Source organism: Nycticebus coucang, chromosome 7 (assembly GCF_027406575.1).
Source record: "Nycticebus coucang isolate mNycCou1 chromosome 7, mNycCou1.pri, whole genome shotgun sequence".
NCBI lineage: Eukaryota > Metazoa > Chordata > Mammalia > Primates > Lorisidae > Nycticebus > Nycticebus coucang.
Genome location: NC_069786.1, coordinates 120,504,765 through 120,793,122, shown reverse-complemented (window position 1 = coordinate 120,793,122; position 288,358 = coordinate 120,504,765). Strand labels below are relative to the sequence as shown.

Sequence of the window (288,358 nt, the reverse complement as noted above, 5' to 3'; positions counted from 1 at the left end):
TAATAAGACAGGTGAAATCCAGGCTATTAGATGCTGGGGTATATTCTTGATTTCAAAACCAGATCAGAAAAATTTTTAAATGTGTATTTTTACATACCATGTAATGTAATTGAATTTATTATATTAAAAAAATATGATCAAGTAGAGATTTCCCCTAAAATGTAGGAATAATTCAACATAAAAATCTACCAATGAAAAAACCACTTTATTAGGACAAGGAAGAAAAAGCTTATGATTAATGCTATTCATGTATAAAAGTCATTTCATGAAATTTAAAACTTATTTGCGATAAAACTGCTCACAAACTAGGAGTAGAAAGGAATTTCCTTAAATTAATTAAAAATATATTCTGAAAACCTGCGGCAAGTATTATACCTATTAGGGGAACAATACATGTGTTATGTTTGAGAGCAGAAGGAAAGCCCAAGATCCCTGTGTAGCACTTCTCCTTTTAGCGTACTGAGGGTCCTGCCCAGGTAGAAGTGATATAGTGTAAGGATTTAGGAAAAGGAATAAAACTGCCATTGTTTTCAGGTGATATAACCACCTAGCTAAAACAATACAACTACGACATACAAACCAGTGAACTAACAAAGGGATTCAGTAAGTTTAAGAATAGGAGATTAAACTTCAAACAGCAGTGGAATTTTTCTATACTAGTACCTAATGTAATTAAGTAAAATAGCAACAAAATCTGGGAAGTATTGAGGAATCAATTTATGCAAAAGACATAAACTTTCAAGCTTCAGTTAAAGACATTGAAAATTACATAAACAAATGAAGAGATATGATAAGTAATGCAAAGATATCAATTCTCTTAAAATTAATCTTTATAAATTTAATGAAATACTATTAATTGTTTTGGTTGGACCTTAAAAAGAACTTGCTCAACTTCTCTAAAACTTAGATGAAGAAAAGGAGGATCCAAGATATGTCAGTTAACTTAGAAAATATTGAGTGCATACTAACCTTTACAGAAATTATAACACTCTAGAAAGTCATTATAAAAAAAGTACAGCACTTGTTCAACAACAGACTATATAGATTGATAGAAAAAAATAGTGAGCAGAGACAAGCCTCAATATACAGAACTTTGTATATAATAAATGTGGCACCATAAATCAATGAGGAATTGATGAATAGTTTAGTGGGTGGGATTGGGAAAAGTGGTCTACTCTGTGGTGAAAAATAAAACTGGATTTCTACTAATAGCATAACCCAATGTAGACCAGTAGGGGATCAAAGATCTTAACAAAAAATAGTAAATCTATAAGCTTAATATATAGTAAAAAATGTAGAATATCTTTGTGACAAATAGTAAAAAAAAAACTTTTGAAATAAAATCTTGAATGAATAGCTTACAATAAAAACGATACATTTGATAACATCAAATAAAAAATTTCTGTTCAACAAAGGACACTATAGACAAAGTTAACAAATGACAAAATGGGATGAAACAGATGCAATATCTAAAACTGATAAGGGATTAATATTCAGACTCTACAAGGTAGCAGCTACAAAAGAAAAGAAAAAAAAAAAAAAAGCAAAGTATATACCCAGACCAATTAACCAGAAGAGGAAGTCTCAAAGGCCATCAATCATATGGAAGTTGTTCAAACTTACTAGTACTCAAATACATGCAAATTAAAATAATAAGATTTCACTTTACATATGTAAGTTTGGCAAAAAGGAGGAAGCTAGAGAATTCTAACAGTTGGCAAGGATGACCATGTGAAGACAGAGGAGCCCTCAGGAGTCATTCGAGAGCAATCCGGCACTTGGAAAAATAAGAACATGCACATACATATATAAAAGGGCTTGCACTGTGTTGGCAGTGGAGCAGAGCTGCAAACACCTGCAGTATCCGTCACTGGGTCAGTGGCCAGGTGAGGTCGGAGGCATTCATACCCACCTGATTAAATGGACACCTAGCCACCTGGATAAACCATGGAGGCATAGTGATGAGTGAGGAAAAAAAAAAGAGAAATGGAAGGAAACATTTAACACAACACAGAATGTACAGAAATTACAGATACATGTACATAGAACAACAAAATCTACTTTCAAGAATATAAACAAGCAAAAGATCCACATTAAATACATTAGTATGCTTGCCTATGGTGAGGTTGTTAGGAGTTGGGAAACAGGAATGCGACTAGGGATAAAAGAGAATTTTTAAAACCTTGCCTTCCGGGAGAGGGAAACTACTTAATTGGGTTTGGAGGGAGGAACACTGGATGCGATGCTCTCAGGCTGTCAATTAGAAAACATCAGGCGAGGTGTTTGGATGCGTCACCTCCCCTGGCGCAGCATCTTCGAGGCTGGAAATAGAATCCGGAGCTCAGGAACTTGCCGCCCACAGATGGGGTCAGAGGTGCTAGATGCTGGGCTTCTAATTGGACACGTTTGTGTCAGAGAGCAGAGCAGGGGCTTCCAGCCCATGGCACAGGATGTCTGTTTAGCCTCTGTGACGCATTTGAAAGAGAAAGTGAGAAGGAACTGAGCATCCTGTGACCAAGCCCTGGGCATGGCTACCGGCGCTGTTATTTTACAGCTAACAGCGGTGTCCACAGTCACTTGGATTGTGTTCCCAAACGCCTGTGGGCTTCAGTGGGCACATTTCCAGAAACACCCAATGCCCTAAGAGTGTGCTGAGAACACAGATGTCGTCTTGCAGACAAGTATTTAAAAGTACGGTTTGTGCAGGCGACCCCTGTGGCTTAGTGAGTAGGACGCCGGCCCCATATACCGAGGATGGTGGATTCAAGCCTGGCCCCAACCAAACTGCAAAACAAACAAACAAACAAAAAAACTCTCCCCCCCAAAAGTAAGGTTTGTAACTTTCTCCTCGGCAAGGTGGAGCCCCTATCTTTTGCCCTCTCAGGTACATTTCGTTTCGCCACATTACCAGGAGGGAGAGATCCTCAGGTAAGGTAAATGGTCTGCAGAGCTCTATTAGGGATGTACAGGAGTGGTAACAATTCAGCAGTCTGTCTGGCTAGCCATGTCTCTCCAAGGCTCCCCTCTCTCTCTCAGCCAGCCAGTGATGCCTTCAACCTGCGTCCCAGGAATCTCGCTGGAATGGGGCTTATCTCCCCATCTGATGGGCTCCAGAGCTGGTCTGGCTGCCGCTGGCCTGGCATCCTCCCTGTCTCAGAGGAGTGCTGGATACCACCCGTCTCTCCCTTGCTAGCTGAGTCATCCTGGGCTGTTGCACCAGGTTTCTGCCTTATTCTTCCTGTGCAATGCGCTAGTCGTCCTTGCAGGACTGGGACCATTTGTTCTTTTTCAGAGCATCTCTCCAGTGCTAGGAAGTGGGATGCAAAAGTCAGCGCAGGCAGATATGAAACCTTCTTTCAGGGAGCTTGTCATCTAGAGGAAGAGACCCAGCAAAGTCATAAGGATAACGGAGGGAAGTCCTGTGAGTCTAAGGGTATTAAATGTACCTGATGTTTGTTTTAATCAGTTATGGTAAGACACGCAGGTACAGACACAGTTGTCATGAAAGAAGAAATTCATATGCACAGATCCCTAGAAACAGGAGCCATTCCACACAGGGCCATGTGGGGAAAGAACAAGGTTGATCAGAGCCAGGCCCAGAGCCTTTATTTATGTTTTGATGGGGAGGAGTGGGTGAGGTGTGATAGGTACTACGCTGAGTAAGCTTATGACTAGATAGTTTGAATAATTTTAAAGGGTTCTGGGCTCTAGAGGTGGTTTCTAGTTGTTCAGCACCTGGCCCTGGAGTGATTTAGGGCAGGGGGGGAATGTTGGCTTGGTTTTGAGAGTTTGATAAAGGAGAGAGTGAGAGGCCCCTGGATTTTTTGGAATATATATCAAAGTTGTGTTCCCAGAGGAGTTGTTTGCTATCTATAGGAATGAGTTAGCCCTGGGACATCAAGAACACAGAAAATAAGAAAATATAGTCAAAGCAGTAAAAAATGGGTTCTTTAGTAGCCTATGAAATTGAAATCTGCTTTGACCTAAGGTGTCAGGGATGGAGGCTAATTAGAAGGAGCAAGGAGCCAACTCTGTGGAAAGGTAAAAAAAAGCTGTGCAAAGGTCCTGGGGCAGTAGATAGCCCTTCCCAATTGAGGAACAGAAAGTAAAGACTAGGGTGGAAGAGACAAGCAGAGGCAGGTCCTGCAGGGGATGAGTGGACAGAATTCAGGACTGGGATGTTAATCTGAGAACAGCGGCTAGCAACTGAAGAGTTTTAAGCAGGAGATGGTCAAGGACCTACTTGGTTGGGCTTTGGTGGATTCTTGCACTTGCCCTGGGTATGAGCAGAGCCCTCCACTGGCAGGAATACATTCCGTTGCTATCTGTCCAGCAAGTAGGATCAGCATCAGTATCGCCACACTCCTGATTTTGAGTGTCAGTAGACAGCTGCTCAGCCACGTCTGCATTTGCCACTTCCGGTTGGCTTTGTGCCTGCAGCCAGGACTATCCTCACTGACATCCTAATGCTCTAGTCTACATTCTCAGTCCATGTAGCTGTGGGGGGGCATTTCAGTGGGGTTCACATTAGCCAAATTTGCAGAAAGTTGAACGACTCCATGTAAAGTGGCTTCTCTGCCAGAAAGCACTCTCTCCTCCTGAGACGACATAGCTAATGAATGAGGGGTTGATACACTGAGGAACACAGAACTGAAATCAGGGTGCATTATTCCCCCATAGAAAATGCACACCAACAAGTTAGCGAGGTCTTAATGCAAGTTGATGCAAAAATCTACTTTGGAGCAATTTAATGTAAGGGAAAATAGCTTTGTGTGTCCAACTGTGAGGTTGCAGGAGTAGGTCCCACAATGGTCTTGCGATTTAGTTCTTATCCTTTCAGTTCTGTGTTTAAGACAGAAGGACCTTGATCTTCTGCATCTCATCCGTTGCCTTCCCAACCTGAGTTGTTTTATTTAACTCTTCTCTGGGTGTGTCTGGATTGCTTGCTTTGGTCTAAGCTTCTCTCTCTCTTTCTCTCTCTCTCTCTCTCTCTCTCACACACACACACACACACACACACACACACACACACACACACACACACACGGTAGGCAAGAGCAGCAGCGGGGGGCTGTGCTGTAGGGGAGTACCATTTGCAGGAATCTGGGAGGACAAGAAGGGCGGATGACAGTGACTCTCCGTTCTCAGCACTGGTACTCGGGCTGCAACTCCACCAGGACAAGCAGCTCTCCCTGAGCTGAAGTCGCCCAGGAGAGGCTGGGGATGCAGCTGTGGGGCAGCCAGCCACCAAGCACCTGCTAGTGGGAAGTTTCAACCCGGGCCTGCCACTGGAGGAACACAGGACTTGGAGACAGAGCACTTGCATCTGGATCTCTGTTTTGCCGTATTCCAGCTGTGTGATTTAGGACAAAACAACTCGGATTTTCTCATTCCTTACCTGTAAAATGAGAAGTTTGATCTATTCTCGATAATTTCCTTTGCAGGGAGAGGTGGGTAGGTTCCTATCCAATAGAGAGCTGCCTTCCCAGGATGTGCTGAGGTCTCTCTAAGCGGATCCTGGCCCTGCCCCCAGCTCTCTGGACGTGTCTAACCTCTTAGACAACCTAAAGCTTGAACTTCCCTTCTTTAGAAGCTTTGGCTTGAGGTGTTAAATGTTCTCATTAAAATGCAAATTTATTCTCCACACAGCTGCTTCAGTTGCTTTCCTTGTGTTGTCATTTAATTTCCTTTCTCTCTGGGGAAAGTTTGACCAGGAAACCCAAGCCCCCTCGCTCAGCATTCCGAGGCACGTCTGTCCATTAAGACTTAGCCTCATGGACACTACCCACCAACCTCGCCTGCAGTGTGGGGTGTGGTCGGGGGCAAGGGGCCTGCAGTCACCTCTGCTCCTCTCTTTAGTAAATGCCCAAGCTTGGGAATGGTGCTGCGATCTTTAGGGCCTTGGGCTTCTCTTTAAAACAGCTTTCATTTCTTTTTACGTGACAAGGATTTATGCGTACTTCACTCGCCTGCCTCCTCCCCTCCATGCACCCACCCGCAGCCCCACACTCGCTGCAAGCCCTAAGAGGGCAGGGAGCACAGCATATTCCTTCCTGAATAATTCAATCAGTTCAATAAACATTTGATGAATGAGCAACTGAGTGAATCAATGCATGAGTGGAAGGTTACCCAAATGGCATGTTCTGTCCTCGTTACAGAAGAGATCTATCAGAGAGCTGGCCTTCAAGAAATTTAAGTTTCAATGTGGCTGGTGCGCAGAGGAGGCTAGGGTCTGAGGTTTGAGTTGTGTCTATGGAGGGGCAAGCCCTGGGAGGGGGCCAAGATGAGGTATAAGGGGCTCCCAAACAAGTTCTTTCTTCTCTTTCTTCCTCCTTCTCTATCTTCTTCTTAACATTTTTGTGGTTTGGATTTAAGTTGATAGTTATAATTAATTACATGAGAAATGTAATTACTCATGAGAAATGTAATATAAATCTGGGTGTAGCAAAGCCTGTATCCATCACTTTGCACCTATAGTTCAAACTCTTGTCAGTAATGGTGGTTCTTGAAGGAGAGAATTGTTTCTGTCAAAGATTCATGGTGCAGGTGGGAGGCTGGAGGAAGAACACAGTTGCCACGTAGCCTTTGTAAGATCCAGTTTTATAAAATTGGTTTCAGCAATCCTCAGTTAGATTTAGATTTGTTCCATTGAATTAAAAGATGACCACCAAATTCTTCAGTCTATATTTACTTCACTTAACTACTCACATTTTCGAGTAGAATTAAATAGTGAGACTATGGGGGTGAAAGCTGTACTCTTAATATGATGAGGTGCTGAGGTTTCCTATAACTGTTAGGCACTAGCAGCCTGGTGCCCAGCTCTCCTCCACAGATGGCCACAGGGCAGTACAGGGAAGGCAGTGGGAAGGAAAGCTTCTCTGGATTCTGTAAGACACCTTCTTTGTTCCTATGGCTTCTGGGAAATAGTCACCAAAGACATCATCAATGGGATACTCATCAGATTTTCTTTCTCTTTTACTGTTTCCTTTTTGCTCCATCCCAGTTGGCTTTTTAATGGTCACTTTAACCAGAACTAACAGGCTCACCCCCAGTCTCCAGAAGCTCAGCCAAGGGCCTCTATCCCAGTTTTCCGATTTTGAACTCAGTCAGTGCTCTAAGTTTTACTTATCACTGAATCTTCTCTCTCAGGTTCTGGTGATTAGCTTCTTATGCAGACTCTCCCTCTTCCCATTCCCTGAGCAGTCATGTCTGATTTAGGATGTCTTTCTTGCCTCCAGTGGAACCTTGTGCTGAACTGTCACCCAGGTGCTTTCATTTTTCCAGATTCTAAAAACGGGCCAACAGCGCCAAGTCTGGTGTTCAGCCAGGGTACCAAGAGGCTCAGCCCCCACACCGCCCCCTGATTGCATAGGAAGCGGGGTTCAGCCTATATTTTTCTCTTCCTTGATCAGGGGCTAGTTGTTATAGAAAAAAAATGTTGCAATCCCTCCATAATGTGCTGGGCACTATATATTTATTACAGTATCCTGTTTAAGCTTCCCCAAATCCATATGAGGGTAGAAAGTATTATTAAGTGATATCACCAGAAATCAAGCCAAGGTAGTCTGGCGACAGATCACCTGTATCTATTCCTGACATTCTCTGAGTCTTAGTTTCCATATCAATAAAATGGAGATGATATTAGTTTGACCTACATGAACTTGCTAAATTCAACTGTTTTTAATATAGTTCAATATGTACTATACTGAAAAGATTAGACATAAAGCTATAGTGATATGTTTAATAGACATTAGCTATTACAATCGTAACATACCCTTCAGTCTCCTGTTTTATCTTTCCTCACTGAAGAATTTCCAAAAAGTGGTTGGCTCAATATCATATTATAGCTACTTGATGAAAGTATTGAGAACCTAATTCCAAGGCCCCCCAAACTAGGATATCCTGATGGGATTTTTACTATCTTAGCCTCTGGCAAGAGTTTGGTCCTTTTCTTTTTAAAAATAGATCCATTTTTTACTTGATTTGTTACCTTAGTGGTTGGGAGACACAGTGATCCCTGCAGCAACCTGGCTGGGGAGGTGCCCTGGATGCACAGACAAAGCTCTCAAATAGCCATGCATGCAACATGCAGGATCCAGGACCAGCCTGTTCTTTGGACAAGTGAAGAAAGCTCTGTGTAAAGATGCAGCTGAGAAGTTGAGATGAAGCAAATGCTGCTTCTTTTCCTGACCAGTTTCTGTCTGCCTTAGACACCAAGTCCAAAGGTTTCCTGTTTTTGGAAATCTCCAGAACTTCAATTGCAGTCTCTTTCCACCCAGTTCTTGTTTTCTCATTGATCGGAGCCCATTGTGTTATGGGGTGTGTAGATGTATACCTCACTGGACTCCATGGAAACAGTCTCTAAGTCTTATCTACTTTGTATCCTTGGTGCCTAATGCAAGGCTTGGCAAAAAGAAAAGGATTGATAAATGTATGTTAATAGTGCTATTTTTATTGAATGTTTATTGCTCTGATTGAATTCACATACAACCCTGCAAGGTATCTACCATTAGGGTTTCTATTTTGTGGAGGAGGAAGCAGACAGCAAAGAGAATAAACAAACAGCTCAAGGCTGCACAGCTAGTCAGAGGCAGAGGCAGGGTTGATACATGGATGATTCTTGACTTTGGACAAAGATCAAGAGTAACGTAGCATGTTTTAGAAGGAAGGGATTCACTATTGCAGGGGGGAAAAAATCAACCAGGATTTTGTCTCCTTGGCTTTTGATTGTTATTGTTAAAAGACCCAAGTCCTAGTTCAGCTGGTGTATGCTAGTGAGACAGACACAGGCAATTTAGAGATTTTAAAGTTGAGGTCAGGAAATAAATACCCCAAAGAGACTCTGAACAGGCTCATCCACTCAGAACGCGCTAATTGGCTCAGCGGCCAAGTTGGCTGGAGGCCTTTGGGACGGGAGGCATTTCCAGGTTTATGAGCAAAACCCCGTCGCTGGTGCCTCTGAAACGCGCCTGCCGCGTGGTCAGCACCGTGGGCATCCTCTAGTTCTCCCATCAGAAGAAGACACAAGGGGCGGCGCCTGTGGTTCAGTCGGTAGGGCGCCGGCCCCATATACTGAGGGTGGCGGGTTCAAACCCGGCCCGGCTGAACTGCAACCAAAAAATAGCTGGGCGTTGTGGCGGGCGCCTGTAGTCCCAGCTACTCGGGAGGCTGAGGCAAGAGAATCGCTTAGGCTCAGGAGTTGGAGCTTGCTGTGAGCTGTGCGAGGCCACGGCACTCTACCGAGGGCCATAAAGTGAGACTCTGTCTCTACAAAATAAAAAAAAAAAAAAAAAAAGAAGAAGACACAAAAGTATCGTGACATTTAAGCCTTGTTTCTGAGTCTTATTAGGACAGAGCTGGAGCATGAAGGCTGCGCCTCTGTGAATGCGTAATGTGCAAATTGCTTCCACAGGCCCCTTGGCACAGGCTGAGCGGAGATACTGATGACTAAAGCCGTGAACCTGGCCTTGGGCTGAGGAGGCGGTGGTGCAGACGGGGAATGCGGCGTGCGCTTTCATTCATGTCTGCGGCCGATTCCTGGAGCCTCTCTGCCCGGCGGAACGTGACTCACATCTTATTCCCTATAGCCATGTGTGTTTTGACTCAAAATCCATCCGTCTGACGCCAAGCTGCGCTGAAGGCAAGGCAGCTGGTGCCAGAAAAGACTCCACCCCCGCCGGCGTGAGAGGGGAACTTGCTTCCAGCATCTGCGCAAACACTTGGTTTCTCCTCCTCTTCCGTGTAATCCAGGGGAGTTTGCAAATAACTTGCCTTGCAAAGGCGCCCAGAAATCAATTCTAATCACATTGGCATAAAGGAAATGAGTTTTTTAGATTGGTTATAGTTTTGAAAATTCAGGTATCACAAGCTCTGTTTCAATGAATTCCTAGGGACTGGGAGGTGAATAATAATTAGGCAGTCCATCTGCAGAGTGCTTCAAACTTTCCAGAGCATTTCTGTGCCTGTTACATCATTGGATCCTTGCAGCAACTCTCTGAGGCTGTGGTCCAGGTAATACCATCCTCATTTGGCAAATGAAGAAACTGAGGCTCAGGGATGATGAAGCTAGGCCAATGCCCAATCAATATTCTATCTCCTGCCTAGGTGACTGCTGCCTATTGAATTTGTTCTAAGGCAAGATTTTCTATGGAACTAAAGCATTAAAAAAATGAAAAATAAAGATTTTGGCCATCGAATATACTCAATATATAATAGTTTTGGAGACAAAGAAGAGAGAGATGGGAAGATTATAACCATAAGTTCTGGATCCCCAAATGGAGGTAAGCTCCACCCAAGGTTGTACTACCTAAGAATCTCACAAACAAAAATGCTACAACACAACTATAATCAGTACTAACTAGATGAGGTATGTGGTTCCATGATGGAATGTTCTGGAGAGAATTGGCCGAGCCAGGGAAATCCGGGAAGGTTTCCTTGAGGAAATGAGCTTCCTCTGAAGCAATATAAAATTTCCAAAAAAATCAGTCATTTGAATTGTTTTTGTTATCTCTTAGCATTATCTGTACTATTATTTACTTAATATTTTTCTGTATTGAACCTCTTAATTAGCCTAAATAAAAGATTTACATTATGGTCTCAACTTGAAAATTTTATCACCTACATAAAGAGAAGAAAATTCAAATCATAAATTCAAAGCAAAAATAAAGATGTTGATATATTTCTAGTTAGATCCTGCAGCCTGCAGAAAGCTCAGAGCCTAACACCAAAAAGGAGGATTTTCAAACATCAGAAAGGTGTTAAAGACATACTAGTCTTCAGCAGAAAGTTTCTTCTTTATTATAACCAGGAGATTGCACAAGGAATAAAATATTTCAGACTACTGTATATAACTTAATGGAACTTCATGCTATGTCTATGCCGGGACCAAAAACAAAAACAACAACAACAAAACATTACCTTCAATAGTGCTTTCAATATGCTTTGCACACTCTAGAAAACAAAGATGCATCTGATTGACTCCTTTGAGTACAAGAACATCCGAGGAAAAGCAGGACCAGATTCTCATTGATAACTAGTCTCACCTTTCTTCTTGGGTGAGAGTATGTCTGTAAGGCTGTAGAGCCATTTATGTTATAGTTATATTCCAAACCAGTTGAGTTCGATATTTGTATCTGTCAAGATAGGCTAGGCTATGTGTGGTAACAAACAATCTTTCCAAATCAATTGCTTAAACAACTTTATTTCTTATTCATTGTACCTACATGTCCACAAAAGGTCTGGAAGAAAGCTCTGTACATTGCAGCCAATCTGGGACCAGGTGTGTGAACAGCCACCATCTCCAACCTTGCCTGCTCTATGTGACATGTTGTTCAACTCTAAGCTCAGTGACTAGAACTCGTCACATGGTGCCACCTAATCACAACAGTCCGGGAAGTGTATTCCATCATAGGCTCAGAAGGAGAGAGAATCAGAAATAGATGGTGGATAGTACTTAAGGGCTACGCCAACATTTTAAGGTCATAGAGTCATCTGAGAATCTGTTTATAGGTCTGGAGCTGTCTGGAAAAAAACACACTGTCACATATACATAAATACATTTAATTTATTTAAAGAGATTTAATTTTTGACCTGAGATTTAGTGGACCTCGGATTGAAAATTAATGCTCTAACAAATAAAGTAACTGCATGGAGGGTCAATGGGATAGTTAAGGAAGGTTTCACTGAGGAAAGGAGTTAAGTTAAAATTTTTAAAAGAATCAAAACAGTGGGGAAGAGGCACAGAACATTTTCTGGGCCAGAAGAATGGTGAAGATGAAAATTAGACCTACAGGTCAAGTGTATCTTCTGGTTAGGTCAATAGGTTTACAGAAGTGAAGCCATATCTATGGATGGTAAGATTGGGCCAGTACGGGGGATCATAAAAATAATTCAGTGGAAGGCCTGGAACTATGGAAAATTAATCCCTTTGGTACTAGTTGAGCAGGGGATGGAAAAATGTTGAAAGACAATTTGCTACTGTGTTTATAAAGATGGAGCCCCTTGGCTTGTACTTCATAGACATTTAATATAAACGGACTGCTTGTCATTTTTTCTTTAATTGAATATCCCAGTCATTCAGTCAACTTATTTCCTGAGTGCTGATTCATATCAGGAGTAGAAATTGTTTCCCTTTAAGTGCAAACACTTAACTTCCTGGAATATAGAGATAGCTATGGAAGAGATTAGTGATAGACCCTGGGAAGTCTGGGAAGGTATTTCAAAATCACCAAACATAAGGACATGGAAGGAGGCTGTGACAATGGATAAATCAGAAAGGGAAAATGGAAAGAACTGGTAATGGTTGGGGAAAGAGAAGGGCTAGGGAGTGGAGATAGAGAAGGGTAGAAATGAGCTGAAATCATGTTCCATGACTGAACTTGAGGGCTGATTATAATCAGGCCTGGGAAAACACCAGAGAAGGAGGTAAAGGATTGGCAGGAAATGTGGTCAGTTTGGATCTTGATATTTTTGTTTGTGAATATTATTATGGTGCTAAATCTGGGAATATAGATATTTTTAAGGATGGGTGTGGACAACTTTTGGGTATGATGGTGAGAAAAACAAAACGAAGCACTTCAACCTTATTTCCTCAAAAATATTAAAGTCATCTGTTTAGCTAGAAACCTAAGAATCCCACAAACAAAAAATGCTACCTCACAACTATAATCAGTACTAACTAGAAAAGGCTGAGTCAGGGAAGTGAGGGACGGTTTCCCTGAGGAAATGAGGTTCCTCTGAAGCAAGTTGTTGACTGGGCAAAAGCAGTCAAAGTGGGAGTGGGGAGAGCTTTCCAGGCAGAGGACCTGGGAGGAAGGGTGTCCAGTCTGAGTTAGATGCTTTTTTATGTCTTATATTGAATTAAGCCAGAGAATGTGCTTTGGGTCTGGGGCCCACCACCATGATCCATAAAGAAAATTTAACCAAATCATTTCACTTTGGGGAGACATGATTCTGGTCATAGAAGAGAGAACCAATGCTTGCTCCACATAGCCTTGGAATGTCAGAGGCCAGACAATTAAGTTTGTGAACTCATCCTAGAAAAAGTGCTATATACCTCATTGCTGAATATCACTGTGGTCACCTTAAAAGTGCTCCACCTTGGCCATCTGGTGACTGTGTGATTGATTTTCAGCAATGAGGTATGCAGCATACTTTCTAGGATGAGTTCACAAACTTAATTGTCAGACCTCATGGATGGTTATTGTAGAACACAAGTTCCAAAATTGCTTTGAAAGGTGGGCCAGGCACTGGCATCTGTGCATAGCTTCCCAGGGGGAGCATCTCCAAGGTGACCATAGTGATATTCTGCAACGAGGTGGGTGGTACTTCTTCCAGGATGAATTTCTGAACTTAATTGTCTGACCTTAGAAGCAGGATCTGTGGTCAGGATCATATTTCACCCTGATACAAAGGGCGTGACACAAAACACCTAAAACTTGAGAATAAAGTTGTCTGGAGATAGAATAGCAATTGAGAGATAAAGAGTGGCTATTTGTTGAAGGTATTTAAGTACCGTATATGCTGGAAGGTCTGGTTATCAGGAATTTGATAGATTATATGCAAGCAATAGACCAAGTTAGAACAGGTGACATTGCATATCTTTCCAATCATAGCAATCTATGAGCTAATGTGATAAACCCATCTGTATTTATATAAGAATCAATTTCTAATCTTTATAAATGAGGAAGAGATGTTCTTTGCAAATACCAATAACATTTTCCTATCAGTAATAAATAGTGGGCTAGTGAGAGTCTCCAGGAAGGCTATAAGGAAAGGTCAAATGTATTCACATTTAAATTTGGTTTTATGCTAAATGAACAATTCTGGGTGGGGCCTGAGTATTTGCATTGCTGACATCGCCCATAGTGCTGACATTGCTGATCAGGGACCACACTTTGAAAATCACTGTTCCAATTTAGACTTTAAATCCTCTCACCCACAGTATACAGAGCCTGTGTCCTTTCTTCAGTGCCAAAGTAGTTAGATGATTTGATTTGTGCATTAATTCCTGCTCAGGTGGTAGTGACAGATTAATGAATTGACTCTTAACAATGGAGCTCCTAAAGACCCTGTAACAAAAATTTGAAAAACCCCAAATTTCCTACAACGTGGAATACAAACATAGTAGCTGGGTTTAGGAGAAAAGGTTTTACGTTGAGCACTTTTTTTTCAGTTCTCCACATTATATTATGCATGCAAATGCCTTACCTCAGGAAGTGGTATATTCATTTTACCAAGATAGCAGCACTCTAAAATCCTTACAAAGGCTAAGTGAACTGTGAACAGTCATCTGGTGAGTCAGTGGGATCCCTGGACACCAAGTGCTAGACTTACATGATGCTACACTTTAACCTTGAAGACATATCTCTTGGGCTCTGATTAAAAGGAAGGATAGGAGAGATGGATGATTTCCAAGTGAAAAATATCTTTATTAAAATATTTGCATGTAAATGCCAAAAACATTGATTCACAAAACAATCATGCCAGGAGGATCTGAAAGATTTAGACATTCAGTGCTGTTTTAAGCAAAGTAATTAACTTCTAATGCACAAACTTCCTTCTCCCGAAATCCATTGAGGGAGCAGATGCCCAAGCGTTCATGGTATTAGATTAAGAGAATGGCACTTGCTTTTCTTCCAAGCACCAGATGGTTCCAGAATCCAAAGTCAATGTAGAGGAAAGCCTGCATTTATTTGGTTTACACAGTTCTCACTGAGAGTTTATTAGATAGATCATATTTTACTAGCTATTAGACAAATAAAAATAATTTCTCAGCAGACTCTCATTTCTTGAGTAAAGAGGTCAAGGATTAGGTGGAAACTTAAATGTTATCTAATCCATCCTGGGTTACAAGTCATTTGGTACTTCGATAAATGGAGCAAAAAAAATTAGAATAAAAAAATTAGAATTAAAAATCTCTCTTTTTTTTTCTTTATGTGCCATTTCATATATTACCTCCAACACTGGGAAGATTTTTTTTTTAATTAAAAGAAAAATTAGAAAAATACAGAGCAATCCTATAGTGGAAAAATTTTTTTCTTTAAAAAAAAATCTAAACTTAATTTGCTAGCAACTCAAATGCATAAAGTCAGTTCATTTGCATAAGGATAGAGGAGGATTAAAAATTCCAAGAGGAAATGTGTGAAGCTTTGGTAGTAGGAATGAGAAAATCTTAATTCAACTCAATTCACACAACATATTTTTTGCCATCATTACCATTATATCCAAGGCAATGGGAAGGGAGGAGGGTACAGGGGTAGAAAACAGAGTTCCTACCTCCTAGAACCTGGCAGATTTTATCTGGGAAACTGTGCAGTTACATTATTAAGTCAAGCGTACCCTGTTTTTGATTTGTGTATTCTCCAAAGGAGGATTTGGCAGACTCTGCTTTTGTAAGGAAAGGGGAAAAATATTTCATTCTTCTTTGATTCTGAGATTCAAAAAAGATCCATATTAGGACAAGAACATTTATCAACAAAGAAAGCCTGCTATAACTAAAAGAAAAGAGTTTAAATTTTGGAGGCAAAGTGTACAAGAAGTGTTAAGGAAAGAAAAGGAGAGAGAGATTTTGAGAGCGAGAAGGGAGGCAGAAAGGTGAGAAATAAGCAAGGAAAGAAAGCCAAGGTCTTGAGGTGCCAAAGGCAGGCACAGTGTCACCCCCACCACACACACACACATGCTGGCCATAGGCAACTGCTTGGAGGACCTCAGTTCATACACACTGCACACCCAACTTCTCCATGAAAGGTCTGTCTTCTGAAAGAGAGGAGGTGAGGGAGGTAGTTGAGATAGGGAAGAAAGAGATGAAAGAAAGCAGAGAAATAAGACACCAGCCTGATGGATCTTGATTGCTTTCATATAAATTGAAACAAAATGAGTGGTGTAATGGAATAGAAGAGACATACAAGTTTCACATTGAAAAAATGGTGCTTGGAAAACTGGATAGCCACATGCAAAAGACTGAAACAGGATACATTCCGGTCATCACTCATAAAAATTAATTTATGATAGATAACAGATTTAAATCTAAGGCAGGAAACTCTAAGAATTCAAGAAGAAAATGTTGGCAAAACTCATAGATATCAGCCTATAGGAAGAATTTATGAAGAAGATTCCAAAAGCAATCACAGCAACAACAAAAATAAACAAATGAAACTTGATCAAATAAAAAAGTTTCTGCAGGGCTGGGCACAGTGGCTCATGCCTGTAACCCTAGCTGAGGTGGATGGATTTCAGGAGTTCAAGACCAGCCTGAGAAAGAGTGAGACCTAGTCTCTACTGGAAAAAAAAATAGCAGGCATCATGGTGGGTGCCTATAGTCCCAGCTGCTTGGGAGGCTGAGACATGAGGATCTCTTGAGCCCAAGAGTTTGAGATTGCTGTTAGCTATGATGTCATGGCACCACTCTACCTATGATGACAGAGTGAGACTGTCTCAAAAAAAATGTTTCTGCATAGTCAAGGGCACAATCAATAGAATAAATACACAACTTACAGAATGTGAGAAAATACTTGCATGCTATATGTCCAATAAAAAGCTGATAAACAGAATGTACAAAGAACTCAAGCAAATCAAGAAAAAAAATCAAACTACTCCATTTAAAAGTGGGCAAAAGACATGAACAGAAACTTTTCAAATGAAGATTGTCTAATGGCCAACAAACACATGAAAAAATGTTCAACATTGCTGATCATTAGGGAAATGCAAATCAAAACCACAGTGAGATACCTCCTAACTCCAGTGAGAATAGCTGTTATCAAAAAATCCCCAAACAATAAGTGCTGGTGTTGGATGCCAAAAGAAAGAACATTTACACACTATTGCTGGGACTGCAAACTAGTACAACTTCTATGGGAAATAGCATAGAGATAACTCAAAGATCTAAAAGTAGATCCAGCAATCCCACTACTAAGTATTTATGCAAAGGGGGGGAGATATATTTTATCAAAAGCAGACTTGTACTCACATGTTTATAGCTGCATAATTCTTGATGTGGAAACAACCCAAGTGCTTGTCAATACATGAATGGATTAATAAAATGTGGCATATGTATACCATGGAGTACTACTTAGCCTTAAAAAATGGTAATCTAATATCTTTGGATGGATTTGAAGATGGAACTGAAGACTATTCTTCTAAGTGAAATATCTTAAGAATGGAAAAGCAAACACCACATGTGCCCAATATTAAGTTGGAACTAATCAGTTAACACTTACGTGTGGATATGGAAGTAAAATTCAACAAGAATTAAGTAGATGGGGAGGGGAGGAGGAGTTGGGTTAATTCATACCTAACTGGTACAATGCATACATTCTGGGTGAAGAGCACCTTAGAACTTTTACTTAAAATGTACAAGAGCAACTTATCTAACCAAAATGTGTATACCCCGTAATATTCTCAAATTTAAAAAAACATGCCAAAAAGATTACTGAGATAGAATATTGCTTGTATTAATGACATAAAAATAAAAATATGGTATAGATAAAATATAAAATTGAATAACAAGGAATAAAATGACCAAGATTTAAGAAAATCTGGTCATAAAAACAAACTAGCTCCTTCTAAATACTTAAGAGTTAAATTGTAAATGATTAACTCAGACTTAACAGCACCATGGTGAGGCTACAAGCTAATTTAGTAAAACCATTATCATACACAGCACATAATTATTTTGAAAATGTTCATGATGCAGAGATTTGTTTCTTGGAGGCAATGATAATCAGCAATTTAGACCTAACAAGAAAATTAAGATTTTGTAAGGAATGCTTAAATCATTCCTTGAGTTAGGCTCAGTGATACAAAGATTTGTAGGTTATCTTTTTCGTTTTTTTTTTTTTTTTTTTGCAGTTTTTTTGGCTGGGGCCGGGTTTGAACCTGCCACCTCTGGTATATGGGGCCAGTGCCCTACTCCTCTGAGCCACAGGTGCTGCTGTAGGTTATCTTTAATGTTTTATACATGCTCTGAAATATTTTACATCAACAAAAAGATTATATGATTGCATTTTAACTTTTTCTCCATATAGATTTCTATTTGGGAAATAGAAAATCTTCAGTTTCTTTAGGAAAAGAAACTACTAGAAAAAAGAATTTCATGAATTCTAGAGATATGTTAAATATAACATATCAGAAAATCTATAAAAAATCTGCCAATGAATAGAGTTTTCCAAATTCAACAACTATTCTTTGGTAATATATGCCCTATAGCATCAAGGAAGTGATCTAATGTTAATTCTTGCTTCTCACTGGTGCGATCTCAAATTTGAAGTCCAGGCCAATGCCATTTGGGCAGTGAGGAAAAGCAACTGAGAATTTTTGTCAAAATAAGTACATTCTAGACTTGAATCTCTGAAGATAAGATCTGTGCTGTATTCATTTCTGTCATTTCATCACCTGGAGGAGGGCCTGGGTCATCGTCTCTATTATAGAAATACTATTGCAAAGACTTGGTTCAAATCCTAGCTCTCCCAATTATGAGTCAGAAAATAGTGGCTAACTTCTTTATGAGCTTTTGTTTCTTCATCTGTAAAAAGGAGATTAAAAATAGCTATCAGGAGACTAATTTAGGTTCCTCATAGAGTGCTTGGACCATAATGCAACTCAATAAATGATAAGCATTTGTCGTAGTATGATGAAGTAGGCAGGCTTATTGTTCTATCCACACCTTGAGCCTAATGAAGCCCATTGGCAGCCTCCAGACATAACACTTCTATTTGAAGTTTTTTACATGTCTTTTGGTTCTTGCCACAAAAGTTCAGTTCTACAAAAATAAATTAGACTGCTCAGGAATGGGCTTTTGAGACCAATGCTGAGCCAACTCAACATTTTCAGAACAAACATGGAACACGTTCTGAGGCTGTGTTGATACTGCGTAGTTCAACTGGCCACATAGAACTGCTGGGCAGAAAATTAGGTCAAACACATAGCAGCTAGCCAGGCCTTTGTTATGATTGAAGAAAATCTAGTCATGTGTGTGCGGCTAAAGGTATCAGTGAATGTGGTCTTGTCTCTGAGATGGTGCATGAGAAATGGGTCATGTTTAGGACTCCTCAATTTAGCATTTGACCATATTCTAAAAAACCCATTAGAGGCAAAATGTGTTGGAGTCTGTCTGGTCTGAGTCTGTATGAGTTCCATGTCAATTGACAGATGATGGTCTCCTACTCATTTATGGCAAAATCAAATATCTTCACCAGAAGTGCAAATAGAATCAAGGGCCACTTTTTGAAATTTTTTTCATAAGATTTAAAATTATTATCTATGTTCACAAGAAATTCAAGGGTGCTGTGGTTTATCTAGTACATTTAGAAATTTTAAGAAAACTTGATAATAAGAAATCTCAGCTGAGACCTTTTATCCCGGAGATTTTTTTCCCTTCGAATTTCTAGGTTAAAGCAACTGGCTATCCACAATGGTCTCAAATGCTGCCAGCTAACTTCTTTCTTGGTGCTTTCCAATTTATATTATTTATTTATTTGTTTGTCATCCTCATTAGGCTAAAGACTTCTCGAGGGCAAAATAAAATAAAATAAAAATTAAAAGGGATCATTCACTTTTGTATCACCAGCAGTTAGCAGTATATCTGGCACTTAGTAGGCATTACAACTTTTGAATAGATTGATCAGTGGCTGACTACTCATTTAGCAGAACCATAAGGGGACTCTTAATATAGCAAGATTCTTTTTCCCATGTAAGCATACTTCAACATATACAGGTTTTGGAGAGCTCATGTCTTTAATAAACTAAGTTAAAAATTTAGACCTATATTTTTAAAATATAAAATCACATTACCTGGCAAAGCACAGCAATGACTATGAATTATAAATCTAAGTGGTTGAGAGTTAACTACTTTATTATTCCCCAGATTGGTTACATTCATGGAAGGCGTTCAACTCATCTAATTCAACAGGAGAAAGAAAATATTTATAGTACAACTTCCCCTCAATTGCAAATGAATTCCAATTACATGTCACATTGTTTTCTCAAATAGTAAAAGGGACTTGTTTGCTTTTTTTCTTTTTCTTAGTAGATGGAAGTATTTCCATCAGTGCTCACCTTCTGAGCTTTCCTTTCTGAGATCAGATATTGTAAAAGATACTAACAGATTCATAGAGAATTATTAACTACTAAACTTGAAATCTTAAGAATACACATTTCAAAAATGATATTGAAGCTATTCAAGTTGCCTGCCACGTAGAAGAGGGACCACTGTCTTTTTTATTCAAATGAATGTGATTTAAAAAGAATGCTGCCTGTGGTCCTGATATGAAATATGGCCTTTCATATTCATAACGTGTCCTCCATTTATCTTGAGTATACCGGGAAATGGTAATGTAATCTCATTGTGGGTAATGGACAAAAAAATAATCCTTGTCTGTAAAACTTTCTTGTTACGATGATGACAACCATAACGAGGACAGCAAGACCAGGAAAGAAACTCTGATAGCAAGATGTCAGAACATAGACGAGATTATCTTGTGAAATTAGCCCTGTGTGTCTGACAGATTTCTTTCTTTGTAGAGGAAATAGTGCACAAAGTCTCAAAGATTTTGATCAAAGAAAAAAGAAAACTGCAATTTTTGCCACAAAAAGACAGGTGGCGTAAGCATGCAACATTTAAAAAATATATATATATATGAAGTGATTATTTTCTCTGGGGTTCTTTGAAAAAGCTCGCTGGCGCTGGGTTCGTGGCTGCGGCCGGTGACGTCAGTGTGGCAGTGCGGAGCCCGGCGCCGCGGCTCCCTATAAGCCGAGGAGCTGTCCGGGTGCTGAAACGGCCCGAGCCGCTGTCCTGGAGGACCCGAGGCACCTGCCCTAGACCTTCTCTGCCGTGTAAGAAAAGAGGTAAGGCTGCTTTTCTCCTTGATTTGCTGGAAAGTTCTAAATTGCATGTTCTTCTCTTAATTACTAGCAAGGAAGAAAACAAACCTTTGGCAAGCCTGTATTTGTAGAATAACTGAATAGCAACCTGCTGCTCACCAGCCAATGTAAGGACCCGAGATCCATGTGTACAGATAATTTAGCCTATGATTTATACTATTTGATGTTGGATATTCACCAAGGAGAATGTTGTTTAGATAACCATATATGAGAAGAGTGAAAAAGTTAAGGGTTTTAGCGTCAATATACATATTAACGTAAAGTTAAACAAGCCTGATACCTTGTTTCTTTCCATTATATATTGTTTCTTCCTCTAAGAAACACATACAACGCCAAGGGTATAGTTTATATGCTTAATATTCTTAACAGTAGGTTTCCAAGGGCTCAATTGTTGGTAAACACATTAGTCATGGAGATAACCGATTTTCGAACTAATTTTTTTCTCTGATATTTACCTTTTGGGAGCTCTAAAGTAACTATATATAATTATTTTCTTCACTGGTGCATTTGAAGGATTTACACTATTATCTCTTAATTTTAGTCCCAGGAAAGTAGCTTAGAATGATCCTGAACTCAGGCTTCCTCTTTTACCCAGGGTAAAATATTATCTTGGGTTATAGTTTGGATATAATCATGAATTACAGAGAAATGTTAATTTTGAATATATAATGAAAACATTCATAACTGTGTGAATTATTATTGTTATTATGTTTTGATCGAAAGAGATTGTACAATATTTTGCCAAATATTTTGACTGGAGTAAGTATTTGTTTTTTTTCAGTTTCCCAACTAGCTGAATTGCTCAAATTAGATCTATCTATTTGCTTGTGTTAATGCTGTAGTCTGCTTTCAATAGAAAGGACATTTTAACTTGAGAGGTTTTAGTCATAGCTATCAAGGAAGAAATAATGTCCCTGTTATTTGTATTTCAGGAAATTCAATTTAAATCCAATCCTATAAACATACTGTAGTTGTTGAAAACATCTTTATTACTTGAAAGAGCTGCTATCTGGGAAAGAAATCCTTTGAGTAAGACTCAAAGACAAAAACTATGTTGTCCAAAGTGGTCCTGAAGAGATAGCCAAAAGGTAGCACTTGTTAGGCTGCTGTTTAAAAAAATTGCAAATGAGTCTTCTGCTCCAACTCTACAGGAAAGCCCATTTTCATAATAATTCTACCGACAAGCACATAACCTATATGTTAAAAACATTTTGAGATAGTGGTTTCAAAGAAAATAGCCTCGATAGGGTTTTTTAATATTACCATTTCATATGTCAATGTTGAAAATTTATTACTAAACCCAAATTAATCCTGATATAATATGAAGAATGTTTCATTTAAACCTAAGAATTTTATGAATGAAATTACTTATAGTGGAGATTTGTTTATAGTAAATATATTGGAAGTATTATCTAAAATGCCTGTTGAGTTTTTTCTTTCAGTAAATTAAATGGTCTGGTAAATAGAAATCATTTTAATAAATATATGTATCTATGCTAAAAATTTTGCTATAATTAAAACCATTTGGAGGCTTTAAGCACTGAAAACCTTACCCAATTATTAATATGATCTAGTGAAAAAATTATTATTTCCTACAATTGATATCTAAGCTAACAGAAAATTATATAGCTATAACTTAGTTTATTCATCATACAACCACGATCCAGTAAAGATATTATGAACTTCTATAAGCTTCTTCTACATTCATTTTATTTACAAAAAATTTTCAAATATTAAATTTTTTTTCCATGTTAGTAATGCCAAATATAAAACAGGTAAAAAAAAAATCCTCTTCCTAATTCATATGTGAGATTTTAAGGCACTGGAGAAAAATGAATGAAGATTTTTAAGCAGGAAGAATTGAACACATCATCTGTGTTTATCTAAATTGGGAGTTATATAGTGGTTATTTTAAGATTTTCTGAGAGTATGAGTCATTTGAAATTTCACAGGTCCATACCAAAATAGACATAGACTTAAGACAAACTGAATCTGAGCACTCTCAAGTTTAGAAATAGACTAGTTAAAAAAACTTATGTTCTCTCTGTAGCATCTGTTATTATTTACTATATGCTCTCAAGGGCTGATGAAAAGTATAACCACAATTGCATTTTGCAAGACAGTTACAATAAAATTATTAGAAGAAATAGGGAGCATATAGATTTTAAAAGTTTATTATTTCAGCATATTTACACAGAAAGAAACTTCATTGGTTTAGTCTTCTAGCTGAGATCTGAGAAGACCCATGCTCTGGTGGTTATTAATTGATAGTTGGATTTAGTATCAGATTGAGAATAGGCTGGTTATGGAAAATATATGTCACTAAACCCCCCCTAGGAGATAGTTCAGTGTGATGGACACTAACGGATGGTAACTCTCCTTGTAAATGGTCATGTCCCTGCTGCTGTATTTCAACAACAAAGTTAGATGGACAATTTGAGAAATACACCACATGCTTTTTGACAAAACTTTAGGGACATAATTGTGTGTTTGTGTGTGTGTATACATGCATGTTTTGATTTGAGCCAATGAATCATTTTACCAATGATTTCAAAGAATGCTGTATAAGAGACCTAAAACATCTTGCAAAGTCTTTTCTCCTTTATTTAAAAGAAACAGCATGTACTAAAATTCAAAGTACATGTTTTGCAAATGAAAAAATAAAATTTGAGAAATCTCTTATCAGTGCTTTGGTTGTTGTTTTAGCTAAGAGAATGCTATGCAATTTTAATGTCAGTAAGTAAGAGTGTTGCTAAAGTTCCCCATAGTTACCTTGTGGGGGTCATATAGGAAATACTAATGGATTTTAAAAAACAGTTGTCCTAAATTTAATGTGATATAATCTCTGCTGTGATTTCCCTCCCTCAATGGCCAATTATTTCTTTTGCTATACTGACTTATAGTTTGTTTCATTTGTGTTAATTCATGTTTTCTATGCTTTAAGGAAATCTTTCAAACATGGCAGAAGCTAAGACCTACCAGCTTGGAGCAGCCCTACTTCTTATCCCTTTAATTTTCCTCGTATCTGGGGCTGAAGCAGCTTCATTTCAGCGAAACCAGTTGCTTCAAAGAGAACCAGACCCAAGATCGGAAAATGTCCAAAAGCTTCCCAATCCTGACATGATCAAGGCTTTGGAGTATATAGAAAAGCTCCGACAACAAGCCCATAAGGAAGAAAGCAGCCCCGACTACAATCCCTACCAAGGTCTCTCTGTTCCCCTTCAGCAGAAAGAAAGTGGTGATGACAGTCACTTGCCAGAAAGTTCAAGGGATTCACTGAGTGAAGATGACTGGATGAGGATAATACTTGAAGCTTTGAGACAGGCTGAAAATGAGCCCCAGTCTGCACTGAAAGAAAACAAGCCCTATGCCTTGAATTTGATGGATATGAGTGACGATTATGAGGCACAGCAGTGGCCAGAGAGAAAGCTCAAGCACATGCAATTCCCTCTTATGTATGAAGACAATTCCAGGGACAACCCCTTTAAACGCACAAATGAAATAGTGGAGGAACAATACACTCCTCAAAGTCTGGCTACACTGGAATCTGTCTTCCAAGAGCTGGGAAAGCTGGCAGGACCAAACAGCCAGAAGCGTGAGAAGGTTGACGAGGAGCAAAAACTTTACACTGACGACGAAGATGATGTCTACAAGGCCAATAACATCGCCTATGAAGATGTGGTTGGGGGAGAAGACTGGAACCCAGTGGAGGAGAAAATAGAGAGTCAAACCCAGGAAGAGGTGAGAGACAGCAAAGAGAATATAGAAAAAAATGAACAAATCACTGATGAAATGAAACGTTCGGGGCAACTGGCTCTCCAGGATGAAGATCTCCAGAAAGAGAGCAAAGACCAACTTTCAGATGATGTCTCCAAAGTTGTTGCCTATTTGAAAAGGTTAGTGAAAGCTGTGGGAAGTGGGAGGTCACTGAATGGGCTAAATGGGGACAGGGCAACCAGGCTTTTCGAGAAACCACTTGATTCTCAGTCTATTTATCAGCTGATAGAAATCTCAAGGAATTTACAGATACCCCCTGAAGATCTAATTGACATGCTCAAAACTGGGGAGAAGCCAAGTGCATCAGCAGAACCAGAGCAGGAGCTTGACCTTCCGGTTGACCTAGATGACATCTCAGAGGCTGACTTAGATCATCCAGACCTGTTCCAAAATAAAGTGCTCTCCAAGAGTGGCTACCCCAAAACAGCTGGTCGTGCTGGGCCAGAGGCCCTACCAGATGGACTCAGTGTTGAGGACATTTTAAATCTTTTAGGGATGGAGGGTGCAGCAAATCAGAAACCTCCATATTTCCCCAATCCATACAACCGAGAGAAGGTTCTGCCAAGACTTCCCTATGGCCCAGGAAAATCTAGAGGAAACCAGCTTCCCAAAGCCACCTGGATGTCAGATGTTGAAAACAAACCAATGGTGTATGAAAACCTGAATGACAAGGATCAAGAATTGGGAGAGTACTTGGCCAGGATGCTAGTAAAATATCCTGAGATCATGAATTCAAACCAGGTGAAGCGTGCTCCCGGTCAAGGTTCGTCTGAAGATGACCTACCGGAAGAAGACCAAGTTGAGAAAACCATCCAAGAGGCTTCTAATCAAGGCAGCTCTCAGGAGACTGACAAGCTGGCCCCGGTTAGCAAGAGGCTTCCTGTGGGGCCTCCAAAGAATGACGGCAGCCCCAACAGACAGTACCTGGATGAAGATCTGCTGATGAAAGTGCTGGAATACCTCAACCAAGAAAAGGCGGAAAAGGGAAAAGAGCATCTTGCAAAGAGAGCAATGGAAAACATGTAAGCAGCTTTCACTGATCGCCTGACTCTCCGTCCTCCCACCCCAAGCAACCCCCAGCATTTCTCTTAGTGTATTGACTTCTCTGCTGTTAACACTGTACTATCTTTCACTGATGTACAGGCAGATGCACCAGGAGACTGGGGAGTCTGCTTCACTTCCTCTGAGCTGTTCTCTTGTGTATGGATGTGTGTAAATGTTATGACTCCTGGATAAAAAATCCATTATGTTCATTACTTAAGAAAGATATCTATGATAGTGTTTAATAGTGTATCTAAATGGCTGTGGCATTGCTGATGCTTACATGTGATAAAGAGTGTCCTATAATTCTCTTGAAAGTTTTTAATATTTATTGAATTATTTTGTTACTGTCTGTAGTGTTTAGTGGAGTACTGGAGCAGAAAAATAATAAAGCATTATAATTATATAGTTTTATTTATAAGGCCTTTTCTATTGTGTGCTTTATTGTTGATTAATAAATGTTATTTCTGGTCAACTTTGGACTCTTCATTCTGGAAACCAGAAATAATGATGATGGAGCAAGCCAGAAGAGAAAATCATTACCTTCCCCAGCCAACCAGGTAAGAAATAGTTTTTAAATGTGTGTATGCTTGGAGAAGGCAGCTTCCTGGAACAGCCCACTATGATTGACTATATGGTTTTTGTCACATCTATGATTTATAGAATAAGCCTTTTGCTGTAATATGTATATCTTTTACTATTGATTCATAGAAAAATAAAAGAAATTTGTTTTCAATACCCATAATCTGCAAAAACAGAAAAAAGATAAAATGCTATGTACACAGCAATCAAAAATGACTACACACTTGAAACAAACTGCCTGTTCCCACGTCACTTTGCTCCCCAGAAGAGAAAGCTGCTGCCTCTTTTATATGGCTCCAGAGGAGCCAAAAGACTTCCAAACTTTTAGATAAGTGAATGGGCACAGTCACAACAAAAACAGACCAGCCCTCTCTCCCACCCAGGTGGGCAGTGCATAATTATTACAGTACACTGCAGTATCTGCACCCTAACACATCAACAAAGCATTGACGACGGCAGCAAGAAAATATATGGAAAAACAAACAACAATGGTCATAAACAGAAATAAATCGTAGTTACTATCTGAGAGCTTGTGGTGCTCAGGGCTTTATACTAAACTTACTTTGCCCACTTTACCTTGTTTAGACCACGCTAAGCCCCTGTCCACAATCTCTTTCTAACCTTCCCTTTTACATCAGTAGAAACAAAACTCAGACAGGTTAAATAGCTTTCCCAGAGTCACCTAGAATTATGAGTTGTTCAAGTCTATGTTCTTAACCCCTTCATTACACTGCCTCTCTGAGAAGTGCCCTTTGGGCTGGGGAGATGGGATGTTGGGTAGAAGTACTTCCCTGTAAGTGCCTTGGTATGTTACTGAGGGTTCATCGTGGGTCACCTCCAAGGGAGGACACGTGTGTGAGTGCCTATGCATTGTGTGTGTGTGTGTGTACACATGCCTGTGTCTTAGGGGCAGGGGATGATCCCTGAACTGTCAGAAAGCAGTGGGAGGGCCTGGAAGTCTTTGGGTAAACACTGAACATAGATTTTCCTAATTTATAATTTTCCCAGACTCCTTTCTGTCCAACTGCCATGCAATATTTAGATAGAATCTCTAAGTGGAAGGGAAGTTAGAGGCAATGATCTCTACAGTGTTTCTTTACCCTCAAATGCTTCCAAGACAGGGAGTTTCCACCCCATAATGTGGTCCTGGGAACTCCTCCTGACCTCACACAGACATCAGTCAGCAAGCATCTTGCCATTTTGCAGTACCACCATCTCCCCAGCTTATACAGTATGGGTGTTTACTCACAGGAGGGGCTTTTGCATGAGTTATCAGCTAACTCTCTCTATAGCCCCCCGAGACTGACCTTATTTGGAAGTAGGAGGGGTGAAATAAGCAGCTTTGCTTGTTCAGAGGTTAGAGGCAGAGGAGGATTTTGGTCACAATTCTCGGGGCTGTGCCCTTGCATGTGGGCCTGATGCTTTCCTGTGCATGAAGTCAGACATCTGGGGAGGCCCCAGAGCACACGTATGGTATGTTTATATTCTATTCTTGGTAGGTGTCCACATACACCTTCCGCCCACTTTCTCCAACCTTCTGTATCATGCAGTCAGTCACTCCATGGATTCCAAGTAAAGTATGTGACTTTTTTCATGGTAGCCATAAGCAGAAACACAAACTTGGCACACGCATCTCCACCCACAGGAAATTTGCCTTCACAGGGATGAACGTTTAACATTCTGCTGAGAGGTTAGGCAATGAGAGCAAGTTCATCAACATGACACAGCTGATGAGGCCCTGGGCTGGGATTTACACACAGACCAGGGGCATGCCAAGGTCTGCACTCTTCCAGATACATCATACGGCTTCAGTTTATTTTTTCATGTTGCTTCATTTTAAAGCTTCAGTTAAGCTTGACATTGCAGAGTTCTGTAACAGAGACTGTTCAAGCATCATGATTGGCAGTTGGGGAGATATTTTAATTTGAGATATATACTCTCCCCCTGGCCTCCCACAGACATCAGTCAGCAAGCATCTTGCCATTTTGCAGTACCACCATCTCCTCAGCTATTGACTCATCAGACTTATTTCTGATTCAAAGTGGGGTTTTTTTTTTTCCATAAAAATGTTGCTCCCTAGCATAAGAAACTAAGCTCTAAGTACCATGCAAGGGTGTGGATGATAAATTAGTTGGAGCAACATTGCTCCCTCCCCACTCAGAAGGTTTATTTATTAGAAGTCAGGTGTTGCCCAAGCCCCCCAGCTAGACACCCTCTGCGTATGCCCCAGGCAGGAGGAAGAGACGGCCTGTGCAGCACACTGGCCCCTTGCAGGAGTCTCTGTCTCACTCAGTAGGAATCAGATGGGATCTTGACTACTCTTATAAGATCCCCACCCACCGATTTTTCCCTACCCTCCTCACTCACAGAACCTATTTGCCTTGGGGACAATTAAGACTAATCTGATTATGTGTTTAAAAAAAAATTTCAGATTGATATGAGGACACAAATGATCAGGTCGCAATGTTTGCATTTGTTAGGTAAGGTCCCCGTTTGTACTTGTGCCCCTCATCCAGGAAGCGTACCGTATCCTCTTACACCGTGCCCGTTAGGGGAGAGCACACCAAGCCCACCCCCTCCCCCCAACTTGAATTAAATTGAATTTTTCTCTTGTGTGGCTGATTGTGTTCTTAATATGTAACAGGATTTTCAAGTCGTCCCTGTTCTCCCACATTAAAACCTCACTAAAACTTCGTATGTCAAGATTTTGGACTCAAACTCCAGCCCTTACCTTAATCCATCACCTGTTTCACTATGTCCTTTGATTTGGGCAGTGATGAGCAAATATCTTGCACCTTTCCTCCCTTTTATGAATATTGTCTTCAACTCATTGCTCTAAGTGAAACCCACCTTTCCCCTAAGGTTGCTGCTTCCCTTGTAGCCGTTGCTCCTTGAGGTGCCTATAATAACATTTTTCTTCTTTCTTCCCTAAAAATATCCAACATTGAATCTCTTGCCATCACTTAATACTGCTTGCCATCACAAGCATCTACTGCCCTAGGTCACTTTTCACTCATTAGGTAGTGGCTTCTTTCTAGCACTGCATCTGTCGTAACTCTTGTTGACTTCGTTATCTGTAAGATGGCTTTTCCACTACCCCAGGATCCACCCTCTTATCAGTAAGGAAAAGATGCCCTTCATCTTTTCCTTACTAATAACTGCACACTTTCCTAAATCTCAAAGTCAAATATTTCACTGTAGCAGTAACTTCATTTCCAGTATCCTTCCCTTGGGGCTGTGGTTGGAGTAATCGCTATACATCCCCAACTCCACACACACAAAGGAGTCCACGTGTCTTACCATTTCCTCACCCTCTGTCATCCCTTTTATTCTTCACCATCCACCTTGTCAAGAATGAACTTCATGGTGAGTCATTTTGATCCCTCCCTTGTAAACATCCTAACTCTCTTCTGCTTCTCATGTTCCATTGCAATCTCTTAGCTAAACCACCCTCCTTAAGTCCAGTACCCTTACCTTCTCCCCTGCAACTGAATGTGGCTGGAGTGAGACACACACCCACACACACTGAGCGATTTCACTTCAACTTCATGAGCACTGCCCTCAAGCGGCCCATAAACCTGTCCAGTAATCCTCACATACCCTAAGCCATTCACTCTCTCACTCCTTAAACAATAATATCAGACTTTTTCCCATGTCTGAAACTATCCAACAGTCCACACTCTGGGGTGATTATCTGGCTTCCTGTTTCACTGCAAAAGAAAACTGATGCAACCCTGATGAAAAGGTCTACGGATCCCCATCTTGGCTTTGACCCACCCACCTGCCTCTCTGGTGATACGCTTGCTGTCTGTGTTCCTGTTTTTGTAGGGAGGCCAGGAGATGGGTATGTGCTGCAGTCTTATGACCCCTTTCACTCAGCTCTGCCTTCTAATGGACTGTAGAGCCTCCTTTCAGTAAGTTTTCTCTCCCTAGTGAGTCATTGCTATCAGCACATAAACAGGCAGCTTGCTTTCATCTACAAAGCCAATAGAACAAGCAAGCAAGAGCTGTCTGCTGACCCCACTTAGTCCGACATCTAAGGCCCTGTGCTGCTTCTTCCCTGACAGAGAGAGCCCCTTTAAGGAGTGGTCTGTATTTACCTCCTTTCTCCCTTCCCATTCTCAAATCCTTTGCATGAGACTTTTGTCCCCACCTCTCCACGGAAATCACTCCTGTCAAGATAAACCATGACTTCCATATTGACAAATCTGATGATCAATTAATTCTAAGCCCTTATATTATGTGGCTTAGCAGCATCAGCCAATCACTTTTTAACTTTTCACCACCTTCTTTGCTTGGTGTCCAGGCCACTGGACACTGGTCCTCCCCCTGAAACAGAGGCCATTCTTTTTCACTCCCCTTTGCTGTGCTTCTTATCTTCTCCATCTTCAAACACTGGACACCAGAGCCCAGACCTTGGAACCCTCGTCTCTTCTGTCTGCACTTGCTTCTTATTGCTTTTACTGCCAACCATTGGCCAATAACTTCCAAATCTGTATGTCCAGATTACAATATTTCTGTGAACTCCAAACTCATCAATTCAGCTGTGTAGATGACATCTCCTCTTTGATGTCCAATATGTGTCTCAAATGTAACATGGCCGTAGAAGAATTCTTGATTTCCCACTCCTTGATGAAATTCAAGCTCCTTTCACAGATTTTTCTATTGCAGTTGCTCAGATTAAAATCCATGTCTTTTTATTTATTTCACCACAGATTCCACTCACTCTTTGTCTTATTATCCATTCATAAGCTAGCATCGAGTTTTATTGTGCCAGTCCCCAAATATATTCACATTTCATTTTCTCACTACGTCCACTGTTACCAACATGCTACAAGCCATGATAATCTCTCACCTGGGTTACTTGAATATCTTTCTGTTGGTTTGTTTCCACTCTTTCCTTTCACTACATTTTAAATATGGTAATAATGTGATCCCATTATAGTGTGGATTAGATGACACCAAGATGGGGAGTGAAGGTTATTGCTCTGATTTGCAAAGGTCCACATGACTCGGACTGGACTAATTTCCTGAGACTCTCTTCCACACTCCTGTCTAGTGGTACTGACCTCACTGCTCTCAAAAACGTCAAACATATCCTCATCTTAAGACTTTTCTATTTGCTGTTTTATTTTTCAGAAATGCTGCTTCCCCAAATAACACATGATTTTCTCCCCTTGCCTCCTTCAAGTCTTTGTTCAAATATTGACTTCTTGGTGCCAGTCTTTTAAAAACTTCAGTTTCCACACACCTTTCCTATCCCCTTTCCTTGCTTGACATTTTTTTTTTCTTAGCACTTATTACACTGAACATTCTCTATTTTCAATTTTATCTTATTTGATTCCCTACTTCTCCATCATTACTAGCATATAACGTTCCTGAGGACAGTTATGACTTTATTTTATCCATTGTTGTATCTCTAGCTCCCTAGATCAGTAGCTGGGACATAGTAAATACATGAAAAAGTAGTTGTTGAATGAATGAATGAATTGAGAACGAAAAAGGAGAAGGAGAAAGGAGAAGAAATAGGAAGAATGGAGATTAACTCTAAATCCAGAAGAGTGAAACTAAATAGATCCTTGTTCAAGGAGCAGAGATACTTGATAAGGATACAATTTTGTTATATAAATTATTATATCAACCTTGTTCTATCAATTTTATCAAGTCAAAATTTTACTGGAGTTTAAAAATTTTAAACTAATTTTTCAATATAGATTTAATAGGACTCATTTAAAAATTTCATGGACTAAATTAATGGTGGAAATAAAATTCTTGATTCAGATTTCAACTCCTTTACCAAGTCTTCCACCTTTGCCTAAAGGAGAAATAGCAGTAGCTTTGGAGGAACTTAGCAGGAAGGGAATGGGTAGGAGCTCCTAGCTTGTGAAAAGTAGGACCAGTTATGTTTTCAGTTTAACTAATGCATTATCAGAAGGACCCAGGCCATGATCAGGCAGTCCTCCATGTTGCCATAGTTTTCCAACATTACAAAATTATAGTGCTTTTGGTATTTTTATCAGTATTAGGTGAGAATTACAGTTATTTTTATCCACAGAAGAGAAAAATGACTGTTATTATAATGCTGTGAAGATTAGACACATGCTGATAAAAGTTACACCAGCCTGAATACGGAGCTCCTCTGCTAATGCTGTTTATGCTGTGACTATTACTCCTGGCAGTTGGAAGGCTGGGAAGACCCATGGGCTTTGATCAGAAAACTTCTTAAGGGTGAAAAGAAATGGAGACTGAAAAAATAGTGGAGTTTTCCTGGTGAGTTTAAGCCTTTGATTTGGAACGAAGATAATAACATGTCTGCAAATGTTCATATTGTATCTACCTTCTGGATGGTTTATTACAGCAACCGTCAGCAGTTTTGTTTTTTTTTCTGGAGAACCAAAGGCACATGCGTATTTATAGTTAATTTCCACACCGTTTGCATAAGTCTGCATCCACTCTGTTTTCTATTTGCAGGGCAGTTTCGCGGAAAAATACATTGTTAATACCCTGAGGTTTGTTATTTTCACAGACTTTTTTTCCCTCTTTATGCCCTTTCATTAAATCATTATCATTGATGTGACTTCTGGATATCAGGGAGGAACTGTGGGTGCTGGGGCGGAAGGGTGAGGCAAAGCGTGGGCTACCTGGTCTGTGCCCGGATGGAGGGACGTAACAGCCACACTGGTATTTCCTGCTGCTGCAGCTCGTGCTGGAGTTTGGATTCCTCAGCCTGTTGTACGCCTCTTTCCCGTGTCTGTAGTATTGTAGTCATCCTTCAAGGCTTGGTGCATACACTGCTACCTTCCTTGCTCCTTTTCCTTGGCTTTCAAATTCTTGACTTCAGTCCATCTTGCTACACAGCTGTGTATAGCTGTACTGACCTTCTGTCTTACCTATTAAATTATAAGTTCTTTGAAGCCAGTATTCCCTACAATGCCCAACACTGCCTCTTTCATGTGAGCTGCTCCAAAGCTGTGTTGAATAAATGAGCAGATGTTACTGAGCATGTCTTCCTCTCTGCTCTGTGGTGCTCGGCAGAGCCCCTGTCTTCTGTAAATTCAGCTCAAATTAATAGACAAGTGTGAAGAACCTGCTGTGCCCTCCGCATGGTCATCTGTGGAGCTCTCTGACCTTGGTGCTTTCAGAACACCTGACATTTCAGAATCGTACCATTCTCTGAAGAATATCAAATTTTGGCTTAATTTGAGTTTGAACTCTATCCTAGATTCCCACAGTGGCATCCACTTCTAGATGGTACTTTTCCAATCCTTAGATTTAGAAACACTCGCGAGCTTGCTGTTTTGAACAATTGCATTTTCACACATGTCTTAGTGGGTGAGCCTGGGCCACCACGTGACAATTTAGCCTTTCTAATGTTGATTGGCATGTCAGTTCCTGGCTCAGCTCCAAGAGCATTCACATTTCAATTCCAGAAAGTTCTCTGACCTGATGCATTACAACTTTGACTTGGAGGAGAGATTTGAGGGCTAATAGGAAGAGCAAGAGGAGGAAAGGCCTGGCTTCCCTGCTTGCTGGGACCGTCTTTTAACCTAGCTGGATCTAAAGGTGGGGATTACACGTACCTTTCAGGGCTACTGTAAGAATTTGTTGACAATGTGTGTAAAGTGGCTTTTCAGTGCCTGGAACAAAGTAATAGCTAAATATAAGATAAATGTGTCCAATCAATTAACCCGGAACTACTACTGACCGCTGGTAACGTGTAGATCCTTCTATTAGACAGCGTGTAGGGAGAGACATATAAGGGATTCAGATAGCGCCTTTCTGCGCAAATAAGTCACGTTGTGAAAGGACTTTTGTTCCATTTACAAACAGGATTATTTCTCACACGGCAGCTATTTTGGGGCGGTGGTTTGTAATGAAGCAACAAGTTCTGAGTCCATCTGTCACGGGGTACTATTTAACTGGGGCCATTTTGTGGGAATGGTAATGTTTAGAAGTCTGTGGGAGGTATGAACCAACACTTCAGGTCTATTTTAAGCTTAGAATTTCAAGTCCTGCTCAAATTACCCTACATGGGCAGGGGAAATTGATGAGATCAAGTTTTAATTTAATATGATTCTTTTTATATACTGCCCAAATCCCATCATTTTTTGAAAAAGATGAATTTGCAATGAGAAAATGAAGACTTAAAAAAGTTTTGTTCTCTGCTGCCCAAAGATGATGCAATGATAAACTGACACTGTAAACTTAAGGTGGATATTTGAAACTATGGTGTTTTTTAAAAATGCAACATAGATTTTAAAAGGAACAACTAAATTCTTCCTTCCAAGCCTCCCTATTCATAGGCATTGCACAGTGATTGACTAAAAAGTGAATAAAGCAGAACCCCTCTCCCTCCTCCTTGGTGATAATCCTTTAATTCGATTCATTCTGAACCAACAAGTTGCTATGGCAGCAGGAGAGTCAGGGTTGTGGCATTGAACCGTTCTACGGTGTGAAATCAGCACAGTGCAGGAGGCGCCTCAAATTCATGACGGTGGTGGAAGGAATTTTGTGCTTTAACCTGCGGGCTTCCTGCATCTTTAAGAAAATAAAAATAAGGAGACAGCAGTGTCAGCCTGAGCCTCTTTAATGATTTAGCAACCTTTCCTGAGTGCTGGGTAGAGTAAGCTGTGATCTGTGCTTTTTATTTATTGAGCTTAAAATTTGATCCTGATAAGGCTCATATTATTAAAGAAAAGCTACATGGAACAAGAAAATGAATGGGAAGAGTTTCTAATTATATGTTCTATATTTCTATTCATCTCTAGTCAGAGATAAGCTAAAGGTTTTATTTTTGAGAATGATGTGTTCAAATACACTGAACCTGTATTACAACTAGAACTCTTGGAGTCCAAAACTCAGTATAAAGTCTTTATTTTTGAGTCTGTACATTATGTGAAAAGTGTCTTCCTAATATAAGGTAATAATATGTATTCATGTGCATAATATACGTATAATAAAATAGTATTTTTCATATAACAGGCATATGGAGTATTCCATTTATTAAGCTTACTCATACACACACATATATATGTTTACATGACAATTTAGTACACGTATTTAAAATATAAATACATTTAAAAATTTCTAATATCACCTAATATACCTTCCCCATCTTGTTTTCATATAGAGTTAATATCCTTTACTCAGCTAAAATCCTGAACTTTTCTGCCGATGTAGCTCTAGCCATAAAATTAAAGAAAAATAGCTATAAAGGATGAGTATGCCAGCAGACCAGCCTGATTTTGTGCACACACAGTTTATTCTTATTTGCTATGAATTGGAAGCATTTTAGGACTAGGGGATATTAAGGCCAGAGATGTGTAGGGTCGAATCTGTTCTGAAACCTGGCACACCTCCATGGAGTTGCTCCAATGATAGAATTCAGGAGAAGAAAGGTGTTCTGTCATGATGCTTTGTGCTTTAGAGACTTGGCATGTTTTATTTCTTTCACATGCATGGTCCTCTGCTCTTGTCTTTCTGCCAAGTTTTGTTGATCTTTAAGATCCAACTTTATGAAGTTTCAGACACTATGTTCTCTTGCTTCCTCTTCTGTACACCCTGCCTTTACCTTCCTAATTACTACGAAGAAGGAAATGATTAAATCTTTCCCTTCATTGCAGTAGCTATTCCTTCAAAAACACTTACCATATTCTATTGTAATTGTCCTTTCATATGTAACTCTGTGATAAAACATTGAGCCTCTTGAGGAAATAGAACATATAGAGAGGAGTGATGCAATCTTTTTGTTTGCTTTGGTTTGGGCATGCTCAGCCTCTTTTTTCCTGGTCACATCAGCACATCCTGCTTTGGGGACCTGCCTCTCCCTATTCCACATGTGTGTGCTGGGGCTGGTGAACTTGGCATCTCCCAAACCGCAGGTGTAGAGCCCATGGAGGCCTCTGGTTGATTAATCGTGGTCTTCTATCCTCTTACCATAGTGAATGCCCAGAGATGAGCATGGCCCAAGATGAGCTTGTCACAGTTCATTCCTCAGAAATACCTAAAAATACCTAAATACCTAAAATACCTAAACATGGAAAAGGTACAGTAAAATGCAGCATAAAGATAAAAAGTGGTTCATCTATAGGGTATTAACATGAATGGGGCTTTGGGACTGGAAGTTGCTCTGGGTGCGGCAGTGAGGGAGAGGGGAGTGAATGGCCCAGGACATCACAGCACACTCTGCAGACTTTATAAAGACCAACACTCAGGCTGCACTAAATTACAGCAAAAGTTTTTCTTTCTTCAATAATACATTAACCTTAGCTTACTGTAACATTTTTACTTCATAAACTTTTAAAAATTTTAAAACTTTCTGACTCTTTTGTAATAATACTCAGCTTAATATACTCATTGTACAGCTGCACAAAAAATTTTCTTTCTTTATATCTTTATTCTCCAAGATTTTTTCTATTTTTTAAATTATTCATTTTTTTAACTCTACAAACTTTTTTCTTTTTTAAACTAAAGCAAAAATACATACATTAGTGTAGGCCCACACAAGGTCAGAATCACCAGTAGCACTATCTTCCACCACCACATTTTGTCCCACTGTAAGTTCTTTCTGGGTCAATGTGCATGGAGCTGTCACCGTCTGTAATAGCAATGCCTTCTTCTGAAATACCTCCTGAGGGCCCTGCCTGAGGCGGCTCTAAAGTTAACTTTTTGTCTTATAAAAGTAGGAGTACATTTTAAAATAATGATAAAAGTAGAGTATAATAACCAGATAACCAGTAACATAGTCTTTCTTATCAGTATCAAGGGCTATGTGCTATTCTGGTACACTTGAATGTGACTGGCTGTGGTCTGTTTCCAGTAGCATCACCACAAACACAGGAGTCATACATTGTGCTCTGATGTATGATGGCAGGGACGTCATTAGGCAAAAGAAGTTTTTCAGCATAATCTTAAGGGACTGTCGTCATCATATATGTGTTCCATCATTGACAGAAATGTTGTTATGTGGCTCATGACTGTACTTAGAAGAAAGTGTCCGGGGAAGACTGACGTCAGGCTGACTTGGCCAGGGGCCACGTAACAAGCAGTGATAGACTGAGACAGGCTATGAGTTTGATCAGACAGATGTTAGCCTGAAAAGCCAGCAGGACAAGCATGCATAGTACTTCAGCTGGACAAGGGACATTGTCTCAGAGCGACAGGAGACTAGGACAGGGAAAGCCTTGAGACAGATTCAGAGATACAGACACATAAAGTCACTGGCAGTCCAATGGGGGGCTCCAGAGCAAAGCTTGTCTTAAGACTAGCCCTGCCTTGGGAAGAAATGGCCAGGCCTCATACCGCCTTGCTCCGACATGGGCATGTGGCCGTCACAAGAAGAGCATGACTAGGTTATCACTGTCTTCTCAAACACTGGCCAGGATCACTCAAGAAGAGTGTGAGCCCAGCCGGAAAGTTGAGCCAGACCCTGAAGGAGCTGCCAGCTGGAAGCTCTCAAATAACTCCTTGCACCTGGCCAGAGGATTATTTTTTGAAGGGGGATCCTGAGAGATGCACTTCCATGTACGTAACACCCAGAGACCAAAATGAAATGATGACATTTCACCAGAGGACCACAACTCTTTCCAGGGGTTCCCAGGACACATAAGCTTTCCTCCTACCCCCCCTACACTGTAAGCCAAACTATTTTAAAGATAAAGAAGAGAAGTTGGGACATTAAGAGACCTTAGTATCTTCAACAAATGGAAGTTTCTTTCCTAAAGAGACTTTAAGTTATTTTATTATTCAATGGATTAATTTGTTCTTCTGCTAATCCAGTGATGAAGGTTCAGAAGAAAGACTAGATTAGTTATAGGCAAAATGCAGATACTGACTTTTCTTTTTGTATGTGAGTAACAGTTGAATTTTGTAATCTTGTGGTGAGTATTGTTATTATAGTTATATAATAATGCAGTGCCAGCAAGTGGCTGCAGAGAGTACTTTTGCTGTGTGTGCAAAGTACTTCCAGGAAATGGTTATTTTTTTTTATTTTTTTTTTTGTAGAGACCGAGTTTCACTGTACCGCCCTCGGTAGAGTACCGTGGTGTCACACAGCTCACAGCAACCTCTAACTCTTGGGCTTACACGATTCTCTTGCCTCAGCCTCCCCAGCAACTGGGACTACAGGCGCCCACCACAACGCCCGGCTATTTTTTGTTGTTGTTGTTGCAGTTTGGCTGGGGCTGGGTTTGAACCCGCCACCCTTGGCATATGGGGCCGGCGCCCTACTCACTGAGCCACAGGCGCCGCCCGGAAATGGTTATTTTTAAGATTTTATATACTTTGTAACTTTTTCATTTTTTGGTGGTCAGGAATGCTGTGCAAAAGAGAAAAAAATGCTCCCTTTTCCCCTTTCCTTTGATAATATGTTTCTTCCCTTGCATGTATATTATAAATCAACAACAGAGTGTGAGAAGGAAAATTGTGTTCTTGGGGTGAAAACATGTTGGATGGTAACTGTAACCTGAGGATTTCAAAGTGATGCAATTTATTGATTGCATGTTACAAATTGCAGCCCATGGATTTTTCACTGCGTTTCAGGACACAGAAGCACTCAGAGTGTCTGACCGCCTCCTCTGTAATGGATGAAACAGCTCAAAGCCCGTGAGTTCTGTGATGGGGTCAGGGTATAAGAGAATTAACAGTAGGATATGGGAACCAAAGCCAGAAGAATGAGAGTTTAACTTTCTGCTGAATTCATTCTACTCCATACTACTTCAGTCCATCCATCCAACTACCTATTCATTCATTTTGCATTTTAAATTATTTATTATCTGTTGCTTATTAAATGTATGGCCTTGGTGGTCAGTCCGGTAAAGATAAATAAAACTGAATTTTGCCTTTGAGTTGCTCACAGTCTAGTAAGGACAACTGCCTTATAAAAATCCTTATTTGGGAAAAGTCTGTAAAGCAAAACTCTGTATTAGCTACTAGGGTAGCGCCAGGGTGAGACCTTTAGGGAAGACTCTGAGGAAGAGCTTGGATTTGCCCACTCAGCAGTGAGATACAGATACTTGAAATGGACAGACGCAATAGCAAAGTGAACACAAATCAATCAAAACAACAGAAAACAAAAATATGCAAAACAGAACTAAGATATAGGCATTCCTGTGAGATCCTATTCCAAATGTTCAGGGACATTTTGGTGCCCCCCACTTCCCACACATTCCTCTTTGAGAATTTTGGAGCTATGCAATAAATCCTGGGAATTGGGGTCTAGAAATAACAGGGTGTTGCGTCAAGCCTGAGGCTGACTTCTGCAGGGGCTCTGGAAGGATGATGGCAGGAGAAGGGCTTGGGCTCAGGAAGCCTGATTTCCTTTCTGTGGAACTCCCTGTGCCCCGGCTGATGCTTTTCCTACTTTAGTGTGCATGTGAATCACTGACCATGTTAAAATGAAGATTCTGGTTCAATAGGTCCTGGGGCTCGGGGGCTGAGACTGTGCATTTGTAACAAGCAAGCTCCCTGGTAAGGCTGATCTGCTGCTCATGGGAGTGTTGTTTCTGGGTGTGGTAGGGGAGAGCAGAGATGTTGCTCCTGTAACTCTGTAATTCCTCTTGGCTCTCTAATTAGTCTGGGGCAATTGAGATATAAATGCATTCTCTTTGTCATCACTGGATTTTCTATTTTCTGACATTTTTTCTTCCTATGACCCTTTTCTGTCCTCCAGTAGACATACTCTCTCTTTATATGCATCTTTATCTTCTTCCTCTTGGAGCAGCAGGTGAGGAATCGGAAGATCTGGGTCCATGTCCTGGTCGGAATTAACTGTGTATGTCAGATAATTTTATATTGTTCCAATCTCAATTTCCCCATTTGTAAAAATAATTGGGGACCAGATGATCTGTAGGGCTCATCCACCTCAGCATTTGTATTCATGGGTCTGAGAATGTCTTGTCCATGAAGACAATGTTGTCATTTTATGCTGTGGTATTGATTCCTGTCCAGGAGGAACTTATTGGATTTATGCTTATCTCTAACAGTGGAATGAAATGCCGCACCCCCGGCATCTGGCCGTGGTGGGATGGCTCTGTCCGCGTTGTAAAGTACGTGGTTAGGCGGTCTGTGCTCCCCGGAGCGTTACCCCCAGTCCCCCTGGCTTGCAACAGCAGCGCATAAGTTGCCTAGCATGCCTTTTAGTGAACGTAGGAACTCATGAGGTGCGGCATAAAAGCCTAAAACCTGTCTAAAACCTGTTTGTCAAGTTTAAATGCCTGATTGTTTTAAGGAACTGAGGATAAACACAATGACTTACTTGTCCATAATCTCATATAACCAAAGGAGACTTAATGTCTCCAAGGGAGCACGCTCCCACCATGAATGTCAGTGAATTGAGACAATGTATTGAGAGAATGCAGAAAACGGCAAACAAAATGTTCCATCACGATATGCACACCCACCATCCACGGTGCCTCTCACAGAAAAACTTTTCTCTAACACAACATGCATTATCACCATCTGCAATAAAACTTTACTTAGAAAAACATCTTACTTCACTAATTTTCATATGTAACACAAATCAATAAAGTAGTTTAATGTTTAACAAGCAATTAACTATGAATCAAAATATAGTTACTAATTAGAGTAAAAATATATAGAAGTAGTCAAGCATTATACATAAAAGAATATGTTCAGCTGTTTTTAAATAAGATCATAAGAAACTGAAAAGAGTTATAGAACTAAGAGAAGTCACAAACCTTAACATTCCTAGATAAGGGGAAGTAACCAGGTGTTACTGATAAAACCACTTCCCTAGAGCAAAAACCTTGAAAAAATAAACCACCTCCCTCCAAAGAGCAAAACCTTGAAAACATATAATGCATGATAAACCACATATGGAGACACAAAGATAATTGGAGACACAAAGATAATTTGTAAGCATAAGCAAAATAATGATTACATTGTTTTAACCCTGGAAAGAAAATGTATAAATACCAGACTTAAAAATCAATAAAGTGCAGCTACTTTCTTCATCACCCGTGGTGTGTAGTAGTCTGTCAATTCACCCTGCGTCGACCTTTCAATCCACCTGTAACGTTCACCCTGAACACCCTCGGACTGAGGCCCAACGACTGGCGGTCCGCGACAATGAAAGGTTTAGGCCCTCCTGATAATAGACTATCCTGAATAGCACATGGATGGTGAATAGGAAAGGATGTGTCCTTCCTACTGTCCCTGAACTTTCAGGAGAGAAACTATCTCTTCCTCTAAAAGGTATAACAGAAGATTTTGGATGGGAACAGGAGAAAAGGGGACAATTATACTGTTTTTTGAGGAACAGCACCATTCAGTCTTAAACTTTTGAGAGTGGTAGGGAGGCCATAGGGAGGAGGGTGGAAATGTCCTAAGGGGATATATTCATGCACCTGGAGTGATGCTCTGGCCCTGTGGTAATCACATTTATTGACTGTAAAAGAAGAAAAGAGGTGACTCATGGAATCTTTAATAGGTCATTGGGCACCAGGAAAGCCAGTACCTTCTGCTATAAAGTTAATGAAATTGATTCATCCAGAAAATACTCTGCAAGTTAAATATGCCTCCAGTGTTCCCTACCTCATTCTGATGAGCAGCTTCCATTGGATCACTGGGAACCAATAATTCCCCCAGAGATGGGAAAGGTGAGAAGGACTTGAGGTTCTTCCATCCAATCTGAAGAGACATTCATTTAAAAGGAAAACAAATAAGAAGAAATATTTTTATTCTTTTCCAACCTTGTGTGTAAATAGCACATAGAATTTACTCTAGGAAAGTAATTGTATTCCAACCTCTTCTATACTGAGACACTTCACAGGGAATGTAGTATAAACTGGAGAACCTTGATACTGAGGTCTTATCTCTTACCTAAGCAGAGTGCTAGTCTTCTAAAGAGAAGTCAGCTGCAGTTGCTGGGATGTGATGCCTCAGCCAGAAAGCCAAGAGAAGTTCTCCCCCTCACAGCTTTCATGGCTCTTTTTGCTTAGTTTTCTTCCCTACCACTGAGGCCTGAGTCCTTGGTGTGTGCTAATGGGTCAATACCTGGGGCAAACTACAGAGGGGAGCAGAACAGAAGGCCCGATGTCCTAGTTTGCCAAAATCAGTGCAGGGTTGATCCTGTTGTCATGGTGTCTCTGCTAGTTAATGTTTTCTTGGAAATTTTAATTTTTTTAGTGAATGTTATAATTAGAAGTTACATTTGAATGAGCTGCGAAGACCACTCCTGTGTACCTCCAGCTTCTGCCATGGTCGCATAGTTTTGAGAATCTTGTGCAGAGAACAGAGTTTTTAATTTATCACAGGGTGAAATCTGAAAGACAATTAGCAGCAACTTATTTCTATTTTCCCAACTCTTTCTTGATGGATGGCAAAGGACATTCTCCTTTCAAAGACAGCCTGGAGACTAGAGCAAAGTACACTCAGATATAAGAAGTTAAGAGAAGCTAGCTCTTCCAAGTTTCAGGTGGTGGTGGAAGTACTTGAAGTGGTTGCCCTGGCTAGCTTTCATTGTGCTACCCAATTATGTCATGACCTTTGCTATGACCTGTGTGATTCAGAAATTTGCCAGACTGTCATTAGGTTGGGGATGGGGTCAGTGGGAAAGATTAGAAATTATGCGTTATGTGAAGATAAACTATATGTGGGAAATGAAGACCAAGCTATTCTGCCACAGAGTGCTGAAAAAGTTATGAAAACATTCTTTCTCTGGTGATTTTATCATGTATTGTATGCTGCAAGTCAACAGCCGATTCTTTATTTTATCGTCTGATAATTTTTAAAACTTTTATGATAAACCTTTGGAACAGAAATGAGCTAAAGAGTAAGAAATAATTATCATGGGTAATAGTTGTTAGGTCTTTGTAGGGTGTATAGTACCTGTGATGTCTTGATGCAGTCATACAGTATGAATTAATCAAATCAGAGTAATTGAGGTATCCATCACCTCAGGCATTTATCATTTCTTTGTGTTAGGAACATTCCAGTTTCACTCTTTTAGTTATTTTAATGTATATTCTAACTTATTCTTGATTACACTTTGTTGTGCTATCAAATATTGTTCATTCTGTCTAACTATCAAACTATATTTTTGTATTCATTAATTATCCTCACTTTATCTCTCCCTTTCCATCCTTTCCATCCTCTGGCAACCATCATTCTACTCTCCATCTCCATGAAATCAATTGTTTTAACATTTAGATCACACATATGAGTGTGAATATGCAAGATTTGCCTTTCTGTGCTTGGCTTATTTCCCTTAACATAGTGTTCTCCAGTTTCAACCATATTGTCACAAATGGCAAGATTTCATTCCTTTTTGTGACCATATAATATTCCATCTTGTGTATGTACCACAATTTCTCTGTCCATTCATCCATGGACAGACACTTAGATTGACTCTGAATCTTGTGTATTGTGAATAGAGCTGTAGTAAACATGGGAGTGCAGATATCTTTTCGATATACTGAATTCCCCTCCTTGGGATATATAGACAGCAGTGAGATTGCTGGGTTGGATGGTAGCTCTATTTTTAGATTTTTGGGGGATCCTCCATACTGTTCCCCACAGGGGTTGCATTAATTTACGTTCCCACCAACAGTGCACGAGAGGTCTCCACTCTCCACATCCTCAGCAGCTTTTGTTATTGCCTTGTTTTTTCGATAAAAGCCATTTTAACTGTATGAGATATCTCATTATACATTTGATTTGCATTTCTCTGATGACTAATGACGTTGAGCATTTTTTATATACCTGTTGACCATTTGTCTTCTTTTGAAAATTTTCATTTCAGATCCTTTGCCCATTTTTAATCATATTATTTAACTTTTTCCTATTGAGTTGTTGGAGCTCCTTATATATTCTAGGTATTAATCATCTGTTAGACAGGTGGTTTGCAAATATTTTCTCCCATTCTGTAGATTATCTCTTCACTTTGTTAATTGATTCCTTTGCTGTGCAAAAACTTTTTAGCTTTATGTGATCCCATTTTTCTAATTTTGCTTTGGCTGCCTATGCTTTGGGGTATTACTCAAGAAGTCCTTGCCCAGACCAAGGTCCTTAAGCTTTTTCTCAATGTTTTCTTTTATTACTTTCATAGTTTCAGGTGTTAGATTTAAGTCTTTAATCCATTTCATTTGGTTTTTGGTATAAGGTGAGACAGAGAGAGAGTCTAACTAGACTCTTTCTTCTGGATATGGATGTCCAGATTGCCCAGCATCATATATTGAAGAGATGCATTCCTGGCAACCTTGTTGAAGTTTAGTTGAGCACATATGCATAGGTTTGTTTCTGGGATTGTTATCATGTTTCATTGGTCTATGCATCTGTTTTTATACTGATACCATATTATATTGTATGTACCATATATGTTCGCAATATAATATGAAATATACAATGTAATATGAAATCAGGAAGCATGATGCCTCTAGCTTTCTTCTTCTTCTTTCTCAAGGTTAGTTTAGCTAGTCAGGGTCTTTGGTAATGTCATATGAATTTTAGGATTGTTTTTCTCCTGTACAATTCTGTATTAGTCACCAGTATTTTCTAGGGAAATAGAGTAAATATTATATATATGTATATTTGTATGTATACTATGAGAATTTGCTCATATGACTATGGAGACTAAAAAGTTCCTTGATATGTTGTCTACAAGTTGGAGGATCAGGAAAGCCAGTGATTTAATTCAGTGTGGAACCTAAAGGCCCAAGAACCAGAATGCCAGTATCCAAGTGCAGGAAAAGATAGATGTTCCAGCTCAAACAAGGAGGGAAAAATCTTCCTGCTTCTATATTTTTATTCTATTCAGCGCCTTAATGATAATGATAATGCATTCTTGCATTAGTGAGAGTGATTTTCTCTTTTCAGTGTTAATGTCTTCTGGAAACACCCTCACAGATGTACCAAGAAATAATGTTTACCAGACTTGTCAAGCTGACGTATGAAATCAACTATCAAAAAATGCCATTGGAATTTTGGTAGAAATTGCACTGAATCCGTAGATCACTTAGGTTTGTGTAGACGCTTTAACAATATTAACTCTTCCAATCCATGAACATGAGATATCTTTCCATTTATTTGTGTCTTCTTCAATTTCTTTCATCAATGTTTATAGTTTTCAGATTATACAGGAGGTGATATCTATACCAAGGAGGTGATATCTATTTCTTATTATTTTTGTTGTTATTGTAAGCAAGATATTTTCCTAATTTCTTTTTATGTACTTTGTAGTGAAGGCATAGAATGCTGCTACATTCGTATGTTAATTTTATATCCTGAAGCTTTACCAAATTTTCTAACAGTGTTTTTTTTTTTTAATGAAGTCTTTAAGATTTTCTAGGGCGGCGCCTGTGGCTCAGTGAGTAGGGCGCAGGCCCCATATGCCGAGGGTGGCGGGTTCAAACCCAGCCCCGGCCAAACTGCAACAAAATAATAGTCGGGTGTTGTGGCGGGCGCCTGTAGTCCCAGCTGCTCGGGAGGCTGAGGCAAGAGAATCGCGTAAGCCCAAGAGTTAGAGGTTGCTGTGAGCTGTGTGATGCCACGGCACTCTACCTGAGGGTGGTATGTGAGACTCTGTCTCTACAAAAAAAAAAAAAAAAAAAAAAGATTTTCTGTATGTAAGACCATGTCAACCATAAACAGAGATAATTTTACACCTTCATTACTGATCTGAATGTCTTTTATCTTGCTTAATTTTTCTCTCTAGGACTTCCAGTAATGTGTTGAATAGAAATGGTGAGAGTGGGAATCTTTTTCTTGTTCATGATCTTAGAGGAAAAGCTTTCAACTTTTCTCTGTTGAATATTATATTAGTGTGTGCTTGGCAACCTTTATTATGTCAAGGTACATTTCTTCTATACCTCATTTATTAGGAGTTTTTTATCACAAAAGGATGGTGAATTTTGTCAGATGTTTTTTTCTGCATCTACTGAGATGATCATATGATTTTTATCCTTTATTCCGTTAATGTAGTGTATCACTTTATTGATTTGTGTTTGCTGAATCATCCTTTCATTACATGAACAAATACCACTTGATCATGGTGTATAATTGTTGTAATGTGCTGTTGAATTCCATTTGTTGGGTTTTTGATGAGAATTTTTGCATCTGCATTCATCAGGGTTATAGGTCTATAGTTTTCTTTTCTTTATTTTTTTGTAATATGTTAGTCTGACTATGGTATCAGGATAATACAGGCCTTACAAAATGTGTTTGGAAATGTTCCCTCCTCATCAATTTTTGAAAGAATTTGAATAGCATCAGTGTTAATTCATGTTTAAGCATGTGGTAGAATTCACCAGTGATACCATCTGTTCTTGGACTTTTCTTTGTGGGGAAGTTTTTTGATTACTGATTCATTTCTTTACTCATTATTCCATTCAGATTTTCTATTTTTTATCATTAAGACTTGGTAGTTATATAGTTTTAAAATTTCTTCTTTCAGGCAGTGCTTATGTTTTAATTTCCCTTATGATGTTTTGCATAAGATTTTTCCATTTTTAAAGGTAGTTTAATTTTCAGTGTTTTTGTTCTTTATAGTTAGTACAATTTGTTTCACATTTACTAAATCCTTTTCTATCATGGTCATAAAAATCTCCTATACTTTCTCCAAAAAAGCATTTTTAAAAAATGTATTTATATTTATTTATTTATTCTAATTAAAAATAATTATGCATAATCATGGGGTACATAGTGATGTTTCAAAACATAATATGTAGTATTTAGAATAGAGTAATTAGCACATCCATCCTCAAATATTTTTCTCGAAGTTTCAAATTTTTGTTGCATTCATTTAGGTTTTAGTTTACCTAGATTTTTAAAAAATTATGTGCTTTTAGATAGGGACCTAATATTATCTTTTACATGTAGATAACTACTTTTATCTCAATGTTTTTATGAATGAATCCATCTTTTCTGTTTTATTTGCAAGCCCACATTAACTTTTTTTATGTTTCCTTTCCACTCACTGATCCAAGATCTTGATGATTCAACACTTGAGCCATTATGTTTATGTTTGAAGTGTTACACAACTTTCTCTGCCCTAAATGTGACTTGATTGTTATTTATTTCCTAAAGGTAAACTTGGCTGATATCCTTAATGTGGATAATGTTATTTGTCATAAGGTTTTTGCATTTTATTCCTTTATTCTTATAGGCCATTTAATAGATTTGGCACACAATTCCATTCCTAAGCTTGGCCTAAGTCCTTGGTATTTTTACTAATGGCTTGAGATGATGAGTAGAGAGAACATCCTTTCCACACCACAGCACACTGCCCCTACGGAGTGAGCCTATATATTCTTGTATTTGCTTATTTGCTGCTGATGTGCTCACATGCCACCCTACAGCCCCTGGTCTAGACTGTGACAAGAAATATGGCCCAGGCATAGTTTTCCCCTGCTCTCCTGCCTTCCTCCCTTCAGATGCTTTCTTTTGAATTCTGGTAAATAACATTAAAAGGAAATCTCATTAAATATATAAAATACTAGTCAAACTATGCTTTGAAAAAGTTATTAATGTCCTCCTCTAGAAATTGCTTTTAATTCAAAACAATTGGTTTATAAGCTTTTTTTTAGACACAATTATTTGAATGGAATGGTCAATGTTCAATGGCTGTGTTAGTTTTATATTGCTGCATAACCAGTTACCACAAACTTAGTGGATTAAAACAATATACTTTTGTTATAATGCACTTTCCATGGGTCTAGGCATGGCATAGCTGGGCTCTCTGTTCAGGGTCTTACAGGCTAATATCAAATTATCAGCCAGAGCTGCATTCTCATCTACAGCTTGGGGTGCTCTTCCCAGCTCCTTCAGGCTCTTAGCAGATTTCAGTTAATTGCAGTTGTAGAATTGAGGTTTCTTGGTCTTTTTGCTGACTGTTGGCTGGCATTGTTCTAAGCTCCCAGAGATTTTCTTCGGGTTCTGGCTATGGGTCCCCTCCACAGGCAATGCACAATGTGGCTATTTACTGTCTACCAGGCCAGTAGCTGTGCATCTCTCTGATACTTCTTTTGAGAGTTCATCCACTAGTTAGGCCCTCACAGAATAAGCTTCATTTTTATTAACTCAGGGTCAATTTATGAGTAACCTAGTCAAAGGAGTCATGACCCAGGATGTTACTAGTTCCACCCATACTCAAAGGGTGGAGATTATGTAGTGCAGGAATACCAGGGGATTAGAAACTTGGAGGCCACCCTAAAATTCTGCCTACCACGATAGGCTTGTATTTTAAATCCATTTTCTTCCTATTTAAATACTTTTTTAAAATTAAATCATAGCTGTGTACATTAATGCAATCACGGGGCACCATACACTGGTTTTATAGACCGTTTGACACATTTTCATCACACTGATTAACATAGCCTTCCTGACATTTTCTTAGTTATTGTACTAAGACAATTATATTCTACATTTACTAAGTTTCACATATACCCTTGTAAGATGCACCAATCACCAATCACCCTCCCTCCAATCCCACCAATCACCCTCCCTCCATCCATTTTCCCCCTCCCTCCCCTCCCTCTCCCATTCCCCATATTCTTAGGTTATAACTGGTTATAGCTTTCACATGCAAGCCATAAATTAGTTTCATAGTAGGGCTGAGTACATCGGATACTTTTTCTTCCATTCCCTATTTGAATACCTGAATAAAGTTTACTCTCCCTGGTGGAGTTGTTAAGGAAACTTCGATAGATAAAACTCTCCTCTCTCTCCCTTGTGAATTTTTTAAAAAACAAATTGAGATAGTAAACAAAAGAGCTATCATATGAGTAAACAAAAGAGCTATCATATGCACAAACAAAACATTATCTTTACTACTGATAGTTAGTGGTGAAGAATGTAGCTCAGTAAAAGAACCAATGTGCTTGTTACCTCCTCTGTGTACCCAAATTAGCTTTGGGGATTGTTAGTTCTGGGAAATATTTTGTCTATAAAGAAGTCATTGCCTCCTCACCCTGGTCTAGGGAGGAGGAGGAAAGGGGAGGAGACCAAATGCCGTGCTGACAGATAGATTAACTGTCCAAGATGAATATGTATTGCTCCCGAACAAGTAACTCGGTCCGCTTCCAGAGAGAAAGAGAGATTAGTTTTGGTCCAGAGGCTCTAGGGTTTAGGGAAAATTCCTCCTCATGGACACTAGGGGACAGGGACTAGAAGTACCTCTCTAATACTTACTTATGCATTAAGTCGGTCTCCAAGGATTAGAGTTTGCTGACTTGTATAGTTTTAAAATAATAATAAATACCTCTTCTCTTCCCACTAGAACTTTAGAAGCACTTGCTGTTTATTGTTGATCAAGTGAGGCAAAGAAAGCCATTTAGGGAATGTTCATTTTATAAAGGAAAACTCTCTTATAAGGATGAACAGTCTAAAAGATTTGATACATCAGTCCAGGACACACTGAAGTATGGCCAGGATTTCTTGGCTGTGCAGAAGCTGCTTCCTGCATCTACCTGTGGACCCTGAGGGGGTAACCAGCTCACTTCTGCAGCTGAGATAGAGGAATCTATCACTTCATTCTCTGCTCTCCCATCTCTGAGCAAGAAAAACAATTTCTTTTCTTTTCTTATAAACTCAGTTCCCTTGTGCAAAGTGATTTTAGCTTATCACCAAACTGAATTAAAATGACATTGGCAAAATGTGATGTATTTTGCTTCATACCATACTGTGAGCCAGAGGAAAATTTGATTTCTTTAGATTTAGATAGTGGAAAGAGGCAAAACACTTATATGGCTCTGGTCCACTTCTTTTACTTACCTGATTCTCAGCTTCTTTATCTGAGAAGCAGAAAAAATATTCTATTTCACAAATTTATTGCAGAAGTAAACAGAGCTCATACATACATGGATGTGTGTGCACATATGTGTGCAGTGCATGTATGTACTGTGTGTGTATATATGTATACACGTAGATATACATATATGGATTGGTTGAAAAAAGTTGCATAGTTATAGCTTATTATCAATTGTTATTTGTGTAATGGAAATCCAAATTCTCAAATTATTTCCTAAAGCATTGATATTTGAAGGGTATACCAATTTTATAAAATATTGATTGAGATAATTTTTAACTTCCACTTGACAAGGTGTGAAGAAGTTTCTCTTTTGGACCTTTACAGGAGCTTGGAAAGATGTTTTTCATTGTCTCTTTTAGCGTTTACCTTTTGTTGTGATTTTCTTCCTTTTGTTTTAGTAGTGTATGATACAGTGACACAGCTATCTGCCTGACACATTTTCCTGAATTCAAGAGTTTTTTTTTCAATTCAAGATTGTGACCTAAGGTAATGAAGAAATACAGGCAACTTGGGTCTGAAAGATGCCAGAGAACTCCTGGTTTCTGGATAAAGAAGGAAATCTATTTTCAAAGCGCCTGCTGATATTAATGTCCGGGCCCTTTTTGTAGTTTAGGGTTACGTGTTTATGATTCCATTATTCTATCTCTCAAATTTTTTTTTTTTATTGTTGGGGATTCATTGAGGGTACAATAAGCCAGGTTACACTGATTGCAATTGTTAGGTAAAGTCCCTCTTGCAATCATGTCTTGCCCCATAAAGTGTGACACACACCAAGGCGCCACCCCACTCCCTCCATCCCTTTTTCTGCTTCCCCCCCATAACCTTAATTGTCATTAATTGTCCTCATATCAAAATTGAGTACATAGGATTCATGCTTCTCCATTCTTGTGATGCTTTACTAAGAACAATGTCTTCCACTTCCATCCAGCTTAATACGAAGGATGTAAAGTCTCCATTTTCTTTAATGGCTGAATAGTATTCCATGGTTCTATCTCTCAAATTTTGAGGGTCTGATTCAAATCCCTTAAAGCATGAGTTTGCTTGGATAACTTCCCTTTGGCATCCTTTGAACTCTTGCTTTCCCGAATGTCAACAGTGTTTAATAAGTGCTGATTAGGCTTATTTTTCCCTGAAAGATTTCAGAAAATTAAGGACAGGTCACAAATGTTATTTGTACAGCAAATGCTCTGGGTTTTTTACAGGAATACCTCAGGGAGAGAGAAGAACCACACCATGTTCAAGGTCTCCTAAAGGAGACACATAAGCATCTGGCCAGTCTGGGTGGGCCTTAGATGTTCGACTTGATCACCTGGTGACAAGGCAGCTAGTAGAAAAAAAATCAATTGAGAACTGTAATTAAGGCATTGTGTATTTGTTATAAGACTCCCAAACATAAAAAATAATTAAAAACATTTACATTAAGTTGGTTGCTAAGCTCACTAAGCAGTATAAATCAAGCCTGTGAATGTCTGCTTGGTTAATAATTTCTAAGGTAAATTTCCAAGTTTGTCTCAACTTGTTCAGCTTTCTTCTTCCATGAGTGAGGCCTCACACAACAAGAAGATGTGCTAAGGGTTTTCCTGCACAAGAGTAATTTGAGGCACTCATTCATTCAGTCAGCATTCATTATGTTCCTGCTGTATAAAAGATATTACATTAAAAGCTTTATGATGATTGACATGTGAAGATATACAGGGCTCTTTGAAAACAGTTTCTATAGCAGGCACAACATCTTGCAATTGTGTAAAGAATTGCATTCTAAGCTGTAGCTGCCAGGACAATCTTCAGATGGTGCCACAATATGTCAGAATGAGCAACCTATTTCCTAAAGTAGAATATCTCAATGAGAGATTAAATATTTTAAAATCCTTCAAGCATAAAATTTCCATTAGCACAGATTGTTGAGAGCCACCCACCAAGGCGAGGCCTTTCATTCATTCATTAACTCACAAATATAGATGGAGGCTGGATACGTATAGGAACTGTTGGTTCCAAGGGATGGGAGTGTGGAGGGAGTAGAGCCTATGGCTTCACGTAGTTCAGGTAAATGGGCATTTGTAAGACCTTTGTCATGCAGTGAGTACAGTATGAGTGAGTGTGTGTTAAACTTATTATAGACATGCCCAGGAGAGGAATTGATACCCCTGTTTTGATATTAGGGCAAGCCTCTCAGAATAAGGAATATTTAAGTCAAGTCAGCAGTGGTGCAATCCAGGAGACAAAGAGGTAGGGAAAAGTGTTGCTGCAAGAGGGAACAGCATGTGCAAAGTTCCAAATTAAGAGAGAGCATGACCTGTGTTCAGACACCGCAAGAAACTGAGTGTGCTTGGAACACAGGAATGGTGAACCGGGTGTTGTCAGAGGTGGAGAAATGAAGCTGAGAGAAGGCAGAATAGGATGAAGGCCCCTCTGAGTCAGGCTAAGGTGTCTGACTTTCATTCTGAGGGTAGCGGGGAGTAGTACTCTGAAAATTGGTGTTGATCGCTATCCGGCACTATGGGAAATTCCGATTGAGTGGAGGCTATCTTCTGTGGCCTCTGAAAAAGCTTTAAGTCAGCTGGAATGACAATAAAAACACACAATACAAAAAAAAAAAACACACAATACAATTAGTGAGCAACTGCCAGTATTAACTAAATGGTAGGCCAAGAGGTTCTGATCTTCAAAAGTTGTGTTGCAGATGAAGGTCAAAGAGGGGGAGATGATGGGGGTGGACAGAGGAGGTGGAACTCATCTTTAGTTTATAGAAAAATTAGTAGTAGTATTGACAGGGTCCTGCTCTGCTGATTGGGGTGGAGTATAGCAACACAATTACAGCTCCCTGCAGCTCAAAACCCTGGGCTCAGGAGATTCTCCTGCCTCCACTTTCCGAGTAGTTGGAATTATTGTTGCATGCTTCCATGCCCAGATAATTTTTCAAATTTTTGTAAAAATAGGGTCTGTCTATGTTGCCCAAGCTGGTCTTGAGCTCCTAGCCTCAAGGGATCCTCCTGTCTCAGTCTCCCAACGGCTGGGATTACAGGCAAGAGCCACCGCGTCCTGCTGGGCCCCTTGTCTTTAGAGTTACACCCTAATTAATTTCCGTGTTGGTTCGTATTGCTTGCTATTCTTCAAGCCAAACTGAGAACTAAGGATCCCCTGGATTTTTTCACTCTGTGTAACACGTCACGTGAGCTCTGTTCCCTTCCACTTATGATTGCTTTTCCCAAACTACTTATTCTAACTAGCCTAACCAGCTTTGACTCCACGACATTACAAAGCGTCTGTTTAGGTTTTGTGATTATTTTGTATTTGTTCTGTGAAGGTTCTCAATTTCCTCTTCAGAGAGGGGTGTGTGGACAAGATAGCTTAAAAAGAATTAAATTTGGGTTGAATTCTCATGCCAGAGTCGAGGTGAAGGACATCAGGTGAAAGCATCTTGTGAAAGCAGCTGTGAGAACCTCCTATGACCATATTTCCTTATTCACTAGATGTCAGTACTATTTTCAAGCATTTGATTCAAAAGAAGCTATTTTCTGATCAAATTAGTCCTCATTGCTCCCTGAGTAGCTAATAGAATACAATACAAGCAATGTAATTAATCAAAGCTGTAGTGTGTGCCTGAAATGCTCCCAGCCATAAGAGCCCTTCCAGGAAGAGGGTCACCTCTTACGGAGGGTGTGTGCTCTTTATCCTTAAATTATTCCTTGCTACTCAGGAATGAAAAACCACCAAATTGCTTCCTTTGCAATTACTCCAAAAAAATCGTTCCATTAGAGGACATTCCCATGAAGCTCTTGTTCCACTGCATAGTGTCTTTCTAACATTTGAGGAGGACCTGGCCATGAGTAAGTTCCTTTTAAGAATCTCTCCATGGTTCACATCTTACCGGCATTGGGTGCTTAGGCTTCCTGTCATCAGTCTGAGTATTTACTCATTTTATGCATAAATAGTCTTTTTTGGTATAATTTTTTTGGTATTTCCTTAAGAAATACCAGCATCTTATCTATTTGGCTAGATTCAGGAAAAGTTTTCTTATTTTGTGTTAGTAAATGGTCTGAAATTACTAGAATTGTTGACTATAGCTCCAATGATATCTTGAGTTCATAAAGAGATCATCCAGGAAGGGTTGCCATGGTGAAGGTGGTTATTGATTTATCCTCTCAACATTACAAGTTAAACAATTATATACTGGTAAAAGCCTCAATTTGCACAAATTGTTTAACATTCCTAATTCTAAATTAGGGGTGAGTATTTCTACGTGAAGTGGAGAGGCTCAAGTTCACCCCTTTTCTTTCACGGTTCTTGTAGTAGTTTGAGATCACAAAGAACTGAAAGCCCCACTGGGTCCTTTATAAATGGCTAGGCAAGGGCCTTTCCACCAGGAAAGGGCAGGGTCTATGGCTGTATTAAAAAAGATGAAGGGGCCTTTTCCCTCAGTTTTCATCCCTAATTGCAGATAGCTAGGAAGGTGGAGCAGGGACAACCTCATTTATTCAGTGTTTATAGGCAGTGAAGTTGGAGGGGAGAGGAGAGGAAAAGAGAGAAGAGGAGGAGAGGGAAGGAGGGGAGGAGAGGAAGGGAGAGGGGAGAGAATGAATGAGAATAATATCAGACTATCTCTAGAAGGCAGATGAGAAGACACAGAATCTGCCTCTTTGTTCTGGACTGTCTCTAAACAACCAGGTGAATCACTCTTCCTCCCACACATGGGAACCGGGGAGTGATCAATAAATACAGATGATGGAAGTGTCCAGTCCAACATGCCACCACTTGCAGGAAAAAGAGAGAGAGAGAGAGCTCTGTCACGTTCAAAATGAGAAGTCTAATGCTTCATGGACCATGTAATGAGAATAAAAAAATCAATGCTACCCCTCCAGATGCTGCAGATTTTCCTTCTTCTTGTGGGCTTGGCAAAGCAAAAGGAACAATCCCAACTTCCTCTCACTTAGCCAGGAAGGTTTTTACTCTTGGCCAAAAGGATGCACACTATAAACAAATACCATATGTATTACCAAGCTCGTTTTGTCCTACTCCATTTTGAATTTTATTTCAACAGAACATAATTCTTTATTCTCTGATGAGATGAATCTTTCATGCAGGATTGATACATTGCGGCAGAAGTTTGTAGAAGGGGATGAGCCTAGAATTTTCCAATCTTGTGTGTCTCCTCTGGCTTTGACAGGTGAAAATTCTAGAATAGAAGAATTAACAATAATTCAAGGAAACATTACCACAGTTTAGACTAAATCTGTGGCAGCATGGGATAGAGAGATTAAGGTCATGATTTTCAATTGTATTTGAATGAAAATATAGGCTTGTATTCAGTCATAGACAGAGAAAGGTGCTGTCTGAAAACGTAATTTTAGGGCTTTGGCAAAGAGCACCCTGTTGCCTAAATACCATCTTTAGCTGCTCATTGATATTCTACAAAACAAGAAACACTTTATCATGCTTACTTTGTGTCAGGGATTATTCTAACAGTATATGCTGCCAGATACATTCGATTGTCATGACAACCTTGGATGTAGTTATTGTTATTCCCATTTTATAGATGACAGAACCGAGGCAAAAAAAGATAAACCACTTACCTGTGGTCAGATAGCTATTAAGGAGAAGAACCAAAATTTGAATCTACAAGGTTGGCCCATTGTCTAGCCTCTTACCACCTTGTGTACTTTAAGTGGAAATTTTCCCAGAGCAGGGAGCTCCTTGCCTGAGATTCATACCCAGGGATTAATAACTAATGTAAGATTCTTCTCCAAGAAAAGGCATAGATGCCAGAGAGGTAGGAGCCTGGACGTTTGTCCTTCCTATTTCTATTATGTTTTCTTCTTTGAGCTATAAAGTATGTAAACATGCCTTTTATATTTCTAACTATTTAATGTTTTCTTAAAAAGTTATTTAAACAATTAGTTTAAAATTTTTTTTTGCCTGGTGGTGAAAATGCACATTCTTATACATTTATTAGGACTTGTTTTGGGGCCACACATGTTTGACTCTGTTCTCTAATAGTTTGGTTCAGAGTTCCATGTGTATCTGTTAGATCAAGCTTGTCGATTGTGCTATGTTAATTGGTTGTTCTGGATAACAGTATACATATAAACTGGGTAATTTTGGAGGATATGCTAAATAGCCGTTGCTCTATGTGAGCCATAAGAACTTTAGAATTTACTTTTCCCTTCATGCATAAAGATGAAATATTCTCATACTCTGATAAACTCATTATCCTAAAAAATATGTGTGAGTTGTATTTGTCATACCAGCGTGGAATTATTGTTATTCATCCTGGTTAGGACTTAGTACACTCTGAATCTGATAATTCTTTTCTTTTCATCGATTCCAATATTAATATTTTTCATCTATACCATGGAAACTATAAATGGAACATAAAAATCTTCCTGGGTATAAATTTTATGTGAAGGTTTGGGAAAAGACAGCTTTTGGAGATATTAAAACAAGCACAGATATAAATTTTAAAAAACCTATGACAAAACAAAACAAAATGCATGGAAGGGCTTTAGAATTCCTTGACTTTCTCCTTGTGCTGTGAGAGCTCTCTCTCGGGGCTTGCTTGCTTTTCCACCGTCAGAGTTCTCTTTGCCCCTTTAAGCCTTTGTGTTCGCCTTGGCCTGGCTTCCTCTGAGGAAATCAGTGTGCTGTGGTTCTGAAGATGTTACTTTTCTGGATGACCAAGCACTGGCTGATTTGCAGAGTGCGAGTGGAGGCTATTGCCTCCTGAAACTCTGATACCCCTGGCCGATAACTCATTAATGTTTCTGTTTCCTGTGAGCCTTTTGGCTATGCATCATTGACATTTTACATCATGTCATTTCAATTAACAGAACAACTGACATTCTTTCCTTGGCAACTTGGGACCATCTTTAAATCAAACAGCCCATGTGAGCAATTGAGGTGGGCAGTCTAGAGGGACAGTTTCCCCGGGGATGAGGTTCTCTGGTGGCTGTTGTATAACACTCAGTAAATGAATATTAATGGGAGAAATTAGCTTGAAAGCTGCTCGGATTCACTGTTGTTTAAAAGCTTTGCACAAGGGGCTGTGTGGGAGGCAACACAGTGAAGTGGAAAGAGGCTGGAGCAGACAGATCAGGATTTTGAATCCTGACTTCTTCCTTAATTGATGTATGTCCTTGGGGAAATTGATCACACAAACTATCTAAATGTTACATTCCTCATCTGTGAAGCAGAGAGGCTATGGGCATCGTATAGTGTTTATTCTTCAGAATAAATGATAAACTATGCAATGAAACATCTGGATTGTATTAGGTTTTTAATTAATTTGGGGCTTCCATGTTAAGTTTTTAATTAGCTAGCTCTTTCAAATCTATGCCGTGCTCTCTGGTTGCTGCCTTTCTTTGAGGTGTGATATTCATCTTTCCGGGCTAATGAACACCCACCTGTACAGTTTTGAGATGGAACTAGAAAATCCCTAAGGTTTCTCTTGGCTTTAATGCCATTTTATCAAAGTGGCAAAGCACTCGAAAGGATCAAATATAAAATATTGATTTAGAATATTCAGAATCAAAGTTATAGTCAAAACAGGCTATATATATTAGTTATTTTAAAAATTTCAAGAATATATGTACTAAGATTTTAAAAATAAAAATCATTCAAAAGCAAAACGAGCAAAAGAAAAAAGGAATATACCTACAACCCATAACATTACTTTAAACTCATAATATTAGACTCCTCTATTGATACAAATACACTTATACCAGTTTGGGTATAGCACTAACGACTTTTCTCCATATATCTACTGTCACACACAAGCTTACATCTATAGAGACAAATTTTTGTAGTTTTTAGAAACATAAATCAGATTATTCTGATTAACACTTGTTTTCCATTCCTCCCATTTTTCTGTTATGCCATTATTAACACATGGATTTCACCCTCAAGACTCCTCATGATGTCAGATATCTACTGGAGCTCTAGCCGTTGTATCCCTCATTCAGACAAACGTAAGGAAGAAAGAGGGGAAAGAATGCAAAAACAAGCTTGTGTTTGGGTGGTGCCTGTGGCTCAAGGAACAGGGTGCCAGCCCCATATACCAGAGGTGGCGGGTTGAAACCCAGCTCAGCCCTGGCCAAAAACTGCAACAACAAGAAACAAAAAACATGCTTGTGTTTTAATGAAGTCAGTCCTTTTAAATAAGTTTTTCCAGAAGCCCACTGATATCTGCTTACACAGCATTAGTTACCCCTCTCTGCAAGGAAGCTTTTCCGTGAACGCATTGCTGTTCAAGTAGAATTGGAGCTTAGTCAGGAAAGAAAAGGAGAAGAATGGATATTGGTTAGCTTCTAACAACAATCACGATTGGAGAAGCTTTACCATCAGCCTATGTGTATCTTCCTCATTCTTTCCCGTGACTGCATTTCTTTCTTTCTTTTCTTTTTTTTTTTTTAATTTTCTCTTTCATTGTTGGGGATTCATTGAGGGTACAAGAAACCAGGTTACACGGATTGCATTTGTTAGATAAAGTCCCTCTTATAATTGTGTCTTGCCCCCAAAAGGTGTGTCACACACCAAGACCCCACCTCCCTCTCTCCTTCCCTCTCTCCGTTCTCCTCTCCCCTCAACCCCCACCATGTACTAGGTCATTAATTGTCCTCATATCAAAATGGAGTACATAGGATTCATGCTTCTCCAATCTTGTGATGCTTTACCAAGAATAATGTGTTCCATTTCCATCCATCTTTTTTAATGGCTGAATAGTATTTTATGGTATACATATACCACAGCTTGTTAATCCATTTCTGGGTTGGTGGGCATATAGCGTGGGTTGGTGGGCATTTAGGCTGTTTCCATGTTTTGACGATTGTAAATTGAGCTGTGATAAACAGTCATGGAAGAGCAAGTGTCTTTATGGTAAAAAGATTTTTTTTCCTTCTGGGTAGATGCCTAGTAATGGGATTACAGGATCAAACGGGAGGTGTAGCTTAAGCTCTTTTAGTTCTCTATACTTCCTTCCAGAAAGGTTGTATTAGTTTGCAGTCCCATCAGTAGTGTAAAAATGTCTCTTTCCTCCACGTCCACACCAGCATCTGCAGTTTTGAGATTTTGTGATGTGGGTCATTCTCGCTGGGGTTAGATGGTATCTCAGGGTGGTTTTGATTTGCATTTCTCTTAATAGGGATGATGAGCATTTTTTTGTATGTTTGCTAATCATTCGTCTGTCTTCTTTAGAGACAGTTCTATTCATGTCTCTTGCCCATTGATATATGGGATTGTTGGCTTTTTTCATGTGGATTAATTTGAGTTCTCTATAGAACCTAGTTATCAAGCTTTTGTCTGATGCACAATAGGCAAATATCCTTTCCCACTGTGTGGGTTGTCTCTTTGCTTTGGTTGTTATCTCCTTAGCTGTACAGAATCTTTTCAGCTGAATTAAGTCCCATTTATTTATTTATGTTTTTGTTGCAATGGCCATGGAAGTCTTCTTCATAAAGTCTTTTCCCAGGCTGATATCATGAAGTGTTTTTCCTATGCTTCCTTTGAGGATTTTTGTCGTTTCATGTTTTAAATTTGCATTTCATAGAATGTGTCTATCATACATTAGATAGCCATTGGACTATTACTGATAATCAGATTGCATCCAACTTTCTTCTATTAAAATAATATTAACTGTTGATTTCTTCATACAAATATCTGTCTTCATACAAAACTTGGGCAGTTTTGTGAGTTAGATGCCTACAGTTGAAATTTCTAAGTTAAGAAAGATGTATATTTTAATTTTGTTATATAACACTATATTTCAGTTTCAAAATTTAATTTACATCCCCATTCAGGATCTGTAAGTGCCTATATGTGCCTGTACTGGATTTATCAGTATTTTTTATTTGTGCTAGTCTGATGAGCAAAACTTGGCCTCCCTTATTTATTTAATTTGCATTTACTTATTATTTTTTTTTTTTCTCTTTGGAATTTAGATTTTTCTGGGTCTTCTAGAGAGAGGATTGCATCAACTAAAATAATGAGCTTTTAATTTTATTGTTTCCAAAATGAATATATCTCTATATATATTTTTTTTTTATTGGCCAAGACTGCCAAGAACAAGGGTGATGGTGGAGATCTTTATAATCTTCCTTACTTACATAAGCATCCTTGAAATATTTTACCATGTGCTAAAATACTTGCTCTGAACTTCCATTAGGCAATGTTTATGAATGTTTTCTATGATTCCACATTTTTTGTTAATACATTTAAAAAATAGAAACAGGTGTTGAATTTTATCAGATGCTAAGTAACATCTCTTAAGATTTGTTCAAACAGTTATCTTAATGTTTCCCTTATTACTGAATGTAATGCAAATCCTGTTTGGTTTTGGTATCAGAGTTATAGTTAGTTTCACTGAATGAGTTGGAAGGTATTTATCAATTTTTTTAAAATTCTGGAACAGAATCTAAAAATTTATGTAACATAGGTAACATATTTTCTACTGAAATTAGAAAAATGTCTGTAAAATTATTAGTTAATACCTTTAAAAATTTTTAGTAAGCATTTGACCAAATTTTTATTTTCTGCAGTGTCTATTCATTTATGTTTTCTACCTCTTCTTAAACTAAATATATATGTGTATATATGTTCGTATATATTTAGTATATATTTGTATATATACACATACATATTTAGTGTATATGTGTATATATACATATATATTTATTATATATATACACACACATATATACACATAAATATTTAGTATATATGTGTATGTATACATAGATATTTATTATATATATACACACACGTATATAAGAACAAGTAACAAGTAACAAAACCAAAACCAAATGCACAAAAATATATGGCTTCTTATATATTCTTGTAGCTTCTTATTTATATATATGTATATATACATATATATTTAAATTTTTTTAGAAAAGTATTCCTTTCATGGATATTTTCTTTTCTTTTCTTTTTTTCTGTAGAGACAGAATCTCACTTTACCGTCCTCGGTAGAGTGCCATGATGTCATGGGACTCACAACAACCTCCAGCTCTTGGGCTTAGGCGATTCTCTTGCCTCAGCCTCCCGAGCAGTTGAGACTACAGGCGCCTGCCACAACGCCCGGCTATTTTTTTGTTGCAGTTTGGTGGGGGCTGCCACCCTCGGTATATGGGGCCGGCACCCTACTCACTGAGCCACAGGTGCCGCCCTCAGAAAAGGATCCCTTTCATGGATATTTTCAAAAGTTTTGGCGTAACTCTCTATAGCGTGTTCTTTTATAATTTATGAAGTCTCTCCCCTGTCTGCAGTTAGAGTCCCAGTTAGGCTGTTTGTGATTCCTTTTTGGCCTGCATGTAGTTTCTTCAAATGCCAGCCACCCCACCAAGGTGGAAACTCTCCCTCCCAAGAATGGAAATTGCTAATGGTAGGGACTTCTGCCTGCCTGGCATAGAGTGTGCATTCATTAATATTTGTTGGGGGGTAAAAGGCAGGTCAATATCAATTGTTTCCTCCCTGACAACTTTTCTGCATTTTCGGAGCCACCGTGATCATATTTTTATATTTCCATTGCAATTGTAATGGGATTGGGGACAGAGGCGCATGTATTTATTTAGTAAGCCATCTTAAGCTGGCATTCTGTGACCATCACACTTAGTTTTCTTGCTGATCTTACCCTTACCCCTTGGAAGCAGGAGTCTCTCTCACTTTCATTGTTGTCCAACAGACTTTTTTCACCCCTCAAATTTCTCCCCTCATTTCTCATCTATGTTTTGAAATGTCATGCTCCTTCACAGTGTGATCAGATCTGGATTCCAACTGAGAAGTATCTGTGTGTCTATTACTTGTTGGTCAGGCCTCCCTATAGCCTTGTAATCACTAAGGAAGAAAATAGAAATTCCCAAATTAGGCCATCAGGACAGAACTTTTTCTGTACTTATTGTTTATTGTACAAAAGGAAGCAATAAAGAAAAAAAAAAGACAGCAATCAACCAAACAAGTAACAAACAAACCAAAACCAAATACACAAAAATATAAATAATGAATTCCAATACAGGTGTGCTTCTCTACATTCTTATAGCTTCTCTGTAATTTGAAATTATACCGTGATAAAAAGCTATTAAAAACAAGTGAACTGAAGGAAGTATGGAGAACCCTCAAAGAACTCAGGCTAGACCTCCCATTTGATCCCATAATCCCATTACTGGGCATCTACTCAGAAGGGAAAAAATCCTTTTATCATAAGGACATTTGCACTAGACCATTTATTGCAGCTCAATTTACAATTGCCAAAATGTGGCAACAGCCTAAATGCCCATGAAGCCAGGAATGGATTAACAAGCTGTGGTATATATACACTATGGAATACTATTCAGCCATTAAAAAAGATGGCGACTTGGCGGCGCCTGTGGCTCAAGAAGTAGGGCGCTGGTCCCATATGCCGGAGGTGGCGGGTTCAAACCCAGCCCCAGCCAAAAAAAAAAAAGATGGCGACTTTACAGCCTTTGTATTAACCTGGATGGAAGTGGAAGACATTATTCTTAGTAAAGCATCACCAGAATAGAGAAGCATGAATCCTATGTACTCAATTGATATGAGGACAATTAATGACAATTAATGACACGGTGGGGGTGGAGGAAGGGGAGAGCAGAGAGAGAAAGAGGAGGGAGGGGTGAGGAAAGAAAGAGCAGAGAGAGGGAAGGAGGGAGGGGGTGGGGCCTTGGTGTGTGACACACCTTTTGGGGGCAGGACATGATTGTAAGTGCAACCTGGTTTCTTGTACCCTCAATGAATCCCGAACAATAAACAAAACAAAACAAACGAACAAGTAAACTGCCAAGTGCGGTGGCTCATGCCTGTCCTCCTAGCACTCTGGGAGGCTATGGCAGGTGGATTGCTTGAGCTCACAGGTTCGAGACCATCCTGAGCAAGAGCAAGACCCTGTCTCTAAAAAAAATAGTGGGGCATTGTGGCCGGCGTCTATAGTCCCAGCTACTTGGGAGGCTGAGGCAAGAGAATCATTTGAGCCTAAAAGTTTGAGATTGCTGTGAGGTATGATGCCACAGTACCCTATTGAGGTTGACGTAGTAAGACTCTGTCTCAAAAAAATGAGTCAGACAACAACAACAAAAACCAAAAAAAAAAAAAAAAAAACCAAGTGAACTCAAATCATTTAAGCACCTCCCTCTAGGTAGTCACCAGACTGGATCAATTATACTGGAAGAACTTTTCTTCCTTGCCAACTCAACCTGGTTTCCTGGCAGAAGTAAGGAGCTGTTGTCAAGTGGAGACATACAGGTTGGTCCCAGGCTTCTGAGGTGGAGGGAGTTAAGTACCCACTAGGGAAAATATCAGGTGAACACCAAAAACTTTCTTGGGAAAAACTAGGTTAATACTTTCTGGTAAAAACACTTCCTTCTTTGCTCAGAAACCTTTCTCTTTGATAAAAAAAATAGGTTCTGTGATGCCATGAGAGTCACCTGAATGATGGATTGCAGTATTGTTTTCCTGCTTGTTGTTATTTTTCTATTATAGATTCCTGGGTATCAGAATAAATTCCCAGCTGTTTCCATTTAGTCTTCCTTCCCCCAAAGCTGTGAAGCTGAGTGTCAGGACTAATGGCTTCATATGAAGTGTTGCAGCTGGCAACTGCTTTTTCAGAGATGAAATTGCTGGTTGAGGACCTGGCGTGGGCAGACTGTGAACTCAGCTGCATTAGGGTGAGAGTGGAGGTAGCCAGCAGAATGTGCCGTATGTGTCTACCCAGGAGCTGGGAGGGTGTTTAGATAGGAAGAATAACCTCACCAAAGGGCTTTATGCAAATAAATAAATAAAAAAAATAAAATAAAATAAAAGGGGGCAGTGAGGTTTCTGACCACTGGGTGGCCAGGTCTGTGGCAGCTGTCTCATCTCAAACCATGTGGTAAAGTGTAGCAGGCACGGCCATGCTATCCTCAGGGGTCCAGCTACAGTTCCCGGATGACCAAAGAAATCTACTTGAGGCACTAAAGAAAGGTCAGTTAAAGAAAAATGAAAGGTTGCAGGTGGATTACAGGTGGTAAGAGGAACGAGTAAAGGAAACCAGGACATTGAGGTATAATAGCAGGAAAAAAATGCCTTCCTCTGAAAAAAGAAAACAGAGGTGGTGTTTCCCTAGTCACCTTCTTTGAGTTCTAGAAGGAGGGAAGAGAAAAGGATATCCAGAGGGTGCAAAAAAAGGTATACACATTTTAAGAAAGGAGAAAAACTATGTTACGTTTGTAATATTCAAGTCACGTTTGACTTCTGCAATTACAAGAGGTGCTCAATGTGATTGTATTCAGCTTTTATTATCACTATATATTGAGTATTACAATTTTAATACAGTTCTTCTCTTTCTTAAAAATGTGTATGCATTTTCCTGGCACCCTCTGTATGTGGGACTGGCTGTGGTGTCCAGGACAGCCAATGATTAGTGTCTTTTTCCCATTGCTACTTCCATTCGAGTAGCAGCAGGTTGGTAGTTTGAAATCAACCACAGTGAGAATGCTTATACCATGGTAATCAATAAATGTTACAAATCGGAGCTCCCTGTTCTGATTCTACCAGAACACCCCTGGGGTGAGATGGAGGAGTCAGATTAGATGGGGGTGATGGTTGAAAATGGATGGAAAGAGAGAGGGGACTCATTTTGCGCTAATGATATGGGTGGAGTAACAATTCACAGGGTCCTGTCTACGGCCACACCACCCTGAATGCTCCTGATCTCGGAAGCTAAGCAGGGTCGGCGCTGGTTAGTACTTGGATGGGAGACAGTGTATTAGAGGGGAGCAGGTGCTGCCCTTCTCTGAGGCTAAGCCCAAACTTCAGGTCCTCTGTCACCTCCTGAGAAGGAGGGCTGAGCTGGAGAACACCATGGAAGACGCGTCAAGCCCGATTCTGAGCACGCTACCTGCCCATCAATTCCTCTGAATGCCTCCTTCCAAGCTCCTAAGGACTGATGAGCACAGGCTGAGTATTATGTGTATGCTTTCCACAGGAATTCAGGCTCCAAGTAGGATGTTTCATAAAAAAAAAAAAAAAAAAATTATTTATTCTTTGAAGCCAAACTAAATGCTGATGTTCTGTTGAGAGTTTTATTTTGACCTTTTAAAAAGGACTATCCATCAGCAATGAAGAGCTTTCCTTTTTTCATGGTGAAAGCAATCTGATAAACAGGACTTGAAGAAGAAAAAGCTCTGTTGATGCATATCATTTGCAGAAATAGCAAAACAAAACACCAAAGCAAGCAGTTAGGAGCTTTCTTTTCTGAGGAGTTTTAGAAGCCGGTTGCCCTAGGGGGTGAGCTAATATATGCCTCATCTGCATAGATTTATCCACAGTCCCTTGAAACCTCCAATTGAATTGAAGAGCTGAATGGACAAAGCTGTACTGTTCTCGGGTAGGCTCTGCAGTTATGGCGCCTTGCTCTGCCGTTCACTGTTGTGTCCTCGGTTCTCCGTACAGTAGTGACTTGCTGGGGACTGGAATGTGTGCCGAATGAGCACATGCGTGGGAGGTTTTCCAGGCTGGAGTTCGGTAACAGCTGTCAGTGTCCCCCATCTGCCCAGGCACATATCACATGTTCTTAGCAACCTCATTGAAACTCCTCTCTCTAGACTTAAAGGGATAGAGAGGGATTCCCCTTACAGATCCCCACAGGAGAAGGACTTGGTCAACCAACAGCTTTCCAACAACACTCTTCTGAAATCCTCTCTCAATCTCCAGACTTCTAACCTTTTTTTTTTTTTTTTTACTTTTTACTATAGATAAAAGGTTTCGAAGTTTGCTGATCTTGATTATTTAATTAGAAATTTTAACTTTGAGATGTCTTTTGAATTCATTCCTTAGTTAAAACTGACACAGAGACAGCCTCATTATAATACCCTTTTTATAGTGTATCTTAGAAATTTAATTTGCATTTCTCTAATTATGGCTGGAGTGAACATTTTCACTCTATCATTTTGAAACAAAATGTTAGGATTTTTGTTTGTGTATGTTTTCGTGTATGAGAATGATTTTTCACATTCTTGCTCAAATTTTGTGCCGTTTGGCTTTTACGTATTGATTTGTAGAAGCTGTATATACATTAAAGAAAAAGCTCCTTGTCTTATATCCAGAAGGTACAGAGATTGTATTTTATTCATGTATCCCAGACATACAGCTGTATGAACAAGTTAGTAACTATTGCAAATGTTTTTACAGAGAGATTTTTCACATGTAATTTTACTTCATCCACATCATAAAACTAGGGCGGTAGGGTTATTGGCAAAATAAAAAATAGAGATAAAGCTCATGTATACATTTCAATCCATAATCATTTCCAATACTCATAAAACAAACATGAACTTTCAGCTTACCTTGAGTATCAATAAAAACAAATTAAGTTGACCTACAAACGTATTGATTTTTGATCATTTGACCCAGTTCGGAAAAGCTTGTAGAAGGAGATGTCTTCCTTTTAAACAAATACGTAGCATAATTAGTCATAGCTGGCACTAACTGAGTATGTGTTCTGTGCCACGAACAGTGCTAAATGCTTTACATAACTAACAAAGAAACTCCACTTATCAGTAAACTGGTTTCTCCTCCTTTTTTTCCAGTCACCTTTAAGACCCCAGAGAAGTGAGAAAGTTGAACCATATCCAGAAGAAGAATATGACATTGCAATGTCCCTTCCAAACAGAGAAAAGAGCCTGTGTAAAGACAGTATTGTTGGAAAATAGCAAATGTTTCTAAACCAACCTCTTTGTGAACTGCACAAGTATCTCCTTCTGGACCAAACTTCCAGGGAGGGTGAGATAAGTTTGAAACAATGGCCTTGATCCCATAACCTCTTAGAACCCCTAAGAGAAGATGCTAAGGCATTTAAGGAAATGATAATATAAGGGAGCAGAGAGGTAGCCACATGTGCTAGAGCCCTAGAACTGTACTTAGCTCCATCGGGTAGGGAGGGTGGGCGGGGAAGTGGTGGTATTCAGGAGACCTAGAAGTTCCTATGAGCACCTATTGTCAGCAGTAAGGAGAGTAGCTAAGAGATTTCTGGGGGCAGAATTGCGAGGGATGGAGAAGAATAGGAGTCACAACAAACCTTCATGATGAAGCAGGACCCAGCAAACAAGGTAGTTTTGACTGAGTCAAAGAGATAGATCATAAATGTGTCAGTTGCAGCTGAGAGCACTGGACTGCAGCAGAATGAGCCCTCCCAGCCAGGTGCCGTCCCATCACTTGGACGTACACAAAGTCAAGCTTGGGCAAGACCAGACCAGCTACTTTGCAGTAGAGATGGGTGAGTATCAGAGTTAGCGCCTCAAGCTGTCACCCTCTTCCCTGCTACTGTAAATCTATCTGCTATCCATCTTGCAGAAGAGGAGAATGGAGGATTTGACAATCTGAGTGTTGACATGAAATATGCTGGTTACCCCAGAAGACTCTTAAGCTGTAAAGAATTGAGAGCTCTTAAATGTCAGAGTTTAGGGGTTTTTAAAAAATTAAATCATAGCTGTGTACATTAATGCATCGGTGGGGTACAATGTGCTGGTTTTATATAGAATTTGAAATACTTACAACAAACTGGTTAACATAGCCTTCACTGAGAGTTCAGGGTTTTGTATTCATAGTTGTTTCTTTTTCCCAGTCCCCTGTGGTTGGTGTGGGTGGGATGTCTCAGGAAGAGGATTTCATCAGTTAGAAATAAGAGCTAACTTTTCTCAGCTCCTTGAATAGCACAGCCAGAATGCTTATTTGCAAACCCTGGTACACATCAGAGTACCTCATTTAAATTCTTACCAGAAAACCTGTTGCTTGGGTGTTTAACAAGTGAGAATATTGAAACCTAGAGAGAGTAAATGATTTTCTCCTCGCGGTTCAGCAAGCCAAGGGGGAAAACCGTATCATGCAAATGTTGGAATTTCCAGTCTTAATCTCTGCAGTATTTTGTTAACTATTGGATAGTGTGTTGGCATAGTAGGAAATCGCTTTGTTAGGGTTTGGGGGTGCTTTCAGGGTTATCATGGTAGGAGAAGAGAGCTAAGAAATGGTCTGTTCTGCCGAGAGGGATGTTTTGAGTCTGAGATCTGTTGCTGATCAGCATATTGGGGGGTTATGACTTGCTGCTGGCTGGGCAGCAAAGCAGAAAGGCACGGTGGCTTGGTGGGGCTCCTAGCCTGGGTGAATGCAGTGCAGATGGTCCTACTGAGGATGAAAAGCTGGGTGGAGAGATGGGCAGGGGTTAATTGTGCACGTGCTCGGATGAGTCAGCCTGTAATTGCTGACACCAATATGTTCCCCGTTGCTGCCTCAAGAGGCTTGGTGTGTGAGTCAGATGATGGAAACGAGGGTAAAGTTGGCCTTGTTTCCTGAAATCTTAGAAACGGAATAATAAGTTTTTGAACTTGGTCTATGATCAAGATCTCTTTTGGGAGAAAAATGAAAAGCTGGAATGAAAAACTTATGACTAATATCTCTCTCTGCATTGTGAAAGTAAGTGAACTGAGCAGCTCATTACAATGCAGCTGGCTATTAGTCTCTGTGAAGGTGAACACGATCAACTTAACCTAATTTTAAACCTCCGTCTTCCTTCCCCAAGCACGTATTTTCTTCACAGCTTCAGAATGCACCTTAGAAAGCCAACGAAGTCCTTCCGCCTATAGGTAATTGCGTAAGTCAGTGGTTACAGCCTAGATAGATGGGTAAATTCAGCCTGCTGATATCCTGTTTCGTTCATCATTATTATTTTATTCCTATTATTTTATTTATTTGTTCATCTTTTATCATTTTATTTTGTTTTTTGACTATGTAAAGCATATGATTCAAAAGGCATATAACATAGTGTACTCAGAGAATACCCATTTCTTTCTTTTTTCTTTTTTTTCATTGTTGGAGATTCAAGAATACTCATGTCTATTCTTCTCACCCTGTTCACTGACCCCTGTAGGAACAATTTTCATTTGCTTTATCAGCTATTTATTTATTTATTTAATACTAAATTAAGGTATTTTTATTTTCTTTTTAATTTCAGGTTAATGTGAGGGTACCAACAACTAGGTTACAATGTTTGCATTTGTTAGGGTAGAGTCTCTGTTGTAGTTGTGTCCCACACCCGAGAGGTGCGCCACACACCCTTACACTGTGCCCATTAAGTGGGAGCACACCCATACATTTTTAAGGAAAAACATACAAAGCAGCATATCATGCCGTACGTACGCTATTTTGTATCTTGCCCTTCTAACCTTTATATATATATTGGAATTATATATTTTGGAATTCGTTCCATACCTATTTATAAAGCTCTTCCTCATTTTTTAGAGCTGCAAAGGACTACACGTATACATGTACCGTAGTTTATTCAATAGATCCCCAACTCCTAAATTCTTACATTTTTGAATAGTTTTCAACCTTTTACACCATAACTGATGCCTCCATGAGTACCTGGTGCGTGCATTCTTTCCTTTTGTGGAGGCAGGCTTTCAGGTAGGTTCCTAGCCTTGGATTGCTAAGTCATAGGGTAAAATGCATGTAATTTTGTACTGCTAATTGCCCAGCTTAGATTTGCACAATTTCATACGTCTATCAGGAATGTGTGGCCACAGTGTCGTTAACTCATAACCTTGCCAGCAGGATGTTTTCTCAAACTTTTGTGTTTTTGCCAACTTTCTAGGTAAGGCATGGTTATCTTAGGGTTGGGCATTTGCTTTATTCTGAGCATAATTGAGCTTCCATGTTAAATTGTATGCCTTTTTTTGAACTATGTGTCATATCTTTTATCTGTTTTAGCTATAATGCAATGAATTTTATTTACTTTTACCTTTAAAACTTGCTTTATTGAGGCATAATTGATATACACAGAAATGCACATATTTAATATGCATAATTTGGTGAGTTATGCAAACACCCATGATACCATCATCACGGTTAAGGTAAAAGACATATCTAACATATCCCAGTTTCCTATGTCCCCCCCTTTTTTTCTTTTGTTTCATGGGAAAAGTTCTTAATGTGAGATCTATCCTCTGAAAATTTGAAGTGCCCTGTACTGTATCGTTAACCATAGTGCTGTGTTGTACAGTTGGTCTCTAGAATTTATCCGCCTGCCATAAATGAGACTGCATCCATTGAACAATGTCTCCCCATTTCCTCCCGCCCCCAGCTTCTGGTAAGCACTGTCCTCCTGTCTGCTTCTATCAGTGTGACTGTTTCAGATACCCCATGCAAGTGGCATTGTACAGTCTTTGATATTGTGACTGGCTCAGTTCACTCAGCATATTATCCTCTAGGTTCACCCATGTTGTTGCAAATGGTGAGACTTCCTTGTTTTTAAGGCTGAATAATATTCTATTGTTCTGTACATATCACATTTTCTTATCTATTCACCCAATGGTGGACATGTGGGTTGTTTCCTTATATTGGCTGGATGCTATGAACATGGAAGTGGAAATATTTCTTAGAGATACTAATTTTATTTCCTTTCATTGTATACCCAGCAGTAAGATTGCTGGGTCATATGGTAATTCTGTTTTTAATTTTTTGAGACATTGGATGGAACCCTGGAACACTGCTGGGAAGGTAAAATGTGCGGCAGCTGCAGAAAACAGTACAGAGGTTTCTCTTTCGTCCATTTTTGTATCAGAGTTTGATGTTTCTTTTTTCTCATTTTAAAAGACACAAATGAAAAGTGGCCTTTGTCCAGGCAGCAAATATTTTCTCCTAGTTTGTATACAGTCCTTAGAATCAACTTATTTAGCTCCAGAAAAAGTAAACTTCTTAGTTTTTTTTTTTATCAGTATTTAATTAAATTGGGGAGAACTTATAGATTGATGAGGCTGAATCATTTTGTTCAAAAATAAGGATGCCTTTGCACTTGTTTCAATCCGCTTTTATCTTTTTCGAGGGAATGTTTTATTAAAGCCTTCCTTATTTGGGTTTTAGAAATTTTTTTCTCTTTTCTTTCTTTGTATTTACACGATTATAAATAAGATCTGCTCTTCCATCATATGTTCTAACTGGGTATTGTTTGTACATTGTGAGGGTGTATTAATTTTTGCATGCTGGTTTTTATGTTTCTAGTTTACTATATGTTTTTTTTACTCCATTTACCAGTTTTCCTGTTGATGCTCTTTTTTTTTTTTTTTCTGGGACACTAGTTCATCATCTACAAATAGAGAAAGTGATATTTCTTCTTTTCCAATTTCTGAGCCTTTGATTGCCTGCAGAGTGTCAGTTTATTTATATGTGAATGGCTTTCTGTGATGGGCACATGCTGTAATTCACCCTGTCTTCTCCCCTGTATTGTGTATTGTTATTCTCACTGTCTTCTGCATTGTGTGTTGTTATTCTCAGCCTACTTCATTCATTTTTGTTTCTTAACTGGCTCCCGAAGGCAGTGGAATTTCTGACCCCTGTCAAAGGTTAACCACCTTGACATAACCTGAACGACTGCAGCTCCCCTTATATCATCACTGTACATTTTTTCTATCTTATGAGGGATTAGGTGGGTCGGGGGGATGAGAATGAGAGAGTCCCACAGACTTGATTAGGCTTAGAGAAACTGACTAATGTTTTGAGATGGATACTCCAGAAAAGTACAGAAGAATTCCAGAGTCAAAGTCAGAGAGATTAGATGCAAATGTCAAGCTACAAGGAACAAGAATATGATAATAAAGGAAGAGTCCAGAGTAAGGGCCTGAACAATGCTGAATCAATACAGGATCAGGACAAAAATGCACAGAATGATTTCATTATTCATAGGGAGATGTTTGGTATGAACCAATGGATGCCTGGGTATGGGGGCTTGTAAGGCTGATTAAAATTTTCAAGATCAGAACAGATAATGGTGATCATGCCAAATTTTCAATACAGAGTTGTAAATGGATTCTAGTATTTTTTTCTTGATTGTTTGCTGAGAAGAACAAGGGCATAGTATCTGTACTTTGGGTCAGTGCTGTACAGCTTTCTGCAATGAAGGTAATGTTTCCTAGTCTGTGTCGTCCAACAAGGCATCACTAGCCCCCTGTTGGTGAGCACCTCATGTGAACGGGACCGGATCTTTAACTGTATTTCATTTTAACTAATTTAATTCAAACTTTGTGGATAGTGGCAACTATAAGACAGTGCAACTCTACAACTTTATATTCTGAAAGGATAAAGGGTACAAATTCACAGCTCAGGCAAACTGTGGCTTCAGTTTTGTGCCAGTCACGTGCAGCATGCATCACGGTGAAAATAATTTCTCTCATTTGTGATAGATTTGTAACAAAATGTAATAATAAACATAATAATAATTTATAATAAAATGTACATTTGATAAAGCTCCCCCATGGTTAGCTTATGCTGCACAGATATGCCCCTGTGAATGATGGGCCGTGTTTCATAGACAACAACATGAACTACAGAATAATGAAATGACTTACCCAAAGTCATGAAAATTACTAGTTTTAAATATGTACCTTGAACCAAAGTCTTTTAATTCCAGGTATAATCTTCACTCCATTACACAAAGATGGACTTTCCAGCTTTAAAAATTGTTATAAAAAATGTTAGTCTTATAGTGTTACGCACACATTTGCCATATGACCTAAAAACCCCACTCGTATCTATTTACTCAAGAGAAACGAAACTTTGTGTTTACACAAAAACCTGTACATGGATGTTTATGGAAGTTTTATTCATGATTACCAAAAACTAGATTGAATCCAAATGTCCTTTGATTGCTTGGAAAAATAAACGATAGTGCAAAACTACTATACTGTAATAAAAGATCCATTATTACATGCAACCGTGTGGAGAAATATCAAATGCATTATGCTATATATGTGTAATATATATTACATGTTATGTATAATATATATCAGGATTATTGAGGTATATTTTACAGACAATAAAGTCCATTCAATTTCTGAGTGTGAGAAATGCATTTGGTTGCACAACCACTATCATAATACGTTGTAGAACATTTCTAGAAGCTCACAAATTTCCTTGTGCTCCTTTTGTAGTTAGTGTAGTGTAACTACTAGATTTGATCTTGACACAACTCCGGACTCTAGTAACTGGTCTGGGGCAGTTGTCTAGCAATCTAAACAGCAATAACTTAAGAGATATAACCAGATTTCCAAGAAATCAGCTCAGGTGGTTTGTGGGCTCCATACTGAATGGGGCCTTCAGGGTAGTGGTGATACTTAGGTGGAATCCTCTTTAGGGGGCAGTTGGCATGGCAACAGCTCTTAGTTAAAATAGGACACAGCCAGAGCTAGGACAGGGTCTGAGCCCAGGGACCTCGCCTGCCTCCTTCACAGCTGCATCCTCAGCCCTGGAAGAAGTCTGACATTGGTTAGTGTTCACTGTAGTAACCATTATACTGCATACGCCTGGAACAAAACATCATGTTATACCTCTTAAGTAGATACCAATTTAAACATTGTTCTAAGAAGCTATAAATTGTATAAATTGCCTCAAACACTGGATGGGACTGAATTAGATTGCTGCAGGTTGTTAAGCTGGAGGCTGGCAGGGTGGGTAGGGGAGATTGACGAGCTCTCACGGTTGTAATTCCAGTTTGTGGGTAATTACAGATTGAGGTGAGCATCTTGAGATTGGCATCTTTTGTCTGGCTGTCTATATTGAGAGACAAACGCGATGGAGAAAGGCTGGAAGAGCAATTGATCCCGCTGTGTTCCTGTTTACGTAGCCTGGACTCGTTTCCCGAGTTTTCACACACACACGTAGTTCCTCTCAGGACTGGGGTGCTTTGCAGGGGTGCCTCTCTCCTTCGGATGTCCGCCCATCTTCCTGCTGGTGTTCGTCTTGGTTGCTAAGACAGTTTCTATGGCAAAGGCCCATCAGCCAAGTGAGGATCACACACACAGTAAATATTTCAAACAGCCGAACTTGACAGAGATGCAGCCGCTTCTCACAAGCAGAAGGCCAGAGCATTCAGGGATCAGCCAGCATTTTACCCCTTTGTTATTGGGAGGCAATGGCAGGCTTTGGCCATTCACTTTTATGAAGAAAAAGATTCAAAATCCTTGAAGAGAGTGTGCGCATTTGAGAATATTCTGACAGACTGGAAGTAATATGGAAACTATTTTAAAAATGGAAGGTTAGCAGACATGATTCAATAAAAAAAGATTATTTTGGCATCAGCTAAGGGTCCTGCTACTGATTTCTTTTTTATTTTTTTATTTTTTTGAGACTATTGTTAGATTTTAGATACTTAAAAAAAAAAGCTGTTATACGGAAAAAATGTGGACAGGCTTGGTTTGGCCTGAAGCCTTATCATACAGAGTCTCTTCTACCTGGCCCAGGGAACTTAGAACATTTTCAAACAATTTTCCAGACAGAAACGGTCACCAGACATCCTCTAGAGCCTCACACATCTCTACCTGCTTTTCTCTATGAAATAGAAATTGCAACCTTCACCTGATCATTTCATACATTCCTTTCACTAATTCTAGAAGCTATGCATATGTACCTTGTCCAGATAACTTTTTTTTTTTTGGTACAGAGAAGGAAGCTATTCTCCATTGACATTTAAAACTTGGCACTTGATGATGTTTAAGTACTCAGACCTTATGGTGTCCTCAACTGTGGCTTGTTCATACCAAGCCAGCTCTCACCTTCTCTCCGACTTTTTTTTCTCCTTTATTATATAGGGAGAGAAGTTGTTTTCCCTTTTGCTTTACAGTTTCTTTAAGAATTTTCTTTTAGTAATTTCTGGAACCTCCCTTTTATTCCCTTCCATTGCCCCTCCAAAGAACTATGCTTTTACCTTAGCTGTATGAGAATGTAAAGAGAAATTGCTTGTTTGGAGTTCTCCAGCTCGTGGTAAAGATGATATGCGTCTTCCCCTTTAATCAATTCGAATCACCACACATTTGTCCTACGTGTGTGTGGTGGCAGTCAACGACGTCTACCATGGTTTATGTGAACGCATTCTCCAGTAAAATTTTGAAAAAAAACTGCAAACATTTATCCCGCTTTTTAATTCCGCCAGCACTTCCATAATTTCCTATGTTCACTGCAGCCTTCTCTATCGTGGTGATACAAAATGCTGGCCTGAGTGTGCGTGAAGGCGTGCCAGGCTGTGTTTTGAGTACTCAGGGAAGTCGTCCTTCTCATGTTCTCTCTGATCCCAGGCTAAATGAATTAAAGGATGTCTATACTACAGAATGCAATGTAGTTATTTAGAAGGAAGATGTGATGTGTATCGAATGATATGAAAAGATCTATGTATTTTTTTCTTGGGGGAAAGAAAGTAAAGTACGAAATACATTTCAAGATGATTCCATTTGTAAAGAGAACATATAAATATACCTTTACATGTTTATAGGTACATGTTTGCATTTACTAAAAACATCTAGAAAATTATACCGAAGATATTAATGATGGTCATTATTGAATGGTGGCATCACAGAGATTAAGACTCGCCTTGACTTTTTTCTCCAAGAAATTTCTGTGATGAACTTTGTGTAACAGAGGTATAAACAGGAAAGTAGGTAAGAGTGCGGGGACTTTCCATGTCACAGTGAAATTTCCCATATACATAGTTGAGCCCTCCCCAGGATGTTTTCTCAAGAGAATAGAAAGAGACTGGCATCTGGAAACTTATTTTTCTTTAATGAAACAATGAAATATACGTTTCCCCCCCAGTAATTACCTTTACTCTTAAATAGGCTTTTTAAAATTCAGAGAACACCTACAATTCCTTCATACTGAAACCTATGCAGAAAAAAATAGCAGAGTGTGAAATGAATAAGACAGGAAAATATCTCCAAAGGTCTTCGTGGAAAGTTTGATTAAAGGAGCATGTCTGCAATACTCCCCTTGGCTCCCAGCTGGGTTTGCTCTTCTAGAAAATACCAGCAGTCACTCCAGTTTTCTGCAGTTTTCCTGGGCTGCCAAAAGGCTCTGTAAACTGGGGAAGACTCAGCAGCCACAATGCTGATGTTCCGGGCAGCAAGATTTTCCCCTAAAATGGTATTCCTGGGATTGCCTACGTTCCCTCCTTTCAGTGAACCGTGTCCGCTGAATGTCACCTTGCTTTCCATTCAGTCTGGCCTGTGTTCTGACTGTCCGGGGCCTCCAGGAACAGCCCTCAGATTGATGGCTCGCTGAAAACTCCCTCATTATCTCCCACTGTAAATTCCTTTCAGGAATAATCTCTGGTGTCCTGGATGCAGAGCTTCTTGGTACGTGTGCTGAGAAATAAAATCTCAGATAAACATGTGAGCTAGTTTTCTTGCTTCCTTCCCTACCCCCATTATCCTCACAATGTGACCTCAGAGTGAATTGTTAATTTCATTAACAAAGCTCAGTTTAAATGGCCCTAATTGGTGAAGAGGGAAAGTAAAAGATGTTAATATGTTTAAGCAAAGAGAAAACGTGCGGGGTGTGTGTGTGTGTGTATGTGTGTGTATTTTTGCCAATGTGCCAGTGTTTTTCAAGAACACTCTTGAAAAATTAGTACTGGAAAGAAACTATATTTTTATCTTGCAATAGATTGCCTTCATTAGCCTTTAAAAATGAAAGAAAATTGCTTCTTTTCTTCTATAATTTTTACCCAAAAGATACTCCTATAACTCTTATAGACTTAAAAAAAATGTAGGTTATAATCACTTTCTTTAGGGCAGTACTACTTAAATTGAATTAGACATACTTTTCTCCAGTTGTGTATTGAAAAATCCCAATCTCCTGCCAAACCCTTTTCCTATAAAGTGTTATCTTTCTTTGTAAGTAGCATTTCAAGGATTTTGCATTCAAAATGATCATCTCAAAGCTCTGGTCTCCTCTGTTACAGTTGTTACAATCTCCATTATCCCCCTGCCAGGATGGGCCAAGTTAAGACCAAGGGCATCTTCCGGGGCCATGGTGGTTGGGAAGGGAGTGCTCACCATTACAGGCAAGGGGACCCTGGCTCTCTCCTTTTACTTTGGGTGCTGTTTCTTTCTGTCCTGCTAGGAAGGAGTGCTAGGAAGACCTGGGGCTGGATGAATAATATGTTGTGTCTCCATATAGTGAAATAATATTCAGCAACCAAAATAAACGAAATACTGGTATATGCTACAACATGAGTGAAGCAGCATCAGCCATTGTGAAAGAAGCCAGGCACAAAAGATCACAGTTTGTACAACTGCACTTACATGAAACGTCCAGAAAGGACAAATCTATAGAGACAGAAAGTAGATTAGAGTGCTCCCTGGGGCTGGTGATGGAATCAAGGAGTGCCTGCAAGGAGTCTTTTAAGAGGGATAAAATTGGATTATCATGATAGTTGTGTAAGTCTGTAGGTTTACTAGAAGTTGTTGAATCATACACTGAAAATGAATGAATTTTCTGGTATATATGTTATACCCTTAATAAATCTGTTGTGAAAAATTAGAACTAAGGCCAGTGGCTCATGCCTGTAATCCTAGCACTCTGGGAGACCTGCTTGAGCTCAGGAGTTCAAGACTAACCTGAGCAAGAATGATATTCCATGTCTACTGAAAATAGAAAAACTAGCCAGGCTTTGTGGCAGGTGCCTGTAGTCCCAGCTACTTGGGGTGGGGGGCGAGGTAAGAGGATCACCTGAACCCAGGAGTTTGAGGTTGCTGTGAGCTATAACCCCACGACACTTACCCAGGGCAGCAGACTATTGAGATTTTTGAGACTCTGGCTCAAAAACAATTATTGAAATCAATGTAAAATTAACAGAACAAAACAAAAACCAAGAAGCACTGGGAAGGCTCTGGCTTGGGAGGCGCTGCCTGTACCTCTCGGGTGTGGCTGGGAGGAAGCACAGATCTTGCTGCCTTTCACTCAGTGGCGTCTCTTTCTCACACTGGTTTTACCCAGCACCAGATCATTAAGACAGAACGTCCCAAGATGTTAAAAACACTCCATATACAAAGATAAACTCGATGTGTCCAATATATTTCTTGTTTCCAAGGAGAGAGGTCTGTCATGTAGGAGAGCAGGACCGTTCTGCGCAGAGTAGCAGGATCTTGGGAGGCGTGTTCTGTGGGAGACAGTCCCGAGAAGCTTCTCTCAGGAGGCCGAATTTGAGCTGAGTGTCCATGAAGGACAAGTAAACTGCCAGGTAAGAAAGGCAGAAGGGAAAGGAGGAGGGGGTCAGCGCTATTTCTCCATGCATCCTCTTGTTCCTCTTCACTCCTTGTGGTCTCACCTCCTGCCCCAGCCCACTTCCACAATCTCCTATCAAGGTCAGATCATAACCCAAGGTCAGTAATCAGAGTAACCCATGCCTGTGGCACAGAGATTGATTCCGAGTTAGGTACAGGACTTAAGTGGTGCCTTGAACACTCCACTCAGGAGTGTTCTCACTGAAATGGAATATATTGATTCTGGAGAAGGAGGACACTCTTTCTTTTTGCATATCAGAAGTCATAATCATGTAACATCATGGGTTGCAGCAGTCACATTTTTCTCTGAATGAAGAAAGGAGATCTCTGCCATGATGCCTACTGACAGGGAGAAGCGGAGGTAACGTGTGTGTGACTGTGAGGAAGAGAGAGGGAACTGATGACATTGTTTAAACTCGTGCACAGTCATGGCTTAGGCAACGACAACACCATTCTCGCCTTTTAAATCTTGTTCACTTTGGTTTGAGTTTCCATTCCCTGTAGCTTAGATGTCTTAACTAATGTGAAGGACCTATATCTGGGAGGAATGCTGTGCACAGGGGCCTACTGGCATGAATAGGTTTCCTGGGGAATGAATGGTGACATCCAGGTGACACAAGGTGTCATGGCAGTCGCTCCCACTGGGGTTATGGTTGTGAGTAGCCCTGAAAAGCCCTGCTCTCTCTTATTCTGTTTTCCCCCTTTCAGTCCTCCACTGCGAGTTGTCTTGCCATCATGAGTCACCATGATGGGAATTGATGAAGAAGCATAGATCATCTTCTTCTGTCTAAAATATGGCTCTTCATGGTGACAATGCAGCAACCGTGGCAGAGACAGCACTGTGTTTGCTGAGAGGTATGCAGGTGCCTATGTTCTCTTCCCAAAGTGGAGCTGTCAGGGTTAGCTCACTCCAAAAACAAGTTGAAAGAAATGAAATTGTCTTTTTCCTGACTTGCCTTGAAGAGGCTGATAGCAGTTGGTGGAAGAGCTCAAAGAAATGTCTTTTGCTCTTGTAATCAACCCTGAAGGAAGAGGGAATTTCGTATTTGCAAGAAGATCATATAGAACCCAGGAGAAACTAGCTCTTCAGGTCAGCTAAAGATGGACATTCATTCTCTACACCATCAGAGGCAGCACTTGTCTTATCTCTTTCTGGATTTGCCCTGAGTGGGGTTCCAGGAAATGCCTTGAATTCTGGGTGGCCATAGACAGTTCTCATTAATATGGGCTCTTTAATATGACATTTCCCTTTCTTAGTTAATCGGCTGATGACACCTTTATGACAGATCAGTGAAGTCTTATCTGAGAAATGGGTCCTCCGATTCTGTCACAGACATTTCAGAGACTGCTCTGAGACTGACCAGTGGTTTTCTAAGTTTGGACTGTGGAACACCTTTATCAGAATACCAATGTCCCTATTAAACAAGGAATTCCTGGACTTTACCCCAAAACTACTGGGGGTGTATTCTGAAAATATGTACTATTAACAACCTGTGTAGGTGATTCTGTGCACATTGATGGTGGAGGACAACTATTAACAGTTTCGGACCTGGTAAGAGTCTCATGATTTATGATAAAGCGAACTCAAGAGTTGTTGCTTTCTGAGCAAAAACATCCTCTTTTCACTCACACAGGGGGTTAACTTGGCCCATATCCCTTGTAGTACACACAGCACAGGAAACATAGGAAATTGGGAAGTCCTAATCACATACCTGCAGAGGGACAGATAATGCTTATATTTTTCAAATATGAAGAAGAGACTTGACTATTTAGTGAGCTGACAGTTGCTGTTGGGAGCCAGCTAAGGCTGCTATTAAAATACACCTGGGATGTTGGCAGCCAGACAGCCCTCCAGGGAGCAAGGATGCAATACTTTGATTTCAACCCCTGGATTTGTGTGGACATTTGTGAAATAAAATTAGTTACTCCAAATGCAAATGCTTCATTTTTGTTGTTTTCTTTTTCATGTCGGGGCATTTAAATAAATGCAAAATCGAGGAACCAGAAAAACAAGAAGTGCAGTAATATAATACAAATCTTTATCCTCCTATGATTAAGCAGATCCACAGGATTTGAGTTCTGGAGGTGTTTTCTGTCTATCAAATAAATGAAGTCGGCTCCGCCAATGTAGTATCTAAACAACAATTGTTTCCAGTTTTTCAAACAGACACCCATAAGGCAAAGAAACAAGTAACTTCCCTCCCCTGGACACATTATCCAAGGTCTGATGACACAAATGACAATCGAGTGGCTGTTAACACTGCTTCTTCCTTTGAATTTGCCTGATTCTTTTTTCTATTTTTCCTCTCTTTTTTTTGTGTGTGTGAATAACAGAGAGGCAGCTGCTGCAGCAAATAGGATTCAAAACCGCATTAATATTGGTGACTCATCATCTGGATTCTTTCTCCATGTCTGAAAATGTCAGGAAATTAAAAAAGGCACCGTGGCATCTCCAGGAGATGAGTCCCAAGTCAGAATCATAACCACTTCTAAATATTCTTGGCCTCATTTGGAAATCGGCTGTCACCTGGGATGTGGCCTGATTTGTAGCCCCATCTGTGGGGGGCAAGAAAGAGTATCGGTCACAGTGAGTAAACCACTACCTGCCAGCAGCCCCCAGATTGTGGGGCCAGAGGTGTTGCTGCCATTCTTATGTACAGACAGGGCTGGACAAATCCTGCCTGGGTTCCCAGCGTGGCTTTCTTAAGAAGAGAAAAAAGAGGGCCGTAGGCAAGGGCTGAAGCCACATGCAAACCCCACCCCCCCATTGACCAAATGATCAGCTGAACAAGACATAGGATAGAGATGAGCTTTCAGAAACATCTGGATAATTGCATTTTGACTTTTAGTCTTTCCCTGAAGATTTAATCCTAATATTTGGCTTCCAGTCACTTAAAACAGACTTTACAATCTTATTTTAATGCAATTGGCTTTCTCAATTTACAACGTGGGAATAAGCCAATTGGGGTGTATAGAAGAACAAAAAAATATCTTTAGGAAAATAAAATTGATTTAGATCCCTCTCCCAAGAGTGGAATGATAAAATGTCTAGAAAGTATAATGTTGCTCATATAAGCGATATTGTCAGCTTCTTGGCTAAAGTGAACCTTGGCTAGAATTTATTTAATAAGGTTATTATTATTATTATTTTTTTTGACTGAGGTCCTAACTCTGCGCATGGAGGATAGAAATGGCTAAGAGAAATCCTGTTCAGAAGGGAAAAACATATGTCCCTGAACATGGACAGGGAATCAGGGAAGGTTTGAGAGAGTCTGTAACATGTGGACTGTGGTTTGAAGAAGAAGTAGCATGCTGACCCGTTGAGATGGTGAAGATATTCTCCTGGGTGGAGTGTAGGAGCAGAGCTCAGAATTCAGAAAACAGACTGAGAAGTCTGGCAGCTAGTGGGGAAATGAAATCGGAACCTTGAATTACGGAAATCCTTGAAAACAAAAGGGAGTAGTTTGGAAGCATTCATAGTCAATGGAAAGTCTTTGAAAGTTTATCACGGTGGATAAGAGTATTCTTTTTTTGTTCATTCATTTGACTAATATTTATTGAGCACTTACTATGTGCATTAATTATCTGCATACTTGATATAGTGAATGAAAAGTTCTTGTTAGCTTGTATTACTATTTGGGGAAGGAATAGAAAACAGATAAGAAGCAAAGAGAAAATATGCACAGCACAGCAGAGTATGCCATTTTACAGACGACTGTGGTAAGGGAAAGCCTTTCAGATTCAAGGTCATTTGAGGAAAGACCTGAAACAAGTGAGTGAGGGAGTAAATCATATATGTCTAAGGGAAAGTCATTCCAGCCAATGTTATCGGAGTCATTCCAAGAACGCTGAGGCCTTGAGGCAGGAACTCAGGCGTGAGGAAAAGCAAGGAGCCCAGAATGGTACAACAGAATGAGCAGGAATCAGAAAAGCAACTGAGTTCAGAGATGTGTGGGGGCCATACCCTTTCTGAGTCACTGGATGGGCTTTGGCTTTTGTTATTCAGGAGATGGGATCCATTGGAGGAGTTTGGATACAGAAATCAATATTTCTGAGTTTGGTTTCTAAAACATCCCTCTGTGAACAGATTTTAGAAAGATAAAGACAGGGCCAGGAAGAGCAGTTAGGAGGCTATTGCAATAACGCAAGGGCAAGGTGGTGGTGGGTAAAGACTGAGTGGCGGCTATGAAGGCAGGGAGGAGGGGGCCAATTGGCCACACTATGAAGAAGATGGAGCCACCAGGGTTTGCTGGTGGGGTAGAAGGGGATAGGAAGAGAAAGAAAAGGGTTGATAATTGCTCCAAAGTTTTTGCCTTAAATAATAACTAAATTTGTATGTAGTTGACATAATTGAGTTAGGAAAAATTGTGCAAGGGATAGATTTAAGCAATTTTGCTTGAGTGTATTGGGTATAAGAAGATAATTAGCCATCCAAGTAGAAATATTGAGTGGAGGAGTATTTGAACCAAAAATTCAGGGGAGAAGCAAAGGCTGTATATTCACAGTTCAGTGTTATCAGTATAGATGGCACTTCAAGCATGAATGTGGTGAACTCACTTTCAGACTCAGACATGATGTAGAAGTTTCCGGAACTGAACTATGAGTTCTCTAAGGATAAAGAAATAAGACATGCCCAGCCATTAATTCTAAGAAGGAAAATAGTAACGTAGAGGAGGAATTGAGAAGAGAGCAGGGCTTCTCCAAAATTCCTTGAGTAAGTTACTATTCTCATCATCTCCTCTTTATGAAGTAGGTTTAAAGTTATGTAGCTGGCAAGTAACAGTGCCCGCACTAATAACTGCTACACTGCACTGCTTCTAATGAAGAGCTGAGGGTCATGGAGCAGACACACATAAAGTATTTTGTTTTGTAACCAGGTGTTTGGGCTCCATAGCAAAAGACTATGTCTGACTCATGCATGAATCTCAAGGGGAAACTCAATAATGCTGGTGCTTCTGCAAGGAAGGAAGAACTCACCTTGAGGTTTTGGAGTAAGATTTTTAACAATAGAATGTATTGAAGTGTTTTTATATCCACATAGTCAGGTTACTATTAACTGTCAAACAAATGAAAGTGCTACAGTAGGAAACTATGGTAGGAAACTTAAGATTCATTTGTCCAAGTTGGGACAGTGCAGATATTAGGGAGTGAATAGATATATTTTATTCTGTTTTCACCATATAGAAAATGTTATCCCCAAGTCCTGTTTTTCCAACAACCTGAGCTGCATTGTTTCCAGTTCTGACCCCTGCATTGCTGGATTCCCTGAGAGACTTTGTTAAGTCAATACACATCTCTGGGCTGAAGTTCAAGTAGGGCACTGGCCCCATATGCTGGAGGTGGCAGGTTCAAACCCAGCCTTGGCCAAAAACTGTGAAAAAAAAAAAAAAGAATAAAGGGTCATGTAAATGAGATCACTTTCAAGATCCCTTTCTACTTCTAGCAACCACACTTCACCATTTACAGAAAATTTATTCCTGTATCAAATTCCTACAATACAATGCACAACTCCCAAATGCTGTCTCTGTTAGACCCTGTATTATTTTGCCATATCAACGTAGAAGACGGCATCTCTGAGGTTAAAAATTTCAAGTGTTCCAAGTCAGGTTGAATCTCATGATCTTTCTGGCATTAGCTTTCCAGGCCCAGGATATATGCCAGCCTCTCCCTCCTCTAAACTCTCCTAGTACTTTGTGTTAGGACACTGATTGCTTAAAAATGATTTGTACCTACACAACTTACGTGTTTGCATCATGAAAGTGTGCTTCAATCAGCAATCCCCTCATATCTTCTAACTCGGGTGTCTTAGTTTGTAGGACTGGATGTTAGAAATTTGCGATAAAGACATTGGCAGGATTGGTTTCTTGCGAGGTCTTTCTCCTTGGCTCGTCTTAAGAGATAGCTGACATCCGCTGTGTCGTCATTTGGTTTTCCTCCGTGTCCTAATTTCTTTCTATAAGGACATCTTTCATATTGGATAGGGCCTATCCTAATGACTTCAGTGTAACTTAATTACCTTGTTAAAGGCCCCATCTCCACACACAGTCACATCCTGAAGTACTAGGTGAGGCTGCAACATACATATGAATTTGGGAGGGACACAGTTCAACATACAAGGCCCAGGAAGCTCAAGTATCTAGCATCCTGCTTCTGTACACCACAGTGCTGACGCTCAGCCTCCATCTCCAAGAAGGTGACTCTATGCTCAGCTGATCCACAGGAAAGGTGGGATTCACAAACAAAATTAAAGAAATAAAAAACCTGATGTTTACATTGAAGTCAGTACTCATACCCATCTGCTCAAATGTGCTTCACTCTGACTTCTAGCCTTTGAAGAGCTTTGTGTCTTGAACCTAAAAATAGTTGATGTGTTTTTGATGAGAAAAATCATACTTGGCTTAAGGGAAACATTTTGCTATAAATGGGTTTCTTGCTGGTTGGAAATAGCATTTCACTTGCTCTTTTGAACATGCGTTATTATATCACTTACCTGATGCTTAAAGGTGTATGCATAGAAATGCATGTCCCTTTTCATACCAGGAGAAAGCCATGATCCATTCAACAAGGTATTTAATTTCTGAAAACCATGCAAAAGTGGGCAGAATATGCTTCCTTAAGAACTGTGTTTCCCTGACAAATATATTATGGCTCTCCCATCTAAAATCCTCTAAATCATTTTGGAGTCTCTTAGGGAATTTTAAGCCTGAAGAAACTGTTAAGGGCTTCCATATTTTGAATTAAAGGTATTATTTACGTAGCATTTGGGACACAGTGATGTGTGTATAGTGTATTCATGTTTCAATTTAGGTCCTTCTCTTTGAGCCACATGATCAGAGCTTAAGTAACAGCGAGGTTCAGACCTTAGGAAATTCACTCAACCACTTTTGAGTCTTCATTTTTGAAGTCAGAAATTAGTGTAATGATTTTCTGCTATTCCTATCTCCTGGGTAGCATGAATAACAAAGTGATAGAGTTTGTTGTTTTTCATAAGTTTCTGAGTTGACTGGGCAGCTCATCTCATCTAGACTTGCTCATGCATCCGTGGTCTGCTGCTATAGGCCCAGGATGAGCTCAGGTGAACAACTCAGTTCTCATCCTTCAACAGACCGTTTCCTCTGCCAGAGGCAGGAGAACAAGAGAGAGAACAGGGAACCAAGTTCTTGGGAGACCTCAGCCCAGGACTGGTGCTCAGCCACTTCTTCCACATTTTATTGGCCAAAGCAAGGCATAAGCCAGCCCACATTCTCTAGGTGATGTCATGCTGATAACCTCAACCCCAAGCCTAACTCTGCACCTTCCTCATCCCAGTCACTTTCACTCCTGCTGCCAAAATTCAAACTCCAACCTGGCTTCTCCCTTCCGGTATTTCACCCCCTCTTATTCCTTCTTATCCGCATGCAGTCTCCTCCCCCCGCCCCCACCCCCACTTTACCCTGGGTTGGGAGAGTGGGGGAGAGAAGACTCCATTTCTTGGTTGGAGAAGCTTCCAAGTCATCTGGAAATGGGCATTGACATGAGATGGAGGAAGAATTGGGGCCGTTTTGCAAACAATTTACCACCAAGAAAAATGGAGTATGAAGGCCTTTGTTCCTATATTTGTGATGACCATGTTTCTTATGACCTCTACATATACAGTAATTTTTTTTCCCCGTGATATGATTCTTGTTCTTTGTCCTTTTAAGATTTGGAAACCAAGCAGAAAAGCTTTTTACTCTATAAAGTTACTATTTGGTGGTTTCTATTGAAACTTCTAATTGAAAAGATACTGCATTTTTAAAAATTATAAAGTTTGGGATGACTCAGAGGAAATTTTAAAAGTTCCATTAGGAGCCACATGGGGCACACGTCATAGCTGCAGTATAAACAGTGAAAAGTGTACATTTTATTCTTTCTCTTCTTGGGAAGGCCATTATTATTTCTATTTCATTGTTTTCAAAGTAATTGAAAATACTCAATTTTATGTCCCTCTATTGTAAATACATTGAGTGGAAAATTTCAAATTTAGCCATTTCTCCCACTTGCTGACATGATTTGTATGGTAAGTCATTTACAGTAAATGAACTGCCTATTAAACTGAAGGATCACAGAATATACGCATTTGTCACATATGATTTAAATCCCAACTTCTTCAAAAACAGCTTCTAGTCATTTATAACAAAATAGGTACATAGTATGCCCTTTGAAACAGTTATAGAAGCATGAAGGGAAAAGTGAATATAGAAGAAAAAAGTTGAGCCAAGAAAATGACTGTAATTTAGCATTAAATTAGGCTTCCTGCTTTCTAATTAGAAAGAAACAATTGAACTTCCAGTCAGGGAAGTTCAATTTATTCTCCAGGGCAGTGCTCTTATCCAAAGGTTAATAACACAATAGTGCTATAAGTAATTTGTTGTTAATAACTGTTAAAGTTGTTCAAGTATTTCCTCTTTAAACATATGGACAGGATGAATTTACTTTCACCCACTTACATTTCTGAATGGAAAAGAAAAGCACGTGTGTAAACCAGGGTGCTGTCTCTCATCTCTAGGAGTGTGGTTACATGTAAACGTCAGTGTCATCCGATACACATGTCAGCGTGGTGAACAGATTTAAAGCTGCTGCCCAAGGTGATGGGATCCTTAGTTCATGACCAATTCGTGCCCATTGGTTCTTTCCCCTGATTTTTGATATTGAGAGAATATCATGAACTTTCAAAATCTGCAGCTGGGCAGAGACCTCCTATGAAGGAGTGATAACTATGGGTAAGCAGCAGCCAATAGGCAAATACTAAGAGAAATGCCTGGAATAATGCACTTTTCAAAGGAGTTTCCTGCTCATTATTCATGAGGGGGATGAACCTCAAATTCATGAGGGGTTTAGAAAGGTATTGTCTTCATTTCACTGATGAGGAATGATGAAAGAGGGGACAGACAGAGACGGAACGGGTGACAGAAATTCAAGTCTTACAGGTTCTGGCAATAGCCTGATTATTTTAGCTCAAATTTCTGGACAGCTCTGAGTGACCTAGATTTACCTTGGTGGAAACCAAATCCCTTCTTAAGAGTTTATTCTTGACTGGATAAAACCAGCCTTGGTTTGGGAGGGTCTTTCACATCCACTTTGAACTGCTAGTTGTAAGTGCATGGCCGTCCAGGCAAAGACCATCTTGGACCAAGCTGTCTCTGTGCCAAGGGCTTTGAACCATTCAAGTGACTGTCTCAAAGAGGTGTCATAACTGGACTGAAAGAGTTAAAATCTTTCCCTAAATGCAAAGTCTTGCCAGAGCAACTGTCTCTAAGGGCGAGCTAGTAATTAAAAGAGATGTCTGTCATGTCACCACGTATCTGGGCCTCATTACTGAGATGCCATTAGCCTGGGCCTGGAGGAGACAGAGATACGAAGCATTATGGTTTCTCTATTTTTTTCCCCCTAATGATTCACTGGTCAGATAACTATTGAATTTAAACCATTTTTTTTTAAAGCATAAACTGAAAAACTTCATCTAAGCAACAGGAAGCAGATGGTGTTCATGTGTAAGAGAACCAGCTCAGAGTTGTACTCAGCTGTATTCTTCCCTTCTGTAGAGCTACAAGTGGAAATTGATTATGTCTGTGATTCATTTCTAAAATGACACATCCTTAACATCATGGTGTAACCTCAAGCTTTTGGCAAGGATGACTCTAATCTTTGTCCTGAAAAATAATACTGCCTTCTCCTACTTACCCAGGAAATTAAATCAGTGACAAACTAGGGTGCAGTGTTTTTAAATAGCACTGTGATTTTCTCTAATAACTAAGGAAAAGCAGGGAGAATAATAAAATTGTCTACAAAGATAATCAATAATTCCAGAAGGCAATAATTCTGCCATTGTATAACTATCAGACTTTTTGGTGGGGATGGGTGCATAGACATACGATGTATTAGTTTAAAGAATAGCCTCTGGCATTAGACACATCTGAGTTTAAACACATCTTATTTACTGTGTGAGACCAGAAAGTTATTTCAATTTGTCTCTTTTACAATCAGATAATAATAAATATTGTAAAGAGCTGTGGTGATGACTACATAGGATTACGTAAGTGGACCTCTCACCATAATACAAAGCATGTGATTGGCACTTATTCACTGACGGTTGACAATAAAAAACAACTAACTCAATGCTACGGGTATATTTTCAGGCTTTTCAGATTATCACCTGCATGACTTTGAAGATGTCAACTGAAATTCAGGATATTTATAAATACTGTCGTACTTAAACTTGCAAATTAGATGATATTCTTAACATCAATATGTGATTCCTTTTCCTCTACCTTCTCTTGTACCAGAGAACCTTCAACTACTAGTTAATGATAGGAAATGGAAATGATAAGGTCAAACATGGTGATTGCTTCTCTCTCAATCTCTCTCCTTTCTCTGTATCTATCTCAATATTTCTCTTATGACAAGTGACATCAAGTCTACTAGGGCTGCTTGAATGACATACACTATCTCCAAGTTCTCAGCTAAAGCTAAATCTAGAAAGAGGTGATTAAGTTGCTGGACTTAGAATTTAAAGTATGGATAGGAATTTCTAAGACTTGGATATTAATAATGCCTCAGTCTTATAATTTTTTAAGGCTGTTGTATATGTGGAGATGAAAGACTGGTATCTCAATGTTAATAGCCCATATCAAGATTTTGTGCCCTAGTTCTTCTGCTGTTAAAAACTGCTCTTCCCTTGTGCAGGAGGTGGTGTTTTAAATGATTAACAGGCAGTTAAGAAAGGAAACACAGGCACCTGTTCCTGCCTGCCTGACTCCCTGACTCACTGCTCTGCAAGTGGTAAATGTCAGCCAGCAAGAGAGCTGGTGAAATCTTATGGGAAAAGCAAACGCGGATATGAAAGTCAAGAGTTCTGTTTTATATCCCGGGCCTTGCCCTTATGATTATTTCTTGGACTCTGGCTTTGTAATTTCTCATCTTTGAATAGCAATAAGTAGAGTCTTTCCTGAGGAACATTTCTTACCACAAATTAGTCATGCAGCTTGAGTTGAGCTTCTTTGCTGGCAAAGTTGGGATTCTTGGCAGGAAAGCAGGAGAGGGGAACACTTGTACTGTGGGGGTGCAGAAGAAGCCTTTCAGTCCCCTGTACTTTATAACAGACACCAAAAGTTAGTGGGTAAGGATCCTCATATCCAGAGACTTTGGGATTAAGCAGAATGTTTTTTTATTAAATCATAACTGTGTACATTAATGCAATCATGGGCTACCATGCGCTGGTTTTATATACAATTTGAAGTATTTTCAGCAAACTGGTTAACATAGCCTTCCTGGCATTTTCTTAGTTATTGTGTTAAGACATTTATATTCTACATTTAGTAAGTTTCACATGTACCCTTGTAAGATGCACCGTAAGTGTGGTCCCACTAATTACCCTCCCTCCACGCATCCCCTCTCCCCTCCTCTCCCTTTCCCCATATTCTTGGGCTATAATTAGTTTCATAGTAGGGCTGAGTACATTGGATACTTTTTATTCCATTCTTGAGATACTTTACTAAGAAGAATATGTTCCAGCTTCATCCATGTAAACATGAAAGAGGTAAAGTCCCCATCTTTATTTAAGGCTGCATACTATTCCATGGTGTACATATACCACAATTTATTAATCCATTCGTGGATCGATGGGCACTTGGGCTTCTTCCATGATTTAGCAATTATGAATTAGGCTGCAATAAACAACAGTTTTTTTTTTTTTTTTTGGTGGGAGCAGGACCTATGCTTCCTGAGCTGTCAGAGAAGGTCAGATAGATGGGTCAGTTGGACTTCCTGTCCCCACATCCCTTTCCTCCTTTGTCAGTGTGGTTAATTACTCCAGGAATGCACTAGCATCGTAAAGCTGGTTGGTGCCCCACTGTCCACTAACACACTTAGACTGTGTAGGCTGGTAGACTTTCTCAGCAATCCCAGATGACAGCTGTATACTAAGGGGTTTCTAGTATAAATGAGAAAAGCTACGCGTACTTCATTAGTTATCTACTCTGATAACATGTAACCATACAGCCTTGTGTGAGACTTCCCTCCTCTGACTTAGAGAGGTGTGTTCTTTCTGCTATTCTGTCTGCCTCTGTTGAACCAAAAGTGAAATCAACCTGGCCAAATACTGGCAGATGGGTTTGAAGAACCACCTCTCATTTCTGATGGTAGCACCTCCTTTTGAGTCTAGAATGTATCTCTCTTCATTTTCATCATCTGGGCATTTAAAAAAAATTCTAAGGCAGTAAATTAGGCATACTTCACCAGCATGGACTGAAAAGATGGCACCAGTACACAATCTGGGTAGGCCCAAGATGTCTTGAAAGGGCAAAAAATCAGAATTTTAGCTCAGAAGAAACCTTATACATAATCCACTATGCTTTCCTCGCACTGAGTCCCAGAGAGGCTAGTGATTTGCCCAAGGACTCCAGGTGAATCACTGTGAGAGCCAAGATTAAAATCCACATCTTAGTTTCTCGTAGTTGTAAAACAGAGATAATCTCTTTGAGAAGTCTCTTTCATATGTGTGACAGTTTTTCAATTATTCCAACATAATTGTTGGGCTTTCTTGGTGAAGATTATACCTAAGTGAATTGTATGGACACATTTAGCCATGACTATCTGAGCTTCAAGTCCCTTGTCTATAAATAATGGTTGAACAATCTCAAGAGATTTGAGAGCACCAAATAGCATATTACATGTGAAAATTATCGCAAATTATAAAGTGATATTCAAACACTGGTTAGAATTATTATCTCTCCAAGTTCCTATCTCAATGTTATCTCCAAAGCCTTCAACAGAACATCATTGTCTGAGTTGAAGTGTGGGATTCAAACAAGGAATTAGATTAATCAGCAGAAATAATGAACCTGAAAATACACATCTATTGAATGGGAAAAGTCATGTGTAGACAGTGTAGTTGGAACAAAACAATGCCAGTGTTTTATTTTTATAGATAATGCATTCCCTGAGCAATTCTGTTGAAGTGTTCTGATATATCCTGTTTCCACTGGCCACTATGGCATAAAATCTGACTGCTACACTCAGAACCAGATACCTGACTATTAAAGGGATATGGGAAAGGCAGAAGTACAGTTGAAATATAAATTTATTGTTCAAAAATTCTTCATTTTAAAATGATTCCACATATAAAAAAATTAGTGTAATTGAATGCTAATCTGCTTACTATGCAATTCAAATTATGCTTTGGCATATTCTTTTCATATTTCTAAAATAATAAACCTCAGATGATGTCTATTTAAACTGCTGACTGGAGAATGTGCATGGAGTAAGTAGGACATGGTTTGTTTTTTGCTGGTTTCTCGCTAGGCAGATCTTAGAGAGGCTGATGGGAAATAGCCTGATAATAGCATAATTTGGCAAATTTGTCCAGGTCTGAAATAGTCTTTGTGAACCTTGCTTCAACATAGAATTTACTTGCTCTGATAAGCAGGTTTAATAGCCTTTTTCAAAGACAATACCAATGGTTCTACTCATGTTCCCTGTATGAGGATCACTCATGTTCCCTGTATGAGGATCATAGTTATTAGTAACAGCCACAGAGGCACCATGAATGCTTTCTGAGATAAGAATGGGTATAAGCAAACCAAAAGACCAAGGAATATACAGTTTTATTGATTCCTGCACTCACTTTGCTCACGGTTTCCATTTGTTTCTTTAAAACACAGTCACTGAAATTACAATTGCATTCTGGCATGGAAATATTGATTGAATTCCTCATTTGTTCAGGGTTGCATGCCAAATAAAAAAATAATGCTATGGAGACTAATAATCTTAAGAAAAAGGAGTCAAATTTGGCCTACAACAGTGAGTTCTTTAAAAGTGAAATGCTGATTGAACCAGTTAAAATGAACAGCCTCTTCCTTTGATTAGAAGATGCCAAGAAAATAAGAGAGCTGAGAAAATTAGTGATTGTATTGACTAGGTTGGTGCTCAACTCATTTATCCAAATGAATTCTCTTGGCCAACCTGTACCTTCTTAAGGAATCACAGCACGAAATAAACATAAGAGATGAGTCATAGTCCTGTGTGGTACTGAACAAACTAAGTCATGATTCATGAGGACTTTAGCCTTTGTGAATTGCAAAGTATTTGTTCTTATTTCAAAGTCAAAGGGAAAAAGACTTTGATTTTTTAATAGTGAACCTATGGAACAAGAAAACAAGTGCTTTCACATTATGTTGATCCTTTGTATTCTGAATCATACTGCATAAATGATTAAACTTCATATTCTATTACCTAAGGAAGGTAATTGTCTAGTAGCTCTAGCCCTGAGCTAGACATTAGAAGCCCAGTTGGACTTATTTATTTGATTTTTGAAATTAACTGCCTGTGCTAAAAAGCCTGGGATACAAACACTGACGCAGGCATCATTAAGTATAAAAAAATATTTAGGCCAAGAGATGACAATAGCAACATGAAGGAGAAACCAGGGCACTGAGTTAATGGTGCCTCGTTAGTACATTGAAACAGTCAGATTTTTAAATAATGGCCTAAAACACAAACTAGGCCACTTGATTTATACTATGGTGAGGGTTATAAAGACAACATCCTTCCACAAGAAAAATATTTTGGGGGCAAATTTTGGCTCTAGCTCTTTGTGTTATTAACAAAGAAAATGGATGGCAGAGTGCCATAACTAATCTCAACTGTGTAGAAGATACACAGAGAAAAATTTGATCTCCGAGGTTGCCAGGGTTAAAATTACAGCAGGTCTTAAATAAATTCAACAAATGCACTGCAGTGTAGAGAGAATATCTGGTATTATTTAGTTGACTACCCAACATCCAATTTCAATGGTACTTCAGTTTCATTCAGAGGGGTTACCTCTCCTCTATTCAATGTCTTTTGGAGTGAGGGTAATTCCTTCTGCACATTCACATATACAGAGCTAAGAGGTCAAGAGCATTTTCTCCTCCCCTTGATGTTTCAGCAGGCTGGGCATATGACCTAACTTTGACAGACTGAGAAATTTTTTTTCAGCACTTTGAAACTTGGAAATGTGATTCAAGGGCAGAATAAATATGAACAGTTGGATAGAATTCTTTATGATGGTAACTTTAGAGAAATAATCACAGAGATTTTTTGATGGGGGCAATTGTATGTTTCCAGGTCTCAGTCTTTGGATACTCCTTTACAATCTGGTTCTCCTACTTCCGTCAATTCTGTGAAACTCTGAGTTTTTTCTAGTAACTTTTCCTTTTGCTTGAGAGTCCACTTCTGTTATTTGTACTATGGAACCATAGTCATTCTACTGCAGAAGTTAATTGTGCCCAGATTATAGAGATGAGTCCCTGCAATGAGCTACAATTTTCCCTGCAGAGTTGGAGTTATTGCTTGTTGGAAGTTCATGGAGGTATTTTAAGAATAAAAGAAATTTCAAAAAAGATGCGTAATATTAGTACTTACATACCTTTGATGCCTGGTAGCAATTTTCATAAGGGTAGAATTGCTCCTGGAGAATTTAAGACCTATTGAAATGTTACATCACCTAGTACCTAAAGGGTTGAAAATAGAAGCCACCTTTGCACCCAAAGAAGAAAGCACATAATTGTATACAGAAAGATATCTTGCTTTTATTATTAAGTATATGTATATGTTCTTATCTTTCTTCATTCATAGCTCTTTATTTAAATACCTACATAAAAGTAGTAAGCAGGGCAGAATGAATTAGAGGCATATGTTAAAAATTGAAAGAGACTCAAAATAGTGCAATCTAATTCACTTCTTGATGCTAGTACAATCCTCTCTATTTCAGATTCTGAACAGCAGTATTGTTGATCGAACACCTTTAGTTATACAGCACTCACTTCTTCACAAGGAAGCCAACTGTGCTGCTGGACAGAATTTTTCTTGACTTTGCACCCAAATATACCTTTATTTAAGCTGTATGTATTTGGTAATCACAAAATTGATCTCTGCAGATAAAAATATTCTGTTTACTTCAAATATTTGCTTATGACTTCTTAAATTCTTTTCATTTCTATATCTGTACTACCATTTAAGATGAACACAGAAAATTCTAAGAAAGATACCAAAATGGTTAAGGATAATAAACAAGTGAACCAAGGTTGCAGGACACAAGGTCAATATGAAAAAATTAGTTGTATTTCTGTACAGTATGGATCTACAATCTGAAAATTACATTAAGAAAACAATTCTGTTTGCAATAGCATCAGAAGGAATAAAATACTAAAGATACATGAAATAAAAGAAAGCCTGGTCTTGTACACTGAAAATTATAAAAGACTTTAGAAAGAAATAAAAGAATGTCTAAATATGTGTATGTAGTCTTTCAACATTTCAGTTTCATGAATCAGAAGATTTAATATTATTATTATGATAACATTCCCCAAATTGATCTACAGATTCAGCATAATCCCTATCCAAAGGCCAGCTAGCTTTTTGCAGACATTGACAATCTTATTTTAAAATTCATTTGGAAGTGAAAGGGACCCAGGATAGCCAAAATAATTTTGAACAAAGAACAAAGTTGAAAGATTCACACTTCCTGACATAAAAGCATTTTACAAAGTGGCAGTGATCACGCAGTGTGGTATTGGCATGGTATTGTGGTACTTACTACTGGAGTAAAATTAGGAGTTCACCAAAAAATGTATGCATTTGTGGTTAATCAATTTTTAACAACAGTGCCAAGACAATCCAGAAGAGGGAAAGAATAATCTTTTTAACAATAGTGCTCCTATAAAATGGCTATTCATATGCAAAATAATGAAGGTGGATTCCTCCCTCACACCACACACAAAAATAAACTCAAAATGGGAGATACACTTAAAGGTGAAACTTAACAGTAGAAAGATCTAAGGGTAAATGTAGAATCATATCTTTGTGACCTTAAGTTAGGCAGTGTTTCTTAGACATCAAAAGCATGCGAGAAAAAAGCAAAAATAAATGCATTTGACTTCATCAAACATGAAACGTTCGTGCTGCAAATGATGGCATCAAGAAAGTGACAGGAAAACTACAGAAAATATTTGCAAATCATGTATCTGCTACAGGACTTATATCTGGAATATACAACGAACTTCATACAACACATAAAAACACAGATAACTGAATTTCAAACATGGAAAAGGATTTGACTAGCCATCCTTTAAAGAAGATATATGAATAGCCAATAAGCTCATGGAAAGGGTTCACTTCCCTTTAGGGAAACGCAAATCAAAACCATAAGATACCATGTCACATCCAGTAGCATGGCTATCATCAAAAAGATACTAACAAGCATTGGAGATAATGTGGAAAAATTACAACCTTCACCCACCCATTGCTTGTGAAAATGTAAACTGGTGCAACTTTGGAAAACAATTTAGTGGTCCTCAGAATGTTAAACATGGAGCTATCGTGTGACTCAACAATTCCATCCCTAGGTATATATCTAAGATAAATAAAAAAAAACTATGTCCACACAGAAACTTGGACATGAATATTCATAGCAGTATTCTTAATAATAGTCAAAAAGTGAAAACAATCTCATGGTTAGCAATGATGAACAGGTACATAGCCATACAATGAAATATTATTTGGTCACAAAAAAGAATGAAGATACATGATTGCAAGAGGGACTTTACCTAACAATTGCAATCAGTGTAACCTGGCTTATTGTACCCTCAATGAATCCCCAACAATAAAAAGAAAAAAAAAAAAAAGAATGAAGATATTTGTACACCAGTGTTTAGGGAAACGTTGGTTTCTCTGGGGGGAGGGGGAGCATTGTTTATAATGGCCAATAGGTAGAAACAACCCAGATGTCCATCAAAATATGACTAGATAAACATAATGTGGTATAGATATTTGGTGGAATATTTTCCTGCTTTTAAAAGCAGTAACATTCTGATACATGCTACAGCATGGATGAACCTTGAAAGCATTATGCTGAGTGTAAGAAGTCACACAAAAAGACCACATATTGTATGATTCCATTTATATAAAATGTCCAGAATAGCTGAAATTTATAGATACAGAAAGAAAATTCGGGGTTTTCTGGGAGAGTTGTGGGAAAATGGGAAGTGGGTGTTAGCAGAGCGTTTCTTTTCTTTTTTTTTTTTTTTATTGTTGGGGATTCATTGAGGGTATAATAAGCCAGTTACACTGATTGTAATTGTTAGGCAAAGTCCCTCTTGCAATCATGCCTTGCCCCCATAAAGTGTGACACACACCAAGGCCCCACCCCCCTCACTCCGTCCCTCTTTCTGCTTTTCCTCCCCCACATAACCTTAATTGTCATTAATTGTCCTCATATCAGAGTTGAGTACATAGGATTCATGCTTCTCCATTCTTGTGATGCTTTACTAAGAATAATGTCTTCCACTTCTATCCAGGTTAATACGAAGGATGTAAAGTCTCCATTTTTTTTAATAGCTGAATAGGATTCCATGGTATAAGTATACCACAGCTTGTTAATCCATTCCTGGGTTGGTGGGCATTTAGGCTGTTTCCCCATTTTGGCAATTATAAATTGAGCTGCAATAAACAGTCTAGTACAAGTGTCCTTATGATAAAAGGATTTTTTTCCTTCTGGGTAGATGCCCAGTAATGGTATTGCAGGATCAAATGGGAGGTCTAGGTTGAGCACTTTGAGGTTTCTCCATACTTCCTTCGAGAAACGTTGTACTAGTTTGCAGTCCCACCACCACCCTTCTCTCCACATCAACGCCAGCATCTGCAGTTTTGAGATTTTGTGATGTGGGCCATTCTCACTGGGGTTAGATGATATCTCAGGGCTGTTTTGATTTGCATTTCTCTAATATATAGAGATGATGAACATTTTTTCATATGTTTGTTAGACATTCATCTGTCATCTTCAGAGAAGGTTCTATTCATGTCTCTTGCCCATTGATATAAGGGATTGTTGGCTTTTCTCATGTGGATTAATTTGTGTTCTCTATAGATCCTAGTTATCGAGCTTTTGTCTGATTGAAAATATGCAAATATCGGAGAGGCGGAGCCAGATGGCAGCCAAGTAACAGCTTCCTTGCATCTGGGCACCGTGAGTCTGGGGAAATAGGACTCCAGGCATCTCTGGCTGGTGGGATCTGCCTATCATCACCCCTGAGAGGATACAGGGAGTCAGTGAGAGACTTCTGGACCCCAAGAGGAGGACTAAAACAGTGGAAAACCGGCAAGTGGTCGCATGTGTTCAATCGGTCTAAACCCGCCTGCAACTGTAAGTTCAGTAGCAGCGAGACTGCAAACCAGAAAGGCCTTACCTGTGATCTGTTCTGGTGTCTTTGGACTTGGCCCTCAGCTGAACTGCCTTGGGGAGAGACTGAGCGGGAGTGCGGAGAACTTTGGCCTTTGTCTAGGGTCCCAGTCTGAGCCGCTGAGCCAGACGGAGCTAATAGTGTTTGGCTCTGGGTCACAGGCAGCCATTGTGAGCGATCTGCCCCGGCAAGTTCCGCCCTCAGGGTCGCAGAGCTAGAATTGGGTGGGAGCTGGTAACCCAGCGACCAAGTAGCCTAAGGGCGGGGTGTGAGCCACCTTGCAGCCCTAATCCTCAGGGGCAGAGGGAGACCAGTTTTGGCACACAGGGTAAGTGGATAGCCACTTCAGCAGTGATTCCAGGGACAAGCACTTCTCTGGGAAAGCTTCTGCTCATCAAGTGAACAAGTTCAAAGTGCCTTTTAAGTGGGCTGAAGAGAGATTTAGGGTGTCTACCTGCTGGGGTTTGAGAAACTAGCAGCCTCCAGTCGTATCAAAACTGTGATTAACATCTCATTCCCCAGAAGACCATGTGTTGCCCAGATAATATTCAATAACATATACATACTGCTTTGTTTTTGGTTGTGGTTTTTTTTTTTTTTTTTTTGGTTTGGTTGTTTTTTTTGTTTATTTTGATGTTGTTGATTGTTGTTTTGTTTTCTAAGTTCAACCTTTTCCATACAGATCTTTTTTCTTTCTCAATTTTTCTAGTTTAATTATAATTTCCCATTGCTGCCTATTTCAATAATTAGAACTTCATTTTTGTTAGTGTTTCTACTGCTATTATTTGATTTTCCACACAATTTTCTCCCGTAAAGTTTTCTGTTTGCTTGTTTTGGTTTGATTTATATCATTTTTGTCTTTCCTCTCTACTTGGTGGAGGTGGGGTACTGTGTCTGATCAGGTTAGCAAAGAGCTGCTGACCTCAAGGGAACCACCCAACTGGACACCCCCAGGAGGTGTTTTTTTTTTTAAGGTTGTATCAAAGTACCCTACTGTACACCTATATTGCTCTGTCTCCCTCTTTCTGTGCCTCTCTTCTTTTTGTCAATATTCCTTTTACCCACCCCCTCTCCTTTCTCTATTTTTATGTTTTTTTCTTATCACTCAGTCCTCCTTTCTTTCATCCAATTTTTGCTGTTCAACCTTCTCACCCTTCTGGTCCTGTAACCCTTAGTCCACAGGCATGAGAACTTAAAGAGCAAGAGGAAGTGAAAGGAAAATTAGGGCAAGGAAACAGATAAAAGAAATCACTCATGAGGAACAATCAGCAGAAAACTCCAGGCAACATGAAGAGCCAGTCCAGAACAACCCCGCCAAGGGACCATGAGGTAGCTACTGCAGAGGATTCCACCTATACAGAAATGTTAGGAATGACAGAAAGGGAATTTAGAATTCACATGTTGAAAACAATGAAAGAAATGATGAAAACAATGAAGGAAACTGCTAATAAAGTGGAAAATAACCAAAAGGAAATTCAAAAACAGAATCAAATAAGAGATGAACGATATGAAGAATATAAAAAGGATATAGCAGAGCTGAAGGAACTGAAACAGTCAATTAGGGAACTTAAAGATGCAATGGAAAGTATCAGCAACAGGTTAGACCATGCAGAAGAAAGAATTTCAGAGGTAGAAGACAAAGTTTTTGAGATAACTCAGATAGTAAAAGAGGCAGAAAAGAAGAGAGAGAAAGCAGAACGTTCACTGTGAGAATTATGGGACTTTATGAAGCGTTCCAACATACGAGTTATAGGAATTCCAGAAGGGGAAGAAGAATGCCCCAGAGGAATGGAAGCCATACTAGAGAATATTATAAAAGAAAATTTCCCAAATATCACCAAAGATTCTGACACACTGCTTTCAGAGGGCTATTGGACCCCAGGTTGCCTCACCTCTAACCGAGCTTCTCCAAGACACATTGTGATGAACCTGTCCAAAGTCAAGACAAAAGAAAAGATTCTGCAAGCTGCCAGGAGTAAGGGCCAGTTAACCGACAGGGGCACATCCATCAGAGTGACCGCAGACTTCTCTAATGAAACTTTCCAAGCAAGAAGACAATGGTCATCTACCTTTAATCTACTTAAACAGAACAATTTCCAGCCCAGAATTCTGTACCCTGCTAAGCCAAGCTTCAAAATTGATGGAGAAATCAAATCATTTACGGATATACAAACATTGAGGAAATTCACCACAACAAGACCAGCTCTACAGGAAATACTTCAACCTGTTCTGCACACTGACTGCCACAATGGATCAGCAGCAAAGTAAGAACTCAGAAATTAAAGGACAGAACCTAACCTCCACACTGATGCAAAAGATAAAACTAAGCAAAATAAGACGAAACTAAGCAAAACTCTCCCAAAATAAGACGAATAGAATACTACCACACTTATCAATTATCTCAATAAATGTTAATGGCTTGAATTCCCCACTGAAGAGACATAGATTGGTTGACTGGATTAAAAAACACAAGCTATCCATTTGCTGTCTGCAAGAAACACACCTGGCTTCAAAAGACAAATTAAAGCTCTGAGTCAAGGGTTGGAAGACAATTTTTCAGGCAAATAGAATTCAGAAGAAAAGAGGAGTTGCAATCTTATTTTCAGATACATGTGGATTTAAAGCAACTAAAGTCAAAAAAGACAAAGATGGTCACTTTATATTGGTCAAGGGAAAAATACAACAAGAAGACATTTCAATTCTAAATATCTATGCACCCAATTTAAATGCTCCCAGATTCTTGAAACAGACCTTACTCAGTCTGAGCAATATGATATCTGATAATACCATAATAACAGGGGACCTTAACATTCCTCTTACAGAGCTGGACAGATCCTCTAAACAGAAATTAAACAAGGATATAAGAGACTTAAATGAGACCCTAGAACAACTGTGCTTGATAGACGCATATAGAACACTCCATCCCAAAGATAAAGAATATACATTCTTCTCATCACCCCATGGAACATTCTCCAAAATTGATCATATCCTGGGACACAAAACAAATATCAACAGAATCAAAAGAATTGAAATTTTACCTTGTATCTTCTCAGACCCTAAGACACTAAAGGTGCAACTCAACTCTAACAAAAATGCTCGACCCCACCCAAAGGCATGGAAATTAAACAATCTTCTGTTGAATAACAGATGGGTGCAGGAAGAAATAAAACAGGAAGTCATTAACTTACTTGAGCATAACAACAAGGAAGACACAAGCTACCAAAACCTGTGGGATACTGCAAAAGCAGTTTTGAGAGGAAAATTCATCGCTTTAGATGCCTACATTTGAAAAACAGAAAGAGAGCACATCAACAATCTCACAAGAGATATTTTGGAATTGGAAAAAGAAGAACAATCTAAGCCTAAACTCAGTAGAAGAAAAGAAATATCCAAAATCAAATCAGAGATCAATGAAATTGAAAACAAAAGAATCATTCAGAAAATTAATGAAACAAGGAGTTGGTTTTTTGAAAAAATAAATAAAATAGATAAACCATTGGCCAGACTAATGAGGAATAGAAAAGTAAAATCTCTAGTAACCTCAATTAGAAATGATAAAGGGGAAATAACAACTGATCCCACAGAGATACAAGAGATCATCTCTGAATACTACCGGAAACTCTATGCCCAGAAATTTGACAATGTGAAAGAAATGGATCAATATTTGGAATCACACCCTCTCCCTAGACTCAGCCAGGAAGAAATAGAGCTCCTGAACAGACCAATTTCAAGCACTGAGATCAAAGAAACAATAAAAATTCTTTCAACCAAAAAATGCGCTGGTCCAGATGGCTTCACTCCAGAATTCTATCAAACCTTCAAGGAAGAGCTTATTCCTGTACTGCAGAAATTATTCCAAAAAATTGAGGAAGAATGAGTCTTCCCCAACACATTCTGTGAAGCAAACATCACCCTGATACCAAAACCAGGAAAAGACTCAAACAAAAAGGAGAATTTCAGACCAATCTCACTCATGAATATAGATGTAAAAATTCTCAACAAAATTCTAGCCAATAGATTACAGCTTATCATCAAAAAAGTCATTCAACATGATCAAGTATGCTTGATCCCAGGGATGGAAGGCTGGTTTAACATACGCAAGTCCATAAATGTTATCCACTATATTAACAGAGGCAAAAATAAAGATCACATGATCCTCTCAATAGATGCAGAAAAAGCATTTGATAAAATCTAGCATCCTTTTCTAATTAGAACACGGAAGAGTATAGGCATAGGTGGCACATTTCTAAAACTGATTGAAGCTATCTATGACAAACCCACAGCCAATATTTTACTGAATGGAGTAAAACTGAAAGCTTTTCCTCTTAGAACTGGAACCAGACAAGGTTGTCCTCTGTCATCTTTACTATTCAACATAGTGCTGGAAATTCTAGCCAATACAATTAGGCAAGACAAGGAAATAAAGGGAATCCAAATGGGAGCAGAGGAGGTCAAACTCTCCCTCTTTGCTGATGACATGATCTTAGAGAACCCCAAAGACTCAACCACAAGACTCCTAGAAGTCATCAAAAAATACAGTAATGTTTCAGGATATAAAATCAATGTCCACAAGTCAGTAGCCTTTGTGTACGCCAATAACAGTCAAGATGAGAAGCTAATTAAGGACACAACTCCCTTCACCATAGTTTCAAAGAAAACGAAATACTTAGGAATATACCTAGCGAAGGAGGTGAAGGACCTCTATAAAGAAAACTATGAAATCCTCAGAAAGGAAATAGCAGAGGATATTAACAAATGGAAGAACATACCATGCTCATGGATGGGAAGAATCAACATTGTTAAAATGTCTATACTTCCCAGAGCAATCTACCTATTCAATGCCATTCCTATCAAAATACCAACATCGTACTTTCAAGATTTGGAAAAAATGATTCTGCGTTTTGTATGGAACTGGAAAAAACCCCGTATAGCTAAGGCAGTTCTCTGTAACAAAAATAAAGCTGGGGGCATCAGCATACCAGATTTTAGTCTGTACTACAAAGCCATAGTGGTCAAGACAGCATGGTACTGGCACAAAAACAGAGACATAGACACTTGGAATCAAATTCAAAACCAAGAAATGAAACTAACATTTTACAACCACCTAATCTTTGATAAAGCAAACAAGAACATACCTTGGGGGAAAGACTCCCTATTCAATAAATGGTGTTTGGAGAACTGGATGTCTACATGTAAAAGACTGAAACTGGACCCACACCTTTCCCCACTCACAAAAATTGATTCAAGATGGATAAAGGACTTAAATTTAAGGCATGAAACAATAAAAATCCTCCAAGAAAGCATAGGCAAAACACTGGAAGATATTGGCCTGGGGAAAGACTTCATGAAGAAGACTGCCATGGCAATTGCAACAACAACAAAAATAAACAAATGGGACTTCATGAAACTGAAAAGCTTCTGTACATCTAAGGAGACAATAACCAAAGCAAAGAGACAACCTACACAATGGGAAAGGATATTTGCATATTTTCAATCAGACAAATCCTTGATAACTAGGATCTATAGAGAACTCAAATTAATCCACATGAAAAAAGCCAACAATCCCATATAACAGTGGGCAAGAGACATGAATAGAACTTTCTCTAAAGATGACAGACGAATGGGTAACAAACACATGAAAAAATGTTCATCATCTCTATATATTAGAGAAATGCAAATCAAAACAACCCTGAGATATCATCTAACCCCAGTGAGAATGGCCCACATCACAAAATCTCAAAACTGCAGATGCTGGCGTGGATGTGGAGAGAAGGGAACACTTTTACACTGCTGGTGGGACTGCAAACTAGTACAACCTTTCTGGAAGGAAGTATGGAGAAACCTCAAAGCACTCAACCTAGACCTCCCATTTGATCCTGCAATCCCATTACTGGGCATCTACCCAGAAGGAAAAAAATCCTTTTATCATAAGGACACTTGTACTAGACTGTTTATTGCAGCTCAATTTACAATTGCCATAATGTGGAAACAGCCTAAATGCCCACCAACCCAGGAATGGATTAACAAGCTGTGGTATATGTGTACCATGGAATACTATTCAGCCATTTAAAAAAATGGAGACTTTACATCCTTTGTATTAACCTGGGTGGACGTGGAAGACATTATTCTTAGTAAAGCATCACAAGAATGGAGAAGCATGAATCCTATGTACTCAATTTTGATATGAGGACAATTAATGGACAATTATGGTTATGGGGGGGAAACAGAAAGAGGGAAGGAGGGAGGGGGGTGGGGCCTTGGTGTGTGTCACACTTTTTGGGGGCAAGACATGATTGCAAGCGGGACTTTACCTAACAATTGCAATCAGTGTAACCTGGCTTATTGTACCCTCAATGAATCTCCCAACAATTAAAAAATAAATAAATAAATAAAAATAAAAAAGTTTTATATGTAAAAAAAAAAAAAGAAGGGTGAGGCAAGAGGATGGCTTAAGCCCAAGTGTTTCAGATTGCTATGAGCTGTGATGCCATGGTGTCTACCGAGGGTGACAAAGTGAGACTCTGTCTCAAAAAAAAAGTACCATTATTAGGGACCGAACTGTTTTCAATTAGAAAACAGCATGTTGGAATTCAGGATGTAGAAAAAATAAAGGAGTTATGCTTGGGGTCCTGCTAGAACAATATTGAACACCTCCATTCCACCCTTTCTTACCATCCCCTCTCTTTTGGCCGTGGGTTACAGTTCTCACTTTGGTGATGGTGATGGTCTCTGATCTGTCTTCCTCTCCCTGCACACTTCTTTCAGCTCTGCCCCTCACCAGAACGCAACATGAGCGTGCTATTTGTCATTGCTCACAATTCTGAATGCTCGGAAGGCCCAGCTCAAGGGTCCCGTAGGCTGAGTATCTGGTGAGGGTCTGCTTTCCTCATAGCCGACACCTTCTGTGTCCTCGTATGTTGGGAGGAGGCTCGTGAGCAACCTGGGCCTCTTTTATAAGGGTGCTAATTCCATTTTACAAAAGTTCTGTCCTCAAGACCACATAACCTCTGAGCCGTCACACTTTGTGCTACAACCACATCGATGATTAGGTTTCAACATGGGAATCTGGGGGGAACACAAGCAGCCAGACTCTTGTTTTGTTTATGATCCCACAAAAAGTCCCTTCACATTAAGAGTCTGTCATGGCATCTCCTGTCACCTCTTCCTTCAAAAAAAAAAAGAAAATATGCAAATATCCTTTCCCATTGTGTAGGTTGTCTCTTTGCTTTGGTTGTTGTCTCCTTAGCTGTACAGAAGCTTTTCTTTCTTTCTTTCTTTTTTTTTATTGTTGAGGATTCATTGAGGGTACAATAAGCCAGGTTACACTGATTGCAATTGTTAGGTAAAGTCCCTCTTACAATCATGTCTTGCCCCCATAAAGTGTGACACACACCAAGGCCCCACCCCTCTTGTACAGAAGCTTTTCAGTTTAATGAAGTCCTTTTTTGTTTATTTTTGTTGTTGTTGCAATTGCCATGGCAGTCTTCTTCATGAAGTCTTTCCTCAGGCCAATATCTTCCAGTGTTTTTCCTATGCTTTCTTTGAGGATTTTTATTGTTTCATGCCTTAAATTTAAGTCCTTTATCCATCTTGAATCAATTTTTGTGAGTGGGGAAAGGTGTGGGTCTAGTTTCAGTCTTTTACATGTAGACATCCAGTTCTCCAAACACCATTTATTGAATAGGGAGTCTTTCCCCCAAGGTATGTTCTTGTCTGGTTTATCGAACATTAGGTGGTTATAAGATGTTAGTTTCGTTTCTTGGTTGTCAATTCGAATCCAAGTGTCTATGTCTCTGTTTTTGTGCCAGTACCATGCTGTCTTGACCACTATGGCTTTGTAGTACAGACTAAAATCTGGTATGCTGATGCCCCCAGCTTTATTTTTATTACTAAGAACTGCTTTAGCTATACGGGTTTTTTTCTGGTTCCATACAAAACGCAGAATCATTTTTCCAAATCTTGAAAATACAATGTTGATATTTTGATAAGTATGGTATTGAATAGGTAGATTGCTTTGGGAAGTATAGACATTTTAACAATGTTGATTCTTCCCATCCATGAGCATGGTATGTTCTTCCATTTGTTAATGTCCTCTGCTATTTCCTTTCTGAGGATTTCATAATTTTCTTTATAGAGGTCCTTCACCTCCTTCGTTAGGTATATTCCTAGGTATTTCATTTTCTTTGAAACTATGGTGAAGGGAGTTGTGTCCTTAATTAGCTTCTCATCTTGACTTTTATTGGCGTATACAAAGGCTACTGACTTGTGGACATTGATTTTATATCGTGAAACATTACTGTATTTTTTGATGACTTCTAGGAGTCTTGTGGTTGAGTCTTTGGGGTTCTCTAAGTATAAGATCATGTCGTCAGCAAAGAGGGAGAGTTTGACCTCCTCTGCTCCCATTTGGATTCCCTTTATTTCCTTGTCTTGCCTAATTGTATTGGCTAGAATTTCCAGCACTATGTTGAATAGTAAAGATGACAGAGGACAACCTTGTCTGGTTCCAGTTCTAAGAGGAAAAGCTTTCAGTTTTACTCCATTCAGTAAAATATTAGCTGTGGGTTTGTCATAGATAGTTTCAATCAGTTTCAGAAATGTGCCACCTATGCCTATACTCTTCAGTGTTCTAATTAGAAAAGGATGCTAGATTTTATCAAATGCTTTTTCTGCATCTATTGAGAGGATCATATGATCTTTATTTTTGCCTCTGTTAATATGGTGGATAACATTTATGGACTTGCGTATGTTAAACCAGCCTTGCATCCCTGGGATGAAGCCTACTTGATCATGATGAATGACTTTTTTGATGATAAGCTGTAATCTTTTGGCTAGGATTTTGTTGAGAATTTTTGCATCTATATTCACGATTGAGATTGGTCTGAAATTCTCCTTTTTGTTTGGGTCTTTTCCTGGTTTTGGTATCAGGGTGATGTTTGCTTCATAGAATGTGTTGGGGAAGATTCCTTCCTCCTCAATTTTTTGGAATAATTTCTGCAGTACAGGAATAAGCTCTTCCTTGAAGGTTTGATAGAATTCTGGTGTGAAGCCATCTGGACCAGGGCATTTTTTGGTTGGAAGATTTTTTATCGTTTCTTTAATCTCAGTGCTTGAAATTGGTTTGTTGAGGAGCTCTATTTCTTCCTGGCTAAGTCTAGGGAGAGGGTGTGATTCCAAATATTGATCCATTTCCTTCACATTGTCAAATTTCTGGGCATAGAGTTTCTGGTAGTATTCAGAGATGAGCTCTTTTGTCTCTGTGGGATAGCAGAGCGTTTCTTTTAGGGGTGATACAAATGTTCCAAGGATTACAAACTGGGGTTGCACAACTCTGGGAACATACCAAAAAGCATTGACTTACATGCTTTATTTATTTATTTATTTATTTATTTATTTATTTATTTATTTTTTGAGACAGAGTCTCAAGCTGTCACCCTGGGTAGAGTGCCATGGTGTCATCATAGCTCACAACAACCTCCGACTCTTGGGCTCAAGTGACCCTCTTGCCTCAGTTTTTCTATTGTTAGTGGAGACAGGGTCTTGCTCATGCTCAGGCTGGTCTCAAACTTTTAAGCTCAGGCAATTCATTTGCCTCAGCCTCCCAGAGTGCTAAGATTACAGGTATGAGACTTGTACACTTTAAATGAGTGAATTTTATGGTTTATAAATTATATCTCAATAAGGCAATTAAGTAAAAAACAAAAAAAAATGGTTAGAATCAAGTACAAATCTTTCAACAGCTTGGATACTCCTTTTCCATTATTCTCCATCTTTGTCATCTGACATGATTTTTTTTTTTTGGCAGTATTCAAGAATTTTGAAATTATTCATTTGTTTCCTTATTATTGCCTATTATCTTCCTTCCTTCCTTCCTTCCTTTTATTTTATTTTCCTTTTTTTTTAGACAGAGTCTCACTTTGTTGCTCTGGGCAGAGTGCTGTGGCATCATAGCTCATAGCAACCTTAAACTCTTGGGCTCAAACTATCCTCTTGCCTCACCCTCCCAAGTAGCTGGAACTATAGGCACCCACCATAACACTTGGCTAGCTTTTCTATTTTTAGTAGAGACAGGGTCTCGCTCTTGCTCAGGCTTGTCTCAAACTCATGAACTCAAGCAATCCACCTGTCTTGGCCTCCCAGAGTGCTAGGATTATAGACGTGAGCCATTATTGGCTGTTTTCTTTACTGGATTTTGAGTTCTTGGAGAACAGAGATTATTTCTATTTTATTTACATTGTATTCTCAGCACTAAATATAATGCCTGGCCTTTATAGAAATTCAATAAAGATTTGTTATTGTTCATAGGCCGGCTGAAACCTACAGCTAAGCCAAAACTTATACATTAAGAAACTCATGCAATTATGTCCAAATGGTTAAGAATCTATTCTGCCAAACTAAGTTTCTCCATATTGATCATGAAAATATTTTGAGACCACATTAACAGCCATGAAAATATTTTTAGACCACATTAATAGAAATTTAGATACTTGATATCCATTATAATGCATTGCAACATTAACAAAGTAGAAATAGTTGAATTGGCATAATGTTCTTGATGAACCTGAAATAGCACATGAATTTCACATGAAGGGGATGAGCTTATCAAAAGTTCAAGAGGTTAAGAGACAGAGAAAAAGCTTTATACATAATCTCTATGCCAATGATTCCTGTAGCATTAGCATTCTAATAATGATAATATTATCTTGAATGTATACAGCATTATTTAGTTTACAAAAAGATCTTTCACAAATATCTTCCTTCAGCTAATAGCCAAGTGAATATAAGTCTATTCAGAAACCAAGGCCTGCCTTCTAGTAAAGGTTCTAATTGTGTATAAAAAAGGACAATGCTTGAGGGAATTCACCTAACAAAGGCAATCAGTGTAACCTAATTCTTTGTACTCTCAGTGAATCCCAAACAATAAAACAAACAAACAGATAAACAAAAAAAGGACAATGCTGTCACATGTCAGTACTGAGAACCCTGTAGTACCTGCCCATCTTTTAAACTTTTCAGGGACACTTACAAACTTATAGAGAAGCACCAGGCTTCCTTCATCCAGAAACTTCTCTTTGTTGTCTTCTGTTTTTCTGGGTTTCCTGTCTGCCATCCTTTGATGTATATCATCCATACCTGATCATCTTCTCTTGAAGCCCTTTCATAGAACCTATGGACTATCACTGTTCTCTGCTAACAAGGCTTTTTCCAGGCAGTTCCCTTATCACCCCTAGTGGCCTGAAGTCTATAGTAGATTCATCCCTGTTGTAGCTACCATCTCTTGGTAGTAGAACCTTTGAAGTCTGTGCGCCTTCTTTGAAGTCATCTAAAGCTCCATGGCAGGATGTCAAATTACTTATTTCCTAATTGAGCAGGGAATGTCTTTTATTCAATTCTGTCATTAAAATTTCTCCCCCTATATGCAATATTAATATGGCTAATAATCAGGAAAAGAGAAATGGGAGTTGGAAATAGGAAGTAAATGCATCCTGGGGCAGAGATAAATACGTATTTCTGCTATCCTAGTTGGGAGAAAGCCAATCAAAGCAGAGTAGACATTAGACTACGTTCCTGTCTCATAGTGAGGAGGAAATTTTGCTTCCTGACTTTAGAGACTTCTTAATCATTTAATTTTCAGCATGTCATTACCTTTATAATACAGTAGGTATGGACATTATGACATTAACATTCAGAATAAATAAATGAAAATGATTATTGACCCCAACTCTTCATTGTGATGGACCAAATGAAGATGCTCATTCTCAAGATTATTTGAGTGAGAAAAGCCCATATCACAAAGTCCCAGAGTTGCAGATGCTGGTGTGAGTGTGGGGAGAGGGGGACACTTTTACCCTGTTGGTGGGACTGCAAACTCATACAGCCTCTTTGGAAAGAAGTATGGAGAGTCCTCAAAGAACTCAAATTAGAACTCCCATTTGATCCCACAATCTCACTACTAGGGATCCGTCCAGAAGGAAAAAAGTCATTTTATCATAAGGACATTTTCACTAGACTGTTTATCATAGCTCAATTTACAATCACCAAGATGTGGAAACAATCTTAATGCTCATCAACTCAGGAATGGATTAGCAAGCTGTGGTATATGTGTACCATGGAATATTATTTAGCCATAAGAAAAGATGGAGACTTTACGTCTTTTGTATTAATGTGGGTGGAGTCAAAACACGTTCTTCTTAGTAAAATATCATAAGAATGGAAAAACAAATATCCAGTGTACTCAATTTTATTATAAAGCTAGTAGACAATCTAACACATACTCACATAGGAGAAAAACTTAATTCTATTCAAGTTGGGAGAAGGGAGAATGAGGGAGGGGGCAGGGGAGATCGGTGTGCTCCCACTTAAAGGTCACGAGGTGTGGGTGTATTGCACACCTTTTGGGTGTGGGACACAACTACAAGAGGGACTCTCCCTAACAAGTTCAAAAATTGTCACCTGTTCACCTGTTGTTTATATCCTCACAATAACCTGAAATTAAAAAAAAACTCGCCTGATTGCATTGGTAAATGTTCCTAAGCCTGAGCCTTTGCAGATGCACATGTGTTTCTTTATAAGGAACTCCACAGAGCCCTATGCATTGTTTTGAAAATATAAGGATTTATTAAAGTATTCACTTCTTGAAGATAAATGCCTAAGATTTATAACTAAAAGAGACCTTATGCTCTCTCTCTTATAATCATTTTGAAAATTAAAGAAGTGCTTTGAATCCTATGGGAGGTGAAGCTGAGGGATCAGAACTGAATCTCTTCACCAGCGTGTCATCATTTAGATCAATGATTCTCAACTGGCGTGCTGCAGCACACCGGAGTTCCATGAGAGGTTCCTAGGTGTGCTGCAAAAACTTCTCAAGATCATTAATTAAATTATTTTCAAAAGAAGTTCAAAGCACAGTAAGTATATTCCGTTTTTTAACTCTTTTTTTTTTGGATCAACGTCATTTACGTGTGCCGCGGAGGTTTAACTACAGGTTCAAGTGTGCCATGAGATAGACAAGATTGAAACAGCGATTTAGATAGTCTTTACTTGGCTTGTGTTTAGGAGGCAAGAGGTAAGAGGAACTGAAGTGATTTCCCCATGATTGTAAATTTAAGGCAATATAAAGAATAAAGCTTTAATTCATGCTAGATTTTTTTCTTCCTCAAATGTGCAACAATCAAGTTATTTTTGCCCTTTATAGAGTTAACTATCATATGACTAGGAATCAATAAAAGCTCTTACTAAACAAAATTATTTGTTAGGTAAAATTTGTAGTTAAAAAATCCAACAAAGCAGTGCTTTTAAATTGTCGTTTCAGATGTGAAAATGCTTTGTTTTATGGACTGGGATGGTTTTTGACTGTGCTAGTACTTCAAGATTCTGTTTTTCAGGGTGTTGTTTCTTGGTATCAGTAACTCTTCCTTCCTAGAGAAACTTTTAACAAGGGTGAAATTCCTTTAAGCTCCTCTGTGGCCTTCAAGTATTTTAAGGGCTCTGATGACTTTAGGGCTTGATTTTGGTGCGGTACTGTTTCCTTTTCTGGAAGGATTATTATGCAGTACTTGGGAGTATTGTTCACTCTTTTCTTTCACAGCAAAGAAAATAATAATTTCAGCTGCAGAAATGAACTCTGGATTTGGTGTCAGAAGAACAGAAGTTGAGCCCTACCTCTGGCACTTAGTAATTGTGTGAGTTTTAAAAATCCACTTAAATTCTCTGTGTTCTGATTTCCTCATCTGGAAAATGGAGATAGATTATAGTCCCTGCTTAATGGAGAAGGATGTTATTAGAACTCAAATGGAATAATGAAAGTGAAAAAGTGTAGAAACTGGAAAACACAATCAAGTATTATGTAGTTTTATTATTTTGAAATGGTTACCTGCCCAAGGTTCATTTTTCAGTGTTTAGAACACAAATGATATTATTTTTATAACACATGCACAATGCAGAAGAGAGTCTCAGATTTATTTAAATGGTGGCACCCCTGGAAGGCAAGATACTCTTTGCAGAATGCCATAAATTACTGACATATTTAATTCCATCATAGGAACTAGTAACATTCAACTAATGAAAAATATAAATTAAGCATATGGATGTAATAGCAAGTCACAACCAAGAGCATCATGTGTCCACAAAAATAGTTTTTCCATTTATAGCACAGATTCTTTGTTCATTCATGATTGATGCTTTATAATCTGCAAGGCTTAATTGCATATAAGAAACAATAGTTGGAGGATATTTAAGAAATATTAATCAGGGAAATTTTAAAACAGGAATATATTCCAAGGGTTTGGATTCTACTCTGCTTCTCTCCCCCAACTGTCCATACCACTATAACTGAGACGGAACTATCTCCTGTAACGTCAGAGTTATGTGAGAGCAGAGATTGAGAACCACCATCATAAGGTGTGACTGTGTATCCAGGGCAGCCACAGACATCTAATTAATCAATAATGTGGTTGTTCTAAAGGGTATCTATCTATTGATATATCTGTCTACATCCATCAATCTGTTTCTCTATCCATGAACATAAAGATAGAGATGGAAATAAAATAGACACTTTGTAGAACAAATATTCCTGTTTCCACACGAATCTCTTTAAGACTCTATTTCTAGCACCTTCATAGTGCACAGACGTAATAAGCATACAATATGTATTTGTTGAGTAAATGAATGATTGCATAAAGGAATAAAATGGAATTAGGGCTAGAGACATGACTTTAGTGAGGCGAGAGAAAAGTAGGGATGAGTGTAGAGAAGTGGTAAAAACGAGTTCTTTTGTGAGTGTAAACCCTTGCCATCACCTTTGAGTTTTATTTGCATTTTCCTGATCACCGTATGCAGAACAGGATTTAGATGAACAAATAAAGGGTTCCTTGGTAGGGACAGTGTGATTCCAAAAGGTAAGCGGCTGTGTGGGAGAAGAAAGAACTGTGGGGAGGCCCCTGGAGGGAGGCCTTATTCTCACGCCTACTTTGAATAAGATAGGGATGGCTGGTTCGCCTGGGTTTCATGGGAGCATGAGGTTGTGCCAGCCCTGAGCTCTAACTCAAGAGCAGTGTGAAAGCATAAAAGCAAGTGCTTCTTTCTCTATACAAGCCAAACCAGCCCCTTCCGTGCCCCCTCCCCTACGGTCTCCCATGCCCTGATGCGGGTCTTCAACCACTTTAGAGTTTCTCACCATCTGGCAACAGGAAGTGGCAGGGTCCTGAGTACCATGCATCATATTAGTTCTGAAGTACAGACATGATTTCGCGCCTTGAGGCCAGACCAGTAGGGGTTTGTTTAATACAGGTAGGCTGTAACAGTACAGGTCACTTATAAACTCCAGTTTTTTAGATTTGAAAATGCTATTTTCAAAATGTTTTTGAAAAGAAGGTAAATTCTAATCATCTTTATGGGTGCTTTTAGGATTAAAGAAACGCAGCTTTGAAATCTTCTTTTACACAATAAGGAGAAACGCTGAGACCGAAAGCCCTAAGAGAGCTTTTATTGTTGCTCGGGTTAGAAAAAAAATAGCCCTCGTGGTCCAGTGAAGACGTGGTGAATATAAGAAACTGTCCTTCTTCCCTTCTTTTCTCTTCTGCTACTATCGTAGCTGACCTGATCTATATTTTAAATACTTACAGAGGGTGCCAAAACTGCACACACATTTTAAAAAAAGAAAAGACTGTATTAAATTATAATAATATATGAGGTTTGACAATTAAGTTCATGCACTTGCCCCCATGCACTTAAGTTGACAGCCCTCTACAAACTGCTTAGTAAAGTGTCAAACCTTGCTATATCAGTGCCTCACAGCTATGGTCATTGTCAATGTGTAGTGTGTCTTGCTGACTGACATTTATTATTATTGTTGTATGTTTTTGTGTGCTGTCATGAGAACATTGGAAGGAGGTTGAGTTAGAGCAATGGACATTCAGTTTCTTGTCAAACTTGGCAAGAGTGGAAGTGAAATCAGGGACATGTTAGTCCAACCCTAGGGGATAGTGCCATGAAGGAAACAGTGAGGTACAAATGGATTAAATGTTTTTCTGAGGGGAAAGAAAACCTCACTAATGACAAGAGGTCAGTGTGCCTTAACAAGCAGAACTGATGAAAACATTGCAAAAACTCATTGAATTGTACTGACTATGAAAATTATTGGCTGACTATGAAAAGCAGACCAAGTAAACATTGATAGAGAAATAGTAACTAAAAATCTTGGCATGAGAATGGTGTGTGCAAAAATGGTCCTGAAGGAGCTCACCAAAGAACAAAAGCAAAAGAGAGTTGAACTTTGCCAAGATCTTTTGGAGAAACAAGGTGACGTTTGGGGCCATGTTATCCCTGGCGATGAGACGTGGGTGTACAACCCTGAGGCAAAGCATCAGTGCACAGTGGAAGTCAGCCAGTGCTCCACAACCAAAAGGTTACATTAGTCCAAAGGAAGAGTCCAAATGATGTTGGATTTTTTGATATCAGAGGTAATTGTTCATTACGGATTTGTAACAATTGAACAGTTAACCAAGTTTACTATTTGAAATTGCTGAAAAGGCTGCATGAAACAGACATAAATGACCTGAACTTTTGGCCAGCCATCATGGTTCTTGCATCATGACAATGCACCGGCTCACACAGTACTGCCTGTGAGGAAGTTTTTAGCCAGTAAGCAAGTAATTGTTTTGGAACTCCCTTCCTACTCATCTGACTTTTTTCTTTACTTGGAGATAAAGGAAATAGTGAAAGGAAGACATTTTAATGACATTCAGGACATCTAGTGTAGGTAATATGATGACAGATCTGTTGACTGTTCCAGAAAAAAAGTCCCCAAACTGCTTTGAAGGGTAGACTAGGTGCTGGTGTTGGTGCATAGCTTCCCAAGGGGAGTGCTTCAAAGGTGACTGTAGTGATATTCAGCAATGAGGTATGTTTTTTCTAGGATGTTTGTGCACTTAATTGTCAGACCTTATATACTGAAGTTTGTTGTGTGCATATTGTATCTTGTATCTCTTGTAGTTGCACGAGTCAAATGTGACTTGAATATTACAATTTTGGTCCAGGTTTTTCTTTCTTAAAATATGCATTCATTTTTTGACACCCTCAAAAAATTATTATTATTATATATTATTCTTTATTAATAAATAAAATAATAATAACATCAGTCATAGATCACAAGTGTGTATGGGTGTGTGTGGGTGTGGGTATATATACATATAAAATTGCCCCAAATCTCTTGGCCATTTGGTCAAATAATTACTGAAACAGAAGAATTGGACTTAAAAACATGCCATTGATTTAGGACAGCTTGATAACTTAGCTTGTATCTTCTGCTGACACAAAGAGATTAAGTACTAAAGTATGGCAGTGAGAAGTCAAATTGTTTTTCTTGGAAATATTTCTGCTTCCAGGGCTTGCACAAGATTTTTCATCAAGTTTTACCTTCTTCCCTCATGACCATAATCCATCATGGCGTAAAGTATCTTATGCTCATGTAAAGGTGACTAAGTTCCGTGTCAGGGGACTGAATTCTGATCCCGCTGAACAAGTAACCCTACTTCTGTAGACTTTGGCATCCATATGTTCAGAATAAGAGAGCGAGACTTGGGGAATGCTATTATATAGTGAATAAGATGTGTGCCTCTTCCTACGTAAGCACCAGGGTCCTGGCAGAGCTTAGCTACTCTTCACATCTATTGCCCTAAAGGGCTGGGGTAGGTGACCCAATTTCCCTAAATACTCTGCAATACTTACATTATTCATAAATCTCTCTAATTATAAAAGACTAGAGGCATTTGCCTCCTCAGTGGAAGATGGCCTGCCTCACTGGCAATGTCAAATTGGCCAAAAAATAGCTCTCATTGGGTAGAGCTGAAAGAAGGGCAAACAATAAAGGCATTATTGTCTTGGGTAAATGAACTCATTGGAACTATGCATGACAAAGAGCACTATTGTGGCCATGACACAACAGCCTGATGTATTGCCAGACACCCTTCACATCAACCTATGTCAGGACTATCAAGGGATGGCTGGCTCTTGCAAGGATTTGCAGATGAAAATCACAGGAAATTAAGAAAAGCAGATTTTGGGCGGCGCCTGTGGCTCAGTTGGTAGGGCGCCGGCCCCATATACCGAGGGTGGCGGGTTCAAACCCGGCCCCGGCCAAACTGCAACCAAAAAATAGCCGGGCGTTGTGGCGGGCGCCTGTAGTCCCAGGTACTCGGGAGGCTGAGGCAAGAGAATCGCTTAAGCCCAGGAGTTGGAGGTTGCTGTGAGCTGTGTGAGGCCACGGCACTCTACCGAGGGCCATAAAGTGAGACTCTGTCTCTACAAAAAAAAAAAAAAAAAAAAGAAAAGCAGATTTTAAAATGTGAATATGACATGGCAATAAGCTATGTCGTATGTTAAAGACTGAATTATTTAAAATTCTTTGTGCCCACCTTGCGACAGAATTCTGCCATATGACTCTGTGAGAGCACCCACCAGCATGGTTTGAATCTGTTTTCCTACCCAATGCTGCTAGACCGGATTTTGTGACTCACTTGAATAGAATGTGGGTGAAAGTGACAGTGCCAGGCTGTGTTCTGCATTCTGTGATTTGATGCCAGGATACACAGGTGTTGCTGCTGGTCTCAGGAGAATGAAGAATCTTGTGGAGAAGTCACGAACCCAGCCCAGAGCTTCTGATCAAAGCCAAGGTAACCTGAAGCCAAACAAAGGGCTGTTGTAGATATCCCATAAACTCACGAGCAAGAAAAAGAAATGCATGAGCCCTAAATTTTGTAGTTTGTTAGCCAGCTTTATTGTGGCCACAGTTTACCAAAATACTCAGAAATGTGAATTTAATGCTGTTTTTTCTTTAACCTTTTGGGGTTTTTTAAATTTCAGATTAATATGAGGGTACAAATGTTTAGTTTACACTGTTTTTCATTTGTTAGGTAAAGTTCGAGTTATCGTTGAGCCCCTCACCCAGGGAGTGTGCTGTATACCCTTACATTGTGCCCAGTAGGTGGGAGTTTACCAATCCCCTGCCGTCCTCCCCTCTCCCGATGTGTTCTGAGACAGGAACAACCATCAGTAGGTTAGACAATGTCTACCCATCTTCTCTTCCTTTCTCTTTCCCTGTTTCCTTGGGCTCTTTCCGTTCTCCTTCATTCATCGCTCCTCTCCTTCCTTCTCTTTCTTACAAGAATAGTTATTGAAAGTCTACTGTGTCCAAAATTGTGCTATTGCTGAGAATAAAACTTAAATAGATAGGGCTCACTAAAATTAGAAATAATTTTCTGTGTAATTATGTCATTTGAAACTCTTGAGGCACGGACCCAAAGAAATAGTTAGAAGAGATGATAATAAATGAATAAAGAAGATTGGGGAGAAAAGAGGTGAAGGAATGTTTGTTTCTTTTCTTTTTTTTTTTTTTGTCATTAACCTGGTAGTATTTGACTTTAGAAATTATTGGCATGTATTGTGTGTGTTTTTAAAAACAAAATAAAAGCAAGGACAAGGCAATTGTTTGGTACAACTTTGTTTTACTGGATTCTTCTGGTGGAGCACACATGGGTAACCAACAATCTGACAGTCTGGGTTTCACCTATTAAATTCTTCAATGCAAGAAGACATAGCTTCTATTTCAGAAGGGCAAGTATGATCATCAATGCAATACAGACCTCCTGAAAAATAGACAGAAAACCTTCCATAGAGCCCATAAACTCCTGCCAGTCATGCCCTGAAGCACACACTCCTTCCCTGGCCAGCCCACTATTTCCTTCCCTTCTTTTGACCTATACATGTTGAGTAGAATCCAGCTGTTCCCTCTGCCACCACATTTTTCTCCACATCGGTCCCCAGACTGACTGCTGGGACACATGTCAACCTTTCCAGCTTCTTGTCTCCCTGCTGTTTTTGAATTAAGCAAGCTATCCTCTTTTGGTGTTCTGGGCTTTTTATATTTCCCTTCTTCATTGAGCAGATGGGGAGAGATAAAAATAACAAACGTCAGGGAAATGACTGGGCTCTAAGCATGTTGCAGAGTAAGCTCCAGCCCAAGTGGTCTTGGTGTTCACTAAACACTAGCAGAGCTGGGCTTGTTCTCTTTCTGCTGCTTCCAATGTTCACGTGCTGAGGAGGTCCCACAGATGCTCGTCATCCTCAATTTCATCATGAAACAAATGAATCCTTGTCCTTCGAATCGTATCATTATTCATGTGATTCCAAGGACATTAGCCTCCTGGCTGCTTCTAGGACACACCGAACACCCTGCCACCTCATGGCCTTCTCCACTGGGGCTGCTCCTCTTGCAGATATCCACATGGTACAATCTCTCACTGACTCCACGTCTTTCCCAAATATTACCTTATCCATGCAGCCTTTCCACTTTACTTAACATTACAACTCTCTTCAATGACTCCCCACCTCCCCACCCTGCTTTCCATATGTTATAGCACTCACTGCCATATAAATCTCTCTATTCCACTTATTTGTTTATTGTCGACTTTACCCTTCTAGAAGAAAAGCTCAGGACAACAAGAAACTTTGTCCTTTTTGTAACCCAAGTGCCTGGAATAATACCTGGCACATAGTAAGTTCTCAATAATTTTTTTAAATAAATAAAATAATAATAACATCAATCAGTCATAGATCACAAGTACAAGTCTAGTGACTAGTACAATTTTTTGGATATCTTCTAATCAATAAAGGCCATAAATGTAAGAAATACTTTTGTTTGATTCAAAAATATTAAAAGGCCGGGCATGGTGGCACATTCCTATAATCTTAGTGCTCTGGGAGGCCAAGACAGGTGGATTGCTTGAGCTCATGAGTTTGAGACCAGCCTGAGCAAGAGTGAGATCCCCATCTCAAAAAGAAAAAAAGTAGCCAAGCGTTGTGGTTGGCACTGTGGTCGCAGTTACTTGATAGGCTAAAGCAAGAGGATCACTTAAACCCAAGGGTTTGAGGTTGCTGTGAGCTGTGATGCCATGGCACTCTATCCAGGGTTACAAAGTGAAAGTCTACCTCAAAAAAAAATAATAATAATACTTTTTATGTCAGATCCAAATATTGATGTTGTGAGAGGAGGTAGAGAAATGTTCATTTCTATGATAATAGTGGGATTCAATAAATATTTACTGGATGGGAGAGGACACTTACACTGAAAGATACACTCTTGAGTTCCTCTAAATTCAAACATGTTTATTGTAAATGAGGAGTCTTGGAAGTTGAACATAAAAAGCATGTGAGAAATAAGGGGAGGGAGCAGCAGCAGGCTGCATTTAGCCCTTTCTATTGTGTAAAGTAGCTGCAGTCTTTAACACGGAGTGATTTGGTCAGGGTTATGTTTAACTGATGAGAATGGACAAGATGGGTTGGGAAGGCTGGATGATGGAGGTCAGGCCCATCAGTTGATGGCCATAGGCCGGGTTAGAGGTGGTGGAGGCCTGAACAAGGAGTTGCTCCTGGGCTGGAGAGGAAGGTGCAGAGACCTCGCTATCCAGCAAGTCAAACCCTCATACACTCCTGGTGGGGCTGTAAAATAGTACATCAGCTTGGCAGTTCCTCAAAAGATTAAACATGGAGTACCACACGGTCATTCATACCTACCCACTAGAACTGAAAACATGTCCGCACAAAAATTTTCACATAAATGTTCACAACACCATCATTAGTGATAGTTGAAAGAAGAAACAATCCAAACATCCATCAGCAGATAGATTAATAAACACGATGTGGTGTATCCATAGAATGGAATATTATTTAGCTATAAAAAGGAATAAAGAACTTAGGCATGCAACAATGTGGATGAATCTTGAAAACATTATGCTAAATGAAAACAGCATTATACCTCATGTTGTGTGACTTTATTTGTATCAAGTATCCAGAATAAGCAAATCCTTAGAGAGAGAAAGCAGATTAATGCTTTCTAGGCACTGGGAGGAGGGAACGTGGGAAGTGATTGCTAATGGGCATGGGGTTCCTTTATGGGGTAATAAAAATTTTATAGAAGTAGAAAGTAAGGGTTTTATAATTCCATGAATATCCTGAAAACACACTGTATTGTATACTTTAAAAAGTGATTTTTATGTTATATTAATCATATCTCTATAAAGCTGCTATTGTTTTAAAGAAATATTCAGTAAATAAAAATGACAGATCTTGGTGACATGGATTGGAGGACAAAGGCAAGGGTAGAGTGGAAAAAAACTTGAGCCTTTCAATTTGTATAAATGACCCTTTCACAAAGTAAGCATTTTTAAGTAAAAAAAAGGAGGGAGGAGAAAGGAAAGGGGGATGCCAAGAAGTATACAAGGCGCTGAGTAAGGATGTCCATGCCAAGCCAGTCTACGAAGGAGTAAAGAGTGAAGATATTTTTTGTCTTTGTAAAAAACATTTAAAATAAGTATTTCAGGAGGAGAAGTGATAGGAAGAAAGTACCCTGGTCTTTAAAAATATAATAAAATAGGTCAAATTTGATTAAGAGGGCAAGTATAAAGAGTCCAACCAAGGAATATAAAGACAGGGATCACCAGAAAGCCATCTGGCAGAAATAGGTTAGAAATGACACAACTTCAGCAGAGAGATTTGTTTGGGCCCAGCATGGAGTTTTTATTTCACCACATTCCCATAGATAGGCTGCATGGCCAGAAATGAAAGGGAGTTAGAGGCTAATCTGATTTTTAAAGACTTTATGGGTTTCGTGACCTGGAAGAAACATTCTCAGATGTAAACATACAGATCTTATTTGGCACCAATCCTGTCAACTTTAGAATCTGGTAAGAGCATGTATATTTTACATAAATTGACTTTATTCCCAAACTACATGGTTGCCACTACTGGCTGCTCCTGCCCCATTTGCACTGGTGCAGGGAGAGAGCAAAGGTGTTGAACTGAAGGCTGTCTCCAGGTCTAGGCTCTGAGTCAAGCCTCCCTCCCTCCCCAGGACTCCTCCACATCCACGTGGCATCTTTGAGCCACCAGCCCCACCTCTCCATCTCTGTGGCACAAGGATAGTTTGAGCGAGAGGGAGTTGGAGACAATATTCCTATTATTATACAGGAATCTGTGCTCCTTTCCTACTGGGTGAGCTCATCCACACGTTCAAGTCCAAACCCAAAAGGAGTACAGGAAGACCTCATGACTTTAAACCATTGCTCTAGGTACTAAATACCTGCCTTTAAAATGATATTAATAGTTCTCAATGCTTGGATATCCACTATGTGCTAAACAGAATAAAAACCCCTGAAGCTCAGCTACTCAAACTGCACAAGCCACATGGCTGGTAAGAGGTAGAATCAGAATTGGACGTAGGGCTATCCCTGCCTAAATCACTGCCTGCATCGTGTTTTTTCTGCATGGGGTCAGTAATAGCAAACCTATCAGTTTGCCTGCGTTAAATCATACACTCAGGGATTCATAGTGTCACACCGTTCCCAGAAACATGGGCTTGGTCCCAGCGTCCATTAACAATGCTGCCTTGAAGCACTAAACCATTTTAAACAGACAGAATTCTACCCTGACTTGGACTTCTTTTGAGAAATAGGTTCCTTTTCTTTTCAAACTGCCCCCTAGCAACTTAGCTTTGTATATCTAACACCCTTCCTGCATGGTAAGCTACTGGTTGAGCCAAATTCACATTTCATTCAGGAATTATTTTATTCAGAAGCATTCAAAACTTATCTTTGCGACTTTGGAAACATGAGACACCAAGGAAACAACTTGAAATGACACCTGATTCATGATGAATAATTCAGAATTAATCCAAGTGTATTTTAAGCTCAGTGCCTAAGCAAACTCATTCAGAATATGAGCCCCGGTAATCACTCAGAAAAAAAATAAGAAGGGAAAATTTTAAGTTCAAACAGATGTAAATCAACATTTTAGTTGTAGCCACACTTCATGGTCTTCTCATTTTCTTTGTTTCCTACAGGTGTATTTTCTTTTTTTTTTTTTGCAGTTTTTGGTCAGGGCTGGGTTTGAACCCACCACCTCCGGCATATGGGGCCAGCGCCCTACTCCGTTGAGCCACAGGCGCTGCCCCCTCCAGGTGTATTTTCTCCCCAAATTCTTATGTTTTAGTTTTCCTTATGGTAGTATTTCTTGGATGCTGTCCTGTCACGCGGCGTCTTCTCATTTCTCTCCATCAGCAGCCCTCCACTGATGTGGCAGCGCTACCCTGCTGAGTTACCGGTGGGGGCAGAGGCAGAGGCAGAAGCCATTACCAGGGGAGGGGGGCAGGGGCGTACGGAGGAAAAGCAGCTCTAGAAATGTGACAGGAAGACTAAAATAGCAACAAGGTGATGTAGCCCCCCCAAAGTAGGGCCTCATGAGGTCCAGTTTCTGAAAGGTGTCACTTACAAAGCATTGTTTGTTTACCTATTTAACAAAAATAATGACAAAGGGGACTAATTTATGCATACTACACAATGTACCCCCTTACATCCATTCTCATTCTACAGTCCTCTCACCTCCTTTGACTGGACCTCCCAAATCTCTTTCTCTCTCCACCAATTTTCAGTTCTCCCTCCCTTCACCATGTACCCAAAGTTCTTGCAAATGATGCCTACCCTTTATTTTCTTCCCTTTCCTTCTTACTTTTCTGATCCTTTCTTTCTCTGCCTCTCTCCGGTTTCCCCAAATTAATATCACATAGTAACTGTTCTTATGTGTTAGTGGGAATAAAACACTCATACCACGTCATGGAGCTGACAAGCTTTGAGGTGTCTAATGTGATGATCTGTCCTTTCTGCAAGGGCCCTTCCTTCCAACAGCCAAAGCTTTCTCCTTAAAGAAGCAACAGCTCAAGTGATGCCAACAAAAATTTATTTAGTGCCCATTTATGCTTTAAACACACAAAAAGTTCAAGGCTTCTCTGCTCACATGATTGCCTAAATTCATAGCCTATTTAGTTAGTTTGAAGCAGAGTGGGACCTCCAGTGTGAAGAAAGATGTAGCTGAACGTGTTTTCCTTTTTAACAATTTTTCTTTATTTCTGTTTGTGTGTGTGTGTGTGTGTGTAGATTCAGGGAGTACATGTGCAGATTTATCGTGTAGTGGTGAAATCAGAGCTTTCTGTGTAACCCTCACCCCATTTGTGTACATAATATTCATTAGGTCATTTTTCATTCCATAGCTCCCTCCCATTCTCCCACCTTCTCACCCTCTGGGTCTCCAGTGGCTATTATTTCACTTTCTGTGCACATGTGTACTCATAATCTAGCTACCAATTACAAATGAGAACGTGTAACATTTGACTTTATGTTTCTGAGTTATTTCATCCACGCTGCTGCAAAAGATGTGATTCCGTTCTTTTTTATGGATGTGCAGTATTCCTGTCATCATTTGATAGAAATTTAGGTTGATTTCATATCTTTGTTACTTGTGATTAGTGCTTCAACAAACATACGAGTGCAGATATCTGTTTGATAGAGTGATTTCTTTTCCTTTGGATAGATACACAGTAGTAGGATTGTTGGATCAAATAGCAATTCTATTTTTAATTCTTCGAGAAATCTTTATAATGTTTTCCATAGAGGCTATACTAACTGACATTCCTACCAACAGTGTTTGAAAGTTCCCTATTCTTGGCGGCGCCTGTGGCTCAGTCAGTAAGGTGCCGGCCCCATATACCGAGGGTGGCGGGTTCAAACCCAGCCCCGGCTGAACTGCAACCAAAAAATAGCTGGGCGTTGTGGTGGGTGCCTGTAGTCCCAGCTACTGGGGAGGCTGAGGCAAGAGAATCGCTTAAGCCCAGGAGTTGGAGGTTGCTGTGAGCTGTGTGAGGCCACGGCACCCTTCCGAGGGCCATAAAAGTGAGACTCTGTCTCTACAAAAAAAAAAAAAAAGAAAAGAAAGTTCCCTATTCCTTGCCAACATCTACTGTTTTTTGACTTTTTTATGATGGTCATTCTGACTAGTGACCCAGTGGTTCTCAACTTGTGGGTTGCGACCCCTTTGGCGTAATTAAATCTCTAAGAGATTTACATCACGATTCATAACAGTAGCAAAATTACAGTTATGAAGGAGCAGTGAAAATAATTTTATGGTTGGGGGTCCGCACAACATGAGGAACTGTATTAAAGGGTCACGGCATTAGGAAGGTTGAGAACCACTGGACTAGTCTAAGGTAGTATCTCATTGGGGTTTTAATTTATATTTACCTCATGTTTAGTGATGTTGAGCATTTTTCATCTGTTTGTTAGCCATTTGTATGTCATCTTTTCAAAAATGTCTGTTTGTGCCCTTTGCCCTCTTTTTAATGAGGTTATTTGTTTTTTTTTCTTAATGAGTTGTTTGAGTTTCTCTTGGATTTGGGGTATTAGTCCTTTTTTTGGATGTCTAGTTTATGAATATTTTCTCCCATTCTGTAGATTGTCTATTTCCTCTGTTATTATTTCTGTTGCTGTGCAAAATCTTACTAGTTTAGTTATGTTTCATTTGTCTGTTTTTGGTCTTGTTGCATATGTTTTGGAGGACTTAGTTATAAATTTCTTGTCTGGGCCAATGTCCAGAGGAGTTTTCCCTAGGTTTTCTTCTAGTAATTTTTTAGTTTCAGGTCTTACATTTAAGTCTTTAATCTGTCTTCAATTTATTTTTACATGTGGTTGCAGATATGGGTCAGGTTTCATTCTTCTGTATGTGGCAACTTTCCCAGCACCACTTATTGAATAGGATACTTCCCCAGTGTTTGTTTTTGTCTACTTTTTTTGAAGATATAGGTATTATTTCTGGTTCTCTATTCTGTTCCATTGATCGATGTGTCATTTTTAATACCAGCACTATGTATGCTGTTTTGGTTACTATAGCCTTTTAGTATAATTTGAAGTGAGTGAATGTGATGCCTCCAGCTTTGTATTTTTTGCTTAACATTGCTTTGGTGAATCAGGTTCTTTTTTAGTTCCATATGAATTTTAGGATTGTTTTTTCTAATTTTTTTCTATAAAAATGGCATTGGCATTTTGATACAGATTGCATTGAACCTGTAGATTGCTTAGGGCAGTAGAGTCATTTTAACAATGTTGATTCTTTCAATCCATGAGCAAGGAAGGCTTTCCCATTTGTTTGTATTATTTACAATTTCTTTCATCAGTATTTTGTATTTTTCCTTCTACAGATCCTCCACCTCCTTGGTTAGGATTGCAGGTGTGAGCCACTATGTCAGGTGGGCTGAACGTATTTATAGAAGTTAAAGCGTTTCTTAACATTTTTCAGCAACTCAACTTAGCCAAACCTGAACTGCACAGAAAGTTGGTAATGAGATGAATTGAGACTTACGTCAGAAGTTCAAAAAAGTCTTTTACCCCAATTATGAGCCCATAATTTTCCAGTCTGCCAAAATATTCAGAAATTTACTTTAAAATATTTGACACTTGGCTCAGCACCCATAGCACAGTGGTTATGGCGCCGGCCACATGCACTGAGGGTGGCAGGTTCGAACGTGGCCCAGGCCTGCTAAACAACAATGACAACTGCAACAACAAAAAAAAATAGCTGGGCATTGCAGCAGGCACCTGTAGTCCCAGCACTTGGGAGGCTGAGGCAAGTGAATTGCTATCAGTGGTTCTCAACCTTCCTAATGCTACAACCCTTTAATACAGTTCCTCATGTTGTGGTGACCCCCAACTATAAAATTATTTTCATTGCTACTTCATAACTATAATTTTGCTACTGTTAGGGATCGTGATGTAAATATCTTAGAGATTTAATTACCCCAAAGGGGTTGGGACTCACAGGTTGAGAACCGCTGGAAGTTTTAAGCCCAAGAGTTTGAGCTTGCTCTGAGCTGTGATGCCATAGCACTTAAAAGGGGTGACATAGTGAGACTCTGTCTCAAAAAAAGAAAATATTTTACACATATTAAAATAAGGTCATAAAAGCTGCATGAATATGACTGGGAACTTATTATGCAACTGTGATCAGACCACAAAGCAAGTACAGTCAGATTAGTTATTAGGTGGCAGATTAGTCACCTGTTAGTTGTGTAAGCTTTGGCAAACAACTTCCAAGTCTCAGTTTTTCCAACTTTACAATAAGAGATGGTGTAATATGTTCTCTAGTAGTCTTTTCACCTACCATATCTTAAGATTTTAAGTTACACGAGCTGTTTCTTCTCCTCATGTTCTACCATAACCTTCTGAAGTTGTCCTACTTGCTACTCTGTCGGTGTCGCTCGGCCGCCGGCCAGCAGGGACGAACACACCAACGCAGACAGCTTTCAGCAGGTTTATTATCAGGTACATGCAGCTTGTCCGGGGAGAGCAGGATGGAAAAGCCCCCTAACCTTGTCCGGGGAGAGCAGGATGGAAAAGCCCTCCTAACCTTGTCCGGGGAGAGCAGGATGGAAAAGCCCTCCTAACCTTGTCCGGGGAGAGCAGGATGGAAAAGCCCTCCCCTAACCTTGTCCGGGGAGAGCAGGATGGAAAAGCCCTCTTAACCTTGTTTACAGCACTCTGTATATATACTCTAGGACACATCCTGTTATTGCGGTTTCTTGACCTAGGTATCTCTCCAATGAGCGCAAAGGGCACGGGCGGCAAGGTTGTTGCCAGGGCGCAGCCTGCAAGCAGGTTTCCTAAAGTACGCCTCCGCCATCCTGTTTTTGTGCCTGATCGATACATTGTATAAGGGCCCTCCACACTACTCTGTATGGTTTGACCTTTGGAAAGGTGCTAAAGATCCACAGGCAACTGTAATATTAATATCATCTATAATTATTTTAACAAATGTTGATTTCTCCTACCATTTTTCTGGACTATCTCTAGCTTTTTTATGTTTCTAATACAATTTAATTTTAAAGCACCTGACATTGTCTAAATCTCTGAAGGTTCTATTTCTGCCTCTGTGCATCTTGAAGAATTATTTTTGTTTTTATTAAAATTCTTAGAAGGTTATATTTCTGCCTATATACATCTTGAACAATTATTTTTGTTTTTATTTATTGAATTAATTTTATTTTCATTTTGTTTTATTTAATTTATGCTGGCTTAGTTAAAGGCCTTAGCATCCACCTTTAACTTAATGTGTTAATGAGGTCTTTTTCAAAGGGCTCCTAACCCTGTAGTTGGTAGCCTGATAGATGTGGTTGCTGGAAGGCTGAAATTCTTATAAATGTGCATTCAATTTATAGTATAGTTATATAAATCCAAATCATGAGAATTACAAAAGTACTCACTGCAGAGTTGTCCTCACCCTAGTTAATTATACTGTATTACTGGATTAATATACTGAATTCAGGCTCGGCACCTATGGCTCAAGCGGCTAAGGCTCCAGCCACATACACCTGAGCTGGTGGGTTCAAATCCAACCTGGGCCCTCCAAATAACAATGATGGCTACAACCAAAAAATAGCTGGGCATTGTGGCAGGCGCCAATAGTCCCAGCTACTTGAGAGGCCGAGGCAGGAGAATTGCTTGAGCACCAGGAGTTGGAGATTGCTGTGAGCTGTGATGCTACAGCACTCTACCCATTCTACCCAGCACTCAAGACAGAGCTTGAGGCTCTGTCTCAAAAAAAAAAAAAAAAAATACACTGAATTCAGATGGTCTTCTGTCTGCTCTCTCCAATGTGGGAAAGTAATGTATGAAAGGTTGTTGGTCACATTTTACAAAACTAAAGCAATAGCAATGATAGACAAATTATTTATTGTTTATGTTTTTAAGGACCCGTGAATTTTCATTTAATGGTAGCAAATTAAGAATTGCTCAGATCCTCCAATCACATGGGCTGAAATAACATGAATCACATACACATGTTTGTTTTGGCTTGACCAGTGATGAACACTTGCTTCACATTAGAGAATAGAATGCAACCAGGTGCCAGAAAAATAAAAAGGATATTTCAAGACCATGAGAATCTCAGGTAACTTACAAATGACCTTTAATTCTCTCCACTTTTGGCAGGGTCCTCTACAATTCTTTTCCATAACATAGGAATGGCATTGGCTGCCTGTGGAATAGATTGTAAAAAATTCTTACCTTGCCTCTGTCCTCTGCCTTTTGCACTGTGACTTTGCAGCTCCTTCCATCTAACATTGTTGTCTATTTCTCTGATCCTTGAATCTGGGCTGGTCTTGTGACATCTTTGACCAAAAAAAAAAAAAAAAAAAAATGTTGTGGAAGCAACATTGTTCAGCTCAGAACCAAAACTATTTGGCATGCTCCCACATGTTCTTGGGCCACTATACACATCATTTGAACAAACTCAGGCCAGACTTTTGAGTGATGAGAAAAGTCAGCCAATTTTTCTAGCTAAGGCTCTAGAAGAATCAGCCAGCTGAGCTCAATCTACTTTGTCACCCGACAGAACCATAAACTAATCTAACAGTTCTTGCTTCATGCTTGTAAATTTTCAGCAGGCTTTTTATGCAGTGATAGTTAACTAACATAATGCCCAAATGACTGCACTGAGATGTTTTTTCATGGTTTATTTTCGCTTAAAACTTCTTCCTTTAGAAATATATTTTACATACCTTGACAACCCAAACCTTCTGATTGGCTTCATTTTAATGGGCTGAGTGAATAGAGCAAGTTCTTAATAGATGTTAATGATTCTTCCAGAGACAAGGTGCACGAAAGATGGAACTTGTCTAAATCAATTTTAATTGCTGGAATTTGGGAATGATACCTAGATTATTCCTCCTTCCCCCTAAGCACTGCCAGGGTAGACAGTGACACGTAAGGAATGGAAATATTAGCATCCTTGTCATCTTGATTTTAATTTCTCTTAGTATATAATTGTCTAGTAGGGAAGGTGGAACATACTTATTTTTATTTTATTACATTATCTCTTTCATACACTTTGAAGTTGAAGCATCCTCTAATTGGTGCACTAATTTTTAATAAAATGTTTTAATCTTTTTATTGGAAAAAAGTAACGCATACTCATTGAAGAAAAACTAGCTGACATTTTTCCATCTTTATTGAGGTGTAATTAGAAATAAAAATTATATATATTTAAGACACAGAGTGTGATGATTTGATATACATAATATTGTGAAATGATGACCATAATCAAATTATTTAACACATCCAACACCTTACATGGTCGCCTTTTCTATGTGGGTGCTTGTGTGTGTGTGTGTAGTGAGAACATTTAAGATCTACCTGGAAGCCAGTTTCAAGCATCATTGACTACAGTCTCCATGCTGTACATTATATCCCTAGAATTTATTCATTTTGCAATAGAAAACCAAGTAACATTGATTTCTTTTTGCAAACATTAATTGAGAACTTATTTTGGGATATGTATTGTTTTAAACTCTTACATACTTTGATTTGGTTCATCTTTACAGCAACATTATGCAGGGATTATGTTATTTCCCTATTTTGCAGATGAGGAAACTGAAGCACAGAGAAGCTATATGAATTGCCCAATAGTACACATGATCCAAGGTCAAACTTCAACCCCGCTGTTCTACTGTATACTCTAAGAAGATACCCTGTATCCTACCAAGGAAAAAACTACACAGCTGTTAATAGCTCTTTCATGCTTTTTTTATTCTTTGGAATTTTTATATGGTAAATATGGTGTTAGGTAAGTATAATAAATGTATTGCAGTATTAGGTACACAATGCTGTTTTATACAACAAAGACAGTTATAAAATTTTGACCCAAATACTTCTTCTCTAATTTTAACACATCCATTAATAAATATAGTTTTGTGACCTAGACAGATTTTGGTGTCATTTTCCAACTTAGAGCTTGATTATACCTTCAATTGATAATAGTGTAATAGCTCTTGGCTGCATAAGTTTTGAAGGAGTGATGATATAATTTTGAAGAATGCTCAAGAGCAGACAAAATATAGTGTTATATTTCAGCACATCTTATTCTTTGCACTATTTTTATCACAGAGATTGAGCAGCAGGCAGATAATGAACTTACCCTCAATATGATAAAACTCAATCATATGTTTTAGACAATCAATCAGTCATTCTGTAATGTTCAATGGATAATTTAAATGCAGAGTTTGTGCAGAAGGAAACCTTTCTGCCTATATAAAAGCAAAATCATTTACCAGGAAAACAGACCTTTTATCCAAGGGCTGTGAGGCAAACAGATTTACTACTGTTGCAGTGTCATGATATTTCTCATGAGAAAAATTAAATTCAGCTAATTGGTTGCATTTACAGTCCATGCAACATCTACACTTAAATTATTAAGCATTGCTAATGTTCTAGAATCTCCCCCCACAACCCAGAAACCAGGCTTCTTTGCAGTTTCTCACGATAGACCAAATGACAGACGCAGAAGATAAAAATCTGGTCTTGGCTGGGAGCAGTGGCTCACACCTGTGATCCTTGCACTCTGAGGGCCTGTGAGGAGGATTCCTTGAGGTTAGGAGTTCAAGAGCAGCCTGAGCAAAAGCGAGACCCCTGTATTTAGAAAAATTAGCCAGGTGCTGTGATGTGCCTGTAGTCCCAGCTACTGGGGAGGCTGAGGCAGGAGGGTTGCTCAAACCCAGGAGGGTGAGGTTGCTGTGAGCTAAGCTGATGCCTGGCACTCTAGCCTGGGCAACAGAGTGAGACTCTGTCCGCCCCCCCCCAAAAAAAATCTGGTCTCACTGTATCTGCTGTGGGTTCTCCTGCTGGAGTGATTTGTTTGTTAGCAGTTTCTGGGTTAAAAGTGCTACCAACCATGAAGATTCACAAAAGAGTCAGAAAAGATTCTTGGCAAGTGTCATTCCATGCATCCTAGCCAATAAGAGTTTGTGGGAATTTGGAACATGTTCTAAGATTAAAATAAGGCTCTCTGTGATACTAGTATTTAGATAGAGCTGTTGTATAAATACCACCAACTTCCTAACTACTACACCAGCCCAAACTGCAGGTCTGGCACAGCCAGCGCTGTTGTAGTTCTGCTTCCGAAGATTTAAACTCATTTCACCAAAACCTTGGTTAGGATGGACTGATGCAGTTGCAGTCCCTTTAAATTTGAGCCCTCAGGTTTCAAGACAATGGGTGCTCATATCTAGATCTCAGCTATTTTACTTGAACTTGACAAGCTTCAGGCAACTCATTGACCAGTAGTGGTTAAGAGCAAGGACTTGAGCAGGATTTCGCAAATTGAATTCTGGCTCTGCTGCTCACTAGCTGCATGGGCTTGTGGACAAAAAGTAAGCTCAGTCTTACTTTACTGTCTCTGTTTCCTCACCTGTAAAATGGAGATGTTGATAGTATATACTCCGTAGGGTTGTTTCTGGTATTAGTGCATGTAAAATGCTTGGAACAACACTGAGTGTGCAGAAAATGCTCAATATTTTCTATTCTCATCCTTCTTGTTATGGACAGAGTGGGAGGGACAATGGCTACAATGAAGTGTCATCTTGAGGATTAGATAAGGAGATGTATGTCAAATGTTTAGTGAGATGCTGAACCCAAACCAGGCCCAACAAGACTAGTTAATAACAGCTGCCATTTGTTGTGAGCTTGCCATGTGCCGAGTGTTATGCAAAGTACTTTATACACACGTTCTCCAACAACTCTTTGAGATCAGTAATAGTAAGATCCCTATTTTACTGAGGAAATAGCTGCAGCATAGAGAAGTTAAGTAAATTGAACAAAGTCAGGAAAAAACTGATCTTATCAGTTACAATAACATGGGTTGCTCTACAGAACAAACCCACAGCTCTTATTGTCTTAACATAATACAATATTATTTCTCATGCTGACCTCGAAGAGGGTGATCCTAATTGGTGGGAAGCCCTCCTCTAAGCAGTGATCTAAATATTTTGTTTCTTCCCATGCTGTGTTCACAGTCTTTTCTATGTGGCCTCCTATGCCACTGTGCTTCTCTGTCTCAGGGAAACAGAAGAGGAAGAACATGAAGAATTACACAAGCTATATGGCCAAGGCCAAGTTGCATAGCATATCTAGATGAAATATGAAGGTAAGTAGTTATGGCCACAATTACCTGCAAAGGAGTCTAGGACATGTAATTGCAAGGAAACAGAGCATTTGGTGACAGGCCAATTGTCCCTGCCATGGTGGCAGAGATGGGACTTGAACCCAGGCATCTCTGGCCATGAGGGATTGGCCAATATACACTTTTTATTCCTTTATGTTCCCATCTTTCCAAAAGGCATCTTGGAAATTATAAAAAATAATAAAAATGCTATAGTTCCTCTCCTCTTCCTCTTACCCATTAGCCTGCATAAAGCTGAATCCTCCTGCATAAAACGCACTGTAATATAATTTGGATTAAAAATATTCTTCTAGGGCGGTGACTGTAGCTCAAAGGAGTAGGGCGCTGGCCACATATACCATAGGTGGTGGGTTCAAACCCAGCCCCAACCAAAAACTGCAAAAAAAAAAAAAATAATAAAATAAAAATAAAATTCTTCTAGAGCTGGTATTGTAAAAGAATTGTTTTAATTATCTGATTCATAAATATTTTGTTTGGCTGCTTATACTCCTTAGTACGAGAACAGCACACGCTACAGACCAAAATTCACTCTTTGGATCTCCTATTTACTGTGTGTTTCTGTAATTTTCAGGTTTTGTCTATAGAATATTGAGTTAATTGAGTGAACCTTATCAAAAAGTCCATTATTTAAGGCCTTTAAATGAAAAATCGCAAACAACAAATAGTGAATGATATTTTTATTGCATAGTTTAGAGCAGGCATCCTCGAACTGTGGCCCGCGGGACACATGAAGTGGTGTGAATTGTATTTGTTCCCGTTTTGTTTTTTACTTCAAAATGAGATATGTGCAGTGTGCATAGGAATTTGTTCATAGGTTTTTTTTTTAAAACCATAGTCTGGCCCTCCAATGGTCTGAGGGACAGTGAATTGGCCCCCTGTTTAAAAAGTTTGAGGACGCCTGGTTTAGAGGCTTGTAATTCTAGTTTGTGACATTTTAGTTTGCCCAGAATTAGATTGTCCTCCTACTGAAATTGCTTCTTAAAAAAAAATGTTTTTAGTCCTAGGCTGCATTAGCTGGTTTGAACATGCAAAAAAAAAAAAAAGTCTAAAATATTATGGACAAACCATTTAAGAAATCAAATAAGGACACAGCACTCAGCCATGCCTACTACCAAATCTCCCTAAACAAGTTATAATTAACAAGGCTCCATAAGGTTATTTAGGCTCCCGTGGGTATAATTTTGGTCATCTGGTTCTTCTAGCTCTATCTAACCTTGTGATAAGAATCAGGACTATCAGGTTGATATTTTGTACTTTGTGGAAGTCTCTTGATTACCATTCAACATAAAAGGGGGGCTTGAGAAAATTGGAATTCTCTCCTCTCTAGTGTGTGACATTTTGGAAAAGGTTACTTCATATGTCACAATACAGCAAAACGTTCTTCTGAGGAAGAACAGGCTCAAAGCTCCATCTAAATAAAAAATACAAATGGGAATTACCATGAGTGGTTCTTCTGAGTTAACCCTGGTCACTGTGGCTGTTAGATTTCTAGAACAAGAAATGCAAAGTGAGGCAGAAATACAAATTCTGTCTCCTTAAGATAAAAAGGTTAACATGAGGTCAGGGAGACAGTCTCTTACTCCCGTGTGGACCAGCTCTTTGCTCTCAATGTTTGGCCACTGCTGCTACAAAATGTTCCCCTGCCTCTGGAATGACCAGTGAACAACCCAATTTCAGCTGTTCTGGGGCTAAGAAGTTTCCTCTCCTCAGTAGAATATAAAACCAATAGGAGAACTGCCCACATGTAGACCAGTTGCCCTTAAAAACATTGAGAAAAAAATTAGTACGAAAAGCCTAAAAGATAACTGTCATATGTGTGGTCTCTCTCACCTCCAATTGTTGCTGCTTTTAAGGAATACTAGAAAATGGGCTTGGTGGAGATCCCTGGAAGGAGGGATCTACCACACCTGCCACCTATCCTGGAGATTCTGACACCGCTCCTGAACTGGGCTCCTGGTGACTGTCCTCACTCTCCATGTGCTTCCCACACCCTTCAACTGGGCTGCTGTTACCAATTGTCCCTCAGAAACATGGAAAGGAGGTGAGAGGCACTACAGGTGGCTCTATTCTCATTGCTAATTCAGAGCTTTCCACTGTCTCATGCTTGAATAATAAAATTCTTCAATAGCTCATGTTGGGGGGTAATGTAACAACCCTTCTCTGCCAGGGCTCATCTTTAGCAAAACTGGGCCGAATGAAAGAATGTGTCCATTGTCCTGCATTTGTTTTCTACAGTTTCTTACCTAGTTTGTAAGACAGACAACTTACTTCAGTACTGGCTACAGGATTATGTGACCTAAATGACATGAGTGTCCCCTGAAGGGTGTTCTTAAGTGGGGCATGGGTATTTGTGTAAAACCTTGGGAAGGAGGGTTGGGGTTGAGATATATAAGTGGATGGGGCATGGGGGGGGGGGCGGGGAGGACATCCCAAATCTGTCCACTCTTCATGGCTATTGATCGTAATCTTGAATGGATAAGCAATTGGTTGACTTTCAGATGAGAATGGTGAAAAGCTTTATAAAGACATCTGAAACTAATATTTAGTCATTAAAAACATAAAACATTATAGCAATCTTATTTTCACATTCCCTAAAGTGTCATTCTTGTCGTTATGAAAAAGAAAGCAATTTCTGCCATTCTGAAAATAATGTTTAGTGAGGACAACTGAGCCACATTTTGATTTTCTTTGGCCCTAGTGTTTTATAGAACTAAGGGGTTTCATGTCAGAGCTCCAAATACAATGGCATGGCCACTTTAGTATTTTTTTTTTTTTTGAGATGGAGTCTGACTATGTCGCCCTTGATAGAGTGTTGTGGCATCACAGCTCACAGCAACCTCAAACTCTTGGGCTCGAGCAATTCTCTTGCCTCAACCTCCCAAGTAGCTGGGACTACAGGGGTCCGCCACAATGCCCAGCTATTTTTTGTTGTAGTTGTCATTGTTGTTTAGCAGACTCGGACTGGGTTTGAACCCACCAGCCTCAGTGCATTTGGCTGGCACCCTAACCCCTGAGTACGGGTTGTATAACTAAATTATACTCGAAATAGAAGTGTACTTCATTGCATTTTTGGAAAAAAAGAAGGGGGAGGATAGAAATCACTGGTAATTTTTCATTGTTAGAAATGAGTGCTTGTAGTAGACACTAGTAATTGACAGTGGATATAGTTGTAATTAGTGTTCAATTTTTTTTGTCTTTTTTACATTTAAATTATCAATCCACTTTGCTTTTCTTGTAAATAGTGTCAGATAAAAAGGTCTAACTTTGTTTTCTTTCAGACATATAGTCGATTATGTCACTACAGTGTATTAAACAGAACATTCCAATAATTCCCTCAGCCACCAAGACCTGCTTTGGTTTCTCTATATGAAGTGTTTAGCTCAGATTGGTTTAGCTCAGATCCCTCCTCAGAGCTGTGCACCCAAGCCTCAGCTATCCACAGTACGGCCACTGACAGCACATAGCTTTACTCTTCACTAGAAATTGCCCTTAGCTGCAGGGAATTGCCTTGCCATGATTATACCCTTAGTCATTTCAGGCTGCTATCACACAATGTCATAAACTAGGCAGCCTAAAAACAACAGAAATTGATTTCTCACAATTCTCAAGGATGGGAAGTCTGAGATCGGTTTGCCAGCATGGTGGGTTCAGGAGAGGGTCTCTTCAAGATTTCAGACTGATGATTTCATGCTTTGTCTTCACATGGTGGAAAATGCAAACTAGGTTGTGGGGTCTCCTTCTATAGGGCTAATGCCGTTGATGCGGTTTCTACCCTCATGACCTAATCATCTCCTAAAACCATCACCTCTGGGCTTAAGATTTCAACATACAAATTTTGGGGGGAATATGAACATTCCATTAATTTTACACCCCTGCTGGCAGCCCCAGCCAATGGCTGGTTGATGTAGTTATAAAGTCCTGGCTCTATTGTCTAAATTTGGAAAAACTCTGCAGAGCCTTTCCAGTGCCAGAACACACCTGGAGGTTACCTGAATTCATTGCAGCCATGTTGCAAGTCAACTTGTCCCTGTTCCCAATCCTGCTTCTGTCACTTTCTCATGAGTGTCCCTCAGAGAGCCCTCCCCTCTGAAACTTACGCAGGCAAATTCTGTCACGAGGAATTCAGCCTAAGACAGAACCCTTCAACACTTTCGTTTATTTTTCCCACTGCCTATTTCGAAAAATTGAGATCACACTAAATATATGGTTTTGTAATGCTGCTTTTTTAAACTTATATTTTGAGCATTTTATTTTGTTGATTCATGTTTAAGTACACATTATTTAGTGGTTTAATCACATTTCAGTAAAAGAATGTGCCATGGTTTACTTAATCACTCTCCAACTGTTCAATATTTATGCTGTTTGCAATTTTTTCATACTGTAAATTATATCATGATGTCATCAAACACTTTTATACATAAATCTTGGACTATTTCAGTTTATTTCATGAGGTTATATCCCTGGAAGTGAATTACTGAACCCAAGAATATAAACTGTCAAGAATCTCAATATATGTTGCCAAATTGCTTTCCAGAAATAGTTTTGAAGTTCTGCTTTAATGGGTTTACATTTTCACTACCATTTAGGATAATTCTGGCCTCACCATTTTCTTGCCAGAATTGAATATCTATCATTATACTTAATTCAACATTGGGCAATGCTTTTTAACACCAACATGCTACTCTTGGGTTGAAGTCCAAAATTAGCCTTTTCTCTGGACTGTACCTTCTCTTCTAAGATTCTTGAAAACTTGCTGTCCCCACTATTTCTACATTTTGACATAGGTCAATGTCTTGAAACCTATACCTCAGTGCCATGCTAAACAGTTCCCTCACCTTGAATTAGGGTTAGTTTTAGAGACTTTCACTATTAGTAACTCAATCTTACTAATCTCTATATTTTTCCTGGAACCCAGTAGGGCTCCTTGTATATAATAAGAGTGCAGTAAAAATACTTTGTAAAAGAATTCATTGCCAGGAGTGATGCCTGTGGCTCAGTGAGTAGGGCGCCGGCCCCATATACCTAGGGTGGTGGGTTTGAACCCGGCCCCGGCCAAACTGCAACAAAAAATAGCCAGGCATTGTGGTGGGTGTTGGTAGCCACAGCTACTTGGGAGGCTGAGGCAAGAGAATCACCTAGGCCCAAGAGCTGGAGGTTGCTGTGAGCAGTGATGCCACAGCACTCTACTGAGGGTGACAAAATAAGACTCTGTCTCTAAAAAAAAATAATAAAAAAGAGAGAGAGAAAAAAATTTATTACCAATGGTCATTCACTAGCTTCTCAACTACATAATCTTTCACTTTGGAGTTCCAAGTACCAATGTAAATCACTGAAACATCCAGTTAATTACTCTGTATAAACTAATTACTGGTTTCTGCCATTATTTATTTTTTTATTTCAGATTGATATAAGGTTATAAAAAATTAGGTTACATTGTTTGCATTTGTTAGATAGAGTCCAAGTTGTAGTCAAACCCTTCTCCCAGGAGGTGAGGTATATAAGGGGACATAGAGCCCAAAGCCTCTCCCTCCTCCACTCTCTCTTCTACTCCTCTCCCCTGACTCCCTATTTGGATATAGTTGTGTTTTTCTCTTGTGGGGGAGTGTAGTTGTTCATCTATTGGGTTCATATTAGTATTGAGTGCATTAGATGCTTGCTTTTCTGTTCTTGTGATACTTAGCAGGATGTTCTCCAACTCCATTCAGGTAAGTACAAAAGATGTAAAGTCTCCATCATTTTATGGCTTAATAGTGTTCCATGGCATACATATACCACAGTTTATTTGTCCATTCATGGATTGAGGGACAGTTGGGTTGATTCCACATCTTTGTGACTATGAATTGAGCTGTGATAAATATTCTAGTGCAAATGTCCTTGTGGTAAAATAGTATTTTTATTCTGGGTAGATACCTAGTAATAAGATTGGAGGCTCAGATGGAAGGACTTGAGGACTCTCCATACTTCTTTGAGGACTCTCCATTGTTTTTTCTAAAGAGGGTTCACCAGTTTGGAATCCCATCAATAGTGTAAAAATGTTCCCTTATCTCCACAACTCTTCCAGTATCCACAGGTTTGGGACTTTGTGATGTGGGCTATTTTTTCTGGAGTTAAGTGATATCTCAAGGTTTTTTTTGGTTGTTGTTGTTTGTTTTGAGAAAAAGTCTCCCTTTGTCACTCTGGTAGAGTGCTGTGGTACTATAGCTCACAGCAACCTCAAACTGTTGAGCTCAAGTGGTCTTCTTGCTCAGGGTGGTCTTGAATTCTTGAGCTCAAGCAATGCACTAGCCTTGGCCTCCCAGAGTGTTAGGATTACAGGCATGAGCCATTGTGCTCAGCCTCCCAAGGTGGTTTTGATTTGCATTTTTCTGAAAGACTGAATCTGGATCCACACCTCTCACTACTTACAAAAATTAACTCATGAAGGATAAAATCTTTAAATCTGAGACACAAGTGATAAAAACTATAGAAGAAAGTATGAGGAAAACTCTTGGTGATATAGGCCTAGGAAAAGATTTTATGTTTTTTTTTAAACAGATTCTTACTCTGTCACTCTGGGTAGAGTGCCATGGTGCTATGGTATCGTAACTCACAGCAACCTCAAACACCTGGGCTTAGGTGATTCTCTTGCCTCAGCCTCTTGAGTAGCTGGGACTACAGAGGTCTGCAACAATGCCCAGCAAGTTTTTCTATTTTTAATAGAGACAGGATCTTGCTTTTGCTTAGGCTGTCCTCAAACTCCTGAACTCAAGAAATCCACCCACCTCAGCTTCGCAAAGGACTAGGATTACAGGCATGAACCACCGTAGTTGGCCTGGAAAATATTTTATGAAGAAATCTCCATTGGCAATTGTAGTAACAACAACAAATTTATGATTCTTCTGTTAATTACAAATATACATCTCTGGCTTTCAATAAAATAAATACATGGGACTTAATCAAGCTAAAAATCTTCTGCATGGCTAAGGACACAACAATTAAAGCAAACAGACAACCTTTAGAATGGGAGAAGATATTTGCATGTTACGGATCTGACAAAGGGCAGATAACCAGAATCTATACAGAACTCAAGCTAATCAAAAACAACAACAACAACAACAACAACAACAACAACAAAAAACAACCCAGCAAACAATCCCATTTATCATTGGACAAGAGACATGCACAGAACCTTCTCCAATGAAGGCAGATGAATGACCAACAAATGCATGGTTTCCCCATTATATTAATAGATGCAATAAAGTCTTCTATAGAACAACTGTAGAACAATTTGATGGGCAAATCTTTTATAGAAATGTACTTTGCTTTTTAATTTTGGCCTGAGATTTGTTGACTGTTGATGCTTAAAGAGTTCAAAACAGAAGCCACAAAAAACATGATTTTCTTCTTTAGTTACTTATTTATCTTAATACAAGTATTTCTATAATATGTGACCCTAAGCTACACTAGACTTACCTATTAAAATTAATATATTAACACAGTTGAGTAACTATTAGTAATACTTCTTTAACAACTAAGTAAAATCTATTCTTAGCAACATGGGTCTTCATTATTGTTAATCATTCCTAATAAGATTAATGAGTTAACTAAATTGTGGTGACTGTGTTTCAGTCAACATGGAACTCTATTTTATGTAGCTTAGTCTGGATTTTCCCATATGCATTTCTATTCAAGAGAAAAATCCCAAAATCTGCTGTTTTAAAGAACATCAAACTTTAATTTTTGCATCCTGATTCAAATTTCCAGTTTCCAGACACTTATTGAGTTATTTATAGAAAATACATTTTGGATAAAAATCAATGAAGCAATTCTAAAACTCCTAAACACTATCCTTTGGTACAAAATAATTAATTTGAAAGCTCTGGTATTTCCGTGGGTCACCAGACCAGTTTTCTCATCAAATCCTCAAAAATTCTAAAAGCGTTGGGTACTAGAGACTAGTTTTGAATGTCAGTTTGGATTGAGGGTGTTTTTACTTACAAGTTTGCCAGTGGTTACATGGCAGCAAAATTAATTTGTAAATTAAGTATTTTATAATCCCTGCAGTCCACAAGTAATGTCAAACTGCAGTGGTTCATTGTGTGATAAATTTAAGATAGGCAGGATATTAAGGGCAAGGGGAAAGTGAGGAAATGAATAAGTTAGTATGGCAATCATTTTCTCATAGTGATTGCCATGAGTCTGCAAGCATCAAGATTAAATGCCTCACTATAAACCCCTAAAGGCTCTCTTTCTTGATTTCCATATAAATATAAATAGGCAAGAGAGAAATGAGTTGCCATCAATAACCAAAACAAATTAACAAGCTCAGAGAGTAAGGGTAGGAAACATCATCTCCATCCATCCCAGGAATGTCAATGAATGTGACTATGAAATCAACATATCATTGCACTTTGTTAATCTAAGTCTATCAGTAAAAGTATTTCAACAGAAGCTACCTACAACGTATTACGATAAATCTTAACGCCTCAAATTCTTTCAAGAATTGGTACAGGTAAATTGTGTGATGAATGCTCATATATTTCTTGACATTGGTGAGATTTCAAAAAGATGCTTAAAATGAGAATGGAAATGGACTACAGAACGTAAATGGACTTGCTTTTAGGATTAGACAAGTAGGGAAAAGTGTCCACATACACCATTACAATCCAATGTAGCATCCTGTGAGGGACATACCTAACCTTGAACTAGTAGATTCGAAGGGTGAGTTATTTCTTAAAGCTTTGAGGGCATTTAGTGGGATCTCACCTAATGTGCACAATGCAAGGGTATATTTCAAAATAACTAAGAGTAAATTTTAAATGTCTTACCACAAAAAAATAAGTAAGTGAGGTGATGGTTATATTAATCAGTTTGATTTAAGCATTCCACATTGTATCAAATCATCACATTGCACCTCATAAATGTATACAGTTATGATTTTATAAAAATTAAATAAAAATAAATAAAAAGAAACTTCAGGGTCATATGACATGTTTGTAATATTACTAAAACACATAGTAAGTATTATTATTTTTTTCACTTAATGATTGTTTTAAACATGAGTAAATCTATTCATAATATATTATGTCAGAAACACATAAACAAATTTCCTTGAATTCTTAATATATGACAGCTAACGTTTGTGAACGGCCAGGTGCCAGGCCGTATGCCACTCAGATAAATTATTTCACACATTTTCAGAAGACACAATAGGATAGGTACCATTATCATCCCTATTTTTCAGATGAGGAAACTGAAGCACAAGGACATGCAATAACTTATCCATGTGGTAAGTGGAAAATTGGGAATTTAAATTCAGCTCTATATGACTGGAAACACAGCTGTTAGTCCCAACACTATCCTTTTAAGTATCTGAAAATTAGCTACTCATATTCAAAGCTCCCTGATAAAACTGGAAAATAGCATGTCATTCTAAAATACCAGTTCTTCAATATGATGAATACACATAGTATGTTCTATATAGTCTTTCTGCCTGAATTAAGGGAGAAAAAACTGAATTAAATAGAAAACACTCTCTTTAAGTTGAGATCAATTGCCTATGAACCTCCAGAAAGAAATATTGGTAATACCTAGCTAATACTGATGGATACACATTAGGACCCTGACATGAGGCCAATGTGCTTTCAATGCTTTATCTTATTTAATCCCCATTTATGAGAAAGCCTATTTTCTGAACAAAGCCTCCAGATCCATACTGAGACCACTGTGATCTACATGTATATCATTTTTTATTTAGGAAAAATATAGCATAAGTTAAATAACTTATTCATTTTGAGTTCTAAATAAATACATTTTGGGTGGAATTCAGGAGGAAAAAAACACAGTTGCAGAGCATGAGGAAAACATAAATCTTTTTGTGCCTGAAATACCTTTTGGCAGCTCACGACAATTTCTGGACTGTGTTATTAACCCATCATACCACAATGTTGAATGAGAACTCTTCAACTCATTTGTCTGAACCACCTTAAAATCCTGGGACAATTCCCCCTTGTTCATTTTCAAAAGATTGGTATTACCGTTTCCCCAGTTTGCTATCTCAAGCAGCAGCTGGTGTCTCCGATCTTTGTGGGGCCCAGAGTCATAAAAAGTGGGTACTTAGCAACTAGATCAGATAAGCACAGGATATTCCATTCTTAATGGCATGACGTAAAGTCAAAGAGGGCGTTCCACGTCATTTATTACCATTCAAGACTGTAAACTGATCTAAAAGGAATTTAGAATGGGGAATAGACAGGAAATCATTTCTAATCATAGTCTAACTGACAAATATTATGGTCGGAAATTTACCCTAATATATTCGTGTTCTTTTCTTCTTTCCTTTCTAGTGTTGGGAGTGACTATAGCTGCATAATAATAAATCTTAAAAGGTTGACTCGGTATTTTCCTCTTTATGTTGAAGGAAATGAGAAATGAAGTGTTGCTAAGAAAATACTAATAGCCACCATCTGGTTTCCTGACATTTCAGCAAGCTTACAAGTCCATCAATAGTACCTTATGAATTAAAGCCAGTTCAGATGATTTCATAGCCACACCAGTCATTGGCTATTATTAACAAGCTACAAAGAGAAAAGACCAATAATAATATTGTATAGTACACAAAGTCAGACAATTAAGTTCATGAACTCATCCTAGAAAAAGTGCTACTTACCTCATTGCTTAATATCACTACAGTGACCTTCAAAGCACTTCCCTTGCCCATCTGGTGACTGTAGTGATATTTAGCAATGAAGTATGTAGCACTTTTTCTAGAATGAGTTTGTGAACTTAATTGTCTGTCCTCATACCTCCCAGTCTCCTACCTAGAGGATCAGAATTGTCATGAGCTTAAATGCTACTGATGTGTACCCATGAGAAGAGAAACACTGAGAAATGTCAATCTTCAACACCGCTGACCTATTAAAAAGTTGTATCCTGTAGTCAACAGGCAGATGGGCAACTTCTTATGCAATGTAAGTGACATCATCAAATTTTTTTCCTAAATGTCTTTTCTGTGATTTTGATCGCAGTGTGCAGTTCCCACATTTCTTATTTCTTTGGGTTAAGAAATAGAGGTATTTGTTAAAATGGAAATATCAAACAGGAGTAATCCCAGAGGACATATAGTCATAAATCCTTGGGAAGAGCAGGTTATCAAGGGAAAGAGATCCAAGCCTGATAAGAAAATAAGCATAAGCTTCCCATAGGGAAGGGGGTTTGGAGGGGGAACCAGGGATTAGCCTGAGGTCAATAGGCAAGTGAGTCAAGGCAAGAAGCTGGGTCAGGTGGGAGATGAAGACAGAAAGGGGAATCATAAAAAGAAGTAAGCAGAATGTACGAGTATTGGAAGAGACATTAGACAAGCTGGCCACTTCGCAATTTTGCCACAAGTTGAGTTTGAATATATACATGTATCGTTCTGAAGCTGGCAACAGTTATCAAGAAGTTAAACCTGTTTTCGCCTTCCATATGATAATTCTATTTTGAAGATTTGATTCGAATAAAGTAACTCTAAATACAGACGATCACATCATTGTGTTTATAATACCCCTAAATTGGCAACTCCCAAAATATCCAAACATAGGTTCATCATTGTGAGTAAAATATGTCTATCTTCTAATGAAATCCTACAATTACATATATCACAGTTGGTTCGTCCATTCATTCATGAATTCATAGACACTTGGGCTGTTCCTACATCTTTATAACTGTGAATTGAGCTGCTATCAACATTTGAGTGCAAATGTAGGGGTGTATGGCACACTTCCTGGGTGAAGAACTCAGCTGCAACTCCTACTTCACCTGACAAATACAAACAAAGGAACTTAATTGTGTGTATCTTCATATTCATCTGAAAAAAATCCTACAAATACCTTAAAAATGAGATTTTGAAGAATATATAACACAAATGTTTATGATATAAGGTTGCGTTAATGAAACAAAATATAAAATTGAATACATAGAGTGGTTTTTATTGCAAAAATGCAGGAACAAAAACAAAAATACAGTAACATATTGACTAGGGGCAAATCAGACCATTCTGAGGAAATAGTGTTAATATGTTGTGATGATGATGGGGGGCTATAGTTGATTAACCCCTTTCCCGCTCCATCAATTGTTTTTTTTGACTATACTTCCAAGCGCTCTTTAATAAGCCAGTATTATTTTTGTAATGAATATTAAATTTTAAGTATCAACACCACCGTGATTCTGAGGCTAAATCCCAAGGCTAGCTAGATATGTATTATTCTCCTCATAAAGTATTGGGTTTAATCAAAGACAACAATCCTAGAGGGGAGAGGGATCTCTTGGGTCAAGGATATAAGATTAACTCTTCTCCCTGAGTGAGTCTTTAAACAAGAATTAGAAATTTACTATCACTTTATGAAAAAACAAACTCATTAGGATCATTGTATCAGATCGATTTGTTGTGTTATGTGAGATGAAAGACAAAAAGGTATTTGAGTTCTGGTAGAAACCGCAACATCTTCAGAATAATTATGCAAAGTTTGCCTCAAAGTTAGCCAGAAACATAGGCCCTGTGCTAGGGGTAATGTAGGAACACCTGCCTTGTCGGTCATCCTGAAAGTCCCATACTGGCTTATCTTGATAGTAAGCAGATGAGCAGTTATGGCTGCCATAAATGGATTTTGTTAGGATAAGAGACAGAAATAGAGATGAATCTATTTTGTTTTCTTAGAGATTTGACATTTTAAAAGATATCCTTGCCAGTGGAGAATTTGGTGAAGGCTGTTCTTTTGCAGCGGAAAGCTTAAAGAAAAACATGTTGTCTGATGATTTATGTGAGGGCACCATCCTATTTAAATGAGGACAAGGTATTATTTTAATGCTGACGGGAGCCTAGCAATATATTTGGTGCGTCAGAGGAAGAGCATTTACATTTGTAAATTAAATTGCTCTTTTCAGTGCTCATGGATGGATTGGGCCATGGTTGAAATAAGAGGCAAAATGGAGAATGTGGTGAACTTTGGAATTAAAAAAAGCTAGGATTGAATCCCTTACCCAGTGCTTTGAGAATCGTACTCTACCTCTTTGAGTCTCAATCTTAAATAAAAATAATAATAATGTCAAATAATAATGATGACTAGGTACTTTAATTCTTACATTGACTCCTTGAAGAAAGTACCATTAGAAATAAATAAAAACATGTATATAAAACACAGCTGGTACATTCCATACAGAGGAGCATAATGAATTTGATCCCTTTCTCTTAAAAATAAAATTCATAATACTGGACCATAATCTACTAAACGATGAAAAGCTAGTAGTTAGCTTTTTGCTGTCCAATTTGGACAAATTTGGATAATTTTGGCTCACTAACAGCAGATCATGAGACCATGGTTGGAATGGAAGTTTAGTTGGGGACTGCAGAAGTGATAACAGGAATGGAGAAAGGTCTACTAAGGGTGAACGGGGTCACTGCTTAGGGCTCAATCTGACTGTGGCCCTTTTATAAGACTATGCAGAAAATTCCTCAAAATTTCTTTCAAGATGCAACAGAGCTAGAAGATTTGTCACTGCTCAGGAACCATCCTTGAAGCATTAATTTCTTCTTGCCACTGGTCTGCCTGGTGCTCACTTTGGCTGAGCAAGAGCCCATACCCGGAAAGAAACGAGGCCAGAGACCACTGGGGGAAGCAAAGTGGACACTGGCAGCTTCTGCTATTCTTACATAACTTAAAATGTCAAGTTTACTTAAAAAAAAATGGGTCTCCAAATTTTAATAACTCCAAATTTCAATAATTTCCTTTATTTGAGAGGTTCATATTTCTGACAGTTTGTCCCTTACATAGAGTCGGCAGAAATCACACCACATCTTTGCATATACATGAGAGAGGGAGGCACAGAGGGGCCACTTAACAAATTATTCTAGCTGTTCAGAACAAACAGTTAAACAAAAATAAAACCTGTTGCTGCTTGCCCCCCAGCTGTGCACTCTGGCTGAGGACACAGCTGTGAAGCGTTAAGTTGTGATAAGGGTCACCTCAAAACAATATTCCCTGTGGCTGCCAGACGGAAGTCTTCATTTTAATGCTGGCTGTCCATAGGGACTGATCGGAGCATCTAGAGGATAGCTGTTTGTTGCTACATAGCTCCTTTCCAAAACCTGTCTCATACTTCAAATATCGTTTGCTGGCGAGAGCCCACACTTTCAAGGATTCATCTGGTTATGTGTTGCCTATAGAGGATAATCTCCCATTCTTGAAGTCAAATGTGTCATGCAATATAGCCTAATCACTGGAGAAAAACTGATTATATTCATAGTCTAAGAGCTTATCAATGGGCAGGAATGTTAGGGGCTCTCTCAGAATCCTGCCTACATCATCATAGTTCTTTGGAACCATTTGTATCAAAACAATACTTCTTCTTACCACTATAATTCCCTCATACCACGATTTAATGCTGGCTAGATCACTATTTATGATCATGAATCCTCTATGTGCTGTCCAGGAGTAGTTATTTATGGTGGCTCTTTTAAAGGTTATCATTCTTTATTGTTGATGACCACAGAATTTTGTAAAATAACCACAGAAGATACAGCTTCCAACCGTATCTCTCATTGAAATCTTAGGGTTGTAATTAATGCATTCCTAGAATATGAACTCTTTCAACAATTGACTGCTTTTCTACCATCTGCATATCCTGCAGAAGGGAAAAATAGGACTCATGTGCAGAGTAACAAGAGCAGTCCCATGTGTACAAGAAGTGCTCTGTCCTTTTCTGGAAGGACTTAAGACTGATAGAAGGGCGTGACACCACCACGTTAGTTGGAGGAAAGAAAGGACATTGATTGGAAGGATCCACCGGCATTGCAGAGAAATGACCTAAAAAATAAGACAGTCATAACCAACCCCAGAGGACTGTCTGACCCACAGAGTAAAGGTTATAGAGCAGATGCGGTGACTTCCCTGAGTGTCAGCAGTAAAAACACACAGAGTAAAACATGCTTGCCACACTTGGGTGCTACAGAACAAAGGTGACATTATGATTAGAACCGAAATGGGCAAGGTCGATTAATAACCCCCTACACAGAGCATAAAACCAAGAGTTGGCAATGAACCATCCATAGAGCAGAGCCTTCAGCTTGTCCTTTGCTGGAGGGGAGTGAGAGTTGCCCCAAATCACCATGTTAGCATCATTCTGGTGACCAATCTCATGTGACCCTGTGAAGGAAATAGTCCTTGAGAATGGGCACTTGCCTTGGACTTTTGGGTCTCCCACCACAACTAACACTTGGTATTTTGTTTTTGTTTTTGTATAGCACAACCCCCTTCCTTAACCTACTAAAACCAGGTCCAGGTAGTTTAACTCTTCAATAAAAAGCAAAGGTTGACTTGGAATATATCACCCTGTTCCCTCCCCATTGGTCCTCCCTCCCTTTCATAGTCTTTAGAAAACATAAGTAAACAGGGAGCTGAAAATCCTGACCTGGTTTTCTAGGCTCATCATGAAGTTTCTTGGGACTTCGTGGTTTTATGGTCGCCGGAGTCGATGATCTGTCCTTATCAGCCCAGCTGCCTACATAGTAAGTACCAAAAACATCATAGAATATCCACTCTAGACACAGAAGATCATTGATTGCAATCCTTTCCTCCAATATTTGGGGAATCTAGGATGCCCCTAGTTACCCCAAGAAAACATAGTTTGTACATGTGAGGAAGATAACATTTTAAAAAATATTTTCATGTTCTTTGCTCTTTTGTATTTTTTTTTTTTTTTTTTTGTAGAGACAGAGTCTCACTTTATGGCCCTCAGTAGAGTGCCGTGGCCTCACACAGCTCACAGCAACCTCCAACTCCTGGGCTTAAGTGATTCTCTTGCCTCAGCCTTCTGAGTAGCTGGGACTACAGGCACCCGCCACAACGCCCGGCTATTGCTCTTTTGTATTAACTTCAGTGTGCCCTCTCCCTTTCCACTCCCCTATTCTTCCTAAAGCATAGATTTCCCTCAGAAGATGAAGATTTTTAGAGCAATGATATGAAGAGACAGAGAAGCCATTCAGCTTTTGCATAAAAAATAGAATTTTTGCATTTGCAACCACAAAATTGCTTCTTAGTAGCCAGGCTTCACAGAAAGAAAAAATAATTTTTAAAATTTCTTTAGCTATGATTAACCTATGATAAAAGCTAAGCTCAACTGTTTAAATACCAGAACTTCTTCCACCGCAGAGAGACAAGATTATGCTCACTATGAAGACTGTACCATGAGGTCTAGTACTCCCAGGAGATGGGGTTTGGTGATATATTTAGTTCATGGTTTGGCAAATTATCCAATCATGTTTGCTTCAGCCTGGAAGCATAGTCTCAGCTAAGCTCCCTCTTGTGTCCGTGATCTGCTGCCGGACTGGCAGTGACTGGCGTTGGGTAGCCTCAGACACAGTCAGATCTGTTTCTTTCCACTTTCCAACATCTCCCTGCCTCTACCCACCTCTCCTGGGTTATAACAAAGGGCAATGGCAGTGTTCCAGGAGAGAGGACTGAGGCACACACACAGCCTTTGAGGCCTAGAGGCAGAAAGACGTGGCATCACAATTTATAACACCAACCAGATTTAAAGGGTAGAAAGAGAGATTCCACTTCTTGATGGGAAGAACGTCAAAAGAGCATGAAAGGGAACAGTGTTGCCATTTTTATAAATAATTATCTGTCAGGATAACGTTCCCCAACTACCTCGCACCTCTTCCTTCTGCCGTTGGAGAATGTTAAATAGAATGAAAGGAAGATGGAAACCACAGGGCCTTGTCCTGAGTCAGGGTTGGGTCTCTAAGAGGGCACCCCAGCTCTGCCTTAGGGAAAACAAAGGGCCAGGCCTGCTGAGTCAGAGGGAAGCCTGAGTCCAACTCCCTGAGTTCTTTGGAGTCAATAGTGGGAGGTATTCCCAAGTGTCAGCCTGCCCTGTGGGAAAATGCGAAAGACCGTTGATGGTGCTAGTTGGTAACTTCCCACACAGATCACTGTGCTGGGGTCGAAATGAGTCTGTGACAAAGACTGTGGGATGAGCACCTAGGCCAGGGATATACTTAGCTTCACCCCTAGGCCCCCTGGGTAACATCTTCACCAGCAGGAGTCCAAGTGAACTGAGTCAGTAGAGACCAGGATATCTGATCACACTGACAGAGGACAACCCAAAAGCGGGATGGCTGAAGACTTTAGCAGCCAGTTCCAGCAGGCTAAGCAGTGACCAGCAGTAGACTTTGAAATATACCATTGCTACAGAGTCCAGCAGGTACCCAAGGAAAAAGGACACATGAGACTCCTTATTCATACCATACATCTTTAGGGAAGTAGGAAGGAAGACTGAACATTTATCTAAAAGGCACCATAGAAACAGAAGAAGCTGAGATTCTGTTCAATTTTACTGTTTATCCTTCCCCAACTAAGAGGCAGCTTGAATGTTCCAGTTACAAAGAAAGTTGAAGGTGACGGGCTCATTTTCCTGATTTGATCACTGTACAGTTTATACCTGTATTAAAACGTCATGTTGTCCACTGTTAATATGTACAACTACTATGGTGTCAACCATGTAAAAGAAAAAGTCAAAGATGCATTTCAGCATGTTTGTTTAAAAACAAAACAACGACACACAAAATCCCTCTATGTTTTCTTTCTTTTTTTTTTATTTTTAAATCATAGCTGTGTACATTAGTGCAATCAAGGGGTACAATGTGCTGGTTTCATATACAATCTGAAATATTCTCATCAAACTGTTCAACGTACCCTTCATGGCATTTTCTTAGTTATTGCATATAGACATTTGTATTCTACCTTTAGTAGGTTTCGCCTGTACCCATTCTAAGATGCACCGTAGGTGTGGCCTCACCCATTACCCTCCCTCCACCCTAACCTCCCCCCTCCCTTCCCCTCCCTTGGCCCTTTCCTCATACTCTTGTGATATACTTGGGTTATAGCCTAAAATGTGAAAGCTATAATTTAGCTTCATTGTAGGGCTGAGTACATTGGATACTTTTTCTTCCATTCCTGAGATACTTTGCTAAGAAGAATATGTTCCAGCTCCATCCATGTAAACATGAAAGAGGTAAAGTCTCCATCTTTCTTTAAGGCTGCATAATATTCCATGGTATACGTGTACCACAATTTGCTGGTCCATTAGTGGGTCAATGGGCACTTGGGCTTCTTCAATGACTTAGCAATTATGAATTGGGCTGCAATAAACATTCTGGTACAGATGTCTTTGTTATATTGTGATTTTTGGTCTTCTGGGTATAAACCTAGTAAAGGAATTATAGGATCAAATGGCATGTCTACTTTTAGGTCTCTAAGTATTCTCCAAACATCTTTCCAGAAGGAATATATTAGTGTGCATTCCCACCAGCATTGTAGAAGTGTGCCCTTTTCTCCGCATCCACGCCAACATCTCTGGTTTTGGGATTTTGTTATGTGGGCTACTCTTACTGGGGTTAGGCGATATCTCAAAGTAATTTTGATTTGCATTTCTCTGATGATTAAGGATGATCTTAAGGATGAGCTTTTTTTTCATGTGTCTGTAGATTGTGCTTCTGTCTTATTTAGAGAAGTTTCTCTTCAAGTCCCTTGCCCACCCTGAGATGGGATCATGTGTTCTTTTCTTGTTAATACATTTGAGTTCTCTGTGGATTCTGGTTATTAGACCTTTATCAGAGGTATAACCTGCAAATATTTTCTCCCATTCTGAGGGCTGTCTGCTTGCTTTACTCACTATGTTCTTGGCTGTGCAGAAGCTTTTTAGTTTGATCAGCAGACCTGTTTATTTTAGACCAAACTAAAAAGCAAACTACTGCTTTAATTGCCTGGGGAGTCCTCCTCATAAAATATTCACCCAGGCCGATTCCTTCAAGAGTTTTCCCTGCACTTTCTTCAAGTATTTTTATAGTTTCATGTCTTAAGTTTAAATCTTTTATCCAGTGAGAGTCTATCTCAGTTAATGGTGAAAGGTGTGGGTCTAGTTTCAATCTTCTACAGGTTACCAGCCAGTTCACCCAGCACCATTTGTTAGATAGGGAATCTTTTCCCCACTGAATGTTTTTAATTGGCTTGTCAAAGATCAAATAACGGTAAATAGCTGTATTCATCTCTTGGTTCTCTATTCTGTTCCAGACATCTACTTCTCTGTTTTTGTGCCAAATACCATGCTGTTTTGATCACTATGGATTTATAGTACAGTCTCAGGTCTGGTAGTGTAATTCCTCCTGCTGTGTTTTTTATTGCTGAGTAATGCTTTGGCTATTCAAGGTTTTTTCTGATTCCATATGAAACAAAGTATTATTTTTTCAAGATCTTTAAAATATGACAATGGAGCTTTAATAGGAATTGCATTAAAATTATATATTGCTTTGGGTAGTATAGACATTTTAACAATGTTGATTCTTCCCAGCCATGAGCATGGTATGTTTTTCCATTGGTTAATATCTTCAGCTATTTCTTTTCTTAAAGTTTCATAGTTCTCTTTGTAGAGATCTTTCACATCCTTTGTTAGGTATACTCCCAAATATTTCATATTCTTTGGCACTATTGTGAAAAGAATAGAGTCCTTGACTGTTTTTTCAGCTTAACTATTGTTGGTGTATATATAAAGGCTACCGATTTATGGGTGTTGATATTGTAGCCTGAGACATTGCTGTATTCCTTGATCACTTCTAAAAGTTTTGTAGTAGAATCCCTAGTGTTTTCCAGATAAACAATCATATCATCTGCAAAGAGTGAAAGTTTTTTTTGTTTTTTGTAGAGACAGAGTCTCACTGTACCGCCCTCCGGTAGAGTGCTGTGGCATTACATGGCTCACAGCAACCTCTTAACTCTTGGGCTTACGTGATTTTCTTGCCTCAGCGTCCCGAGTAGCTGGGACTACAGGCGCCCGCCACAACGCCCAGCTATTTTTTTGTAGCAGTTTGGCCAGGGCTGGGTTTGAACCCGCCACCCTTGGCATATGGGGCCGGCGCCCTACTCGCTGAGCCACAGGCGCCACCCAAGAGTGAAAGTTTGATCTCTTATGACCCTATGTGGATACCCTTGATCGCCTTTTCTTCCCTAATTGCAATGACTAAAACTTTGATTACAACATTAAAGAGCAATGGAGACAATGGGCAACCTTGCCTGGTTCCTGATCTAAGTGGAAATGATTTCAACTTAACTCCATTCAATACAATATTGGCTGTGGGTTTGCTGTAGATGGCCTCTATTAGTTTAAGAAATGTCCCTTCTATACCAATTTTTTTAAGTGTTCTGATCATGAAGGGATGCTGGATATTATCAAAAGCTTTTTCTGCATCAATTGAAAGAATCATATGGTCCTTGTTTTTTAGTTTGTTTATGTGCTGAATTACATTTATAGATTTATGTATATTGAACCAGCATTGAGAGCCTGGGATAAATCTCACTTGGTCGTCGTGTATAATTTTTTTGATGTGTTGTTGGATTCGGTTTGTTAGGATCTTATTGAGTATTTTAGCATCAATATTCATTAGTGATATTGGTCTATCATTTTCTTTTCTTGTTGGATCTTTCCCTGGTTTGGGGATCAAGGTGATGTTTGCTTCATAGAATGTGTTGGGTAATATTCCTTCTTTTTCTATATTTTGGAAGAGGTTTAGTAATATAGGTACTAGTTCTTCTTTAAAGGTTTGGTAGAATTCTGATGTAAAACCATCTGGTCCTGGGCTTTTCTTTTTAGGGAGATTTTGTATAGTTGATGCAATTTCAGAACTTGATATAGGCCTGTTCAACATTTCTACTTCATTCTGGCTAAGTCTTGGTAGGTGGCATACTTCCAGGTATTGGTCGATTTCTTTCAGATTTTCATATTTCTGAGAGTAGAGTTTCTTGTGGTATTTGTTAAGGATTTTTTGAATTTCTGAGGGGTCTGTTGTTATTTCATCGTTACCATTTCTGATTGATGAAATTAGAGATTTTACTCTTTTTCTCCTGGTTAGGTTGGCCAAAGGTTTATCTATTTTCTTGATCTTTTAAAAAAAACCTACTTATGGATTTATCGATCTGTTGTATAATTCTTTTGTTTTCAATTTCATTTAATTCTTCTCTGATTTTGATGATTTCTTTTCTTCTGCTGGGTTTGGAGTTGGAGTGTTCTTCCTTCTCCAGTTGCTTGAGATGTCCCATTAAGTTGTTAACTTCCTCTCTTTCCGTTTTCTTGAGGAAGGCTTGCAGGGCTATAAATTTCCCTCTTAGGACTTCCTTTGCAGTATCTCAGAAGTTCTGGTAATTCAGGTCTTCATTGTTGTTTTGTTCCAAAAATTTGGTGATTTCCTTCTTAACATCATCTATAACCCATCTATCCTTCAGCATAAGGTTGTTTAGCTTCCAAGTTTTTGTATGGGTATGCAGGTTCCTGTTGTTATAGAGTTCAACTTTTATTCCATGATGGTCTGAGAAGATGCAAGGAATAATTCCTATTTTTTTAAATTTGTTGAGGTTAGATTTGTGGCCTAGGATGTGGTCCATTTTGGAGTATGTTCCGTGGGCTGATGAGAAGAATGTGTATTCAGTTTTGTTGAGATGAAATGTTCTGTAGATGTCTGTTAAGTCCAGAGGTTGAATGGTTAAGTTTAAATCTAAAATTTCTTTGCTTAGCTTTTTTGGAGGATCTATCCAGCACTGCTAAAGGGGTGTTAAAATCTCCAACTACTATGGAACTGGAGGAAATCAAGTTGCTCATGTCTGTTAGAGTTTCTCTTATAAATTGAGGTGCGTTGTGGTTGGGTGCATAAATATTAATAATTGAGATCTCATCATATTGAGTATTACCTTTAACAAATATGAAGTGTCCATATTTATCCTTCCTTATTTCAGTTGGTTTAAAGCCTATTGCATCTGTGAATAGGATTGCAATGCCTCCTTTATTCTGCTTTCCATTTGCCTGGAGTATAGATGACCATCCCTTCACCTTGAGTCTAAATTTGTCTTTTAATGTAAGATGAGATTCTTGTATACAGTAGATATCTGGCTTGAGTTTTTGTATTCAGTCAGCCAACCTGTGCCTCTTTAGAGGACAATTTAAACCATTCACAGTAATTGAAAATATTGATAAGCCTTTCAAGAGTCTGGTGGACATTTTTATTCTTTTTGCGAATGTGAGAGTTGGGTGGGTTTACATTTGTGGTGGAGGATTTTGCTGGTCTTTATGGAAGATAGGTCTGAGAATATCCTGGAGAACTGGTTTAGTTATGGCAAATTTCTTCAACATATGAATGTCATTGAAGTATTTAATTTCTCCATCATAAATGAAACTCAGTTTAGCTGGGTACAGGATCCTGGGTTGAAAATGATTTTGTTTTAGGAGATTAAGAGTCAATGACCATCCTCTTTTAGCTTGAAAGGTTTCAGCAGAGAGATCTGCAGTTATTCTAATATTCTTGCCCTTGTAGGTAATGGTTTTCTTTCAACTGGCTGCTTTCAGAATTTTCTCCTTCATATGAACTTTAGTGAAATTGATTATGATGTGTCTGGGGGATGTCTTATTTGGGCTGAGTCATGCTGGAGTTCTGAAACTGTCTGCTATCTGAATTTCAGAATCTCTTGGCATGTCTGGAAAGTTCTCCTTCATTATCTCATGGAGAAGAGACTCTGTGCCTTGTGAAGCCACTTCGTCACTTTCGGGGATCCCTATAAGACAAATATTGGTTTCTTCAAATTATCCCAGAGCTCTCTGAGAGAGTGATCTGTTTTTGCCCTCCATTTCTCTTCCTCTTTGAGAGTTTGGGAGCGTTCGAAAGCTTTGTCTTCAACATCAGAAATCCTTTCTTCTGCTTGTTCCATTCTGTTACTGAAGGATTCTATGGTGTTTCTCAGATCTTTGAGGGCTGCAACTTCTTGTCTCAATGTGTCAAAATCTTTGGTCATTTGGTCTTTGAATTCATTGAATTCTTGAGATATCTTTTGGATTACTTCTTGGAGTTCCAATTTGATCTTATTTGCTATCCAGATTCTGAATCTGATTTCTGACATCTCAGCTATTTGTTTATGCAGGGATCTTGTGCTCTGTCTGCCCCATTGATCCTTGGGGAGTTGATCTATTCTGATTATTCATATTGCCAGAGTTTTTCTGTTGATTTTGCCTCATGATTGTTTTTCACCATTGCCTCTGGCCGTCCTCAGAGTTGGGGAGGTGTCTTTCCAAGATTAGACCCCAGTGGGATTACTCTATTGTTGCTGGATCTTTGTAGGGAGTGACCCTGTGTAGTTCTTCTGGGGCTGCCCCAGCCAGGGTGTTCTGGTTGTGGAAGCAGCTCTGGAGTTTAACACACCTGGATCCAGCAACAGGGCGGGTGGTGGTGTGCATGGTTCTAGGAGTGCCTGGTACCCAGTGACTTTGGCACAGAAAGCCCAAGTCTCCAGCAGTCTCTGGCCAGGAGAAGGACTCTGTGCAGGGACAGGGTGTGCTCTGGAGGGCACGAGGCTACCAGAGTCCCTGGCCAGACGACTGGGCCGTTGTGGAGGCAGAAGGGTACAGGAGGGAGGATGCAGTGCTGTGCAGCTCCCTCACTTCCTGGTCAGGGCATGTGGAGGCCCAGAGGGTGCGGGTCACTGGTCACGGTTCATGGCACAGCTCTTATGGAGGTCCGAGTGTCACCAAGCCCAGGAGTTTGAAGTTGCTATGAGCTGTGATGCCACAGCACTCTACCCAGTGTAACAGCCTGAGGCTCCAGTGTGCCAAAACCGGTCTCACTCTGCCCCTGAGCATTAAGGCTGTAAGGTAGCTCAGTCCCTGCCTTTAGGCTGCTCATTCACTAGGTTACTAGCTCCTGCCTAATCCTTGCTCTGTGACCCTGAGGGCGGAGCTTGCCAGGGCAGTTCTCTCACAATGCTTCCCTGCAGCCCACAGCCGAACACTATTAGCTCTGTCCAGTCAGTGGCGCAGTCTGGGGCCCTAGGCAATGCCCAAATTTCTCTGCACTCCTGCTCAACCTCTCCCCAAGGCAGTTCAAATGAATGCCAAGTCCAAAAACACTGAAACAGTTCACAGGTAAGGCCTTTCCAGTTTGTACTTATGGCTGCCCGTGGGATTAGGTCGATCGAACACACGCAACCACCTGCCAGTTTTCCACTGTTTTTGTCCTACTCTTGGGGTCCAGAAGTCCCTTGCTGACTCTCTGTATCCTCAAAGGGATGATTATAGGCAGATCCCACCAGATAGAGATGCCTGGAGTCTTATCTCCCCAGAGTCATAGTGCCCTGTTACAGGGAAGCTGTTACTCGGCTGCCATCTTGGATTGTTCTACCTATGTTTTCTTTTCATAGTTCGTCAGATAGCCTGGAATAGGTGAGGTGCAGATGTGACAAGATTTGACTTGTCTCCAGCCAGTACTCACAACCATGCTTAGTTTAATCAGCCTTTTCTGTAGGAGCAATAGCTTTCTTGTCACATTCAGTTAATAAAAGTCTAATCTACATAATTTTACTTTCTTGGAGGTGCCAAAAACTTCGTAAAGGAGTCATGAAAACATATTAACCACATGGGAAAAATATTAACAAATTGGACTTTATTAAAATTAACAACCCATGTTTTTAAAAGGAAATGAAAAGGTAGCCTACCCAGCAGAAGATATGCATAAGATACAGTGAGATTTGTATAGATTCATATCCAGAATACATAAAGAACTCCTATAAATCAATAAAAGCAAGACAACTCAATAAAAAATTGCAAAGGATTAGAGACGTCATAAAAGAAAGTATTCAAATGGCCAATATACATATACAAAATTGCTTATCTCGTTAGTCATCAGAAAAATACAACTAAAACTATCATAGGATATTATAACACGCTCAGTAGAATAGCTAAAATGAAATAGAGACGATCAAGCATGAAAGTGGTGGAACAACAGGACTCACATTCTGCTTTTTGGAAACTATTTGATAGCATGTGTTTATGACTCAAATATTTCACTCGAGTACACATCCACCAAAAAAGTGAACATTTTTTCAACAAAGTACACTAGATGAATATACACTATACTACTATATTTTGATGTCCATAAACTGAAAGTATGTTTATGCCCATAAACAATAGAATGGATAAATTGTGTTCTATTCCCTCAAGAGAATACTTTACAATGATGTGAATAAATAACCCAAGCAATGAGTGAGTCTTACAAACATAACATTGAATGAAGAAGTCGGATCCAAAATATAATGCATGGTTACATTTGTATAAAGTACAAAAACCGAATGAAACTAAGGCATGCTATTTAAACTTTGGATATTGGTCACTCTTCAGGGAGCAGGATTTGAGATGGGGAGGTAACAAGGAAGAATCTGGGGGATTGGTAATATGGTATTTTGCTTCTGATATGGATATTGGTCACATTTGTGTGTTCAAGATCTGAAAATTCATACATTAGTATGCTTCGGTGGACTTTCCAGTAGGTTTATTATATTACAGTAAAAAGTTTTCCAAAGTCCAATCTAGATCAATTTAAAATTGTAATCTTATACTTTGCCCAACCTGGCCTCCACTAACATGAGGCTAGAAGATCCTGGGTACAGATGGGAATTTGGTGTATTTTCCCAAGACACCTGTGCCTCTCCTTCTAGTCTAACTCCTCTGGAGTCGCGCAAATGGGAGATGAGATGCAAGAAAAAGAAAATCCCTTTTATTTTCTTTAACTGGCCATGTAATTGCACTATTGTTGATGGCCATTGCTCTTCTGGCCAATTTGACCTTCCCTGTTACTCTTGTTACAGTAGGAAAAGTGCTGGCTCTCAAGGGTCCACAGTAAGTCAGTTTGGAGGTGCTGAGCCCATGGGGTTTCCCCACGGTACCTGTTCCCTTCACAGGAGATTCAGCTTCACCTTGTTCATCTCCATTCCCAACTATCATTCCCATGGTCACAGCCTCTTCCTTCTCCGCCTGGGGTTCTGGCTGGCAGAAAGATACCTCTGACCTGGCTGTCTTCTGTCCTTCTGCTCAATACACAGAAGAAAGGATCCTCCCCACATGAGGTCATAGAGTGTCCTCTGCTCCCTCTCTCCAGTTTGCCATTTATGTTTCATTATTTCCTCCTCTGGTAGGTTAAATAATGGGCCTGAGCAGTCTAAGCTTATGTCCAACTTGGAAGTGATGCTATCCCTTCTCATAGGTGCTCCAGAGTTTTATGAATGGCTTTCTTAGAGCCCTTCTGTGGTAGGTAGAAATATGCCTCCCTTCCTCCTCCCAAAGATATCCATGTCTAGTCCCCAGAACCAGAGAATATGCTATGTTACATAGTAAGAAGGAGTTAAGGTTGCTAATCAGCTGACATTAAAATAAGGAGTTTATCCTGGATTATTCAGGAATCCCAGTGTAATCACTGTAAATGTGGAAGAGGGTGGCCTGCCACTGGCATTTGGTGCCACAGTATGCACTAGGAGAAAGAGGTGGCTGGCCACTGCTGGCTTTGAAGATGCAGAAGGGCTCCACAAACCAAGGAATGCAGACAGCCAGTACAAGTTACTAAAAGCAAGGACAGATTTCCTCCCAGAGTTTTTAAAAAGGAGTGTGATTCTGCCAACAGATGTTAGCCCAGGAAGACCCATTTTGGACCTCTTACCTGTAGAACTGCAAGATAACAAATTTGCATTGTTTTAAACAACTAATCTTGTGGCTATTTTTTACAGCAACAGTAAGAAACTAATATACCCTCTCTCTTACTTTGCAGGGAAAACAGATATAATTCCCCTTCCCAAAAGCTGTACACATCCCTATAGGTGGAGTCAAGGCTCAGAATTCCAATGTTTTTCTCATCCTTTATGGTCCACACCCAATTTTGCTCTCCTTTTATCTCCTGGGGGAGATAGGGAAGGAAAAGGTAAAAGGTAGCTATCTGGAGAGTGGCTCTGGGAGGCAAGGCCTCTTTTATTACACCTGGGTAAGCCCTGGATAGAGTATCTGGCCTTCATTATTTGTAGTTCTTTTTAGAATGCAGCATTACTTGCAGACTTTCTGGTCTCACTTTGGCCCTCTGTGGTCAATTCCAAGGCAACAGGATCAGCCCCGGAATGAGATGTAAGCTTGGCATAATTAAGTGGCTGTATGCATGCTAAAATTATTTACTATATGCCATGTATATTATCTACACTGCTTGGAGCCACAGATGCAAAGCAGATCTTTTCTGCTATTAATAATTCATTTTTAGTTTTTAGTGATGAATATGTGTATTTAATTTTAAAAGTTTGATACAAAATGAGATTGATGATTTTAAAGAGGCAGTACGTTGCTATTTCCCAAAACCAGTTGTCCAATGCCCAGTCCAGTTGGTACATGCCTGAGAGCTGGGTGAGGCAGGAAGCTGGGTATCTAGCTCTTTGGTATCCATTTCCATTCATCATCCTTGTGTTCTGCCCAGTGACCCATTGCTCCTTCAGCTTCCCCCTCCAGGGGAATTACCTAATGCAGTGTCTGGGATTGCAAATCTGGGGATGTGAGAGCTCAGTCAGCTGGGTCCTGTTTTCAGCTTCACTCCACATACTGTACCTCATTCAGAGAGTCTGATCTGTTCAGTTGCTGTGCCTCTGAGGGTCTTTGGATGAATCAGCTTGCTTATCATAGTCCTTTCCTCCGCCCCTACAGACGGTGTGGTTTCAGCATCTCTGCTCTGCTAGATCCATTATGACTCATCCGTCTATTTTTCCAGCTTTCAAAATTCTGTTGACAATCTGGCCTGCTCTCTTCCCTTCTCCTGCTCTCTTGTCTTTGTAGAAAGGCACATAATTTTATACCTTATATCCTTTAACTGCTATTGAAAGGGGTTCTGAGATGGAGCAGAGATAAGCATATGTGATCTGACTGCCTCATTCATCCACAAATCTCTCTCCTTTGTTTCTCAAATTCTTTAAATCCTGTATGAATATTACCTGCAGGAAACAGAGCATACATCACAACTCTATTTTTTGGATAAAAATTAGCCATTTCTCCTGTTTGGAACTCCTTCAAAAATGCCCATAATCTAATGCAGTTCAATAAATCTATAAAGCTTGTTGTTCCCAGTAACAATTTAGATAAAGCAGAAAGAGTGGCCTCCATTGGGGTCAGTCAGCAGCACCTTGTTGCCATGGTCACAGGCTCTATAAAAATGGGATAAATACTTATGAAATAGTGTATCTCCTTCTCAGCACTAGATGTTGATAATATTCAATTATTTACAGACATAAGAGAATCACTGAGTTTTCAAAAGTGTCACAATGGTCCTGCTTCCTCAAGAGCATGCTAGCAGTTAAGAAGGAATTAAATAGATCTAATTCTTTTTTTTTTTTTTTTGACAAGCAGATACTAAAGGAAAACTAAAATATTATCTTCTGGGACTTGATTTTTAGTTTATGTTCAGAGATCATTAACTTGCCTACAACAAAAAGATTGACTTCATTTTTTAAATTCATTATAGATCAAGCCATTTGGTGAATGATAAGGGTCCTAGGATCTTTTTCATTCCTTGTTCACAATTCATATTAATGACTATTAACATCAAAGGTAGATCTCTCTACAGATGGAGATGTCAATTTTAGATATCCAAAATTTTCAAATTATTTAGCCATGATCCATCAGGCAATCGTTTTCTTCAAAGATTCTTCCTTTGTCCTTCAACTCAAAGAGCCTAGAAAATACTAATGATGCTTCATTGGAAAGGTATAGTAAAATTTACATCAGAGTATATAAAAAGAGAATACATTTTAAGGTTCTGGAGAGGTACATAAAAACATAATTCTCCAGGTAGATTCATTTTAGTTTCTATTTTCAAGTGAGGAGTTTCTATTTTCAAGTGATGAGTTGTGAAGAGATAATGAATTGAACAAATTTGTGGTTGATTTAAGTCTCTCTTCTGCTTCCAAAGATGCCTAAATTTAAATAAACATTCCAATCTTTATCCCAGGCAAAAATGACATTTTCTTTTTTTTTTTGGAGACAGAGCCTCAAGCTGTCGCCCTGGGTAGAGTGCTGTGGCATCACAGCTCACAGCAACCTCCAACTCCTGGGCTCAAGTGATTCTCCCGCCTCCACCTCCCAAGTAGCTGGGACAACAGGCGCCCGCCACAACACCCGGCTAATTTTTGGTTGCAGCCTTCATTGTTGTTTGGCGGGCCCGGGCCGGATTCGAACCGCAAGCTCAGGTATACGTGGCTGGCGTGTTAGCTGCTTGAACCACAGGTGCCGAGCCCACCTCTTCATTTAATTACATTATAGTCATATTTTCCTAGTCATCTTGATTTGGTTTTTCAGGATCATAACTATAAACTATCTGTTTGAAGGAAATTGTTTGCAGATTCTTTTATCCATTCTATGCTTATTTTACTCTGAAAAAGGGACATTATATGAGGACATGCTAGTTGTCTACCAGAGTGCATTCTTCTTCTGGAGACATTGCAGACCTGCTGTAAACTGTTCCCCAGCTTCCTTGCAGGCAAGTGAAGTTCACGTGACCAAGTTCTTATCAGTGGAATGTGGACAAAGTGATGTAGACTGATTCTAGATCTAGGCCTTAAAATCTTGAATGTTTGCTCTCCTCATGCGCTTCATAGTAACTCCCACAAAGACAACACTCTGGGGGCCAGTGGAGCAACAACACGGCACCTCGGAATGACTGGGGAGCAGAGCTACCCAGTAACCTGGCAGCTACCTCAGGACTGATGACATGGAAGAAAACTAACTCGTGTGTTCTTTAAGCTATTGCATTTGAGCTGTCATCTTTCTGTTGTAATAGCTTAGCTTTTTTTACCTTAGCAAATATATATAGACATTTTCTGTGCTTGTTTCCATTAAAATTAGGAGAAAAAATTGTCATTACCTCACTGCCTGTTGGTCTCTAGAGGAAGGAATAGATGAGCTCCCTCTGGTGGTGAATTTAACAACAACAATAATAATTAACCAAATATTGTTTAACCCAAACACCATATTGAATTTAAAGGATCATTCAACTGTCAGCAAGAGGTCTCCTCCAAATTACCATTTAGATTCTTTTCAAGGTTCTGTATAAGGGAAATTAGTAAACATTAAATATTTATCCCTTTATTTTGCTAGAGTCATCTGGAATTAGAAGTAAATAAGCGACTCAGAAATCCAGTGATAACTGTTTTGTCATTTAGGGCCTCTCTGAAGATTTTTTAGACTCATTCACTCATTCAGCCACTCTTACACATAGTGTCCCATCTGGAGGAATCCTGGGAATCTCGTGGGCTGAAGCTTTGGTAGGCTGTGGTTCCAGCCTACCCAGAGTTCATGGTGAACTGGCATCCCCTTCTTTGTCTCTGATCAATGGAGGCAGCATTCACTGCTATCAACTTCTTCATTCTGCAGCCAATAGGATTGTATCCTGTTTTTTAGCTTTGTACAAAAGCATAAAATTGCATACATTATAGCTTTTTGATATTATTGAAGGGGTTCTGTGATGGAGTAGAGATCAATATATGTAATCAGTCTGCCTTGCATATCTTCTCTCCCTATTTTAATCCCAAATGCACTTTTATACAGTACTGTAAAGAGGTCCATGTTTGATATATACCTTATATTTGGCTTTGAAAAAAATAAAATTGAAACATCTAATATGGGCTAATGCACAAAGTGATGTTCTGCAGTAGATATTCCCCACTTAGGCCACAGATTTTTCTCTTTCAGTTCCAAATTGAAAGCCTTGAATGCAGGTTCAGTTATTTTCAGTTTCTATACACATTAAAAAACTCAAATAAAGACCCTTATTCACCATTACTTAAGAATTACTTCTTTTACAGCTCATTGGGCTAAATTATTTCATTTACCTAATAAACATAGTTATTAAAATATATTTTTAGAGTATCATTGAAAGGAAAAGAGCAAAAATATTAAAGCACCATTTTTCTGAAAATAACGGTTTCATTGAGAGGTATGGATTAGCTTGCAGGGTGATTGCATGCACGTGGTAAGCACTCAAATAAGTGATTCTTATTGTATTTTATATTCTAACAGCAAAAACATTCTGGACTACCTACATGTTTTTCTTTCTCAAAATGATATTCTTTAAGTTACAATTTGATCCTGTCAATATAAGACAAACAAATACAACAACCTATCTTTGATATTATTATGACTTGAAGACTTAAAGTCGATTCCATCAAACTAAGATAGACACAAATGGAATCATATTCTGTCAGAACTACAGAGAGAAAAGAAAGTTGTCTTGATGAGAAGTGAAATGCAATCTTCCCTTTATTTTCTCCCTGTCAGAGTAAAGAAAAGACTGAGGCAAATAATTTAAAATTCCAGCTATCATATAATACATCTCAGAAATGTAAACAATGAAGGCTTGAAGCTGAAATCTGTGGTTTCAGGAGCTGTGCATCAAAATAACCTGGAGAGTTTATTAGACTTGGTGCCTTTATCCGGCTTGGTGCCTGTAGCTCAAACGGCTAGGATGCCAGCCAGATACAGTGGAGCTGGCAGGTTCGAACCCAGCCTGGGTCTGCCAAACAACGACAGCTACAGCCAAAAATAAATAAATAAATAAATAAATAAATAATAGCTGGGCCTTGTGGCGGATGCCTGTAGTCCCAGCTACTTGGGAGTCTGAGGCAAGAGAATTGCTTAAGCCCAAGTCCACCACAGCAGTCTAGTGAGGGCAACATAGTGAGACTCTGTCTGAATAAAATAAAATAAAATCATAGAATCTTGGCTCGGTGCCTGTGGCTCAAGCGGCTAAGGCGCCAGCCACATACACCTGAGCTGGTGGGTTTGAATCCACCCCGGGGCTGCCAAACCACAATGACGGCTGTAGCCAAAAAATAGCCAGGCCTTGTGGTGGGCGCCTGTAGTCCCAGCTACTTGGGAGGCAGTGGCAGAAGAATCACTTGAGCCCAGGAGTTGGAGGTTGCTGTGAGCTGTGATGCCACAGCACTCTACCCAGGGTGACAGCTTGAGGCTCTGTCTCAAAAAAAAAAAAAAAAAAAAATTCACAGAATCCTAAGGCTGCCTCCCTGGAGATTTTAATGCAACAAATAAAGGTTTCTATACTTTTGACAAGCATCTTTATAATTCACAAGCAATGGACCCACTGGCAATATTTAAGAACCATTCGTCTCCATGGATACCCCCATCTTGACCCTCAAGTGCACACCCAATTAAGTAACTGTGCTGTTATTGCTGTGTCATCAGAGAACCTTTTTTTGATCATCCTGAGACATTCCTCCATCACCTAATCCTGTGTATCAGTCAGGACAGGCTTGATTATGCTGTGGTAACAGGCAGCTCCAAATTTTTATCAGCTTTAAAAACTGTCTTAGCCTGCTGAGTAGCTGGGACCACGGGCATGTGCCACCAGGCCTGGGTAATTTTCCTATTTTTTGCAGAGATGGGCATCTCCCTCTTGCTCAGGCTCATCTTAAACTCCTGATCTCAAATGATCTTCTTACCTTGGCCTCCCAAAGTTCTGGTGTTATGGATGTGAAACCTTTTTGCATTGGCTCAGCATTCCAGTTTCCTTTATCTCATCATGCCTCATCAAGGCAGTCACATCGCCCTTTCATGCACATGTTATTGACCAGAACTAGTCAGTGATGAATGAATTCACGAGGGTGGAAAAGTGTAACTTACAAATACTCAAAAGTTCAGGAGAACCAGATGTTTATTACTAATGTTTACCTCATGATGCTTTGTTTTTGCTTAGCACATCTACCCTTTTCTAATAATATCTTACCCACCTACTTGTTTATTTGATTATTCTCTGCCTTCCAACTAGATGCAAAGCTTTTGAGCTCAGGATTATATTGTTTTATCACCTATGACCATTACTGTTCCTAGCTATAGAGAGCAGTAAAGGAAATTGTCAAATGAATGAATAGATGTAGGACTATCTAATAGAAATCAGACAGTAATTTACATTAGTTTAATGGGGGGGAAGAAAACACCCCAGACACAGTAAATGTTTATTCCCAGTTGTATTTTCCAAGGCTTGAAAAACTGGTGAAAAACTGATTGCACCAATATAATCACACTTCAGGTGCACAGTATCTGGTGGTAAAGGCAATTACAAATAAACTAGAATCTTGCATCAAATGATAAATTGGCAGTGATTATCTGTTTTATGAAAATCTCATTGTTTTTTGAGACAATTCATGCTAGGACACTTCTCAACAGCAAGCTCCCTAGAGCACTTAAGATATGACTCAACTTATATACCAACTCTTAGGAATGTGTACAAAGTCAGCCACAGTCATAGTGATGCTTTAGTTCTGTAAAGTTCTCAAGGTGAGTAAGGAAAGCCATTTTGGTTCTTCAGTGTCTTTCATCTCATTTCTAAACTCCCTCTAGTGTCCAAACGGAATAAAGTCCGTTGATACTGGTAGTGAATACTAAAACCGTCAATTTGGAAGCAGCAAAGGAAACATTTTACATATTATTTTGAAGAAGATGAGAGGCATTGCTTAATTACAAACTATGTTAAAGTTATATTTTTAAGCTTTTCTTTTTAAACACAAAAAAGTATCTAAAAGGAAATAAACACAAATGGCTCATTGGATCACTGTGGAGATAACCTTTGAGACTAAGAAATAAATTGCTTACAATGTGAACACATGGTTAGAAATTCAAACAGTATGAGAAGGGACAGAAGAGAGACCAGAAGGATCCCCTCTCTTCAACTTGAGTCCTGCTTCTCTTAAGTGATTTTTATCAAAGTTGGGCTTTACCTGAAGTTCTAATAATAGAAGTCTCAGTTTTGAGCTTATGTTTTAAATTTAGGTATTGCCTATGTAATTCTGGATGGCCCCTTGATATACAGTTAGTTGCCTTTATTATTCAAAGACAATTTATTAGTCTTTCTAAACATAAAAAGAAGATAACCTTTCAATAAATAAAAGTTTTTGGCATTAATTTAACTGAATATATATTTGAGTAATGAAACAAAATTCTCAAAATGATAAAATTTTCTCTTTCACATTTTCTGGTGTGAAAGAATGTATTCCTTTTAAATGTATTCCATGTGAATTTTTATCTACATAATGTTACATACACTTTGGAAAATCTTGGTTTAATAGAAAACTATAATTTACTTAATTGTCACCAAACAACTTTGTATAAGGCATACTTATTTAAATGCATATATTTGACACTTCTCTGAAAAAAATAATTACCACTGTAAGCATTAATTTTATTTTTGTTTAGGTCAGTGATATAAATTGTCTAATCATGACATTAACATAAGCCACCATGAAGATTTGCAAGTGAAATGAACCCAAGTTTTATTTCAAGCAGCTATATATAAATGTTCACAAATATCACATTAGCCCACCTAATACAATTATCCCCTGTATACATTAGGGCTGAAAGCATAATAATGGCATTGTTAGAACTTTACATAGATAATATTCACATGCTCATGCTTGCATACAAGAATCAAAACTGTCAGACAATATGAACCGACCTTATTCACCAGCTGTCTGAGGAACTCACTTTTACTGGGTGCATATCTGAAACTGAAATATTAAAAAAAATGTTGCATAATACATTCATCCACGGATCTGTATACCCACAACCAGGCTTCTCAGATGTGTTAATCTGCGAGAGCTGCCATATCGAAACACCCTAGATTGGGTCGCTAACAACAGACATTTATTTTCTCATAGTACCACGGGCTGGAAGTCCAAGATGTTGGACTTCCAGCCCGTGGTGTTGGCAAGAGAAGTTTCTACCGGGCCCTGCTTTGGGTTTTAGATGGCCTCCTTCTCACGTGCCCTAAGGGCTCTTCCCTGTTAGCATATTCCTCTGATGTCTCTGGTATGTCCTAATCTCCTCTTCACATAAGGACACCAGTCAGATTGTATCAGGGTTTATTCCTATAAGTCATTTAATCTTCATTGTCACTGTAAAGATCCTGTCTCTGAATGCTGTCCCAGGTTCAGGGACTGGAAGTTGGGACTTCAACATCAATTTACCCCAAAGTCCATATACTAATCTAGGAGGTCAGACAATTAAGTTCACAAATTCATCCTAGAAAAAGTGATATCATGATAGCCACTTTTGAGATATACCCCTGGAGAAGCTGTGCACCGAAGCCAGCACCTAGTCAATTCTTCAAAGGAATTTTGGAAATCTTTTCCTGGAATGGCCATCAAAGCTGTTGTCAGATGGCCCAGGGGAGGACTTTGAAGGTGACTCTGGTGATATTCGGCAATGAAGTATGTAGCACTTTTCCTAGGATAAGTCCTTGGCCTACATTGTCAAACCTTGTCCTGACAGCTCTTGATGTATAGTGTGAGGTTTAGTATTAGTACAAAACAGTAAACTCTCAACAGTGGCTGAAAGCTCGGGCTTTGGAGCCAGAATGTATGTGTAGGAATCTCGGCTCCACCATTTGTTAAACTGTGATCTTAGGCAAAATAGCAAGTAAATCTATTTCTACCTAAAAGTTTCCCTGTTTTGAAAATGAGAATAAAATAGTGCCCCCTTCATATGGATTGTGCAGGACCGAATGAGTCCATACATGTAAAATAATTAAAGCAGTGTCTGGGATATGGCATGGGCTATCAATCTCTATTAATTTTGTTGTTGTTGTTGTTGAGAATACATCCACCTATACTGCACACCCTGAAAATACCTACAAATCAAAGAATGAACGAAGCAGAACCTGACAAGCAGGGACGGTGGAGATCAGACCAAGGTGGCAGGCGTTAGGCAATGTTTGCTTTCGTCAGGAACACGGTGATATTTCAGGGGTGAAAGAATGAGATCTCGAAACTGGAGCAGGCTGACATGCAGAAGGACATTTTGACTCGGTTATTTTGACATGACATTTTGACAGTGGTGACATTTTGTTGTGATCATTTTATCTTTACTGTGTAAAGCGGCTGCTTTAAAATGTTAAAGCCCTGTTTTATTACCAAATAAAGTGTGCAAAGACGTCCCTGACGGCTCCCACCTCTGAGTGGATTCACTCCCTCGATTTCCCCACATCCTCCTTTGTTGGCCCATCCCTTGTGCGTACAATTCAGTGTGGTGCCTATTTGGATTTTTCCTGATTTAACTGACCATAAGTGCTTTTGCTGTTGTAGTAAAAGTAAGAGGAAGCACTGAAGATTCTTGGCATGCTTCTCACTACATTTTTCTCACAGTGTACTTGGGAACACAAGCATTGCTAGATGGGTAGGGTGGTTGCCCTTAATCATCTGCAACCCGTTGAGACAAGGTATTTCAAGGAAACAGCAGTCGGTGAATGTCAGTTCAGTTCAAATACAATAAAACTCTGAACCCAAGATTAATTCTGGACTAGTCATAAATCAAAACCAAAGACAACTCTGCTAACTTTCACGGAAACTTGTCAATTACAAGTTGGTACTAGCAAAATCATTAAATCACCATTCTGCCTCCATAGAAAATACAATAAAACACAATTTCAGAAAGTGTTGCTCATTAGAAATTGGACAAAAGGTTGATGGACTGAATTTAATATCAGAACTGTAGGGAAGCTTTCATATCATTCCCATAGAATTTTTACAATAAAACACAAACTACTATGTGAATAGTACATACAGAAGATGGTGTTCCTTGGAGTTGTGTGCTGCAGTGGCCCTAATGTGAGATTTCTACACTGGGCTCATGGCTGGACAGCCCAGGGTATCTGCAGACACTCACTGCCAGCTCTGGCCCCTGGGCAGACGGCTGCCCTAGTTCTTTGGCTCCCTTGCTGGGAGGCATCAAAAGCAGGGCCAGGGCCAGTGTAAGACACAAATGGCTTATCTGCAGACAGGAAGAACCTACACAAAAAATATGCTCCAGGGGGAGCAACAGGTCAGTCTCCTGTGGAGAGAGATGGTGAGAACGCCCGGGTGGTTTCCTTTTAGTGGCCTTGTAAGGGGAGACGGCTTCAGTGTCTGAATTTTCCTGGAGTCCCTTCCCCTGACTGGTGCCCGCAGATTGGTCTCTGCCTAACACTCACCTTCCACTTTCTGTCTCTTCTTAGGGTAGGTTTTGAGGTGGACAAATCTGCAAAGCAACGTCTTAACACTTCTTGTACCAAGACTTTTCCTGTATGTGTTTAACAGAATGGGGAACTTTTTAAAACTTAGGAAAGGAATGCTAAGCCAATCTTACTCAACTGCCCATTCTAAAAAATCAACTGATTTTGGGGGAATTTTATGGCAAAAATTCTTTAAAACTGAAACACACTTCAGTACTTTCGTTTCTGCTTCTCAGGACCAGAGAAAGCAAACGTGGACACAGGCCATTTTCCCTTATGCTGCACTGACGCTGCCTCCCTCACCGGATGGCATGAGGTCAGGAGGTCCTGTGGGTCCCAGCCCGCTGGGCCACATCCCAAGCCCTGTTGCTGAGGCCTCATATTTTCACTACAAAATTGGGTCACCCCTTATTTTGATCCTTGAATTGCGTTGGTCTACTTGAAGCCTGTCCTGACCTAGCTTGGGGAGGTAGTCAAGGGCCCTCCCAGGGACCCGGGGGCCCATCGTCTCATCCGCCTCCGCTCCGACCTCACTGCCCTGCCTCCCACTCCGTAGCTGCCTCTGTCGCACGTGACCCTTGTGTCAGCCTTGCCTGCTGATGGCTATTGTCACTGTTAGTATTGTACGGATCCTCTGCTACTGCTTCCAAGGCACAGGGCTGGTTCTTCTTTACATCTTAGCTGCAAGCACATGTAACTTTTAACAAGTCTTCCAGCTGAAGGCTTGGGAGAGAAAGCGAGAGGGGAGGATGGGAAGGAAAAAGGGAAGGAGGAAATGGATTCCAAACTAGCAGTCCTCCCCCTCAAAAACACACAAGAAGCATTAAAAATATTACCCACAGGCAGTGTTTGTGGCTCAAAGGAGTAGGGCGCTGGCCCCTTATGCCACAGGTGGTGAGTTCAAACCCTGCCCTGGCCAAAAACTGCAAAAAAAAAAAAAAAAATATATATATATATATATATTATCCACATGCTAGCCCATAAAAAATTCTTTTTTTAAAAATCAATTTTTAATTAAAATCATAATTGTATACATTTATGGGGCACAATGTGATGATTTGATAGACAATGTGGAATGCTTAAATCAAACTGATTAACATTGCCATCACCTCACTTACTTGTTTTTTGTGGTAAGACATTTAAAATTTACCCTTAGTTATTTTGAAACGTACCTTTACATTGTGCACATTGGGTGAGATCCCACCAAATGTGCAATCGCCCTCCTCCCTCCCCTCCGCTCTCCCTCTTCACCCCTCCCCGTTGTTAGACTATATTTGTGTTTTATCATTTGTACGAATGTGTAAGTGTTTATATATTCACTTCATAATAGTATTGAAACCAATATAAAATATTCTTAACAACAATTAATCTAATATTAAATGGATTCCATTCTCTAACCACAGTAAATAGAAATCAGGAATAAAAAGAAATTTTAAAATGACCTGTACATTTCTATACTTAATAAAACCCAGAAATCACCATAAAAATGATAAAATACTATATATAGCACTAAATGAATAACAACAGGCATGCATCAGTATATTTGGCTAGTATATGTAGCCTAAGCAATTCCTGCAATTAGCCTGAGAAAAACTGGACAAGTTGAATGTATCAGATGGCCGACAAACTCCTGCCTCACCAGGGAAGAGTACCAAGTAGTTAGGAACGTTTGTGGATATGTCTTACCAAACCTTCTGGAACTAATAATCTGTATTTTATATAAATTGTTTCTAAGGTTTGCGCAGGTTGTACATAATCTTCTGTTATCACTTCTTCTTTGAGCCTTTCTATGACCTCTTGTTTTGGAGAAGTCATAACTTATTTAACCTATCTGGTTTCATGGAGAACTATTTGTTGAAACTATTTGTTGAACATTTTTAATCATCTTAGGTTAAATTAAATTAATTCAATTCAGATAATGTGCATCTTAGTCTGCTTATTATGTTTCTTTTCTTCTTTTTTCTTGAAACATTTTTCCTTAAGTCTTAAACCAGTGATTTTTTTTTTTTGGTTTATTTGTTTTTAATTATTGCTTCTCAAGTTTGAATGAGAATGCTTGTCCTGGATCAGTTGTTTCCAGGAGAGCAGAACTGGGGAGGACCCAGAGTGGTAGACAGCTTAGACTTCAGTCTGTTGATCTCTTATCTCTGAATATTTTCCCACTAAAATCCTACAGCAGGGATTTAATTCTACTCTGGGCAGGTAGTCTTCCTAGCTCAGGTTCCAGTTCCAGCCTTGAGCAGCTGTGCAGCACCTGCCGTTTCTTCACTCCGATGTTGCTCTTCAGAGGTCAGCTTGCTCTTCTTGCAAAGGTCATGTCTTTACTTTTCCCCTTGTAGCTCCAGCTCTCCTGCCCTCTGAGACTTCACGCAGGGTTCAGGGAAGTCACAGCCTGCCCATAGGCCCGATGAAGTCAGAGCTTTCCCCACAAATTCCCAGACGGAGGCAGCCTGCTTCCTCTCTCAGATTCAGCTTTTACAGCATGAAGGCTGTCTTCATTTGTGTGGGGTTGTGGGTGTTTCTTATTCTCAGTGAAGACATTTCTTTGTCTTCTACTCTCCTAGTTGTTTTTGGTTCAAAATGGAGAGGCCAGAAGAGATGTCGTTACACCACTATCAAAACTGGGAGACCCTGATATTGTCTTAGTAATTGAGGACGGGGAGGCAGGCGTGTTTTCTAGTCTGCACATCCACACCTAAGTAATTTGTCCCAGAGCACTGGTGTCAGAAATGTCAACTTTGGAGTAATTAAGAAAATAGAAAAATAAAATGATTTATAAATGAGTATATATTACTACTTTTAAAAAAAGTGTTTTGAAAGCCAGATCAAAATATTCTCATGGCTGGGTCAAAACAGCTTCATCACAATGTCCTTGACATTAAAGCAGCCACATCAGAACACAGAAGCTTCGAAATGTCATGTGCCTGCTAATGAAATACTGAGTAGGGAGCGTGGAGGGAATGAACTTTATTCTTCAGTGGGGATGAACATTTTGTGCCAGAGAAGTTGACTAATATATGTACTTATCCTCAAGGCAGGTGTCAAAAAGGTTACTTGTCACACACGTAAACTTGTCCAAACTCCAGCTGGGCTTGCACAAGGGTGTGAAAAGAATAGCATCAATGACTCCGGCCACTGTTTACCCAGAACTGTCATAAAAGATACTTAGAATTACGTTTCTCTTTCCTACCACACTTTTGAAAGTGAGTGTGTTAGGTGGTTTTGCAGGGTTCATAAGAGAGGAGATTAATTAAAGTTAAACTGGGGAGTGATGATTAGCTACAAAGTTGGAAATGAGGATCCCTACTGGGAGGGTGGGCCAGTTTTAGATTCAATGTGTAGTTCCTATCCATTGGGTATAAAGAGCTAAATAAATCAAATCCCTTATTCTTCCTGTACTTGGAATCCCCAGAATGACATACGTAGTTTTTTAATTACCAACATTTGGAGGATTCTTTAGCTTGAATAAAAACTGTATTATTCATAGTGAAAATAAGAAGAGCCTGGCCTTTGGAGTCAGACGATAGTGAATTCAAATCCTCACTCCGTTCCTTGCTCATTGGTTAGCCTTGGCAAGATACTCAACATCTTTGACCCCCATTTTCCCATTGGCATAGGATGGCAATAATAACAGCTGCTTTGTAGGGTTTTCAACAGGAGTACATGAAAAAACACCATCGAGGCATCTAGCAAAAAAAGACATGCCCACAAATAGTCACTTTATAAGTCAAAATGCCCAGGACAGCACACTAAGGTATAAAAGAGATGTCACCATCCTTGATTACTAATTCCTTAGAGAAAATGTCAGAAAAACAGAAGTGTTGAAGAAGGGAGAGAAAAAACTAGTAGGGGACACTTTCAACTCATAAGAGCTTCTGAACCCACTTGTTATGGCACTTGATACCTAGGGCAAAAAGGAACATGGCAGACGATTGAAGGAAGGAAGTCGGAATGCTTTGGGCAATGTCTGAAGCAAGTCAGAGTCTGAAGAAACGGCATCAGGGAAAAAGTGTAAACAGCCTATGTTATGAGAACTCAGACTTGGTGTGTGGGGTGATGAGCAATACAGAAGCCAATGTATTAGGCTTGGGCGACTGACCATGGGACAAACTGATGATTGCAAAGTGCTGCCTCTAGAGTTTGGTGTCTCTAGGGGTCAATAACATCTAGAAAGTGTAGAAGTTACAGGGTATTTTGTCTGTTCTTGGTGTACCACTGAGGCATTTGTAGACTATAGAGTGAAGCCATTTTGAACAGGGATTAACTTATACATGGGGCTCACAAGTCAATAGGGTATATTCAGGAAAGAAGTATTCATCTTATTTCAGATAAACCACCACTCCTAAGACATTGAACAGCACATTGGAAAACTGAAGGAAGAACCCTACCTTCCCTGTGAGTATCCAGATGATCACATCTCCTGATATTGATTGAAAATAGATGTTTATTTACAAAACATACCAATATATATATAACATAGATTTACATAATTCTGCTCTTAAAATACAAGTTTAGAAATGTCATTCTATGCACTATTAATTCTTTTACAATGCCCACTTTTGCCCTGTGATTCAGGATACCCATTGTGCCCTAGGCTTGAAAATAACTTTAATCGAATTTCCTTCCTTCCTTCCTTGCTTCCTTCCTTCCTTCCTTGCTTCCTTCCTTCCTTCCTTCCTTCCTTTCTTCCTTCCTTCTCTCTTTTTCTTGACAGTTTCACTCTGTTTCCCAGACCAGACTGCCATATCATCATCCTACCTTACAGTAACCTCAAACTCCTGGGCTCAAGGAATCCTCCTGCCTCTGCTTCCTGAGTAGCTGGGATGAGTCACTTGACATGATGCCTGACTAGTTTTATTTCTTTATTTTTCTATTTTTAGTAGAGACAGGGTCTCACTCTTGCTCAGGCTGGTCTCAAATTCCTGAGTTCAAGCAATCCGCCTGCCTTGACCTCCCCAAGTTCTAGGATTACAGGCGTGAGCCACCATACCTGGCCTGAATCATACTGCCTTCAGGGTTGTCCATTTCTTTACCTTTAAAGTAAGATACTTAACACTGTGATTTCCTACCTTTAACTCTTGCACCCTACAAGGCTGAATTTCATGGATGGTTTTGTTGTTCATCGTGGTTAGCCAGGAAAACGTATAAACATAATCACATATGTTCATGGTTAAGCACATAACCTTGATGCTGCTGTAGTAATACCAAGGTCATATCTATAGTAAGGTTCATAAACACAATTACGTTAGTAAAACATTTTGACAAGATTAGGCTTTGCTTTGGGTGCATTGAGTTGATGTCTGAAGGGTTTTTAATCAAAAGTATTTTTTAAAAGATGTACTGCTTCTATCAGAAGCAAAAAGTCTACTATTGTTCCTCAGGAAAGTTTGGAAACAATTCAAAATATAAAATTTTCCCTACAGTGTGGCAGAGATGAAATAGACTGCACAAATCTTTTTGCCATTGCCTAGAATAATTTTTTTTTTTTTTTTGTAGAGACAGAGTCTCACTGTACCGCCCGAGGGTAGAGTGCTGTGGCGTCACACGGCTCACAGCAACCTCTAACTCTTGGGCTTACGCGATTCTCTCGCCTCAGCCTCAATAATTTTTTTTTCTTTTTTTTTTTTTTTTTTTGTAGAGACAGAGTCTCACTTTATGGCCCTCAGTAGAGTGCCGTGGCCTCACACAGCTCACAGCAACCTCCAGCTCCTGGGCTTAAGCGATTCTCTTGCCTCAGCCTCCCGAGCAGCTGGGACTACAGGCGCCCGCCACAGCGCCCGGCCATTTTTTTGTTGCAGTTCGGCCGGGGCCGGGTTTGAACCCGCCACCCTCGGCATATGGGGCCGGCGCCTTACCAACTGAGCCACAGGCGCCGCCCATAATTTTTTTTTTCTTAAGGAGCCAAATATGGTGGCACCTGTAGAGCAGTGAGTAGGGTGCCGGCCACATACATTGAGGCTGGCAGGTTCAAACCTGACCTGGGCCTGCTGAACAACAATGACAACTGCAGCCAAAAAATAGCTGGGTGTTGTGGTGGGCGCATGTAGTCCCAGCTACCTGGGAGGCTGAGGCAAGAGAATTGCTTAAGCCCAGAATTTGAGGTTGCTGTGAGCTGGGATGCCTTTGCACTCTACCAAGGGCAACATAGTGAGACTCTGCCTTAAAAAAAAAAAAAAAAAAAAAAGGAAGGAGCCAAATGTATGAAATTATGAACTTTAAAATGAGGCATTCAGAAAATCACCATTTTTCAGTTTCTTTTACCAGATACATCTTGCCTTCAAAAATCTTATTTAAATATTGATAAAAGCACAAAGTTCCAAGCATTTTTAATGTAACTGAAAATGACTGGCACTTTTTCGGTATTTAGCAAATATTATTCCCTTTCCTCAGAGCATTTGGCCTTCTTATTTATAATTTGCATTTTCAAAACTGAATTTTTAAATATCAATAGAAAATTGGTATTCTGGATATATATTTTAGTTACTGACTAAGGATTAACATTTTTCAATGAAGATCTTTCTAAAAGATCTACATTAACATCTTGGTAAAATAGTAGAGTGAACTTAATTGAAAATTTTTTAAATTTCAGAATATTATGGGAGTACAAATGCTCTGGTTACATGAATTACTTTTATACAGTTTGAATCAAAGTTACAAGTGTGCACATCGCCCCAATAGTGTGAATTGTACTTGTTAGGATTAATTTAATTTCCCCGTTGTGAATTTAATCTTGCCCACTCCCACCTGCTTGCTTTCTGTTGAGTTTTACTACCAACTGTGTAGTAACACCCAACATGGGTGTTGCTTGATTAGTTTCAATTTAACAGTGAGCACATGTGGTGTGCTTGTTTTTCCATTCTTGTGATACTTTACCTAGAAGAATGGTCTCCAGTTCCATCCAGGTTGTTACAAAAGATATTAGTTCACCATTTCTTTTTTTTTATTTCTAAGGAGTACTTCATGGAATACTTATACCACATTTTCTTAATTCACTCATATATTGATGGGCACTTGGGTTAATTCCACATCTTTGTGATTGTGAATTGTGCTACAATAAACATTTGAGTGCAGGTGTCTTTTTACATGTGTCTCTTTCCATGTGACTTTCCATAGAGATTGTACTACTTTGCAATAAAGAGTTACTTTATAAGAGTTCCTTTCTTTCTGCATCCACACTTGCATCTGTTGCTTTGAGATATTTTGAAAAAAGTCATTATAAATGAGGTTATGTTATACCTTCTTGTGGTTTTGATCTGCATTGGCTCTGATGATTTGAGACTTTGAGCATTTTTTCATGTGTTTATTAGCCATTAGTCTATCTGAAGGTATTGAATTTTGTCAAATGCTTTCTCTGCATCTGTTGAGATAATCGTATGGTCTTTGTTCTTCTATTTGTGTGGTGAATAATATTTATAGACTTGTTTATATTGAACCATCCTTGCATCCCTGAGATGAAGCCCACTTGGTGGATTATTTTTTTGATGCGCTGCTGAATCAGTTTGCTAAAATTTTATTGATAACTTTTTCCATTTATATTAATAGGGGATATTGGTCTGTAGGTTTCTTTTGTGTGTGTGTCCTTTCCTGGCTTTTATATCAAGGTGATACCGCAGTGCTTTCAACTGTTTTTATGGTACTTGAACCTATAGTTAAACTTCCACAACACACTTAAATTATGTTGATCCACCAAAGAGTAAAAAAAACAAATACACTATGCTTTAAACTTCTTTTGAAAATAATTTAATTAATGATAATTAAAAATTTTTATGATCCTCACACAGCACACTGGTTGAAAATCACTGTGATACTGGCTTCGTAGAACAAGGGGGGAGGATTCCTTCCTTCCTGATGTTATGAAATAATTTTTGCAGGATAGGTAACAATTTCTCTTTGTAGGTCTGGTAAAATTTTAGTGTAAAACCATCTGGCTCAGTACCTTTTATTGTTGAAAGGTTTTTTATTGCTGCTTCAATTGTGTTAATTGATTGTGTCTAAGAGTTCTATTTCTCCCTGATTGAGGCTAGGGAGATTATGTGTTTCCATGAATTTGTCCATTTCCTTAATGTTTTCTAATTTATGTGCATAGAGGCTTTTATGGTATTCAGAAATGATGTTTTGTATTTCTTTGGTATCAGTTCTAATATCTCCTTTTTCATTTCTGATGGAACTTATTTTCTTCCTTTTTTTGTTTTTGGATAAACTAGCAAAATGTCTGTCAATTTTGTTTATATTTGCAAAGAACAAAATTTTTGTTTCTTTAATCTTTGTAATTCTTTTGTTACTGATTTCATTTAACTCTGTTCTTACCCTAATTATTTCTCTTCCTCTGCTGGATTTGGGATTGGTTTGCTCTTCCTTTTATAATTCCTTGAGATGATTCATTAGATTGATTTGTGATCTTTCTGCTTTTTTTTTAATGTAAGAATTTAAGGCTATGTATTTTCCTACTAGCACTGCTTTTACTCAGCCTCACTTATTTTGATAACTTGTGTTTTCTTTGTCATTTAATTTGAAGACTCTTATGACTTCCATCATAATTTCCTTCTTGATCCAATAATCGTTCAGCAGTAGGTTGTTGAATTTACATGAATTTGTATAGAATTGTTTCTGTAGGAGTTGATTTCTAATTTTATTCTACTATGCTCTGAAAGCATTATTTCTGTTTTTTAAATATTTTGAGATATGCTTTATTTCTTAAGATATGATGAATCTTGGAGAATGTTCTGTGTGTTAATGAGAAGAATGTATATTCTGTAGTTTGGGGGTAGAATGGTTTGTAAATGTTTGTTGGGCTCTTTTGTTCTAGAGTCTCAATTAAGTTCTGTGTTTATTTATTTTCTGGTTAGAGGAATCTGTTCAGTTCTGTCAGTGGGGTGTTGAAGTCTCTGGCTATTATGATGTTGTTTATCACGTGTTTAGATCTAGTAGTCTTTGCTTTATAAATCTGGGTGCACTTGTATTAGGTGCATAAATATTTACAATTGTTATGTCTTGTTGATTGTTCCCTTTACTATTATATAATGACCATCTTTGTCTTTCTTTACTTTCGTTGCTTTGAAGTCTATGTTATCTTATATTAAAATGGCTTTCTTTTCACTTGCATTCATATGGAATATTGTTTTCCATCCCTTCACCTTGAATCTGAATGAGTTCTTGTGGATTAGATGCATTTACTAAAGGCTGCATATACTTGTCTTGCATTTTTTATCCATGTGTCTTGATAGGGGAATTCAATCTATCCACATTGGTTGATGTAATTAATAAGTGGGGTAGATTTCTGTTCATCCTGTTGACTAGAAAGTTTACTGCTTTGTTTTAGATCTGTAGCTATTGTGGTATCTGGACTCTGAACTTTAGCATTTGGATGATTTTACCCTTGTGGGTGTCAATTGTGCTGATCAGTATAAAATGTAGATCTTAGTACTTCCTGCAAGGCAGGTCTGGTCTTGACCAATACCTTCAGAGTATGCTTGGCTGAGAAAGTCTTTATTTCTCCCTCACATAAGAAACTTAGTTTTCTGGGATACAAAATTCTGGGCTGGCCATTATTCTGGCTAAGAAAACAGAATAAGACCCCATATCTCAGTTGAGAAGTCTACAGTTAGTCTGATGGGTTTTCCTTTGTACATTACCAATGCTTTTGCCTTAATAATTGAATTCCTTCAGTGAATTATTTATTTATTTGCTGTATTGTTTCTGTGGTTTCTTTGTGTTGGGTTTCTATTTTCTCTTGCATTTCATAGAACTTCCTTTCAATCCATATTCAAAATTCTTTATCCATCATTTTGATGTTCTCTTTTTGGTTGGTTTCCATTGGTACAGAGTCATTGTTTTCTTTGGGGCATGTCCTTTCACTCTAATTTTTTCATGTCTTCTGAGTTTGTCCTTTGCTTCCTTCTCAATTGGAGAAGCTGTAGCTTCTTATTTTAGAATTTTCTGTTGTTTAGGTAATGGCATATTCAGTTTAATCTCTGAGAAAGTCACTGGAGCTTGTAGGTAAAACTCAACCATTGAGTAAGTAAATGGTATAAAGGACATGCAAATTTGCCTTTCTGTCAGTAAGTGGCCCTTATTGAGAGGAACAAGCTGCAATGTTGTTTTAGGGTCCTGTGACTACCTCTGGCCCCTCAGAAAAAGCACTTGTCTTTCCCCTCGTGGAAATTCAGGTAAGTCCTCATTCTCTGCCACAGCAGAAGTAGGAAAGAGAATGCAGCTGGGCAGGGCTGGGGTGGAGGAGCTTTCCCTCAGGCTCTACGGAAGCTGACAAGGTATCTGTTTCAGCAGGAAACAAAGGATTCCTCACAGCTTAGAGGAAAAGCCACTAAGGAGGGGCTGAAGTGGATTAGAAAATCTGCTTGTGATGGGGGAGGGGCAGCTGAGATTCACAGTCTAGCAGTGTGGAGTAGATCTTACTCCTCTCCACCCTCCCTTGCTCGCTGGTTTCCTCCCACCAAATGCTAGCAGGCAGGAGCTCAAGCCAGCTGAGCTCCCCCATGACTGCATGTGGCCAGGAGGTTCCCTTCCCAGGATCCTGGTCCAAATTGAGAGTATAGCCTTCCTGTGGGGGGAGGGGAACCCTGAAATTATGCTTCATTTAGGACTCTCAGTTCATTCTCCTGCCTGATGTGACCACATGGACATCCTCACCTCCCAAGACTAATTCACGCATCTCCCTCCTGTGCCCCCATGCAATGTGATCAAGAGGTGAGGGTATAGGATCTTGCCTATGGGCCTGTCCCTGGGTTCCAAAAGATCAATTCCTGGCCATGCCAGGGAGAAGCATGCTGGTCCTGAGTTGCCCATATTGTGTCAAAGTAGGTTCAATGTCTCTCTGCCTTAGGATATGTCCTGCTCTAATGTGGACGCAGAGCAAGCAGCACCTGGTGCACAGTCCATGCACCACTAAGTCAGATGCAGGACCCCTGGAGGAAAGATGTGAGCCTCATTCTGTGGAAGCTGTGATGGTGCAATTGTCTCTCTTGGTAGCCATAGTTGGGGAAGGGGAGGGGGAAGAAAAGAATCTGGATGGAGAAAAGTCAGCAGTCTGGTTGTGTTGTGTCTAACCCTCTCTTGCAGTTGCTGCTGACACAGAATGTCCAGGACTAAAGTCACACAGATCACCTGAGACCACCTATGCCCCTGTGGCTCCTGAAGTCTGGGCCAGTGTTTGGAAATGTCTGTGTGGGAATGAGCAAGATGAAACCTGAAGTGTTGAAGCCCCCTTGGGGGGACAAAGGTGCATGATGAGTAGTGAAGTATGGCACCTGCCATCCTGGGTCAGGTCTAGGGAGACTGGAGGCTGGAGGTGCCCTGGGGAGCTTCATGTTCTGTTCCACACCTTCTTCCCATGGAGTCTTCTGAAGGTTCTGGCACCCATCCTTCAGACCCACACCACTCTATGTTTGTCTATTGTTTTTTCTCTTTCATCTACATCTTCTTGCTCTTACGAAGATACTCTGGTATTTGGTATCTTTGGTCAGCTATCTTCACACCAGGAATGAACTTAATTGAACTTTAAAATGGAATTGAATTTCTTTTTTCTTTTTTCTTTTTTTTTGCACATAATAGACGCATTTTATTAGAACTGTGTGACTGCACTATTTGGTTTTGAGAGTCCCTCTCCTCTCGCTACATTAAATCATCATTTTAAATCATGTCATAGTGTTCCTCACAGCAAGCAATCAAAAACAGAAAATTCAAGTCTATTGGACCTTTGCCTAATTTAATGATTTTTCTCCAGAGTTGTGTTCTCTTGGAGGCCTGCAATGAAGTTTTGGCCCTATGCCGAGAAACACCTCCATGTTGCTTTGGACCTGGGTAAGACACAAACCAAAGTGTCGCAAGGAAAATTCCTCACTGCTACTAGAAGATGGTAAAACTTCTACTAAAATGCTTTCTGCTCGGTGAGGTTGTGAGATGGAGAAGCTCTCTGCATACTATTCCTGCTGGAAGATGTGGCTGCAACTCACAGAACCACAAACCTCGAGGTGTCTTCTGGGCAGGTGTCCCTCAAATTGTGATCCATGGATGTATTTGCAGAGGTCCTTGAATTCCCTATGGAAATGTTTTGAATTTTTTACCCAAAATTGATTTCCTTCTTTATTATCTATATTGTTTATAGAATATTTCTCTTTGTTAGAATGTAAGTTCCATTAGAGCAGTGATTTTTTCCATTCTGGCCTCAGATGTATACCAAATGCCCAGAACAGAGACAGCATGAAGTAGGTACCTATTTGCTGAATCGACTGACTAAGATAAGAAATTTTTGAGTCAGCTAGATGATTGTCATATAGTGATCTCAGGACGTCATACCAGCATTTGGGATTCTATAATATTTATAATCACACTGTGACAGGTAAACAGTACGGCTGTTTTCCTCAAAGTAGGGTCCATGGAAAATGTTTACATGGAAGTCTATAAATTCTGAGGACAGAGAAACACTTTTTAGATGAGAAAACTGAAGCCCAAAAAAGGGACGTGGCTTTCTCAAGGCCACTCAGCTAGTGGCAGAGCCTAAATTAGCAACCAGGTCTTTTACTTCCCCCTTACTGGCTCTGAGCCCTTCCCCCACCCCCATTCTACTGCACTCATTTCTCTTTGCCCTTCTTTTTTTTTTAGAATCTAATAAGGACTTTACTATTTTTTCTAAGACATAATTTTTTCTCTCTTCGGTTGCCCATGTTTATCAAAGAGAAATTATAGTACAGCCAATTTATTTGCAAAATAAATGTTGCTCTTTCTTTTCTTTTTTCATTTTTATTTTATTGTTAAATCATAGCTGTGTACATTAGTGCAATCGCCTGTACCCATTCTAAGATGCACCATAGATGTGGCCCCACCCATTACCTCCCTCCACCAAAACCTCCCCCCTCCCTTCCCCTCCCTTGGCCCTTTCCCCATAGTCTTGTGCTATACTTGGGTTATAGTCTTCACGTGAAAGCTATAATTTAGCTTCATAGTAGGGCTGAGTACATTGGATACTTTTTCTTCCATTCCTGAGATACTTTGCTAAGAAGAATATGTTCCAGCTCCATCCATGTAATCATGAAAGAGGTAAAGTCTCCATCTTTCTTTAAGGCTGCATAATATTCCATGGTATAAATGTACCACAATTTGCTAGTCCATTCGTGGGTCGATGAGCACTTGGGCTTCTTCCATGTCTTAGCAATTATGAATTGGGTTGCAATAAACATTCTGGTACAGATGTCTTTGTTATATTGTGACTTTTGGTCTTCTGGGTATAAACCTAGTAAAGGAATTATAGGATCAAATGGCAGGTCTATTTTTAGGTCTCTAAGTGTTCTCCAAACATCCTTCCAGAAGGAATGTATTAGTGTGCATTCCCACCAGCAATGTAGAAGTGTGCCCTTTCCTCCACATCCACGCCAACATTTCTGGTTTTGAGATATCACTGGGGTTAGGTGATATCTCAAAGTAGTTTTGATTTGCATTTCTCTGATGATTAAGGATGATGAGCTTTTTTTCATGTGTCCATAGATCATGTGTCTGTCTTCTTTAGAGAAGTTTCTCTTCAAGTCCCTTGCCCACCCTGAGATGGGATCACATGTTCTTTTCTTGTTAATACGTTTGAGTTCTCTGTGGATTCTGGTTATTAGACCTTTATCGGAGGTATAACCTGCAAATACTTTCTCCCATTCTGAGAGCTGTCTGCTTGCTTTACTCACTATGTTCTTGGCTGTGCAGAAGCTTTTTTTTTTTTTTTTTGTAGAGACAGAGTTTCACTTTATTGCCCTCGGTAGAGTACCGTGGCGTCACACGGCTCACAGCAACCTCCAACTCCTGGGCTTAGGCAATTCTCCTGCCTCAGCCTCCCGAGCAGCTGGGACTACAGGTGCCCACCACAACACCGGGCTATTTTTTTTTGTTGTTGCAGTTTGGCCGGGGCTGGGTTTGAACCCATCACCCTCGGCATATGGGGCTGGCGCCCTACTCACTGAGCCACAGGCGCCGCCTGGCTGTGCAGAAGCTTTTTAGTTTGATCAGGTCCCAGAAGTGTATTTTTGATACTGCTTCAATTGCCTGGAGAGTCCTGCTCATAAAATATTCACCCAGGCCGATTCCTTCAAGAGTTTTCCCTGCACTTTCTTCAAGTATTTTTATAGTTTCATGTCTTAAGTTTAAATCTTTTATCCAGTGAGAGTCTATCTCAGTTAATGGTGAAAGGTGTGGGTCTAGTTTCAATCTTCTACAGGTTGCCAGCCAGTTCACCCAGCACCATTTGTTAAATAGGGAATCTTTTCCCCACTGAATGTTTTTAATTGGCTTGTCAAAGGTCAAATAACGGTAAGTAGGTGGATCCATCTCTTGGTTCTCTATTCTGTTCCAGACATCTACTTCTCTGCTTTTGTGCCAGTACCATGCTGTTTTGATCACTATGGATTTATAGTACAGTCTCAGGTCTGGTAGCGTGATTCCTCCTGCTTTGTTTTTATTGCTCAGTAATGTTTGGCTATTCGAGATTTTTTCTGATTCCATATAAAACGAAGTATTATTTTTTTCAAGATCTTTAAAGTATGACAATGGAGCTTTAATAGGAATTGCATTAAAATTATATATGCTTTGGGCAGTATGGATATTTTAACAATGTTGATTCTTCCCAGAAATGAGCATGGTATGTTTTTCCATCTGTTAACATCTTCGGCTATTTCTTTTCTTAGAGTTTCATAGTTCTCTTTGTAGAGATCTTTCACGTCCTTTGTTAGGTATGCTCCCAAATATTTCATCTTCTTTGGCACTACTGTGAAAGGAATAGAGTCCTTGACTGTTTGTTCAGCTTGGTTATTGTTGGTATATATAAAGGCTACAGATTTATGGGTGTTGATTTTGTAGCCTGAGACATTGCTATATTCCTTGATCACTTCTAAAAGTTTTGTTGTAGAATCCCTAGTGTTTTCCAGATATACGATCATATCATTTGCGAAGAGTGAAAGTTTGATCTCTTCTGACCCTATGTGGATACCCTTGATCACCTTTTCTTCCCTAATTGCAATGGCTAAAACTTCCATTACAATGTTAAAGAGCAATGGAGACAAGGGGCAACCTTGCCTGGTTCCTGATCTAAGTGGAAATGATTTCAATTTAACTCCATTCAATACGATATTGGCTGTGGGTTTGCTGTAGATGGCCTCTATTAGTTTAAGAAATGTCCCTTCTATACCAATTTTCTTAAGTGCTCTGATCGTGAAGGGATGCTGGATATTATCAAAAGTTTTTTCTGCATCAATTGAAAGAATCATATGGTCTTTGTTTTTAAGTTTGTTTATGTGTTCAATTACATTTATAGATTTACATATATTGAACCAGCCTTGAGACCCTGGGATAAATCCGACTTGGTCATGGTGTATAATTTTTTTGATGTGTTGTTGGATTCTGTTAGGATCTTATTGAGTATTTTAGCATCTATATTCATTAGTGATATTGGTCTATAATTTTCTTTTCTTGTTGGATCTTTCCCTGGTTTGGGGATCAAGGTGATGTTTGCTTTGTAAATGTGCTGGGTAATATTCCTTCTTTTTCTATATTTTGGAAGAGGTTTAGTAGTATAGGTACTAGTTCTTTTTTAAATGTTTGGTAGAATTCTGACGTAAAGCCATCTGGTGCTGGACTTTTCTTTTTAGGGAGATTTTGTATAGTTGATGCAATTTCAGAACTTGATATAGGCCTGTTCAACATTTGCACTTCATTCTGGCTAAGTCTTGGTAGGTGGCCTGCTTCCAGGTATTAGTCGATTTCTTTCAGATTTTCATATTTGTGAGAGTAGAGTTTCTTGTAGTATTCGTTAAGGATTTTTTGAATTTCTGAGGGGTCTGTTGTTATTTCATCATTACCATTTCTGATTGATGAAATTAGAGATTTTACTCTTTTTTTCCTGATTAGGTTGGCCAAAGGTTTATCTATTTTATTGATCTTTTAAAAAAAACCCAGCTTTTGGATTTATTGATCTGTTGTATAATTCTTTTGTTTTCAATTTCATTTAATTCTGCTCTGATTTTGGTTATTTGTTTTCTTCTGCTGCATTTGGGGTTGAAGTGTTCTTCTTTCTCCAGTTGCTTGAGATGTTCCATTAAGTTATGGACATCCTCTCTTTCCGTTTTCTTGAGGAAGGCTTGCAGTGCTATAAATTTCCCTCTTAGGACTGCCTTTGCAGTATCCCAGAGGTTCTGGTAATTCGTGTCTTGATTGTTGTTCTGTTCTAAAAATATGGTGATTTCCTTCTTAATCTCGCCTATAACCCATGTATCCTTCAGCATAAGGTTGTTTAGCTTCCATGTTTTTGTATGGGTATGCAGGTTCCTGTCATTATTTAGTTCAACTTTTATTCCATGATGGTCTGAGAAGATGCAAGGAATAATTTCTATTTTTTTAAATTTGCTGAGGTTAGATTTGTGGCCTAGGATATGGTCGATTTTGCAGTATGTTCCGTGGGCTGATGAGAAGAGTATGTATTCAGTTTTTGGGGGATGAAATGTTCTGTAGATGTCTGTTAAGTCCAGATGTTGAATGGTTGAGTTTAAATCTAAAGTTTCTTTGCTTAGCTTCTTTTTGGAGCATCTATCCAGGACTGCTAAAGGGGTGTTAAAATCTCCAACTACTATGGAAGTGGAAGAAATCGAGTTGCTCATGTCTGTTAGAGTTTCTCTTATAAATTGAGGTCCATTGTGGTTGGGTGCATAAATATTAATAATTGAGATCTCATCATATTGAGTATTACCTTTAACAAATATGAAGTGTCCATCCTTATCCTTAATTATTTTGGTTGGTTTAAAGCCTATTGCGTCTGCGAACAGGATTGCAATGCCTGCTTTTTTCTGTTTTCCATTTGCCTGGAATATAGATGATCATCCATTCACCTTGAGTCTATATCTGTCTTTTAGTGTAAGAAGCGATTCTTGGATGCAGCAGATATCTGGCTTGAGTTTTTGTATCCAGTCCGCCAATCTATGCCTTTTTAGAGAACAATTTAAACCATTCACATTAATTGAGAGTATTGATAAGCCTTTTGAGAGACCGGTGGACATTTTTAATCCTTTTGCGACTGTGGAAGTTGGAATTTGATCAAAAATTTTTTGTGTGGGTTTACTTTTTTGGTGGAGAATTACACTGGTCTTTATGGAGGATAGGTCTAAGAATGTCCTGGAGAGTTGCTTTAGTTGTGGCAAATTTCTTCAACATGTGAATGTTGTTGAAGTATTTAATTTCTCCGTCATAAATGAAGCTCAGTTTAGCTGGGTACAGGATCCTGGGTTGAAAGTTATTTTGTTTTAGGAGATTAACAGTCAATGACCATCCTCTTCTAGCTTGAAAGGTTTCAGCAGAGAGATCTGCAGTTATTCTGATATTCTTCCCCTTGTAGGTAATGGTTTTCTTTCATCTGGCAGCTTTCAGAATTTTCTCCTTCATATGAACTTTAGTGAAATTGATTATGATGTGTCTGGGGGATGTCTTATTTGGGCTGAGTCATGCTGAAGTTCTAAAACTGTCTGCTATCTGAACTTTGGAATCTCTTGGCATGTCTGGAAAGTTCTCCTTCATAATCTCATGGAGAAGAGACTCTGTGCCTTGTGAAGCCACTTCGTCACTTTTGGGGATCCCTGTAAGATGAATATTGGTTTTCTTCAAATTATCTGAGAGCTCTCTGAGAGAGTGGTCTGTTTTTGCTCTCCATTTCTCTTCTTCTTTGAGGGTTTAGGAGCGTTCGAAAGCTTTGTCTTCAATGTCAGAAATCCTTTCTTCTGCTTGCTCCATTCTGTTACTGTAGGATTCTACTGTGTTTCTCAGATCTTTGAGGGATGCAACTTCTTGTCTCAATGTGTCGAAATCTTTGGTCATTTGGTCTTTGAATCCATTGAATTCTTGAGATAACTTTTGGAATTCTAATTCAATCTTATTTGCTATCCAGATCCTGAATTCAATTTCTGACATCTCAGCTATTTGTTTGTGCATCGGGTCTTTTGCTGTTTCTGCCCCATTGATCCTTGGGGGAGTTGATCTACTCTGATTATTCATATTGCCAGAGTTTTTCTGTTGATTTCACCTCATGATTGTTTTTCACCGTTGCCTCTGGCTGTCCTTAGAGTTAGGGAGGTGTCTCTCCAAGATTAGACTCCAGCGGGATCACTCTATTGTTGTTGGATCTTTGTAGGGAGTGACCCTGTGTAGTTCCTCTGGGGCTGCTCCAGCTAGGGAGTTCTGTTTGTGGAAGCAGCTCCAGTTTGTGACACACCCGGATCCAGCAACAGGGCTGGGGGTGGTGTACAGGGTTCTGGGAATGCCAGGCACCCAGTGACTTTGGCACAGAGAGCCCAAGGCTCCAGCAGTCTCTGGCCAGGAGAAGAGCTCTGTGCAGAGGCAGGGAGGGCTCCAAAGGGCATACAGCTACCAGAGTCCCTGTCCAGATGAACAGGCTAGTGTGGAAGCTGGGAGGACACAGGGTTGCGTGGCTCCCACAGTTCCTGGTCAGGGAATGTGGAGGCCCGGTGAGTGCGGGTCACTGGTCAGGGGTTGCTGCACAGCTCTTATGGAGATCTGGGTGGTGCCAAGCTCAGCAGAAAAAAAGAAATGACCAAAATGAAATCAGAGATTAATAAAATTGAACATTGAAGAATCATTCAGAAAATTAAATAAACAAAAATACATAAAATCAATAAAACTTTGGCCAGATTAACTAGAAACAGGAAAGTAAAATCTCTAATAAACCTCAATCAGAAACTATGAAGGGGAAATAACAATTGCCACAGAGATACAAGAGATTATCTCTGAGTACTACAAGAAACTCTATGCCCAGAAATTTGACAATATGGAGGAAATGGATCAATACTTGGAATCACACCCTCTCCCTAGACTTAAACAAAAAGAAACATCTCTTGAACAGATTAATTTCAAAAACTGAGATCCAAGAAATAATAAAAAATCTCCCAACAAAAAATTGCCCTGGTTCAGATGGTGTCAAATCAGAATTCTATCAAGCCTTCAAAGAAGAGCTTATACATATACTGCAGAAATTTTTCTAAAAAATTAAGAAGGAAAGAATCTTCCCCCAACACATTCTATGAAGCAAACATCACCCTGACACAAAAACCAGGAAAAGACCCAACTAAAAAGGAGAACTTTAGACCAATTTCACTAATGAACATAGATGCAAAAATTCTCAATAAAATCCTAGCCAATTTACATCTACACATTAAAAAAATCTTTCATCATCATCAAGTAGGTTTCATCACTGGGATTCAAGGGTGGTTTAACATATGCAAGTACATAAATGTAATTCACCATATCATCAAAAGCAAAAACAAAGACCATGTGATCCTCTCAATAGATGCATAAAAAGCATTTGATAAAATTCAGCATCCTTTTCTAATTAGAACACTTAAGAATACAGTCATAGGTGGCACATTTCTTAATCTGATCAAAGCCATCTACAACAAACCAACTAATGTACTGAATCGTATAAAACCAAAAGCTTTTCCACTTAGAACTGGAAGCAGACAAGGTTGTCCTCTATCACCACTACTATTCAACATAGTGCTGGAAGTTCTAGCCAATACAGTCAGGCAAGAGAAGAAAATAAAGGGCATCTGAATTGGGCAGAGGAGGTCAAACTCTTGTTCTTTGCTGAAGATATGATCTTATACTTGGAGAACCCCAAAGACTTGACCACAAGATTCCTGGAAGTGATCAGAAAATGTCTCAGGATTTCAAATCAATGTCTGCGAGTCAGTAACCTTTGTATATGCCAATAACATCCAAGATGTGAAGTTAATCAAGGACATAGTTCCCTTCACAGTAGCTTCAAAAAATAAAAAAAAGAAAGAAAGAAAAAAAAAGAAAAGAAAAGAAAGAAAGAAATACCTAGGAATATACCTAACAAAAGAGGTGAAGGACCTCTACAAAGAAAATTACAAAACCCTAAGAAAAGAAATACAGAAGATATTAACAAATGGAAGAACATAGCAAGCTCATGGCTGGGAAGAATCGACATTGTTAAAATGTCTATATTTCCCATAGTAATCTACAGATTTCATGCAATCTCCATTAAAATACCATCATCATACTTTCAAGAATTCAAAAAAATAATTCTTCATTCTGTATGGAACTAGAAGAAACCCCATATAACCAAGGCAAACCAAAAACAAAGCCAGGGTATCACCCTACCAGACTTTAGGCTGTAGTATAAGGCCATACTGATCAAAATAGCATGTTAGTGGCACAAAAATAGACACGTTGACATTTGGAACCAAATAGAAAATCATGAAATGAAACTAACATCTTACAGCCACCTGATCTTTGATAAACCAGATAAGAACATTCACTGGGGAAAGAATTCCTATTTAATAAATGGTGTTGGGAGAACTGGATCACCATATGTAAAAGAATGAAACTTGACCTACACCTCTCACCACTTACAAAAACTGATTCAAGATGAATAAAACATTTAAATCTAAGGCATTAAAGAATAAAAATCCTTGCAGAAAGTGTGGGGAAAACACTTGAAGATATCAGTCTGGGGAAAGATTTTATGAATAAGACTTCTGTGGAAATTGTAACAACAACATAAATAAAGAAATGGGAGTTAATTAAACTGAAAAGTTTCTGTACAGCTAAGGAGACAACAACCAAAGCTAACAGACAACCTTTAGAATGGGAAAAATATTTGCATATTGTGAATTAGACAAAAGTTTGATAACCAGGATCTATAGAGAATTCAAATTAGGAGTCATTGTTATATTGATGACTTATCAGTCACTACTCAGTAAATAGTAGAATGAGCATTTAAACTTCGCTTGGTGGTCTTTAGTCTCTTATAACTCATAATCATTTTCCCAATAAATATATCATTCAAGTTGAAGTCTTTGGATACTAGCTACCACATCCCCCATCCCCTCAGTACCTTCTAATCAAGAAAGTAAAAACCTGTTAAAGGAAAGCTGTACAAGGATTCTATTCTTACAGGTAAATGATTAAATGCACTTTCATCAGGTACTCTAAGTTTACTTCACCTGACTGTTTCACAACAGTAATGAGTTTAGGGTCAGTAAACCTGCTTCCTAGCATTCATATTTTGCTTTGTAGTTTTTAATCTTGAAGCAAAAATCTAAATGGACCTACTTTTCGGCCCCAGTTTGCAAGAATGGGGAGTGATGTCACTGTCCCCTGCTTGATGTAAAACAAGGGACTGATGATTTGTGGAAGAACCAAAGAAGCACATCTTAAAGAAGCCATCATGTCTTGTTCAGAGTCCCTATCCTGGTGGAGGCACTGCTATTTAGATAGCAGGGTCTCACCATCTGGCTAGGTTGAGGGGAAAGTCTTCGCTACCCCCCTGATACGTAGAAGACATAGTCAAATTTTCCATTTATTATTAGGTATCTACCCAGAAGAAAAAGAATCATTTTATCTATCAAACACTAGACTGTTTATTGCTGCTCAAATTTACAATTGCCAAAATGTGGAAACAACCTAAATGCTCACCAACCCAGGAATGGATTAATAAGCTAAGGCATATGTATACAATGGAATACTATTCAAACATAATAGGACGTGGAAACTTTACATATTTTATATTAACCTGGATGGAGTTGAAAGACATTCTTCTTCGTAAAGTATCACAGGAATGGAGAACAAAGAATCCAATGTACTTAATACTAATATGAAGTCAGTAGATAGTCTAATACATGACCACACAAGAGAAAAACTCAAAATCAGTTCAAGGTGGGGGGCAAGAGAAAGAGGGAGCGGGGAGAGGGGAGAAGGTAGGGAGATGGGTATATTTCCACTTAATGGGCACAATGGGGGCGGGACACAATTATAGAAGGGACTTTACCTAACACATGCAAACATTTTAACTTATTTTTTTATACCCTCAGTTAACCTGAAACAATAAAAAAATTAACCCCCCCCCAAATTTCTATTTATAACAAGGTAAGTTGGAAGAAAAAAATTAGCTGGTGTTAGCAGCAGCTTTCCTCCTGGAGAGTTCCAAGAATGAGAATTCAATAAATGTTTCTAAGAGCTTGGTGAGGGAATATTCTCAAGCATCAGGCCAAAGGGAGAGAAAATGTAGCCCAGGCCTTGGACTGGATTCGGGAGCAGCTGAGTCTAAGAGTGAAAAAAGCTACTGTCAAGGTGTTACATATTGCATAATTTCATTTATAAACATGCTCTGAGCAACAAAATTATAGTGATGGAGAAGAGATCAGTGGTTGCCAAGTGTTGGGAGAAGTGTGTGGCTATTAAGAGGTACACAAGGGAATTGGTATGTATGTGTGTGTAGGCACATGTGTGTGGTGATGAAATAGTTCTGTATCCTGATTGTATTGAAAGTTACTCCAATCTGTGAAAAGAATAAAATTTCATATATATATTCAAAAACTGATAAAATAAGGTCTGTATCTGAGTTAATAGTTATTATATCAACATCAATTTCTTGATCTCTTGATTTTGATAATAAGCTATGCTTATGGTTATGCAAGATATTATCAATGGAAGAAGCTAGATAAAAGGTGCACATAAACTCTGTATTATTTCTACAATATCTTGTGAATCTTAAAATACATATTTTAAAATAGTCACCTTTTTAAAAGTTCATGATGGTCATGGGGTTTATGAAACTCTCTGTACTTTCTTATCAATTTTGCTATAGCTTAAAACAGCTCTTAAAAATAGAGTCTATTAAAAAAATAACCCAAGCGCCCACCAATACATGACTGGATTAATAAAATGTGGTATATGCATACGATGGAGTACGATTCAGTCATACACACAAAATGAAGATCTAGTATCTTTTGTGATGACCTGGAGAAGTGAAACATTAAAGAATGGAGAAATAAACACATGTATTCAATACCAAATTGGAACTAATCGATCAATACTTAAGTGTACATATAGAAGTAAATCTCAATCAAAATCCAGCTGGGGGAAGGGGAGAAGAGGATGGGTAAATTCACACCTATCAGGCACAATGCATACTATCAGGGCGAAGGGCACCCTTGATGTGTATAAGTTTGTATGTAAACAAAGTATCTAAACAAAACATGTGTACCCCATAATATTCTGAAATTTAAAATAAAATAAAGCTCTAGCAACAATACACCAATACAAAAAAAGTTTATAAAGAACCTCCCCATGTACCTGGATGGAAAAATGTTAATAGCAACATATTGGTCCTATATTGCTCCAGGAAAAGGCTCCAATTATTTTAATGTATATTAACAATATATGTTCAAATGCTATCTTGAAACTGCATTTTCTAGAATATCTGAACATTAATATAGACTATCAGCCTTTGCTTAGATTATAGATGTAATGATGCAGTGTATGAATGCTAAAACCCAAGTAAGCCTGCAGGAAGTATGCTTTCAGATCCATTCAAGTCAAATCCAAGAAACACAATACCAGTCACATAAACTAGTATCAGGGGATCTTGGATGTTGGTGTGGCTGTGAAATCCAGATTTATATCATGTTTAGTTGAGATGAGACACTTCAGAATTCTTTAGGATCTATAATACCCTTGAAAAATACCCACAATTACAAAATTAAAGGTGTAATTCTAATGAGTAAATGCCTTTTATGGTATTTCCTCAAGACAACCTCTGCCAAAGTTGTTGAGATCTCTGTGCATCCTTCTAGATTACTCATATCACAGGGGTAGTGGTGTTAGAAGCTGTTTTGTGACTGGTCATTTTAGTTTCTTAGTTAGAAAGTTTTCACTAGTTAACACATGGAGGTAATAAATGACCCTCTTAGCAAAGATCTGACTGTCTTGAGACATAGTTACACCATTACGAGGCAATCCATTAATTTCCCATGGAATCTGTCAAAGCATCTCAGACCAGAGAGATGCAAGTAAAATTCCACTTGGATCCAGCCAATGAATCAACTTATTATAAGCTATAACCATAACTTCACGTAGAGGAGAAAATATTGAAGAAAAATTGAAGTACATTTATCATGTAAGGTGCCCTTGAGTTCCTACACAGACCCAGATTGTTCTACAAATCATGCTGGTGCTGAAGGTTAATTTTAAAGAGAAAGTTTACGTGGACTACTAAAACCCGCACTCATATCAAATGTCTACATTCAATCAATACTGTGCTGGGAAAAAGGTCTTAAAGCCTTTGACTTCCCCGAGGCTTGACAGTGGCTGGGGCTTGAGGTTACTGCTTTACAATGCTTATGCAGAATCCACCCATTAAGCAACAAGAAAAGCATGTTTAAGTTTCAAGTTTCCAGTACATTAAATAAACCTTAAATTCAAGGACAGTAACAGCTATCAGAATTGAGACAACCCTTAAAAAATAGCTCGCACTATTTTTACACATTAAGCTTCTTCAAGAAAATAAGATAAATGTGAAACCAAAATTTCTGGTGCCAGCTGTTTCAGCTCTTGCAGTGATCCTGAAGCAAAGTTTTTCTAAAAATAACATGAATATAAGACCTTTCTAAGGGTACTTAATGTGTTCATGTTTTTGTTCTTTTTCACCACCAAGTGTTGTTTACCCAGATACATCCTCATTTGCTGGAAAAAGCTGCTTCATAACCCTGGAATCACTCCTGGAGTTATTTTTCCAAAACATCTTAAGTTTTCAACTTTTTTCTTGGATTGCAAAGGAGTCATCAATTTCCAAATTGTGACATCATGTTACAATAGACATGAACTACTCTTTTGGGTTCTCCATGCTTCTCCACCTTAGCATATTCGCCTCATTTGTCACATGAAACTGAGACACAATCTGTCTCTATTATATACACATTTCCCTGCTTCTCTCGCTGCCAGAGCAGAGCCTGCTATCATTGTAGGAGGCATTATAATTCACTCGTGCCGCCCTGTCCACATCTTCACATTCTGTGCTTGTCACTTTGGGATATCTCATATTTAAAAAGCATCTTCCAGTGCAAATTTGGGAGTCTTGTTTTAGTGCTCATATCTAAATTTACCTGCATATAACCCAGGAAGACTCTTGGCCCTAGATATTAGATGTCATTGAGCTAATCTGCACTGAAAAAAATGACCTGCCTCTTCAGTTGATAAAGTTACATGACCATTTTTCTAGGTTCTTAGGCCATGTTGGATGTGGAAGGAGTATCTGGTGCCTAGATAAGGACAAAGAGCTTAGGAAATAAAATAAGGAATATAAACTCTGTGTCCAGAAAAGTTCACTCTCATGAGAAAATCATACTGTTATAAAGAAGTTTTTTGTTTTGTTTTGTTTTTTACATCACCATTATATTAGAAACAGCACATTTGGGAACTGCACATAACACAAATGATGTTCAGTATGGCCACGATCTAATGATACTTCAGACAGTATCCTGCTGTCTTAAAACTAATAGCAACATTGAAATGCACAATATCTGTAACCAGGCTGTGCATTGTAATACACCTGCAACACCTATTTTCCACTGAGAAATGACCTAGAAACTTGGTTCAGAAGATCTTCAGTTCCTGGCACTCTAAGAATTAATTATTTCAATTTATTTGTAAAGTGCCTTGTAAATGTAGCTCTCTTCTAGTGCACTTCTGAGACCTGACAACATTTGTATGGCTTCTTTTCATTGTACTAGTGCAACTGAACCCACAGACACCATGTGGCACAGCCAGACTTGGTTAAGTCTTGGTGTATAATGCCGGCAGGAAGGGCACAGAATTTGGAGTGAGATTATCTGGGTTTGAATCCTAGACTTCCTGCTACATGAACTCACTCTGTATGTAACCTCCCTGTGCTTTGACTTTCTCAATGTCAAAACAAAGGATAAGAAAAACCTAACGTACAGTGTTGTTAAAAGAATGGAATGAATGGGTATGTTAGTGTTTAGAATAGTAGCTATCATGCACTGATGAGTCTTCTACATGTAAAGGCAAGAGCAGCCACTCGGATTGTTACTTACTTGGGTTTTCCCACTTAGGATACCAGGACTTTTACTTTAAGCATTGGCATAAAACTAAACCTGAGATGGAAATTTTAAGTAGCGAGCTATCAAAAATGTTAAGATTTAGAAGGGTTTAAACCAACATCATGGAAAAAGAAATGTGTTTAAATCATTACTTCTATTGATGTCGATACATACTTACACATATGTGTGCTAATAGGTACACACCAACATAGTTGTAAAACATAGAGCTAATTTATGCCTAAATCGTTTTAATATTTCATACGATGAAATACAATGAATATTACATATGAAGTTCTGTTGTTAACATCCATTATATTTGACTTAGATTGCGGCAGGATCCCTCAACCTGGTTATTAAAAAACCTTCAAAACCATAATTTAGAGTAGAAACATACTATCTCACCTTACAGTTATGTCACAATTTATTCAATATGTTTAATGTCACTAAAAGTAGAATGAAAGAAAATTTAAAATATTGAAATAACATTTCACCCATTAAATCAACTAATATTTGAAAATTGTAACACCCGATTTTTTATAGAGATATTATAAAAAAGTATTCACATTTATAGAAGGATGGCTTGAAAATACAGTATATGCATCAAGAATATTAAAAATGTTCACAGCCCTTGTTCTAATAATTTATCCTAAAGTAATATTGAGAGGTACATAATAGTTTATGTACAAGAACATTTATCACACTATTTTTTGCAAACTATATACTCAATAATACAATGGTACAATGCTCACTGGTTTTCTTCCCACTAAAACTGAGAATTACGTAGTCAATACTGAGATCTGAAGCTGTGATTTACTCATCACTAGATCCACAGTGTCTCTGTTGCCTACGTGAAGTATGAAATCGATTCTATTGCTATAAGAAGTTGGTTGCATGTGGTTGGCTGTTGATGTCATCAATCTTAGCAAATCCACTCCTTTTCCAACAAAAGCTTTGGGGAAAAAGCTCCCTTTTGAATTGGAGCTTCAAGCATTTCATGGAATTCACCATATTTTATATTTTTGTAGGGATCTTTCTTAGAGCATTTTAGCAAATTTCTTCTAATTGAATAATACTATTTTCAAGGATACTTGCAAAATAATGATGACAATGGTCATTTAAATTAGTAAATTAGTATTACTAAATGGTTCAATTAATTAAATCAAATTTAGCTGTAAGTACAAAAACACCCAAATAAACATATATATGGCTACATCCAGGAAACCCATTTGTGACCAATCACTCACTACAAAAATGTCCCATAAGCCAAAAGACATTTTTAATGATACTATAACAAAAGTGAACAACACACCGTAAAACTTGAATAATTATATTCTTGTGTCTATATTTGTAAATATTAAGTACACTAAATTAAAACAGTTGATTTAAGAAAATGAGACAAATGATATAATTTTAAGAATATATGATATTAACTAAATTATCAAATGTGTACAAATCTAATTTTCTCATCTAGTTTACTTAGATATAATAAGGAAATACTAATATACTTGCTGCTGCATCTTGGAATCTAAATTTCAAATTTTCTGCAAAAATTGTTCTTCAAACTTTTTTTCTACATAATTTAGGCATATCAATAGTTACTCATTCAACAACAACATAGCTAAAACCTTATAAGACATTGTTAGTAATTTTGAGATTTTCTAAATGTCAATTTTAAGATTACATTTTCATTAAATAATTTTTTCAAATAATCCAAATAGTCAACATCTTTAAAATTATACCCCATGCAATTGTTTCTCTGTAACTGAGTTGAGAGAGAGGCACAGAAAGTTATTTTTCACTAGATCACAGACATAATTGATTATTTTAAATCATGCTTTTAAATATCAAGTTGTAACTGTCTGGCATGCTGTGTCCTCCAAAGCAACACAGCACTAAACTTTAATGAATATGTTAAACCTATAAAGGAAAATAAAAGGTTAGGGAAAGACTTTAGTACAGTATTTGATTGAGATAGGAAAACAAGTTAAGTGTGTCATTTAATCAATGACTTAAATTATGAGTTAGCTGAGATCTATATTTCATTTTTCTGAACAAAAAGATAATTAAAGATACTAAAAAACTAAAAGTAAAAGGCACTTTTTTCTGGTTTAAAAACAGCAGCAAACTAGTATGTATACTTGAATGAGGCATGTTGTGGAGAAGAAATAGAAGTGCAAGTAATTACACAGAGAGCAAATATTCTCAGTGAATATTCACGATGAACAGAATGAGTGTGCACTGTACCCGGGGGGAAATTAAAGTTTCAGAACACACTTATGTGCCTCACCATTATTCCCCAGGGCAGTATAGGTTTGCCTACAAAAGGAAAAAGGGACACTGTTAAATTAAGTAAATTAATCTACAAAAAAGGACAGGTTTCTTTGTAGAAAGATCCATAACACACAGTTCTAGTCTTAAAACTCCCATTTTCAGAAACCTTCAGCAGCTTCTATTGCCTCTCGTGGGAAGCACTCCCACAGGATCATCACTTCTGTTAAGGACCCAATGATATGTCCCCCAAGCCATCCATCCAACCCCATCTCTCACCTTTCCCCTATTCTGCTATTGAACTTAACATATATTCCTGACTTAATAGCATCATCCATGTTCCATCTAATATGCCCTCTGCCGGTTCCCACCCTCTCCCATAATGGCATCTGTAAATATCCTGTTAAAATCTTCCAGGCTTAGCTGAAAGACTATTTTGCCTATGAAGTTCCCTTAAGTACTCCAACCAGAAATGATTTCAGCCTTCTTGAAACTTTCATATAAACTCTCTTAATATTGTTCCTTTCCCTTTGTTCTACTATACTTTTATCATCGTTTCTAATTTTTTCTATCTTCCTTTGAAACAATAGGTTTCTTAGGGATAAAGAATTTGACCTATTTCTCTTTGAGTAAAATATTTCTTTTCCACAGGTTTTTAAAGTTTTAAATTTTCATTTGTACTATTAATCACCAAGAATAGGTAGTTAGTACATAGTATTTCCTAATTTTTCCTCATTAATCTATTTCTCCTTTAATAATTATTTGTATCTCTTGAAAATGGTGTTCAAAGAAAACATTTAGAAAATTTAGTTATCAGTCCATTTTAACTTAGGAAGAACCAAGGGTCAAAACTAATTTTAATAATTCACTTACTCACTCATGAATACATATCTATCAAATGGCTAATATCTGCCCAACCTTCTTTTAGATACAAATGAACATATTGTACATTTGAGAATATAGATAACAACATCTGTTCTTAAGGAGCTTAAATTTTGGTGACAAATTTTGTCTTAAGAAAATTCATAGGGATTCATAGGGATGATGGGCATTTTTTCATTTGTTTCTTGGCCATTTGTCTTTTTCAGAGACAGAATGCAGCACACCCCTTGGGTAAAAGGCTCAACTACAACTTGAATTTTACTTAATAAAGCAAATACTGTAACCTAATCATTTGTGCCCTCACATTAATCTGAAATTTAAAAAAAAGAAAACTCATAGAAAAACAAAAGACTAGATTTATGTTAGCCTACTTATTTGCTGCTTTTGTTTTCTTCATTATTTATTGTCAATTTGGTTTTCCAGACGGTATCTTTTATTAATAGCTTGAAATTTTTTCTTCACTATTTTTTATAGTACAGATCTATTTGTGACAAATTCTCCCAGCTTTTGTTTATCAGAGAACTAAGTATTTCACTTTCATATAAGTGATACTTTTTCTCAATATAGAAATCAAGGTTGTTATCTTTTTTCTTTCAATGTTTTAAACATGTCACTCTATTGTTTTCTCTGTTACTTCTAATGAGGAGTTGGGCTTCAATCATATAACCTCCTCTTTACATAATGTATCATGTTTTTCCTGGACAATTGTTAAAATGTTTTCCATGTTTTGGTTTTAGCAGTATATATATTCAGCATTATATCATAAACATGTACCATATCATATAATGACAAATGTTAAAGAAAAAATACAATGAAAAGGGGATATTAAATGGAACAGGGATGGTATGATGTTGATTAAGATAGGATTTCCTGGAAAAGTCTCATTGAGAATGTAATAGTGATTTCCTGGAAAAGTCTCATTGAGAATGTAATAGTGATATGAGCGAAAGAACACTGAACCCAGAAAATACACTGAGATTTTCAGATGTGGTCTTAAACATGTCATTCAAATCTGGGGGAACTCAATTTCTTTAATTTCCTCAGTATAGAAAGAGTAAGGGTGGTGAGGTAGAAATCAGATATGTTCAATAAACGTTAATTAACAAACAAAACCTAAAACCAAGCCTTGCTGGGATAATAGCACCAGTATTAACTTCTTGGAAGAATATAACACAATCTTTTATTTTATTTGTTTTGCAGTTTTTGGCCGGGGCCAGGTTTGAACATGCCACCTCCGGTATATGGGATTGGCACCCTACTCCTTAAGCCACAGGTACCGCCCATGACAATCTTTTAAAGGAAGAAACCATAATCCAGATGTCTAACAACATATCACCTATACTATGCAGAATACAGTGAGAAATTACTAGAGATGCAAAGAATCGGAAATTGTGTCTTATAATCAAGAAATAAAGTAGTCAATTAAAAACAGATCCCAGGATGATACAGTTATTGGAATAAGCAGACCTGGAGCTTGTAGCCATTTTTATAAGTATGTTCAATGACTTATAAGAAAAATATAGTCTTAGTAAGGGCAAATTTGAAATCTCTAGATGAAAATAGAAACTAATAAAAGAACCAAAAACGGGGCCTTGGTGTGTGTCACACTTTATGGGGGCAAGACATGATTGCAAGAGGGACTTTACCTAACAATTGCAATCAGAGTAACCCAGCTTATTGTACCCTCAATGAATCCCCAACAATAAAAAAAAAAAAATTAAAAAAAAAATTCTATAACTGAAAAGCTCAGCATCTAAAATAAAATTGCTATGGATGTGCTTAATATAAAATTGAGGGTGACAGAATAAAAGGTCTATTGACTTAAAAATGGATCCATAAATGTTTTCTAATATTAAGAACAGAGATAAAAAATTGAAATAAAAATGTACAGTCATCAGTGACCTGTGTAAAAATATCAATTAGTTTCACATCTATGTAACTGGAGTTTTAGAAGAGAGGATAAGGAGAAAGGTACAGCAAAAAATATTGATGAAGTAGTAGTCAAAGTGTTCCCAGATGTGAAAAACACCAACCTACAGATGCAGGAAGCTCAGGGCATCCCAGCAACTTAGATAGAAATAACCTGCAACTAAGGTACATCATAGTTAAATTGCTTAAAGCAAGATGAGGAAACAAATTTTGAAATCAGTCAAGAAAAGCATGATGCTATTACTTATAGGGAAAAGAGTGTTTAATTTAAGGCGAAATCTTCATCAGAAATAATAAGAGAATAAAAAAATAAGAACTTTCAAATGCTGAAATAAAGACATGTCAACCTAGGGTTCTATATCCAGGAAAAGTAGTGTACATCTACAAGGTGAAATATTTAATTCTTAGATAGACAAAAACTGGGAGAATTTGTTACAAACACACCTGCACTACAAGAAATAGCTAAGAAAAAATTTCAAGATGCAAAAAACAATGCCATATGGAAAAGCACATGTACAAGAGATAGTAAAGAACATAAGAATCAGTAAATTAAATAAGTGGGCTAGTATACAAGATCAGGCTTAAAGCCTCCTTTCAATTTCCTTAAAAGAAAAATGCCTGTCAAAAACAAAGATATAATGTGACTGCAGGAAGTGAAGTAAAATAGAATGCTAAAATAGCATAAGGAAGGATAAAATGGGATTATATTATTATAAAAATCTTACTGAGAAGTGGTAAGTATAAACCATGAGGTGTGAAGAGTAAATTTTAAAGTGTGGAATTATTAATTCCAAATATGTTTTGAAGGACGCATATCATAGTTCCCAATGTGACCAGTGAAAACATAACACATATGGTGAGTTTATAACCAAATAAAGGAAATATATTGAATAATAAAAAATAATTTATCCAAATAAATACAGTAAAGAGGGTAACAGAAGGACAAAATAAAACAAAAACCAAATGGAACAAATAGAAAACAGCACTAGGATATATTTAAATAGGCCCTGACTTTAGCATTATGCAATTCATCCATGTAACAAACAACACTTGTACCTCCTAAATCTATTGAAATACAAACAAAAATAAAAAATAAATCTAACCATATCAATAATTAAAGTAAATGTAAATAGACTACACATTCCAATTAAAAGGAAGAGATTGGATAAAAAAAAAAAAAGCCAGTGTATACATAGCTACACATGATGCCTCTTAAATACAGTGGCATAGAAGAGTACAAGGAAAAAAAATAGCCACGCCATGCATATAATAAGCATTTGAAACTAAATAGATATGGGTATATTAATATCAGACAAAATGGACTTCAAGAAAAGTAACATTACCACAAAGCACAATTCATAATGATGAAAAGAAAACATAATAATCTTAAGTTGGATATACCTATATTAATCAGAAGATTCAAAATATGTGAAGAAAAAACAACAGAAATAAAGCAAGAAATAAGGAAATCACAATTATAGTTGAATATTTCAACAATATCCTCTTAGTAACTATTTAGAAAACTATGTCAGGATGTAGAGTGAGGAATACAGACTCATCCAACTTGATGTAATTGACAGTTACAGAACACCATAGTCATAACTTCAGAATAAACATATTCCCAAGTGCATACAGTGACTTTATACCATATGATAGAACAATTAGTCTGAATATATAAAGTGAAATATTATTTGACTATAGTAAAATTATATTAGAAATAAAAACTAATCTAGAAAACCTCCAAATATTTAGAAATTAATATATTCATAAATAACTCATGGCTCAAAGCAGAAGTCACAATGAACATTTTAAGATATTTTTAATTAAAAGAAAATAAATTCACAATATTTCAAAATTTGTGAAATGTTGAATCTGATGAAAATTTACAGCTTTAATTGCCTATAATAGAAAATAAAAACTGCTTAGAAACGATCAACTTTCTACCTCAAGAAGCTAGACAAAGAAGAGCAAATTAAACCCAAAGTACATAAAAAGAAGAAATAATAAATATAATATCGATAATGAACTAAGATAGAGAAAATGCAAAACAGAAAAAAGTCAAAACAAGTATTGATTCTTTGAAAAAAGAAATAAAATTGATCAATCCCTAGGAAGATGGATAAATCACCAAGTCATGCTCTCAGTAAAATAAGAGAAAAAATTCTCAATCTTACAATGTTCATCTATGCAATACCTGCTGCTAACATCATATTTAATCATGTTCTATTGAGCACTTTCATACTAAACACGGAAAAAGACAAAGTTTAATGAGCATTGTGCTATACCAAAAGAGCAATACTAAATTCACATATGTAAATATTCAATACTGCTAAGATGTCCTTTTTCTTTAAATTGATCTGTAGATGCTTCACAGTCCCAATTAATATTCAGTAGTCTTTATTAAAACATGGAAATTCAAAACACTTCACATAAAACAATTTTGAAAAAACATCGAAGTTGGAGAAAGATATAATTTCAAAACTTACTATGAAGCTTCAGAAGTCAAAACAGTGTAGTATTGAAGATACATAATAAAAAAGAACTCTCTGGACCAAAATCAAGCCCAGAAATAAACCTGCTCGTAAATGATGCATTGATTTTCACAAAAACGTCAGTGCAATTCAGTGGGGAAAGAAAAATCTCTCCAACAAATGGTGATACAACATCTGAATATCCATCAGGGAAAAAAGATCTTCCACCTCTGCTCCACATACAACAATTAATTCAAGATGAATCCTAGACCTTGAGGGAAAAAGCTAAAAGTATACAGCTTCTAAAAGAAGACTCCTAAAATAAAACTTCTGTAGGAAAACAGAGGAAAATCTTGGCAAAGACAGATAATAAATGCACAAAACATAAAAGAAAAATTGATAAATAGGACTTCGTATAAGTAAAATTGGTCATCAAAAGACAAGAAAATGAAAGGCAAGATGCAAATTTGAAGAAAATATTTACAATACATGTAACTCATAAATAACTGTGTCTAGAATATATGAGAAGTCTTACATCTCAAGCCTGTTTTTTGAATAAACTCTGCACAAAAATAAATTTTACAATTGGTTAACGTGTGCATGAAAAGATGTTCAATTGTATTGGTCATTGGAAGAGGGAATATTAAAACCACACCTATGGTGCATCTTACAAGGGTACATGTGAAATTTACTAAATGTAGAATATAAATGTCTTAACACAATAACTAAGAAAATGCCGTGAAGGCTATGTTAACCAGTGTGATGAAAATATTTCAAATTGTATATAAAACCAGCACATTTTACCCCATGATTGCACTAATATACACAGCTATGATTTAATAAAAAAAAAAAAACACACAATAAACACATCACCCACATTAGAAAGCCAAAATTTATAAAAGGTTAATAGCTGACATTGAATGGTGAAGCAGTGGGACATAACGAAATGTTATCTATTTCTTACAATTTTCATATATACTATATTATGAACTAGCTTTTTCACCAGTAGGTATTTATCCAAGAGAAATCAAAATATGTCCACAAGAAGACATATGAGGAATGTCTGGAAAATATCCAGCAAGTTGTATTTTATTGTTATATTAACAATGGCTGGATGTTTTCTGGAAAGCCCTCATATACAAGTGTATTCATTGTAACTTTATAATAGCCCTAACTGAAACTGACCCAAATATACATCAACAGATGAATAAATAGACATACAATGTGTATTTCAATAAATAGACATACTCTGTGCATTTCAATAAAGAAATACTTCTTAGCAATAAAAAACCCTGAAATTGTTGACATATGAAACAACATTGATAAAATTTCCAGACATCATGTTGAAATCATACACAGGGTATTATTTCATTTTTATGAAGTACAAGGACGGATGAAAGTCATCTATAGGAATAGAAATTATATTAATGGTTCTTGGGGCAGGGAATGGGGGTAGGGAAGTGGTAATGAATAGGAAAGGATCATGAGAGGACTTTCTGTGTGATGTAAATAGTCCATATGCTGAATGGGTTAGTGGCTACATGGTATACACACATCTCAAATCTTATCAAGTTTTATACTTAAAATACGAACACTTTATTATGTGTAAATTATTATACCTCAATGTAGTTTATTAACAAATGAAAAAATAACTTATCAAATAATACACATGACAGTGGCTGACACAGTGTAAAAAATTATTATTTGAATGAATGCCTTTGCCAAGTGTCAGGGGGATGGAAAAAGGAAAAATCAGTCTTTCCTGCTATATCTTTCAAGTCTTTTGAGTTCTAACATTTTAAGCATAACTTTTTTGTTAAAAGTTCTCCATTGCGTTATTCTCATGGTGTAGAGATTTATACAGACCACAAGAAAGAAAGGAGTCAGGAATGTTGCCAGGACAATTCTAACCCAAGTTTCCTAAGAAATATTACCAGATGCATTAATAATAATGTTTTACTTACCTCTGTGTCCTGGACACAGGTTAGAGTACAGCCCACAATGAGGCTGACCAATTTTAGTGAATGAATGAATGAATGAATGAATGAATAACAGCCATGGAGCTAATATTAACTTTGGGTCTAGTGAAGCAAAGCCATAGCAGTGAAGCCAAATTCCCAAGCTTCCTGGGACGTGTTTTCAAGCCTTTAATCAACTAGGCTACACTGTGCACTGTTCCTGTCTATGGCAACATAACAAGGGCAACGAGACCTTTTTCTTCAGTGGATTGTCTTGGCCTATTTAATACGGTTCCCACAGAGTATTAATATATCACATCTTGTCCTCGTACCCAGCTTGGTATGAATAATAACCTTTCAAAGTTAGAATAGATCTTAGAGACTAATTAATCTGCCTCGTTTTCAGATTAAAGAAGTCTTGGCCCCCAAGAGTGACTTGCTTGAGGTTATGCAGGATGTTGATAGAAAATTCAGTTCTGTTAAACTCCTCATTTGATATTTTCACTAGACCAAAATTCTCACCAATTAGGAAAGAACTTTTATGGATACCTAGAGAGAGAGGAAGAAAAGAAGGAGGCAGAAAGGGAAGGAGAAAGAGAAGGAGAGGAGGGAGGAGAGAGAGGGAAGAGAGCAAACAAGCAAGTCTCTCTGGGCTTGGCAGAACTCCATCACAAAGACAGAATCAAAGGCCCATGAAATGGAAATGCAGTGGTCATACCAGAGTCCAGTTTTCAAATGTTTTACTTGCTTCCAGCTGCCTTTTCTTTCAGGCGAGTCCAGATCCCTTTTAGGCTTTTGTGCTGGTGCTAATTAATTGTTAACTTCAACTTTCTATTAAAAATCTGCAGAGCTGGAAGCCAAAAGTGGAGTGTTGAAATATTTAAAAGCCCTGAAGTCAGTGGTGGTGGGGAACAAGCTGATCAGTGGGAGGAGGTAAAAAGACTATTTCCCCTGGTACTGGATGGCTAAATCAAGGAAGCTGAGTTTGTTGCATTCCTTTTGAAATGCTTCTTCGGATTTGTTTCCATTTTCAAAGTCTAGACATCAGAGAAACAAGGCCCACAGGTCAGTGCCATTTTTGATCATCTCGCTGCTTATCATACATAAGGCACCTTGAGAATGGCATGATGATATCCAAATGAGGCCAAGCTTCATTAGATTACGTGAAAATCTTGAAGTGAAACAGATTTAATGCCCCTCTTTGCACACAGGGCACAGGTGTAACAAATTACAAATGAAAGGCCAACTAAATAGGCCCAAATATGGCTACTCTGTAACCAGTGGTGAATGTTACTGAATGACAATGGATGAGTTTGACTAATTTGTGTTCTTGCTGGCTGGTAGGAGGAAATTTGGGCCAGTGGGGGAGGGGAGAGAAACAGAAAATGATGTAGCAAAGACAGTTGGATGTCTTTGTTTTCATAGACTCACATATTTGGAAAATTGTGTTAGGGACTATGGGAGATATTTCAATAATACTAAAATGTCGAAGGGGGTGAATCATTGTTCTCTGCACATCATTAAAAGCCAGTGGGTGGAAATATACACTGTGACTCTTGTCAGAGATAAAAGACTTAGAAGAGAGAACTTAGAATACTTCACTTGTTCTAAAAAGAAAGGAGAAATGAGTATCACAGGATCCTCAGGTAATACAAGCTATGTTCTCAAAAAGGGCTTCTGTGAGAATTTTAATCTCACTTTTGACAATACCTTTCAAATCATGTTCTGAGTGCATTTATAAATGTCCAGTGAAATAAAACTAGTATACTTTATATTTTCAATGGAGATGTCTTCAATTTGATTTGGGACTCTGGAGCAGAAGAGTAGAGTTTTCTTATAGAACAAATTTACCCAACGTCTGCAGGCAACAAGACCTTCCAAGACATATTTCAGAGACTAAGTATAATTTGAAAAGGATTATAAATGTCAACCTCTGGGCAGTAGGTCACTAGCTCTTTATTCAGCCCACCATGTAATCCATACTTTGTCATATGATGTATGCCTGCGGCTGTTTTAGGTATTTTACTAACCGTAGCCATTTAATTTTCATAACAACTCTAAAAAGTAAAAATTACAATTATTGCCATATCACAAAGTGAATCTTCTTGTGGATAATGAACAGAAATTGTTGATTCCTAAGCACAAATACCTTCCCTATGTCATCTTCACAGATTAGGAAATCAGACTGGAAAGAAAGGAACTCTTGGCACTGACGAGGTTTGAGTCCAGAATTCCAGTGATGTCTCATTATCTTTAGAATCACTCACATGGATCTGAATTACTAAATACTTGAGTTTATGTTTACCCATTTTGTAAAACAGGAATAATACCACTTATTATAGTACTACTGAGAAGATTAAATAACGTTGCCTACCTGGAAAGGGGCTGGAACTCAGTTTATCCAATCATTATTTTTGTAATATCCGCTAGATGCTGGGGTGCAAATATGAATAAGAAATAGCCCCTTCATCTTTGGTTCTCAGATAAGCAGTACAATCTTAGGCAACATTTCAGACCTATGAACTAAAATTTCTGTAATGTAATACAATTCCTGATGATTTGTGAACACATTAAGATTTTCAAAGTAGCCTTGGTGTGTGTCACACTTTATGAGGGCAAGACATGATTGCAAGAGGGACTTTACCTAACGATTGCAATCAGTGTAACCTGGCTTATTGTACCCTCAATGAACCCAACAATAATAAAAAAAAAAAAAAGATTGAATACTTTTAATAACAAAAACAAACAAACAAACAAAAGATTTTCAAAGTACTACGTGAAGCACACACAGGATTTCCTGCCTGCCATTTTGGTTCCTCCTTTCTCTGTAATCTAAAATGTATAATAGAATACTCCGGAAAAGTCTTCAGACTATGAGTGTGTCAGACCATGTGTTTTGAACTTGGGTTTGGAAAAAATGATCTGTGTATATGTTTGTATTTCAACAGTTTCTATTTTTCTATGCTACAAAAATGCCTTTAATCTTAACTACTAATTCCATCATCTGCTCCATCTGCCTTGGTTCTGCCTGTCCACATTCCTGAGGCGCTGTTCTGGGGGCAGGCTGCAGGACGCGATGCCAGATCTCAGCATGGTTACACAATGCAGCGTTCTTTGGAGCTCTGCTTCTCCTCCACCCAGAGCCCCCACAGGGATGGAGAAGCCTAGAACCAAGTATGCTCAGAGTTTCAGAAGTTAAAATGTAGCCAAAATAATGAAATACCTGTTCAGGTTTTATTTTTAAAACAAAAATAACTGTCAAAGGAGATTAAAAGGAAAAATCAAGGGAAATATATGTGGAATGTGGAAAGGGATCTTCAGATCATCAGAGAGAAGGCTCCAGAAATCAGTTTCTTAGGAAAAAGAAACAAATACTATTCCTGGTAGACAATGGTATGAATGTGAACATAATGAAAACCACAAGGTATTTCTTGAAAATGAAATTGCCACATGGATGGGATTGTATTGGGGAGAACCTAATGAAAAGGAATATCTCTTTGCAATAAATTGCTATGAATGGCAGGTTCACTAGCAAATGCACCCAGTCTTACAATCTAGGACGCTGTATTTCCTTCTTCGTGTCTTGAAAATACATTCTTATTCATGCCATATTCTGCCTTGAACCTTTACAACACAACCACACTTGGTGGTTTGATGTGCTAAGAGTACTGGTCCGGGAGTCAGGAGATGCTGATTCATTCAGGGCTCTGCCTTCATGTGGCATTTAGTTTTTCTGTGTCTCAGAGTTTTCTTTTTTTTTTTTTTTTTTTTTTTTGTAGAGACAGAGTCTCACTTTATGGCCCTCGGTAGAGTGCCATGGCATCACACAGCTCACAGCAACCTCCAACTCCTGGGCTCAAGGGATTCTCCTGCCTCAGCCTCCCGAGTAGCTGGGACTACAGGCGCCCGCCACAACACCCGACTATTTTTTGGTTGCAGTTCAGCCGAGGCCGGGTTTGAACCCGCCACCCTTGGTATATGGGGCCGGCGCCCTACCGACTGAGCCACAGGCACCGCCTGAGTTTTCATCTCTTAAGCAAGACAGTTTGACAAGGCAGTCTTCAAGGTTCCTCCAATTCTAAGGTTCCTGGCTTTAAAGATTACACAGTCATCTTGGCTGCAGAGTGATCTAGGCCTTGGAGCTGGGTGGGGGGTTCTGGTTAAGAAGCCATACCTGTTGCCCACATTGGCTCATTTCTGCTCTGAGTATTCAGAACACAGCGCATTACCACTACCAGCGTTCTTTGTTTTCAGTTAGATAAAAGGCCCTAGCTCCTGTGTCGTGGAAGAGGTGGGGAAGCAGATGAAGCAGAGTCTATAGGGAAGAGAACAAGAGGAGGGGAAAGAGGGAGCAAAGTGGGAAGAAAGAGTAGTAAAGTATCCCAGAAAAGTCTGCCTTGGCTCGGGGAAGGTGATTACTCCTGGGTGGAGGAAAAGGGAGGCACCAAAGTGCCAAAGAGGAAAGGAGGTTAGGTAGGGCTGGGAGCTTGGCCAGGTAGGCGCCAAGTAAGGGGAGTAGGGACTTCATTTCTTTCTTCCTCATTTCCATCTCTACTGCAAATGCACACGTCAAAACCTTAAAATTGACAAAGGTTGTTGGAGGACAGTGACCCGCTCAAAAATGTTCAGCGCAGACCAGATTGTCTTCTTACACCCGAGGTTCTTTCTATTCAGAGATAAAGCCCAACTTGGTTTTGGAAGAAAATGCTAACTTCCCTTCTCCTTCCCAAAAGAATTTGCTGTATTCATTTGCTCTCTCGAATAGTCCTTGCTTCTGCAAAAGGCAGAGTTCACATTTATTTTTAAAAAGTGCTTGTTTCATGCAGTTTGACACAAGAGCAGTATTTTAGCTGGAAGCTTGGAGCCTCAATTGATTTCAAGGAGATCCGCTGCTATTGACAGAGTGCTTCCCACTGTGCTTTGCAGAAGTAAGAAATTCAGCTGAAAACAAGACATGCCAGCATCTATCAAAGGAGCAGGCAGCAAAGAAACGGAAACATGATGGAGAAGCCAGAATCTGAGTTCCAGCCCAGGCTTTGACATAAAGTCATTGTTTGATCTTGAGGAAGTCAAACTCTCTGAGCATTAGTTTTCATAAAAGAGATGGAAGAATATCAGAACTTTATTTCTTCAAGGATGTTGCAAGTTTCCATTAATCTTAGAAATATACATTGTTTTAGTACCTATGACTTTCTCTTTCCTGAGAGTCCTCATCAAATAAGAAGAAATAGTTTATTCTCATTTTGGAAAAGGTGTAAAAATTACTTTATGCTGATGTCTCATTTTCAATTCAATTTGAAGAGAGTCGAATACATTTTAACAATATAAGGAGGGTTCTTAGAAACTGGGAAAAATAAAACACCTTGAAATGTTTTTTGGTCTTCATGACAGAGAAAAATTAGAAATGACAGAAAGGTTGCGCGACAGAATCTCCAAGAGAAAATAGGTTTGTTTCTTTTATGTTTCATTATAACTACGATTTGTCCAATATGATATTCAGTTGGGATAACCATTTTGTACACATGCTTCTAACATATTTAAGCTCCATTTATTTTCTTTAAATCCTTGTTCATCTAACTTTTCTTAGTAAATCCTTTTTTCTTTTTTTCTCCAGAGTGAAGGCAGCAGAGTATCCGGCAGTAGTTTGGGTAATGTGAAGTCTGAACTCCTCAGGTTTCTCTCCAAATTCCATGCTTAGAGGGGGAAGAGATCTTAGAGAATATTTTTTCCCTCAAAATCCACGTTTCATAAATAGTAGAGGGCCAAGTTTATTGCCTTCAGTTATATGAACAATTAGTGGTGGGGTAATAATTTGAATGTGGTTTTCACTGGATAGTCCTGCTTTTCTCATTGGAAGATTTTCATTATTGCTTGTGAGAAAAATTAATGTTCCCTAAAAACAAAACGTCAATGCTTATATAAGGTTCTAAGATGGGTTGGGGATATCAACCAGGAGTGAATTGTAGGTTGCATGGCAGTGGTCAAGGGTGAAAGGAAAGAAAACCTGTCTAACAGTGAAAAGAGGGTTTTGTTAGGGAAGACCTGGTTGGCTCCTTTCCTCAGTGTTTGCTGTGCCGTCCATCCCTGCACTCACCAACGATGTAGGCAGGAAGACGAGGGGACTTCTGATGGTTGTTCCCTCAGTGCAGGCAATGACTTTTTAGTTTGACTCCTTTCAACTTCTCCCTTATCCCCCAGAACTTCCAGAAAACTCGAGATTTTGTTAGAGTCACATATCTGTCCAGGTCATCTTCCCTAGAGCTACTCAATTTAGGATGACCCTAGGTAGGCTCTATTCCGGTGGGAGAGAGCATATCTCACTTCCTCCATGCAGCCTTCTCTGACCTTGCTCTGCCATTTCCAACCAGCCTTGCACTTTCAGATTTGTCCCATTCAGAGTGGAAGTACCACTGACTGTGCCTCGCCCCCACCCCCCCACCCCCACCCCACCGGCTCTCTGTTTAATACTCTTGTTTTTTTTTTTTTTCCCTTTTTTTATTTTTATTAAATCATAGCTGTGTACATTAATATGTTCATGGGGCACCATACATTTGGTTCATAGATCGTTTGACACATTTTCATCACACTAGTTAATACATTCCTTTTGGAAAGAGATATGGAGAACACTTAGAGATCCAAAAATAGATCTGCCATTCGATCCTGTAATCCCTCTACTGGGCATATACCCAGAAGACCAAAAATCATCATAACAAAGATATTTGTACCAGAATGTTTATTGCAGCCCAATTCATAATTGCTAAGTCATGGAAAAAGCTCAAGTGCCCATCGATCCATGAATGGATTAATAAATTGTGGTATATGTACACCATGGAATATTATGCAGCCTTAAAAAATATGGAGACTTTACCTCTTTCATGTTTACATGGATGGAGCTGGAATGTATAATACTCCTGAAGCACTCTCTCTCACTTGGCTTAACATGAAAGGGAAGTAGACCTTCCTTCCTGTGAGGTTACACAGCCTCCCAAAACCTTCTACAAAGTCTTCATGGCAAGCCATCACTGCCTCTCTTCTTTGACTTATTTGGGCTTCAGTTTTTCATTTATAAAGTGGGAATAACAATATCATCAATCTTTTAGACTTATTGTGAGGATTACCTCGTTAATAATATGACAGTGCTTTGAACATTGTAACATTAGATACATTTCAATTATTACTACAGCAATAATGATTTATTATAGACTCGTATAAAAATTCAGCTCATTTTAAATCAAAGACAGACTCAAAATTTGCCCCCAAGACTCTCTCCCACTCTCCCCTATTGAATGCAGTAGGTATTGAAGTAGAAAGATAAGGATGTACACAAAGAGTTCGTCATTTGAAAATCTCTGCATAAATCTCCAATGTCAGGGTTTTCTAACCAAGCCAACAAAATTAGCATACTTATTTGGCACAGTCAAGTTCAATCCAATCAAGACTAATCATTTTTTCCCTTCTTTATAGAAAAAAAAGTTAATATGATTTCACTTGTCACAGATGGTGTTTTCTTCACTCTTTAAAAATAATTTTGGTTTTGAAGTAAAAAAATATATATAGCATTATTCAACATGGCTCAATAAGGAAGGAATCTAGTAAGATTCATGTGCTTTCTCACATGAAATAAAAAGAGGGTCAAGTAAATTGAAGAGGAAAACCAACACTTATATAAAGCATTGACATTTTGTTTTTAGGGAAAATAAATAGACATAAATTAAACATACTAATATCTATAGCTACACACCAGAGAGTACTGGGCTATAAAGTGCCTGAAAATACTGACTGGGTGCCTTCAGTCTCCATCATATTCACTGAAGCCAGCAGAATAACTTTACACAATTGCTTCTATTTGTTTCTTATGGACCATTACATCTGTGGAAACAAAGTGATTATCACTGCCCAGTGAGTGTCAAGATTCATTCTTTCATTCAGCTTTAGGTCATGGTTAAGGAGAAATCTCTGAAAACAAACTGCCTGTCTAAAATCCTGGTTCATAACCTCTGTGACCTCAGGCAAATTCCTTCACTTCTCTGTGCCTCAGCTTCCTCAACGGTAAAGCGTGACAAGTCATAGGATTGCTGTGACTACTAAATTGAGTTGATGCATGTAAAACACTAGTAAACATGCCTCATACCCAGTAAGTGTTCACGAAGTGTTACTTACAATTAGCTGACTATTGAGCACTTATTATGTGCCCAGTGCTGGATTTGACAAGGGTATATAAAGACGGAAGATGAAACAAAGTAACAGCATCAGATCTCTTGGTTCTCACAAGGTAGTGGGAAGACAAAAACTAATTTATGACTCACATATAAATTTAAAAAGGTTAATGATATGTGCTGAAAGAGGGAGATACAGTGAGATGCAAAAGAGAGATAATCAGGGAAGGGAGGGTGGGGACATGTTTTCTGAGCGAGTGATAACACAGCTAAGGTCTAAAAGATAAATAGGAATTAGTCAGAGGGGGAGAACATAAATAGGAATCAGCAGAGGGAACAGCATACCAGAGATTCATTTGTGAGAATGTGAGAATATGATCGTCCAGGTGAACCATAGTGGACTAAGGTGATGGCAGGGAAGAAAATGGAGAGAAGTCAATGATGAATCACATGTTTAGAGGTTAGATCTTTAGGACTTGGACTGCATAAAAGGCAGGAGGGAGAAGAAAGAGTCAGGACTTTGTCTAGGATTCTAGAAAATACACTAGGTTGAATGGTGTATTTACCATTCACCAGAAACTGAATGTGATGGCTTGGCACCCATAGCATAGTGATTATGGCATAAGACACATACACCAAGGGTGGCAGGTTCAAACCAGGCCCGGGCCAGCAAAACAACAATGATAACTGCAAAACAAACAAACAAACAAAATAGCCGGGCGTTGTGATGGGCACCTATAGTCCCAGCTACTTGGGAGGCTGAGACAAAAGAATCACTTAAGCCCAAGAGTTTGAGTTTGCTGTGAGCTGCAACACCCTGGCACTCTACTGAGGATGACATACTAAGATTTTGTCTCAAAAAAAAAAAAAGAAAAGTAAAGAAAAAGAAAAAGAAAACTGAATGTTATACTTGTAGTTTTTATACTAGCATCCTTTTTGCAAAGTGTATTCTGCAATTATGCCTCATGCATTAAGTGATCTTTACTCACAGTGGAGAGAAGAAGGTGATTAACTTTATTTAAACTTCCTCACTACAACCTAGAGGCCATGTTTGACTCTTATATCACACAGGAATGCTAGAAATTTGAATCGGAGAAATCTTAACAGTAAATTATTACATAAAGGCCTATTAATTGCACATAACAAGAAGTCTTACAATAACTAGGTTAGGTCAGCTCTATCTGTTGAAGAATATCATGTAGAAACCAGTTTCCCTCTAATTTTCTCTTGTGCCATCTTTAGTAGGTCATTCTGTACTCATGGTTCTAAAATGGCTGCACCTCTCCTGGGCATCACATCTTCTTCCCAAACAGGAGGAATTTGGTAGGACCACAAGTTCTGTGTGTCCTTTTATTTAGAAAGGAAAGCCAGGAGATGTCCATATACAACCCACTGAAAGATGAGAGGTAGCTGGAGAAAAGGGGATCAGGAAGAGCATTGTATGTGCCAACTAGTTGTTTCTGCCATAGTTTTATGCACTTTAGATTAATACAATTTTTAAGATTATTCCAATACATATTTGGAAACTAAGGCTTAGAGATTTTCAGTAAATTGGGTGAACTCAACCGGCATATTAAGTTATAAAACCTGGGTTCAAATTCTTTAACCTTAAGACTCAACCCTCCTAATTTCTTTACACTATACTTACTTGCATCTTAAAAGATTCTGGATCAAGAAAATTTTTAAAAAAGAATGCCATAGCATATATCTTTTAAAAGATATAATAATGATGGAATATGAATATTTTCATAAGTACATATTTATATATAATAATGATACCCTAAAAATGCAACCCTCAGTGAGGTTAATAAAGTAACTCTGATGGCTTCAATTGCACCAGTTTTATTCATTCTATAGTAAAATCTTAAGCCAAAGAGACATTGTTAATAGACCAAGATAAGAAGAATTTAAAAAACAGAAGCTGTTCGGGGGATTAATGGACATCTCCTTGAAGAGCATAAATTATCTTCTTGCTAAAAAAAAATAATAAATGCAAAGGAAATGGTTAATTTTAAAGAAAAAGTAAACTAGTAAATGAGAGGAAAAGGATATATTTACTCTACATTTTTCATGCTGTGTCAGGATATGCTTTTTTTCTTAGCTTTATGGAAAATTGGACTTGCATTTAGCTACTTTTTGTAGAACATGAAAAGTGCAAATCCTATTGTCAGGTTATGTCTGATTTGAATATATATTTTGAAAGCTAAAATTATCATCTACATTCTCTACCTGACTATATTTGTGGTTTAAATCAGACAGAATATTCTGCCTGTTTATCTCAGCTGCCAAGTGCTGCCATTTTTAGGGGAAAAAAGAAAATACATTATCAGAAATAGTCCAATTTGCCTTGATCCTATTTTTGTAAATGAAGGCATTACCAAGTAGGAGACAGTCTAGGAAGAGAGATCTTCCATTTGTTACTCCAGATCAGTTTGATTCAGTTGGGATAGAATATTTCCTTCTACAGAGTTCATCTCAATCTACATAAAAGGCTGCCCAAGTCTTCACTCCATGAAGACAAAGCTTTTGCAAGTGAAAACAGAAGCTTCCAATATGGTGCCAAGATGTGAATGGGTAAAATTTTATCACAGAAAGTGTCATTTCAAAAGGGATTCTGCCAATAAACATTTTTTAAAGTTTTTTCACCCTATAGTTCCATAAGTAAGAAAAGGAAGGAGATAGGGGATTTCCTCCTACTTTCCAGTTACTGCAATTCTGGTTTATTCACCTTCTGCAGATAAGAAAATTGAGTCTTAAAGAGGTTATGTGACTCATTCAAGGTTATGAAACTTGTCAACAGGAGTGCTGAAAATTGAGAGAAGTATAGATGACTCCAAACCATATGCGGAAGCCAGCCTAAGAGAGTTCACAGTTTTCACTGGAAGAGGTGCAGTAGAGAAGGAAATGGGTCAGAATAAGTAAGGTTTTAGTGCAGGAAAGACAGGAATTTGCCTGCAGTCAGAGGTCAGAACTCTGGACAGCTCTGGATCACTTTTGAAGTTCCTTTCAATCTCCATTTTCTCTCCACTTCAATCTGTTTACCTGTCTTCTCCCCATTCATGGCAAGAGCTTTCACTATTGCTTACATCCTTCTTACGTTATCTGAGTAATTATTCCAGAGATATATAGATGCAGATGTAAATATTTGGAAAGAAGAAACCTGATGCAATGTATACAGAGTCAACTATGAGTTTGGTCCTGAATCTGTAACTTGCAGCAAGGTATTAGGTAAATCATACAACCTATTTTTTATCTTTTTCTTTTTTCTCTTCATAAATGAAGAATATGTATGTACATATCAATTAATAAAATGATGGTGTCTAGGTTTCTGCTCACATCATACAACAGATACGGAGGACAATATTACCCATCCCCCTCCATACCAAGTCCCTTTCAGGGAAACATTTCAGGGCTCATTTTGTTACAAGTGACACAAAAACCAAAAGATCACTCAAACTAGATAAAGCAAAGCAACAAACTTCATTGGTCTGTGTCACTGAAAAACCAAGAGAAATATCTTCCTTCAGCATCGCTCAGTCCAGGGATTCATGGCTCCTGTGCTCAACATCCCTCAAATAGGCTTATTATACATGAGGACTCTGGTATGGTTGCTGTGGCACAAATAGCAGCATTGTGATTGGGATTCCTTCGAGGTCTGCATTCCCAGGGCATGGAGAAGGTGCTGGTTAGTAGCCATTCCTGTGTTCTTCATCTATCAGGGGTACAGTATTTCTACCAAGAACTAAGTTTCTTATGGTAGTTCTTATCAGCACCTGAGACACACAGAGTGGGTACCACAGAGAAAGATAGAGGGGGTTTCAAGTTATCAGGAGGAGGGAAAAGGGATGCTGGGATGGCAGAAACAACTGATGATCACTTCATGGGTTTCCTGTATATCCCGGATCCTTTGGAATTTCACGTAGTTTCAGAGAAAAGAAAAAGCATCACCTATTGAGTATCTTAGCTTTAAAGAAATTTACCTGTGAGATAGAAAATAAATACTTGAATAAATAAATAATTTAACTGAAAAGTCTCTGGGGCCCAAAAGCATACTAGTTTCAGGGAAGCCAAACCCTAGCAGAAGAAGGCTGCTCTGAACTTAAGCATAGCCTTCTTCTTATGGCCAGTGTTCTTATCCCTGAAATTTAGTCTCTTCTTTGACATATGGATGAAGTCCTATGAAGAATCAAAACCTGATGAACTCGAATCAGTCATCCCACAGCAAGCTCTTTTATGACAGCCTTCTCTGATGCAAGGTCTTTCCATAGTGAGTGTAACACTATGATGTCACTTGGGTCATGTTCTGCAGAAAAACTCAAGCTAAAGAAGTCTGAGCCAAACTGATAACATGTAAAACACGAAGCTCAGCATCTGGCACCTAATGAGGGCTCAGTAAACGATAACCCTTAATTTGTTCTTAGACAATGTTATGGAATTATCATAACTTACTCTCAGCGAGACATACTTTTTTATGACATCATAGCTGTCTGCAAACTGTGTCTTCCTCTGTGAGCATGTGGTCTCTTTCTGGCGGGGAGTCCTTAGGACCAAAGTTCTCACCACTAACTATTTTGGTGAAGTACCACATTGACCCAGCCACTCAGTAAATTATCATAGTAGGAATACATTTATTTCATTTTTATATTTTTAGTCTTCTTTTATTTTGATGATGCTTTGAAAACTTTTTTTCTTAATGTGAAGAAGGCATAGGTACCTAGGATTATATCAATTGTTGGCCTGAATAGCTGCTTTTAAAATCTAATATCATTTTGCATACATTTTTGGAATACAATTCACATTTATATAATCTAATTCTGTACTATACTTGTCTTTTGTTGAGCCTCCAATATTTTCAATCTGTTCGTAAATCCTTTTATAATTGTTTCTCCACCTGATAGCCCAGATTCCTGATTCATTTTCAATACCTTTATTCTAAATCTTGAAAATAGAAAGCTCTGTCCAGTTCCTACCATCAATCAACTTGTTAATAGTATATACTTCCATTCACTGGAAACAAATTAATATGGCATAATGCATGAAGAGCACGGAACTAGATATAGGAAGTTGAAGGCCATCCACATATTCTTCATGCTGCTTTAGTCCATTCATAGGCTTGTGGTTGGCAGAGCAACATACCACAGTCTCCGATCCTCCTTCAGGAAAGGACCCAGCTCTAGGGAGGGTGCTCAGTAGATAGTCCCCAGCTGTCAGCTTCTTCAGGGTCTTCCTTGACTTCAGAGAGCCTTTTTGTCTAAGGTCATGCTTTTCCCAGAGCCACCACCCAATTCAGGACACTCTGATAGCTAATACTTGCTCCAGAGCTCTGTCAGGTTGCCAAGAGATTGTCAGACGTGCATCGCCGTTCAGCTTCATTCTCTGCTTAGTTCTGCTTCCTTCCCCTTCACTTGCCTGCGTCCACTGAATCTAATCTCAGTTCTTTTAATGACTCAACCAAAGCATTACACCCAAATAATCCCCATAGTTTTCAATAACAGGTATGTTTAGCAAAATGTCTTTTTTTTTTTTTTTGAGCAGTTCAATATATCTTATAGCATTTGGTGTATGGGAATGGTATTCATATTTGGTAGTGTGGTATGGTATCTATCATAAAACTCAATTGTAATTTTTCAGCATAGAAATCCTAAAAGATTAAAGTATATATGGGATAGTACAACTGACACTCAGTATTTGTATATTGTACAATGTGACGCTTATATTCAACCCATGGCTGCATCTTCAGTGATGATTAGAAACACAGATTTATCATCATCATAATCAACAATGGTATTTCAGCCAAATATCTTAGGTGCCATAACTGCAAAGGGAAGCATAAATGTCTTTTAGTTGCAGCACACATATTTTTATAATGATCTTTTCCCAGACATCACCCCAGAGCAACATAGTGTTTGTGCTAAAAATTTAATGCTCCTTTTCCAATTTTCATTAATGAATACAGAAGTGATTATGTTAAAGTTAACAGTTTGGCCCATTATAAAGTAATTTAAGCCAAGACTCATCACAATAAACATAACTACAATAAATAAAAGTCTCTAACAAGGAAAACATGGTTTCCAAAACATGGATTATCTATTCCACAAAAAAATGATTTATTATTAAAGCAAAGGCTCCTGCAGACCACAAGTTTTGTCTGCCCAAGTGCCCATTGATCCACGAATGGATTAATAAATTGTGGTATATGTACACCATGAAATACTATGCAGCCTTAAAGAAAGATGGAGACTTTACCTCTTTCATGTTTACATGGATGGAGCTGGAACATATTCTTCTTAGTAAAGTGTCTCAAGAATGGAAGAAAAAGTACCCAATGTACTTACCCTTATTATGAAACTAATGTTAGGACCTTCACATGAAAGCTATAACCCAGTTACAACCTAAGAATAGGGAGAAAGGGGAAAAGGAGGGGAGGGGGGGAGGGAGGGGGAAGGAGGGGGATTAATGGGATTACACCTGTGGTGCATCTTACAAGGGTATATGTGAATCCTAGTAAATGTGGAATGTAAAGGTCTTAGCAAAATAACTAAGAAAATGCTACAAAAGCTATGTTAACTAATGTGATGAAAATGTGTCAAACGATCTATGAACCAAGTATATGGTGCCCCACGATCATACTAATGTACACAGCTATGGTTTAATAAAAATAAATAAATAAAAAAAAGAATTCTACAACCTTTCAGATGTTGAATTTTTTTCATCTTATTATTTAGTCTCTGCAACTTTCTACACTGGCTCTGCTAGTGCTGCAAAAACCTCAGTTAATTCTCAACACCCTGGTTATTAATAATAATTAGAAAGGAACAGCATTAAACATTTACATGAATTTTTCAATTCATATTTTCACAAATAATGTCATTTGGTCCTTTTGGTCTTGAAAGTTATTATGTTATTTCCAAGGAAGTGATGAAAATGTTATATTTCTATGGTTATACATTTTTTTAAGACCACGATGCCCTGATTCCTTCGCTGACCTACTTCAGTACTTGTTAAAGCCACAGTTTATTCTTCCTTTTAATTATTTACCAACAGGCTTTGCAACTTAAAAGATGTACTGAGTTTACCCACCCTGGTAAGCCCAAGAGAGACAAAGACTCTGTTATTGGAGATAAAGGAAATACCTTATATTTCTTTTCTGCTTACTTACTGCTATGTGCATTGCACAAGTTTCAGCTACATGTTCACCTTCTTCCTTGACCCAGTTCCCTACTTTTTATTCAGGCTACACTGCTAGGCACTTTCTATGTGAGGATTCCTCAATGCTATGCCCAAGAGTTGTCCCATTATGGCACAGAATCAATTCTCCAACACACTGTTGCCATTTAGTGTGACACATATTAACAGTAAATGCCACTGGCAGAGCACAGTGTAAAATTACACTGTCAAAAACATCTTGCTGTTGCCATTCTCATCCTGAGTGATGAACGTTATAAATAAATAAATGCATTCATTATTTGTAATTTGTATTGTTAAAGTATATAGAAAATTCAATAGACATTTACTAAAGAAAAAATCTGTAATATTTTCTTTCCTTACTATATTTAATGAATGATTTTTTGGGATGTGGATTTTAACTGATTTAAGACAATATGCAGGAAAGTCAAGTTTGCATCTAGAGAGAAATAAAAAATATATATACCTTAAAATGCTTATAATATGTAATTCAAACAGGCATAATGAGTCCTCCTAAGGGATACATCTTCACTGACATCCTTAGCACCTGAGATAGAAGTCTCTCCAGGGGTCTAGGCTTTCCCAAACATTTATTCCATTGGGTTTTTTTTGTTTCTGCCCTTTAATTTCACCATCTCACTTCCTTATTTTTCTCCTTAGCTATGCCCCCGGAACACCTTATAAACAAAACAAAACTGTACGATGTTAAGTACTTCATGATGTGTTCCTCTCACCTTCTCTTCTGCATTTAAATGAATCATGGCATGTCCCAGAAGGCTCCGCTCCTCAAGCTGTCTTCTTTCCCGAGGAGCAGCCCTCTTACCACCCGTGGAAGGGAGAGGACACTATTGATGGACTGAATATTTGTATCCTCTCAAAATCCAATATTGATATTTTAGCCCTCAGTGTGACGTCATTAGGAGGGAGTGCTTTGGAGATTTGATTAAATCATGTGGGGTCCACCTTCGTGGGATTATTGCTTTCTAAGTGGAATGGGATTAGTGCATTTATAAGAAGGGAGGCTGCATGAATGAGATCAGTACACTTACAAGAAGAGCTTGCTTGCTTTCTTTGCTGTCTGCCACATAAGAATACAAGAAGGTGGCCACCTTCAAAGAGAAAGGTAAGCCTCACCAGATGCTAGATATGCTGAAACCTTGGTCTTGTATTTGTCATCCTCCAGAGCTATGAAAAATACATGTTCCTTAATTTAAGACACCTTGTCTGCGGTAACTTGTTAAAGCACCCTGGACTGACTAGGAGGCCAATTTCCTACCTCCCTAAGATGGACTTTCAACAGTTCTTCCCCATCTTCATGTGAAACATACCTTCTTGCTTTGGTGCTCATGCCACCAGCCATTTCTTAATCAGTCTCAAGTACCTTCTTAATGGCTTTTCTTCCCACCCCAGTTTTTGCCATTTTCTTGGAACTGTGTCAGTGATAGCCTCTTCTTTTAATTTCATTTTAGTAATTTATTCTCATGGCTATAGATTATGACCTGCATGATCTGTGATCACTCCAAAGTTTCTTCACCTTAGAAATTATTAAAAAATTAAAATCCCAGTTACTTTCCTCTGTGACAATAGTCATCTCTTCATCTAGCTTTCCCACCCCACTACTCCAAAGATCTTGTTGCTTCTCAGAACCTCAAATACAGTGACATTTGCTATCCCTTCATATGCTTTAGCCCCTTTCTGTTTACACTTTCTTCCCACTATGGTTTGGAATGCAAGACCCCTGTGTGAAATTCGGAGCTGGATAGATTCATTTTACACCTGCAGAGTTACTCCCTATGCTTCTCCATGTTTCTCTACTCTTCAGGGTGCATCGAGCAATAAGAGATGACTGAGAATATTGGTAAAAAAGATGGGGGATAAAGATTAAATTATTTAATGATAGAACTAAGATTTTAAAAAAATGAGAGATATGGAATGACAGAAAAGAATATAAGCATTTATATGCTCTGACAATGTAGAAATTATAACAACTAAAAAAAATTGAATGGGAAGAGAAAAAGACATCAGAGGCAATACGTCATCCGCAATAGTTAAAAAATAGCATTTAAAGGCAGCAAATCAAGTAATAGAACTACAAGGATATTTTAAAGCACAAAATCAAATAGCAAAAAAGATTACTATTGACTAGGACAAGATTGCATTTATATGCAAATAAGCAGGCAATCTATGTATTAGAAATAAACCCAAATACATATCAGAATTCAGTGCAAGGTAAATGTGGATTGTCAAATCACTGGAAAAAAGACATCCAATAAATGGTGTTGGAGCAACTGGCTCATATTCTGGTTCAATGATTCACACTGTACACCAGAATAAATTTCAAATAAATCAAAGATTTAGTAAAGAATACATTTTACTAATTTTTAAAACATAATGAATCAAAGTCAATAATGTGATTGACTTAATGTGATTAAGAAAAAATATTTACAACTTATGTCACAAAGGGATAATATCTCTAATATTGAAAATTGAGAAGAAAATGGACAATAACCCATGAAAAAAATGGACAAAGTTTATGATTGACAGATCACAGACAAGACATAAAAATAGTTCTTAAGGAAACATCCTCAACCTCATTCATTATGCAAGTGACGCAAATTAAAATTATACTGGTATACATTTCCTTTCTCACCCAAATGGCAAAGATCCAAATACTTGATTATATTTCATATGGTAAAAATCTAGGGAAAAAGACACTCTCATATACTGTAGTAGAGAGTTTTAATTACTATCACATCCATAGAAGGCAACTTTGCACTTACAAATGTGCATGCACTTTGTCCCAGGAAATCACCTTTAGAAATTAACCTTACAGTTACTTCGGTGAACTTGATATAAGGCATGAATGCGGTTATTCACTTTACATTATTTGTGATAATAAAAATTAGAAATAATATAAAGGTACATAAATAAAAAATTGATGGATAAATAATTTATTCCAAGTGTACAATGAAATATAATACAGCCATTAAAGATTAAGCAGGCATTCTTTATATTGATGAACTAGATATCCTGTTTGTCCTCCTAATCCAGGAGTTCACAAACTACAGCTTGCAAATCAAATCTGATCCACTGTCTGATTTCATAAACAAAGCTTTCTTGGAACACAGCCACATCTATTCATTTACAAATTACACATGCCTGTTTTGCTGCTACAAGGGCAGAGTTGGACAGTTGCAATAGAAACTGTATAGCCTTCAAAGCCTGGTCTTTCATAGAAGGTATTTGCTGCCTGCTCCCTGATTCATTTTTTATGTTTCTCTATCTTGTTTCCCACTCCAGAATGTCTGCCTCTCTGGACTGCAACCAGAGCTCTTTCTTCTGGCTTCCCATGGAGTTTAAGTCACTGAAAGGCACCAGCAGCAGATGGGAGAGTTGAAGTAGAGATAGATGATTCCTCTTCTTTGGGCTGTGGTTTATCAGTGGTTTCTTCTTTTTTCATTTTCACAGATTTAAGAGATGCAAGACAGTTTTGTTACATGGTAAAGCTCAGGCTTTTAGTGTTCCCATCACCTGAATAGTGTGCAATTGTGTCCCATAGGTAACTTTTCATCCCTTACTCCCTCTCCCCCTCCCATCTTTTGGAGTCTCCAGTGACTATTATTATACTTTGTATGTCCATTTGAACCCGTAGTTTAGCTCCCACTTTTAAGTAAGAACATGCAGTATTTGACTTTCTGTTTCTGAGTTATTTCACTCGGGCTAATGGTCTCCTGTTCCAGCCATGCAGTGGGGGTTTTATTTATTTTTCTACCTATGGTCACAACCCTCCATGCAACTTTTCAAGAATGGGTAGTGTGTCGGGGGCTGTGGTTGAGGATGAGGAGAGGAAGCAGAAAAAAGCAGATAAGGGAGAGGAAGAGGAAGAAGATATGTTACTATAATTTTTAATAGTTTTTTCTTTTTTTTTTAGAAAACTGTTTAAGGCTCATAGCAAAATTGAGTGGAAGCACAGAGTTTCCATATACCACTGACCCACACATGATCAAGGTCTTCAACTATTCACATCTTGCATTGGAGAGGCATACATGTTACAACCAATGAACCTACATTGATACATCAGTATTATATCGGCATCATCTCTTATTTGATTGATTCACTCTTAATATCATACTTTTATTTCCCTGCATTTTTAAAATAAATTTTTATAATAAATTTTAAGTTACATGAATGTAATACCCAGTTATAGATTAAATAAAATAATCAAACATTTAAAAATGTTCAAAGTGCTGGGCGCGGTGGCTCACGCCTGTAATCCCAGCACTGTGGGAGGCTGAGGAGGGAGAATTGCTCGAGCTCAGGAGTTCGAGACTCATCTGAGCGAGAGTAAGACCCCGACTCCTAAAAAAATGGAAAAACCCAGCCGGGCGCCGCAGCGAGCGCCTGTAATCCCAGCGGCTTCCGGAGGCTGAGACAGCGGGGTGCCCGCAGCCCGAGTCCGACGCCCACTGCACTCTGCTCAGGGGCATAGGGTGGGACCCTGTCTCAACAACAACAAAAAAATGTTCAAAGTGAGAAAAATGCAATAAAGGAAAGTAACAGCATGGTATAACGTAAAATGCAGGAGAACTTAACCTTGGGATCAGCCAAGGCTTCCCTAAAGAAACACTTTCTAAGCAGAGTTGAAGGTAGGAGCACAGTGCATTCAGGAACTGAGATAAGCTAATGTGCTCCGCAAAAGCAGTGACAGTAAATGTAATCTGTGATGAAGCTACTGTGGTAGACCTGATTTCAGCAAGGCAGCGCCTCCCAATACTTAGCATATAGTAGAATTTATCTTGTGAGCCTTGGCAAATGTGGAATGTAAATGTCTTGGCAAAGTAACTAGGAAAATGCCAGGAGGGCTATGTCAACTAATGAGATGAAAATGTGTCAAATATTCTATGAAACAAGTGTATGGTGCCCCATGATCATATTGATGTACACAGCTATGATTTAATAAAAAAAAAAATCATACGAAGCCATTAATGAGTATGATGGGAACCATGATCTAATTGAAAAACTCACTCTCACTCAAACTTGGGGACACACTAGCAGATGGCAACAATAGATATGAGAAGAAGCTATCATAGTTGTCCAGGCAGTAGATGACTGTAGGTTGAATTAGGTTGATGGTAATGAAGATGGAGAGAATAGAATAGACCTTATAGACAGCCTGCGGACTAATTAAAGGTACTGCTTATTTGTTATTACATTATTACATATGTGGGGAATGATGAAAAAATCTTACCAGCCAGAAATTGCCATCTTAAACCAGAGAGAACTGATGAAATATTATTTTGGAAAATAATGAATCACACAAATGCATAAAAATATCCAAGCCAGGAGTTGTGGCTCATGCCTGTAATCCTAGCACTTTGGGAGGCTGGAATGGGTATATTGCTTGAGCACAGGCATTTGAGACCAACCTGAGCAAGAACAAGACCCCATTTCTACAAGATTAAAAAAAAAAATAGAAAAACTAGCTGGGCATTGGGGAGCATGCCTGTAGTCCCACCTGCTCAGGAGGTTGAGGCAGGAGGATTGCTTGAGGTTGAGTTTGAGGTTGCTGTAAGTTATGATGCCCTGGCACTCTATCCAGGGTGACAGAGTGAGACTCTTTTTCAAAAGTATATCTATCTATCTATCTATATATATATATAGTCTATCCCCAAATTTTGTTTTTAATTATGTGCCATAACTTGATACTTTACTAATAGAATGCATGAATTTTCAGCAGAATTACCCAGGCTAATGGAGACTCTGCTATCTTCAACACATAGTTTTCAAGATGGCCTTGGGCAAGGACAACCTGCAGATTGAAAGAAAAGAGAGCTGCAAGTTTGAAAGGGAGATTTTATGTGCCAGATTTGAGATGGGGACATAATCACTTTCACCACAGAACTGAATCACATAAGGGTCTTGGCAAAATAACTAAGAAAATGCCAGGAAAGCTATGTTAACTAGTGTGATGAAAATGTGTCAAATCTATGAACCAAGTGTATGGTGCCCCATGATCACACTAATGTGCACAGCTATGATTTAATAAAAAAAAAATAAATAAAAAGAAAAAAAGAACTGAATCACAATGCCCTACTCGTTGCACAAGTGGTTAGGAAACTTCTCTCATTATAAGACAGAGCAAGTTTGGTGGAGCATTATCTATATCCAAGAAAAATTTATTTTTCTACATCATTCGAAAATAGATGTGTAATGATACTGAAGGGCATTACAATAGCCATTTAGTTCAGTCTGACTTCAGGAAACTTTTAGTTCAAAACTGGTGGTATGTACGTCCACATGTGAATGAATACAATTATTGGATTACCTGATAAAATCATAATTACATTTTCTGCCATATCATCTGCTATTTCTTATCATAGCATAACTTTTCTCTGGCCAATAAGCAGAAAGAGTAAGTCCCACAGAAAATAGGTTCAAAATTCTCAACTGGCAATCAGAGTTTACCATCTGGCCCCAATGATAAACATATTTCCCACATGCGAAATACTCTCATTACCCTCCCAAAATAAAAAATGGGACCTCAGGATGCAGGATCTCCTTATCTCAATGAACCCAGGTTGTAGTTGAGACTCTTCAATGTGATCAAGATAAAGGTAGCTTTTATCTACATCTTCAGACCTAAGAAGTGAAGAGACAGTTATCTTCTCCCCTTTCCTTCAAAGTACAATGCTAAAATACGCTGACACTGTAATGGACATTCCCATTCAAAGAGAGGAGAAAGACAAGAGGCACATGCAGTCATTGGCCCACAGTAAATCCAAGATCTAGTCAGGTGCATGTTAGTGGTTGGTTGTTTTCCTGGCAGTGATTCTTTGCCCTCTGGTCTCTTGACTCTGTTTTTCTGAGTCATCCTCCTTTTTTGATAAGAAAGGTCTGCATTTTCAGATGAATAGTTTTCTCAGCCTTCTTCATTGCCATAAAAGGTTTGGAACAGTAAAGGCCCTTTTAAGTTTGAACTCTCTTTGCCATTGATAGTAAAAATATGTGGAGCCAAAAAACATTTGAAAAAAATTATATTTTCAAAAGTGCTTATCACAGTGAAAGGACTTAGATTTCCAAGATCTTTTTTCAAAATTTACTGGTATTTAAAATATGATTAATACCAGGGGAATTTCTTTTATAAATTATAGATTATTTTAGACATGTAAGAATATGAAGAATATAATCTGCTTGTCTGCCACTTATTTTGTAAGGAAAAACTTGTACAAGGATAGAAAAGGCTCACTCTAACTTCCTGCTTCCACCAAAGTTATCACATATCTTACTAATTAAAATCACAGTGTGAGTGCCTCCCAGATTTACCTCCTCAAAGCTGTTGTAGCCTTGGACAAATTATTTAATGTCTTTGTCCCTAAGTTTCCTCAGTATAAAATAGAAATAATGAGTTAATATATAAAAATAGTATTATATATAAAGTCAATAAGCTAATACACAAAAACAACTGGTACTCAGTAGGTATTACACAGGTTTCAGCTATTATTATTTTTTCAGATAGAATAACTGTTGATGAGATAGCAATTATTCTCTCAATTAGTGAGAAATTGGAATGAAGCAAATCTACTTGTTTTTTACCACCCACTTTTCCCCGCCCTATACTTCATAATCTGAAAATACATATTAGTCATTATAGTGAATGATTGGTGTGAGAGTGGGAAAGTTAAAGCTCCCACTACTTTGAACTTACCCTGACAATTCAAAGGCAATGTGCTGATTACTTAAGTACTTCAGTCTTCACCAATCTCCTCTGGGATGATCCTTCATGCCCTGTAGGAGAGAACATATTGCCTAAATCCATGACCTTTCCTTCTTCCCCATGTAAAGTTTTAGACCTCAGTAGCCTCCCAATAAGATGTTCACTTAGTAATGACCACCTCTCCCAAACAATATGAGAAATACCACTTCAAGTTCCAAAGTAAAAAATGTCCAGGTAGCCCTGGATTATTTTTTCCTTTCAATTTCAATATCATTATGGTTTGTAGAAATATCTTTTATGAAAAAAAAGAAATATTTTTTATGTAAGATATCAGACCACTTAAATTAACATACCGGTCATAAAGAATTTGATATAAAGCATCAATTTCTGGATATTTACATCTAAACCCATGCTGGGAAACAGAGACATTTCCCTCAGTTTGGTTGGCTTCTCCTTTGACTTAAATTTAAAATAATTCTTATGGTAATTTATATTGATAGTATTACATGGAAAATGTGTTCAATGTGTAATTCATGAGCAAATCCTATTATAGCAAAGAAAAAAAAGGACAGAAGAGCCAAGAGCCAATGTACTACAGGATGCCATCAGTTTGGTAAATTTTATTAAAAAATACTTTAAAAACATAAGAAACTATTAATAGTGTTTGTAAATAATTGAGTAATCACCATGGAAATCTGTTTTTTTCTCAGAGATTTGCTGATTGTCTCAGGTCACCTAGGATAATGATTAAGAGCGTGAGGTCTGGAGCCATAATCTTTAGATTTAATCCTGGTTATGCTGTTTACCACTTTTAAAAGACAAAGGCAATGCTCCACTCAGATGTTCTTACATTTTTCTGAAAGATTCTGTGTACATATCTTCCCAATCTTACATAAAGACATGTATCTGTGACTTCTGTAACAGGACTGTGGTTGAGGGCTACAAAAACCTCTTGTCAGAACTGGTAGGAAACTGGAGGTTCTTGGTAGTTTATCCCCCTGGGATGGCTTGGCCATTCCTGACTGAAACAGACTGTAAAAGCCCAGATCTATCGCCTTGATGTTAGGCAAACTCCACAATTTATGCTCAAAAGATGCCCCACGATCAAGCTGAGACTGAGATTTTACTGAAATTGCACCATCGTTTGGCTTTTTCCCCTATGTTTTCTCACTTTTTCCACTCCCTTATCCATTAATCCTGGAAACACTTTCTTAATAAATCACTTGCACAAACAAATCCTCATGTTGGGGCCCTTCTTCTGAGAAACCTGACCTAATACATAGTCTAGAAGATGATCTTGGGTAAACAACTTAATACTATGTTAAATCCAATTTCCTCACTTATAAAAATGGGTGAATGGTAGTGTTGTTATGAAGAATAATAGGAGATAAAGTTTTTAAAGAACACAGCGCATTCACTGTCTGGCAGTACCAGACACAAAATGTTAGTGTACTAACATAATGTTAGTACTACAAAATGTTAACTACCAATTTTGTGACAAAACACTTAAAGATTATCGAGCTTAAGTATGAGTCATGAGTTTCTTTTGCTCAAAATGATTAGCATTCCAGTTTCTGACCTTTTCTTTGATAACAAATGGCTTCTAGCTGTATGTTACCTTGCAGATATTTCTAAAAAATGTAAACATAATCTGTCCTTTCAAGGTAAATATGACATTTAAACAAAAAGGGGAAAGCTCATGCAACAGAATTATTATTTTGAAGAGGAATACTTGAAATATTTTTGTCGTTTTTGCTGAAAGTAATATAAAGTTCTGCTCACAAATATTTACAAATATGGAATAGAATTTTCTGTTTAATAATTTTCCAAAGAGTTTCAGTGGCTTATTATTTCAATTTTTAAAACATTTATTTCCATTTCTAAGTTTCTCCATGAAATATTTTTTAACTGTAGCTCTCATTAAAACAATGATTAGATAAATTGTCAGAACTTCAAATCATTATGTCATTAAGTATTAATCCATGATTTTTAAAAATATACATTCAATCCTGGCACAGTACCTGTAGCACGGTGGTTATGGTGCCAGCCACATACACCAAGGCTGATGGGTTCAAACCCAGCCTGGGCCAGCTGAACAATAATGACAATTGCAACAAAAAATAGCCGGGCATTGTGGCAGGCCCCTGTAGTCCCAGCTACTTGGGAGGCTGAGGCAAGAGAATTGCTTAAACCCAAGAGTTTGAGGTTGCTGTGAGCTGTGATGCTACAGCACTCTACTGAAGGTGACATAGTGAGACTCCGCCTCAAAAAAAAATACATTCAATCCTATTTATTTCAATGCTTAATATTATTTCAGTGAAAGCAAAAATTATTTTTAATATAAAATATATAATTTAATATATTTAAAATATGATTTATTTAATCTTTATCTAGTCCTTACTAAATTTACCTATCATTCATGCTTTATAGTTTTAATAACATTATATGAATATGACTTCAAAATCATTTAAAGAGATGAACAGATAAAGAGGAAATAAAAGAAATTCTTGTATAAATTTTTTCCTCTCAAAAGTTTGTGTGAACCAAAGTTTGGTCAGTTAGGCTGAAGATGCAAAAGAATAGTTTAAATACACTAATGAAAAATTAGAAATTATCAGGATGATGAAACAAGAACCAAGTATGTGTTTTCTATAAGAGTTGAAATTTAAACACAAAGATTTAGATAGTTGAAAAGTAAAGCAATGGAGAAAGATATATACCATGATGACACTAATCAAAAGATATCTGGATTATAGTCCAAGAAGACATAAGAAAAAGAGAAATGATTTAGAGTAAGGGAGATATTATATAACGATAAAGGAGTCAGTTCTCTAAGATTACATAATAATTCTAAATGTGTACACACTTAACAACAGAGCACCAAAATACATGAGGCAAAACTGATTGAACGGGAAACAAAAATAAACAAATCCCGTGGAGATTATAGTAGTTGGAGATTTTAAGACCCCTTTGTCAGGAATTGGTAGATCCAACAGGCACAAAAATAAGTAAGGACATAGATGACTTGGACATCACTTTTTATCAACTTGATGATGTTTGTGGAATATTCATCCTTCTACAACATTGTCCATACTGCCCAAAGTGATTTTACAGATTCAGTGCAATTCATATCAAAATACCAACATCATATTTCATACACCTAGTAATTCTGCACTTCATCCAGAACCAAAAAGAGTCCAAATAGCCAAAGCAATCTTAAGGCACAAAGAACAAGTATGAAGGCATTACATTACCTGGCTTCAAATTATATTACAAGATGATAATAACCAAACTGCATGGCACTGATGTAAAAGTAGAGACAGACAAATGGAATAGAATAGAGAACCTAGAATCTACATACACCAACTGATTTTCAATGAAGCGGATGAAAACATACACTGGGGAAAGCATTATCTATTCAATACATGGTGTTGGGAAAATTGGATAAATACATACAGAAGAACAAAACAGAAGTTTTCTCTCTCACCACTCACCAAATTAATTCAAGATGGATAAAATACTTAAATGTAAGATATGAAACCATAAACCATCTAGAAGAAAATGTGAGAAAATTCTTCTTGACATTGGCTAAGCAAAGAACTTATGACTAAGACCCCAAAGACAATTACAGCAACAAGAAAAATAAATAAATGAGACTTTGTTGCTCTGGGACTATCTCTTTACTGGTTGGTTGTTAGTCTGGTCTCACATCAGGAGGATGCCCAGTAATTTTAAGTCAGTGACAAAACACTTTGAATGACATTTTTGTGACAAGATTTTTTTTTTTAACCTGTGAAAACCCTTTATTCATGCAACAATCAAAATTCAGGCTGCACTGCAATTTTTTTTTTATTTTTGCTGCTGTATTATCAACTTATAGTTATTGGCTTGTATCTTCATATTATTTTTAGAAAGTGAACATTTTATTATTCACAAAAATCACCAAGTTGGCATTTCTGCTCAAAAAAAATCTTTCATCTTGTTTTTCAATTTTAACAAAGGATATCCTGCTGAGAGAAGGCAGGATAGGATGAAGGCCCCTCTGAGTCAGGCTAAGGTGTTTGACTTTCATTCTGAGGGTAGTGGGGAGCAGTACTCTGAAAATTAGTGTTGATCACTGTCCAGCACTATGGGAAATTCTGATTGAGTGGAGGATATCTTCTGTGGCCTCTGAAAAATTGTTAAGTCAGCTAGAATGATAATAAAAACACATAATACAATTAGTAAGCAATTGCCAGTATAAACTAAATGGTAGGCCCAGAGGTCTGACTTCCAAAAGTTGTGTTGCAGATGAAGGTCGAAGAGGGGGAGATGGTAGGGTGTGGACACAGGAGGTGGAACTCATTTTTAGTTTATAAAAAAATTATTATTATTATTATTGACAGGGTCCTGCTCTGTTGCCCAGGATGGAGTATAGCAGCACAATTACAGTTCACTGCAGCCTCAAAATCCTGGGCTCAGGAGATTCTCCTGCCTCTATTTCCCCAATAGTTGGAATTATTGTTGCATGCTTCCATAGCCAGATGATTTTTCAAATTTTTGTAAAATGGGGTCTCTCTATGTTGCACGAGCTGGTCTTGAGCTCCTAGCCTCAAGAGATTCTCCTGTCTCAGTCTCCCAAGGGCTGAGATTATAGACAAGAGCCACCATGCCCTGCTGGGCTCCTTGCCTTTAGAGTTACACCCTAATTAATTTACCTGTTCATTCATACTGCTTTTTATTCTTCAAGCCAGTCTGAGAATTAAGTGTCCTCTGCATTTTTTTCACTCTGTATAAAACATCATTTAAGCTCTGTTGCCTTCCACTTATAATAACTGCTTATCCCAAACTACTTACTCTAACTAGCCTAACCAGCTTGGATCACATGACCTTACAAAACATCTGTTTAGGTTTTGTGTTTGTTTTTGTTTTGTGAAGGTTCTCAATTTCCTTTTCACAAAGGGGATTGCATCAAATCTGTAGATTGCTTTGAGTCGAATAGACATTTTTCACAATGTTGATTCTGCCCAGCCAAGAGCATGATATGTTCTTCCATTTGTTAAGGTCTTCTGCTATTTCTATTCTTAGGGTTTCATAAATCTCTTTGTAGAGATTCTTCATCTCTTTTGTTAGGCATATTCCTAAGTACTTTGTTTTCTTTGAAGCTACTGTGAAGGGAATTGTGTCCTTGATTAGCTTCTCAACTTGGCTGTTATTGGCATATACAAAGGCTACTGATTTGTGGACATTCATTTTATACACTGAGACATTGCTGTATGTATTTCTTGATCACTTCCAGGAGTTTTGTTAAGGTCTTTGGGGTTCTTTAAGTATAAGATCATATCATCAGTAAAAAGCAAGAGTTTAACCTTTTCTGCCCCCATTTGGGTGCTCTTATGTTCTCTTGCCTGAATGCATTAGCTAGAGCTTCTAGCACTGTTGAATAGTAGTAGTAATAGTGGACATCCTTGTCTGGTTCCAGTTCTAAGTAGAGAAGCTTTCAGTTTTACTCCATTTAGTATGATACTAGCTGTGAGTTTGTCATAGATGGCTTCAATTGGCTTAAGAAATGTGCCACCTATGCCTAATTTCCTAAGTGTTTTGTTAGAAAAGGATGCTAAATTTTAGCAAATGCTTTTTCTGCATTTATTGAGAGGATCATATGGTCTTTGTTTTTGCTTCTATTGATATGGTAAATTACGTTAATGGATGTGCATATGTTAAACTAGCCTTGCATGCCTGGGATGAAGCTTACTTGATAATAATGTATAATTTTTTAATGTGTAGCTGGAATCTATTAGCCAAGATTTTATTGAGTATTTTTGCATTGATATTCATTAGTGAAATTGGTCTATAGTTCTCTATTTTAGTTGGGTCCTTTCCTGATTTTGGAATTAGGGTGATGGTTGCATCACAGAACGTGTTGGGGAAGGTTCCTTCCTTCTCAATGTTTTGGAATAGGTTCTGCAGTTTAAGTACAAACTCATCTTTGAAGAAGAATTCTGGTGCAAAACTATCTGGTTCAGGGTTTTTCTGTTGTGGTGGTTGGAAGCTTTTTTATTGTTTTTCCAATCTCAGTGATTGATATTGGTCTGTTCAAGAGATCATTTTCCTTCTTGATTATGTCTAGGTAGATGATATGTTTCCAGGTATTGTTCCATTTCCTTCTTGTTATCGAAATTCTGGGCATACTTTTTTTGTAGTAGTCAGAAATAATCTCTTGTATATCTGTGGTACCAGTTATTATTTTCCACTTTTCATTTCTGATTGAGGTTTTTAAAAATTTTATTTTTCTGTTTTTGATTAATTTGACCAATGTTTTATTGCTTTTATTTATCTTTTTTGAAGAACCAACTTATTGTTTCATTAGTATTCTGGATGATTCTTTTGTTTTCTATTTCATTTATTTCTGATTTAATTTGGTTATTTCTTTTCTTCTACTAGGTTTGGAATTAGCTTGCTCTTCCTTTTCCATTTCTTTAAAATGATTCATTATATTTTTGTTGTTATTGTTGCAGTTTGGCCAGGGCTGGGTTCCAACCTGCCACCCCTGGTATATGGGGCTGGTGCCCTACCTGCTGAGCCACAGGCACTGCCCGATTCATTGGATTGTTGATGTGCTCTTTTTCTGTTTTTCAGATGTAGGCATCTAAAACAATCATTTTCCCTCTTACAACTGCTTTTGAAGTGTCCCACAGGTTTTAGTAGGTTCTGTCTTAGTTGTTGTTATGTTCAAGGAAGTTAATAATTTCCTCTTTTATCTCTTCCTTGACCCAACTGTCCTTCACCATAAGGTTGTTTGTTGTTCATCTTTTTATATGAGGATGAAAATTTTTGTTGCAGTTGAGTTCCTTCTTTGTTGTCTTGTGGTCTGAGAAGACACAAGGTATAATTCTTTTGATTTTACTGAGGTTTGATTTGTGTCCTAAGATATGATCTATTTTGTAGGGTCATATTTAAGTCCCTTCTACCTTTGTTTAATTTCCATTTAGAGCATCTGTCCAGATCTGTCAGAGGAGTGTTAAAGTCCCTAGCTATTATGTTGTGATAGGATATCATATTGCTGAGACCTACTGAGGTCTGTTTCATAACTCTGGGAGCATTTATGCTGCATATGTAAAGAACTAGAATTGAAATGTCCTCTTGTATTGTCCCATTTACCAGTATGAAGTGACCATCTTTGTCTTTCTTGACATTAGTTTCTTTAAATCCACTGGTATCTGAAAATAAGATTGCACCCCCCTCCTTTCTTTTGATTTCCATTTGCCTGAAATATTGTTTTCCAACCCTGAGCCCTGAGCCCTTTTTTTGTCCTTCAAGGCTAGGTGTATTTCCTGGGGACAGCGTATAGGTAGCTTGTGCTTTTTTTTTTTTTATCCAATGAGCCACCCTGTGCCTCTTCAGTGGGAAATTCAAGCCATTAACATTTATTGAGAGAACTGATAAGTGTGGTGGATCTTTTATTTATCTTATTTTGTTAAAGTCCATTGCTTAGTTTTATCCTTTGTGTCACTGTGGAAGCCACCTTTTATCTTTTAGTTTCTGGGTGTTTAGTTTGCTGGTAGTCATTGTGATGGTTAGTGTGGAGAATAGGTCTAAGTATTTCCTGTACAGCTGGTCTTGTTGTGGCAAATTTCCTCAGTGTTTGTATATCAGTAAAATATTTGATTTTTCCATCAATTTTAACACTTAGCTTAGAAGGATATAGATTCTTGCCTGAAAATTATTTTGATTAAGAGGGTAGATGATCATTCTCTTCTGGCTTGAAAAGTTTCAGCTGAGAAGGCTGAAATCGCTTTAATATATCTGCCCCTGTAGGTCAATTGATGCTTACTCCTGCAATATTTTATTTGTTTTGCATTCTAACAGGTTCATGACAATATGTCTTGGAGATGCTGTCTGAGTTTAGACAACCTGGGGTTTGATATCACTCTCACAGGAGTGTGTTGGAATCATTGGTCATACTTGGGAAATTTTCATTTATGATATCCTCCAGTAGGGCTTCCATTCCTTTGGGACAATCTACTTCCCCATCAGGGATACCTATAATTTGTATATTTGAATGCTTCATGAAATCCCATAATTCTCTGAGTGAACGTTCTGTTTTCTCTCTTTACTTTTCTGCCTCATTAAGTACCTATGTTAGCTCAAGAACCTTATCTTCTACCTCGGAGATTCTTTCTTCTTCATGGTCTAATTTGTTATTGATACTTTCTACTGCAGCTTTAAGTCCGCTGATTGATTCCTTTAAGTCCTTAATCACTTCTATATCCTTTCTATATTCTTTATATCTTCATCCTTTATTTGGTTTATTTTGGGATTTTCTTTTGGTTATTTTCCACTGCATCAGCTATTTCCTTCATCATTTAAGCATCCACATTTTAAATTACCCTTCTGTAATTTCCATCATTTCTTTACAGATTGAATTCTCTTTAGTAACTACCTCATGATCCCTTGGGAGACTGCTCTGTTCAGGTTTTTCATGTTGCCTGGATTTTTCCGTTGGTTGCTCCTCATGACTGTTTTCTTTTATGCTTCTTTCCCCTCCTACTTTTTACTTTTCCTTTTTCTTTCTCTTTAAATAACCTTGTCTCTGTGCTTAGTTGTTGAAATGTCCTTTTGGTATAGGGCCAAAAGGAAGAGGAGAGTAATGAGTGAGAAGGAAGAAAAGATTTAAAAAAGATAAAAGAAAAAGAAACAAGGGAGGATGTAAAAGGAAAGTTTGACATGAGATGAGAATAACAGAAAGAGAGAGACAGGAGTAATATTAGGGCTCAGCAGAGTGCTTTGACCCACCTCCACAATTCCTGTCCTCTGGGGGAGCTGGGATGCATCAGTCTCTGAGCTAAGGAGTTCCTTACAAGCCTGAGCAAAGATAAGACCCCCACCTTCACCAAATAGGGAAAAAGATAAAACAACAGTATGTTGCAGTGGGCACCTACCAATAAAGTCCTTCCAAAGGCCAAAGCTAGAAGGACACCCTAAAGCGGGATATCAAAGTCTCCTTGATCCAGGCCAATGCTGGGGCCCCCCAAGTCCAGGCCTCAGAGTGAGGCTCTGTCCCATAAACAGAATACAGATTGACAAAGAATAAAACAGATCAGAAAAAAGATACAATAACAATAATAAAAGTACATAAAGAATATTGAAAGTAAAAATTTTAATGAGTAAAAAAAAGTATTCTGTCTTTTTTGTTATTTGAGAAATTTATATGAGAAAGATAAGAAAATTAGAAAAATTATTACAAAAAAGGAGAGAGAAAGATTGAAATGGAAAGGAAAGAAAGAATAAAAGGGGTAGAACAACGATAGCAAAATTGGAGCCCTTATTCTTGAAGCAAGTCAAAATGGAACAATAAAAATATAATAAAACAAAACAAAAGAAACAAACAAGAAATGAAAAAAAGCACTGAGGAAAAACATTGAAAAAAAAGAAGGATTAGAAAAACTGTAGCAAAAATGGAGCTGCTACTATTGAAGAAAGAAACTATAAAAAATTAAAAATACAAAAGCAAAACAAACCAACAAAAAAATACCTAGAGAGGAAAATTGGAAAAAAATTTGCAACATATTGCCTGGACAACAGGTGATGTTCTGTCTAGAGATCAGATATTAGCTAGGAGATGCTAATAATGATGCTGAAACTGTCACAGAGTGGTGCTGAAAGCCACTATCTAAGTGTTGATGTGACTCATTCTCACTTGTTGATTTATTTGCCCTCAATCTCTGCAGAGTTGGGAGCCTGAAGCTCTAGTCAGCCTGCTTAAGAGACATATCATGACCTTTCTAATTAGTGTCCCTTCGCCACAGTGTCTTTCCCAGATAATAGTTTTTATTCAAGTCTCCCCAAAGGTGGCTGACCAGCTCAGCAGGTGTGCCAGAACCAGCCACCTTTGGGGAGACTTGAATAAAAACTATTCAAGGAGTTGAATAGTAGCAGCTCCATTTTTGCTACAGTTTTTCTAATCCTTCTAGGAGCTTGTGGGCCAGCATTTTATTCATTCAGACTTTTGAATCTTATAGTCGAATTTTCTTAGCGAGTTCGAATAATGGCCACTGGGCTGATGTCACACGTCCATCAGTTTAAAAATGTTCATGATAATATGTAGCCAACTAGAGTCCCAGAAAACTTTGTATGCTTAATATTTGAGAATCCCATTCAGTTTCTTATTAATTTTTTGAGAGCCAAGAAAATCTTAGTCTTTATATCAAAACTGAAAGAGTATACATACCAGAAAGACAAAGGGCACAAAGTCTTCTCTCATTTGAAGGGGGATATAGGGTCCTTTATTAAGATAGCTTTATCCAAATCAGATCCCTTATAAAGTCAGCAAGGAGCTTCTAGCAAAAGGAGAGAAGTTCAACCTCAGAGGCTGAGGAAAAGGTAAGTTTTTAAAGGCAGAAGAGAAAAGTATGTATAATTTGTTTTAAAACAAAGAGAGGTGTAGTTAGAGGGGCTTATTGCAGGTGTTGATGCTGATTCATTAGGGAAAACAGTGCATCAGGCAAGTGTTCTTATATGTGTGGCTAGATGTCCTCGTGACTCACGTAGCAAGCTACAATTTGAAAAGTCCTCCATAAAAGTTGTTATTCCTTTAGAGAGTCTTTGCATAGTTCTTACCATAGACAGGTAGGCATGCATGCCCACCCTTCTCAGCATTCTGGCTCTATTTTTAGGGATCCAATAACATTTAAGTGTCCTTTAATTCTCCAAATTGGACTTAATTTCAGTGCTTTTAAGACAAACAATGAGGCAGAAGTCTGTAGGCATCATGAAACCTATTGACCAATGAATTTGATATTTCTTTGTTCGGTATCAAAAGCAGCAGTGACTTATACAACAGTCACTTGTCGCCACAAACACTTTAGCACTTGGCTTGCTTTTGCAAATTTTTTTTAATCTAAGAATAAATGGGACATCACCTAACTCCCCAACTTTTGGAGGAGGAAAACAAAGACTTTGTGCTTATCTTGGTATTTTCTTCAAAGATGGGGCATATTCTATTTCCCTTAACAACCTCCTTCCCTAACCCCAACAGAAATGGTTGGCAGGGATGCACACTTCTCTTTGAGAAGACTTCTTTAGGCAGATCCTTCTCTAGGTACTTAGTTCCAACATTTTGAAAGCAAGTTGACGTGGTTTTTGGACAAAAATTACTCACAGGAACATTAAGGTACTGAAGATTCTACTCATTAAAGTAAGAACTCACAGTTCCTGGTGTGCCTAAATTGAAAACAATATCTAACTGTAACAATGAACATCCACTTTCCTATTTCAAACATGGATTCTTAAACCTTGCTTTAAATCTCCTGAATCAAAATCTCTAGGGAAATTTATACTTTAATAAAACTACTTAGGTGATTCTTTTTCACACTACAATTTGAGATATACTTTTTTTGGGGGGGGGGGGTAGTGGAGTGGCGAATACTTCACCGAATGTCACTAACTATATTAAGAATAATGTGGTGGTGAATGGAAGAACACCTAGGGAAAACACCTGGAAGGAATTGTGCTTATTCTTCTAAGCCTCTAGCTAATGTCATAGTCAATGTTCAGGATGGATATTTTGGGTCAGTAGAAAATAATTATTGTATCCAAACTTTAATCCTTGTTTTAATTGCTGACAACTATTAGTATTGATGGTCAGAAGGGATTGAGAGGAATGAGATAACAAAAACAGTTTTTTAACTCTGCTTGTAATTTTTTCCTATCTGAGGATATTTTAAAGTTTGATAAAGTAAAACAAAAAATAGTCCCTCTCTTTCATCTTATCCATAGATTGTTATAAAGTAAAATCATTTTTATGTGTGTATTCCATGTTTGGGAAAACATGAGTGTTGCTGGTTGATAAGAATTATTATAAAATAGCTAACACAAAGCTTCATCCAGGTGAAAAATATTTGCAAAACAAAATACCAAAGAAGCCCAGTTGAGAAATTCCCAAATTTAAGTCATATTGCAAAGTCATTATTGGATGCTCAAATTTAAGGAAGAAAAATTACTGTAGAGAACCTGTCTTGACTATGAGAACTAGTAATAAACGTAAACTAGGAGGTTTCTATGATTCTAGAGGGTGATGCTTATGATTCCTTTGGGAGACATGTCAAGAGTATTCTAATAGTGCAGAGTTTCCCAGACTCTCAGTTCACTGTGTCCTTAGTGTCTCAGTAATTCTTTCACTGTGTCCCTAGGTCAAAAGTAGTACTTAACACTACAATTTATGTAGTAAAGTCCAGACAACTTGATAATTGTTCAACACTATTTGACAGATGTTGCTGTTCCCCTTGAAAATGTAAAACATCCTTCGGTGTTCCTATATATTCACTGTGGCACCCCAGAGTCCCTTGGAACATATCTGGGAACCACAAGAACAGTATTCACAGCATTAGTTACTCTGTTCTCAGCACTGCAGTGAATAGAGAAGTATGGTCAAATCTGTTACATCCTCATTATAAACACAAGGATGATGATGTTTTATAAAAATTTCTCCTTTCTCAGCTGATAACCAAGGTTCATCACAACATTGAACAGTACAGAACACAAGTGAGGCTCTATACTATTGCCTGGAAATGCTTCTTACTATTGATTTGAAGTATTTCCAATTACTAATTGTAATGGAAATGTACACTCATTCCCATCTTCACTTCAGTAAACTCACCAGATCCAAAAATTATTTTCCTCTTTCATCTATATTCCTAATCTTGGTGAAAAGCACCACTGTCTACCCTCACAGCTGAAAACCCATGAAGTTATCCACACTTTTCCTCCTCAAGCTACATGTCCCATACACTGGTGGCCAAGTCTTATTTGCTTTCCTTTAAAAACTTGTATCTTTCCCTTTTTACCCTCAGTGTTAGTCCATTAATTCACCCCTAGATAGGACTGATATAAAAGACTACTGTTACAGGGTCTTCCTGCAGCTAATTGTATGTCTTGTCAATATACTGTTTTTATTGCTATATTGATCTTTCTGAAACAGAGATCTGATTCTTTCACTCTCTTTCGTAAAGACTTCCAATGGCTTATCACCATCCTCTACTGGTTGAATCTAGATTCTGTAGCATTGTCCAGGCTATCTCCTAGGCTTTGCCTCTAGTAACTCTGTGCACTGCCCTTCTTCCATCACCCCTACCGGTGCTGAGACCCCACTAGAACCCTGCTCCCAACTACACTGAAGCACTAGTAACTAGTCAGAGGCCAGGCTATGCCAAGCTCTGTTTTTTTGCTCACCCTGCTCCTCTCCAAGGGACCCATTTTTCCATGTTTCCCATTTTCTACTCAGGCTTCTTGCTTTAAAATAGAAAGATATAGTATAAATATTTTATATTTAAGTAAGTCACTCTATATCCTTTTTGAAGGGTTATAGTATGGTTTATAGATAATAAGCATAAATGACTTAATTTATTACACACAGACATTTACTAGAAAAAAATACTTCTAATTTATAGGTTAATCGGTAGGGATCCTTATCCTGAGAGTAATACACCAAAACAGCTTCACACTGACCCTTTATCCCTGGAGAGAGACTTCACCAAAAGCCTGTAATCAGTTATATCGCTGTCTTGTCTCCTAAGCCAGACAAGATGGTAAAACGGTTATTATCAATTCAATGATCGATTCAATGAACACTTGTGTTTTGTCAGACACTCTGCAAAGGGTTGGTGATGTGAATCGGTTATGGAATAAAGACACAGGCCAGATGGACCACATCACATTTTGGATGTTAGCAGGGATAGTCAGTACAAAGAGTGGAAAGTCTTGGAGAAATGCTAAAGTTAATTCAAGAAAGTGCAAAAACATTTTGTCACCCATGGAAAAAAATACTGTTAAACATTTCCTTTAGTAGCCTACATTTGTTTACACATTTTGAAATAAATAGTTGGAGAAAGAATACTCTTCTGTAGTTGTATTCTTATAAGCAAAACTTAAATGCAAGTTATAAAGAGCTGTAGTCTCTTTGAATCAGTTATGTATATTCTTGGTAGGATGTAATTTTCAAACCACAAAGGTCATATATATCCTAAGCACCAGACCAGAAAGGAAGAAGTAGTTTTAAATCTAGCTTTGTAAGCTAAAACTGAAAATTCATGACAAGAATTATAAATCTCCCCACTTGCCTAACTAAAATTTCATATGCATTGAACATCATCTCTCCATGCCCCCCACGTCAGTAACCAACATTCTACTCTCCACTACTGTGAATTCAGTCATTTAAATTCTACATACATGTGAGAACGTGCACTATTGTCTTTCTGTCTCTGACTTATTTCACTTATCATATTGTCTCTGACTTAGTTCTTCAATCCCATCCATGTTGCCTTGAATGACATAATTTCCTTCTTTTGTAAGGCTGACTTGTACAATTAGTTTTAGATCTATTGGACAGTATGGTGAATAGAATTAATAACATTTTACCTTTTGAAATTGCTAAGAGAGTAATTTCCAATATTCTCAACACACACACACAAAGGTTACATATCTAAGGTGATGGATATGTTAACTGTGTTAGTTTTATTTATTCCACATAATATTCATAAATTGTAATGAATTATAGGCCCTAATTTATAAGGAGGCATAGACCTAAGCCAAGATCTCTGATAAAACAAGAAGCTATAGAGAAGCTTGGCCAGCTAGAACCAAGATAGCCATAAAAAAAGGCCTCAGGTTACCCTCACTGCTCATTATACACTTGTGATGTATGAACAAACTAAAAGACACTCCCTCCAGTGCCATGACAGTTTACAAATGCCATAGCAAGTCCTGGGAGTTACCCTATAGTGGCATTTTTCAACCTTTTTTTTTTTTAACCTCACAGGATACTTGAATCTATAGTTAAATTTCTGTGGCATACTTAAATTATGTTGATCAAAAATAACAGTAAAAAAAGACTATACTTACTGTGTTTTGCACTTCTTTCAAAAGTAATTTAATTAATAATTTAAAAAATTTTTGTGGCATACCTAAGATCCTCTCATGGCACACCAGTGTGACATGGCACCAGTGTGACAACCATGGCTGGTTGAAAAGCACTAATCATAAAGGGTGTATGACGTGGGAGAGACCCTCACTTCTGGGAACTTCCCAATATTTTCCCAGAAATCTTGTGAATAATGTAAAATTAACATAAAATTAAATAGAGGGTATAAAATAAAATCCTGGAAACTTACAAAGTGCTGCGGAATGTTGCTCTGGAAGATAGTCACTACTCTGCCTATGCAAGACTTCCTTCTGTTTCTTGTCACTTCAGTGAACATGCTTTTGCTTTACTCCATAGACTCACTCTTGAAGTCTTTTCTGCAAGAAGCCAAGAACTCCCATAGCCTTCAGGCTGCACTCCAGCTTTGGGGTCCACTTTCCTACATCACTTTGTACCTTATAAACTTATACAATTATAAATTGTCAACTTATAATGAAAAGAGAAATCAGAGGTCTCTGCTTCAGCCCCCAATGTTTATTCTTTATACCATACACTTCAACCTGAGAATGATTGCTATGCCAGTAATTCAGAACTTTGACTAGGACTAGTCAGTGTGGTTCAAGCAGTAGGAGGAAGGCCTCCACGAACTTTCTCCTTTGTCTTCTATAATGACTGATGATGAGTGATCCCTTATGTTGAGACAGTATATGTTGAGTTCTGGATAGCACTGAGGCTCCACAGTGAGACACATGATTATCTCCACTTAAGGTAAGTCTCTGGAGAGAATGAAGTTGTAGGCTTCTGGCCTTTGACAGATGAAAGATGAAAAGCATGAGAGGGTCACACTGGGAATAGTCGTGTGGTAAATCATTTTCAAGGGATAGTTGAGTAGAGGCACCAAAAGTATCACCCACCACATGAGCAGGACTTGTTTCTGATGGTCCCAATTACCTTGGGCTGGGAGGCTCACAAAGACCTGAAATGAGGGTGATAGACTCATGGAAGTAAAAGGATATAGAGACTATTTCGAACTTCCCCTGTTCCCATCCCCTTCCAAACATCAGTTTGGCCTGCATTTGTCTCCTTTTTATTCCCTAGAAAAGTATCTTTTAGAATTGATTACAGCACTAACACCCTATATTCTTAAAGAAATTCCATATCCCATTTGAAATTAGAAAATTTTGTAATTGTACACAAGATAAGCATGTAGCCGGAGATAGATTGTCTGACTTTCTAATTTTGCTGGTCAGAAATGTACATGTGTACTTTAGGTGTTTGTCTTGTGTATTGATGCTGGCAGTGGGAAGGAGGATGTATCTTGGTATCAGTATCATTTGCTCCAAAGTGTCAGTGGCACTCGGATGCAGGTGAAGGTTACTCACATGTGACTTGCCAGAATAACAGGTGTCCACCTATCAGGGAACATTGAAGTCCCCAGATTTGATCAATAAATGCTCTCTTCACATTTTGTGACATTTATACTCTTCTCTTAATACTCTCCACAAAATATTCATTACAAAATATTTATAAAATATTCCCTATGGGTCTGGCACATCCTTGCAAAATTTTGTAACAGATATTTTGTAAATAAAAATGTTTAGCTACCATTTAGCATTTTCCCTGTGTATGTTGACTTTTTGGGCAACTTTTGGGACATTCTACATGGCTTGTTATTGGATATAGGTCATGATTTTGGGAGGAAAATATAAAGTTATAATGAAGAACTCTTATTCTTATAAAAATTCTAAGGTTCATGAGTCTATAGAAATGTGTATTCTTCATTACCTTAATCTTGTGGCACTAGAAGATCACCCCTACTATGAGGAATTACAGTGGTGGCAATGATGACTATCCCCTGATTAACAACATTTTTCATCGTTCTCTGATAAATATTTATACTTTGGGGTCCCTTAGGTAAAATACACCTTCCAATCTTGATCCTGATCATAAACTTTAAAGACAGAGATACTATCTCTGATATTTTAATAGGATCCTATCCTTAGCAGAGTGCAGGAAACGTAGTAGGCATTTAAGACCTGGTTAAAGGTGATTAAGGATAGGGTGACAAAGTCATAGCAACAATAAAAATATTCAATCTGATTTCTGAATCCTCATTTTAAGTTTCTCATATATAATAGTTAAAACTTAGGAAATGCTTAAATTTTAATATGGGATCTATCAAAATTTAGGGTATTGTCAGAGTTGGAAAATCTTTTCTGTTGCCTTTCAAGAGTACTCTGGCTTTATTACAGGAAATAGAAGGATGAAGATGGACCATTTAAATAGATCAGTGGGATTGCTAGGTCAAGTGGTAGGCCTACTTGTAGTTCTTTGAGAACTATCTAAAGGAAAAGAAATCATTTTACCAGAAAGACACCTGCACTCAAATGTTTATTGCAGCACAATTCACAATGGCAAAGATCTGAAATCAACCCAAGTGCCAGGAGTGGCTGAAGAAAATGTGGCGTGCTCCATTTAATGGAGTACTACTCAGCCATAAAAAGGATGAATTAATGCCTTTTGCAGCAACTTGGAAGTAATTAGAGACCATTATCCTAATAACAGTATGTCAAGAATGGAAAGACAAACACATATACTGTCTAATAAATAGAACTAAATGATGGGTACATGAATGCACGGAGGACAGCAAAAGTCATTGGAAATCCAGCAGGCGAGAGGGAAGGGGAAAGGCAAAAACCCATCTAACGGATACAAATGAACATTATTTGGGTGATGAGCACATTTATAGTCCTGACTCAAGACATTCAATAAAAACATTTGCACTCCTTTAATATTTTGAAATTAAAAAAATAGAGCAATGACCTAGAAAGACAAAGATCAATGAAGGAGCTTGTAAAATTATGAAGATTAAGTGCATAGAGTAATTTCTTCTCCAGCTGTCTAAGGAATAGAGAGTATTAGGACCAATTTTATCAATGAGGGTTCATTATACTCCCATTGATATGGTATGTGTATTGATTACATTAACAATGTGCTCCCATTAAGTTTAAAAAATGGCATTTCAGAAAAAAATGCAGGGAATCATTACTTTTTAGAATGCATAACACATGGAAAGAAGGGTTTGATATTTGTTAAATGCTCATATAAATTTTAATTTAATTACATGGGCATGTAGAAATGATTTCTCCCATGTAGAAACAAGACAGTAGAGATTCATAGAGGTTAAAAGACTTGTCCAAAATGGGAATGAAGGAGAACAATTCTCCTTGTGTGATGCCAAGTCTAATTTGTTTTGTGATAGGTACAACTTTAAAAAAGTTATTGCTCCCAAAGGTGGTTTATCCTAGCCACATAATTATAAACAAAGATGCTTTGGATAATTTTCTAAAGGTAATTCCAAAATAGGTTCTTAAGGGACATTAGGAATTTACTATTAATATATTTCCTTAACTCTTTTGCAAGTGATTTGCCAGAGGGAAGCCATAGTTCCTCAGAAAGCAGGCCTTGGTACTGCCATGGGTTGGTATTTCTTTTTTTTTTTTTTTTTTTTTTTTTTTGTAGAGACAGAGTTTCACTTTATGGCCCTCAGTAGAGTGCTGTGGCCTCACACAGCTCACAGCAACCTCCAACTCCTGGGCTTAAGCGATTCTCTTGCTCAGCCTCCCAAGTAGCTGGGACTACAGGCGCCCGCCACAACGCCCGGCTATTTTTTGGTTGCAGTTTGGCCGGGGCCGGGTTTGAACCCGCCACCCTGGGTATATGGGGCCGGCGCCTTACCGACTGAGCCACAGGTGCCGCCCCCATGGGTTGGTATTTCTAATGTTTTTAGAAAGGATTATTAAGAACTATCTTTAGAATTTTTTCTAGAAGAAGTCAGATTACTTCAATGTCACCTTAGACTAATTCCAGGTGTAAGTCTAATTACTTAGAAGGAAGAGCAGGGGCGTTACAGCACGAGGAAGCATTGGGAAGGAAGGGTATAAGTTGGAGGAACTCTCCCTCTGGATATCGATTTGTGTTTTCTCTTTGAGGCAACATGGGCTCAGGGGAGTTCCCCTTGATACCTATATTAGGATGCTAGATTCCAATATTTATCCTATCTTTGCTGTTACATATTCTATAGGTTCCTGGGGCCATATAACTTGGAATTATTTTATTTCCCACATTTCTCATTTGTCTTTGGTGCTTCCCTTTGAAAAATTTAAAGTCTCTGCCTTCCAAAGCCTTTGTTTTTTATATTTGGAAAATTTTTATAGATGGCATTATAAAACATAATGTAATGCAGGCAATAGCTGTTCTATTTATTTAGCAATCAAAATATTGCACTGGGGGTTCCCTTCCTATTCAGAGCTCTCCTCCCACACCCACCACTGTTCTTGCACTATTCAAGGAGAAATCTATTAGGAACCCCAGATTCACTAAGTCCTAAGCCTGCAGAAGACCCTGGGGCTCATGAATCAGCTTCCGTCTGGGTCCCCAGAGAAGCACGTCTCCTAGTCATGTCCCCTTTGGGTAGAAAATGCTGTAGGTCATTCAGTGCTATTTTTTTAAAATTATATAATATAAGTAATGCCCATTCATTAGAAAATTTTGAAAACATTAAAAAAGAAAACAAGAATAATATTAAAACCCTGCATAATCCCACTACCTAGAGATAATTATTGAGAGCTTGTTGATGGGTGTTTGTCTCGTCTTTTTATTAGATACAATATATAATTTTCTACAAAATTGAAATCCACTTTACATATCATTCAATACTGTTTTACAACAATACTAATTGGAGTGGCCATTTAACATTCCACTACACGGGAAATACACATAGTTCATGTAATCAGGCCACCTAGTGTCAGCTGACAGGACAGGATTCCACTCTAACCCTGTGACTTTTCCCCACTAGGGTTCGCCAGATACAAAAACAGAGGCATCGTATTTGAGACTGCTAATTTGAAAAGCCGTGGCCCAGGCATATAGAGTAAATGAAAGAAAGATATTAAATGGATACTTGCTGAGCCAGCAACTCTCCCCTCCACAACCCTCCCCAGCCCAGCCCAAGAAGAGCAAAACAAAGAAGTTAGACATTAGTGGGAGGAGAGAAGAAGAGGCCCTGCTCCCTCTTCCTTGGCACACAGGCTCACATTAGCCTCAGGCAGGGAAGGCAACACAGTAAAGAAAAGTTTGGGGATATGAGAATTGAGGCGTCTGTGTTTATCTCTTAGGCTAGAAATAAGAGTGACAGTTTTCCAGGGGTTGTCTGAGCCATCCGGATAGCAAGGATGTTGAGGGCAGAAAGGCCTGAGGCAGGTGATTTCCCTGTACCCTGAAAAGGGATGAAAGCCACCTGCAAGGGGAGGCTGGCACGCAGTGTATCTGTTAGGCTTTGCTCTGGGGTGAGTGGAAGCAGCAGAGGAATGAAGCAGAGATACAAGGATCTGGGGCCAGTTGAGGTCAGCTGGAAAAATGGTTCTACTCAAAGACTTGATTGTGTGGTGACAGTCTCAACAGCTGCCGGCATGAGCACACGAACCACACCAGCCAAGAACCAGGAGTCTTCTCCTGCCAACAATCTGTGCGAGGCCTTGGGGACTAAGATATCATTTCAGGGAGAATGGAAAAGGAAAGAAATCTTAAATTGCTTGGATTTAATCCTGAAAAGACTGAGTTAATCTAGGGTAGGCTGTTATTAGCAAAAGGAGAGCTCAAAAGGGAAAAAATGTATTTTGGAAAATGTAGAAAGCTTAACTGGTTGCACACTTGAGTATTTTTTTAACATCTTTATAAGATAATTCAAATATAGCAGTCTCCTGCTTAAAATATGTAATTCAGTGGTCTTTAGTATAGTTACAGAGTTATGCAATTTCAGAATTTTTTTTATTGACCTCAAAAGAAACCAGTATTCATGAGCAGTTATCATCCACAGCCCCCCTTTCCAACCTCTGTTTCCCCAGACCTAGGAAACAGCTAACTTACTTTCTCTTTGTACAGCTTTCCATATTCTGGGCGTTTCATAGATAGAAATGGAAGCAGACAAGATGTGGCCTTTCGTGACTGGCTTATCACCTGGCATAATAATTTCAAGGTTCATCTAAGTTATAGCATCTTGTTATGGGTTGAATTGTGTGTTTTTAAATTTCCTGTGTTGGTGCTCTAACCCCCAGTACCACAGAGTGTGACTGTGTTTGGGGGGTCTTTAAAGAGACAATTTAGTTAAAATCAGGTTATTTGGTAGGCTGTAATCATTGTGAGTGGTGTCCTAAGTAAAGATTAATGCATAGGCACACACAGAGGGAGACCACATGAATACAGCAGAAGGAGAAGTCAGCTAACTACAAACCAAGGAGAGAAGCCACAGAAAAAACCAGCCCTGCTAACACCTTGATTGCGGACATCCAACCTCCAGAATTATGAGAAAATACATTTCTGTTGTTTAAACCATCAAGTCTGTGGTACACTGTTGTGGCAGTCCTAGGAAAGTATTATGCAAGTTCGTGTAGTACACGTGTACTAATATGAAGTATTTCCATCCTTTTGTTATGGAAGAATATCCCATAATATGGATATAGCACATTGTATTTATTCATTCATCAGTTGATGGACAGTTAGATTGTTTCCATTGCTGGCAATTGACTGATGATGCTAAGAACATTTGTGTACAAGTTTTCTTATATGAATCTCTTTCCATTTCTCTTAAGAGTTTGCTGCTGTGTTACACAGCAACTCTATGCTTAACATTTTTGAAGAATAGCCAAACTATATTCCAAAGAGTCTGTACTACTTTATCCACATTCTCCACATTTTTCTCCTTTTTTTCAAGATAGAGTCTCACTTTGTCACCCTCAATAGAGTGCTATGTCATCATAGCTCACAGCAACCTCAAACTCTTGGGCTCAAGTGATTCTCTTGCCTCAGCCTCTCTAGCAGCTGATGATACAGGCACCTGCCACAACACCAGCTATTTTTAGAGACAGGGTCTCAATCTTGCTCAGGCTGGTCTTGAACTCCTGAGCTCAAGTGATCCACCCACTTCAGCTTCCCAGAGTGCTGGGATTATAGGTGTGAGCCCCCATGCCTGGCCTCCACGCTCTTATCAATTTTAGTGTTTTAAGTTTTGTAGAAAAATATCATTTTCTGATATAGGAACAATATTGATAAATGGGTGTCCAATTGGACGGGAAAATTTTCCCTTATCTTGTTCTCAATAGCAGTAGCTATTAGGACCAAAAAGTAGCTGTTTATGAGCAGAAAAGAGGCCTTTCAGATGACTGTAACTAAAGCTTTATTATCAAAAATGTGTATGTGGAAAGTATCCACTTGGTTACTTGCATTTGTGCCATCGCATCTCAGGCATAAGGTGGCTTGCTTCTCTGACAGGACGTAAGGGACTTTAGAACTTTTTGGGGTGCCCTTAGAGACTATGGTATCTCTATTCACACAAAACTTTCCAGAGTGGAATTCTATTTGGGTCAAGAAATATATTGTGGTTCAATGTTCTCATTTTATATGTAAGAAAAGAATAAGAAGTTAAGAGAGTTGCCCAAGGTCACACAACTAACTCCAAAATATCTCCCCTATTACCACCTTCAATGTCTGGCAATTCATTTTTAGAGTCCTTTCTTTTAAGCCTTCATTAAAATGCGCGTATGCTTAGAAGGTGTGACATCTGCAATTTGCCTACTTGAAGGGTGAGTATTCCCTGAAACATTCAAGAAAGGGAATAGGCTCTGTGGAGTGAGTCACAGACCATTTGGTACAAACAGAACTACAAAACTGAAGAGGACGCATAAAGGGGAAGATAAACCTGGGCGGAAGACTGCATGTGGGGAGAGACACAACCAAAGAGGAAAAGCCAGAAACACCATGTGCTCTTGTCAAGTTCCCTAGAGCTGAATCTGATGTTTAGCACAGATTTTATAAAGACTATTTTAAACTAATATGTTTTGGAAGTCTACATTATTTTATTCCTACCCCCACCATGGCTAAAGAAAATGCAGAGGAATATCTCTGCTTTAAAAAAAATATGCATATAAAATATAATATGCATGAAGATTAAGATTGCTTGTGCTAGAATGATTGAACTCAAATTCCACTTATTAGATTTTGACAGTTTTAAAACATGTCTGAAAATTGTTTGATGCATCTCCCATAAGAGGCTAGGTCTATGTCCCCATCCTTGTTAATCTCTGTTGCCCTTAGTGACTCCTTTGTAAAACATAGACTGCAATGGTAGCAACCATGTGTAATATCCCAGCCAAAGTCAGAAAATGCTGTGCAGTCTTCATTTGGTTCTCTTGGGACACACACTGGGAGGGAAATCAGCCTCTGTGTAAGAAATCTCTCTGAGATAAAAAACTGGGCTGATCACTTACAGGTGCTCCAGCCCACAGGCAGCGCCAACTGCCAGCCATGTGTGCCAGGTTAGATGTGCATCTTAGTGGTGCTTTGAGATGACTGCAATGCCAGTTGGTGCCTGACTCCAAGAGCCTGAGAGACCCCAAGCAAGAAATACTAAGCTGTATCCTTTCACAATTGCTAACAACAAAATCATGAACACAGTGTTTAAGCTATTAAATGTTGGGGATAATTTCCTACACAGATGTGTTTCTTTGAGTGAATACACACCTAAGTCTCTGTGATCTTATATGTAAGGAGGATGACTGCTGATCTAGAATATTCCCTCAAATGTTTTCATTTGCTCATCTCTTGGAGTGATTTTTAAAATTAAACAATCCACCATAATTCAATTCTCTGTGTAACATACTTTCCATTCATAAGAAAGCCAATGGAGAAATGAAAATTCATCAAAAGATTAATATAATCAAATTTACTTTGAGACTATACTCGAGGAAAAACAATTTTCAGAAACAGAATTTGGAAAAGATCTTCTTGCACAATCCCATGGCATTTCATCTCATGCTTGGATGTTATTTTAATGTGCTTATATATCCCAGGCAATGCTCTGAGCTGCCCTTGATCACACTGAGTAAAAAAGGCCACAAGATAGGCAACTGACAGATTTTCCACAATGATACAAATGTTCTATATCTGCATTGTTCAATTCAGTAGCTATTAGCCACATGTGGCTACCAAGCTCTAGAAAAGTAGCAAGTGAAAGTGGAGAACTAATCAAAATTAAAAAATAAATGGTCACCTGTGGTAAGTGGCTACTGTAGTGGTAGCACAATTCTAGAACTTTCTTGCTAATCAAGTCTATGATCCAGCATTTACAGTGATAGGGAATTCTATATTCTGAAGCATTTCTCTCACAACATTTATAATTTTAACCCACTGGTAGCAGATCTATATCCATAACTGCAAAAAAACAGGCATAGTACAGTAGGCAAAATAATGCCCCCCACTGATGCCCACTTCCTAATTCTTGGAACATATCAATATGTTAGATGACACAGTTTAGGGGCGTTAAGGTCGTGAATGGAATTTAGGTTGCTAATTAGCAGATAAGAAGACTATCTTGAATTATTTGGGTGGGTCCAATGTAATCCCAAGAGTCTTTAAAAGTAAACGAGGGAGGCAGAAAAGGATAGTTAAAAAAGAGAGATGATGAGAGATACAGAGTAAGAGAAATGCTACATTGCTGACTATGAAGATGGAGGAAGGGGGCTGTGAGCCAAGGAGTGTGAACATATTCTAGAATTTAGGGTGAAAGAAAGCAAAAACATTATTTTTTCTTGCTGAGTTGCTTGAGTTCTTTGCAGATTCTGGTTATTAGCCCCTTATCAGACGTATAGCATGCAAATATTTTCTCCCACTCCATAGATTGTCTATTTGCTCTGTTGATTGTTTCCTTGGCCATGTGGAAGCCTTTTAATTTAATCAAGCCCTATTTATTTATTTTTTATGTTGCTGTTATGGCCATTGGGGTCTTTTAAAAAAATTCTTTGCCTAGGCAGATATCTGGAAGAGTTTTCCCAACATTTTCCTCTAGAATTTTTATGGTTTCATGCCATAGATTTAAATCTGTAATCCATCTTGAATTAATTTTAGTAAGTTATGACAGATATGGACTCTGCTTCCATCTTTTACATATGGTTACTCAATTTTCCCAGCACCATTTATTGAATAGGGATTCTTTTCCCCAGTGTATATTGCTGTCTACTTTGTCAAAGATCAAATGGCAATATGAGGATGGTTTTATATCCGGGTTCTCTGTTCTGTTCCATTGGTTTATGTCTATTTTTTTGTGCCAGTATCATGCTGTTCTGGTGAAGTGATACCTCCAAATTTGTTTCTTTCACTTAAGGTTGCTTTGGATATTTGGGCTCTTTATTAATTCCAAAGGAAGTGTAGAATTAATCAAATAACTCCATTAAATAGTGGCCAAAAGACATGAACAGAAACTTTAAAAAAAAGATAAGACTAATGGCCAATAAACATGAAAAAAATGATCATTGTTACAAAGCATAAGAGAGAAAATGCAAATCAAAACCACAATGAGATAGAACTTGACCCTAGTGAGAATAGCTTTTATCAAAAAGTCCCAAAATAATAGATGCTGGTGTGAATACAGAGAGAAATAAATATTTATACAGTGTTGGTGGGACTGCAAACTAGTACATCTATGGAAAATAGTATGGAGATTCCTTGAAAGACTAAAAGTAGATCTATCATTTCATCCAGCAATCCCACTACTAAATATTTACCCAAAGGAAAAAAAGTCATTTTATCAAAAAGACATGTGTACTTGAATATTTATTGCCTGACAATTCATAATCACAAAGATGTGGAATCAACCTAAGTGTCCACCAGTTCATGAGAAGATTAATAAAATGTGTTGTATATGTAACATGGCCATAAAAAATGAATCAATACCTTTGGCAGCAATCTGGATGGAACTGGAGACCATTCTTAGAAGTGAAGCATTACAATAATCACCACATGTGCTCACTATTAAATTGGAACTAGCTGATTGGCACTCATGTGTACAGATGGAAGTAAAACTCAATGGAAATCAAATAGGTGGGAAGGCAGATGGGTGAAATCATACCTAACAGGTACAATGTACATTATCTGGGTGATGGGCACACTTATAACTCTGACTCAAGAGGTATAAAAGTAACCAATGTAACCCATACATTTGTACCCTATAAGATTTTGAAATAAATTTTTTTTTAAAAAAACAAAGAAATGGATTCTCCCCTAGACCATCCAGAAATGCAGCCCTTGACTTTAGACCAGAGATGCCTGTGTCAGACTTCTGACTTCTAGAATGGTAAGTTGATACACTGATATTGTTCTAAGCCACTAAGTTTTGGTTATTTGTTAGAACATTCAAGGGTACATGTCAGATTTATTAAGAGTAGAGTATAAATGTCTTAACATAATAATTAAGTGAGGTGAAGGCTATGTTAACCAGTTTGATGTAAGCATTACAAATTGTATATAAAATCAGCCCGTTGTACCCCATAAATGCATTAAAGTACACAGTTATGATTTAATTAAAAAATTTGCTAAGAGAAAAAGAAAAGAAAACTAGAAATATGGATATATAGTAAATATAACCTTGAAGACTTTAAATAGAATTATCTATTGCCCTGAGAGTTCCCTTCTCTACTTTAAACCTCCCTAAATGCTCCAACAACTCCTCTTCAAATGCCATGGCTCCATTTCCCTAATCACCCTAATCAATGTCCTCTGGACATAGTCCGCTAGGCTGAAAGGGCACTTAGAGAATCTCATGCAGAATGTCCATCAATTGAGACCAAGTACTGTCCTCTCTCTTGGCTGGACCTTAGATCATTTCCATTTACGAAAGGATGAGAATATTTTAGCTTTTTGTTGTAAATCACATCCCATCATTGAATGAACAGAGCTCTCAGTTACCTAACTTCTTCCCCACTCACCCAACCAACTCCTTCCCAGATAATACACTCTAATGTTTTTAGGAGTTTCTATAAAACAACACCTTCCGCAGTTGTCTTGTAGTATTTTGTCCATCATCTGGTGCATACAGATACTACAGGATTAGGATCCCAAAGTATCTCTCTCTTCCAACTTTCTGTTTTCTACAAATTTGACTTTTGTCTCATTAGTATCCACATTCAGATAATTAATTAAACCCTGGAGGCGGGCAGGCCTGAGTATAGAGTACAGTGGACGGAGATACTGTGTACTTCCCTCTGGCTTCATCCATTATTCCATGAACTGGATTGAGCACACGTAGCAGGATGACCTACCAGGAATTTCTTAGGATGCTGTATTTTCAGTGTTCATAGTGGGCAACACCCAGGAAAATGGGGATTGCTGGCTACCTTGACCTTCAGTGTGCCTCACTTTGGGCAAAAGAGTCCTAGGGGAAAAAACACAACCTCTGCTCTCAGTCATCTCACAACCTAGAATTCAATTTTTCTTAAACTCTTTAACTTAAAATTTTCTTTTATATTCTACCTTTCCCTGACAGCCAAGAAACTAATTTTGTTTTACTCTCTGTAGTTTATGTTAAGGAAAAAATAGATGTGCCCAATTTTACCTTTTCTAAGTATACCCCCAACCTTGCTTTGAAATTAGAAATTTCACTATAAGACACTTAGAAATTATACTCAGCTCCTATTTACTGAAACCAGAAAAAGAGTGACTTCAAAACAGTGAGTTGTTTTAGGTAACTGGAAGTCTGGCAGAGGTCAAGTTGCTTGTACCTGTTCAAACAGTTCTGGCCACCTTTGCCCATGACTGTCTTCTCTTGGTTATAAAGGATTTGATCTATGCCTTTGTTCTAAGAAGGAAGAAAGAAAAGAGCAAAGAAAGGGACAAAAATTGCATGCCAGCCAAGTTGGCGCCCTTTAAAAGATTTTTTTCCCCAAAGTTACACTCAACAACTTCCACTTATATCTTATTGAGCAGAACTTACTTGTTTACTCACTTTTATCTGCATGAGAGTCTGAGAGGTGTAGTATTTTAGCTGAGCACATTGCTACCACCGCCACTCCTCAATAATCAACTGAGAAGATGTGGTAATTAGATATTGGTTAGCCAATTAGCTACATAAGTCTGACCCTCTCCCCTGAAATTGTGATCCTGCTTACACTCCGGTTGTACCTGTTCCTCCCTGTGAACTTTCTGTTTGTCAAGTCCCTTATTGAAATCTAAATATACACTGTCAATTAAATACTGCTAATCTGCTATTGTAATTATAATCCTACCATAAAGGCCTGCAGGCAACTACAGTGAAAATTACAAACTTTGAATGAATTTATAGATAATCAGAATAATGCTTGCAAGAAATGAAATGGCTGCCAACTAACATTTACAATCTGAAAAGAGACATAAAGTAATCAAATTATCTTACAACTGTACTTTTTTTACACTTGCAGCTATATGCTTTAAGAAAAAGCAACAGCTACCAAACTAACTACAAGTTATAATTAAGCAAGTAAACATTTTAAATAGCATATGTAAAGAGAAAAAGGTATTTTATTAGTCTATTAGGAATAATGTTTCTTATTTTATTAGACAGAAATAGCGTTCTCGGTACAGCATTTCGTTGTGGCTAAGCTAGCACTATTTCCTTCAAAGGTTCTCGCTAAACCAGGAATGTTTCCTGACCTTTTTGTGAAAGCTAGGAAATTATTTGGTTATAAAATGCCAAGTAGATTAGCTAAAAGCTACAGTCCATGGGTGTCTGCCATTTCCATACTTAACTAGAGGCTTTTAAGTGGAGCTGTTTTAACCAGAAGGGTTCTTAATATGTGGACCCGTTTTTCAATTACACTGTCATGTTTCAGTTGGGATTAAAAGCACAGTGGAGAAAGAGGATGATGGAATACACTTCCTGGACCTCTTATTCCCATGGGTAAACAAACTGTTACAATAGACATCTGATTTGAGTAATACACTTAGGTAAAAATGGACACTATGGCTACCAATATTTATAACCATCTTTCATGTTGCTGTCCCAGGCATTGGGCAAGGAATGTTAATCCATCATCTCTAACCCTCATGACAAATGTTTGGCAGAGATGTTATAATCTCCATCTTATAGTTATGGAACAAAAGTCTGAAAAGTTATTCCATTTGCCCGATGCTAGATTCAAAATCATGGGCACGAGTCTCCAAAGCCTAGCCTATCTTTCCAAAACACTTCTTGCCTTATTCAAACTTCTTTCAAGAGGCCCTCAGCCACCATATTGAGTACTTATTATTTATCTTTTATGCTTATAAAGAAGCCTGGGTTTGGAGTTATTAATACAAGATCCAAATGAGAAAGAACCTTGTTTGCCACTTAACAGCTGTGTGAGCTTGGATTTATCTTCTCTCCTATGAGCCTCAGTGTTATCATCTGTATAATGGGTATTAAAATTTTCAGGAAATATTAATAGCAGAATCTAGTATTGCTATCTACCATATAGAGCTGTTGATAGAGTTTTTAAAAAATAAATGTTAAAGACTAGGAACATAGCAGATACTCAACAAATATTGCCGGAATCATGTATTCGTCACTGCAAGGGAAAAAGAGGGAAAGACACAAAGCAAGCACTGACAGAGTTTATAATCTAGTTCAATAACTTACTAGGAAAGTCAACTAGCACAGGTTATTTTATTGGATTAACTTGTTATCCGAACTTGTTTGGCCTACAATAACAGAGTACCAGTCAACTGGATGGCTTGTAAATAATATAAATTTATTTCTCACAGAACAGGCTGGTAAGTCTGAAATCAAGGTATCATCAGGTTCGGGTGCTGGTAAGGGCCTGCTTTCTGATTCACAGACAGCTGTTTTCTTGCTGTAAACTCACATGGGGCAAAGAGTGAGGGAGCTCTCTGGGGCCCTCATGACCCAATCACGTTCTAAAAACTCAACCTCCTAATATTGTCACCTTGGGAATTAGAGTTTCAACATATAAATTCTCCAGAATCCACAGAGAACTCAAATGTATAAGCAAGAAAAGAACAAGGGATCCCATCGTAGGCTGGGCAAGGGACTTGAAGAGAAACTTCTCTGAAGACAGGCACATGGCCTACAGACATGTGAAAAAATGCTCATCATCCTTAATCATCAGAGAAATGCAAATAAAAACTACTTTGAGATATCATCTAACTCCAGTAAGATTAGCCCATATCACAAAATCCCAAGACCAGAGATGTTAGTGTCGATGTGGAGAAAAGGGAACACTTCTACACTGCTGGTGGGAATGCAAATTAATACATTCCTTTTGGAAAGATGTTTGGAGAACACTTAGAGATCTAAAAATTGATCTGCCATTCAATCCTATAATTCCTCTGCTAGGTATATACCCAGAAGACCAAAAATCGCATTATAACAAAGATATTTGTACCAGAATGTTATTGCAGCCCAATTCATAATTGCTAAGTCATGGAAAAAGTCCAAGTGCCCATCGATCCACGAATGGATTAATAAATTGTGGTATATGTACACCATGGAATATTATGCAGCCTTAAAGAAAGATGGAGACTTTACCTCTTTCATGTTTACATGGATGGAGCTGGAACATATTCTTCCTAGTAAAGTATCTCAAGAATGGAAGAAAAAGTATCCAATGTACTCAGCCCTACTATGAAACTAATTCATGGCTTTCACAAGAAAGCTGTAACCCAGTTATAACCTAAGAATAGGGGGAAGGAGGAGAGGGAGGGGAGGGAGAGGGGAGGATGGTGAAGGAAGGGTGATTGGTGGGATTACACCTGAGGTGCATCTTAGAAGGGTACATATGAAACTTAGTAAATGTAGAATATAAATGTCTTAACACAATAACTAAGAAAATGCCGGGAAGGCTATGTTAACCAGTGTGATGAAAATGTGTCAAACGTTCTGTAAAACCAGTGTATGGTGCCCCATGATCGCATTAATGTACACAGCTATGATTTAATAATATAAAATAAAATAAAACAAAATTAAAAAATATGTATAAAAAATGGAAAAAAATGAATAAATTCTGAGGGAAACAAATATTCAGACTATAACATTTGATCACTGCCCTTCTGATATCAATGACATTTAAAGGAAAGGTATATGGAAGAGGTGTTTTATGGCAGTGCAGTACAATGGAAAAAGTCTAGCTTTTTGACTTAGCGGCAGAGCCAGGATTTGAACTCAGGCTATAAATTTGAGTGTGAACTGTATAGGGTGGTGGGGTACCTGGTGGCAGCAAAATGGTGCTGGTGACCTGGGGTTTTAGAGAGACAGCAGTCCTGAAAGAAGGCATAAAGAAATGCCAACTCCTTAATACTTTTTAAGAGAGACAGAGTTAACAGGGTAATGGATTTATAAAAGTTTGGGTTCTCCAAGAGCATTGAGAAAGAGTTTGGGAGAAAACTATTTATCAGGGGTCAACATCAGTGAGAGAAGCAGATGAACACACGGTGAAGTTGAGTTCAACTGACCTCAAAGAGTTGGCAAACCCAGCAAATGTGGCTTTTTACATTATTCCACATCAAGTAGGGTGGCCAGCCCTTTATATCTGTCACCAAGTAAAAGCAGACCTAGGAAGGGTATACCTCAGTTGAGATGGTTCTCTACAGACCCAAAAGGATTAATGACTGGAGGATGCCTCCTGTTTACAGAAAATCCTGGGACAGTGCAGACTGAGAAGGAGCCAAAGAATGACTCAGAAATGTCCAGTTTAATTAGTTAGGTGAGTTTCTTATAGGTTACTCAAAAGGGTACCTGTGCTTGGATAGCACAGAAATTTCTTCCACAAAACTATTCTTGCACCAAGATCTGCATCTGCCCACCCTGCAGTGTTGCCTTAAACCCCAATGAGTGTCCCAGAGGACTTTTCACACTGTATTATTGTTTGTTCACAGTGAAACCAATTTTCCACAGTACCATCATCCTGGGCCATCATATGACCCATGTTATATTACTGATATTACAGTTGTCCACTAGGCAGAGAAGTTAGTATTAAAATTAGCTAAAGGGCACTGTAGGACAGTTAAGTCAATCATAAAGCAGTTGTTTTTTCCCTCTGTTTATTATTATTGTTATTATTTTCAGAATATTACATGTGTATAAATATTTTGGTTACATGAATTGTTTTGTACAGTTTGAGTCAGTTATAAATGTGCCCCTCACCCAGACAGTGTGTATTGTACCTGTTAGATGTGAATTTAACCCTCCCCTTTTGTCCTTCCCCCCTACTTGCTTACCAAATGTGCTCATGGGTATTGATCCATCAGGTCCAATTTAATAGTGAGTACATGTATTCACTTAGAAGAATGGTCTCCAGTTCCATCCAGGTTGTTAGGTATTAGTTCACCTTTTGTTTTTTTTTATGGATTAGTAGTACTCTAAGGTACACATACACCACATTTTAATTAACCACTCATTTTTTAAAATTTTTTATTAAATCATAACTATTTATGGAGTACAATGTGCTGATTTGCTATACAATGTGAAATGCTTACATCTAACTTATTAATATAACCATCTCCTTGCTTACTTATTTGTGTGGCAAAAACATTCATGCTCTATTCTTAATAGTATAGAAATGTATCATTGAATTATGCATTTTAGATTGGATCCCCCCCAAAAAGCCTCCTTCCTCCCGGTCTCCCTCCTCCCTTCCCCTCTCTTTCCCCTTCCCTCCTTATTTCTGGACTATAGTTATATTTTACCATTCCTATGAATATGTAGGTGACTATATACTGATTTCATAGTAGTATTTTGGATACTTTTTTTTTTCCATTCTTGAGATACTTTACTAAGAAGAATATGTTCTAGTACTGGGATTTGATGAAACTAAAAATCTTCTGCACAGGCAAGAGCACGGTAAATAAAGCAAACAGACAGCCTTCAGAATGGGAAAAGATATTTGCAGGCTATGCTTCTGAAAAAGGTCTGATAACTAGAATTCACGGAGAGCTCAAACTAATCAATAAGGAAAAAACAAATAACCCCATTTCTATGTGGGCAAGAGACTTGAACAGAAACTTCTCGGAAGACAGGCACATGGCTTACAAACACATGAAAAAATGCCCACCATCTTCAATCATCAGAGAAATGAAAATCAAAACCACTTTGAGATTAGCTCACTTCACAAAATCCCAAAACTACAGATGTTGGCATGGATGTGGAGAGAAAGGGAGCACTTCTGCACTGCTGGTGGGAATGCAAGCTAATACGGCCTTTTTGGAAAGAAGTTTGGAGAGTACTCAAGGAACTAAAAGTGGACCTACCATTCGATCCTGCAATCCCCCTACTAGGTATTTACCCAGATGATCAAAAATCATTTTACAACAAAGACATTTGCACCAAAATGTTTATTGCAGCCTAATTAATAATTGCCAAGTCATGGAACCACTCATGTATTGATGGGCACGTGGGTTGATTCCACATCTTTGTGATTGTGAATTGTGCTACAAAAAACATTCAAGTGCACCTGTCTTGTTGATAAAATGACTTTTTACCTCCTTTGGGTAAATACCCAATAGTGGGATTACTGGATCACATAAAATGGTAGGTCTACTTTTAGTTCTTTGAGGTATCTCCATATTACTAAAGCAGTTCTAAAGCCATCGGGGCTGGTTTGTGCTGTCCATTTCAGGGCAAGAAAGTCCTGAGACAGCTGAGAAAATGCCGGGCACTTTTCCTGGGTCTAGCAGTTATCTTGATTTGTAACAATTTTCATTGAGCATTTCAGGCTAGTGCAGTGTTTTTGTTATATAGTGGGGAACCCACATTTTTCTCTTACAGAAAACACTTCTTTGGAGAAGGAGCTGTGTGACCTATCTCAGTGTCAAAATCAGGACTATATTGGGTTTTGGACTTGTAGGCCGAGAGACTAGGCTGACATGATGAGATCAGGTTGAATTTAAGATGCTTCTACATCATTCTGCCATTTCCGACTTTGAATGTGTCACTTGGCAATCTATGCCTTGACAATTTTCCTACCTGTAGAACAGGAGTTTTGCCTCCGTGACTCTGAATTATACCCAGTCTCTCATATTCTATGTTTCTGTGGCTTCATTCATTCATTCAACAAATATTTACTGACAGTTACTAGTATGCCAGCATTTCCAGGCATGTAGGATACACTAGTGAAGAAAATGGACAAAGGGCAAAAATGCCCTGTTGGAGTTGACATTCTATAAGTTTTAAAGTTCTCTTTATTATTAAAAAAAAAAAAAGAAGAAGTATGGTCAGCGCCTGTGGCTCAAGGGAGTAGGTCACCGGCTCCACATGCAGGAGGTGGTGGGTTCAAACCCAGCCCTGGCCAAAAACAAACAAAAAAGAAACAAACCAAAAAAAAAAAAAAAACACGAAGTATAAATTTAATCAGTAAAATTTCTTAGCTAAAGCAATTCTTTGATACTGTTTCAAAGCACAGAAATTTGAGCTAGATGGTGCCAGAGAAAATACATCATTTAAAAAAAAAATTGACAAACTATTTACTAGGCCATAGCAAAGCTTCCACACACTATACAGACAGAATGATATGCTTTCCACCTTTTGCCTATGAGAGCTAATGAAATTATTGACAATCTGTCTTTACTGAAAAAGGCCAGGAGGAAAATTAAAGTCCGGAGGGGAAAAATAAAACGAGCTTTCAGAAATTTGGATGAAAAACATATTGATGCATTTCTCAGTGATTCAGCCATACAGTTATTAAAACAACAATCATAACATAAGATATGGGAAAAAATAAAGAATATTTCAGCTCATATCTTACATGCCTTAATATTACATTTTTCATTTCTTCTATTGTGATAGGATTTGGGTGGGTAGAAAATATTCAGTGAAACTGTCATTTTTAACTAATACATATCCTTTTAAAATTCAACCAACAACCTAATTGTTCTAGCTAGTTAATTATAACATTAAGTAAAGGCAAGAATGTATTTTGAGGGAAAGGGTCTTGGTCTATTAGCATTTAATCATTCAATTTCAATGAATGTTAAATTAACAAATGGGTTTTTGACAGAATGATTATAAAGTGTGATTTGGTAATAACAGTCAACACTTCTTTTTCAGAGAAGGGATAAAAAGACCATGACCTCACATCATGAACAACAGTTAGGAAAAAATCATTATAGCATATTTCAACATATTACTATCTTTGTTTTTCTAGTTGGAGCAGAGGAGATACTATAAACACCATGGAAATATCACTGCTACTTCCTTGGTATATGCTCCAATGAAACTCATATCATTGGAACTTTAAAGAACTTTTGTTGGGCTCATAAATTTACACTTTTATGGTATAAGTACATCCAGGTCTGTGGCTGATTGGGTCTTTAATCCTGCCTCTGATTCATAGACTGCACAGAGATCTCACATCCTAAGGAACATGCTTCTGAAAATGGCAGACTGCATTATCCAGACAAGCACGGCTGCTGAGAACTAGCAAAGTTGGACAACAAAAAAATCAAGTTGAAAGCATTAAAGAGTTCTCAAAGCAGTGAAGAATTATGGAGTCAAGAGCTGAGAGAAGAGGGAAACCCAGAGAGAGGCAAACAGGTCATCACTATATCTTTAGACAGAATCACAGGACTGGTGGATCAAATGGAACTTAGGCTTCCACTGAGGAGGGGAGGCCTGGGAGGAACACCCAGGCTTGTGGTTTGAACTATATCACTTGGGAGAAAGGGAGAGCCACAATAAAACAGTCCACAGAGAGTGAAACCAGTGGGAATGATTTCCATCCATGATTGTATCATGACGACAGATTGCCAGTGCCTCTCTGCTCCTCCCAGAAACAAACATAAACCACAGAAGATACAATGTGGGGTGTTATTTACATATGGTCCCCCAAACAGGCAAAACTAAAATCCAGGGAATCTGCATAGTGACTATCTCAGGGGATAGGGAAGGGTAGTGATTGGGAGAGAAAGCCAGAAGCACTTTTAAGAGAGCTGGTAGAAAATAAAACCTTAAACAAATGGCTGGGAAGAATCAACATTGTTCAAATGTCTATACTACTCAAAGCAATCTACAGATTCAATGCAATCCCCATTAAAATATCAACATCATACTTTGAAGAACTAGAAAAAAATAGTTCTACGTTTTGTATAGAACTGGAAAAAACCCCCTATAGCCAAGGCAATTCTTAGTAATAAAAACAAAGCCAGAGGCATCACTCTAAGAGACTTCATTACAAGCCACAGTGATCCAAACAGCATGGTCTTGGCACAAAAAACAGAGATGTGGACATATGGAACTGAATAGAAAACCAAGAGATGAAACCAGTCTCTTATAGCCATCTGATCTTTGATAAACCAAACAAAAGCATACAGTGGGGAAAAGAATCTCTATTCAATAAATGCTGCTGGGACAACTGGATAACCACATGTAAAAGACTGAAACTGGACCCACACTTTTCACCACATACAAAAATGGACTCAAGAAGAACAAAAGATTTAAATCTAAGACATGAAATGATAAACATCCTAGATAAAGTATGGGAAAAACTCTTCAAGATGTTGGACTGTGGAAAGATTTTATGAAAGTCTTCAGTGGCAATCACAACAACATCAAAAATAAACAAATGGGACTTAATTAAACTGAAAAGCTAATGAACAGCTAAGGACACAATAATTACAGAGAATGGACAACTTTCATAATGGGAAAAGATATTTGCAGGGCATGAATCTGACAAAGGGCTGATAACCCCTTATAGAATTTACAGAGAACTCAAAGTAATCAACAAAAGAAGAGCAAATAATCCTGTCTATCACTGGGCAAGAGACATGAACAAAACTTTCTCTGAAGAAGACAGATGAATGGCTAATAAACATATGAAAATATGCTCATCATCCCTAATCATCAGAGAAATGTAAAACGAAACCACTCTGAGATATCACCTAATCCAAGTGAGAATAGCCCATACTACAAAGTCCCAAAGCTTTAGGTGCTGTGTGGATATGGAAAGAAGGAAACACTTTCACACTGTTGGTGAGAATACAAACTAATACAGATTCTTTAGAAAGAAGTATGGAGAATCCTCAAAGAACTCAAATTAGACCTCCTATTTAATCCCACAGTCCCATTATTAGGCATATACCCAATAAAAAAAAATCATTTTATCAGAAGGACATTTGCACTAGACTGTTTATCACAGCTCAATTTACAATTGCCAAAATGTGGAAACAACCTAAATGCCCACCAACCCAGGAATTGATTAACAGGCTGTGGTATACGGATACCATGGAATACTATTCAGCCATTAAAAACATGGAGACTTAATATTTTTTATGTTAATCTGGATAGGGTTGGAACATATTCTTCTTAGTAACATGTCTTAGAATGGAAAAGCAAATATCTAATGTACTCAATACTAATATGAAGTTAGAAGATTATCTAGTACATGCCCACTTCAGAAAAATACTCAATTAAATTCAAGTTGTGGGGAGGAAGAACGAGGTAGGGGGAGAGTGGGTGGAAGAAGGGGATTGGTGTGCTCCTATTTAATGAGTGGGATATAAGGGTGTATGGCACACCTCTTGGGAGTGGTACACAACTACAAGAGGGACTCTACCTAACAAATGCAAACATTGTAACCTAGTTGTTTGTACCCTGGAATTTTAACCTGAGATTTAAAAAAAATCCTGCAAAAACAAAAACAAAGAAATCATCTTAAATATGGTAATGCATGATAAGAAATTATACTTAATGGAAAAATAGTAAAAGTATTTTACTTGAGTTCTGAAATGAATGAAAAGGAAGAAATAAATTTGTTGTTTACAGAACAAAAGTATCTGTTATTGATAATTTTTGTCTTCTTTTTAGTTTTGAGCTATATAACAAAAATAAAACATTAATTTTATTAATTTTAACACAGCTCTAAGTGCCACCCAATTATCATATCTTACTTACTGCCTAATTAGGAAATCCTTTTTACGTATTCTTTTAGTTTTTTTTCCCCGAGACAGGATCTCACTCTGTGCAGAAGTTCTGGGACTCTAGGCATGAGCCATTGTGTTTGGCCTTTCATTTCCATATTTTTTTAAAAACATGCAATTTGATCAGAAGGTACACAGTATCTTTTTGCTCATCCAGTAACGAACATTGTTTTGTTTTGTTTTTTATATAACGAACATTGTTAATAAAAATCTGTCATCTTTTTAAAAATACTCAGATAAAAAATATTCCGGTTTTCTATTACAAAAAAAACTACCTCAAAATTTAGTGCCTTACAATAGCGACTTGTTAATATTTTATTTTTCATATTTCTAAATGTTGACTGTCTCACCTGGGAGATTCCCACTTTGGGTTTCTGGTGGTGCTGTGGTCATCTGGGGTTAGAGTCACCTGAAGGCTTAACTAACTGGGTTGGATGTCATTAAAGAAGCAGACAGTAATCAAAGTGATTAAAAAGTAAGGGATTTTCTGCAGAACCTATTGCAGTAGGGGAAAAGAAACCTCAGTTTAGAATTGGGCTCCATTCTAAATATGAAGAGAACAAGTGGGAATTTATAGTCAAGGAGAACGGTGAAGGGGTTGCTGAATGGAAAATTACTTAGAGGGAACATCAAAGGAAGGAGAGAATCTTCTAGACGACTACACAGGACTCTTACTGAAAGCAAGCTAGGGTGATTAGAGATTAAGGGCAGTGAATAAATAATTTAATTATAGATTAAGGCCAGGAGATATTTTCCAAACTGACTTAGCAAGGTTCTTGCCGAAACTGGGTTGTGAAGGTCTGGCAAGCATGGGTCCAAGACCAAGGCTTAATTAAGAAGGTGGCTTAGGAGAGCCTGACTAAAGTTTTGTAAAGAAAAGTCTGTTGACATCACTTGAATGACTATCATTCAGTGCTGTATGGGAGTCCATTGGGGTAATTTGATCACCAAATGTTGTCTCCCCACTTCACTTGAGCTTCTCACAGCATGAAAGGCAGATGGGTATTTGAGAGAGTGTACTATGGCAGGTATTTCTAAGAGACTCCCTTGAGACTGCAAATCTTCTCATGACCAGGCCTCAGAGGACTTACAATATCACTTCCAATAGATGTTACTGGTCAACAGGTCACGTAGTTCACGTGGAAGGAAATCAGATTCCATCTCTTGATGTGAGGATCAGAGGAAAGGAATTGATGGCAGTCTCTTTGGAGTTTATCACACCATCCATACATCAAGTTGTATAAAGCCTAGTGATTTCTAAAACATAAATCTCCTGGAACTTCATAGAGAAAGAAAGAAGGAAAGAAAATTCAGTTTATCTATGTGCATACAACCCAACAGGAAGTATTCTAAAAATTATGTTCCTCTTGGTAAATGATTGTGGATGTTCCTGTCAGGGTTAAACAAAGGTGAAAATATTAATAAAGCTACTCACTACATCAGGCACATTTTTCTAATATCTCTGACCAAAGTTAGAAATATATCTAGTTAGTTCAGAGAAGCAGCCAAATGTATAACAAAGGCATCTCATTCATTGCCTTTACCTAGAAAAAGAAATATCTTAAAAATCAGGTGCTCTTAGAATTTTTTAATTACTTATTGCTGAATAGCATTGCCAAATAAAATGCAAAACACAAAGACACCCACTGAAATTAGAATTTCAAATAGACAATGAGTAATGGTTTAGTACAAGTATGTCCCAATTATTGAATGGGACATTCTTACAATAAAAATAATTTGTTATTTATCTGAAATTCTAATTTAATTTGGTATTCTGTACTTTCATTGGTTAAGTCTGTGATCCTATCACTGAATACAATTGTGGTTTTACCTCACATTTTTTTTCCTTAAGCATATCAAGTAGAGAATAACTTTTGCATTGGACTTAGATTATGGTGTTTTATCAATCATTGAATCCTTCCCTCTGCACTGAGGAAATCCATACCTAATTAAAAATTACCAAAGGTAAATTGATTATAAAATTCCTGTAGGAATGATTCTAGGATGATAGATATCAAGTACACACAGAATACTTTTTTAAAAGATACTGAGATAGGTGTGCTATTTAAAATTCCTCACTAACCTTGGTATCATGGTACATTTGTAGAATTGGTATAGATGGTTTTTCTCCCCTTGGCAAATGTAAATTCCAGCTTTTTACAATTAATGTTATTTTCTTCTCTTTTGAGTAAAGATGAAAACATCTGGTCACCACATGAAAACACTTCATCTATTTAAAGACAAGTGTTATCTATGAGCTTTCTCTTCTTCAAGCCAAATTATGTCTGTTCATTTTTCTTCTTTGGTCCTAGTTCCAACCCTTTTATCATTTCTTTTTTCTCTTCTGGAATCCTATACATCTCTGAAACTATCCAGATTGAAATGAGATTTGATAATCTACCAAGACCTTCATATTAAATATAATGATAAATATTGCTTTGATTGTATAATTTTAATTATTAATCATGTTATTTCAAACTCATTAAATATATTTAAGATGTATTGACCAAATACAGCTAAAAGCCAATTAGTAAATTAAAGCCAAATTTTTAAAAAATATTCAAATGATCTAAAAGAAGTCAGTACAAAGGTAAGAAATGATGGCTGAAAACAAATAATAGACTAACAATAATAAAATAAAATAAGAATACCTGAATCTAATCATGTTAATAACTAAATGAACAGCAATGGAGTAAATACTCCAATTAAAATGTAGAGATTGTCAGAATAAATAAAAGAGCAAGATTCAACTATATCCTGTCTACAAGATTCATGTCTATTTGAAAGTCTTTAAGTATAAAGACTTCCGTGAAGGGCAGCGCCTGTGGCTCAGTCGGTAGGGCGCCGGCCCCATATACCGAGGGTGGTGGGTTCAAACCCGGCCCCGGCTGAAATGCAACCAAAAAATAGCCGGGCGTTGTGGTGGGCGCCTGTAGTCCCAGCTACTCGGGAGGCTGAGGCAAGAGAATCGCTTAAGCCCAGGAGTTGGAGGTTGCTGTGAGCTGTGTGAGGCCATGGCACTCAACCTGAGGGCCATAAAGTGAAACTCTGTCTCTACAAAAAAAAAAAAAAAAAGACTTCGGTGAAATAAGTGGTTGGAAAGATATATGACATGTGCACAGTATTCATAAGAAAGGTGGAGGAGGCTTAATATCAGATAAAAGTTATCACCATAAATAGTATAACCAAATATAAAGAGGAATATTTCATAATGATACAAGGGTAAATTCTTCAGAGAGACCCCAAAACCTTAAAATTTTATGCATCTAAAACAGAGCCTTAATATACGTGAATCAAAATTTGACAAATTTTTTTTATCCTTTTTTTTTTTTATTAAATCATAGCTGTGAACATTGATATGATCATGGGGCATCATTCACTAGCTTTACAGACCATTTACCAAGTTTCACATATACCCTTGTAAGATGCACCATGGGTGTAATCCCACCAATCCCCTTCCCTCTACCCACCTCCCCCCTAAAGAAGAAATAAATAACCCTGCAATTGTAGTAGGGATTTTTTCTTTTTTTTTTTGAGACAGAATCTAGCTCTGTTGCCCTAGCTAGAGTGCCATGGCATCATCACAGCTAACAGCAACCTCAAACTCTCGGGCCCAAGCCTCAGCCTCCCTAGTACCTGGGACTACAAGCATGTGCCCGGACATTTAACTAACCTTTCTATATTTGGTAGAGAGGCGAGTCTTGCTGTTGCTCAGGCTGGTCTACAGCACCTAAGATCAAGGGTATATGTGAATCCTAGTAAATGTGGAATGTAAAGGTCTTAGCAAAATAACTAAGAAAATGCCATGAAAGCTATGTTAACTAGTGTGATGAAAATGTGTCAAACAGTCTATAAACCAAGTGTATGGTGCCCCACGATCATATTAATGTACACAGCTATGATTTAATAAAAAAAAAAAGAAAAGAAAAGCATTGCTCTACACTTCAGGAATTTAACTTGTCCATTATAGTAGTTAACTCTTATAGTTCTATTAATTAGAGCACAACTTCAACTAATAAACATTATACCAGTAAAAAAACAAACAAACAAAAAAAACACAGGAGCTCTTTCCACCCGGGGCTCCTAAAGTGCTAGGATTATAGATGTGAGCCACCGCACCTGGTCTACAATAGGAGATTTAACACCCACCTGTCAGCATTGTGATGGAATTGCTAAGCAATAAGAAAGGAAGAAGAGAAAGAAGGAGGGAAGAGAGGGAGGCAGGGAAGGAAAAAGAGAGGGAGGGAGAGGGGGATGAAGGAAATGCTGTAAGAACACTGTCAACTATCTTGAACTCCTTGATGTTTACAGGACACTATACCACACATGTTTTTTCGCTTATACAGGCAGTCCCTGAGTTATAGACATCTGACCTATGCACAACTCATACTTAGGAACTGGCTATTACAGGTAATAGGAAATGAACCTAACTTGCATACAAATTCAACTTAACAATAAACCTACAGAACTCATATCATCCGTAAACCATGGACTACATGTACACTGTTGGCAAGAATGTAAATTAGCACAGCCTCTATGGAAAACAATATGGAGATTTCTCAAAGAAATAAAAGTAGGTCTACCATTTGATCTAGAAATCCTACTACTGGGTATGTACTCAAAGGAAATGAAGTCATTATATTAAAAAGACACCTGCACTTGTATTTTTAATGCACTACAATTGCAAAAATTTAGAATCAACCTATTAACCAATGAGTAGATAAGAAAAGGTGGGATGTGTGTGTGTATGTACACACACACACACACACACACACACACCACGGAGTACTACTCAGCCATAAGAAAGAATGAAACCATGTCTTTTGTAGCAATTTGGAGGCCATTATACTAAATGAAGTAACTCAGGAACAGAAATCTAGAGTCATATATTCTCACTTATAAAGTGGGAGCTGAGCTATGGGTGCACATGGTGATATAAGGCAGTGGTCCCCAACCTTTTTTGCACCAGGGACCAGTTTCACGGAAAACAATTTTTTCACAGACCGAGCTGGATAGAGGGGACCATTCTAATGATTCAAGCGTGTTACATTTATTGTGCACTTTATTTTTATTATCATTATATGGTAATATATAAGGACATAATTATACAACTCACCATAATGCAGAATCAGTGGGAGCCCTGAGCTTGTTTTCCTGCAACTAAGCAGTCCCATCCTGCATTTCAGCCACTGCCCACTGCTAGCATCACCACCTCAGGTCATCAGGCACTGGATTCTCATAAGGAGCTCACAACCTAGATCCCTTGCTCTTGCTCTTATGAGAATCTAATGCTACCGCTGATCTTACAGGAGGAAGAAGAGCTCAGGTGGTGATGTGAGCAGCATGCCATGCAGCAGCTATATTACAGCTTCACTCCCTTGCTCACCACCCACCTCCTGCTCTACGGCCCAGTTTCCAGAGTCTATGGCCAGGGGATTGAGGACTGCAGGTGTAAGGAACAGGACAGAAAGGGGGAGGGTGGGAATAGGGGTAAACGATAAAAAAATTATCAGTTGGATACAATATACACTATTTGGGTGATTGGTACACAAAGCCCCAGCTTCACCATTTTGTAATGGATCCATGTAATAAACAACAACAAAAACACTTGTACTTCCTAAATTTATTGAAAAATAGATAAATAAAAAGTACAAAAGAATACTTTCACCAATGTAAGCCATCTGGTCAGCCATAAAATAAGTCTCAATAAATTGAGAAGGAGTGAAATCTCATAGAGATTATTCTCTGACAACAGAATTAATTAAAAATGTATGAACCGTATTGTCTTTCAGAGTTTTTAGCCATTATTCGTGCACATTTTCTTGTTTTTATTAACACAGTTTACTTTGCACCTCTGGGTATACTGATACTGCTTCTTTGGACACTTCTCTAGCTAATCACTGAGCCTATACACTGTAATTTCTTCTCTTATCTCCCCCTAAGAGACTGTCTGTCATTTGTAGGCAGCTGTGTGGCGGGCAGAGACCCTACACTAATAAACGTAATGTGTTTGAATCATTATGAAACCATCCATATAATGAAATAATTATACAACTTACAATTAACCACATTTGTAGATTTTTTAAAAAGCTACCCGAGTCTTACTCTGAGCACCAAGGATTGAGAGAAATCAATCCGAGTCATTACTGCTGTTTCTTGCTTCATGGGGATATGGCAAAGCCCCAAATCATCTGGGAAGCATGTCCAGTAATCTGTGAGACTAGAGGCCATCTGAATGCCCTCAGAGCTCTCAGCTCAGAGACTCCTCAGATTAAGCTGTGCTTTGTCAGACCATTCTTGGGGTAGACTATTATTTAGTAAGTGGGGATCCTTCCGGCCTAGGGCCTCCCTTCTCAGGCAATTCCTTCCCTCCACCCCAAAGTGCTGACAGATAGATCTTTGTAGGATCCATAAGCCTTCCATCTTTTACAAATCTGGGGAACAAAATCATTCATCTTATTCCTTTACTGACCTTAAAAATACATAATTACTCTATTTACAACCTTTTTCTGGGATGATCTGTATTATCTCTTCAATCAACTTGAGCTTTTTATAATAGAGGAAAACAGTAATATTCAAGTAGTATCTTATTTCTGCCTTGCAAAAGTATCTCTGAGGCAAGCGAATGCTAACATGTTTATTTTCTGAAACAGAAAATAACGAGTCTGTATTTTCTCGATGACTTCTTTCATTATGAGCACTTATAAACAACCCACCATGTGCCAGTTGTCATCTCATTTAACCACCATTCGCCTCTCCCATAAAATAGACATTGGTTCTGTTCTTTCTATATCATAATTATTTTTTCATTATAAATTGTAATTACTTATACATTTGTTGTATACCTCCTCATTGTGCAAACAGTATCTACTTTCATGGTCATAATAACCCTAGGGAGAAGCTGCTGTAAGTATCCCTGTTATTCCCATGGAGACACTAAAGTTCAGGGAGGCTAAGTCACATACATAATCATCAGATGGCAGAGTCAGGATTTTAAATTCAGGACATTTGGTACCAGCAACCTGTTTGTTAACTCTACGCCACCATGTGATATTGCCTTTCTCTTGCATATGTTACATATATTTTAACAAAGGCCCATATTTGGCCTGGAGAAAGTTCTTTTCCCTATTTTACTATTTCTGATATTAGTACCACCTATTCCAGGCCCCTGGAGCACCAGATCTGGGGTCATTGTCTCCTTCTCCCCATGACCTCTAGATTCAGCCAAGGCTAAGTCCTACACTGTCACTTCCACTGTATTTCTTTAATATTTCTTCCCTTTTCTATTCTTTTCAAATTCTTATATCTTTACTGAACTTCTATACTATCTTCCAAATTCTTTCCCCATTTCTCCTCTCTCACTCTATTTCATCCCACGTACTGGTATAGAGGAAGCCTCACTAAGACACAGGTCCAATTCTTACCCATAGCCAATTAAACTATGTACACATGCTTCACTCTAGAGGCTGTGTTTTGAGCTTCCTTACCCTTTCTGATCTCTGGAATTCTCCTTTACCTCCTCATCTCAGGTCATAATGAAAGCTGTCTATTTGTGATTTCCTGAACACACCCTTCATCCCCTTTCACATTCTTTGTTTGTGCTCATGCTATTTTCTCCCTCTGAAAATACTCACAAATCCATTCTCCCTTCCAAGAGAATATTAAATGTTCCCTGTCTTATTTCAGGAAAAATTTTTCAAAAGAGACTACTAGCAATCACCCATATCTGGCTGTCATTTCTTTCGCAGGCACACAGGAATACACTATATTTTCCAGCCCCCTTGTGGTTAAATAGAACCATGTGGCTAATGCTAGACAATGAAATATGAGTAGAAATGGCACATGTCACTTTTGAGCTGAGCAACTTAGTGCTCCACATACCATCTCTAGTGTCCACTATTTTAGTGACCCTTGAAATCACATGCCTTATATGACAAAGCTACAAGACAGTGAAGTCTTTTTTACCCTGGGTTCCGGAATGACTGTGTAGAGTAAAATTCCTCACTGACCTGTAGTGAGCAAATATGAAGAAATAAAGCTTTGTTTTGGTAAATTATGTTGCTCATTGTTAACTTTTCTCCTGTGGCATACTTCAGCCTGTCTTTGATAATACAATGTTCTACATCCTCCTTTCCTAAGTGTCATTTCTCTCTCCTTCAAGCCCAGAAATTGGTTTATAGTTTTCTTATGACATATGTTTAGTTGCATAATCCTCCAGACTAATAATCACCTACTAGTCAAGGAGCTACCTCTTAATCACTTTTTACTGAATGCCTAATATGTGAGAGGCACTAAGATAGCTGTCCAAGATTTAGCACCCTTTTCATAAAACGTGTGTCTAGTAGACACAGAATGAATATGTCTCAAATCGAAAACAGCATAACATTGGAGAGAAAGATAATGAAGATACATAACTTACTTTGACAAGGATGTCATAATTTCAGAAAATTTAGAAAACACATTGCCTCTTTCTTTTTCAGACTGCTTCTTATAGCCAACAAACTGAAAAGAATTAAAAAAGAACCCATAGTTTTAGATATACAAATATTTGACATTATAGATTTTAGAAACTATCAAACACATGCAACTCTACAATTTCAAAATCTTTTCTTTAATCTTTTTTTCTTCTCAAGAACAGTGTGCTTCAACCTTTTTAAAATCTCACAGCATACTTGAACCTATAGGTAAACTTCTGTGGCACACTTAGATTATATTGATCAAGAAAAAAAGAATAAAAAAAGAGAATATACATACTGTGCTTTGGACTTCTTTTGAAAATAATTTAATTAATGATCTTTAAAATTTTTCGTGGCACACCTAAAATCCACTTAAGGCACACCAGTGTGCTGCAGCACACGGGCTGAAAATCACTGCTCTAGAATTTAACTAATAACCCTCACTGTGATTAGCACCTGAGGCACCACAAAGACCGAATTAGGCAACCAACGGGAGGAAAGCAAGCAAATCACTCTCTAGTTTAATTGAAAGCCTTATGTGAGTAAAATGTATACGTGGTAGTGTTCTCTTAAATGGCCTGATTGATAGCGTTTGTTCCTGCCTTATTCTCAGGGTTAAGTGTGTTGTGTTTTATTCAGGACAGGATCTCAGAGAATGAACTCTGCGTGCAAGTTCAATCACCCCATGCTATAGTTATAAGTCTATTTTGATTTGTCCAGAATTTATTTGGCTGTCAATAAAAGACGATTTACTATGTTGAGTCTGTATGGGGATATTGACTCCAGACAATTAAAAAAAAAAAAAAAAAAAAACTTAGTGAATTGCCAGCTCTTGAAGAAAAGGGCACAAAACATCGAAATAATCTGATAAGCAATTTTTGAGACAAAAGAAAATTCTGTTGAGAGAGCTGAGAACACAATGCCCACAGAAATTAATTGGATCACATGTTCTATTAAGAATAAAACTCTTCATACTGAAGTGTCAACTTGTCCTGTTATTTCAGGCATAAATAAGAACATTTAAGATGTTATGATAAGGCAAGAACCTTAAAAGATCAATTAGAAAGTATCTCTACAAAGTTTTTTTAAAAAGCGTTTTAAGCAGTTTCTTGAGAATCAAGAGATAGCTGTATCCTTCTTGCTTTCAGAATCAGAAAAGATTGAACCACGGGGACTCAGAAGGAGAACTCAGTGGGAGCTTCCCAGATCAGAGGAGCAGAAACTCAAGGAAACGCTCTCCAGAACCCTGATTGTGGAAGGAAGGGTTTGGTAACAGCAAGCTTTCTATCCCCCTGGAATGGAGGGTCTCCTTAGCCTTATCTGGGCTTGAGCAGGTGGGGGATCCATTTGACATCTTCTGGATCTTCTGGTTGCCAAAGAAAAGCCAGGGGAGGCAGGAGGCTCCTCCAAATGATACTGAGCCTGAGTTTCTACATTTTCTCTAAAGCAAGGACTCTAGACTAGAAGAAATCTTGGAGCCCTTCAAGCTTGATTTTTTTTTCACTGAAGCCAAAATATTTTATACTTAAAGGTGCAGTTTCAAAGAGTGTGTTAATCAACAATAATTGAAAGAAATAGCCAGATTTAAAAGGACTAAAAAGACCCCATACTACCTTTTGTGATTTGTTTGTCACCAATTATTTGTGACAAATAAGTAATTTGATTATGGTAAGTCCCTTAAGAATTCCAAGGTTTTCACTAAAGTGTGAACATCCTGAACAGTCTGATAAGAAGCCCTTACTAATGTCAGATCCAACATCAAGTGTATAATCCCTTATCCATAGATTTTGACTTCCCATAGGGTAGTCCAGAGTAAATATTTCATAACCACAACCAATTGCTCCTCTCTCGATCCTAGATTTAAAACTCTATGATTTACATGATTATTTAAAACTCTATAAAATTAGACCACATTTTTCTTAATAAAAGAAGGAATAATTTGTTTTGTAGATAAAAGACAATTTTTTCAAACCCAATTATTTCTTAAGATAAGGCAGCCCTACATAGACCACTCACCTTAAGTATATGACATCTAAAAATAGCATTTAGATACACAAGCATAGAAGTCTGATGTTTGGTGGTAAAACATCAGAATATATTTTGAGCTGCATAATGTCATCTGCTCTACATCAAACAATCGTAAAATGTAGCATTTTGATGTTCTTATACTGTGTTCACTCACCTTTCCTTTTCAAACCGTCTCAATTATAATCTTCCTTCTAGAAGCAGGGATTGTTCTCTCCTTTGCATTCTGGCAGGCCTATTTTAGGCACCGTCTCTGTGAGGAATTATTTGGCTGCTTATGTGCCCAGGAATCATTTACTGGATTTGGAATTAAACTTCAAAGCAGTGCTTTATTCAAAGCAATGCTTTATACTTTTTGTTTAAAGAATAAATTATGCTTATTTTTGTGTTTGTAAAACATACATCTATAGGAAATTTAGAAAGTACAGTAAGGAAAGAGCACCAAAGTATTAAATACTACTTATAGTATTCTGTCTGTAGTATTGTTTGCATACATTATAATACTTAAAGTTGGACCACACAGAAAACAGTCTTTATGGTTTTAATGGCTCCATGAAATCCCTTCTTAGGAATTATGAACATGTACTAGTTTTCAAATTGTTTCACATGCATTCTCTTTATTAATTAAAGAATGCCTATATATTCTTCTTTCATGCATTCTTCTCGGCAGTATAAAACTGATGGAACAAGTATTATCTCTAAAACGTAAGCTGAATGAATATATATGGAAATTAATAAAAGACCTCATTAAGATCTTCTTTTATTCCTCAGTGAGTTTTACAGTCTTTGCATAGACATGAAATATCTCTTCTGCTGATAAAAGTTTATACCAAAGTTTTGGCCAACTCTTACTGTAAACAGCAAAAGAAAAGTAAAAAGAAGGTGTAAGTATGTGTTATAATTTCCCTAGATAGCTGCTGTTAGATGATAATTTGTCAGTTTTAAATAAGCTTAGACATATGATTGGACTAAAAATGACAGGCATTTATTTCACATCACATTAAGCTTAAGCTGATTTTTCTATTAAAAAAAAGAAAAGGATTTCTGATCCTAAGAATTTGGAGAAATGAACATGTGTGTGGGCATACCTGTGCACACAGGTACACACACACATGTTCACACACACATACATAGTCAACCTTCCTTGTTTGAGGGTTCTACACCCACAGATTTAGCCGCTGACAGGGCAAAAATATATAAAAAACAAAAGGAGTTACCTGTGCCTGTACTGAACATATGCAGACTTTTTCTTGTTGTTACTCTCTAAACAATACATTGGAGATACATGTTGTATTAGGTATCATAGGCATATAGAGATAAATGAAATTATTTGGGAGGATGTGTGTAGGTTACCATGTATTTGCAAGTCCTATGCCATTTTATGCAGGGAATTTTGAGTATCTATGTATTTTGGTTTCAGCAGGATTCCTGGAACCAATTGCTCATGGATACCAAGGGACGATAGTATTATCAAGGCATGATCCCTGATGCTGTGTAATTATTTCAGTAGAAGTGTATGCTAAAGCCATGAGTGACATTAATGAACAATGGTCATTTTACAGGTGACTCGAACTCTTACATTTTCCTATAAACATTTTTACAGATCATCTCTTTCTGCTACTTTGGTGGAGGGGGAGTTATTGTTTGCCTTATTGGGCCACAAGGATGATGGAAGGATTAGTTTTGAAAAGATGATTAGAAAACTAGACTTTGGTGAGGTTTTGCTTTGTGTTGTTAATTTTCTTTTTCCTTTGTGCCCATCTAAACCAGATCTTCAGCAAAAAATCTACATTACCCCTCAAAGCTTCTAGATTCTCGTTGTTATTCTTATGGAAACACTGATGTAGGAGCTAGTGTTTTCTGCTTACATATGCTTATTAAAATGTTTACTGAAATTTGGATGGTTGAGAATTTCCAGTAAATTTATAATTCTGTGCCTTGGAGCAGCAAAGTACAAATAGAGATCAAAAGTAAAAAGCACCAAACACAAAGTCAGAAAAACTGAAGAGCTAGTGTCTATATTTGGGCATATCACTTATACTCTCTTTACTTCATGTGCATTATTGGTAAAGTTGGAAAAATAATCTTTCACTCTTGCTGGTGCCCAAGAACTTTGTTTTCTTTCTTGGGCACCAGGTTAGCCACAGTAAAATAAAGTATCAAGCAGACTCCTGAAGCCCCTAAGTCTAGGCCTTAGTTCTTGGATGACGTTTCTGGATCCACATTGGGCCAGAAGGAATCATAGTTCTGGCAGGATTCACCACCTACTGACTAAAGAGCCCTTGGGCTTGGAATAAACATCGGAGGTAGTCAGGTAGCAGTCAACACCTGCTTTGAGTGTGACTGACCTGGCTTCAGGTGTAACCTGGCACTAGCCAAGAAGGAGTGTGTGTGCATGTCACTCCTCCCCCAACTTCAACAGCCCATCACAGAAGTGAGAGAAGAGAATGGGAGACTTTGCTTGATAATCTAGGGAATTCTCCCTATCTCCAAGTTCAAAAAGGTGGTACCACCAAAGTCTGCAAAAGTTGCGGCATTAAAGGTCTTGGGACATCACCAGTGCTGATACAACTTCAGTAACCAAAGCCTTAGACCACAACACTCAATTCCCTTTGAATATTTGGAAAGCCTTCTTCCAGACTGTGAAGACTAAAATAAATACCTATCTCTTCAATACCTAGTGATTGACCAACATCCAGAGACCAATATCCACCATCAAAAACATCTGGGAAGACATGACCTCACCAAATGAACAAAATAAGGTCCCAATAACCAATCCAGTAGTGATGGAGATATAAGACCATTTAAACAAAGAATTCAAAATAGTTGGCCTGAAGAATCTTAGTGAACTTTAAGAGAACACAAAGAAAGAGTTCACAAGATTCACAAATGGATTGAAGCAATAAAAGAGCAGAAATTATAGAGTTTAATAATGCATCTGACAAACAAAGAAGAATTAGTGAGCTTGAAGATAAACTATTTGAAAGTACATAGTCAGACAAGAAAAAAGAAGAAAACAGTAAAAAAGATTAGAGCATGTCTACAAGATCTAGAAAAAAGCCTAAAAAGGACAAATATAAGCGTTATTGGCCTTAAAGAGGAAATAGAGAGAAAGGTTGGGCAGAAAGTTTATTCAAAGAAATAATAACAGAGAAAGTTCCAAACCTAGAGAAGGATATCAATATACAGGTACAAAAATGTCATAGAACACCAAGCAGATTTAACCCAAACAAGACTACCTCAAGGCATTTAGTAATCAAGTTCCCATAAAGAAAATGTCTTAATAGAAGCAAGAAAAAAGAAAAAATAACATACAAAGGAGCTCCACTATGCCTGGCAGCAGAATCCTCAGTGGAAACATTACAGGTCAGGAAAGAGTGGCATGACCTATTCAAAGTGATGAAAGAAAAATCCTTAACTCTAGAATATTATACCCTGAAAAAACATCTTTCAAACATGATGGTGAAATACTTTCCCAGACAAATAATACCTTAGAGATTTCATCAACACCAGACCTATCCTGTGATAAATACTAAAAGGAATTTATGCTGAAAGAAAAAGACATTAATGAACAATAAGAAATCATTTAAATGTTTACAACTCTCTAGTAACAGCAAAGACACAAATACAGAATACTCTATTGCTATAATTCAATGTATAAATGACTTTTATCTTGAGTAGGAAGACTAAAAGGCAAACTTATCAAAAAGATCAACTTTTTAAGAAATAGATAATATAAAAAGATATGAAAGGAAACAATAAAAAGTTATAAAACGAGGAGATAAAGTTAAAGGGTAGGATTTCTGTTGGATTTCTCTTTGCTTGTTTGTAAGGAAAGTTGTCGTATCTTTAAAATAATTGATTATAAAATGCTTTTTGCAAGCCTCATGATAATGTCAAATCAAAAAACCTACAACAGATACACACACACAAAAGCAATAAATCAAAATATACTACCAGAGAAAATCACTTTTGACAAAGGAAAATAGGAAGGAAGAAAAAAGAAAGAAAAAGAAAGAGAGAGAGACCACAAAACAACCGGAAAACAAATAACAACATACCGATAGTAAGTTCTTACCTATCAGTAATAACATTAAATGTGGATGAATTAAACTGTCCAATCAAAATATATACAGTGGCTGAATAGATTAAAGAAAAAAGAGTGAACTAGGTGTTGTATATAAGAACATACAAAACACATATGTTTTGAATTCACCTATAAAGACATACAAAGACTGAAAATAAAGGAAAGGAAAAAAGATATTCTATGCAAATGAAAACCAGAAAGAAAGAATAGCTAATACTTGTATCAGATAAAACAGACGTCAAGACAAAAACTATAAGAGATAGATAACATCCTTATATAATGTTGTAGAAGTCAATTCATCAAGAGAATACAACATATATACATCTAACACTGGAGTTGGGTTAAATCAAGAAATAAATGTTTCCAAAGTGAAAATTGTAAGGGGTCCCACCTACCCCACCAACACACAGTTCAAAAACAAACAGGAGTAAATAAAACAGGTTAAACAATCTGAAAAAGAGACCAAGAAAGTAATTCCATTTACAATAGCTACAAATGTAATAAAATACCTGGGAATAAACTGAATCAAAGAAGGGAAAGTTTTCTATAATGAAAACTATATAATATTGTTGAAAGAAATTGAAGAGCACAAAAAAATGGAAAGATATTCCATGTTCATAGATTGGAAGAATCAATATTGTTAAACTATCCATATTACCCAAAGCAATCTATGGGTTCAAGGAAATCTGCATCAAAACAGCAACAGTATTCTTCACAGAAATAGAAAAGATAATTCTAAAATTTACATAAAATAATAAAAGACCCAGAATAGGCATGGCCATCAGAGCACAAACAAAAATTGAGGAATTGCATTATGTGACTTCAATTATACTACAGAGCTGTATTAACTAGCACAGCATGGTACTGGCATACAAGCAGATACCTAGACCAGTGGAGCAGAATAGAAAACTCAGAAATAAAACCACACTTTATAGTGAACTTACTTTTGATAAAGGTGCCAAGAACATAAAGTGGAGAAGGGACAGTCTTTTCAATAAATGGTGCTGGGAACACTGGACATCCACATGCAGAATAATGAAACTAGATCCTTAAAATGGATTAAAGACTTAAGTCTCAGAATTGAAACTAAAGAAAGAAATATTTGAGGAAATGCTTCAGAACACTGGTCTGGACAAGTAGTTCTTGAGCAATACCCTAAAGCATAGGCAACTGACGCAAAATTGGACAAATGGAATGACACCATGGTGAAAAGCTTCTGCACAGCAATGGAAACAATCAACAATGGAAAGAGATAAGCCACAGAATGAAAGAAAATATTTGCAACTACTCATTGGACAAGGGATCAATAACTAGAATATACAAGGTGCTCTAATAACTCATTATGAAAAAATCAAATACTCTAATTAAAAATGGGCAAAGGATATGAACAGACATTTCCCAAAAGAAGACATATGGCAGATATATGAAAAAAATGCTCAACATTATTAGTCATCAGAGAAATGCAGATCAAAACTACAGGGAAATACCATCTCACCCTGGTTAAAATGGCTTTTATCAAAATCACAGATATGAGCTAAATATCAAAAATAATTGATCTCATGGAGACAGAGGGTAGAGGATGGTTACCAAAGGCTGGGAAAGGTACTGGGATGTGGGGATTAAAGGGGACGTGAATAATGGGTATAAAATTATACTTAGAAAGAACAATATTTGATAACACAACAAAGTAACTATAATCAACAATTAGTGTTAGCTATACTTTTAAAAAGAGTGGAACTGAAATGTTCATAAAACATACAAAAATTATAAATGCCTGAAGTGATGGATATCCTGGTTTGATTAATTCACATTTTGTGTCTGTATCAAACCATCACAAGATACACAACTATTGTGTATCTGTAATAATTAAACATTTAAAACAATTAAAAGACTATTTTATACTTATCTTATTGAATGAGCTTATACTTTTTCTCTCATGACACAGAAACTTACAAGATAAATGCTACAAATAATGTACCCAAATTATGAAATATTACACAAATGCAAATAATTAAGAGTATCTCTCATAAGACAGTTAACCATGTGCCTCCCATTGCTTCCTCATACTCACTATGACTAGTATTATCACACACACACACACCCCACATTCAAAGTAGGTCACTACCCTGCATAGTCAGTGAATAACCTCACTAAGTTGAAACCTTGGTTGAAAAAGAACATATATGTGTTCTGCCTAGTCAATCCTTCCAAGTACTCATGGAACAGAGACGAGGCTCTGCCAACCTAGTGTGCAAACTCACCGTCTGGAGTATGCAGACAGAAATGGGAAGAAAGTGGTGGATTCTATGTTTGTGGCTATCCATGTAGTACTACCCAGAAATTCCCTGAAATAACCAGATGGATGATTTTTTTTTTAAATCTGGATTTTCTGAAAAAGTAGAAAAAGGCTAAAATTACCCCCCAAAAATCATCTTTTCAAGGATCTAGGAAAACATGGGTTATATAACTGAAATGGCAGAGGAAAAAAATTAGGACAAAAGAAAAAAATAGAATAGTCCTGACCTCTTCAATACCAAACAGCCTTCAAAAAGAAGACAGGGGAAACTGTTTTATGAAATAGGTACTGAAATTAACCAGAATCCCCTTCTTCCACTTTATGGTGAAAGGAGAAGGGCGCATGTTTTTCTTCAAAGTCTACTAATACATTTTTTTAGGTGTAGAGTACACTAATCAGACTTATTCTCATGGTTGATTTAATGATGAGTCAATTGCTATCTGATGTTTTCACTGCATTTTCAGAGTACAAAAGTTCATGTTTTTTGAAAGGCCACGGCTACACAGAATGTCTACAATTTGATTCTGAAAGGGACAAAATGGAAATATTTTTAATGTCATAGAGAGAAAAATAAGTCAATACAGATTTTAAATTGCTCTATTAAAACTCCAGGACTTCATGTTCCCAGTTAACAGAAGAATAGGACTGATCACCTTCAATCACTCTTTTTCTATTTTATAAACAGGAATGATTAAACCAAAATGATTTTCTAACTGCCAAAACAAGAAACAGCTCCAACAAACAACTAATCAACTCTCATGTAAGATGGCAGGGGCGGTTGGGAAGGAAAGCAAGCATGTATGTGGGGCCAGGTGTGCAACTCGTAATGGACATTCTTCAAATATCTTGTGTTTTTCCTGCCCATATGCATCCCAAGTTGGCTCTCCTTATATCAATATTCTGTATTGTGCATTGCACACAAATCAGGATTGACCCTGAAGTGACAATTTGTTGCTGGCTTTAGCCAAACACCCTTATCTTTAAACCCATCTCAAAATATATTCCAAATAGAGGAATTGTCAGAAATTCCCACCTTTAAGCCTGGATGGCTTGGACAGAACTGTGTCTCCAAGGCTTCCCAGTTCAAATGGCCCACGTAGCCCCAGGGAAACATTTTCACTGATGTGTGTAGAGACAAGCAAACCGTCACCTGTTCATGAAGGGTCTGAAGTCCCATGCCTTTTTTTCTCTCAAATCCTCTACTTTCACTCCCTTATTTCCACAGAGCTCTCATGGCTCACGGTTTGAAAACCAATTCTTAAGGCATTGAACTATCAGTGTCATACATCATCCAAGGAGATATTAAGGGCATGAACTACAGTACAGCAGACAAATGCATTCAAAAGTAGAGCTAGAAAACAGGGGGAAAAAGTAAGAAAAAAATAGTATTTTTACCTTTCTAACATATGCCAAGTATCATGCTACACAGTTTACATCTTAATCTTATCATCCTTTCATCTTAACCTTATCCTCATCACGCAGAGATTTTAATCTCCATTTTCCAGGTAAGGAAACAAACTCAGGTTGTATAAATAGCCCCAAATTCCATAGCTGGTAACTAGCACAGGTAGAAATGGAGCCTACCTTTATATCCCAAAGCCTCTGCTTTCCATGATGCCCTAGAGCTTCCCAAAGGCTTTGCTGTCACTTCCAGAGATGCCAACAAAGGAAACACTAGTTTCATATTAAAGAATAATGTCCTTATGTGGTTCCAAAAATAGTTAATTGAAAATAAAAATGTTTGGCTTTAATTTAAATTAGAGGTATTTTAAAAGCCCAATTAGAGTGGGTCATGATTTGTTCTTTTAAAAACTAATATTCAGTTTAATTTAGGATTTGAGATCTGAGAACTGGACTCTATACATGGTGCAAACTTTGTGACTGGCTTCCCTAGTTTCTTGTGCAGATAACGAGGATTCTGACTACGCAAGAAGAATTTCCTGAAACTTGGTTACCCTGGTTCATGGCTATATCTGAAGTGGGAGCCTCACAAATCCAAGGAATGACTTTCAATAAAGCCAATGCTCTTTTACTTAGAATAACATCATGAAGGTCACAGCACAGTATATGAACAAATAAGTTTATTATATAAATATTTTAAATGTATCCAGTAGAATATAAAATCTGCACTAATTTTACATATGCTATCATCTATTTTTAAACACATGAAGGAGATTATTATGTTATTACAATATTATATGATTTCTTTTTCTCTTTTAACTTTATTTATATTTTACTTGGATAAAAAATTTTATCCCCAATAAATATATTTTTATACATATATTTTATTGATGATTGTATAATTTTCCTCTACAATAACAACATATATATGTGTTGAAATTTATTTCTCCCAATAGCTATATAACCCTGTTAATTTATTTTCCTTGGGATTGAACTGTCATTGCAATTATAAGAAATATACAATAGACTCAAACAACATAATCACATTTGTATTTTATATTTTTATATTATATGTGTATGTTTATAAAATATAAACATGTTTTATTTGTTATAACTTTTTATATGTTTACATTTATTTTATTTTATATGTTTACATTTATTTTCTCACATACTAAATGCATTTGCTAGTGATAGAGATGAGACTTTTTCCCCGTGGTTAGTTTATGTATTTGAAGATGAGAATTATTTAATTGCAGAATAAATTGTGTTTCAGCATCAATATTATTTCTTTTTTTCATTTTTGAAAATAGAGAAACAGTGTTTTCAAAAATAAGTGGCTGGAGGGCGGCACTTGTGGCTCAGTGGGTAGGGCGCCAGCCCCATATACTGAGGGTGGCGGGTTCAAACCTGGCCCCGGTCAAACTGCAACAAAAAAATAGCCAGGCGTTGTGGCAGGCACCTGTAGTCCCAGCTACTTGGGAGGCTGAGGCAAGAGAATCACCTAGGCCCAGGAGTTGGAGGTTGCTGTGAGCTGTGTGATACCACCAAGGGCAATAAAGTGAGACTCTGTCTCTACAAAAAATAAAATAAAAAAAAATATGTGGCTGGGAATGGACATTTTATTAGAGCCAAATTTTTTCAACTCTGTAAACCATATAATAGTTCCATGCTCGAATTGCACGATGATATCTCATCAACAATTATTTTCATCTTCAGTTAATTGGCAACCTGGTTCTCCATTTTTTGTCAAAATATTTTAAAAATTAGAAACAAACTGACTTGCAAAATTAATTGTCAATCCTGTTTTATTAATTTCTGTTCATTATAAAAGCATTGCTAAGACTTGTAAAATTACTATTAATTATACTTGCAACCTGCAGGGACGTGCAGCTATTAACTCATAAGACAATCTAGTCTGAGGACTGGTTGTGGGTCCTGCAGAATTCTGGTGGTGTCACTCTTACAGCTTCTGGATTGTGAAGAAGTGTCTGACAGGTCCCAGGTCCCAGGGGGAGGGTTGGGCCTGAGATAGGTACACTCTGGGAACCAGGGCAAGAAGTATTAACCAAACAGCATAAAAGTATGGCAATATTTTAACAAAAGAATGACTTGTAGGAATGCTTTATCTCACAGACAAAGGGTTTATTACAGTATACTCAGAAAGCATGGGGAAAATGACAATGTTTTCATTCACCTTTGCCAGTATACTAACTCTGATAAAAACCTTTTCATGTTATTCTTTGCTTTAAATGTATTTTCATCATAACCTTGGAGCTGCTGATTTAGCTCATTCACATTATAGACAGCATCTATCGTCTAACTTAATTGAAAAAGCAAGCCTTCATTATTGATAAAATCAGACTGGTTTTCTATCAGGAACAGCTTTTTCGATTTACATAGCTGTGTTGAGATGTGTTGCCATGACAACCATCTCCCTCCTTCATATGAATCTTAACCCTCATGGATGAAGTATTGTCCAGCCATGATGAAGTAAGGTACAGCGGCCTTCACTACTTTCCCCAATGACCTCATCTTTGCTTCACTCTCGAGGGAGCCTTTTTCTGAAGGGACACATTCTGTAGTAATAGCCAGGGATGAAAGAGAAGAGGTTATTAAAAGAAAATTGTCAGCACTTCTGCCCTTTCCTTCAGTGACCATGAACGCTGGACTTCTCAGCACGAGTCAAGATACCCCATGTCTAACACCATGCTTTGCTGCTACAAGAATCATGCATACAAGGAGGGAAAAATACAAAGCTGGATACCAATATTTTGAATTGGCCGTTTGTGTTGGCTCTAGAAATTTTCACACCCCAAATGAGGATGCATCATAAAAAAAAAAAAAAATGCTGCGTGAGTGAGGGATCCACCTTTCTCCTGTGACGTGGCAAGAGGAAGGCTGAGACAGGGAAGGAGGACAGGACACCACTTGTCATCACCACTGCAGCTTTTTTTCAGGCATATCTATTGCAGGATGTAAATTAAAGTTCTCTAAATTAATTTCTTTAAAATTTTTCATGCTTAGAATCCTTTGTGGATAGTTTTTGTGTACCTCTCGTACACAGGCCCTAGTTTGAAGGCTAATAGACAGTTTTTAAGATTTTGTCTCTTTGGGGTCATATTTCAAATAAAATGTTGGTTATTTCAAGTGATGTAATCATAACTTAAAAACTGCAGCAAAAAAACTCCATCAAGTGCTATGTTGACTGAAATGGGCCTCTCTGCATACATTAACCTGTAGCTTACTGGAGTCGCTGCCAGGAATTGTTTTCAGAAGTGGGGACACTGATCACTCCCCAGTCACCCATGTGTCAGGTGCTGATAAAAGAAAGAGTAACTCGGGGAGAGGAACAGAACAAAGCTGTGTGGAATTGTAGTGAGGAGCCTCCTGATATTTCAGATCAGACACAGACACATGCAGGGTGCTTTGGGGTCTACAGGCTGTGCATTTAGCCTAATTAGGTGATGGCAGGGAGGAAGAACACTTAATGAGTCTTGAAGAATGAGTAGAGGAACTGATCAAGTGAGCAGGAGGTCAGGAAAGAGTGGAGTGCGCGTGTGTGCATGTGCGTACGATTGTGTGCACATGTGTGCGATGTGGGAGGGCAGGGGGTGCGGAGGAGATAACAGGTCTTTGCAAACAATCCGTGCAATATTCCAGAAAAGGACAAGATAGGGATTTTCTATTCTTGGCCTCACAAATGTTTTAAACCTTGATGGGGTTCACTAAGGCCCTAGATCAATGCTTTCAACTTTGCTTTTTCAAATCACTTTATTTCACAGGACCTAAGAAGCTAATGATTTCAGAAATGTGCAAGTACAGGAAAGAAAGCAAATAGGTAGGATTTGGTAATTCATTTAAGGGTGGTTGTCCAAATTCTAAGTGCTTGATTTATAATAATCTATCTCGTGAGAGTCAGAGGCATAAATCAGATGGGCAACATGGATACTTTCCTAGGAACGGCATGTTTGTGTTCCTGTATTAGGAGTACCCCATTTCATAAAATTCCTGATAACTGGATGCCTGGGAGATTCTATCAGGCATCAGAAGGTTGCCAAGTGATTAAGAATCAGAGCAAAGACATTTGGCTTCTCTTGAAGGATCTTCGACCTTGAATAGAAACGTGTCTGATGCATTAGTTTTGCTTTATTACTGGGGGCCTTATCCAAATGACCAGCACATCTGCATCTGAAACATTCATGGTGTTAGGTATGTTTTAAACATGAATGTGTCCTTGAAAATATATATACACATTTTTGGATAGGTATATCCTTAATTTTCACAAATTATGCTATTAATAAAAAAACATTAAATGGAAAAATGTAATGGTACAGCCACAAAGGAAGATAATTTGGGGGTTCTTCATTAATTCAATGTTAAATTTAACATGTTACTAACAATTCCACCCTTGATATATACCCAAAAGAACTGAGAAGAGGTGTTCAAACAAAAACTTGTCCAAGAAGGTCCACAGCTGCACAATTAGCAATGGCCAAAAGGTAGAAACAATTCAAATGTCCATCCCTTGGTAAATGGTTAAATAAAGTACGGTATAGCCATACAATGGCATATCATTTGTTTATAGAAAGAAAGAACTGATACTTGTTAAAACATATATAAACCTTGAAAATATTATGCTAAGTGAAAAAAGCCAGGGACACAAAGATCACATTCTATATGGATCCATTTCTGTAAAATATGCAGAATAGGGAAATGGACAGAGAAAACAGATTGGTATTTTTCCAGGAGCTGTGGGGAAGAGAGAGTGAGGACAGTCTGCTTAGTGGAGATGGGGTTTCCCCATGACTGTCCCAAGTAGAGCCAGGAACTGCATTTGTCCCTAACCCTGTTCTGATGGAAGAAGATTATTCCCACACTCTTCTGCAGCTGGCAGAGCTCTGCTGAGCCATGGCAGGAAGGGGCTGCTGTTGTATTTCCTGAGGCTGTCTGTGCCCCACCTGAGCTGAAAGACAGAGCAGGGCCGGGTCCACCTCCAGGAGAGAAGCAGCAGGGGGAGGAGAAAGGTCGTGCTGTGCCCACCAGTGGAGCCTGAGGTGGGAGGAAAAACCACTAACACCAAATCTCTCTCCACTTACAATTCTGGTATTTCGTTCTCATCTATGGAATGGTCATAAACATCTCCCTCCACCACGGAGGGCTTTGTGACAACCAAAGGAGCCCACCCTGGCAGGAGTGCTCTGAGTCACATAAACGCAGGTGAACAAGAGATGGTGTCCAAATAGTACCCAGCTAATCGGCCTTGGTCTAAATCGCCTTTCTACTTTCCATAGATTCCTGGGCCATGTATAGTAATAATTAGTGGTGCCCCAGTAGGACCAGATGCAGCAGCCAGGAAGAAGGCAATTCTGTGACGACAAGGACCATGCCCTCAGGTCAGAAGGGTCTAGAAGAAGAACCTGCTGTTCCTCCCCACACCCTGGTGAAAATGGGCATGTTGGGCAAGGGTTCCTGCTCTAGGAGATGCATATTTCTTCCCTTCCTTACAGTTCCAGCATGTTCTCCAGACATGTGACTGTGGTCCCTGATCCCTAGTCAACAGAGGAGGAAGACAGTACCAAGTGAAAATGTTAACAAAGACCCAAGTCATGGCCCACCACCCTTGTATTGCTGGCCTTGTCATGAAAAGATTAGTCACCCATGTTCCTTCTTGCCTGTTTCAACCCAGTATCTTAAGAACTTAGGGACACAAACCTCTACCTCTTTTTACCACAGGGACTTAGTTCATTTTCACATACCTGCTTTCCCAGGTAAAAAGAAGTTTGCAAAAGAAGGCAGAAATAATTAAACAACAGTAA

At 38.2% G+C, this 288,358-nt stretch overlaps 1 protein-coding gene across 1 annotated transcript; it reads left to right on the top strand.

Moving 5' to 3' along the window:
* The first annotated feature begins 20,641 nt into the window (after nucleotides 1-20,641).
* On the top strand, nucleotides 20,642-26,169 carry SCG2 (secretogranin II). The gene is made up of 2 exons (XM_053598035.1): nucleotides 20,642-20,844; nucleotides 23,825-26,169. The coding sequence occupies exon 2, from the start codon at nucleotides 23,839-23,841 to the stop codon at nucleotides 25,681-25,683; it is 1,845 nt and encodes a 614-aa protein (XP_053454010.1). The 5' UTR covers nucleotides 20,642-20,844; nucleotides 23,825-23,838; the 3' UTR covers nucleotides 25,684-26,169.
* The last annotated feature ends 262,189 nt before the right edge of the window (nucleotides 26,170-288,358 follow it).

What these genes read in the sequence shown, in the direction of transcription:
- SCG2 (XM_053598035.1), top strand. Translation starts at nt 23,839, where the DNA reads ATGGCAGAAGCTAAGACCTACCAGCTTGGAGCAGCCCTACTTCTTATC.